Here is a 288,358-nt window from a genome sequence, read left to right on the forward strand (position 1 = left end):
CCTTGGCTTGTAAGGTGCCATCTTCTCCCTGTGTCTTCCCATGGTCTTCTCACTGTAACTGTGCCCAAACTTCCTCTTCTTATAAGGATACCAACCTTATTGAATTAGAGCCACACTAATGACCCCATTCTAACTTAATTGCCTCTTTAGAGACACAATCTGTAAATAACAGTCACATTCTGAAGTCTGAGGGTTAGGGCTTCCACGTAGGAATTGGTGGGTGGGGAGTGGACAGATGCCATATGCCATTTGGCCCATGTGACATCTTATAGATGAAATGACTGAGGCCTAAGAGGGTCAGTGGCTTGTACTAGGCAAGGCCAGACCCTCCCTCTCTGCCTCCACTCACAACTCAGCCTCACTCGCCTGTCCCAGAGAGGAAGAGGATGGTGGGTGAGGGCAATCCGAGGTCTGACTCCTCACCAAACCTCCCAGCTGGTAGAAGTGACTGGTCAGGCAAGCCACTCTGCTGGGCACAGCAGGAACAGCGAAAGGGCAGACATTCTCCAGGGCAGTGCTCTTCAAACTTTTATGTGCATAGGAAGTATTACACCTGGTGAACTCCATTAAAATTATTATTTGGGTCAGGGTCTCGCTGTGTTGCCCAGGCTGGAGTATAGTGGCTGTTCAAAGGTGCAATCATAGCTCACTACAGCCTCAAATGCCTGGACTCAAGAGATCCTCCTTCCTCAGCCTCCTCAGTAGCTGAGACTACAGAGCTGTGCCATTGTTCTGGCTAAAAATTAAGTAATTTTAGGTAATTAAGTTAAAATGACATCATTAGGGTGGGCCCTAAGCCAGTCCAGGCTCTGACTTGGCCTCTCTGGGGAAGGGCCTGAGACTTTGCATTTCCCACAGGCTCCCATGTGATGCCAGTGCTGCTGATTTCTAGACCACACTGAACAGTAGCAAGGTTCAAATCAGCACTTTCCATGAGAAATAGATGTCATTCTAAATTTTCTCATATCACATCAAAAAAAAAAAAAAATTTAAAAAGAAACAGGTGGACCAGGTGCCGTGGCTCAGGCCTGTAATCACAACACTTTGGGAGGCCAAGGTAGGAGGACAGCTTGAGACCAAGACTCTGAGTCCAGCCTGGGCAACATAGTGAAACCCCATTTCTACAAAAAATAATTTTAAAAATGAGTTGAGGCCGGGCATGGTGGCTCACACATGTAATTCTAGCACTTTGGGAGGTGAAATCACTTGAGGTCAGGAGTTCGAGACCAGCCTGGCCAACATGGTGTAACCCCATCTCTGCAAAAAAAAAAAAAAAAATACAAAAATTAGCCAGGCGTGGTCCTGGCTACTACAGGTCCTCCTGTAGTCCCAGCTACTCAGGAGGCTGAGGCAGGAGAACATCTTGAACTCAGGAGGTGGCTGCAGCCTGGGTGATAGAATAAGACTCCATATTAAAAATTAGTTCAGCAGGTTAGCATCTGCTTATAGTCCTAGCTACTCAAGGGTCTGAAGCAGGAGGATTGCTTGAGCCAAGGAGTTTGAGGCTGCAGTGACCTATGATCATGCCAGTGCACTCCAGGCTGGGTGACAGAGTGAGACCTCACCGCTAAAAAAAGAAACAGGGCTAGGTGCAATGGCTCACATCTGTAATCCCAGTACTTTGGGAGGCCAAGGTGGGATGATCGCTTGAGTCCAGAAGTTCGAGACCAGCCTGGGCAACATAGTGAGACCTTGTCTCTACAACAAATAATAATAATTTAAAAATGGCTAGGCATGGTGGCTCAAGTCTGTAATCCCAGCACTTTGGGAGACTGAGGCAGGCATATCACCTGATGTCAGGAGTTCAAGACCAGCGTGGCCAACATGGTGAAACCCCATCTCTACTAAAAATACAAAAATCAGCTGGGTGTGGTGGCGGGTGCCTGTAATCCCGACTACTCGGGAGGCTGAGGCAGGAGAATTGCTTGAACCTGAGAGGTAGAGGTTGCAGTGAGCTGAGATCACACTACTGCACTCCAGCCTGGGTGACAAAACAAGACTCCATCTCAAAAAAAAAAAAAACATTATTTGGATGTGGTGGTGCATTCCTGTGGTCTCAGCTACTCAGGAGGCTGAGGCAGGAGGATGGCTTGAGCTAGGGAGATCAAGGTTGCTGTGAGCCGTAATCATGCCACTGCACTATAGCCAGGGTGACAGAAGAAAACCTAGTCTCGAAAAAAGAAACAGGCAAAATTAGCTCGTGTGTGTGTATTTTTTTTTTTTTTTTGAGATGGAGTGTGGTGGTATGATCTCAGCTCACTGCAACCTTCACCTCCCAGGTTCAAGCGATCTTCCTACCTCAGCCTCCTGAGTAGCTGAGATTACAGGTGCCTGCCACTACACCCAGCTAATTTTTGGTTTTTTGCAGAGACTGGATTTCACCATGTTGGCCAGGCTGGCCTCAAACTCCTGACCTCAAGTGATCTTCCGGCCTTGGCCTCCCAAAGTGCTGGGGTTACAAGCTCTAATATATTTTTAACCCAATGTATCCCAAACATAATCATTATCATTTCAGAACAGGGAGCATATAAAAATTGTTAATGAGATATTTTACATTATTTTGTTTGTACTAAGTCTTTAAAATCTGGTAGGTACTTTACAGCACATCTCACTTGGGACTCTAAATTCTTATGAGAAATACTTCACAAAATTTACAGTTGAAAAAAAATAGGATCACATACATCTAAGTTGTTCTAAACATACTTAAAAGTTTTCAAAAAACAGAATCCAGTATTAGTTTTCAAATTTAAATTTAAGATAATTAAAATCAAATAAAATTAAAAATTTAAGGCCAGGTGAGGTGGCTCACGCCTGTAATTTCAGCATGTTGGGAGGCTGAGGCTGGCGGATCACTTGAGCTCAGGAGTTTGAGACCAGCCTGACCAACATGTGAAACCCTGTCTCTACTAAAAATATAAAAATTAGCCGGGTGTGGTGGTGCATGCCTGTAATCCCAGCTACTCAGGAGGCTGAGGCACGAGAATCGAGGCAGAGGTTGCAATGAGCTGAGAGCGCACCACTGCTCTCCAGCCTGGGCGACAGAGTGAGACTCTGTCCCCAGCCCACCTCCCCAGATTTAGTCCTTGGGTCATATTACTGAATTTTTAAATTTAATTTTTTATAGTGAGACCCCATCTCTACCATTAACCCATTTCAAAGACTTGAAAGGCTACATGTGGCTAGCGGCTACTATATAGGACAGCGTAGGACTAGACCATCAGGAAGAAGAAAGACAGAAATGAAGGATCCCAGCTCCACAGAGGACTTGGGATGGAAACAGCCCAAGACCCAGACAGCGCCAGAGCCCGAGCCCAGGGAAAGGGGTGTTGGAAGCAAAGAGCTCAAGGTATGTACCCCAAGATCTAAGCACCAGGCACTGTAGCCGGCTCTGGAGGAAGGGATCAGCAGGGGATGGGGTGGTGTGAAGAGATCCCAAACCTGCCGAAGTAGGAATGGGTGGCAAAGCAGGAACTATGTCCAGGGAAAATAAAAAAGTGCTTCTGGGCTTGGATTCTGGAGAATGACCTGTGCAGGGGAGCTTGACCGTGTCCCGGGCACCTCTAGGAATCAAAACCAGGACCAAGGGTGGTCATTACAGGAAGCTGCTTGGGGCTCAGACCAACAACGAGCTTTTAAACAAGGAGAGTCCCCATAATGGAAACAGGGAGCTTCCTGCCTTTGGAATCCTGGACAGAGAATATTCTAGAGGAATCACCTCCTCCTCATGCAGTGGAATGGCAAAACAGAATCTGGAAAGCTGCCTGTTGAGAGGCTGCACAGGGGTTTGTTCCTGTACAAAGGGTTGAATAATGAGTTCCCTCCAGTTAGGTGCCTATTGATCCTGTATTTGCAGTAAATGACCTTTCCAGAGGACTTATTAAGGATCAGGCAGCTAAATCCCTGAATTGAGCACTTAACTGCCGTTTCATCTACACAAAGCCATGAGCCTGGTCCTCCTGCTTTCTCCTCTTCTTAGGGGAGGAAACTTAGAGCTGCTGAATTTTGAAGTCATGTCTCACGGCCAGAGGATGCTGGAGCAAGGCTTTAAGCCGGCAGCCTGGTTCCAGAGCATGCCGTCTGCTGCACCACGCCACCTACAAGGAGACTCAGCCTGTCTTGTCCTCTCCCTGCTTGGCCTTAACCAGCTACATTTCCCACTGACCCCACTCGTTGCAGAAGTGAAAACTACCATGCCAAGGTCCTGCTGGCTGCGGGAGAGGGTGGGCCACAGGCCTGGACTGGCCAGAGCTGCCACTGTCGATGTAATCACGTTCACAATTTCCCTTCACCTCTTCTTACCCTGCGGGCTGCTCTGTCGGCAACTCCATGCCGGGATCTTGAGGAGAAAGAGGGCAGGGAAAAGGGAATGGGACTGGCCCAGATACCAGCCCCACGGCCGGGCTTCCACATGGCTGAGCAGGAACTCCGGAGCAGGAGCACACAAAGGAGGGCTTTGATGCGCCTCCAGCCAGGCCCAGGCCTCTCCCCTCTCCCCTCTCTCTCCGGGTCTTCCTTTGCCCCACTCTGGGCCTCCTGTGAGCCTGATTTAACGGAAACTGTGGGCGGTGAGAAGTTCCTTATGACACTAATCCCAACCTGCTGACCGGACCACGCCTCCAGCGGAGGCAACCTCTAGGGCTCCAGGACATTCAGGTACCAGGTAGCCCCAAGGAGGAGCTGCCAACCTGGCAGGTAAGTCAATACCTGGGGCCTGCCTGGGCCAGGGAGCCCAGGACTGGGGTAAGGACTCAGGGGAGCAGAGAGACCGCGTCCCAAGCTGCCTGTAAAACTGAAACTACCTGGCCATGCTCCAGGTTGAGCTAGACCAATTTGACGGCAGATTTAGCAAATAAAAATACGGAACACCCAGTTAAATATGAATAACAGATGAACAGCAAATACTTTTTTAGTATTAAAAAAGTTCACATTTAGGCTGGGTGCAGTGGCTCACGCCTGTAATCCCAGCACTTTGGGAGGCTGAGGTGGGTGGATCACCTGAGGTCAGGAGTTTGAGACCAGCCTGGCCAACATGCTGAAACCCTGTCTCTACTAAAAATCCGAAAAATTAGACAGGCTTCGTGATGCATGCCTATAGTTCCAGCTACTCAGGAGGCTAAGGCAGGAGAATCGCTTGAACCCAGGAGGCGGAGGTTGCAGTGAACCGAGATTGCACCACTGCATTCCAGCCTGGGTGACAAGAATGAAACTCCGTCTCAAAAAAAAAAAAAGTTCATATTTAACTGGGCATTCTGTATTTTAATTGGCAACCTGGGATGGCAGGGAACAGCATCAGCATGGTGAGAGGGATAGGCATTTTTTCATTGTGTACAGCTTGTCAATCAGTATATTTAAAACTCAAAGTTAACAGCTTGGGCATATTTTGAAAAGAGTTGCTGCACAAACTTGAACCCTGTATTCCTAAGACCTAGGATCTTGTTCTGATGGTCTGCACAACTGGCTGGGGGTGTCCAGCCACTGTCCCTCCTGCCTGGGCTCCTTAGGGCGGTTCTGTCAGCCCCTCCATTTCCATTCCTGTTCCAGCAAAATCCAAGTGATAACACAGCAGCATTCCAGACTATCTCTGCGCCCACAAATTTGGATGTCTACCAGCCAGAAAGATGGCTTAGATTTGCTTCCTGTCAGTGGATCATGGCCCCCAGAACTTCCCTGTCCTTGCTAGGGCTGTGGAGTGGATGGAGCAGGAGATGGGGGACCCTTAGATATTCTTTGGGGTCCTCCAAGTCTCTTTGTGCAAGTTAGGGTCATGATCAATATGGAGTTAAGGAAGAGAAGGGAAACTGTGTTTCAGAACAGGATGCTGCGCCAGGAGCATTGCGGAAATTGTATGGTTTTCATGACAGTTCTTTTTGGTAGGTACTGTTGTTATCCTCAGTTTGCAGATGAGGAAACAGACCCAGAAAGGTTAAATAACTTTGCTAGGGTCACACAAGTCATAAATGACAAAGCCTGATTCGAAGCCAGGTGTCCCTAACCTTTAGGGTTTGCCTGCAGATGTCTTGGCTCTAAGCATCAAAAGAAGATTTGGCGTCAGGCAGACATCGGTTCAAATCCCAGCTCTGTCACTTACCAGCTGTGACGAGGTAATTGAACTGACCATGGAATCCGGTCACAGGAAGGAGCAGGATGGTGAAGGGTTCTTGAAGGCACTTAGGCAGGACATTTAGGCAGGAGAGGAAACCTGGAAACAGAAGAGTTATCTCCAAAAATACCCAATAGGGAAGCAGGTTGTCGTGTGGGCCATGAATGGGATCTGTCCTGGTGACCAAGCATTGCTTGTATGTCCATTTTTAAATGACATGTCACAACCCTTCCATTCCTACTTTACAGGGAACAGCCAAGGCTCAGGTTGAACCGCACAGCCTGCAAGTGGAAAAGAGGAACTTGAACCCAGCTCCGACTTCCGCGCCGCAGCGGGCTGCCTCTTGGTGCTGACGGGAAGTCACAGCTGGGGTCTGAATCCTGATCCCTGGTGATTTTTGGGCTATGTTACCTTGGACGAGTCACTTCTTCCCCCTTCTCTGTTTCCTCCTTGTCAAATGGGAATAATAAGGCCAGCCATGGTGCTGAGAGAGTGGATTTGGGAGTACTTAGTGCGTCCCAAAGCACAGAACACACTCCCAGCCTTGTGATTCTGTACTTATGTAACTGGTCATCACCCATCTTGAGAGTGAATGAATCGGGGAAAGGGCCATCCACTAGGCTGGGAAGTGTCTGAGGGACCCCTTTGGGCTGGAGAAGGATGGCCACAGGAGGGAGGAGGGATTGCCTTATCCTGCAGTGATTGTGTCATTGGGAATGGAGCCAGACTCTTGTTTTATCCTGGCGGGGCCAACTTGTCTGAACATCTGAGGACCGAGCCATTTGCGTGTGTGCCCTTTGTCAAAGCAGTTTTTCCCAAAGTGTAGCCCGAGAACCATCTCCCTGGGAGCCACCTGGGAGTGCTTTGAATTGCAGATGCCTAGGCCTGAGCCTGCATCTCCAGAGTCAGAAGCATGGTCGGGGCCTGGGCACCTGCATTTCTAACAAATGCCTTGAGTGATTCTGATGCCATTCAAAGTTTGAGATCCACTGTTCGGAGACAATAACAGAATGGTTTCTCTAACCCCTGCAGCCCTGACTTCCTCTCCTAGGGAAGGGGCCGACTGGAGAGGCCAGGACAGAGAAAGCAGATCCCTTCTTTTTCCAAGGACTCTGTGTCTTCCAGAGTCAATATGTCAGAAGGGGTAAGTGTCCTGTCCTCCAGGGCGCTCCTCCACCCACCACCCCTCTCTTCCCTCTCCCTCCCACCTTACTTCTCTATCACCTGCTCTGCCCAGGATTATAGGCACACACTCCTCTCACCTCTCTGTGGGTCCTGACCTCACAAAATGAGGAGGCTTAACAGTGACCTTGGGCAAGGGCACGAGTGGAAGGTGTGAGCAGGTCATTTCCCTGGCTGGCTGGGGCTGACAGAGGGGCTGTTCCCGTTTTCCCTCTCTCTGCCCAGGTAGGCACGTTCCGCATGGTCCCTGAAGAGGAGCAGGAACTCCGTGCCCAGCTGGAGCAGCTCACAACCAAGGACCACGGACCCGTCTTCGGTCCGTGCACCCAGCTGCCCCGCCACACCTTGCAGAAGGTGAGGTGGCTGACAGTGCTGGGAGGGGCAACCTAGGGGGCAACATAAGGGGACCATGACCGCGTCCTCTCTCCTGCGGAAAGGGTCCAGCCTTGGCACTCCAGATCATCCTAGACCTGATAGACTGGCCTGTTCTAGGGTCCTTCCTGGTGGTCACAGCTATGGCAGCAACTGGATTGACCAGACACCCAACCAGCCCAACCCAAGACTACAGCCCAGAGCCTCTGAATGGGGGCCCTCTAAACTAGACTCAGTGTGAGGAGCATGGGTTTGGAAATGGCCCTGGGGAGCAAGGATCCAGCTGCTGCCCTGCTAGACGGGCAAGGGGCCTGAGTTCCAGAACCAGACCTACTTTCAGTTTGCTGTGTGATCTGGAGCAGATGGCTTTCCATTTCTGGGTCTTGCCCTCTGTACCTGTGAAAGACAGTTGGTGAAGTAGCTCAGGGATGATCAGACTGTGCTCTGTGGAGGCTGACAGAGCTGCTGGGGAGGGTGGGAAGTGGCTGAGCTGAGCCTGGGCTCCCAGCTTCCATCTCGGCTTCCTTGGGCATCTCACAGGAAAGGCGCTATTAGCTCCTTCACACTTGAGTCCCCCTCCCTTCCCTTCCCTTCTCACGCTGTCCTAGGAGGAAACTGCCTGAGGCCAGCAGAGGGAGGAAAGTGAGGCTCTGGGCAGGAGGCAGGCTGCCACGTGCCGGAGAGCTGTGTTTTTGAAAAAGTCGGAACGAAGCTTGGGAGGCAGCAGGGAGACTCGATGGAAAGAGGAGTCCCAGCTCCACTCCTTTCTCTCCGGGTGACCTTGAGCAAGAATATCTTCACCTTCTTGAGCCTCAGTCTGCTCCTCTGAGAGATGCGGCTGTGCAAAGATGTAAAAACACAATGCCTTTAAAGGACTTAGCAGGTTGCTAGGGAAAGGCTCAGTGAGCGTAGGCTGTCATTATTAGAAACATTTAGACTGTCGGCCATATTCTGCAAATATCCAGGATGAACAGTTTGACTGAATTCTCTCCACACACGACAATCTCAGGTGCTGTCCCTGGGGCAGAAGAGGGAGGGGTTGCTGCAGAGCCCTGGGCCCCCTGGGCTGGTCTGGCTCTGGTAGGAGACTCATCACCTGTGTGTCCTGCCCCTCACCCGCACCAAAGCCTAACCTCATGCACACCCCACCCTGTTCCAGGCCAAGGATGAGCTGAACGAGAGAGAGGAGACCCGGGAGGAGGCGGTGCGCGAGCTGCAGGAGATGGTGCAGGCACAGGCTGCCTCTGGGGAGGAGCTGGCTGTGGCTGTGGCAGAGAGGGTGCAGGACAAGGACAGCAGCTTCTTCCTGCGCTTCATCCGCGCACGGAAGTTCAACGTGGCCCGTGCCTATGAGCTGCTCAGAGGTGAGGCCCGCGATGGAGGGCCGGCCCTAGTAGGGCGGGGGTCCGTGAGGATGGTGTCCACTCTCTCCCAGGCACTGAAGAGGCCGCTTCCATACTGTGGGCAAGTCAATTTCCCTGAGCCTTCATTTACTTACCTGTAAAATGGGTTTGCTCCGATAATGAACGAATGAATGAATGAATGGAGTGTGTCAGGACCAGATTCCGAGAGGTCTAAGTCCTCTCAACTCTCTCCCAGTCTTGGGATTCACTGAGTAAAACTTGGGTACTCCCCATTTGGGCGGCGAGGGGAGGAGCTTCCCTTCCTTATCCCTGGAGTCCCCCACCCTGAGAACCAGGCCTTGGCCCTGGAATGCTGCAGGAAGCTGGACAGTGCCTCACTCACGGCGGTTAGCTAAGCCTCATGTGCACTGGAACGGAAGATGCTGCCAGGCCTGGGAATGCTGGCTGGATGAACACAGGATGCCTCAAGAAATCAAGTCTTGGGCACTGGGGGAGGGAAACGGGGTCTGCACAGGCCCTCTGCAGGCTAATGATCTTCCTTTTCTTACTTCTTCCTTCTCCAAATGGTAATTCAGGGCCATGCTGTGCCGACCACTGCTATAGGTCAAGGGATGCAGTGGAGAACGGAACAGGCAAGAGTTCCCTGCCCTGGTGGAGCTTATATTCTAATGGTGGAAATAATACATTCGATAAATGAAGTAAAATTTTAGATAAAGTGGCCAGGGAAGTTCCAGTGCAAAGGGATTTTTTTTTTTTTTGAGATGGAGTCTTGCTCTGTCACCAGGCTGGAGTGCAGTGGCGCGATCTTGGCTCACTGCAAGTTCCGCCGCCCGGGTGTTCAAGGGATTCTTCTGCCACAGCCTCCCGAGTAGCTGGGACTACAGGTGCCCACCACCACGCCCAGCTAATTTTTTGTATGTTTGTATTTTAGTAGAGATTGGGTTTCACCATGTTGGGCAGGATGGTCTCCATCTCTTGACCTCGTGATCCGCCCACCTCGGCCTCCCAAAGTGCTGAGATTACTGGCATGAGCCACCACGCCCGGCCACAAAGGGAATTTTTAAAGAAAAACACAGAGAAAATGAGATATCTGTGGGGAAGAGCAGCCAGGGCAGAGGGAACAGCAAAGACAAAGGCGGGATGTGGGAGGTGGGAGGTGCCTGGAGTGTTCCAGAGCAGTGAGGAAGTTGGTGTGGCAGTCTCTTGGCAGAGGTGCCCAGGTCCTCTAGGGGCTCCAGTTTGGTGCTGCAGGCCACAGAGACGGGGAACTGTTCAGGATGGGTACAGATGGCGTTTCTGGACAGTACCGATGCTGCTGGAATCAGGAAGGGCTCTGTGTCCTGCCTGGGGTTTGGATTTTACTTGGGAGCTCCCCAGCCCTGTGCACACCTCAGCCCTCAGCTTACCCTGTGAGCAGCTGAAAAATCTGTGCCTTGTCCCCATGGGAAAGAAAATAACAAGCAATGCTTCTCCTCATATTTGGGACTACGTCTCATGTTTGTACAAGCTTATGATGATATTTACACCTTGAATCTCATTTGATTGCCTCAACAAATTGGTGAGATAGGCCACTTTCTAGAATAGATAGGCTAATATTGAGATTCCATTTTTTGGAGAGGAAACATGGGACTCAGATAGGGTTGAGTAGCCTCCTCAACCTGGAAGAGCCAGGCAGGAGGCCAGGTCTCTGATGCCCACTAGGTGGGATGGGGTAGGGATGGGATAGCTCCCTGAAGGGGTTCCTCTGCTCCCTCCAACAGGCTATGTGAATTTCCGGCTGCAGTACCCTGAGCTCTTTGACAGCCTGTCCCCAGAGGCCGTCCGCTGCACCATTGAAGCTGGCTACCCTGGTGTCCTCTCTAGTCGGGACAGGTATGGCCGAGTGGTCATGCTCTTCAACATTGAGAACTGGCAGAGTCAAGAAATCACCTTTGACGAGGTTAGTGGGGGTCTCGCCCGGCTCCCACCCTGCGGGCTGGGTTCCCTCCCTCAACCCTGGTCTCTACTGGGCCCTCATTCCTGGTTCCCCAGGAGGCAAGGTTGGTAGAGGGGGAAAGGTGGGCAGCCACCTGCCGCCAAGCCCTTTCCGAGCAGGGGGAGAATTCTTAGGGTGTGCCAGGGCAGCTGGAAAACCCAGTAGCTTTGCAGGTGGGGCTTGATGGCCAATCACACGTGGCTGTTCCTGGGTATCCCTGCCAAGTGCCTAGCGGGATAACAGCTGTGCACCATGGGCTTAATGCTAAAAGCTGAGAGCAACAAAGAGAACAGGGATTCGTACACTGTGGGCTGGAAGAGATTCTGGAAAGCACAGGTTGCGATCTATTTAGGAGCCCCAATTCTTTGTGCTGATATATACTCATTTTTGCTTGTCTGAACCATTAAGAGGGCTGCCCCAAGTGGGGGAATTAGGGTTTGTCTTGGGAGAACTTAGGCATGTGCCATTGAGCCTGAAAAAGATTCCTTTAATTAAAAAAAGAAATTGGAACAAACTAATTTATTTATTTTTGAGACAGAGTCTCGCTCTGGTCACCCAGGCTGGAGTGCAGTGGTGTGATCTCGGCTCACTGCAACCTCTGCCTCCTGGGTTCAAGTGGCTCTTGTGTCTCAGCCTCCCAACTAGCTGGGATTACAGGCATGAGCCACCACACCCAGCTAATGTTTGTATTTTTAGTAAAGACGGGGTTTCACCATGTTGGCCAGGTTGGTCTCGAACTCCTGACCTCAAGTGATCTGCCCACCTCTGCCTCCCCAAGTGCTGGGATTACAGGTGCTGGGGTTTTTTAAGTATACCATCATACTACCTGTAAGGAGAGGAGATAGTTTTTCTTCTCCCTTTTCACTTCTTATGTCCTAATTTTTTTTTTAAACAAATTGATTGCATTGGTTAGTACTTTCAACATAGAATTAAATGGTGGCAGAGATGGAGAAATCCTTATCATCTAATTAGTAAGGATGCCTCTAGTGTTTTCCCATTAAATAAGACACTGGCTGTAGGACTGAAGTGCGCACCTGCATATCTGTGTTCGTTTAGGAAGAGACTTAAAATACATATTTTTTCTTATTACATAGTGATATCTACTTATTTTAGAAAATATAAAAAGTGTGGCTCACATCTGTAATCCCAGCACTTTGGGAGGATGAGGCAGGTGGATCACCTGAGGTCAGGAGTTCGAGACCAGCCTGGCCAACGTGGTGAAACCCTGTCTCTACTAAAAATACCAAAATTAGCTCGGTGTGGTGGTGGGCGCCTGTAATTCCAAGCTCCTTTGGGAGGCTGAGGCAGGAGAATCGCTTGAACCCAGGAGGTGGAGGTTGCAGTGAGCAGAGATCGCACCACTGCACTCCAGCCTGGGTGAAAGAACGAGACTCCATCTCAAAAAAAAAATTACAAACAAATTTAAAATAATTTGCAATTCTACTACCCAGAGACCTTTACTATTGATATCCTTCCAATCTTTTTATACATGTGTGCACATGCACATACACACACACACATGCACACACACTCAGCTCTTGTTGCCCAGGCTGGAGTGCAATTGTGTGATCTCAGCTCACTACAACCTCCGCCTCCCAGGTTCAAGTGATTCTCCTGCCTTAGCCTCCCAAAGTAGCTCAGATTACAGGAGCCCACCACCACGCCCAGCTAATTTTTTGTATTTTTAGTTGAGACGGGGTTTCGCCATGTTAGGCAGGCTGGTCTTGAACTCCTGTCCTCACGTGATCCACCCGCCTCGGTCTCCCAAAGTGCTGGGATTACAGGTGTGAGTTACTGTACCCAGCCCATATTTTTCTTATAGTAATGGGATTATATTCTACAATAATATGTCATCCACATTTTCCTATTAGTCTTCTGTATTGTTTCTAATTGTTCCAGAGTATTCCATGGCACAAATGTGCCATAATTTCACCAGTTCCCACTGATGGATTTTTAGGTTGGCTCCAACGTTCCCACTATTCTTTTTTTTTTTTTTTTTTTTTTGAGACACAGTCTCACTTTGTTGCCAGGCACCAGGCTGGAGTGCAGTGGCACAATCTCAGCTCACTGCAACCTCCGCCTCCTGGGTTCAAGCAATTCTCCTGCCTCAGCCTCCTGAGTAGCTGGGACTGCAGGCGGGCGCCACGATGCCCAGCTAATTTTTGCATTTTTAGTAAAGACGGGGTTTCACCATGTTGGCCAGGATGGTCTTGATCTCTTGACTTCGTGATCCGCCTGCCTCGGCCTCCCAAAGTGCTGGGATTACAGGATTGAGCCACCGTGCCCGGCCATGTTCCCACTATTCTAAGAGTACTGGGATAAGCCTTCTGGCTTCTAACCATGGATGTGACATTCAAGCTTGTTTTCTTGATATACATGCCCAGAAGTGGAATGTCCGAGATCAAAGCCAGCGGCAAATTACCCCAGTGAAGAATGTGCCCGTTAGCTCTCCCCTCAGGACCTCCAGCCTTAATTATCATCGTGGGTTAGGTCTTATGGCCTGTTCACTCTGGGCCCAAGATCTTGCAGGCATATTGCTTTATCCTGGAGAAGCTGCTGGAGAATGAGGAAACTCAAATTAATGGCTTCTGCATCATCGAGAACTTCAAGGGCTTCACCATGCAGCAGGCCGCCAGTCTCCGGACTTCGGATCTCAGGAAGATGGTGGACATGCTCCAGGTGAGGCCTGAGCCCTGTCACACCAGAGCCTCCCGCAGCTGGGGAGGCTGAGAGGCTGGGCCTGCTTTCATGGTGCTCGCAGGGACCTGAAAAGTTGGGCCACCTTGTGCCACAAAGAGCAGGGACAGCCACAGTCCCAACCACAAGCACTTGCGTAGCGATTGACAATTTGCCAAGTATTCACTTTCATTTTTTCATTGACTCCTTGAGAGCATTCTCTCCCTCATTCCCTGCTTCATTTTTCATACCTGGAAATGAAGGCTCAGAGATTTCAGTGACATCTCAAGGTCACACAGCAATGAAGTGGCAGAGGCCAGACTTGAAGGGGTACCTTTGACCTGGAATCCCATGTTGTCTGTCCACATAGAGTTAAATGGTGGCAGAGATGGTGAAATCCTTATTTAATTCATGATCTTAGTGAGGATGCCGCTAGTGTTTTCCCATTAAATAAGACACTGGCTGTAGGACAGAAGGGTGCACCTGCGTATCTGTGAGTGCATCCTGCCTCTCTTTGAATGTGGATTCAGCCCGAGAAAGAAGTATCAGTAACCCTCTGATAACTCACTCCTATATATGCTGACATGTCAGGAGTCCTTTCTTAGAGCCGTCTTGCATCTGCTGTATGTATATTTGGGAAAGGAGGGGTGGGAGGTGGAGGTCGTAGGAGGTGCTGATGGACAGTGAGGCGTGGTAATAGTGATCCTGTGGTTTGTCATCGTTTGCAGTCCATTCGGCAGGCAAGTGGGTTGGAAAAAACTCACCAAAAGGCCAAGTGAGGCTACTTTCATTTCTTTACCTAATTCCCGGTTTTACTTGCATCGGCAGTGAGAGGATTGGGTCGTATGAATCTTGGGGTTTCCTCCCTGCAGTTTGGGGCCACAGTGAAGCCAGGGATCCCTAGTGGCTGGCCTGTAAATAGGACCTTCAGTGGGCCCTTCTCCAGGGCAGCCCTGTGACACTGGAGCAGTCTGTCCTATGCCATGCAGAGAAGCAGCAGGGAAAGAGAGGTCATCGGGGCCATGGGGCAATGGGGGTCTCTGTCACTGCAGGATTCCTTCCCAGCCCGGTTCAAAGCCGTCCACTTCATCCACCAGCCATGGTACTTCACCACGACTTACAATGTGGTCAAACCCTTCTTGAAGAGCAAGCTGCTTGAGAGGGTGAGTCCATGGGCAGCCCAGACAATGAGACGAGAGGGCCAAGGGTGGGGCCTCACCTGAGGCCTCATCACACTCTACCGTGGTCCTGAGCTACGTGGATCCCACTGACAACCAGCATGGAGACCTGCGGGGAGGGGTGTCGCCAGGCAGCGACTACACACGGTGGGGCTTGGTCCTCCTGTCCCTTCCGCCCTCAGCCCTCATCCTCAGGGCACCTCCTCCGGCTCAGCTCTGCCTCCCTTGCTTCCCTGCAGGTCTTTGTCCACGGGGATGACCTATCTGATTTCTACCAGGAGATCGATGAGAACATCCTGCCGTCTGACTTCGGGGGCACGCTGCCCAAGTATGATGGCAAGGCTGTTGCTGAGCAGCTCTTTGGCCCCCGGGCCCAAGCTGAGAACACAGCCTTCTGAGGACATCTTCTGCCAGCGGAACTGTAGTTAGCATCCCTGGGCCTCTGAGCTGTCCTGGACCCAAGGCTAAGAAAGGGCTGCTTGAGATGACTGTGGTCCCTCTGGAGCTCCCTAAGCCTGAGTGAGCTCAGGGGTAACCCTTGAACAAGAAGTACTGGGGGTAGTTATATTTCCACCCATCCTTGAAACCTTAAGACAGTAATTTTTGTGCGAGGTTGTATTTCAAAGACTCCAGTTTTCTCAATCATTTCCTTTATAATAGAGTTTTGCAACTTAGGGTCTGAAAACAGGCAGGGAGCCTGGGTTAAAATATCCCCCTACTCCTCCCAAAAATGCAATAAAAGAAGATAAAAGAGGGAGGAAATACTTTCAAGTGATTTGACAAACACAGGCATCTTGGTGGCCTCCAGGCAGGCAGGGGGTTTTCCATGGAGAATTCCAGGGTGGAAGAGGCATGGAAGCAGCTTCATTCAGGTGCAGTGCGACATGTGTGGGGTGGGCCGGAACCTGGACCTCTTTCCAGGGTGGCAGTCATGCTTCCTCCATCTGTCTGGGAGAGGGGGTTTCTCCACCGAAAGCTGTCTCCTCCAGTCCCCTTGCCTGGATGGAGGGTTTTACTTAGATTTATAAATCTAAGTAAAAGGTGGCGTCTTCTCTGAGCACTCACTTGGTCCTCAAGAGTTAAAGCTCTTTTTTTGTCTTTACTCTCAGGCATTTCATAGTGATGAACTTACACTTTCCAAATCTACATTTTTTTTTTTTTTTTTTTGAGACAGGGGCTCACTTGTCACCCAGGCTGGAGTGCAGTGGTGCAATCATAGTTTACTGCAACCTCAAACTCCTGGGCTCAAGCAAGCCTCCTGCCTCAGCCCCCCTGAGTAGCTGGGACTACAGGTGCATGCACTGCACCCAACTAATCAGTTACATTTCTTTCTTTCTTTCTTCTTTTTTTTTTTTTTTTTTTTGTAGAGATGAGGGTCTGGCTCTGTTGCCAAGTCTGGTCTCCAACTCCTGGCTTCAAGTCATCCTTCCCACCTTAGCCTCTCAATGTGCTGGGATTATAGGTGTGAGCCACCATGCCTGGCCCAAATCTGCATATTTTGACAAATATAAATGCTTTCCTTCTATGGAGTTGGCTTTCCTCAAGTGCTTGGTAATTTTCGAGTGTGTACTCATTTCTGGAGGTGAGAATCCCTGTTAGATGCCCTGTTTGCTGAGGATGCTGGTCCCTCTTGGGAAAGTGCTGGCTCCTTCTGGGCATGGGTCTCCTAAGCATTGACAGATACTGTTTCCAAGATGCTACACTCATTTTCCCACGTGGAAACAGACATTGGCTGGCTAGTGGCAGGAGGTGAGGCTTTGTTGTTCCCACCAAGGTGTCCCAGTCAATCATCCCAAGACTTGTCTGCTCTTGCCTGCAGGGTCACCCCCTTCTTTGTGGGTATGAAGCACCCTTAGTGCTGCACCTACCTTTTGGGGCAGGATATTCCAACTGTTTTCTGACTTTGGATTCAATTCAGTCCTATTATACCTTTAAGAATTTATCTGATCCATGAGAGGTCTCTCTCTTGTTTTTCGGTTTGGCTGTGTACCTGTTCATGTATGTCAATGTGTGTATACATGTGTGTGTGTATGTGTGTGTGCGCACGCATTTATTTCTTATATAATTTCTTTCACTTTTAGGGTTTGTAGTGTATGCTCATTCCCCAAGAAACTTCCTTTTTTATAATATTCACAGTCAACAATCCATGGTCATAAAATCCATGAAAATGAAAATGGTATTTACACAGGACTCCTCGGCTGGAGGAGGAGTCACAGCAAATTATTATGGGCACAAGGGTAGGAGATCAACCAGTGAGGAGTTTGTCCCCAAAGCTGAGGTTTCCTTTTTGCAAATCGAATCTCACATGGAACCTTGGTATTTAAACCTAAAAAGGGCCAGGCGTGTGGCTTATGCCTATAATCTCAGTACTCTGAGAGGCCGAGGCAGGAGGATCGCTTGAACTTGGGAGTTTGAGATAAACCTAGGCAACATGGTGAAACCCATCTCTACTAAAAATATACAAATTAGTTGGTTATGGTGATGCATGCCTATAGTCCCCACAACTCAGGAGGCTGAGGTGGGACGATCACCTGAGCCCAGGAGATGGAGGCTGCAGTGAGCTATGGTCATGCCACTGCACTCCAGCCTGTACAACAGAGAGAAACCCCATATCAACAAAACAAAACAACACCAATCTAAAAAGAGTGAAGCTGCCCTGGCAGAAGGGGCCTCACCCTGAGAGATCGCTTAAGATCATCTGGAGCTAGGAAGGTATTTCAAGCATGAGAACATGGGTAACTGTCAATGGTGCTTTGGGGTCAAGTGAGAAAGGAAGAGAGACTAGCGTTTGCCAAGGTGGAGGGCACTAGTGGCCCAAGTGGAGGTGTTGATGGAGGGGGTTGGGGATGAGGCTAAGCTCAATAATTCAAAGGAATGGGTATTTTTGGTCAGGCACGGTGGCTCATGCCCGTAATCCCAGCACTTTGGGAGGCCGAGGTGGGTAGATTGCTTGAGGTCAGGATTTGAGACCAGCTTGGCCAAACATGGTGAAACCCCATCTCTACTAAGAATATAAAAATTAACCGGGTGTGATGGCAGGGATCTGTAATCCCAGCTACTTGGGAGGCTGAGGCAGGAGAATCACTTCAAACCAGGAGGTGAAGGCTGAGATTGTGCCACTGAACTCCAGCCTGGGTGACAGAGCGAAACTCTGTCTTAAAACAAACAAACAAAAACAACAGCAGTGAGCTGAGATCACCCCACTGCACTCCAGCCTGGGTGGCAGAGCGAGACTCCATCTCAAAAAAGAAGGAAAGAAAAAAAAAGAATGGGTATCTTTTACATTTTCATGATATACTTCTAATTGCTCCTCAGGACTTGGGTCCCAAATCTGAGGGAAACACCGGTTGATCCCTGTCCACTGACCCCATCATCCCCAAGCCCGGAGCTACCAGGCGCCCTCCTAGACACAGCCCAGACCTGCTCTGAATTTGGGGCAACTCAGAACGTATCAATGAGATCAGGCACATCCTGACCAGAAGACTCTTGGGGCAGCCTTGGCTCCTACTCAAACCTGCATGTGATGCTGGGATTGTCCCTAAGGTCAGCAGGGCTGGGGCCTTAGCTCAGGGGCCCTGGCTGATAAGAAGACCTAGTGGCTTTCTGAGGAAGAAGTCATCAGAAACTCATTGGAATCCCGTGAGCCGGCTCTGACTGTGCGCTTGCGCCGCCCCCTGCTGGTTGTGCCCTGGCACTGCCCTTCCAGGGACAATCTGGGCAGGAGGGTTAGCTGGGTGGGCTGGGCCAGACCTTACTCAAGAAGGTGGTGATGCTTTCAGGTAAAAAGTGTCTGAAGACTGTGAATGGCAAAACCTGACGTGCTCAGCCTCACAAAAATCCCAGCTGCCTATGTGTGTGATTCCTACAACGGTCCCGACATTATCGAAGAGAGACAATAAAATACTCTTTTGAAGGACACCAGCCGTGGGAAGGAGAACAACAAAACACAAATTTTATGACAACCATTTGGTGCGCAAAACAACTTCCTTTCTGGGGATATCTGGGATGAGGTAGGGATTCTGTCGCATAAAAGTATGGGAGTTGGAAGGTTGCAGCGATGCATTTCTGCCATGCGAATGTGGATGTTGGGAGAATGGAGGCAATTCATCAAGCTGTGGGTGGAGGTCTCAGGAAGGAGACAGGTGCCAGCTTCAGAGAGCCTCTCAATGAAATTGGCCATGCCTTGGGTTTACCCAGGGGAAAGTGGAGGAGGGCAGTGCTGCCTGGAGGCCTGGCAAAGCCTTACTGGAAGAGGTATATCTTACTCTTAACTCAAACTAGCAGAAAAAAAGGTGAAGCGTCACCTAATAGGTGAAGTGGAACACCTCTGATCCCACCTTTTTTTTTTTGAGACGGAGTCTCACTCTTTCACCGAGGCTGGAGTGCATCGGCATGATCTTGGCTCACTGCAACCTCTGCCTCCTGGGTTCAAGCTATTCTCCTGCCTTAGCCTCCCAAGTAGCTGGGATTACAGGCGCCTGCCCCTACATCTGGCCAATTTTTATATTTTTAGTAGAGAGGGGGTTTCACCATGTTGGCCAGGCTGGTGTTGAACTCCTGACCTCAGGTGATTTGCCTGCGTTAGCCTCCCAAAGTGCTGGGATTACAAGTGTGAGCCACTGCGCCTGGCCTCTGATCTCACTTTCTGCTGGAGGCTTGGCTCTGGAGTTTAGGAAACTCAGAAGTGTCAGATCTGGAAACTTGTGGGATCTCCTAGAGCCTCACTACTCAAAGTGTGGTCCAAGGAGGGCTGGACTCTCCCCATGGGAAGCTCCAAGGCCACATCTCAGACATGCTGCCTCAGAATCTGCTTTAACAAGACCCCCAAGGGCATGCACATTAAACAACCAATCAGGCCAGGCACAGTGGCTCATGCCTGTAATCCCAACACTTTGGGAGGCTGAGGAGGGATGACCGCTTGAGGCCAGGAGTTTGAGACCATCCTGGATAACACAGCAAGACTGTTTCTACACACACAAAATCAACCAAATGCCCTGGCGTGAGCCTGTAGTTTTAGCTACTAGAGAGGGTGAGGCAGGAGGATCTTTTTTTTTTTTTGGCTCACCGCAACCTCCACATCCTGGGTTCAAGCGATTCTCTTGCCTCAGTCTTCCAAGTAGCTGGGATTACAGGCATGTACCAGCATGCCTGGCTAATTTTTTTCTATTTTTAGTAGAGACGAGGTTTCTCCATGTTGGTCAGGCTGGTCTTGAACTCCCAACCGCAGGTGATCCACCCGCCTCGGTCTCCCAAAGTGCTGGGATTACAGGTGTGAACCACTGCGCCCGGCCTTAGGAGGATCTCTTGAGTCTGGGAGTTCGAGGCTGCCTGAGCCATGATCATACTACTGCTCTCTTATTAATATGGGCAACAGAGTAAGACCCTGTCTTGAGAGAGAGAGAGAGAGAGAGAGAGCGAGCACGAGCGAGAGAGGCAGTCAATGCTTACAAAACAATAGCTGTCTACCTCTCAGCAGGTGGCTCAAATGTGCATTGCTTAAACCCTGTATGTTGACATATGGAGGTTAGGATACGGAGGAACTCACTCTAGTAAGGATTCATACCTATGGGTTTAAAGGCAAACTTTGCATGTGAGCAGAGAACAGAGAACAAGGCTGCAGGACCCCTTGGGAAGACCACGGTTGAGAGGCTAATGTCCCAGAATAATCAAGTTCCACTGTGGGGCTGTGCCTGGAAGTCGCCTTGCCAGTAGGCAGGACATGTAGTACACCTGGATTTCCCAAGGTGACCACATATGAAGGAAAAGGATCAGGGTTTGATGGTGCATACACGTGGCTCGTCAGGACTTCTGAGCCCAGAAATGTTTTTGGAAAGTATAACCAGGCCGGGCTCTGCTTTCCTCGCAGCCTATCAGATGCCCTGTTGTGGAGCTGGACCACGTCAAACACTTTGCTTGTAGTTTCTACCTTGGAGATGATGTATGAGTGGGAACCAAACAGATAAAGCCAAAATCACTGCCCAAAGTGACATGAGCACTTTTAAAAATATCATCTGAACCTCTCACTTATCCTGAGGTAGGCATTCTTAGTTTAATTATTCCCACTGAAAATAAATAAATAACAATCTGAGGTTATGTCCTGCTAGAAATCGCAAGGATGGGACCCTGGCCCAGCAACTCTGGCTCCAAATCTCTTTGGCTCTGTTACTACTCACACTTTGTCTCCAACGTTTGTTTTATTTATTTCTGGGGGCGGGAGAGGTACAGGCAGAGAAGGGAGAAGAAACAATGAAATGAGAATTTCATGTATTTCCAGGTCAACTTCACCAAGTATCATCAGATGAGGAGGCAATGACTTTAGGAGGAAACCAGTCTTCAGCAGAGATGCTGGGGTACATGTGGTAGAGAGCATGAATCAGAAGGAAGGTGTGGGTGGCACACAGCCACATGGAGAGAGGTGTTTATCCTCTTTGGGGAGGGGTTCACCAGTTCAAAGCCAAATTGCCTGTCATGTCTTTCAACCACTCAGATATATGGTAGCACTTTTATGTCCTCTCTCTAAAGACACCCAAGAGAGAAGTGAGGAGGGGAGGCTGTCATATAAAGGACCATCCAGTTAGGTGTTTGATCCTCACCATGGGATAGTACTCCCTACAGGACTTAGAGCAGAGAAGTCTGTTAAGGAAAAGCATAATTAACAAATAGTATGACTGACCGGGGCGGTGAGTGAAGGGTCAGTGAACACAAATGCTGTGGGGCTGCCTCACGAGAGGGCAGCTGTGGGCTACTGGCCCTACCTGACCGCATTAGCATGAGCACTGACCTGCCTCATGCCCCGGAACTGACATCTCTTCCATGTAGTCTTTTCATAGGTAGTATTCTTTGCAAGTTGGTTTTCTTGGTCCAAAATAGTCTGGTTATTTTGTGGGGGATAGGAATCGAGGGGAAGCTTGCTTACCAGAGAGGGATGAATTTTGAAATTTGGCATTGGTGATTTCTAGGTCTTGTTAATGCACAACTTCTAAAGCTAACACTCCTGATCCTGCCTAACTTGACAAAGATTTTGTGTGGCCGAGGAGGGAAGGGAGCTGTGAGCCTAAGTCTCTTGGGGGTGGTACAACCCTCCTGGCCGAGCCAGTGCCTGCTCCTGGGAGACCCTTAGCTTGGGTTCAGACAGATTCAAAGAAGAAAACACCACCACCACCCAACCAACCCAATAGAATCTTCGCTTAGGAAATGTTCACCTAGTCTTTTCAAAGAACATTATTGGAAAAGCATACGAATCACACATGGCAAGCGCCATTTATATCTTGCCTTGCATTTTAATGTCTATATGGTTCACTTTATGAAGTTATTAAAACACAGCCTGGGCATGGTGACTCACAACTGTAATCCCAACACTTTGGTATAGGCCAAGGCGGGAGGATTGCTTGAACTCAAGCTTGAGACCAGCCTGGGCAACACAGCATAAGACTAAAAACTAAAATATTAGCCAGGTACAGTGGTGAGCCCCCATAGTTCCAGCTACTCGGGAGGCTGAGGCACGAGGATTGCTTGAGCCCAGGAGATCAAGGCTGCAGTGAGCTTGTGATCACACCACTGCATTCCAGCCTGGGCCACAGAGCAAGACCCTGTCTCTAAAAAATAAAAAAGTGAAAAACAGATATTTCCCTGATTTTAGTCCTTGGCTTTCTTGCCTGGAGAAGATAGGATGGACTAACATCAACTGTGGTGCAAAAATGGTGTTTTGTGTATTTCTATTAATCTCAGCTTTGGTGAAGACATAGGAAGAATCCTATTAGATAGAAAACTGCCATTATAGAGGACACACAGCCACACCACATTTTTAGTCTTTATTTTTTAAGTAAAGAAATTCCACTGAATCAAATATAACAAAATTACAGTTTTTGTTTGTAATGATCTTCGTTCACCACCACACAATCATAGTAGAATCAAAAGTAATGTGAGAACATAAAATGATCAAGGACATCATTTTTTAGTATAATTTCTTAATAAAGGTAAATATCCCCATATTTAGAAAAAATTGCATTGCTAGTTGCAAATCTTAAACACCTCAGTGCTGAAGGATCCTGTACTTCCCCCCAAAGACCCAGCAGCACGGAGGCTTTCAGAACACAAACTCAAAAATATAGTATTTTCAGGGCAGCATTTTAAGTTTCAGAAAAACCCAAAAACAGAACAAAACAAAATCAGAATTAGGAATGTGAAAGTGATGGTTCTCAAAAATCAATCTGGAAGCAGATCTGCCAACATAAGAATGTGGTTGAACAGAGTCTAACCAGGAAAAGGAGAGTTGCAAACTCGCTCCCCTCCCCCCTCCCCCCAGCCCTGGCATCACTAAGGCAGCTGCAGCGGCAGAAGTCAGAAGCTCAGGTACAGTGAAGGTCTTCCTGAGGCAGTGGGAGAGACCCAGATCACCTGGAACTGGTGTGGAGAGGTGACAGGATGCTATGTGGACTTGTGCTTTAGGAAAACTAAAGAGGCCAAAATGAAAACCAGACAAAACCTAACTCCTACACCCAGGAACTCTGTCCACCCACACGAACAGCCTGAGAAAGAGTGGTTGGTGCTGGGACCACGGGGGTCAGCAACTCATCTAACTGCACAGCGTGGGTGATCTAGAAGGAGTATGCCCATGGAGACAAAGGGCATTTCTGCAGGTGCTCTCAGTGGACTGTCCCCAACTTATGGCAACAGATTTCTTGGCTAATGGGGATGAAAAGCGAGAAAAGGTAGGTTATAGATTTTATTACTAATTGCCAGGAGTCTAGTTAAAAGCTGACAACTTCATGGAACTCAGAATGTTACATTTAATAATAAGATGAAATTAACTTCAGCTTATTATTATTAGAGATGCATGAAAGCTCTACCCACACACATGCTAGGAAAAACAGTTCAGAAAACACGGGCACTGACTTCAAAAAGGAGCCTCAGTCTACTCCACGGCCTGCTTCCAAGGGTCACTGTAGGAGGATGCCTGCCTGGCCTGCAGCATCCAGGGGCAGCAGTAGCAGCAGAGACGGGAAGGAAGCAGGCCTTGCCTTGGGTGGCATCCCAGCTCCCTCTGCCAGCAGGGGCCAGTTCCCCCTTCCTTAGTTTCGACTACAATTTGGCAAAAGCAATTCTAGTTTAATTGGGGGTGGAGGGGAGACGAAGGGGTTTACTTCCCTCTGCTTAGCTAACAGAGGTAGAAGGGTGGGGCGACGGGGCTTACTTCCCTCTGCTTAGATGATAACACAGGTAGAAGAACCCCTTTCTGTCAATTGCTTGGCCTCTAAATTCCACAGGCAGGCTACTTTTCATGGCTTTTCGAAGCATCCAAGCAATCTAAAGTGACTTTGAACTATAGAGTAAGGCCAAGAAGGGTGAAAAGGGGCCAAAGCTGAGGTGTTTGGGCCAGTTCTGGGTCACTCATATTGTTGAGGGTTGCGGGGGGCATAAGACAACAAGGAGCCCACAGGCCACTCGACGAAATTCTCTGGTTTTGCTGTGCCTTCACTTCAAATTTCCACAACAGAAGAATTTCAATTCGAATGACACAATATTGTTGTAATACCAGGGATTCTCTAGAGGCAAGTTAAGGCTTTCTGGGCAAAGGAAACAATTCCAGATGATGCTGTGACAGAATGCTGCAGTGAAATGCTTCCTCATGACTCTCCTGTCCTGCCTGAAGGACAAAGACCTACGAGCGACTTCAACTTGACGTGATGTTTCACTGATCTTTACTTCAGCTCTAAGTCAGAATCAATGCCACAGGCAAAGAAAAGCCTCTTACATCTCAGACATCTGCTTGCCTAGCAAACACAAACAAGAACACATGTATTGTTTCCCTGGAGCTGGCAAAACAGATCTCAAGTCACACAGTTACAAAGAGAGCTCTCATTCAGATGCCGGGCATATAAGCTCAGCTACCCAGAAAGTTCAGCTTTAATGAAGACTGTGGTTTTAGAAAGAAAGCTGAGCAGGAAGGATTTCTGCCCTGGGAATTCTCAATGCTCTGCCTGAGTCACACTGGAAGACGGAGACAGGCTCCTCATTCCAGGGGCCAGCACCTGCTACAGTCACAAGACCACCCTCAGAACAGCAAGGATATTATGACAATGGGGACTCTGAAGAGAAGCCAGTCAAAGACACAGGGTTTTGGATAAGATCAAGGGTCTTCACCAGACTACAGAAGCCCCCTCCCTCCAAGTCCCCTCAGCGTGAGCCGTGAGCCCTGACACAGCCATTTCCACCTGCGAGGGCTGCAAAAGCCAAGCTCACACAGATATGTTCAGCAATGTTCAAGCAAACGATGTGTAAATGGATGAAGTGGTCTTAGACATGGTCCAAGAGGAGGGAACAGGCTCAGAGAGTGAGGTGATTTGACCACGATCCACTGTGAATTAGAGACAGTTAGGAAAAGAACCCAGGTATATTTCCACTCTTATGGTGACTCATAAGGTTCCCAGTAAGTATAAAGCACTGCAGAGAGGTTAAAAGAATATTGTAACAGAGCTTTCTGCTTTCATTCTGCTCTGGAATCATTTGTGTAAACTCACAGCAGGAAAAGATAACAGTTTTCTTCAAGTCTGTTAAACTCTCTTGTAACATAAATACATTAAAGAAACCTGACACAATTTTTTTTTTTTTTTTTTGAGACGGAGTTTTGCTCTTGTTACCCAGGCTGGAGTGCAATGGCGCGATCTCGGCTCACTGCAACCTCCGCCTCCTGGGTTCAGGCAATTCTCCTGCCTCAGCCTCCTGAGTAGCTGGGATTACAGGCACACGCCACTGTGCCCAGCTAATTTTCTGTATTTTTAGTAGAGATGGGGTTTCACCATGTTGACCAGGATGGTCTCGATCTCTTGACGTCGTGATCCACCCACCTCGGCCTCCCAAAGTGCTGGGATTACAGGCGTGAGCCACCGCACCCGGCTGACACTATTTTTTTGAGTCACTTAATCCTAATCTGACAGGAATCAGTTACCTACAAGTGTCTTCAAATTGCTGAGCAGACACGGAGTACCACAGGAGAGATGTGGGTGCTTCTCTCCATCGGTTTTTAACACATTATTCCTGCAATGGAATTGTCCAGATTGATGCAATTTATAGCCTCAATTTGATTTTCAAATATAATATTCAAACACTCTAAAAATTCAGCCTTGCTTTAGCCCAGATAGAACCTTAGTGGCAAGAGGGGCATTCATATAATCGTCAGAAATGAATGATTTTGGGAAGAAAGGCAAGGACACCTGGAGGAAGGAAAAAAGATGACCTATCTGTAAACTGCCGCTCCCTCATTTATCAGGCAAGTTTGCATCTCTGTAAATTCAATGGCTCTGTGCTCTCATTCAAGGACAAACAAGAATTTTCTTGTAAGACAGCCACAGTCAGATTCTCATTTCCATGCCTGAGAGTGTGGAGCTTGAACAAAGGACTTCAGTTTATTTCATGTGAGCCAAAATGGAATGTGAGTGCCATTCAGAGTCACAGACTAAAAAGATTTCAGCTGGGACACTGGCTCCCACAGTTGTTGGGGAGCAAATTCCGGTTGTGTGGCAACAAAGGCTATGCTGCCAGCCCTGCCTGTCCTCCACAGGGGCCTCCAGGGCTGCGTGCAGACCAGACCCCAAGGACACCCTCCCGTACACTGGTTTGTATGACGACAGGGCTGTCTTTTCTCTCCCAAATTTCTGAATGGAGCTGGCACCTGGGCCAGACCCTGTTTTGTCAGATAGGCTAAGGGGTGTGGCCTCAGGCATAAGAAAGGAGCCTCTCGCTCTTCTGGGGTGGTGATTCAATCCCAGAAAGTTATTGCTTGGTTTACCTATTCTCACAAAAAGTCTTGAGAAATGAAGGCAGTAGTAGCAGGAAAGATGACTATGAAATCTTCTAGATCACAGCTGTGGTTGGGTGAAGGGAAAAGTAACAGAGGAGAGGGACTAGCTTCCAAACTGAGGGGTAAAGTGCCCATCTGTGCTAAAAGAACACAAAAGGAAATGTATTAGAGAAATAATACATTGGGGGGAAGTCATAATGATAGAAGTTAAGGGGTGTCAGGAATTATACCAAAGCAAAGTTGAGACCACAGAAATCTCAATCTTCTGAGATAAGGGCTGGTTTTGATGTTATTCGGATGATCTGGTGATTGTCAGAGAATACAACTTCTTCACGTTACAGACATTACAGTCAGTCACTTGGACCCATGCCCAAACCACACCCACCTATGGCCCAGAGGATTGACATTCAGGTGCCCAGGTGGCTTCCTTTATCCCCAGAACATCCATGCAGACCCGCTATTTATATTCCAGTCTGTCCTGGAGTCAAAGGAGATGAAGTAGGGAAAATCTCTTTTTAAAGTATCCAGGCAATTTCACTCATAGTTCTGTTTAGCTCCAGATAGCAACTAATGATTTTTCAAAGTGCAGGGTTTTTAGATATTCAAGTACCACAGGATCGGAGAAAAGGAGTACTTGAAGCCTGGAGTTGCATTTTCACTTGAGAAGACACACTTTGGAAAGATCTATCCAACAGACTGCAAATATAGGCTATTAAGTTCAAAATCTGGCTTCAAAATAACATGCTCTTAGGTTGGAAATATCTTTCTCCAAACTCAGATCTAGCTTTTGAATTGTTTGGTATCAAAAGCCAACGTTAAAGGGACTTGGGTTTAAAAACTAAAATGACAATTGAGTGCTTAAAAAAAAAAAACTCAAAACATCTTTTTATCAAATAAGGGACCAAAAAAAAAAAAAGGTAAATGATGATATCTACATGCTTAGACTGGGAGAGCAGCTCCCAGGTTCCTCTGGAGGGACGTTCTCTCAAATCTCAGTAAACTGAGTTTGTCATTGAACTTTGGACCTGGTAGTACGCTCAGCAGTCTACCTGGTCCAAGTCCCCCATTTTAGAGGCAAAGAACTCAAAGTCCACAGGGACTTTGTCCAGGGTGAAAAGCAGAGCCAGGGCACAGCCCAGATGCTCAGCTACCCAGAGCCCTTCTGAGACATCACACTGTGGTCACACAATGGCAGCTCCATGGCCGGCCTTGCTGCTCTGGAGGCCGTGGGATTACAAATTTCAATAAAACGAGCTACGAAGAGGCTTCCAATTTAAGGGCGCTGTTGAACACCATTTTCAAAGTTTGCCTGGTGATGAGAATCACCTGGGGCAGCTGTCAAAAATTAAAATCCCCAGGCTCCTTCCCAGACCCAATGAATCAGCCTCTCTGAGGGGAGGGACCTGGGAGGCTGAATTTTTAACAAGTGCCCCACATAACTCTCAGCAGCAGCAGCAAAGTGTAGGGAAATAGTCTTAGAAGACAGGGTAAAAACTTGGCCTGTGACTCAAAGGAATTTCCTTTGCCATTTAAGAAGCCACACTCTGGCCTGGGAAGCCCAGCTTCTCAGGCTTCCAAGCTGAGCTGTGTCTTCACCATTGGCCTGGAAGGGTGAGCTCTTTTTAAGGTCTACGTAAGAACACATAAAACTATCACAAAATGACATATATCCTTCACTGTTCTCAGGGAAAAGCCTTTTGATGGCAAAGCAAAATTGCTATTCAGACACATTTTTAAGAAGGGAAACTAGATGTACTTGGCTTAAAAGCAACCTGGTGCTGAAACTGGACAGAGGGCAAGAACTCTGTCGCTTGTCACCATGGCTAACAATGCAATGGAGAAAACCAGTAACTAAGCACAAAAATAGCCTGGAGCTCCCAGGAAGAGCTGCCTACTCAGAGACAGGTGTGCATGGTGGGTGCCCCCTGCTGATGGTGTGAGGTCAGATCCAGGTCGCTCAGGGAGATGGGAGACCTGAAACGGGGCGAGGGGACGCAGCTTCCGGAGGAGGGCTGCTGGAGTGTGTCACAGTCCAGAGGCCTCACTCCAGGTCAGCCTCCACCTGCTCCGTGTCGGAGCACTGCGACTTGTTACGCTCCCATTGGCAAATGGCGTTGGCATACTCCACCACCAGCTTATCCATCCACGTCAGGGGCTCGGGGAATAGCACAGAGCCCTCAAAGAAGCCCAGGTGGCCCCCGTGCAGAGGCAGCACAAACATGACGTTCTCCCGTTTCTCTGCAGGGGAAAGGCAGCTGAGTGAGTTACTGTTCTCCAGTTTGCACCAGGACGCTGGCTAGGGTAGCCTGGGCTTTCCCCACAGAGGGATCACCTAAGTGGGGAAAGGTCACCAACCTCCGCTCACTCTGCCTTGTTCACCAGAGTGGGGGCAGGCAAGACAGGGGCATCTAGCAGGTTTTAGAATACAGCCTGGCTTTGGAGCTGAACGGGCACCAGTTTAAGGCCTTAGAACGCTAAGGGGTTCTCAAACTTGGCTGCATATTAGAATCAGTTGGGGAGTTCTTAAAGCTCCTTAAGCCCAGGCTGGCCCAGATGAATGAAATCAGAATCTCTGGGTGTGGAAGGTGGGGGAGGCGTGAGGGAGGGGAATTCCCAAGCATTGGTGTTACTCCAGCTCCCCAGGTGGTTCAATGTGCTTCCTAACTTTGTGCATTGGAATCACTTAGGATATCTTGTTAGAACGCACATTTTGATTTTAAGCCTGAAGGGAGAGCTGAGATGCTGCATTACTAAAAAGCTCTCAGGTGATGTCCATCCTAGTGGTAGGGGTCAGGCTCTGATTAGGGATTCACAGCATTTACAGTTTTATTTACTAGAGAACAAGGAGAATTCAATGGAGTCAGTGATTTTTCACTACAGACATTTATCTTCAAAATTCTTAAAGCTGCAAGTTGTGTTAAAAGATGCCCAAGCTCACAACGCCACATGCTAAGCGGCCGTACTGAGAATTAATAACCTGGAGCTTGACTTGACTTTTTATTTTTTTGAGACAGAGTCTTGGCTCACTGCAACCTCCACCTCCCGGGTTCAAGTGATTTTTGTGCCTCAGCCTCTCTAGTAGCGTGTACTGCCATGTCTGGCTAATTTTTGTATTTTTAGTAGAGATGGGTTTCACCATGTTGGCCAGACTGATCTCAAACTCCTGACCTCAAGTGATCAACCTACCTCGGCCTCCCAAAGTGCTGGGATTTAAAGGCGTGAGCCACCACGCCTGGCCCAGTTGCTTCTATCTTTAAAGCAGATGGAGAGGCTGTCACAAAAGATAGTAGAATCGGATTTTTTGTTTTGCTTCTCAAGTCAAATTTTATTTTATTTTTTTTACCATTTATTTATTTTTAGAGACAGGGTCTTGCTCGGTTGCCCAGATAGCTTGTTGTAGCCTCAAACTCCTAGACTCAAGTGATCTTCCTGCCTCAGCCTCCCGAGTAGCTAGGACTACAGGCATGTACCACCATGCCCAACTAATTTTTAAGTTTTTATTTTTAGAGATAGGGTCTTACTATGTTGCCCAGGCTTGTCTCAAACTCCTAGCCTCAAGTGATCCTCCATCGCAGCCTCATAAAGTGCTGGGATTATAGGTGTGAGCCTAGTCTCAAATTTTAAATCTAAATATCTCTTCATGTTGAACTCTCACAGTTAAGGGAAACCTAACCCTGAGATAATTTCACAGAACATCAGGTGGCTCCCCAGAGCCCCACTGGCTATGGATATACATGACGGTCCTGTCTCATGCCCTGGGAGGGACACGAGGGGGGCCTGATGCCCAGGCCCCGTCACAGCCCGAGGACTTTCAGACCACACAGAACACTGACTGCAATGAGATGTCTTTCCCTACAGAGGCTGGCCTCCAGGAAATGACAGCATGGTGAAGTGGCAGAATTTACTGTGGCAATTTGCTGAGCTGTTGAGAGGGCAGTAGGAAGAAACTTACCTGAAAGAGATTTTGGAATGGTTAGAAGACTTTCATGCACCAAGGGATCATCAGCTGCATTAACCAGCATGAGAGGCACATAAATCTGCAACAAGAAAATAAAGCAGAATTAAATTACCGATTCCCATTTTCAGACCCCATCGATTGAAGGCTCAAACTCACTGCTAGACATATTTTTGAAGCAAAGGGAAGATGGTCACAGCTCAACAGGTGGAGTAAGGGTGCCTGGTAGTCTCTGGCAGTGTGATGAGTTACATCTGCTGCTGTGATTACTGCTCTGGCAGCAGGCAAGTGCAGAAGCAAAGCTTCCTGATGATCATCACAGTGTTTCAGATTAGCCATGCCTTTTAGGAAATGACTTTACAATGAATTATGTATGTATTCAGTTTATATCACAGGAGGGAAAAATGAAGTGTACTCCACATTAGAAAAAAGAGATTTTTTCTAGAGGAATCTAGGCCAAGGCTAGACACAGTGGTTCATGCCTGTAATCCCAGCACTTTGGGAGGCTAAGGTGGGAGGACTGCTTGAGCCCAGGAGTTTGAGATCAGCCTGGGAAACATAGCAAGACCTGTACCCCCATTTCTATTTAAAACACAAAAACAAAAACAGAACAAATCAAAAGAATCTAGGTCAGGTGCAGTAGCTCATTCCTACAGTCCCAGCTACTCAGGAGGCTGAGGCAGGAGGATCACTTGAGCCCAGGATTCCAAAGCTGCAGTGAACTATGATCACACCACAGCACTCTAGCCTGGGCAACAGAGCAAGAGACCCTGTCTCTTAAAAAGAAAAGAAGAATCTGAAGGTTGAAAATAGGAGTAGGCTGGTGGATACTGGAAAACCGTTGGCAGGGTTGCATTCAACATCCACTTTAGTAAAACAGCCATAGCCTCCTGTTTCATTTTAGTGGAGGTGGTACTGATGGGGAGAATCAGATGTCGTTGAACAGCCATATCGAGGCAGTGAATGATTGTGCTACCCTGCAGTTCTCTGATGTTGGCTCTAGACAGCTCAACATTCCTATAATGGCTTAAATGACGACACTAAAGGCCTGATGCTGCTAAACTCGGAGGGATGGCCAGTCAAACAGCACAAGTGCAGTTCCTAGTGATTTGCTTTACAAGGGAAAGGTGGGCCAAACCTACAGGTGGCCACTGACAAGGAGAAATGGGAAGTCCTGTGTGTGGATAAGTCAATTGCGCAAAGACAGAACGAGAGGGACTGGCTTGTTGGTCATTCAGGTAAAACAAACATATGGAGATTTTGGTTGGCCAGAAACTTAATACACACAACGTTTATTGTAGTTGCTAAAAATGGCATTAATACAAACCAGTCTACCTCATTAACAGACATGCTCCTCATTACTTTGATGCAAAAACACATCCGTCTTACTCTGTGCTTACCAGATCATGGCAGGAATTCTGAGTTCAGTCTAGGGCATCATGGTAACAAAATACAGAATGGCCAGAAGAGGGTCCAGGATGGTAAGAAACCCAGACAGATCTCACTGGTCTGGCAGAAACCAGACAGGATTATACTGTCAAAGGAAGACTAAGAAAAAAGTGGGTGTTGGAGCAATTTTAAGGGCTCTCACACAGCCGTGGGAGCACCCCAGTCTTCGGGCAGCTCTGGGATTAATGTATAGTAGTTACAGAGGGAGAGGGTCTGGTTCCATAAACAAATCCAAGCTAAAAACTGCTGGTTGGAGCCAGAGTCCCATTGAGCTTCCACCAGGAAAATGTAGGAGGGCTATTTGTTGTATTGTGTGCGAGGCTGATGGAGTGATGCTGATTCTGAGCCGGTGATGGCCACTCACCCTGTGCAGGTACCGCATGCAGCTTTCTTCCTCATAGTATTCCTTCAGGGAGTTATAGCCATGAAACTTCCTGAACATGCCGGAAAAAGAAAAAAAGGAAAAGAACAAAACATTTGTCATAAGATCAGAGTGCTGAGCTGATTAGGGCTCCAGTTCCTCACGCTAACTTGTGGCATTGGTAGAGCAGACAGAGGCAGGAGCTAGGCCTGAATGCTGAGCTGATTTTATTACTGTTCCAGATCCTGCACTAACTCACCATATCGATGCAATGTATGTAGGTAGCAGGGTTTGGGGCTAAGAGCACTGGCTTTGGCATCTGGGTTCAAATCCTGTTTCGGTCATTTTCTGGCTATGGGACCTTGGGCAAATGGTTCAACTTCTCTGAGCCTCAGCTTCTCCTGTATAAATGAATCTAAAGACAGGGCCTTCCTCAATGGAACTGTGAGACTTATGATGTTAAAGTGCTTACTAGCATCATGACCGACCCAGAGTAATGACCCTGTAGTAATTGTTATCTATAGTAATTATTAGTGTATGTTACATCTCTTGAGACAGTATAAAACCAGATGTCACTATAGATATGGAGAAACTGAAATTCAAGGGCATTTACTAGAACTTTCAACAGAGTTCTTGGTGGAGTAACAGGACCACTGTGAATTGGAATAGAATATGTATTAGATAACAGAAACAAGACTGTCGTTCAAAGTTACCAATTCTGTCCATTTACCTCTGACTGCTGCTCTGTATCTCTGACTATGGAGCAACAGTCAGAGCTAAACTGGCATGTAACAAAACCTCTGGTGCTCAGCATGGATGAGGAGCTGTAGCTCTGCTCTGCTCTGTGCTCCCAGAGGCCTAGCAAGGTTCAACCTGGAGCTCCAACACCAGGAGGCCTAGGCCAGAGGATTTCAAAACCTTTCTTTCTGACACAGTTTAGGGCCTCTGGCTTCTGAGTGGTGGATCTTTCTGTTCGGTTGAGTCTTTAAGCTATCTTGCCTCCCCTGAAGCTGTGGATCTCTTCTATTACCAGTCTCTTATCGACATCTCTGCCTGAGAATGACCTGGAAAACTCAGGCTGGACTATTAGGGCCCTCTTAACAGGGAGGAGGCCAAGTGTAGAGATCATCTCTAAGAGGCCTGTCCTTGTGAAATCAGTTCCTTTGTGGAATCAGCAGGGAGGGAAAGCAATCCATCCCTCCAGTATTACTGGGATGGATCTATGAGGAAGCCACAAGACTGGTCATGATCATAAAACTGCTGCTATCAATCGCTATTAAAGAGGAAGGACTTCAGAGAGTGTTAAGAAACATTCTCTTTTGGACTTAAACAATTTAGGAGATAAATGGGAAATTTAATTTGTTTTTTTCTTACCAGACGCCACAATAAAGTCACATACCTCATCTGAAGTGAGGGTGAGTAAGATTCATTTTTCACCGTCTGAACATACTAGCAATTTCCTAGTTTTCATTTCCTTTGAGAAACAGCAGGCATATTTCAAGGTTACTTGGTATAAGAAGGCCACTAAATTCTCATAAGGAAGAAAAGTAGAGATCCTGTACGCTCAGGTCAATATCTGCCTATCTATTAGATGAAGAATAATTGCTTGCTTTAAACCACATCTAAAGATATCAAATAATTTACTTTTTATTTTTATGGGACAGGGCCTTGCTCTGTTGCCCAGGCTGGGCTGCAGTGCGGCGTTGTAATCATAGCTCACTGTAACCTCAGTGCTGTGATCATAGCTCACTGTAACCTCAAACTTATGAGCTCAAGTGATCCTCCTGTCTCAGCCTCCCAAATAGCTGGGACTACAGGTGTGTGCCACTAATGTTTGGCTATTTTTATTTTTCAATTTTTTTGTAGAGACAGGGACTTGCTATGTTGCCCAGGCTGGTCTCAAACTCCTCATCTCATGTGATCCTCCAGCCTTGACCTCCCAAAGTGCTGGGATTGCAGGCGTGAGCCACTGTTCCCAGCCTCAAATGACTGTTAAACGAAAAGGATCAGGTAAAGAGAATGATGAGGTCAGAGGTCAACTTTACCTTTTTCAGCTAAGGCTAACCTCAATCAGAAACTACTGGTGCCAGGAAATACTGTCAAGGCTGCAAACTCAGGTGCCTGGAGGAGCCAGGCAGGTGAAGAGTAGATGAATGAAGTGGGCAGTATTTGCATCTTTCACTCAGAGGGGAGTCTTCAGGCCCCAAACAGAGAGGCTCTGTCTGTTTTGCTTGAAACACACAGCCTTCTTGGTCTATCTTCTGTTTTTCTCCGCTTTTTTTTGTTGTTGTTGTTAATTTTGAGAAAGGTCTTGCTCTGTCACCCTGGCTGGAGTGCAATGGCATGAACATTGCTCACTGCAGCCTCGACCTCCTGGGCTCAAGCGATCTTCCTGCTGTGGCTTCCTAAAGTGTTAGGATTACAGGCGTGAGACACTGCCCCTAGCCAGTTTTTCTACTCTTGTTAGAGACATAGAGAGGTACAAGAAATATTTCCTTTGCCTTTGGCTGCACTGCAGAATGCAGACTGATGTGGCACCTGACGCTTGCTCCGGTGTTAAGGCAAGACAGGTGGGGTGAAGATGGCCCAAGCTTAGCCTGCACACCCCAGCTTCCTGAATCAAGCTAACAATGCTATGCAGGAATACAGAATGAGCAGTCAGATCCTTTTCCTATTTTCCAGGAGAAACCAGAAATTTAAATTTTTCTGTACAATCTTGTGTTTTTAAACACTAGACACTTACTCAAAGAAAAAAACAACAACACCCTTAACACTAAAGTGGGCAGAGCAAAGTGCCAGTGCAGGGAAGAGCTGGCCTGCAGCCTCCTGCCTGGCACCTGGCCCTAGCCTGTCCCTTTCCTGTCTGTGGGGACACACCTCATCACATTGTCGTCAATCTGCATCAGGGATGTTGCTGTGTAGAGTCGGCTCAAGTCCGTGTCCTCCAGGCTCTGGGGTTTCTTAACATGGTCTCCAAAAAGAGCTTGCCTAGAGCAAACACAAAAGCAAACAGAGACTAAGATGTGGAGGATGAACAGCCAGGAGGCAGAGCAATGTGGTCAGTTACAAATAGAACTTTAGCCTTTGGAACGTCCCAGAAGATGAGCTGGTGCCGTTGACTTTTGAGTAAGTGCAGACAGACGAATGTCAAAACCTTATTTCCCTTTTCAGGGGTACCCAGACAAACTAAAGATTGGGTTTGAGCCTAGACGAATATTAAAAATCTTCAGCTCGGGGCGGGGGGCGCTCAAGATGGGCCCTGTGGTGAGTGGTGGGCTGTGGGCCAAGGCATAGGGGCCTCGTCCTTCCACTATGTTGACAGTGTCCCCTTGGCAGAGACCCTTCCCCTTAATGAGCTGTTTGTGTTGCTTAACAAGGAAGACTCAGTGTGCAGGAAGGAGAGGAAAACAAACAAACAAAAACTAAGGAAGACAAGGGTTAACCCATTTAGCGTTTGGCAAATCAACAGCTTTCCAGTGTCTCAGATAAAAGCTAAGCTCTATTCAGGAGAGCAATCATTTCTTTTTTTTCCCCCAACCCCGAAGTCAGCATTTCTATTATGAAAAAATCCATCTTGAGAGGATGACGTTAGAGGTAGGGGTCAGAATGTGCACTTCTGACCTCCCTTCCCAGCCAAGGGCTCTCAGTCACACACCTGGAAGCGGACTGAGTTTGCTGAGGATGACCCTGCGGTGAGAAGGATTTATTATGGTAATTCGATATTCTGCTTCCACTCACAACCTCTCCAAAAGAAGAACACATTTCTGTAGCATTTATTTTTTTCAGAAGAATATTAGGAAGATTATATATCTACTGGATAGAATTCAAAAATTCAGTTACCCTAAAATTTCTAAATGTTTGGCTTTCTGTAGTAAATTTGAAAAATGTAAATACTTAGAGTATACTCAAAAGATTCTCATAATTTGAACCTTCTATACTAATTACTATTAAGACCGGGTCCTTTAGCAAAACAAATGTTCCCTGTGAGGAGTCACTTTCAACTCCAGAGGTGTAAAAAGGCAGACAGAGGACTTGGACTTGGTGTCAAAGGCCTGGACCCACCCCTTTCCGCTTCAGGCTACAAAACCTCTGCAGTCTCCAGGCCCATACAAACCTTAGCTGAGCCCCACGCACCGCTGAGCCCCACGCACCTCTGTGCCCAACACACGGCTTAATCTCAAACAACACGAGTTGAGTGGGAGCAGCTGATTTTCCAGCCAGCACAGGGGACATAAGTCTCCTTCTGCTCTCCTTCCTGACACGAGGGCACAAGGTCATGTCTGGCAACGTGGCAGCCTGATGGGGCCTTCAAGTCCAGCCTTGCTTAGGCGCCATGTGAATGCCCACCCATAGGAAGCCCAATCTGGGGTGTGAGGCCTGCTTTAATCACTGGAATAAAGAGAGTAAGCAACTGATCATTGCTTTTCCTAGAGTGGTACAAAAATCCCCCAAATTTTTTTGAGTGCGCATGTGTCTCAGGCGCTGGGAGCAATCAAAACATTCTTAAGCCCTCCAATGCTCTCCAGTTTGGTTCTAGACATAGGATTTACAGAGGGGAAGCAACAGAAAAGCAACTTGGGCATGGATGAGTTGGCTTCACAGAAACAGAAGAATTGAGATGGATTTTAAAGGATGGGCTAGGTTCCCACCAGCAGAGAAATGAGAAAGTATTCTCAGCAAGGGCAGTAAGTGGTGTGGGAGAGGCCAGGGGGCACGGGAGCCTCTCAGTAGCCTAGTCCAGCTACAGGGGATAAGAGATGTAGGGGGAGGAGGCAGAAATATCAGCTATAATAATCATCATAATGAAAAAGTCGTTACTAATATTTATCTGGTGCTATGCACACCAGCAGTGCTCTTAGCACTTGACAGGTTAACCCACCGCAGGATTCTGAGCTGGAGAGACAGGACTAGCATGAAGACTACACAGAGGCTCAAACTCCGAGCAGGGAGGCGCCCATACCACACTCCAAATCTCCTGTCTCCCTGCTGCTTGGTCAGAGGCCCAGGGGCCAGCCAAGAATGAGTCCTGATCACTCACACACAGAAGCGTCCTAGGGGAAGGTATCCTCAACAATGACAGCCATCTTGGGATCGCTCTAATTTGGGAAAAAAGGGTGTAGAAGTGGTTCCTTGTCTTAGATTTACTGGGAATTACAAAAGCATAAGGCAATTTGGCAAATTCAGTAGCTTGGGACAAATTTCTTTTCTTTTCTTTTTTTTTTCAGATAGGATCTTACTCTGTCACCCAGGCTGGAGGGCAGTGGTGCAATCTTGGCTCACTGCAACCTCCACCACCTTGGTTCAAGCGATTCTCCTGACTTAGCCTCCTGAGTAGCTGGGATTACAGGTGCCACCACCACGTCTGGCTAATTTTTGGTAGAGACAGGGTTTCACCATGTTGGCCAGACTGATCTCGAGCTCCTGGCCTCACGTGATCTGCCTGCCTCATCCTCCCAAAGTTCTGGAGTTACAGGCGTGAGCCACCATGCCTGGCCAAGACAAGTTTGTTTCTAATCAAGTCACAAACGCAGGCAGCAGAGTCTGTACCACCCCTGCATTTTCTTTTTTTTCCCTGAAGGAACAGGAGTCCTGGCTTTCCATGGCTCCCAGATGAGCTTAGGAAGGAACTGTCTGTCTCCTGAGAGAAAACAGAAGGTGACCTACCTGTGCGAGAGGATGATCTTCTTCATGTTGTCGGCCATGAGGAAGTTGTAGAACCGCCGGCACTGATCCCACTGCATGAAGGTTTCCTGGGCCCTGGAAGAACCACAGCGAGTGAGGGCGACTACGGTGTGGGGGTGTGGGTGAGCAGCTGGGAGGGGGCTCTAGCCATGGGGCAAGGTGCTTGTGTGGAGAGGGCCAGCTCTCAGGCTGTGGCCTCTGCATTAGCTTCCTACCTGGCAGGCCAATTTTTTGGTTTAACGACAGGCACATGGAAGGGGAGAGTGGGTGTGGAGGGGAAACCTAAAAAAACTTCTGTCTTGCTGATCAAGAGGTAAAGGAAAATCATTAACTGGGATCTCCTCCAAGTAAAACTATCTTTTAATTAGGCTTATGCCATTGAAGAGGCAAGGAAACCAAAGTGCCAGGAGTTCCAGGCATGGCTGGTGGGCTGGTCCAGAAGCATGCCTGCCTACTGGGCTAGTGTGTGATTGGCACATGCCAGGTGGCTGTGAGGGCCACCCTCTAACCCTTGAGTGGTGGCACTTGGCAGGTAATGTTATCCCTGTTTTCCAGAGCCCAGGTTGTGCAGCAGTCCATGGAGAGGGAGGAGGCAGCACCACCAGCCCTGTCCATGTACTTCCCCAGCCAGATTTCCATGCCCACATGGCAGGTGAACAAAACCAGTTTTATTAGTTTATTTAACTATCTCCCATGCTGGACATGTGGATTATTTCTAACTTGGCACTGTAAGAGAGTAAGCCTCCAGTGGGGCAAAACCAGGACCAGACCAGCCCCCAGAGAGAGGAAGGGGGCACAGTCCTAGGTAGGCTGGCCAAGCCCAGGACAGGGCTCCCGCCTTGAACAGTCAGGCCTCTGGGAAGAGGGATGGTGGAGCCTCTGGACCCAAAAGACCTAGCCAGAAGGTTCTGGGCTGGTAGTTGGTTGCCCTTCAGGGACAGAGCCAATCTGCAGAGAGGTCATCACCTCTAGCTAGTTCAGCTTAAGAGTGTGAGCACAAGAAAACCGTGTTTGTACCACACGAGAGGTAAGCCAAGAGCTTATGGTACCTGCCAGGCTAGGCTTTGTTAGTTCCATTGGGGTGGAAGGATGGTGCAGAAAGATGGACTTCAGAATAGGGTAGGGATGGCCACCTACCAAGCCCCTTTCTTCCTTAACAGATTCTTTCCCCTTTACAGGATGTACTTTCACAGGAATCAGTTAGAGCCAAAGAGTATGAAAGAGTATGCATATGGCGCCTCATTATTCTGATAAAAAATTAACAACAAAATAAACAAAAAGCCCTGAGGCACCAAGGACAACCGTGGGGTCAGGTCGACATCACAAGCCAGTGGTGGGAAGTTGAGCTGTTTCCCAGGTTGAAGTTCTGTTCACAGAGTCTCACTTAAATGCTGTGGTTTCCCCCTCTTCGTTTGATTGTGATTCAAAGTCACTGATGGCACAAAGTGACTGTATTTTACAGCTCTTCAACTATAAAAACAAACTTTAGGAAAGTCCCAGTCTCTGGGGGAACTTTACGAATAATAACATTTGCTTTTATCATAAACTCATTTCTAGCCTGGAATTTGCCCATCAAAAGCAAAAGAGACAATACCCCCCATATTTGGCAGGAAAAGTGGTATCTGCCTCTGCCTGAGGCAACAAGGCCTTGTTCAAAGAACTCTAGGATATTCAAGTGGCCAAGTCGTAGTGACCCAACACGTTCACTTAGCCAGGAGTGTAAGTGCCTTTCAGGAGGTTTGACCCAACACATTCACTTAGCCAGGAGGATAAATGCCTTTCAGGAGATTCTAAACACTTCTCTGATAATTCCTCTACATATTCACTTAGCCAGGAGCATAAGAGTCTTTGAGGAGGTTTGAAATGCTCCTCTGATAATTCCTCTACTGTCCTGTAGGGCAGTGGTCCTTGGGACTGGTTTTGTGGAAGATGGCTTCAGGATGATTCAAGCACATTATATTTATAATGCACTTTTCCCCTATTATTATTATATTATAATACATAATGAAATAATTATACAACTCACTATAATGTAGAAGCAGTGGGATCCCTGAGCTTATTTTCCTGCAACTAGACAGTCCCATCTGGGGGTGATGGGAGACAGTGACAGATCATCAGGCATTAGATTCCTGTAAGGTGGGTGCAACCTCGATCCCTCACATGCATGGTTCACCCTCCTATGAGAATCCAATGCCACGGCTGATGTGACAGGAGGCGGAGCTCAGGCCATCATGTAAGCGATGGTGAGGAGCAGTAAATGCAGATGAAGCTTCACCCACTACTTCCCCACTGTGACCCGCCCACCACTCACCTCCTGCTGCGTAGCCCAGTTCCTAACAGTGGTTTGGGACCCTTGCTGTAAGGGGCTTCTGCCCCTGGTCTGGGCCCTGTGCTACTGTCCTCCTCACCCTCACCTCCTTCAGAAATCCCTCCTCACTGACTCCCCCACTTGACTGAGGACCTCCTCTGCACCCATATGCCTAATGTGTAATATGTTAGTAACATGCATTTGTTGGTTTGTGGCTTTGTAGCTATCACTCTATTATCTTAAGTGCTGTGACATCCTCAGATACAGAGACTATCTTTTATACCCAACTGCAATAAAATGCTTTTTAGTTTTATTATTGGTCAATTCTGCAACGTAGGATTGTTAAGGGCTTTCTTGGGAAAGAAGAATTTATTTTACCTGAAACCAGACCAAAAATGCTTCCCTCCCCATTTTCTTTAAGCTCCATGAGGGAGGGAATTTAGTCTGCCTTGTTCAGGGCTGTGTCCCCATTACCTAGGAGGATGTCTGACCACACAGAGTCCCTGGGCGGGTTGGCAGCTGTTTCTGCTGAGGGAACAGGTTAAAGCCTGCTGGATGCCAGGTGATTTCAGGGCATTTGTGTTCCTCCTTCAGTGGTTCAGCACATGGTAAAAGGTGAGCTAGTTTAGCAGCAGCTAGACTTTGCTAACTACAGCAAGCAGGTAGCTGGCTTCTCTTTGCACCTTCAGTGGGCTCTGGCTGGATGGGAGGTGAACTACAGGAGGAGAAGCCAGAGGGAGGGGATTACTGAGGAAGCAGGACTCCAGGCTCAGCTAGGAGAGATTTACCAGACGCATGAACTCTCGTGTGGCCCCTGCAGAGGCAGACAGGCCTCCCAGCTCCACCTCGGTGTGATGAGAATCACTTATGCAGTCGCCACCATCCCAGTGCCGAAAGGCTCATCGCCCTCAAGCCTTGGCAGGAAAAAAAAAGTTATACTGGTTTAAAGTAAGGGACTGTGTTCCATCCGTTCCATAGACCTGGTTTAAATGCTGAGGGCACCTGAGCCTTGCACTGGCACACACAGGCCAGCGGTGTCTCTCTGACCTGCTGCCAGTTCCCATATGCAGGGCTGCATGATCAGCCTGGACGTTAGTTCTCTGTGCTCCAGAGAATAAAGTTGAAACTTGCTCCTCATTGCGTGATTGTTGGTGAGCCAATAGTTAGTTATGTGTATGAAGCCCTCTGAGGTCTCAGGGAAGAGGCTGTGTAGGCTATGTCTGCAAAATGTAAAGCACCTCACAGATTTTAGTTCAAACACTTTAGTTTGCGGTGTCAATCATGTGCTCTTGCTGACAGCAGATGGCGCTACTGTAGCAAAATGAGATGAAGCGATTGTCATTTCAGATTTTGTGCATTGAATGTCCAAGCTCCCTTGGATCCTGGGGTAGGCCCTTGCTCATGTCTTTCTTAGCCAAGTAACTGGACCTGATAGGACTTTGGTTAATTCTGGTTACACATGGCTATGAGCTGGGAGTTGGAATTTCTAGTCACACCAAGATAAAGGCACATGTCCTCTCAGCTGACTCCCCAGTGTCCAGAGGAGTGAAGGAAAAGATTCCTGGTAGGAAGATGGGGGACTAGGCTGGTCCTGGAACATGAGAGCTGGAGAGACCACTGAGGTCACTAACCCCAGGGACTGCTAAATGTGGCTAAACATCAAAAGTCACCTATGAAATGTGTCCAAAATGCAGATTTCTGGGGTTCCAGTCCTCCAACTTCATGAATCAAAATTTCCAAGGGTGGGGCCCAAGAAATGGAATTTCTTTCTAACATGATCCTCCAGGTGATTCCTTCTGAAGTGAGGCAGTCACTAGTTCACGGGACCGGTCTTTGTGATCTACGGATCTAACCCACCTCCTTCATTTTACAGCGAATGATGATGATGACAATAATGAAAATGAAGAGTGGCTTATGTTCTGTGTGCTGGGCACTGTTCTAAGCACTTCACATGCATCAACTCATTGGACTCTCAGTGGTGCTATGAGGTAGGTACCCCTTATTATCATCATGCCTATATTGCCGGCAAGGCAAACCAGAACCCAGACCTTGGCTCTGGGACTCAGGAAGGGTTTCATCAGAGATGTTTCTGTCTATTGTGGGTACATTTAGATCATCTTTTTCGGCCAACTTTAAGCCTCATAGGGAGAGGCTGAATCCTGGGCCCACATGTGCCTTTTGGGTATGCTGGCTTTAAGATCCAGAAATATGTATTTTTAGAAATAATATAGATAGCCTCTATCCATCAGAAAACAACAAGGTATGTTTAAACTGCAGCATGAGATGTATGGGTGAGGCAAAAAGGAAAGATTCTTTGAATAACGATAATAACTGTTTGACATTAGACTGGATCAATAGGGAGGTGTTTTTAAACTTTCTTGTGTTTAAAATTTAATTTTAGAATTTTTCAGAAGATTTTAAGTAACTGGTTATACTCATTTGTAATACAAGACACCATGAAGAGTACAGAAAAAAATATGAATGTATTTGAAGAGCCTGGAGAGGTGTGTGTGTATGGTGTGAGTGTGGTGACTCTCAAGAGACCTGGGACAGCAGTGATCTTCAGGGGAATCAGAGCAGATGACCACGCCCTCCTAGGACTCATCCTGTGGGGTATCTACGGCAGGAGACTAAGGGGTGGGAGAAAGCTTGACCCGGTAGATCAGCTCCTTTGTGATGATGTTTGGGATGCCTAAGAGAGACAAGCAATGATTTCTACAGATCCCTTCCAGATGCCATCTGAGACTCAGCTCTTCCTCAGGAAGGAAAAACCTGGGATCATCAAGCCCAGCTTTCAGATCCCAGCTTGCCAGTCTCTTGTGCTCTTTCATTAACCCACGGTTCTGTAAAACTCCTGAAGCCTGAACAAATTAAGTCACCTCACAGAGATTCCCTAGGGAAACAGCAACTATCAAAGGGGGTTTTGTCTTCTCCAATTACAGATCTGATCCCAAAATGCAGCTGGACATCCTGGGCTTAGGGGTCTAATGGGACAACTCCAGTGCATGATATGCAAACAAAACAAGGTGAGTCCAAGACTCAGAAACTTCCGCTCAGTCGGCCACAGTGTTCCCTGGTCTTCACAGACCGGTGTGCTATGCAGGCCCTGATGGAAGGCAGAGATGACTCACCTCAGTGCGCTGTACCCCTGGCACACGCTGACGCAGCACAGGACCTTCTCTTGGTTTGCCTGAGTCTCCCCCAAGTATTTGCATACGATGTTACCACCCAGGCTGAAGCCTACGACGACCAGCTGGGTCAGGGGATATGTCTTCTTGATGTAGTTCACCATGGCTCCAAATTCCCAAGTGCAGCCTATGGGCAAAAGGGTGAGGTTGCTCAATCATTTCAGGTGCAGTGTATCTGGAGAAAATTCAAGCTGGAAGGTTACTAAATGGGTGCCAGTATGCTAAAAGAGAGAACAATATATATGTGTATATATCCATGTGTGTGCGTAGGAGGGGAGAGAGAGACAAAGACGCTCAGACACCACTCTCTGGCTCTCCAGAGAGAGGTTCCCAGATGCCCCTTGGGATAAGAGGAAATGGCCTGAGCAGTGCCCAAGAGCATATGTACTATGTATCGAATGCACAACACTTCTTAAAAGGTAGGTCACAAGAACCCTGTCTAAATACTTATGGATATCAAAGCAGATTTCAGGTTATGCAGGAGCACATATGTGCACACACAGATTTAAATAAAAGCAAGACCAGCCTGGGCAAAATGGCGAGACCTCGTCTCCACAAAAATAAAAAAATTAGCTGGGGAGAGTGGTATGTCCCTGTAGTCACCGCTACTCAGGAGGCTGAGGCAAGAGGATCCCCTGAGCTGGGGAGACAGAGGCTACAATGAGCCATGATCGCATCCCTGTACTCCAGCCTGGGTGACAGAGTGAGACTCAGGCTCAAAAAAAAAAGTAAATAAATAAATAAATGCAAGAGCAAAATCCTTTGAGATTAGCTTCCTAGGCTATAAATTGGGATGCTATACCCATGTGTATGATGATTCACGGTGTTAAGAAAAGTAGCAAGTGGATGTTATTTATAGGCTCTTCTTGTCAGTGTCGTAAAGGAGAGGAAAGATGAACTTCAGTCCAGAGGGACTGCCAGGATGCTCTGAGGATTAGAGCGTTCTTGGTGACACAGGGACACGGTGCCAAGGGAGGCAGGCTCATTCAAAAATACACAGAGAAGAACTCTGAACAGAGAGGGTGTTTGGGCCTCGTCTGCCCAGGAGGGATGATCTCAGCTGGTGTACCCTTGGGAAGTTACTGAAGCCATGTTATGTCTCAGCAACTTTGCTAAGAGGAGGAGGTGAATGGGCACATACAAGTGAAAGGATTCATGACATCCTTCTAAGGCCCAACTGCAAACTCTGTAGGGAGCCAATTTAAAATCTCACAGGGAATGTTAGGGATGTGGACACAAAACACATACACAATAGACTGGTATGAGAAGAGTATGGATTTACAATGGAAACAGGAGTTGCCGACTTTGGCATCCCTAATAGAGTTGAACAGCTCCTTCCCTAATCATCAAGGCATGGGGGACACTATCATTTGAACCTGGGGTAAATTCCCCTTAGATTCGTCTTCCTTTTGCAGTAGGATGTAGCCCAAACCAGGCTGGCACAACCCCATGCAGTTCTTAAGCTGCAGTGTGCATAGCATCACCGGGAGAGGGCATTAGAAATGGGCATTTCTGGGCTTCAACCCCAGAGAAGCTGATTCTGTAAGATGGGGGCCAAGCCTAGGAATCTACAGTGAATTTGTTTTTGGGTAATTCATGCCCATGATAGAAAATTCAAATGCTGTAGAAGATGGAGTGAAAGGTAAGTCTCCTATATTCTTTTTTAAAATACCAGTGGTAACTCATTTCTTCCCTTTACAATATGTCTTGCAATATTATGCATCCATACACTCGAAGCTGCCCTATTCTTTTTATTTTTATTTTAAATGGGGTATAACATGCCTACAGGAAAATGCACAATCAATGAAGTTTTACACATTTATACCCATGGAAGTACTGCCCAGATGAAGATGCAGAATATTCCAGGTGTGTATCAGCACGCCCGGCTAATTTTTGTATTTTTAGTAGAGACAGCGTTTCACCTTGTTGGCCAGGCTGGTCTTGAACTCCTGACTTCAGGTGATCTGCCTGCCTCGGCCTCCCAAAGTGCTGGGATTACAGGCGTGAGCCACCATGCCAGGCCAAGTTTCTCTTGTTAAGAAGGTAGCAATGGAAGGAATATTATGCTTCCAGGGAATGCTGGATTTCAAAATGAAGCTGTGATGTAAAAAAGGGGATGTACAGATAAATAGCTAAGATCACAATGAGCAATTAGCTGATATCAGCTTCTACACCATGCAACAAATAAAAAGTTTAGAAATCCCATTGGAGACATTTGTTCACCTCCCTTGGGCCATTACAGACCCTGAAAACCGGGCCTTAGAGGAGCAGCCTGGCCTCATGGCTAAGGGAAAAGGCCCTGTGGCCAGACGGCTTCGGCCTACCACTTAGTGGCTCCAAATGTCCCCAGCTTCTCTTTGATGACAAGTAACCCCTGTCTGTATACAAGGAAAATCTATAGCTTTCAGGCTCCCTCCTGGAGGCTTGCAGCCCACAGGAACAGGATGAGGCCTGGGAATGGAAACTTCCAACAAACAGTCCAGGCAATTTTTATAGTGAGGAAACTGTGCAAAATATTGTTACCTTGGGTAAGTTACCAAACTCTCCTAGGTCTGTTTCATCATCTGTAAAATGGAGGTAATAATAGTAAAGACTCCACAGAGTTGTTTAGAGATCTGCATAAAGTGATATACATAAACAGCTTAGATCAGGGTCCAGAGCATAACAAGCATTCAGTGTTAATGGCTATAACTGACTCTAATTATTTTTTCTGTTAAAAATATGCAAGTATACCCATGTTTATAGCAGCATTATTTTCACAATAGCCAAAAAGTGGAACCAGCCCAAGTGTGCCTTGATGGATGAATGGATAAGTGCAATGTGGTACGTGTATACAATGCAGTATTACTCAGCTTTAAACAGGAAGGCCATCTGTCACATGCTACAGCATGGAAGAACCTTGGGGACATTACGCTAAGTGAAATAAATCAGTCGCAAAAGGACAAATACTGTAGGACCTACTTATGTGACATACCTGGACTAGTCAAATTTACAGATGGAACATAGAATGGTGGTTGCCAGGGGCTAGGGAGAGGGGATATGGATTTTGTTTAGTGGGTATAGTTTGTTTTGCAAGATGAAAACTTCTGGAGATTGGCTGCAAAATGATGAATATACTTAACACTACTGAACTGTACCCTTAAAAATGGTTAGGATAGTAAATTTTGTGTTATGTACATTTTATCACAATTAAAAAAAATAAACAGGAATGTAGCTTATCTAAATTTTAGGGTTTTCTCTAAAGTAGTGTTCTTCAACCTGATTGTACATTAGAATTATCTGGGGATTTTTTTTTTTAAGCAGGAAAAATATTTATTATAGGGTATTTAATGGCTTACAGAATCACTGAGAGAGTTAAAGAAACAGCCTCCAAGCCAAATACCTGGGGATCTTCTCAAACCACCATACTAATGCCTGGGCCCTCCCCAGCGTAATTAAATCAGAAAGTCTAGGGTGGGATCTGGGCTTGGGTGTTCTTTTACAAGCCTTCAGGTGCAACCAGGACTGTGGAGCACTGCTCTAAGGAACAAGAATCTCTCCAGCTCAGACCAATATAAGAAGGCATTCTTTGAGTCACCCTCTCACCTGCCTCTGGGCCACCCCTTTTCATACTCCCTTTCCTTTCTACTTGCAGTAAGCAACCTTCACAGATGGGGGTGCTGCTTAGCCTTTTGGAAGCTTAGCCTGGTAGCAGCTTTCCAAACATTTCCTCAAAGCAAGGCTTCCACAGGTAAAGTGCATCCCTGTTCAACACAACTAGGTGCTTCCTGCTGATCCACTAATACCTAACAAAAACAAACTTTAAATCCTTTAAACATATGTAACTACTTTCTGGTAATCTTTCTTGTAAAGAGCGAATTGGAAAAGCTGCACGCAGGTTAAATACCAATGCGAGAATGATGCTCTAGCTCAGTGGTTCTCAAAGTGTGGCCCCGAACAAGCAGCATCAGCATTGCCTGGGAACTTATTCAAATGCACATTCTTGGGCCTCACCCTGAACCCACTGAATCAGAAACTCAAGGGGGTGGTGCCTAAACAGAGGGCTTGCTGAAATAAGCTTGCAGAGATTCTGATTCCATTGGTCTGATTGGGCTGAGAATTTGCATTTCTAACAAGTTCTCAGGTGATGCTGATGTTGGTCCAGAGACCACACTTTGAGAACCATTGTCCTAGTTGACAGGAAAGCTGGATGAAATCTTTAATTTTCTGTTTCTTTTTTTTTTTTTTTTTCATGAGACAGAGTCTCACTCTGTCTCCCAGGCTGGACTACAGTGGCATGATCTCAGTTCACTGCAACCTCCGCCTCCCAGGCTCAAGCGATTCTCCTGCCTCAGCCTCCTGAGTAGCTGTAATTTTTGTATTTTTCTTTTTAGTAGAGACATGTTGGCCAGGCTGGTCGAAAACTCCCGACCTTGGTGATCCACCCGACTCGGCCTCCCAAAGTGCTGGGATTACAGGCGTGAGCCACTGTGCCCGGCCTCTTTTGTCTTTTAAAAGTGCAGCTCAAAAAGACACTTCATGCCACTCACAGTTAAATAAACGCAAGTTAAAAATGACACTTAGAAATCATTTTCCACTGCCTATGTTAGAAAAGATGAAGTTTGCCGATACCCAGGACTGGAAGGAGTATGAGTAATAGGCCCTCTGGTCCATCCACTGATGAGGGAAAATACACTGGTATAGGCCTTGGAAGGCAATGTGGTAACATCTATTAATGTTTTCAAAAGTACAAACCGTTGGTTTGGGGACTTCTGCCTTTGGGGACTTTTCATTGCATATGTATGTAAACATGCATATGCAAGAATGTTCACTGCAGCATTTTGCTGTTTGTAGCAGCAAAGGTTTGGAAACAATCTAAATTTCCATCAGTAGAGAACTGGTTAAATGAAGCACAACACTGCTGTATAAAAGGGTAATTATGGCTGGGGCAGTGGCTCATGCCTGTAATCCCAGCACTTTGGGAGGCCGAGGTGGGTACATCATTTGAGGTCAGGAGTTCAAGACCAGCCTGGCCAACATGGTGAAACCCCATCTCTACTAAAAATACAAAATTAGCCAGGCAGTGGTGGCATGTGCCTGTAGTCCCAGGTACTTAGGAGGCTGAGGCAAGAGAATCACTTGAGCCTGGCAAGAGGAGGTTGCAGTGAGCTGAGATCGTGCCACTACACTCCAGTCTGGGTGACAGAGTGAGACACTGTCTCAAAAAAGAAAAAAAGAATCAACCTAATCTGACATGGAATGGCTCTGAGCCATCTTAAGGGACAAAAACAAGGGACGAAACAGGGAGTCTGGCACCCTCTCCTGTGTTTGCTTGGGTTTTAAGGGATTACATACACACGTATCTGATTGAATATTCACTGGAAAATTGTAGCAGACATTGATTTCTTGGGGAGGAAAACAGGGGGTCTAGGGTAGGAAAGAGATTTAGTTTCACTCATTGTATGTAGCCTTTGGGACTGTCTGACTGTTTTTCCCATGTGTATTCATTTCTTTTTACATACAAATCTAGCCAGTTTTAAAATCTAGCAAAAAAATAAGGGGGAAAAAAGATGTTTAAATTTCCATGGGCCAGTTTCGATTATGCTAAAGACGCCCAACATATCACTCATGCTGGAGCAATGGTTTGTGCTGGGGACATTATCTGCCTGCGTAAGAAACAGTACTGAGAAACTTATTTTAAATTGTTACTAAAATACTTACTTCTCCACCACTTCCTAAGGTTTCTGCCTAATTCTGTCATCTCTTGGCTAATTATATCTTTATGTTTTGTTCTAACATTGAATGAGCCTCTATTAGATTATAAACTCCATGAAGCAAAGATATTCTGGGTCTTGTTCACCACTCTATCTGTGAGGCCAGATACTTGATGGGCACTCAATCAGTGTTACCTAAATGAATCGATGAAAGAACAGATGGACAATCTTCAGCCTCTCTGCTAGGAACTTAAACACAGACAAGGAGACAGATTTAAAGACACAAAACGACTTGTCCACCTTCACATAGTGAGTAGGACCATGTCTACTCAAAGTCCAAAGCTGGACTCCAGACCATGTCTAACCCTAAAGCCCAAGCCCCTTGCCTTATATCACAAATCTACTTAAGTAATAGTACTGCAGAGATGTATGTTTTAATTATTAAACATCTTACTCCCCCCAACCATTTGATTCCTTTTAATATTTTTATTTTTTTATTCTTATTTTTGAGACAGGGTCTTGCTCTGTCTCCCTAGGCAGGAGAGATCGTGGCTCACTGCACCCTCGATCTCCCCAGGCTTAAGACATCCTGCCACTTCAGCCTCTGGACTAGCTGGGATTACAGGTGCATGCCACCAAACCCAGCTAATTTTTAATTTTTTAGAGATGGGGGTCTCACTATGTTACCCAGGCTGGTCTCAAACTTCTGAGCTCAAGCGATCTGCCCACCTTGGCTTCCTTTCCCAAAGTGCTGGGATTACAGGTGTAAGCCACTGCACCCAGCCTTGATTCCTTTTAGACCCATCTATCATTACTCAGGTTTGAGACTAATTATTTGAGACTTAAAGCAGATGTTCAGATGTCATTGGGACAGTTCCAAAACTCAGATTTGCTACACTACTGAGGAGCAATTATAGCTAATTATGTAGCATTTTGGGAGCCTCAATTTAATTAAATCCAAACACATCTGATCTGGATAAAGAGCCACCTCTGCTTGATGTCAGACAGACCGTTCGATGTTCTGTGAAGACATGCCACCTCTCCCATGCAAGGTAAGGGCAAAGACATGGTGCCCAGTTCCAGGATCAGCTTTCTGGAAGGTCCTCCTGGGATCTCCCCTGATGTCAGTTACCAAACACTTCTAGTGGCTGGGAGCCTCTCCCTGGCCTGTTATTACTAACAGCTACATGAATCTGTTTTTAAATGAGGTTCTATGTATTTAATTCTTATGGGATTAGCACTAGGTAACAAGATTTAGATATATCATCTTGCTGCAGCTTTTTAAAGACAAGATGAAATCTGAAACACTAGCCTGGCCTTACAGAGATGAGTATTACAGGGCCATTTTGGAAAGGCAACCTGCTGGGAACAGGAAACACCCCTTACCTTTTTTCTCAAGCCCCTACACCTAAAGAGAGATAAGGCAAAGGCTGCCTGAAAGCTACTATTTCAACAGTCGCTTCCCCAGATGACACTCGCATGACTAAGTAGGCTAAAATACAGGGATCCAGAAACTTTGTGTTCCTTGTGGATGGAGACTCTGAGTCATCTCTGTATGTTCCATGCCAGGCATGGGCCTGGCACCTGTGGGCGTGCCACAAAATGTCAGGTGGATAAGAAGGAAGTTTGAGTCATGAGGAATGAAGGCACGTGGTACTAGCCAGCATGAGTATGCAGGGGACACGAAAGAAGTACCTGAATATCTTTCCCACTAAATTTAACCTAAGAGAAAAACATAGTTTGGCTAACATGGCTCGCTGACAGGTGGGCAGTTAGGGGCCTAGCAGCCCCTGTCACTTCCATAGTAAAAGTATGTGAGTCATGTCTTTTTCTTTTCTTTTTTTTTTGAGGCAGAGTCTTGCTCTGTTGCCCAGGCTGGAGTGCAATGGTGCAATCTTGGCTCACTGCAACCCCCGCCTCCCGAGTTCAAGTGAATTCTCCTGCCTTGACCTCCCAAATAGCTGGGATTACAGGCGCCCGCCACCATGCCTGGCTAATTTTTGTATTTTTAGTAGAGACGGGGTTTCACCATGTTGGCCAGGCTGTTCTTGAACTCCTGACCTTGTGATCAGCCCACCTTGGCCTCCCAAAGTGCTGGAATTACAGGCGTGAGCCACCGCGCCCAGCCTTATGTGGGTCATTTCTTGAAGTCAACTGGAAACTATTGTAAAGTTGAGTAATCCAGGAAAACAACAGCTGCAGAAATAAAGTTAGGGCCCCTCTGTGCTATCAAATTAGTTGGCCTTGTCCTTATCTCAAAATAAGGATTTTAAAAAATGAGTGTTTTCAGCTTTGTTTCCCCAGGTATAGAATGCCTAAAACTGCCCTCTTATGGCTTAAGGTTTAAGTGTTCAGATATCATCCTGAAAGTGTGGAACTCATCACTGCCTGGCCACTGTTCTGCTTTGGATATGACTCCCTGACACACTTTCTAAAGCTCCTGGCCCCTGGCTCTCAGCAGATGACTTGCCAGGTGTTTTACTACGATGTCTGAGCTTCTGCAAACTCACTACCTTCACCTTCACATTCTCTTTCTCTCGTCGCCCCTCTCTTCCTCCTCCCTTCCCATGGTGCCCTTCTGCCACTACAAAACTCAGCAGTTTAATGCAAAGGCAACACAATTCATAACTATGAATACAATCCAAAATTGAGTCTGCAGCAATGAAAAGGGTAGATATGAGAAGCTTATCGAAACATCTATGTTTACAATCTAATAGAATATTGTAAGATTTAAGTAGTAAAAACAAAATAGAAGTTCCTTAAAAATCACTGCCTGAAACTCTTCCAGTGAGATGTCTTGGATCGTGGGTGGTCTCCACAGCACGCTAAAGGTAACCCTACATCCTAGTCTCTCCCAGAGAGTCCTGGAATTTGTTGTTCTGATGCAGTTATTGATAAAGTCCCTTTTTACTCTCAAAAGTGTCTCAATTGGAATGTGAAGTTACATGGAGGCCTGGGTACAGGTTCTCCCGCCCTTCTAAGACTGAAGTGCCATCCTCTAAGCAAGACCAAGTTTCTGACCTGACCTTGAGATTCCAAAAGATTGTTTGTATGCATGTTTGTTTGTTTTAAGAGATAGAGTCTCACTCTGTAGCTCAGGCTGTGCAATGGCATGATCACAGCTCAATGCAGCCTTGAACCCCTGGGCACAGCTTCTGGAGTAGCTGGGACTACAGACATGTGCCACCATGCCCAGCTAATTTATTTTTATTTTTTGTCGAAATGGGCTCTCACTGTGATTAAAGGTGTGAGCCACTGTATCCAGCCCAAAAAATAATTTTTGTTTTGTTTTTGAGACAGGGTCTCACTCTGTCGCCCAGGCTGGAGTGCAGTGGCACGATCACGGTTCGCTGCAGCCTTAATCCAAAAGATAGTTTAAAAAACAAAAAAGTTCCTGTATTAAACCCAGTTGGATACTAAAGAGTTCCTCCTCCAAGCAAGAGAATACAATGCTGTGATTTCAGGTACTTTCTCACAGCTTGATGTCTAATGCCAGAGAGTCAAGAGTTTAGAAATAAGGGAAGAGCCCACTTCTTCCCTATTTAAACTCACAGGAAAAAGCAATTTAAATATTCAAGGCCATTTTCATCTCCAAATGCCTCAGCTTAGTGTTTTGGTGGGAGATGGGTGCTAAGTTCTTAGGAGGCTCATGATCCTAAGGGACTCAGTTACCTCAGGGGGGCCAAAGCCAGGTTATTTTTATTCCTTTCACTTGACATGGAAGATATTATTTTTAATCCTATTTTTTTATCTCTTTAAATCAAGATCAAACTCATAAGATCCTTGTTACTTGGCTCTTAACTTTCTGGTCATAAAACTTCAAGATATAAAGGTATGATATGGAGGCCAGAATAACCACAAGCTGGAAAATTCTGGTTTTCAGTTTATTCCTTGGCTAGTAGATATGATCTACCTCTACTTTGCTCTGAACATGAATACTGGACTGTCGGGAAAAGGCACTTGGCCAAAGAGAGACAGAAGAAGCAGAATGCTTCCTGAATTCACTGGTCCCCTATAGAATCACTGACAAAAACACTCACATTGCCAATATTGTCTAGTTTAGAAAATCAGCTAAGTCAATAAAGAGTAAGCCAACATGTCTACGGCTGTAGTGCTCCAATTAAAGATTAGGCTCTTTACAATAAATACACTTCAAGAAAATCTTTATGACTTCTCTATCTTCCTTTATTTCCAAGTGTTATTGACCTCATCACACGACAGGGTTGTTTACCAGGCCTGACTCAGTAGAGTAACCTATTTCTTTAAAAAACATTTTTTTAGAGATGAGGCCTTGCTATGTTGCCCAGGCTGGTCTTGAACTCCTACCCTCAAGCTATCCTCCTGCCTTAGTCTCCTGAGTAGCTGAGATTACAGGTACCTGCCACCTCGCTTGGCACAAGAAGAAATTTAAGACAGTTTGGTAAACTTTACTCTTGTGGGTGTTCTTCACGTTTATTTTTGCTCAGGTTAGCTAATGTCATTAATCTATCAAAAGAGACGTATTTAATATTTTCCAGTTAGAGAATTTATGAACTATACAAAAGTAAGTAGTGAGGAATTTTTAAATTATAAACATTTTGGCAAAGCACCATGGCTCACGCCTGTAATCCCAGTACTTTGGGAGGCCAAGGCTGGAGGATCACTTGAGGTCAGCAGTTCGAGACCAGCCTGGCCAACATGGTGAAACCCCGTCTCTACTAAAAATACAAAAATTAGCTGGGCATGGTGGTGTGTGCCTCTAATCCCAGTTACTCAGGAGGATGAGGAGGCAATAATCGCTTGAACCCAGGAGTCAGAGGTTGCAGTTAGCTGAAATGGCACCACTGCACTCCAGCCTGGGTGACAAGAGTGAAAATCCATCTCAAAAAAAATTAAAATAAAATAAACATCTTTTAGAAGGTTAAAACGTAGCACGTACTACAATGAAAACATCTTTCCAGTACCGATTTTAAGAGCTGGCTCTGGGGGCAATGGATGCAGCAAACCACCACCATAGCACGTGTATACCTATGTAACAAACGTGCACAATCTGCACATGTACCCCAGAACTAAAGTATAATTAAAAAAAAAAAAGAATGAAGTCAAACGATGTATGTGAAAGTAAAAAAACAAAAAAAAAGAGCTGGCTCTGAATACAGAAGCCAGTAGCTTTGAGCTAGACATGTGTGGTCACACAGATTTGGCCAGGAGGCCAATACTGAAGGTTGTCCGGCTGGAAAGCAAGAATTGCATCCTGCAGAATAATCACCACGGCAAGCATCCCTGTACACAGAGCCATAACTGAGACCGAGCTCAAAAAAGAAAGAATTTTATGCTCAACATGAGCAGGTTCTTAAACTGATCCTTGCAGAAATTCCAAAGTTCACATGAGGTCAACTGTATCAAGTGGATGCAGGGGCAAGGTCGTTTTACAGTTCAAGTAAATGTTTGTCTTTTCTCCTCTAAGGTGGCTTGCAAAAAACACAAAGTTAGAAGGGCCAATGAAGATGACAATCGTTATCATTTGTTGGAGTCTATGCCATGTACTTTTATATTATTGTTGGCTTTTTTTTTTTTTTCTTAAAGACAGGTCAGCCTCTGTTGCCCAGGCTGGAGTACAGTGGTGCGATCTTGGCTTACTGCAGCCTCTGCCTCCTGGGCTCAAGCAATTCTCCTTTCTTCACCTCCAGAGTAGCTGGGATTATAGGCATGCATCATCATGCCTGTTTTTTTGTGTTTTTAGTAGAGACAGGTTTCACCAGGCTGGTCTCGAAGTCCTGGGCTCAAATGATCTGCCCGTCTGGGCCTCCCAAAGTGCTGGGATTACAGGTGTGAGCCACTGTGCTGGGTCTTATTGCCAAATTTCTTAAATTCCTTCAATTTCCTTTCTCAGCTTTCTTGAGCAGGCATGAAATCCCCAGCTGCTGGACACTTCCTATGCAGGCCTTTCCTGACCCTCTCTCTCTAAGTGATACACTAGATGGAGGAGATTAAGGCACAATAATACAAAAATTAAAAATGCAGATCTGGTCCCTGTCTGTGAAAAGGTTGCTGTTGGTAAATATTCCTGTTAGACAAACCCCTAGCCAGTAAACTTAGACTCACTGTGACTGGGCACCCTCCTCTCCCAACTAGATGGTGAGCATTCCTCATAGACCGGAATCTTCCTGAAGGAAGGGACTCAAATTCACACCTGTATTCCCATCGCAGAGGCTGGCCCCATCATTGTCTGGAGGATGCTGGATGAACAAAAGATCAGGGACCAAACCCACAGGCCCAATTCTGTGGCTCTGAGACACTCCTGGATGGTCTTTTGCCTTAAACTAAAATCTATCTGACTGGGAACTATTTCCTCACTCCTTAGTCTCTTACACAGAGAGACAATGGAGCCTGTTGTTCAGGAGCACCGACTCTAGGACTAGACTGCAAGACTGCTTGTGTTTGAAGCCTGGGTTGCCCACTCATCAACTCTGTGATTTGGAGCAAGTTATTCATCCTTGCCAGGCCTCAGTTTCCTCACCTGTAAAAGGGTGGTAACTGATTTAATATCCCACAGAGTACTCAGAACAGTGCCTGGCATACAGCAAATGCTACCTAATTGACTATCAGTAAGAACAGTAATGACCACTACCACCAAAGTGGAGGAAAAGTCTTTTTAAATGCTCAAACATTACCCCTGCTCCTCTGTATTCTAATGAACAGTATCCTAAATAGGAAATGAACACTACCACAGAGGTGGTATTGAGTTGAGGTTAAGAATCACACTGATTGAAGGTTGGTTCTGCCACTCACTAGTCGCATGACCTAAGGCAAGGTACTTAACCTCCCTAAGCCTGTGAAGTGAGGATACTAATTAAAACCTACCTCTGAGGCAGTGAGGATCAAGTGAAGTAATATGAAAACTCAGCACATGCCTAGCACTCATTAGTGTGAGATAAATGGTAACTGCTGTCATGAAGGATTTTCCTTAATGAATTTATCTTTCAAAGGCAGCACGAAGGGTTCTAAGTCACAAGAATGCAAAATTATCCATTTAGGAAATTCTGTGCAAGGCAGATCAATAATTTCTAATCACATTAGCAAAGCTTATGTGGTTTGGAACAGAGCTGGGTTGATAAATGGGAAAAGATCCTTTATAGTTTTCTCAGAGAGATCTGAGGCAGATGCATAACAGGAAAAGAAGAAAATAGGGTTTCATGTTAATCCTCTCTTCAGTTTTCTTCTGTTCAAGATGACAGTTGCAAAAAAGCCCAAAGGGTATTCGCAGTGACTTGAATGCCTGGCATCTGCTGAAAAGAGAGGCAGTTTGCCTAAGGGAAGACTCACATATAGGGCACACTGGTTTGTGATGTACTTGTTTGTAAAGGATCCCCTTACATCCACAAGCTGTCATTTCCCGTCTCAGTAGGCATTCAGTAAACACTGATGGAGTAAGTGCTTTCTGTGGTCCAAGCAGGGTTCTAGGCACTGGTGAGCTACAGCAGGGAGCATAAAAACTGCCTGCTCTCACGGAGTCAACTTTCAGGATGCAGAAACTGATAACAGACATATAAACAAATAATTTCACAGATTATGAAAACAAATCCTTAATTTCAAATCTGAAGTGCCCTGAAGAAAGTAAGGAGGAGGCATTAGATAACAACTGGGGTGGCAGTAGGGCAACATTAGATGGGGGAGAGGAATCAAGGAAGGGTTCTCTGAGAAGGTGACATCTTGGTTGAGACCTGAATGACAAGGAGAAGCCAAGTGAAGACCATAGAAGGGCCTTCCAAACTGAACTTGGGCAGTCCTGGGATTAGCAGGCCCTGGAGTTCAGTGCCTGGAATTCCCATATACTCAGGGTGGGAACAGGGGGCCTGATGGTGAAGTGTAGTATGTCCTGGGGATCCAGAGAGCCCCCCTCATCATGTCACATTCAGTCACCCCACCTGGAAGAGGCTTACTTGGTTGGGGACCTATTAAAAATGCGGGGAAGGAGATTGAAAAGTGGCATAAGAGACTTATCAGCCAATTGCAATATATGGATCTGACTTGGATTTTAAATTGAACAAATGAATCAAAAAGGAAAAGAAGAAGGAAGACAAGGGGGAAATTGAATTGCTCTTGAGGAATACTGTTTTAAGTGTTTCAGCTGTGATGATGCCATTGTGCTTCTGTTATGTTATGGGCTGAATGGTGTTTCCCCCAAGATTCATATGCTTAAGTCCTAACCCCTAGTATCTCAGAATCTGACTATATTTGGAGATAGGCTTTTAAAGATGTAATTAAGCTAAAATGTGGCTGTTAGGGTGGGCCCTAATTCAGGATGTCTGATGTCCTTTTAAGAAGAGGAGATTAGGACACAGAGAGACACCAGACAGAGACACAGGTGACTGTAGTGTGAATCCATAGCAAAGAAAACAGTCATTTACAAGCCAAGAAGAGAGGTCTCAGAAGAAATCAACTCTGCTGACACCTTGATCTTGGACTTCCAGCCTCCAGAACTGTGAGAAAATAAATTGCTCTTGTATAAGCCACCCCCATTGTAGTATGTTGATAAGCAGTCCTAACAAATGAAGACAGATTGCAAAGAGCTTGTGTATCTTAGTGATACACACTGGAAATAGTCACAGATGAAACTAGACAGGTAGTCTGGGGCTGGTTTCAAAATAATCTTTGAGGCTGGGCGCAGTGGCTCATGCCTATAATCCCAGCACTTTGGGAGGCCAAGGTGGGTGGATCATCTGAGGTCAGGAGTTCGAGACCAGCCTGGCCAAGATGGTGAAACCCCGTCCCTACTAAAAATACAAAAATTAGCTGGGTGTGGTGGCGGGTGCCTATAATCCCAGCTGCTAGAAGGTTAAGGCAGGAGAATCACTTGAATCCTGGAGGCAGAGGTTGCAGTGAGCTGAGATCGCGCCATTGCCCTCCAGCCTGGGCAACAGAGTAAGACGCTGTCTTAAAATAAATAACCAAAATAAAATAAAACAAAACAAGATAATATTTGAGAGCAGATGAAGAAAGCAGTGGTTTATAAAGGAAACAAGATTGGTCATGAATTGAATAATTGTTGAGGTTGGGTAAAGGGTACACTGGGCCTTATTCTACTATTCTCCCTAGTTCTGTATATTTTGAAATGTCTGTAATAAGAAGTAAAAAAGCAAAAACCAAAAAATAAAACTAAAGCAGAAATAAGGAATAAGACCTATATCTGTGGCTCTGGAAAACCTTGGCTGTACCTTAGACACCCTGAGAGCTAAACCACTGGCACTGGTATCTTTTAAAAGCTCCTGGCTGGGCACGGTGGCTCATGCCTGTAATTCCAGCACTTTGGGAGGCTGAGGCGGGCAGACCACAAGCTCAGGAGTTCGAGATCAGCCTGGTCAAAATGGTGAAACCCCGTCTGTACTAAAAATACAAAAAAGTTAGCTGAGTGTGGTGTCATGCGCCTGTAGTCATAGCTACTTGGGAGGCTGAGGCAGAAGAATCCCCTGAACCCAGAAGACGGAGGTTGCAGTGAGCCGAGATCGTGCCACTATACTCCAGCCTGGGCGACAGTGAGACTCTGTCTTAAACAAAACAAAACAAAACAAACAAAACAAAACAAAACAAAACAACAGCTCCCACAGGAATTCTAATGTTGATAAACTGACCTACACAAAGAGAACTAGAAATTCTTTTAGGGAGAAATAAAGGAAGACTTGAAGGAAAAGGCCATGCTCCTGGATGAGAAAATTATTATAAATCTTTCCACATTAATTTATAAATTAAAGTTCCCCTTCAGAAACTGTAATAAACTGTGTGAGAATTCACCACCAATAACTACTTTGCATCCCTAGGAAGGATGCGTCTCCCCGACCCCACTGAAGTTAGGCTTGGTTGTGTACTGTACTTTATCAATAAATTGTGACCAGGAGTGACTTCTGTCATTTCTGAGCAGGAGCTTCAAAAGCCACACTCTTCCCACTCTCTGCAATGTTCCAGCGGGTACCCGCTCCATGGGCCTGGTTCCTTGAGCGAGGACCATCACGATGGAGGCACAGAGGTCCCCCAGTTAAGCCATAAGGGATGCATAGTGTGGACAGAAATAATTGTTTTAAACCACTGCGATTCAAGTTGTTTGTTTCCACAGTATAATCTAGTCCATCTTGACTAACACAAAAACTCAACATAGAACTTGACACAATAATCTGTGGCTCAGATGAAAAACACAGGCAGGGAGACAAGAGCATAGTCTGAAGAAGCCATGAGTCAGGGTTAGTACCATGAGATATCAGGCCATATTGCAAGGCAACAATAATTAAAAATTGAGAACAGTACTGGGTATAGGAACAAAAGTTGACAAAGATCTCTGTACTAAAGTACAGAAAGCCCACATGTCAACAACTAACACACTTACATAAAGACATGATTATGATAAAGGCTTTTCAGTCCTAGCATATAAACTGTTGACCTGCCTCAATTTACCAGTCAAAGGTAACAAACATGGCCTTTGCTCTAATGTGTTAGGATACCTTTGGTGAAGGATTGCTCTTTTTTCACCAGCTCAGGAAAACATTTGTTAGAAACATTGTTTTAAACTAAAATCACATCAATAGCACCTAACGAAACACTACTGCTTTCTCTATCTAGGTTCTGTGGAGCTATCAAAGATGTTTTAATTTTTACATTTCAACAAAGCATCCAAATTCTGGATTTCTGATCTTTTTTAAGGTCATATTTATTTGATCTTATCTTCAATAGCCAAAAGAAACTATCAACAGGTAAAAGGTGTACGAATACACACAAAAAAACAAATAGTACGGCTAGAAGAAAACACCCATTTTTTTCTAGGTCACCTGTCTTTCTAGAAAATTTCTAAAGTATAACAAACTATAGAAATTTACTTCTAAAATTCTGATGAAATAAAATGTAACAACACTATCCACAAACTAAAGGAAATAGTTAATTTTCAAAATTGGGGGCCTGAAGCTCTCCGCTGATGGATTTGCCTCATCTCAAGGGTTTTTCGTGCTCCAAACATATAGTGCTCTTAAGGCAGTGGTGCACGCTGCTCTTCCACATGGGTTGCCCTCCCATAACCCACTCCCCTCTGTCTGTAACTCCAACTGTTTACGAGTGCCTCTATTTAGGAGCTCATCTCTGAGGACCCAGCTCAAATGCCTTTCCTAGGAGAATTCTTCCTCCCACAGCTTGACTCCTCGCCCACAGTGCCAGGCAGGTTTCTCCATTCCACTGCAGCACATTACACTAATGTGCCCGCACTATTAGTCCACTCATCACACGGCATTGTAATTTTTTTTTTTTTTTTTGAGACAGAGTCTCCTTCTGTCGTCCAGGCTGAAGTGCAGTGGTGATATCTTGGCTCACTGCATCCTCTGCCTCCTGGGTTCAAGTGATTCTCCTGCCTCAGCTTCCCAAGTAGCTGGGATTACAGGTGCCTGCCACCACACCTGGCTAATTCTCCAACTCCTGACCTCAGGTAATCTGCTTGCCTTGGCCTCCCCAAGTGCTGGGATTATAGGTGTGAGCCACTGCGCCCAGCCTTGTATTGTAATTCTTTAATGATATTCTTCCCTGAGGAACATATCTTACTTATCTGGGTCACAAAGAGCATGGCTAATCTCTCACCAACATTAATACACCTTCAAGTATTTGAATAAGAATAAACCTGGCTGGCACCATGGCTCAGGTCTGTAATCCCAGCACTTTGGGAGGGCAAGATGGGTAGACTGCTTGAGCTCAAGGAGTTCAAGACCAGCCTGGACAACATAGTGAGACCTTGTCTCTACAAAAAATTAAAACATGAGGCAGAAGGATCGCTTGAATCTGGGAGGTTGAGGCTGCAATGAGCCACAACTGCTCCACTTCGCTCCCTCCTGGGTGACAGAGTGAGACCCTGCCTCAAAAAAAAAACCAAAAAGAATGAACCTAACATATAATGTTTACTATATGTTAATCAACTGCTTGCCAAATCCTCAGTAACCCACATTTAATTGTAGCTCCACCTTACTACAGCTGAAGAATCTGCAACTGAGTTTAAGAAACTGCTCGAGGCCACACAGAGTCAGTGGCAGGGCTAGGGTATCGGATCCAGAGCCTGTCTCCTGACCTGGGTACTCTCTGTGAGCATGGGCTGCACTTAGCCTACTCCTTGCTGCTGCTTCGGCTGCTGGACTCCCCTGACCAGGTGTAGTAATGCCTTCCAATCTGGTCTCTTTGGTCTACAGCCCCACAGTATAGCACTCTGGGGCTGAGAGGCCTAGACCATAAAGACCCAGCTACTCTGCTATCTCTGAGATGATTCTGGCAGCCAGATTCAAGCTCCTTGGCTATTCTCCTTACTGGCTCTATGCCCTGCCCAAATCACTTCACATCTCTGTGCCTCAGTTTTTTCATCAGAATTTTACTGTCCCACGGGTTGCTGTGGAGATAAGAGATTGTGCCTACTACATGTGACATTAGCACTGTGTCTGGTGTACATTAAGTATTCTCACTGGTGTTTCTTGTATTATTGTTGGCACACTGTACTGTTAATGCTCCCAAATCTCCATCCTGGCCCAGCAGCCAAGCCATGCCTCTCCATCTTCTACTTGTATAGACGATCCAAATATCCAAATACAAGACCTTATCATTATTCCCCACTGTTTCCTTTGTGTTTGACTCGGCCTATATCTGACTTTTGGGTCCAATTCTGTCTTCCATGTACTCACTATTCCCCATGTGCCTGTGTTATCTGTAAATCTGGATATTCACCTGTATTTTCACAAACTGCTGAACAGAACGCAGTCTATAAAATGGGTATCTTCAGTTGTGGGTGTGAATACAGAAGAGGAAATGAACTCAGAGCACCTGGCATCCTGCTTGGCACAAAGCAGGTGTACCTGTTCATGCTTCCATGTCTGTGACCTTCCCTTTCCTGCCCTTACGGAGACGGCGCCATTGCACATTACCAATGGCAATGTAACTGGAATGACCTCGCTGGAGGTCAATCTGACAAGATGTACAAAGATGCATTAAAAAGTGTTGACTCCACAGTTCTACTGGGAATTTACTCCAAGGTCATTAAGAAAAAATAATTCTATGTACAAGATATAGTATTTATAGTGTTGTTATTTAAAATACAAAAAACTTTAAATAACCCATATGTCCTACAAAGATAAATGGTTAAATAAACTATAACAGAGTAGTAACAGCAATGTGGCTCTTCAAAAGATTAAACATCTTTATGTTGGTGAATATAAAGTTATTTTAAAAAATCATGACTGCAATAAATAAAAACTATGTACACATTGATAAAGACAAAAGGGTAGTTTGAAGAAATAGAAAATTATAGTTATGGTGAGATGATAGATATAATTTTTGGTTATTTCCCATTAAAACATATTACAATTTATTTGCTTATAATATCCCAAACATTTGTGCATATACAGATGCATATTTTATGTGTTTATTATTTATGTATGCATATATAATCTAAACAGAGAGCTAATAAGAATCAAGAATGAGCAGTCCAGAAGCCAGAACTTAGCTAACACAGAATTTTTTTTTTTTTTGAGACACAGTCTCACTCTGTTGCCCAGGCTGGAGTGTAGTGGTGTGACCTCTGCCTCCTGGGTTCAAGTGATCCTTGTGCCTCAGCCTCCTGAATAGCTGGGATTACAGGCATGTGCCAGCTAATTTTTGTATTTTTAGTAAGAGACAGGGTTTTGCCATCATGGACAGGCTTGTCTCGAACTCCTAGCCTCAAGTGATCCACCTGCCTTAGCCTCCCAAAGTGCACTATTTATGGTGAAGGGTTGGTTTTGAAAATGTCCAGTAAGTCATGAACAGATACTTTTGAAAAACACAATAAAAATTAATTACTAGAGAAGGGACTACAGGCATGAGCCACCATACCTGGCCCCATTAATACACAATTTTAATTCAAATCAAGAAGCATTTGTCTAAATATGAGATCTGGTTTCTGTCCCCTAGGAACCTAAAATCCAATGAGTTGCTACCGTGCCAGGTTCCCTTCCCACTGACATTCACAGGCCTCATCACACCCTTGCCTGCCAGTCATAAGAGTCCCGAGGAATGAGCTTCAGAATAGCACAGTCCTGAAGGGCATGAGCTCTGCTACCTAATCTACCCGGCTCCCAGCCCTGCTGTGACTCTTACTAGCTAGGGGACTTTGGGCAAGACATTCCCTTGTGAGCTTCGGTTTCTGCCTCTGAGATAGGGCGGTTACAGTGCCTACCTCAAAGGCTGGTGTGAGGTATGGCATCATCAATGCCTACTACAAGTTGGCTGTCGATATAACTGTGTGATCTACCATCTCTTGCAGATGGGCATAGGTTTAAAACTTAAAAAAACAAGGTAGAAGCAGAAGTAGCAGCACACTTGCAGAAAAAGGGAGGACTCCACCGAGCCATGCTTACCATAGGTGAACATGCGTGGCGAGGTCAGTTCAATGTTGGGCAGGGCACCCAGGTGGTTCAGCACGGCACACCGATAGCCATTCTTCTGGGCATAGTCAACAAAAGTGCGGATGTATTGCTTCTCGCTGTGATTGGCAATTCCAGGGCAAATGACCATGGTGATATCATCTATATGGTGGAGAAAAAGATCTTGATGTATCCAATAAATGTGACATGATAAATGGACCCAATTACGCTTCACTGGCTTAGAAAACAGGGGGAGGGACTTCAACATACATCTTTTCATTCAATATACATCTTTTCATTCAATTCTCTGGAAAAGAATCTTTCCCTTCTAGCTGGAGCTGTCTACATCAGTGCTTCTGAAGCTATTTATAGTGAAGGGTTGGTTTTGAAAATGTCCAGTAAATCAGGAACAGATACTTTTGAAAAGGACAATGAAAATTAATTACTAGAAAAAGGAAAAGAAAATGAAATGAAATAAACCTCAAATTTCTATTATAAAGATTTGACAAATATAAAATTATTCTCTCACCTTTCTATAGAAGTTCCTGAACATTACTCTTAATTTCTGTAAGAAATTCTATATGAATGAATAAATGAAAAAATAAAAAGTGGTGTTTGCACAGACCTCTTTGACCCAGAAATTTTACTTTCAGTATTTGTCCTACAAATATATAATTGTACATATGTAAAATAATGTCCTACAGATATATAATGTACATATATGTATTAGGCTCTGTTCAATCATAGAATACGTATTCTTTTGCATATGATTGAATATAATGTAAATGCCCAGAAATAGGGGTCTGGTTGGATAAATTATTGCATATCTAAGTGATGAAATATTATAAAGCCCTTAAAAATAATGAGACATTTTTATATACACTAATGTAGCAAGCTCTTCCATAAATTAAGTGAAAAAATGCTAAATGCAGAAAGGGGTTATAATAACGTTGCCTTTTGTGTGGAGAAAAAAAAGATGTCTATATTTATCAATGCATCCATTATCTTTGGAATCACACACAAGAACCTTGACAGTGGGTACCATTGAGGGGGCATAGGGATGGAGAGCAGAGGACAGAGAGAGAGAGAGACACTTTCATTGTATATTGTTAGTACCTTGTGAACTTTCTATCATGACTATGAATTGCCTACTTCAAAATATGAATATTTCTCCTTTTTTTTTTTTTTTTGAGACAGAGTCTTGCTCTGTTGCCAGGCAGGAGTGCAGTGGTGCAATCTTGGCTCACTGCAACCTCTGCCTCCCAGGTTTAAGAGATTCTCCTGTCTCAGCCTCCCGAGTAGCTGGCTCTACAGGTGCGTGCCACCACACTCAGCAAATTTTTTGTATTTTAGTAGAGATGGGGTTTCATGATGTTGGCCAGAATGGTCTCGATCTGCTGACCTCACGATCCACCCACCTCAGCCTCCCAAAGTGCTGAGATTACAGGTGTGAGTCACTGTGCCCAGCCTATATTTTTCTTTTCTTTTTTTTTTTTGAGATGGAGTCTCACTCTGCTGCCCAGGCTGGAATGCAGTGGTGTGATCTCAGACTGCAACCTCTGCCTCCCGGGTTCAAGCAATTCTCTGCCTCAGCCTCCTGAATAGCTGGCATTATAGGCACTTGCCACCACACCCAGCTAATTTTTCTATTTTTAGTAGAGATAGGGTTTCACCATCTTGGCCAGGCTGGTCTTGAACTCTTGACCTCATGATCCACCTGCCTTAGCCTCCCAAAGTGCTGGGATTAAAGGCATGAGCCACCACGCCCAGCCTATATTTTTCTTTTTTTAAAAAAAGGGGTGTTTAGGTCATTAAATTTGATCATTATTTTTCTTCAAATTAAGATTTTTTAAAATTTAGAAATTCTTAATGCTGGTAGGGAAACAGGAATTAGTAAGCAATTTTGCAATGTGCATAAAGAACCTTAAAAATTTTGTAAATAGCTCGATGTGGTGGTACATATCTGTATTCCAACTGTTTGAAAGGCTGAGGCAGGAGGATCACTTGAGCCCTGTAGTTTAAGGTTGTAGAACATAATGACTGTATCTGTGAACAGTCACTTTACTCTAACCTGGGCAACACAGTACGACTCCATCTCTACAAAATGAATTAACTCTGACCTAGTAAATTCCAATTCTTGAAATCCTGCCTAGAATTTTCTGATGAAGGATGATAGAATTATTGATAGTGACAAAGCTGTAAATAAGTTAAATGCCCAACTACAGAAGAATGGTTAAATTAAGGTATGACCACATTGTAGAATATTAAGTAATCATTAAAATTGTGTTTTTGAAGACTTTTACAGTTTTAATGACATGGGAAAGTCTTTATAATATAATGTATGATAATTCAAATTTTGGAAAAACAATGCATAGAACTGTAAGAAAATGGAGCAAAACATTAACAATATATGTTGTGTGGTAAAACTGTGGGTGATTCTTATTTTTTAAATATATTATCCATGTTTTCTAAAATGAGAAAATGTGGATTTTCTTATTACTTTTATAGTCAGAAAAAAATCAGAAAAGGGTTTGAAAAAGGGCTGTTTTTCTTAGAGCACGTCTTAGTATAAGTACTGCCTTCCCCAGAAGCACCTTTGTCAATCATTTCTGAGGGCAGGAGTGATGGAAAATCATGAGCAAGCAAAAGGGAGAATCACTGTTCTGCCCTTTTCAACTTCCCATATTGGTCTTGGTAGGAAGAGCAGATGGTCAAACTAAATTTTGTGCTTTAGTGGTAGAAGAAGAAAAAGCATTAGAAATAAGGGAAAGAAAATATTTAACTGGGTATAGTGGATAAATAAATATTGGAAAGACCAGCTACAGATTTATAAACACAATGTGAGCTCCTCGCCTATTCATTTATTCATCCCTTCCATGACTGTTTATTAGAAGCCAGCTATTCTGGACTCCAGGGATTCCTACATTCTAGCAGATAAATAATACACAAGCACACAAACAGGTTTAGAGAGTAGAAGCTACCATGAAGAATTAAAGCAAGAAGGCAAGATGAATTTACTGAGGAGACACTAATTAGGGGAGTTAGGGACGGACCCTCTGAGGAGGTGGCATTTGAGCTGAGACATGAATGACAGGAGGAGGCTGCCATGTGAATAGCATTCCAGGCAGAGGGAATATCAATTAAATCTTCTTCACCAGCTACTCAGCAGTTCTAGCCACTTTAAATATCTAATATGTTTCCTGGCGTTTACTCATATATAAATACTGAGCTCCTATTAAAAACAACAACAAAAAAAACACACAAAAAAACTAGGTGCTTTTGAATACTACAGAATACAAAAGACATGTTCTCTTCTGGTAGAAATAGCATTCAAACGGATGCATGCACCTAACCCCACTTCCTCAAAAATCTTCATTATGAAGCATTTTATAATGAATGCTTACTGTACAGGCTAGACAGAACAATGCCAAATTCCAGCAGCAATGAAAATTTCAGTTGTTTCTCAGAAATTAGGTGTCCTAGACCATTGTATGATAGAAAATGACCTTAATGTGTCTTTTTGTCCAGGGAAACCTAAGCAAAGGGAACTGGACATCCTTTTTATCTACTGCTATCCAGCAAACACCAGCCTATACTGCATCTCCAAGCTTCACTTTCCTCATCAGTAAAGCAGCGATAGTAAATACCAGCCTCACAGTGTTGAGGATTAAATGAGGTAACAGTATATATGAAGCACTGAGAACGGTCTGGCCTCTGTTGCTGTCATCAACCCAGAGGCTTGGTCCTGGGGTGCCTGAGCTCCAAGCACTCCCTAATCCCCTTACATCAAATTTCTGTATTTCACAAGAGGATTAAAAACTATTCTACAGTGAGTTCTGAAGAGCTTTACATGGTGACTGGCAAATACACGCTGAAGCTAATTGCGAGCAGCTCGTAAGCGCTGAATCCCGGCAGACTTCCCAACAGCCCCCGACACCACGGGCGGAGTCAGTGGCACGAGTATTCACACCATGCTGTCCAACAGCCCATGATGCCCTGGGCAGAGTCAGTGGTGCGAGTATTCACACTATGCTGCCCAACAGCTCCCCCACGCCATGGGCCAAGTCAGTGGCATGAGTATTCACACTGTGCTGTGCTCTCCACCGACTAGGGCTCCTCCTCCGAGTGATGGCCCAATTACACAACCTAAAAGCAGCTCACCTCCAACACAGTGCTCAGCCAAGGGCTCGAAGAGGTCGAATGTAGAAGTGGCTCCATCAGACATGGTGATGAACTTCCGGTGCCCGTAAGGATGTGGCGACCTCACCCTTCCCATCTTCCCATACAAGGCTGTCTGGATGTGTCCACTTTTCCCCCAGATCAACGGTGGAATGTATCTAAAGAAAGGACAAGGGAAGTCAATTTTCTGTACATTCCTTGAGCAATGTTCTGAAAACTCTTTTAGCAAAAGTCTTTCAACCTATTTAAGTTTTTTCCTGGCAAATTCTGCACACAAAGCATAAACATGAGGTTTTTATTACGTTACATCCATGCCATGATTTACCGCCTTTCCCCATTTACTAATATACTCTGCATCAGATTAGCTTTAGAAATCAACCAGGACATGTATATAAAGAGAGGATTTCAATTTAGGGTAACTGTTAAGTAATTCAACATGGGTTATTTCCATAATATAGAATAAAAAGCAAGTGATATATTTTGAACACATTCTAACTTCACAGGTTAGCTTATCATTAAATGAGTGCATGTATATATGAAATAGCACAGCGCCTACGCTCATGAAATGCTCACTTCTTTCCCTAACAAGACAGGCCATAGCTACGGTGGTTACTCCATCAGCCAAACCTGCTGCTCTCAGTTATGCTGGGAAGGGCTGCAAACTCTTCTAAGAGCCTGTAAGTGCCTTGTGGGGTGAGGGCACCACTGTATGCTCCAGAGAATGTGCTGTAAGGTCAGTACAGTGTAAATATTTGCTGGATTAAGGATAAAGACTCGTTAGCCTAAGCAAGGCATGAAGCCTCGCTAACAACCGTCCATTGTAAAAACACAGAGTGACTCTAGGTGTTGGTAGGAAATCCAAGAATCACAAATAGTTAATTACTGGGAAAAGAAGATGTTCCAATTACAACTAAGAAATGATTATGGTTTACAACCACAGTACAAGATGACTCCATTTACGGAAACTGCTGTTGGTTTCTCTTCCATGGCTTTTGGCCTAAGCTTGATGGTTGTCCAGGATTCGTATCCTATATAAACTGGAGTTATATAGTATAAAATGGTAGTGGCATCATTTCCCTCTGTACTATATGGCAGTGGTGAGTGTTTTATTAATAATTTACCTTAACCTACTTGTCAATTCCTGCCTATCATTTCTCTCAGAACCAGATGATCCCCAAAACCCTTCTTTGATTTACTCCTTGTATGTGTGTTTAATTAATTACATCTACACAAAATTAAGAGAAGTGAAGCTACCACCTTAAGCAAACCAGTTCACAGACAAGTTTCCTTTTCAGGGGAGGGAAGGAGAGAGGAGAGGTATTTTAAGACCTTAAGGACATGAAGCCACTTGCCAGCATAACACCACAGGTGCAAATATCACTGCAGAAGCCATGGCATTTGGAAAGCGGGTGGAGGCATTTATAAGAGCTGAATGGATTATGACAGTAACAAAAAGTAAGCTTATAAAAATGTCAATTGGACAACTGAACACTACGTAAGATTTAGTTACAGAATTTATAAAGGATTTCAGACTACCAGGTTAGATAATAAGTTTTGCATAGAGGGAGGACTATCCAAGAAATCAAACTTTTGATCACTCCTGGAGGAAAGTTTAAAGAAAATTTTGTTCATAATATAAATTAAAAATGGAAATATGCTGAGCTTAAAAATGTCAGAAGAATGAGCAAATTTCATATGCCTACCTTCTGATCATGTTTAGAATACAATCTCAGAAAACAGAACAAAAGAATACAGTAAAATTTCCTTTTGGCTATTCACAGATTTCACACATAATGATGACACATGTGACTGTCCTGATGCCACATTCCCAGTTTAGGGTCTAGTCATCTCCTCAGAGTCTTGGCAGCCTCCTAGTCTCTAGTCTTGCTCTCACCTAATCCATCATCCACCCGCCAATGGAGGGATGATCTCAACATACAAGCCTGGCCCCTGCCCTGCACTACATGGGTCCTCACTTGGTCTAGGAGGCCATCTACACCCTTGTATTCACTTAACTTTCTGCCTAAGCTCAAACAAACCTAAACCACCAGCCCCAACTTCACCTAGAACAGGTGCACATGGTGTTGAACTACTTTTATCTGAGAAGTCTTTGCTCAAGCTGTCTCCTTGGACTGGAATGCTCTTTCACACCCAGTGTTTCTTTGTACCAGGCTATTACTTGTCTTTCAGGACTCACTTCTAGCAAGGTTGCTGGGGGAGTTGCCCCCTCTCTGTGCACAGCTCTGTCCTAGCACCCAGGTGGCTGGATTACTTTAGAAGCTCTTTTCAAGCAAACCCCTCCCGCTGCTCATTCACCTCCAGCTCTATCCCCAGAGCACTGGACGTATATTTCACACCTAGGGGAGATTTGCTTCAATGAACAGAATATAGACACACTTAGTAAATCTAAAAGGACAAATGTTTTTAAAATACACAAAAATATATTTAAAAATAATAAGTGCCATAATAATGTGAATTCAGCTACTACATGATTGGCGTTTGGCTACTGTCCACTTTCCAGTCTACCTAACCCCATTCTCAGAATGGGGTGCAATATTTTTCAAGAGTGTGTGAGTGTGTTAGGGATCAATTGCCTCAATTACTTGGGACTTTCTCAGTTCAATGTAAGGTTAATTATAAACAGCAGAAGTCTCACAAGGTTTAGTTTTATAATACCACCTATTAATAAAACACTGTTTTTAATTAACTTCATAATACAACACCAGAGTTTATGAAATTGAATTTTTAGACTGCATTTACTATGGTGGGGTTCAATGTATAGTTGTTGGTTTATATAACTCATCCACAGACCACAAGAAACAAATTAAAAAACAATGAATAGGTGCCCAGTCGCATGGTTTAGGTTGGGAAGGAAATATGGATCAAAACAATAGAATATTTTGAAATTTATATAAACACTGAAGAAATGCTGCTAAAATGGTACATGAAGGAATATGCTGTTTCTATCTATGTGGTAGTTTTTCTGAAAATATAGCTGCCAATCATTCCACATATTCCATCTTCTGCTAGTAGCCAGATTCCCTCCCTGTGATCTGGACTGCCCTGTGGCTTGTCTGGGGTTACAGAAGGTGGCAGAAGGATTGCCATGCCAATTTAGGCCTGGCCCTTAAGAAACATGGCAGTTTTTGCTCTCTCCTCCTAGGAAGCCTGATGAGAGGGCATACAGAAGACACTGTGATGGAACTGAGAGGTGTGTGTATTTTACATTTTGTAGATACTGCCAGGTTGCCTTCTAAAAATGATGGGTCCATTTACATTAATGAAAAATTAAAATGAAAGTGCCCGTCTTCCTCACCCTCATTAACAATTGGCATTATTAATCTTCCACATTCTGGCTACTTTGATGGGCAAAAAATGGGTATCTTGTTTCAACCTGTGTTTAAGGTGGATCCAATCTATGGTTGAAAAAAAGTTGCTTGTTTGAATTTGCATTTCCCTGATTCATGTGTTTATTCATTTGTATTTCTCTTCTGTGAATTGTTTGTTCATAGCCTTTGTCTATTTTTTACATTTTTCTATTGATTTATAAGTATTTTTATTATCCCTACATTAAGCCATTATCATTATATGTTAAAAATATTTTCTCCCAATCTATTGTATATTTTAACTTTATCTTATGTTTTGAGATGGAGTCTCATTCTGTCGCCCAGGCTGGAGTGCAGTGGTGTGATCTTGGCTCACTGCTACCTCTGCCTCCTGGGTCCAAGCGATTCTCCCGCCTCAGCCTCCCTAGAAGCTGGGATTACAGGCATGTGCCACCACTCCCGGCAGATTTTTTTCTCTTAGTAGACACAGTGTTTCACCACGTTGGCCAGGTTGGTCTTAAACTCCTGACCTCAGGTGATCAGCCCATCTTGGCCTCTTGGCCTCCCAAAGTGTTGGGATTACAGGCGTGAGCCACTGCGCCAGGCCCTAGTTTTTAATCTTTTATTGTTAAAAATATCTTTTAAGGTTATAAAAATATCTTTTATATTTATGTAACTATATAAGACAAAGTTAAAATATACAATAGATTTGGTTGTTTTTGGTTAAAACCTTTGTGTTTTGCATTTTGTTTTAAAGAGAGCTATTACACTACCCAATTATAAACATACGTTTCTTTCTATTACTTCTATAGTTTTAAAAAACATATTAACCTTAAATCCACTTACTTTTATAAAATGATGTGAAGGGAAGATATAATTCATTTTTTCTAGACAGATTAGCTCATTGTCCTTGCACAATAAATGGTCTATCCTTTCCCTATGGATTTCAGTTGATATCTTTAAATAGACACCATGTTCTCAATTAAATATTTAGGTTTAGTTCTATAGTCACATTCTAGCTCATTAATCTATTTGTCTATTCATATGCCAGTATGACACTGCTTTAATTAATACAGCTTTATGAGATACTTTCATAGTTGATAGTGCAGGCTGCCTTTGTTATTTTTCAAAATTTTCTTGGCAGATTTCAGCATTTTATTTTCCAGATGAATTACAGAATTAGCTTGTTCAGTTCCATAAAAATTTTTGTATTTTTGATTGAAACACACCAAATATATATTACCTAGGAGATAATTGACACCTTTACAATACTGATGTGTCCCATCCAAAAACATCTCTCTCCATTAAATGCCATAGTAAAACTTTATTGCTTTCTTCATGTTTTACAAAATATTCCATTTTTACTACCCTAATTTGCATGTCTTTCTGTCTGCATTTTTGAAAGCTATTCTTGAGCTGATGCATCGGGGCATGTTTTACCCTTAACTCCCTGAAAGTAGGAACAATATCTTCCACTTCTTTTCTAATCCATGCGGTATCGTGTCCAATGTTGTGCTGTGGCCAGTGGTTAATAAATGTTTGTTACTAACAAACAAGTTGGGCCGCAACAAAATATAGAGGCCACCTTGTCCTTATCTTCTGAGCCTTTTTTTTTGAGACAGAGTCTTGCTCTGTTGCCAAGCTGGATTGCAGTGGTGCAATCTCAGCTCACTGCAATCTCTACCTCCCAGGTTCAAGTGATTCCCCCCGCTGAGTCTCCCGAGTAGCTGGGACTACAGGTGTGCACCACCATGCCTGGCTAATCTTTTGTATTTTAGTAGAGATGGGGTTTCATCATGTTGGCCAGGATGATCTTGATCTCCTGACCTCATGATCTGCCCACCTTGGCCTCCCAAAGTGCTGGGATTACGGGCGTGAGCCACCACGACCAGCCTTCTGAGCCTATTTATAATCAACATCGGGCTTACTAACAGAACTGCTCAGTGAGAAAGACCACAAAGGTCTGGCCCTCCATACATATACGTATGTACACACACACACACACACACACACACACACACACACACCTTTAAGCAGATGAAGCTCACGTAGGCAAGGACAGATAGTTGCTGGTGTTTTAAAGAGAGTTGATAATGTGGGGAGAAATACCAGATATAGGTGATGGGTGGAGGAAGGCAGGAAGGCAGCAGACCACCTTGCCATGTGTGTACCTATGCAACAGTTCTGCATGATCCGCACATGTACCCGGAACCTAAAGTACAATTAAAAATAAATAAATAAAAATAAAAAGAGAGTTGAAAAAATAAAGTTGACTGATGCTCATCTTTGCCTTAAATCAGTGGGTGACCAATTCTTCCTTACGGTATCTAAGTCCCTTGGCTATAAAGCAAACTATTTTATACTAGTGATTAAACTCTGACTTCACTGTTATTTCCTTTGATTCTCCCTAGTACTTCTCTACCAAATTAGCATGGGACTTGGCACACAATAGATGTTTAGGATCTGTGGTCCGAGATTGAGTCCTCACCTCTCAGCAAGTTGCAGCAAGTCCTTTCCAGTGAACCGAATGCCCATCAGCAGCTATTCCTTGCCATTTTAAGTCTCTATCAGATAGGATGCATTGCTTAAAGCAACAAAACCCAACTCTGACTAACTTACTAAAGGGGTACACAGAAGGACACTGGGGTGTCCACTAAGTGGAAAAGAGACTGGAAAACCAGGCTTGAAACGAGGGCAGGATCCAGGAAAGAACCCAGGGGGCTGCTCCAGAGGATTTTTACACCATCAGGAGCAGTGTCTCTCCACCCTACTCAAAAATCCCACTCAAAAGTCAGTCTCCTGTTTATCTCCCAATGGCTCGTTCAATGAATCAACTCATAATAAAACTGGCAATAGTTAAAACTGCATGTGGTATAATTGAGTACCGGGATTGTCTAAACATTGACAAAAGAATCTAGGTCTAAAAACATTTAGGCCTGTAAAATTTAACTTAGAGAACTGGACAAGGTAGAACTAATTGTCACAAGAGAACTTGCTATAGCAGATGCTATGGTTGTAATATATGACATGGACAACAACAAAAAAAAGATTAATGACTCAAGTCTTTGTAGTAAATTTAAATGAAAACCCTGATGAAGATAAAATTTAACTGTATTGTATTAAAAAAAAACTCATCGTGTAATCAAATTGGCTCAGTAGACTTGTTTCAGAAAATATTTTCTTAAAGACAATTCTTTCATGTTAGCCTAACTCTGATGAAAATATTTATATTCAAAATGTCGCTAGGTTCAACCCCTCCTGCAATCAATGGAAATGCAAGTGGCTAGAATCCGACTGGTACTCCATTTCTGCATGTTCCTCCTTCCAAGCCCAATCCAAGACAAGAGACTTGAGACCAATAAATGCAATGATATGAGCTAAAAAGTAACAAAGTGGATGGGGAAGAAGATCCCAAATGCGGTGATGGCTCGGGCTGTGGAGGGGACGGCTGGGCAAGCCACTTGCTGATGAGCTCCGTGGAGGTCCTCTGAATAGTCTGGCTTCTCCATAACAAGGCAAGAATAAGGTTCATGCTTTCACAGAGAAAAAAAGAATGGGAGGAAATAGTTGCCATGCTCTAATTTGGCTGCAAGAATGAGATACATGCTAAGGCAAATGCCACTGGAATCTCACTACAGCAAATAAATTATGTCACCTGGAGTGAAACCTGGGGCCTCTCTCTTTGCAACTTAAAACACATTAAGGATGTTCTCCCAAGCTCTTTAACAAAGGAGGGCAAGGATGTTTGAGGAACTAATCTCAGTGGCTCTAGCATTAAGAATTTATCTTTTTTCTTTGAACACAGCAAATAAAACTGTTATTTTATTCATCTATACAGCACTTCATAGTTTTTCAAAGTTTTTTTTTACATGATCTCATTTGCCTTCAATGACAATTTTGTGAAATGAGCAGATATTGTTAACCCCGTTTTCCCACAGGGACCCTGAGGCCAGGGAGTTCATGGCTTGGCCACATTCACATCGCTAGTCGAGAGCAGGGTTGAGACTTCAAGTGGGGCCTTCGCCACTGTGTCCAGGTCTTATTTGGATGATAAAACAGACATCATGAGGACAGATAGATGCTTTCATTCCAGAGACTCCTATGAGTCTATTAGTCATCTTTAAATATATTAGTTATCTAGAACCAATGAAATGAGACTGAACATATCTGGAGTAGTCAACAGCCAGTCTTTACCTTTAAAAATATATCAAATTAGCATGTATCTATTCTGGTGCTAGCCATTTTAAAGGTCATCTTGAACTAGGGGCTTTTCAGAAGCATGGAGCTCCCTGGTAGATATTCCTGATAGAGATCTATTTATTGAGGAGCTGGTGAACATGGGTTTCCAAGCCAGAAGCTGGCACTAAACAGGAGAAAGGGTAAAGAGACCAAGTTCTGGGACTCAGGCAAGTAAAAACTCACAGTAGTCACCAAAAAGGGGAATCACTCAGGAGAAACTCTCTCTTCCTGCTTTAACTTTTTTTGAGACAGAGTTGCCCAATCTGGAGTAAAATGGCATGATCTCTGCTCACTGCAGCCTCTATCTACTAGGTTCAAGTGATTCTTGTGCCTCAGCCTCCTGAGTAGCTGGAGATACAGACACACGCCACCACGCCTGGCTAGTTTTTGTATTTTTAGTAGAGACGGGGTTTCACCAGGTTGGCCAGGCTGGTCTCGAACACCTGACTTCAAGAGATCTGCCTGCCTCAGCCTCCCAAAGTGTTAGGATTACAGACGTAAGCCACTGCACCTGGCCATTCTGTTTTTATAGCAGGGTCACATATCACCCGCAGCTTGGTTCTAAAGTTAAAAGGTGAAATTATCAGACTGGGTGTGGTGGCTCATGCCTGTAATCCAGCAAATTGGGAGGCCAAGTGGGAGGATTGCTTGAGGCCAGGAGTTTGAGACTATCCTGAGTGACACAGAAAGACCTCACCTATGTAAAAAAAAAATTTTTTTTTTAATTAACTGGGTGTGGTGGCGCATGCCTGTGGTCCCAGCTGCTTGGGAAGCTAAGGTAGGAGGATCACTTGAGCCCAGGAGGTCGAGGCTGTAGTGAGTTATGATTGCCACTGCATTCCAGCATGGGTGACAGAGTGTGACTCTCTGTCCAACAAAAAAAAGGTCAAACTAAACTATCAACTATAATTAAGTTATGCCCTAAGCATCCCTTAGACGGACACACTGTCTCTGAGCAAGGGGAGCCAAAGCAGTCCTCCTCCAGTGCTGGGAAGATGGCTGGGGTGAGGGTAAGCACAGATGGCACTGGTGGCTTGAAGTAAAGGCCATGTTGTGGAACAAAGGAAATGGAAAACAAAAACACATCTTTAAATGTGAAGATACAGCAAGATGTTCCCTCTTGCAGGAGAGACACATAGGCCCTGGTGCTACTGGAGGTGATGCTGAGGCTTTGAATGGAGAGGTGGCAAAAGGGTCAGCACGAATAAGGTGGTGTATGTGTGGGGTCTTTCTCTTAACGTGTAGACTTGAATTTGCAAAAGTTAAATGTACATATGTAGCTCCATTATATATTAGAAAGCATATCAAGGTAATAGCTAACTATATTGTAATGTTAAAACAAAAGAAAGAAATGCATCTTTATCCCCTGCCGAGGGAACTTCCAGCACCAAGGAGTGTTTTTGCCAGATTCTGTTAGGCATCCACAGCCACCTCCGGTATTTGCCGGGAACTCACTCTAGAGATTTATTTAAAAGGTCATCCAGCAGAATGAATGGCTGTCTTCTCCAGGGCTCATGACTATAACATGTTAGTACCACCAGTCTTTCCCTAGAACTTGAGGAAAAGAACTGCTCACATAGCATGTGAGTGGAAGCCTCACAAGTCCACAGGCCCTGACTGTTCCTAACACAGGTTGCTCAGCTCTGCAAACCCAGCTGTGTCCCTTTACACTCTGCCCTCAGACTCCCCTCTCTTTCTGCAAAACCCAAGTCCAAAGGGACTCTTCGGCGACAGAGGCAAAACGCAGAGGAGTCACATCATCCTGGGAAGCCCTCCCAAGAACAAAATGTTCTCCATCAGGTCTACAGAGCCCTGCCACATGGTCCCCCAAGACAACTGCACACTCAAGAGGCTAGTGATGTCCTTTGCTGGCTGCATGCCGATACTCTGGCCGGATTCAAGTCAGGGGCTAAGATGGATGTTTCCTCAGTTTCCAGAGAGAACACTCATCTCCACAGGCCCTCCACTCTGCTTACTTGAATACACACATTCAAGGGAAGAAAAGCAAATTTTTCATCTCAGAAAAAAATATTTTTTCCACTGAGAAAAAAAGGTGACCTTTACTCTGACAAACAGATTTGTTTTGAAAGTGACAGCACGGACTGAGAATGCCCAACCATGAGTGTGCTGCCGGCACCTAGGGCAGACCAAAGATGTTATTAGGACTAAGCTGCCTCTACCTATATTTTCTTTTGGCTCTTACATATTGGTTTAATACAATTCAACAAATACGAGTGCTGTGAGGCATACAGAGATTAGAGCAGGACGCAGTGCCCCCGCGCCCCCCCGCCCGATAGCATTCGTAATCTGAAGGTAGGATGCATGATGAATACACAGGCAGCTACTGTCACAGACAGGAGGAGTGGGCAATGGGTCAGAGGGACAGAAGCGGATGATACTATGGGGAGACAATCACGAGGCTGAGAAGTACCAGTTTCACTCAGTGCCATGACCTCAGAGAGTAGGGACATTTCTGAGCACCAAATCTCTGCGCTAGGAGCTGGGTGAGTCATGTCTCTGGTTTATTTATTTACTTATTTATTTTTAGAAACAAGGTCTTACTCTGTCACCCAGGCAGGAGTCAGTGGTACAACTATGGCTCATTGACCTCCCAGGCTCAAGCAATCCTCCTATCTCAGCCTCCTGAGTAGCTGGGACCAACAGCACATGCCAGCATGCCCAGTTAATTTTTTTTTTTTTTCTGTAGAGACAGGGTCTTGCTATGCTGCCAGGGTTGGTCTTGAACTCCTGGGCTCAAGCAATTGCTCACCTCAGCCTCCCACAGTGCTGGGATTATAGAAGTGAGCCGTCCTGCCTAGAACTTCTACCTTCATCTTCCCAATTCTGAGCAACGGTATCATCCCCATTTTAAAGATGAGGACCCAAAAAAAAGCTAGGATTATAGGATAGGTCTCTGATTCAGTTCAAAGCTTTCCTTACTTTATCACACTCAAGCCTCATCAACTCCCCAACCAGAAGTTAAAATAACAGCTTTGTTCCTATTTTCTCCTCTCTGATCAACTGTCAGCATAGTCTATATTAAATAATGTTTCCTCAAATTGATAACTGAATTTGTTGGAGCTTCTCTACTTCAGTCTTCACATGTCTTTGACAAAAAACCACTGCTTTCATTCCACATGTTTTTCACAACTATAACTGACTTCTTGTTAGTGGAGTTCTTTTCTGCAGAAGATATATCTAGGGTCTAATTAATTTGACTATTCACATTTGATTATTTCTAAGATGAAGCCAGAATATTAATAAAATCATACTGAATATCTCCCCAAAGATAATGAGATCCAGGAGAGCGATGACAGCAAGAGCAAGAGAGAATGGAAGTGCTTCTAGAAAAGTGACAGGTGTCTGATTTGGGGACACATTTTTACCCTACTTTCGTGGGTAAGGACAAGTATCAGTGGTGGGGGAAACTCTGGGAGTGAACTTTTGTGTCGGCTCCACGAGTCTGAAAACTGAGCTCTGGGCCTCCTGTGTGTGCATATGTGCAGGCATGTGTGTGCACACAGGGAAGGTGGGACAGCCAGGAAGGGCCAGAGTTTAGGAGAACATTTTGTCAGTTCATATCCCAGATCCTGAACTGCCAGAGCCTCTCCGCTTCACAGGCCTGGAAGCCAGGGCTGCTGCTGCTGCCACCACAGGCACCTCTGGTTTCCTTTCTGGCCTCTCTATTTAACCCCCAGCCTGGCTGACCTGAAGCCAGCAGATCGATAGCAGGTCTTTCGTGAGCCCGCCCCACTGGGCCTCACCCTTCTCCACTAGGACACCACCCCCACCGGAAGCCCCTTCTTTTCAGGAAGGCCAGATGTGGCATAGACCCTGCATGCAATCTCACCATCCCTGCTGGGGAGGCCAGCCTGAGGCCGGGAAAGGACTTCCTCATTAGCTTCAGGAACAAACACCTTGGACCTTTTATCTCAAAATGGCGGCGGCACATTCAGCTTCCCAAACACCCATTAATAGGCTCATCAGAAATCCGCTTTGAACACAGCATTTTCCTCTCACTGGAGGCAAATTCTTCTCCACAGCTGTCACACATCACGTTTTCACTGTTGTTGCTAAATGCTCTATTCCTGAATTGCAGGATCTGCAGAGGAAAATTCCAATGCAGAGACTGATTCTGCTTGAAATGACCAAAAGTGGCCTGAGGACACAAAAGAGCAATCCTCTTGTGTTCCTGTAACGGGTTTCTAAATACAGGACGGGGGCCAGTGGGCCAAGCTGGCACATCTATGACCTTTTCTGCATATCATGCAAGCTAATAAAACATAAATGTTAGGAGAACAGGCCCATAAGTTACAATAAAACCACTTAAAAAGAAACCATACTTTTTTGCTTGAAGGAAAAATAAATGTGCTTTTCTAAAGTTCAAAGAAAACCAGTTAAAACCCCTCAGAACTGTATCCACATGTTAAATGCATCTGATCCCACTATCTTCCTGTTCCATAAACAGCATGCAGGACTGTCACACCCCTCCCTACACAGACTAAAGCACAGTCCTCTCTCCTCATGTCGCATTTCAGCCCGGTTTTGACACCATGCTTTAAGTGGGGAGGTCGTTTATTAAGAAGCTCCAGGGTTCCACCTGACAAATGCCATCATTAGAGAACTAATCCTGCAAACAGCCAAATGTTAGTGACCTAACTTTAGGAGAAGGCAACACTGTTCCCAGACCTGAGCTGCCAAAGTGCTAAGTGCAAAGCTCCCAGACTCACTCCACGCTGACCAAACAGGACGCACGCTGACGCTCAGCACACAGAACGCCCGTGCCTTGTCCTCATCTGCCTGGTCACCTCTCTCCTGTCTGGAGGACACATACATAGATGCCAACGGTCTGCTCTTTCCCCAACCTAGTGTTGCCTTTTGGCTACTTCTCAGCCCAAGGCTACCTTAAAATCTGTGCCACGGTTATGGGGGAAGGAAAGTCACAGCTGGAAAATCACATTATATTTGTCACTATTCCTAGTGGGGGAAAAGTCAAATGTCTAAATGTGAAGCCCCTGGATTATCTACACAGAATGCTCTTTTAAGAACACACTAATTGAACAGGAGCCGTGCTGTCTGGAGAGTAATGTTAGAGAGCGGAGAGAGAGGACGCTGCACCTGGCTCCCGCTCTCACAGCCATTGCAGTACATTGAGCTCCCTAGAGACAGCACCGGGGCAAGTGAGGGCCAGATGGGTACTGGGTGACTGCCTCACTGAGGAAAAATAACATGGGCAAAGGAGACCCTAAGAAGCCAAGAGGGAAAATGTCATTATGTGCATTTTTTTGTGCAAACTTGTCGGGAGGAGCATAAGAAGAAGCACCCAGATGCTTCAGTCAATGCCTCAAAGTTTTCTAAGAAGTGCTCAGAGAGAGGTGGAAGACCATGTTTGCTAAAGAGAAAGGAAAATTTGAAGATATGGCAAAGGCGGACAAGGCCCGTTATGAAAGAGAAATGAAAACCTATACCTTTCCTAACGGGGAGACGAATAAAAGAAGTTCAAGGATCCCAATGCACCCAAGAGGGGTCCTTCGGCCTTCTTCCTGATATCGCCCAAAAAACAAAGGAGAACATCCTGGCCTGTCCACTGGTGATGTAACACTGCCGCAGATGACAAGCAGCCTTATGAAAAGAAGGCTGTGAGCTGAAGAAAAAATATGAAAAGAATATTGCTGCATATCGAGCTAAAGGAAAGCCTGCTGCAGCAAAAAAGGGAGTTTTCAAGGCTGAAAAATGCAAGAAAAAGAAGAAAGAGGAGGAAGATGAAGAGGATGAGGATGGGGAGGGAGGAGGAAGATAAGATGATGATGATGAATAAGTTGGTTCTAGTGTAGCTTTTTTTCTTGTCTATAAAGCGTTTAACCCCCTTGTACATAACTCACTCTTTTTAAAGGAAAAAATCGAAATGTAAGGCTGTATAAGATTTGTTTTTAAATGGTACAGTGTCTTTTTTTGTATAGTTAACACACTACCGAATGTGTCTTTAGATATCCCTGTCCTGATGGTATTTTCAATAGCCACTAACTTTGCCTAGTACAGTATAGGCATTGTAAATTGGCATGGAAATTTAAAGCAGGTTCTTGGTGGTGCATAGCACAAATTAATTATCTATGGGGATGGTAGTTTTTCATCTTCAGTTGTCTCCAATACAGCTTATACAAAATAATTGTTTTTCTCTTAACTGAATACCACTCTGTAATTGCAAAAACAAAAAAAAAGCTGCAGCTGTTTTGTTGACATTCTAAATGCTTCTAAGTAAATACAATTTTTTATTAAAAATAAAGAACACACTAATCAAGAGATGACTGTAAGAATTAAAATGTTGACTTTTGACATCAGCATTTGTACTACATCTTGCCTTTCTTTGATGTGCAGAAAACACCACACAAAATGGCAAGCAATGATGTTAGAAAAAAATGGGTTCTAAAAATATTTAATAAAAATTATGTTTCTCAGTAATTACATTGATCATTACTAATAAGCCATACTGAAAACCTGACTCTATTCTTGCTCCCAGCAAATTCACAATCATGAAAAGGAGATAAGAAAACTTTATAATGCTCTTTTGGGCTCAAAAGACTTGAATAAATGAACTTGCACTGGAAAGCTCAGCACCACAAACATGTCAATTTTCCCTAAATTACCTATAAATTTAACAGATACACAATAAAAATAAGAAGATGTTTATATTTGGAATTAAGCATTCTAAAGTTCATTTGGAAAACTGAACCAGCTATAATGGCCAAGAAAATCATGAAAACAAGTAATACCGGGGTATGAGCACCGCCCCACTGCCCACAGCAAAACACAGTACAAAGCTGCAGTCTGCTGATGGTACGTGTTCAGGATCATTAACAGAACACAAAAGACTGGACATATGCCTAAATACATCCAGGAAATTTAGTTGGTGAAAAAGGTGACATTTGAATAATGGGGTAAAGATAGATTGTTTAATAAATAGTGTTGGACAAAGGGTAGCCGCCCTGAAAATAATTATGTTGGAGCCACACCTCACACCAGGATAAATTCTGGAAGGATCAAACATTTCAAAATAAAAATGAAATCATTCATATGCTAGAAGAAATTCTGGGTTTTTAAAAATAATCTTGTAGTGAATAAGACCTTTCTAAGGAAACCAGAAATCCCAGAAGCCGCAAAAGAAACAACAGAAAAATTTAATTACGCAAACATTTAAAAAAATTATGCATGGCAAATATCACTACGGGCAAAGTCAAAGGACAAATGACAAACCAAGAACAAATATTTGCAATTCATATCACAAAGGGCTAATTTCCCTAGTACATAAAGAACTCTCTCAAATTATTAGGAAAAAGACCAATGACCATCAAAAAAACAGTCAGAGGCTACCAACAGGCATTGAACAGAAAAGGAAATTAAAAACAGTTCTAAAATATAAAAAGATACACAGTCTCTTTAATCAAAGAAAGACTACTTAAAACCACAGTGAGAAAACATTTTTTACCTGTCAGTTTGGCAAATATCAAAAAGTGTAATAACTCCCATGGGGAGAGGCTTGAGGGCAACAGCTAACAAAATTTTCCATGCACATCCCCACTGACCCAGCAATTCTACTTCTAGGAGTTTATCCTATACTGATATGTGCGCATCGTGATGAAAATACAAAAACATTCAATGCAACATTGTGAAAGCAAAAGATTACAAATAAAGGAAACCTCCATCTAGGAGACTGGGTAAACAAACTTTGTTTGTTTATGGGATACTAAGCAGCCAAGACATAAATGGAGGAAGCTCTTTCACGACTCCCATGGACAAATCTCTGAGTGATATTTCACAAAGAAAAGATGGAAGGATAAACAAGAGCCTACTGACAGCAAGGGCAACACGGAAGGAGGGTACAAAGTCACAGGTTCTACTGGCTGATGAAAGAACTACTGGGAAACGCAGCTAGGCTTCTTGAGCAGAGTGAGCCTTGAGCAGAAATATAAGAGGAAGGAAATGATGCAGCTGCCCTAGAGCTTTCCATCAGAGGAATACAGTTACAAAAAGCTGATAGAAGCCACTGTTGAGGGCTGCGGGTTAGCCCTGTGGTAATGGCAGCCCTCCCCTACGGCATGTGAGTACAGAAAAACATTTTCTCAAATGGTCAACAACTCCATCTTTGAGAAAAACCAGCTTAGGCACCAGACCTTCATCTTGTCCACACAGTGAGAGGGCGCCACAAAACCATGCAGATAAGCATGTTCTAGAAAGTTTTACTAAAGCAAAGTCCACCTCTCTTTACATATAAAGGACAAATGCAAAGGACACTGCTGGTGTCACTGCTTATACTTATTATGAATAAACAACATAACAGCTTTCAAAACTATGAAGGATGAAATGCATATTCAGAGTCCTCTTAATTCTGTAACAATTTGAAATAGCTTAAGAAATCAGAAGTTTAAAAATCACCCATATCCTCACAAGTCTTACAAAAATATTCTCATTTTGGTTTCATCTGTATCTATCCGAAAATAGAGTATTTACATAGTTGTAGCAGTGGTGGTCAGGCAGAGATTATATTTGTCTTCTGCTTTTTTCACTTATCCCCTATTTTTATAGATAATTAGTACACTAAATTCTGAATGTCTGCATAAAATTCTATCCTGTTTATTAGCTATAGTTAAGGGAGGGAGCAAACATTTATTTAGCCCTTTCTATGAGCATGCTACATCATTCAATTTATCCCTTATGGCAATTCTTATTATTAGGACCCCCTTTACAGAGAAGAAACTGAGTATCCAACAGTCTACTGCACAGCCAACCCTGTATTTGAACTCTGTTTGTCTGACCTGACAGCTCACTTTCTTTCTCCTGCATTAAATTGCTGCTGCCTCCATTGTTGGATGCTGCTATTCCCAATTTTTACTAGAATAAACAATGACAGCAAAATATATTTACATATTTTGTTTTTACCTTTCTTGATTTTTTTTCATTTTTTTCAGCTTCTGTTTAAAAAGTCCAACAGGATGCCACATCTGTCTCCTGACTCCTGCCCCTGAAAGGTGACTATTTTTAACTCCTTTAGTTGTCCCTATCACCCCGCACTTGCCTCTACTTCTCAATGCCATGCTTATCCTGCTTATGCCCATTCTTTGATTTCAGTTTTCAATAGAACTTGTCGAACTTCCTACTCTGGAAGGTGCTAGCTCTCTTACATCTCCCCTAAGATGTACATTTTCTCCTCCCCCATTCTTTTCAACACTGTTCTAGCAACATTTTTGGTTAATTTTCAGTGTTTATAAAATTATAATTATGGAAATATTAGCCACAAAGAAGTCATATGTTGTATTTTTTGTGAAATTTTTTATTTTCTCTCGTTATCATTTCCTCATTAGCTTAGTTTTCTATGTGCCAATCATCAATTTGTCTCCAAACTCTAGGGGACCTGTGAGTATCTCAATAGTCAGTGAGTATCTCAATAGAAACCAGTTTTGCTTTCTCCTGGACACACTGCTGAGGAGCCCCTGTGCCTGCTCCCCTCTGGAAGGGCTTCCTGTCCTGCCCCTTCACCTCTCTACTAAGTCCTAGATCCCAAGGCCACACCAGATGCTATCAGACAACAGAGAAGAAAACCACAAATGTTCAGGAAGCATTCATCAGAGAGCGGGTGATTATGTTCTTTCAAATAAAGAGGCTGTGTAGAGGTATGAAGGGATTCCAGGGAGAAGCCATTGCGAGTATAAGACATAGGCAAGAGAGAACACGCAGCATGAGAAAACGTGGAGAGCTCTGATGTGTCTAGAACACAAGGAATATGGGGAAGAAGGGGTGAGGGCTGATGCTGGACCTTGCCCTACAGGTAGTGAGGAGCCACTGTCGTTCAAAGCAGGGGCATGGCATTATCAATTTGTGCTTTAGGAAGATAATTTGGTGGCCTGCAAGATCAATTAGAAAGGGTAGAGAATGGAGGTAAAGCTATTGCATTCTTTCAAGTGAAAGCTGATGATATCCTGAGGTAAGACAAAGGCATTGAATGACGAGAAGAGATGGACTGAAGTACAGAAGGAAGGAGGTCCAAGTGACACAGGCTGCTGTCTGTGGCCTTGATTATACTCTCCTTCTCTGGACACAGGTAAGCGTGTGCTGCTTCTGAAGTTAGGCATGGGCATGAACCTTGCTTTAAGTCAGGGGTGTCCAATCTTTTGGATCCCCTGGGCCACATTGGAAGAATTGTCTTGGGCCATGCATAAAATACACTAACACTAATGATAGCTGATGGGCTAAACAAAAAAGGAAATCACAAAAACAACTCATGATATTTTAAGAAAGTTTACAGATTTGTGTTGGGCCGCATTCAAAGCTGTCCTGGGCCACATGGAGCCTGTGGGCTATGGGCTGGACAAGCTTGCAAGCTTGTCCAACCTGCCTTATTTTGTTGTTATGGTTCTGTTTCTTTTGTTTTATGCTTTTAGCAGCCTGAAGCCATGATTTTTAGTTTCTGTCTCTAGTGATAAGTGAAAGAGAGGGATGAGGAAGGGGCTTTATTGTCCAGACCCTAAAAGAACAGAAACTAAGAATCTATGACTGTATTCTCTCCCTTGGACACCTAAACCAATGAAATGGGAAAGGAAATGCCCAAGTGCCATTTCCAGTAGCAGCCTTTAAGAACCAGTGTGTGAGGTGTGACATTGCTCTTCCTGGTTTGGTGGTGATCACGGAAACATGTGTTGAGATGGCACCTCCATCAGCTGGGGTCCTGGTGGGATGATAATCAGCAGAGCCCTCCTGCCCATTGAAATAAACATGTAGCATGAGTTTGTAGTATTAAGATGTGCAGGTTTAGAGGTAATTAGTTACCATAGTATCAACTAGTCTACCTTGACTAATACATCCAATTTAATATAATTTTGACAATACTGCCATATTTTCCTCTGAGTATCAAATAATATTTCATATTTTAAAGCTTCACTGTTACCAAGTCTTAACATTATGTGGTACTTATTACATATATTTCCTTTTGTGGAATTTATCTAGGCATATCTTTACCCACTTACCCACCGATGTCCTACTGACATTCAGATGTGCTTGTGTGACCTTTGTGTACATTATGTCTTTTGCTATTTGTACAACTGATCTAGCTAGTAATATTAAAATAGCTACAATAATAGCAGCTGTATTTACTGAACTCTTATACATGCCAAGTATTCTATAAATCATCTTACATGCTCTGTTCTTTTTTTAAATCAGCATACTGAACCTATGAAGTAAGTACTATTATACCCATCTTACAAATGAGGAAATAGAAGCTCGGCAAGGTGAAGCCACTGGCCAGCAGAGGGCAGGGCTGGCAGCTGAGCCCAGGTGGGTCTCACTGCAGACCTGGGCTCTGGATCCCCAGCGGGGGCAATGGCTCGTTAACTTCACCCTCTCACTTGGGCCTCTGGATTTAACCTCTCAATCTTAAGGGGAAACCTTCATTCAATGTGGCTTTCTCCTCCAGTTTCTGTTTTTTCCCCTTCCTTCCCTGGTGTTTGTTTCCTCACTCACTTCTTTGGTTGCTATTGTGCTGATATGTTTATTCACCTCACTCCTGAAAACATATTCTTTAAAATCCCTGGTCCTTTCTGGCCAAGGCCTTTGGTCAGCACTCATCATTCCTGAGTTTCTGACATCTTCTTCAATGTTTTCCTTCTCTGGCTGTCATGACATTCGAGGCTCCTGCTTTTCCCTCACCTTTCTTACTGCCTGTCTCTGGCTCTTCCTCCCATCCTAGTCATGGCCTGCCTCAGCTATCAGTCCTCAGTGTATCTCTCTGCCCACCCCCACAACCTACCCTACCTGCAGCTGATCTGGAATCTGCACATCTGGTCTCGAGCTCCCACCCAAGTTCTAATGCCACAGCTGTATGTAGGTGTCCATGTGCACATCCTGTGGACAAGCTCCAAAATAAACAGCTTTCCCTGAGAAAGCAGCTTCCCCATTTGACTTCTCTATTTCTGTCAATGACTCTATTCTCTCAACCACTCAGTAACCTCAGCATAATCTGTGATTCAGCCCTTTCCTCTGATACCCAAGGCCATTCCATTTTCCACTGATACCACTGATTCTACCTCAGAACACCTCTGGAATTTGTCCCATCCTTCCCTTTCTTTCCTACCACCTACCACCAGTGTTCACAGGATCAAGCCCAAACTCTTCCTCTCCAGGAGTTTGAGACTCCTCATAATCTGATCTCCTCTTCCTCCGCCCATAGACCCTAGGGCTCTCTGGTACAATCAGACAGCTCTCAGCTCACCAGATCATGGCATAGGGACCTTGTGAGGAGCTGGCCAGGAAGCAACTGTAGAGACCAGACCAGAGATGGGGCCCAAAGCCCATTAGCACACAAAATCAAAGGGCACCGTTAGCAAAGGGCAGACTGGGTGGCAGGGCCAAACATGATGCAAGCAGCACCAATGTCACTTTTGGGAATTACAGGAGAGATAATCAAAGTCCAGCCAAATGAAGATCCATGGAACTGGGAAATAAGAAAGAGCGTCTGTGGTCAGGGCAAAGCAGTGACAATGTGATTATGTGCCAATGACAGCAAGGCCTCTGCCACCTTCTTATCTTGCTGCCTGGTTGGAAGGCCCACAGGACAAAAGGACAAAGGTGGATGGGTAAAAGTGTTGGCTTGGGCAGCAAAGCCAGTTTTCTGCCATGGGTGCTTGTTTAAATAACTGATTTTACTGATTTATGTTCACAATGACATCTGTGCCTTGTCTCCTACTGTCCTATCTATCCAAAGCCAACTAATCTTTCAGGATTATGCAAGACCTCATCATCCAAGCCACTACAGTTATATCTCCTCTTTCTCTAAACCCCTTTATCACTTACCTGAATTACTCTGTCAATCACGTGTTCCTACCAAAAGACTCTACTAAAGTTAGTGTGTACTGACTCTGAGAAGCAGCACCCACAGGGAAGGCAGACAATTTTTAAACAGTTTCTGTCCTTAAGCCTCTAGAATACAGTTGAGGCGTGACGAGAGATACACATGTGGAAGGTTATTGTTTCCACCCCTGTCCTTCGGTAAGAGCCAATGATACAGAGACAGGTAAAAGTCAGGGGATGCTAGAAGAGCTACGATTTGAGAAGGCCTGAGGATTCCGTAAAGAAGAAGGAAATGTGAGAAAAAGTACTCTGAGTGATATAGGAGGGGCTGAGTATGGTATACAGATGGTGAACAGACTGGAAGAGCAGGTTACTAAGTATTACTACTTGACTAATTTTCTATGTATACACATTCACTGAGAAGAATCTTCTTTTATTCAAATCCCAAGGAAGGGAAAGTCCATCCTATTGTGGCTTGGCAGCATTCAACATTTTAAAAAGCATTTATGGAGTTTCTCGCTTTACATTAATAAAAGCATTTATGGAGTTTCTGGGTATAATAAAAGTAGATCTGATTCCATGCAAGTCCTGTAAAGCAAACTGTTCAAGCTTTTGTGATCTGGCTGCAAACACCAGTTCAGGGTTTTGCCAGCGGGAGGATTTGGTGCTACATATCACAGGAAAGTCAGGTTGGTCATGGCAATGGCATTAGTACTTAGTGGAAGGGTGGAAAAACATATAACCTGCTGTTTCTCACAAATCTCTCCCTTCCTGGGAGGCCACAGATGGTTCTGGATCAACCACTGACCTCCAGGCGGGGTTCCCAAATGTTTCAGATTACAGACTCTTAAAATGGCTACCTTAGAAGTTAAGCTGTCTGGCTTGATGCCATGTACCCACGCTGACCCAGAGCCCTCACCCTATGATTAGAAACTGATGCCAGGCAGGCTTAGGGTGGTTCACAAGCTGCCACAATGGCTGGCTCATTTGCATGGCTCACCGTGATACTACACTGCAGGCAGCTACCTCCAGCATATGGAGGCCTCTGAGGAGTACCCAGCCCTTGGTACTTGGTAGAGGGTACTTCTCAGCCTGAACATCAACAGTCAGGGGGTAGCAACAGCACTGGCTTCTCATTCTTATCCAGTCATGCATAAAATCAAGTCTTCAAGGACTACAGCTGTCTGTATGAGTGACAGCTTTCAAGATTTTCATGGAGGGGAAGATTTCATTATAAACTCAGGAAAATACTTTCCCTGAGTAAACATTACACCTTCTAATAAATATTGACCCTAAAGCTCAGGCTCCCAAAGAGACTCCATTGCAGGAAGTATTCTTGATGCTGCTGAAGAAGACTGGGATTCTAAAGCCAGTCACTTCACTCACTGCTGCTTCAGACAAAGAAAAGTATAAACAGTAGTCAGCTCTTAAATCTCCACATCACCAGATGACAACAGTGGCACTGAGTTTAGGAAGAATTCTTATTTACGCTCCAGAATATACTTTCCAAGTCAGTTTACTGTCTTAATTATATTTTACCAACAAAGTGTATACTATTTTGTAGTACAAAGTATGCTATCATAGTGAAGGAGGACATGCTGAGAAGCAGGCTGAGAAAAAGAAGATTTGAGATCAAAATTGGCAAACTCTGTATTCACAGGGTCAGTAAAACATGAGAGGCTGATAAAAGTTGGCTACACTTTCTAGGAAACAAGGTCCATTTCCTGCTCCTGGAGATTGGAGCAATTTTCAGTCAACCACACATTGAGAAGGAGTATAAAAGTAGATCTGATTCCATGCAAGTCCTGTAAAGTGAATTATGTTTAAGTTAAAAGTTAAGGATGAATGGTGGACCCAGGTGGATTCTGAAGTCAAGTCTGGGAAGGGCTGACACGGAGGGGTGACTCCAAACAGGAACTTACATGTGGAGCCAAGGCCCACTCACCATTCACATGTGCTGGACTTGGCACCATGTGATGAGATCAGTTGTAGCATATACTTCCTTTGCTTTTTTGGAGACATAGTAGGGCCCTGAAGAATAAACTTGGTATGATGAATAGTGCAGTATAAGGGTCACACATTTTTGGACACTGGAATTGATTGTTTTAAAGAATGTATAGCACAGGAGAGATGAGCCTTTTTCCATCTAAACTAAATCAAGGGAGTCTTGACTGTTTCGGATTCTGAAACTTTTTTTTTTTTTAGATCTTTCAGCCTTCAGCAATTCCTATAAGAAGGCATAAAGTCTCTAAGAAGAAGCTACAATCTGTATCTAGGTTAGAGAAGGTAGATGAATTCTGCAGCAGACTCAGACTTGATTATCTTGATTTGGTACAAGAGAACTCAAAGATGGCAGCACTTTTCTTCCCAGTATGGCTGGCCCCTTGCATAAATGACCTGCTAGAGCAGAGACAAGGCAGGCAGGCAACATCCAAGATAGTGAGTAGTCGAGAGGGTGAACAACTCATCCCTGTTTGCCCTGGAATTCCCTGATATTAGCACTGACAGTCCCATGCTCCGGTCCTTAGCAAATTGGAATGGTTTGGTCAGCCAAGTAATAAATAACAGTGTCCCAGGGTCAGCAGTTTAACTTTCTTACTTTGACAATTTTGGTTTGACCTATTTTGCCAGAAACATGAGAATTTTAAGATGAAATTGCCTAAAAGTCTGACTTATTGAGGGTAGCCCTTGATACTCAGTCTCAATCAAGATGATTTCGAGTCTTTCATTTTTCAGGAATTTTCTAACAATATAAGTTTGCAGATGAATGTGCTCTGAAGGTCTGGTGGCTACAGAATAAGCACATCAGAACACTAGAGTTCTGCCAATCAATTGTTAATAGTTTACCAGAAATATCCAAAGAAGTATTTGCACAACTCTTAAAACAGATAAAATCAGGTCAATGGAATTAAGACTCTTGGCAATTAGGAGTTTATCCTGTGAAAAGGACAAAGCTTTAGTGTTCAGCCAAGAAGGATAGGATCTAAATCTGATGTGGAATGTCTGTGAGCAAGGGGGAATTAAGAGAAATTTAAGTCCAAGATAATGAAATTCTTTTCAGGTTTAACTTGCTATAAATAAATAAGCTGTGTTGGCTCCAGAATTTTTACCTAGGAGGGGCTAGGGTGGCAATCTGACTGAAAGGGAGTTTGTGAATTGTGTTTGTCTGATGCTTTAAGATTGAGAAAACACCAACTGTCCATCTCAAAGCTCCTAACCCCAGCCTCTGTATTGGTACTGCCTCTGCAAAGAAACAGCTTTATAACAAGGAAGCAGAGAAGAAAATGGATGGAGTAGCTGGTTCATATGTGGAGTCCCATGCTCTTTAGATCTAGAAAATAACTCCATATATTGCACTATTAGAGAGATATGAATTAGTGCTTTTCTGTAGTGTACTTCTAATTATTTAATACTTCCTTGGTACACTAGGACAAAAATAGCGTATTTTACATATTTATGACAAATACAGTATTTATGTACACAAAACTGAGCTTTTATTTGGGGCAGATGAAAAATAGTTATTTACTGTTGAGAAGTATGTACGACAGCAATAGAGAGGGAGTTGGTAGTGTTTGAGAGAATAATCAAAAGCAGATTTGCTCTGCTTTATTAGAAATAATTAGGGGCTGGGTATGGTGGCTCATACCTGTAATCCCAGCACTTTGGGAGGTTGAGACTGGAGGATCGCTAGCCCAGGGGTTTGAGACCAGCCTGTGCAACATGGTGAGACTCTGTCTCTACAAAAATACTTAAAAATTAGCCAGGCCAGGAGGCTGAGGCAGGAGAATTGCCTGAACCCAGGAGGTGGTGGTTGCGGTGAGCCAAGATCGCACCATTGCACTCCAGCCTGGGTAACAAGAGCGAAACTCCGTCTCAAAAAAAAAAAAAAAAATTAGCCAGGCATGGTGGTGTGCACCTTTGGGTCCAAACACTTGGGAGCCTGAGATAGGAGGATCTCTTGAGCCCAGCAGGTCAAGGCTGCCATGAGCCATGAGTGTGCCACTGCTCTCCAGCTTGGGTAACAGAGTGAGACACTGTCTCAAAAAAAAAAAAAAAAAAAAAAAAAAAAATTAGGAACCACATTTATAAGGAAACTGATTTTAAAAAGTGCCTCTAGAAAATTTTCGTAATGAAAAAGCTTGAAAAAATGATCTTTTAAAAACCTCTCCCCACAATGAATCTCAGAGAAGTAGATCCTCAAATGTTCATTAACCAAGACTGATGGATGACTATCGGCAGGAAACTAAAGGTTTGACACATTATGATGAGAACAGTATTCCAATAGGATTCCTGTCTGAAGCTTGTACTCTGGTGAATGAAGAGAGAAACAGGGAAAACTACAGGAGATGAATCCATTATGGTTTGTGGAAGGGCCACAGGGCTCCTGCCTTCTCTTACGACTACCTGAAGCAGTTTCCAGGAGGACCATTCAGAGAGGGTCCCACGGCAAAGGAGAGTCAACTGTTATTTCTGGCTTCGTGTTTAGTGGGTGCCTGTCATCCCTAAGCTTCAGGTGTTTCTCAAATCCACAAAGAACAATAATGTCCAGTTCTTATTAATACAGGTGGCAGCTGGTTGCAGAAGAAAGCAATTACATGTTCAACTCTGGGGAAGGAAGTACCCACACACGTGGCTGTGGTTTTCATCATACTGCCTCCCTTCTCTGGACTCTGCAGGGGCTTCTAGATGTCTCCTGCATCCAATGAAGACAGCTCAACTGGCTGTTTTTAGGCCTGTCTATTAGCTAAGCTCTCCATCACACTACTAAATGCCTTCATCTTTGGCTACAAGGCAGCCCACACTGGTAAGCTTGCTAATGAGTGAAAAAGCAGCAGCCTGGCTTCCCACAGGAGAGTGTACACATTTTAATAGCAGGCTTCCAGAGACAGGGCACCTGCTGCCTGTCTCTACTTTCCAAACGGGACCTGGTGATGAAAACTTCAGCCAGGCCCAGAGGGAAGCAGAGGCTGTGAACTGCCATATTTATATGCCTGGGGTTGTTCTGCCTTAATTTAAGACCAATAAAACAATCACCTTCTTCCAGAAACAGGGTAGAGCCTTCCCAAATCAACAAAGCTCTGTCAGAGCTGAAGGTACACCTGATTCCCTGGAGCACCACTGAACAAGCTGGAGACGGTGCAATTTGTTTCTCCTGGGCAGACACACATGGCATCTGCCAGAAGGAGAACATCTTTCACTTACACCTGTTTGTGGAAAACGAGAAACAGAATGGCACTGTTCTTGAGATCTGGAACTACCAGGAATCCTATTCTGTCTCCCCAAGTATGCAGCTCTTGATTTGGGGTATATGTTCCAGTGATAAAGAAAAGAGACACAAATTCTCATAAAACAAGATGGAACATTCTAAATGGACACAGAAGTTATATGCTGGGGAAACATGGTGGGAAGATGGAAGAGGGGCTCATTCTGGCTAAAGAGGAGTAGAGGGGCAAGTTAGAGAATAGTATCTCAGAATTAATGCTATTTAAGGCAGGAAACAGGGGCTTACACCTGAAATCCTGTGCTTTGGGAGGCCAAGGTGGAATGATGGCTTTAAGGCCAGGAGTTTGAGACCAGACTGGGCAACATAGTGAGACTCAATCTCTAAAAAAAAATTTTTTAAATTAGCTGGGCATGGTGGTGCACACCTGTAGTACCAGCTACTTGAGAGACTGAGGCAGGAGGATAGCTTGAGCTCGGGAGTTTGAGGGTACAGAGAGTTATGATTATACTACTGCACACCAGCCTGGGCAACAGACAACCCTGTCTCCTAAAAACAGAATTGACACTATTTAAGTTTTCTTATAGGATAAGAGGCATTTTGGAGCTGAGAAAAGAGGGGATTTGGGATAGTGGGGGGACAATAGCCCAAGGGTCAGGTACTTCATGGGCAATGAGAGAATGCTATGAGTAATGAGGCTGGACAGGTAGGCATGCCTCGGCTGCCAGCCTGCTTGAGGAAGCCAACTCAAGTAGTATTATGACAGATGGGTGGGTCACAGGCAGGGAGGTCATGGTACATCTTTGTAAAACACCCAAGGGACTGGTAGTTACATAGTTGAATACATATGTAAAAGTCCCTGAGCTATATACTTAAGATTTGTACATTTTACTGTATGTAAATGATAGCTTTAAAAAATACTTAAAACAAAAGCCGAAGGGAAACAGTGCCAGCCCGTCCAGGAGTACGGGGGCTGGGAATAGCTAGAAGAGGACAAACACACAAGAAAACCAGTCTCTTTACCCTGCAGCCAGGGATCCTCTCCCAGGGTCCTTCCCCTAAAAAGACCACTCTGATGCTTGCTTACAAAGCAAGGGTACCAGAATCAGAAGCTGTCAGTGCTGAAGGGCACGGTGGGAAACATGCCTATTTCATTTTACACAGAAGGAAACCAAGGACTAGAGGGGCTATCATTTTGTCCAGGGTTCGGTGGCCAGTTTAGAGATAGAAGACATAGATTTGCATCCTAGTCCAAATTTCAATTCAAAGCTCTTTCTCTACCCAACTGCTGCCAGCAGCCATCAGGAAATTTGAATGAATGACGGGATTCTGAAGCTATACAAAATCAAACGTAAGTAGATAGGTAGCAGCATGGGTGAATGTTCATGGCAGTGTTCATCACGGTTTGATGAAAGCAGGTTACCAAACAATATCTATCACCATGATTTTGTGGGGGCAAGTATAAGCAAAAGGAAAACCACAGGGATGATCGCCCACACATTAATAGTGCATTATCCTTGGGTAGAATTATAATTTTTTTCATGTGGGACGCTTTCTGGTAAAAACTGAACAACTTGTCAGACAAATTCTAAAAGATCTATAGGGCCAGGCGCAGTGTCTTGTGCCTGTTATCCCAGCACTTTGGGAGGCTGAGGGGAAGATCACGAGGTCAAGAGTTTGAGACCAGCCTCACTAACATGGTGAAACCCTGTCTCTACTAAAAATACAAAAATTAGCCTGATGTGGTGGTGGGCGCCTTGTAGTCCCAGCTACTCAGGAGGCTGAGGTAGGAGAATCGCTTGAACCCGGGAAGCGGAGGTTGCAGTGAGCTGAGATGGTGCCACTGCACTCCAGCCTGGGTGACAGAGCAAGACTCCGTTTCAAAATAAAAAAAAAAGAGAGAGAGAGCACTTACAGATAATGTTTGTGTGCTCCACCTCTTCCATTTAAAACAATGAATATACATTAAAGTTTTTATTCAGAAAAAAGATTTGTATCACTATCTAGATTTTTGTTATAATTCTGAACTGAGCATTAGTCTTCTTATTTTACTAAAAGCAAACACTTCTTGAGAACCAGAAATGAATCACTAGGTAAATATTGATCTGTTTCTAAGTGAACAAGAGACATAGCATTCCATTAAAGCAAAGTTTTCCTCCAGACATTAAAAGATTAATTTATAATGTATCTTTGGGTAAATCATCTTAAAACAGATTTTCGAAGTGACCTTAATGCTAAGAGGGGAAAGCAATAATCCCTGCTCCCGCAGCATGCTTCCGATGTTCACCTTTTGTCAGCACTTTTTCTATACCAGAACCACGAGGAAGGACATGTCCTGATTCTGCACGTCATGATAACCAACTACCTGCAGTCAGAATTACTGAATAATACTAACAGCTTGTTGTAAATCAGTTAACAGAACTTTCCAGCCCAGGCGGGTGCTTGGGAAGGCTGTAGACAGGCTTCCTTGTAGGAAAAAAATCTTCAAAGTCCCAGAAACACTTTCCGTCCCAACAGACGTGTTTCCTACCCTCAGCTTCCAACACATGGGAGGTTGTTACAGACATGTGACACAGAAAAAGACCAGGGGGGACAGTAGCTTCTGATGGAGTGACAGAAACAGAGGGTCAGATGGGAATTAAAGTCTACCCAGGGACTCTCGTCAGGGGTTGGCCTCCGCCTCGATTCTCTCACCTGTACCCAGGAAAAGTCCCCGTTCACTTCCCCACAGATAGGAAGGCAACTAACCTGGTGTCACACTCCAGTTTGGGTTCAGTTTCCCTCTCTGCTATTCCCAGTTTCCTCATCCTTACAATGAAAGGAAAAATGAGTCCAACTAAGACTAAATGGTATAATGTCTATGAAAGGTACTCAACAAATTTCAAATGCAGTAGTAATGGAGACAAAAGAGAATAGTAACGTGAAAACATTTTGGTGATATAAGACATGAACATAGGATACAGTGATTCCTAGAATTAGAATCTAAATCAGAAATAAGAGGTGAGTGGAAGGATGGAGGGGCAATAAAGTGAATCCTTTTGCCCTTTAATTGTCAAGTTCAAGTCAGACTACTCAGGTGTTTAGAAGTTAGCTGCTTAAGCAATGCTCCAACATGCTTTAAGAGGGCTGGTCCTATAATCAAAGGGAGAGGTTTTGGAAGTAAATTGGTTCTGGAGAATTTGTTCCTTCACATACACCTTTAAACCAAAGCTAATTCCTAAACAATCACCAGGTCTGACCTGGTGACCGCCACCCCTGCCTAGTTCAGGTACCAGGAGAGACGGTGGCAATCAGCCAATGACCAGGGGGCTCTGTGCTGATGCCCCTGGGTCAGGTTGATGCTAATTTTCTCAACACAGCCACTAGGTCCAAGGAGATGGGGCTGGGGATGCACTTCCATAACGCAAGCTGGGTGGGAGCCATTTCAGTAGAGGTCACAACTTAGACTCACCAAGAAAACGTGCCAGAGAAGGAAAAAAGCAAAGAGAAACCATTGGGCTTAATGTCTCCAGACTATTTTTTAAAGGAAAAAAAGAAAAGGAGATAAACCAACTGCCATAATCACCTTTCCTTTACACTATGAACAATTAGTACAGAATCAAACGTTACATGATGTTTTTCTGGAGCCTGGGCAACAGCAGCTTTTGCATGGCCTCCTCCCTCTAATGACTCAGGAACCAATGCTGGGTGGAAATTTGCACTCATCTGCACAGAAACTTGCAGGGTTTTAAATAGTTTGGATTTTAAGAGCTCTCTAAAAATGAGATGATTAAAGAACTGGGCCTAGCAGTCCTACCCAAATTGAAAGCTCAAAGTGGGTGTAAATGACAGTAGCCAGTCCAAATTATTGATTTATCTAAATTAAGTATTTAAAAAAATGCAGCCTGGGTGTGGTGGCTGATGCCTGTAATCGCAGCACTTTGCGAGGCCGAGGCGGCCAGATCACCTGAGGTCAGAAGTTCAAGACCAGCCTGGCCAACATGGTGAAACCCCACCTCTACCAAAAAATACAAAAATTAGCTGGGTGTGGTGGCGCATGCCTGTAGTCCCAGCTACTGGGGAGGCTGAGGTAGGAGAATTGCTTGAACCTGGTAGGCGGAGGTTACAGTGAGCCAAGATCATGCCACTGCACTCCAGCCCGGGCTAGAGTGAGATCCTGTTTATATATTAAAAAAAAAGAAAACAAAAGAAAAAAGAAACATTCAAAATACAAGTATGAAAATACTAGATGATTTTCAAAACATATACTGTGCACATCCTTTACAGAGTTGATTTTTAACTGCAAACACTGCATATAAGAATACCACGTCCTTGGTCTTGTGACTGGTTATGGAGCCTACTGTAAGGAAAATCTCCTCAGCAGAAACAGTTCCAAATTCAATATGATGACATTTATAGTGGTGTCCACCACGATTAGGCAACATCTCTCTTGACTTGGGGTCATGGCATCACTGTCACAACTATGAGAAAACGTATAAGAGTACCGAATATGAACACTCAGAACACCCCAGCCCATAACGGTAGCTGTCCAGCCTTGGCTAACAGCATGTAAAAATTAACCAGAGAACTACACAAAGCAGGGGCCCAAACTCTCAGATATTTGTTGCCCATTTGTCTGCTCTTAGAAGAGAATCATTCACCCAGTGTCCCCAACAGCCAAAAGAGGGGATGAGAGGTGGCATCAGGATGCAGAGAAGAGCTTCTACCACTATCCATTGGGTCTTAGCAACTGCGTTAGTCATGTGCTGAGGGGGCACACTTGAGCAAGACATCTCTCTGAGTAGCTTCAGTCTGAGAAGGCGCAGGCAGAACTGAGTAAGGTTGAAGAAGCACAAAGCGAGTGAAGCAGCATGACGAGAAAGGAGTGAGCAATTCAGACCGATTGTGCATAAGGCTTGGCCTGAGCCCTGGAGGAAGACACAGTCATTCAGAAGACATCACTAGGGAAAAAGTTAAAACTGCATCTCTCGAAAACAGTATGTGTGACACAGAGGGCAGAGTCCCTTCATTTTACAACTATGGTTTCCTCTATCAGAAGCAGAGCCTGCCCCTGCCACCTCGAAAATACAGATCTGGAGCCAGGTGCAGTGGCTCATACCTGTAATCCCAGCACTTGGGGAGGGAGAGGTAGACGGATCACTTGAGGTCAGGAGTTCAAGACCAGTGTGGCTAACATGGCAAAACCCTGTCTCTATAAAAATACAAAAATTAGCCAGGTGTGGTGCAGCACACCTGTAATTCCAGTTACTTAGGAGGCTGAGATACCAGAGTCGCTTGACCCCAGGAGGCAAAGGTTGCAGTAAGCCGAGATCATGCCACTGTACTCTAGCCTGGGTGACTGAGTGAGACTCTATCTCAAAACAAACGAACAAACAAACAAAAAACAGATCTGGGTTGCTATAGGGAAACCTGGTTCACTCAGACAAAGCACTCTCTTTAAGCACATTCTCTTAGCTAATGCTTGGTACCATTTTTTAACAAGGCAGATGGAGAGTACTCAACTAATGGATCTGTGCTTTTTTGCCTATTAATTATTTTGGGTGAGGATAGTTTCTCCATCTTAGAACCGGCAGCAAAGTATTTGCTAAAGGACTAGAATATTGTCCAACTTTTCCGTATCTACCTACGAATGACAACAATTTTCTGTGAAGTCCCTGTCATGGGTAATGGCATCACACTGTGAGGAAGGAGTGTTTCAGGCAACAAAGATCTGATTCTCTCCTACCCTCCCAGATTCAAACACTAGACTGCAATCAGACTGTGGCTATTTTAACACCAGTGATGCCATATTCCACTGATGCCTTAAGGACATGATGGGAGTAGATTCTTCTTTGAACATCACACAAAGCCAAATACATCTGCAGGTGAGCATATACAGGGCATGAGGTCTACTCACTCTTTGGTCAGAAGAGGACAGGACTTGAGCAGAAAGCGTGAGAGCCCCGAGTCCTGGAAGTAGAGGTCAGGCGGGGCTGTTGGGCTCTTCAGGTTCAAGCACCGGACGATCACGTACAGCACAGCAGCCACTGCTGCTAGCTTCACCCCATCAAACACGGCGGGGAGCTCGGGGGTCTCCAGCATGGCGTTCATCTTGATCTGGGGAAGAGGCACAGTTTACAAGCACAGTGAGGAGGGGTGGTGCCCACCGCACTACAGACACATGGTGGGCTAAGAGACACTGCGATGGTGTGCCACATTCAGACGTATCCACAGGGTCCTCCGAGGCAGACACCGCCTGTACCTTACAGCTCCTAATCAACTGGCCATAATCCAAATCACAAACAGTTCTGAGCACAGATAAACTGAGGACTATGTGTTTTTCTTTTTATACTCTCATGAGCATTTCTAAGACAAGCAAATTGTAAAATGCTGAGAATAGTGTCTTTCATCAGAGGGGGAAAAATAAGATCAGTCAAAGAGGCAGCAACAGGACAGGGGTAGCACTTTGATTGTTGTTAACAGGTCAGTTTTTTTCCTCTCTGTAGACTTAATCTGCACCTGGTGCCCCAGGTGTGTGTGAGTGCTATGTTTACAGCCTTGAACAGAAACGCAGATGAGACTGCTGGTGCCACCAGGTGTGGTTGTACTGCCTGCTGGCCTCACCCCTTTATTTGCAGAAGAGGCTGAGATGAAGCAACCTCAGCCTGACTCAGCCATCTGCTCCCCACAGGCTCCCCAGTGCTGGAGTCTGCAACAGACTCAGCCCAGGTCACAGTGGTCTTGGCTTCTAAGGGTTTCAGGTGTGAAATGCAGCTTGGCTAGTTTTTTTTGTTTGTTTTTGCTTTTGTTTTTTCCCTGCAGAGGCTATATAACTGTCCAAATTTAGGTTAAAAGTAATTAGTCCAAAATTAGGTTAAAAGTAGAGCAAATTGGACCACTAGGCCAAAATCTAAAACTGGAGTACAGAAAATATATATGCTTATCTGGCTTTTCCCAAGCTCTCCCAATATTTCATCTTTTGAAGTAACTTTACCTTATATACAACACACACACCCACACACCCACACACCCCTCCAAACATATAAAACGAAACATCAACAACAACAAAAGCAACCGCAACAAAAATCCAGTATTCTCCTTGCTGCTTGGCAGAAAAACAGAACATCAGCTATTACCTTAAAAATCAGGGAAACCACAAGCTTACAAAAAAGAGAAAATGGTAACTCTCACAGCCAAGGTAGCTATGGCAACAGCTAACCCTGAAATGGTTTCAAGTAGCCTCTGCTAAAAACAGTTATCATGAGAGCTCTGGTAGCCAGTGATAGAGACAGAATTGGCAACACAAAACAATTTCCAAAAATTGTGTTAGGGGTGTAACTGACTGAACTATCCTAAGACCTACAGCAAGTCCAGAGAAGACTCAGAAACCCTTTTCTAAACTCAAGGTCACTTTGGCAGACACTCTCTGGCAGGGATTCCCAATTCAATAATGAAAGGAAATCTAAGATCACAGCTCTGTAACTAGACTTCCACCATCAGGGCAAGACAAGGATTTTTTTTTTTTGAGACGGAGTATCGCTCTTTCACCAGGCTGGAGTGCAGTGGCATGACCTCGGCTACCTGCAACCTCTGCCTCCCAGGTTCAAGCAATTCTCCTGCCTCAGCCTCCCAAGTAGCTGGGACTATAGGCATGTACCACCACACCCAGGTAATTTTTGCATTTTTAGTAGAGATGCGGTTTCACCATGTTGACCAGGATGCTCTCAATCTCTTGACCTCTCGATTTGCCCACCTCAGCCTCCCAAAGTGCTGGTATTACAGGTGTGAGCCATGCCTGGCAAAGATAAGGATTTTTTAAAACTTACCTGACAGAATTTCAAATCAAGGCCAGACCATAAATATACTCTCAGCTATGCTGAACTTCTGTGAGGAGACAGTTTTCTTAAAACTTAAATTCTGGGCTGGGTGTGGTGGCTCATGCCTGTAATTGTAGCACTTTGAGAGGCCGAGGCGGGCAGATCACTTGAGGTCAGGAGTTGGAGACCAGCCTGGACAACATGGTGAAGCCCTGACTCTACCAAAAATACAAAAATTAGCTGGGTATGGTGGCGCATGCCTGTAACCCCAACTACTTGGGAGCCTGAGGCTAGAGAATCGCTTGAACCCAGAAAGAGTGGCTTGTAGGAAGCCAAGATTGTGCCATTGCACTCCAGCCTGGGGACAAGAGCGAAACTCCATCTCAAAAAAAAAAAAAAAAAACAAACTTCTGGTGACATGTCCCCTTACTCCTGGAGTCATATCTCCTGCAAGCTATCTATAAACCCCTAAAACAAGGATCCTTAACTTGGGTTCTGTGGGTTCCCTATGGAATCCTAGGGTCTAAGAACCTGCTGAAATCATGTGAAAGTTTGTGCACATGAGCAGTTTTCTGGGGAGAGGGTTCGAAACTTTAATCAGCACGGCACTGAGATGCTCAGGAGGTTTCATCTGCGGCTCCCATTCCTCACCTTGTCTGAGCCCTCCCACAGATGCCAAACTGAGGCCAAAGAAACGTCCAAGATGATGCAGCTTGTTAATATAGGCTTTGAAGTCTCCACATTTTAGTAGAGGGCCAAAAGTAAAATCCACAAGAAATTCTCTGACTACATGTTGGTAATATGGAACTGAGGTGGAAGTTCTTCCTCATCACCTTTGTTGGAAAGAGAACAGGGTAATGCAACAAGTAGTTTTCACCAGTTTCCTTGTTGGTCTGGGGTGGACTTACCAAATTCAAAAAGAAATCCTTCCCTTCCCACTTCTACTCACTGCTTCCTAAGGGGAGGAGAAGCAAAAATAAGAGTCTCAGCAATACATACCAATGTTACTTATTCTTCTCACTGCAAATACGTTTTCCTTGAAGAGTTGTATAGTTGTGTTGGTCAGTCAGATCTCTTATTCAAACTAACCTAAAAGTTAAAAAGATTGGATGGTAATGTTTTCAAGAATGAAAAAGAAGCAATTTAAATGAAACGTAAGCACAGTCTAAGTTTCTCTGCATTTAAAGTCTTTAGAGAAAAGACAATTTATTTAATTAACATGTATGCCACCGTCTTCAATGACTGGCCTTTTTAACAGGCCTGCTACAGGAAGGCTTTGTGAATTCACCAAGACTGACAGGCTCTCTCCAGTTTCCAAGACAAGTTTTCTGCTGTGTTCCTGATTCTGGCTAATGGCAATTTACATTGCTTTGAATCTTTTTTCATAACATAATCTCCAGAAATGCCTAACAGGACACGTATCATCTCTGTGTGACCAATGAAATAACTTAGCAAGGCTTGAGATCAAGACAGCACAGCCATTGGACTCATTTGTTCTTTTCCAAACATACAGCAAGGACAGAAAAAAACAGAACAGAGCCAAAAGCAATGGGAAGGGGACTGCATCGCTTGCAGGGTCTCAGTTCAGACTGGGGCCAGAGGCTGGCTGCTGGGAAGCACCAGAAGCTAAGTGCTCGCTGAGATGGGGGACCCAAGCTGAGCCTACTGTTAGAAGCTGCTAAAAGATCTATAAAGCAGCAGAAGCAAAAGAAAGAACATGGGGGAAACAGCCAATGTTTATGCAGCACTATCTATGTGCTAAGCTCTGTTCTTCAAACCTGACATATGCTAGCTCATTTAATCCTTCCCATACTCTATGAAGTAGATGCTATTATTACCCCATTTTATAGACAAGGTAACTGAGGCATACAAAGTCCAGTGTTATACAGCTGGTGGGTAGAAAAGCCAGAGTTCATATCTGGCCCCGGAGACCCTCCTTTTAATCACCATGCTGTGCTACTAGAAGGCAGGTAAGCAGAGAAAGAGAAAGAGGCAAGCAAGAAAATGGATGGTGCGGGAGACACACGAGACACCAGAGGCTTGCCCAAAGTCAGACAGCTGTAAACAGCAGAGCTGGGATTCAAGCCCAATTTTTTTTTCTGATTCCACCACACCAAAATGACTTCAGAAGAAAATCAAAGCCCGGTGAAGGAAATAATCAATTAACCTTCAGCACAGTCTTGCCCAACTTCCAATTTTTATTATCTGTCCCTATTCTGAGACAATTTAAGCATAGAGGACAAGGCTGTGGTGAAGTGGGGCTGGAAGAGCAAAGTCTCCAGCCACATCACAGGCCACCTGACCCCACAGGCTTGGCTGACAAATGAAAAACAGGGCATGAGCCAGATCCAAGGTCCTAAACCGGAGCCCATGGGGTGGTGTTGCATTCAGCTGGCATTTAAAAAAAATTAATTTATTTGTTGCCAAATTATTAACACCAGGAGATTTCAGATAAAAATCTACATTTCTGGTTTCTTTTGGAAATAAAATCAGATGTAGCAACACAGGGCCAGCATTCTCACATAGCAACAATGGAAAGCTGAGCAGAGCTGCCCCTTTCAGACCTGGTGAGCTCTCTCCAGGTGGCCACAGTCCCCACCACTTCCCCACCACAGACCCCTGGCTGCTTTAATCATTTATGGTACCAGAATGGTCCCTGTAAGCATCTGAACATGAAACCCTTGGAGAAAAGCATCTAAGTTCCCTTCTAGCCCTGAATAGGTCTGTACTGACTTAATATTTTTAAAATATACAATCGGCATATGTATAAATAAAAAATTCCTAGAAAAAATGATGCAAAGGCAGTGGCAAAGCTGATAGGATAACAAGATGTAGCGCCTTTTATTGACTGATATTTTCATTGAGGTTTATTTATACCTGAACTCTTTCCACAAACTATTTGAGACAGCTTCAAGAAAACACCCTTACTGAATCTATATGCACAGTAAAAGATCTGGAAATGTTTTAGACTGCTGACTGCTTTCTGATAGTAAGTGTCCCCTTCATCCTTACTAGCAAAAACCTGTGAAATGTGCCCAGCTGAAAAATACTATACCCCAGCTTCCCTTACCTAGGTGAGTCCACATAACTAAATTCTGGTCAGCTCTGGAAGGGTTGATCTAATTTCTGGGAAGGCTCCTTAAAGGGCAGGGAGTGCACCCTTCCTCTGCCCTTTTCCCTTCCTGTGTCCCTGGAATGCAGAAAACATGGCTGCAACTCTAACAGCCCTCTTGAAGTCTCTCTAGGAGCCCCATTAAGAGGACAGCAGAGCAGAGAGACAGAAATCTGGGTTCCTGACAACTTAATGGAGCCCCCATATCAGACCCAGACTGCCTATCTCAGGACTTCTTTTACATGAGAGAATCAACAGTTGAAGTCACTGTGACTTCTAGACTCTTTTAGTTGGCAATTTCTAAAGATACAGAAGGAAATATGATATACTCAAATCTTTATGAATGCTAAAATCACTGGGTTATAAGTGTTGGCAATTTCTTTTTCTATTTCCCAGAATTCATAATAACTATAAATATTTATTATTATTAGAACAAAGCTTTAAAATAGCAACTAAGAAAATCTAAGAAATTTTTAAAAACTAGAAAATACATATGTCAACATACATAATTATGTATGTGATAAAGCTTTAATACATGTGATTATGCTTTTTTTTTTTTTTTTTTTTTTTGAGACGTAGTCTCACTCTGTCACCCAGGCTGGAGTGCAGGGGTGTGATCTTGGCTCACTCCAACCTCTGCCTCCCAGGTTTCTCTTGGAAATAAAATCAGAAGATGTGGCAACACAAGGCCAGCAATTCTCTGCCTCAGCCCCTTGAGTAGCTGGGATTATAGACACCCGCCACCACGCCCAACTAATTTTTGTATTTTTAGTAGAGATGGGGTTTCACCATGTTGGCCAGGCTGGTCTTGAACTCCTGACCTTGTGATCCACCCACCTCAACCTCCCAAAGTGCTGGGATTACAGATGTGGGCCATCACGCCTGGCTGTGATGATGCTTTAATTTATCTGAGCTTTCTGACTGTGGTGGGGGGCGGAGGGGAAACCCAGTCAGACCTATAGTTTCCAAAATGGAAAGAGAGTTTACATATATTGTGCTCTTACACCCAGTGGCATAACAGATACTCACTAGAAACAAGGCTTATCTGGCACAGAATTATTAAAAAAAAAAAGTGGGACTTTATGTAAGGGGATCTTGAGTGATATGATAGACAATGTCCTCCCACAACTTTTTTTAAATAGCAAATTCAGTGGAGAATTAATTTCCTCAACTCTCAAAAAATGCGAAGATTTTAAAATTCAATTCAATTCAGGGAAGGCAATCCTATGAGAGATTTATAATTATTGTGGTCCAACTCCACAGCCTCAATCCAAGGCTTCTGCCTGAAGTCCTGAGGAACAGTCACTTCTGCACGTCCCTGGGGACACCCCCCTTGTGTTTCAGCAGGCTTAATTAAGTACCTGACTACCTCCTGTGTACCTAGCATTGTGCAGGATGGCAGTTAAGTAAATTCTCATTTTAACCAGGAAGAAAAGAAATTTATGCTAAGGCTGTATGTACTTTAGAAGCTTAGACAAGAATAATCTGGCCAGGTATGGTGGCTCATGACTGTAATTCCAGCACTTTGGGAGGCTGCAGCAGGTGGACTGCCTGAGCTCAGGAGTTCGAGACCAGCCTGGGCAACACGGTGAAACGCTGTCTCTACTAAAATATAAAAAACTAGCCAGCCGTGGCAGTGTGTGCCTACAGTCCCAACTACTCGAGAAGCTGAGGCAGGAGAATTGCTTGAACCCAGGAGGCGGAGGTTACAGTGAGCCCAGATTGCACCTCTGCACTCTAGCCTGGGTGACAGAACAAGACTCTGTCTCAAAAAAAAAAAAAAAATCATCAGTCCAGGAAAAAAATTAAGCAAGGAAAGACTCATGGAGCAGCAAGATCTAGAACCCAGCTTTAGTTAATGAAGTACAGCTGTCCCTCCTTAACTGCAGATTCAACCAACCACAGATGAAGAATATTTGAAAAAAAAAAAAAAAGACAACAATAAGGCTGGGTGCGGTGGCTCACACCTGTAATCCCAGCACTTTGGGAGGCCAAGACAGATGGATCACTTGAGACCAGGAGTTTGAGATGAGCCTGGCCAATATGGCGACATCCCATCTCTACCAAAAATTATTTAAAAATTATGCAGGTATGGTGGCATGTGCCTGTAATCCCAGGCTGAGGCAGGAGAATTGCTTGAACCCAAGAGGCGGAGGTTGCCATGAGCCAAGATCTTACCACTGCACTCCAGCCTGGGTGACAGAGTGAGACTCCATCTCAAAAAAAAAAAGAAGAAGAAAAGATAATATGAAAAGAAAAAAATAAAAATTTTAAATAAAAGCAATACAGTATAACAATTATTTATACATCATTTACTTTGAAATAGGTATTATAAGTAATCTAGAATGTATATAGGAGGACACACATAGGTTTTATCAGACTTGATCATCTATGGATTTGGTATCTGCAGGGGACCTGGAACTATCCCCTATGGATATCCCCCATGGACAACCATATAAAATGTAGAAGCATGTGTTAGTATGAGTATGTGTGTACAGTGCATATACAAAGGTATTAAATGAGGAGTTAAGTAATTTTAGAAGAAAAATTTTCACATTCACTTTGTCTTGCTGCATTTTATTTTATGGTATTCTTTTTTTCCAAATCTGACTTGCCACTGAATTTTAATATTCTAAACTTGTTCTAGACACAGCAAACTCTGATCCCATGGTATTATTTCGTGTGCCTCGCCCCACTTTCCAGGCAGGCGAAATCCCGTTAAAATGAACACAAGGCAGCCTAGATAGGGAACAGAAGTCACAGAGAACAGCTGGAGGGCTGGTAGGTCGAAGATGAAAAGGAAGCATCTCCCTACCCCCACCCCAAGCCCAGCTCCACCTCCATAATGGGCTGGGCTTCCTGTGTACTTATGACAATCCCTCCACTGTTGGCTGGTCCACACCTTCCCTGCCATTTTATGAATGGGATTTAGGTGCTGTAAATGGTAGTCAGAATTCCATTTACAGTCTCTGCATTAACAAAGAAAAAACCAAGGTGCTGCCAAATGCCCAGCATCTAGTCACTAAAGGAAATCCCAGTGTTGCACTGGTCTCTAAGACAAGCTTGACTGGTATTTCCATCTGAGCTGTGTCTCCCACGCCTCTTTCTGCTCTCCCCCGGCTAAAAGCATTATTTTAAGATGGAGGCACAGATGCAGCGAGAAACCACCACTGCACTAGGAAAAGCTCCAGTCCTGGGGCTCCGAGACCTGGGTCCTGGTGTCTGCTCTACCCCTTCCTGACTGATGACCTTGAACCAAGGCACTTCATCTTTTTGGGCCCTAAAGACCATCTGTAAAATGAGAAAGTTAGATTAGAAGTAGATGATGCCAAAGGACTCTTTTTAGCTAGAAATGTCTGAGATTCTAGGGATAGAATTACAGTCGTTGGCTAAAGAGCACAGGAAATAACTATCGCTGTACTTTGTAACAGAAAAATGGCCATGTTCCAGCCTACTTCATAGTAAAATTCATAAGAACTAACGACCCTCAGGGCCTTTGTTCTTTCTTCAAATAAATTAAACAGTTATATATTTTCTTTCAGCTGTGTCAACAATTTAATCATATTCATTCCACCTGCATGGTGACGCTTTCAGCCTTGGAATATCAATATTCACTGACAGTTCATAACTCATAGTGCAGAAATAGAGAACAAACTGAGCAGAGACCTCAAACACAGGAAACACATTATCTGGTGTAGCAAGCTGAACAGTAACCCCCAAAATTCACGTCCACCTGAAACCAGTGAATGTGACCTTATTTGGGAATTGGGTCTTTGCAGATGTAACCAAGTCAAGATGGGCTCGTACTGGTTGGAGGGGGTCCTAACCCCATGACTGGTGTCCTTGGAAGAAGGGAAATTTGGACACAGATACATAGGGGAGAAGGCCATCTGAAGAGAGAGGTGGAGACTGGAGCCACGTATCTACAGCAGGGAATGCCAAGGATGGCTGGCAACCATCAGAAGTCAGGAGGCAGGCGGGGAATAGTCCTGCCTTCAGAGCCTAAGGAAACTAACCTTGCAACACCTTGTTTTCAAACTTCTAGCTTCTAGAATGGTTAGAGAATATGCCCAAATCACCTCTCATGACGCGGGAGTTCCACATTCCTGTCCTTAGTGGCTGAAGGGACTGTTTGCACATCCTTCTGTAAGGCCCCTTGTTACTCAGACAAGCTCCAATCAATTCAGATGATAGCTAACTGACACAAACACCCACAGATGACTAGTGAACACAATACGAATTGCATTCTGTGAACAAATACTTATTGGCTTGTCTTATCTCTGTGATTCAGCTGTCAGAACCATTCTTTCCTCTCAGCTATCAGCAAAGTGAGGGAGCTCAGAGACCCAGACACCTGCGGAAGGGGGAGATCTCTATTCCTTGCAACCTGAAAGGATCTAACATAACAAGCTTTGATACTTATGGGTCCTAAGGCAAATACCTCTCAAGGAAAACCAAACCAAACCCCTAAAGGATTTCTCTATTCCAATTCCATCTGGTTTAAGAAGTAAATTTCGTTTAGGGTACAGTCCTGCAGTGAGACAGCCAGTGGCAAATCCAGCTACAGTATTTGTCCTGGGGCAAGTTCCTTAATCCCTCTCAACATCATCTGTAAACTGAATATGTTAATACATAAAGAGCATTTTAAAACAATGCCTGGCATACAGTAAGTACCCCAAAATATTCGCTATTACCATCTCCACTATTCAATTTTCCTCCATTTTGCCTCAGTAAATAACCTAAGTTGACAGGTAGAAAACGACCACAAAACATACTCCTTCCTGACACACAGGTCTCATTAGCAACGAACTCGCTGGCTGATTGACAGCTTGGGCCTCCTCCAGTGAGTTTAAAATTAATCCCAGGACATAGTCTTCTTGATTCTTCTAAAATGGAACCATGTTAGACTTAATAAATCACTGGATAATAAGTGGTTATCATCATGTCCCATAAACAGTTCCACAAAGTCATAAGGTCACACACTCAACCTGTTGGAATTTCAAAAAATGGTCTACCAGTTCTCAGGAGGAGTAAAATTATCCAATGCAGGAAAACGGGAACCTCATATTTAAATATCAGAAATGGCTACTAACCCCTAAGCTTCCACAAAAGAAAGTTGCCAAACTAAAAATATCTGAAGACTGAGTCACCAGTTAAACATGAGCATTTAATTGGGCACTTTTCTGTGCCCTTACTAATACTGAAGGGAAGCTGGCCTCTCCCAATAGCAAATAACCCTGCTGAAAGAATAGTACTGTCTACGAGAGAACGAATGGGTAAAGCACTTAGTAAAATCACAGCCAAAATTTTCTCTTCCACTGAGAAACCATCAATCCATACCTGGGAACAAATAAAAAAATCCTAAGCCAGATGTTTCCTCTAGGAAGGTTCTAGATTTTCTAAGAGAACAGGTACCTGAATATTGAGATTTGTCCTAAACATTGTATTTTAAAAAATCTATGCCATAATTAAATTCTGTAATATCAAAAGCAAAATCACAGTTTATTAGAACCCAATGAACTCAAGCACCTAGTTTACTGGAATTTTTAGGAGAAGGATACAACTGAAGAAGAGGGCATCTCCAGACTGATTGTCCTGGGCATGTCCTGGGAACAGCAGAGATGCCACCCACTCTTCTACGTCTGGAAACAAGCTTCTGGAAGGAGGAGATGGAGAGGTGGGTGGGAGGGCAAGACCCAGTGCCTGGCGCAGCCCTTGCCTGAAGAACCACTCACCCCAGGGAACTCCCTCAGGCAGGCAAAGAATGTTTCACCCAGAGCTGCAACAGAAAAGGACTTAGCTACTCTCAGTTAATGAGAAAACAAAAATAACTGGGACTCCCTGTTCCTGAGCATTCTGGCTTCCCAAGCCTCCCAGTGCCCCGAGGACTTGGCTAAAACACACTCTGGGGCTCTTAATGAGAGAGCATTAACACGAGCGGCCCATTATAACTCTAACAATCTTGCATTTCCCCATGGCAGGCATCTGTGAGGAAAACTGACCAACGACCAACTGGCCAAGCCCCTCTCCTTACCTGCCAAAGGAGAGACTTGCTTGGCCCACTCACCCCAGCTGGCCAGAGTTGAGGTCACTCGTCCACCCATCTCTCTCAGCTGTGCGGCTCTCTGATGCTAAATTCTGCCACCTGGGAGCAAGAGCGCCCCTCAGGGCTCAGCCTGTTACACAGGGATAGACAGCAGGAAAAGCTCTGTGCTTCTTGCCCTTCCAAGACCGAGAGAAGGTTCTGGGGCAACAGTACCTGGTGTGTACAGCATTTCAAGGCAGGCTTTACTTACTTCTGTTTTATAAATACCTCAGACACTGAGTAGAAACAGGATCTTTTTCTAGTTTAGACCAGAAGTCCTGAAGGTCACATGGATTCCTTTGTGACCAAGTCTTAGGAGACAAATGCTACCAGCTAAATGCAGACAAAGATGAAGGACTGATTTGTGCTTGACATGAGGAAGGTCACAACCCAAGTGGAAAGACCCAGAGATTCTGGATTCTGGATGTCAGAAGAGGCGGGGATCCCATTTATGTCTCTACACTACTTGTCTCCAGTGGCATCTGGAGTTATTATACCCCCCACCCCTCTGAACATTCTGTGCTGTACAGCTCTGGGCAGGTCACTTGCACTTTTGGAGGATTTTGAGGCTCAGTTTAAGAGTCCATGTGATATAACTGAATGACACAGGGATGAAGGTTTTGGAACCAGAGGACTTGCATTTGATTCCAGGTTCTGCCAAGTGACCTTGGGTGAATTATCTAAACATTATGAAGGTTTGGTTTTTCTTCTATAAAATGGGAGAAGGGAGGTCACATTACATGTTACTAAAGGAAAGAAGATGAAATTCTGTAGGCTAAAAAAATGACTTATAATGATAAAATATGCAGATATCCTCAAGATAAGGTTTGTAAAATGCTTTGAGCTCTTTAGCAGAAAGCTGCTTTATTAAATATTTCAAGATTAGAAAAATGTTAGTTTCAAAGCAACTGCTAAAGAATTTTAACACATGAAGAGCGTGGGAACTGGTCCCCAAGTAGTCCTAAGCTTGGCTTTATGACATCTTTGCACTAAGGTTACTGAATGATCTAAAAAATAAAAACTCGAAAGGAAGCCCTCTGGGTTGATATATTTTAGGGTTCAGTGGATTGCTTTTTCAAGGACAGAAGTAAGTTCATGCCCTCAAATGTTTCTCTCTTCCATCGTCCAACACAAACACTCCATGGTCCTTCCAGGCCTCACTCCTGCCTCCCACTGCGGAACTAAGTTTCCTCAGCCTTCTTTAAAGCCCAAGGTCAATCTCACCTGCCACCCCAGCCCACCAGCAGCCTTCTTTCTTTTTTTGTGTGAACTTTGCCTGTATCAGGCAGGCATTTGCTCTGAGTCCACCTCTAGTCCACCTAAAAAATACTCTACGCTACAGAGCAAGAGTGCCCTACATGAAGCAGACAGCTACACCACTCTCTCCGCAGGAGCTTTTCCTCTGCTGGGCTTTCCTAATACATTTGTCTTGTCTCCTTATCAGTCTCCTGGGAGGCAAGGAACTGGAAGATGATTTCATCACAAATGGCAGAAGTGTTTCTCTGAGACTGGGAAAGAAAATTACCCCACTTACCAAAAAATAATTCACTGGCATAAGTAGGGAGCACCCTCATAGAACAAGCAGTGGCTAGCAAATGAAGAGGACAGAACCCGCTGAAAAGGCATCAATCCCACTGGGGGGATGTTTTGCAAACTATGCCCTCCTGACATTCCACCTCACTCCTCATAGGGACCAGGTATCACTCTAACCTCCGTGGGAGCTATGAAAGAAGTATAATACACAGAATCCATAAAATGACTGGAAAACAGTACAACAAATCTGTATATAATGAAGTACTAAAGTACCAACTTTAGGCTGCATCAAAGTACCAATGAAATACTAAAGTACTCTGAAACACCAACTATAAACACTGGAGGAATTCAAACAAAGCAGGCAAAAAGAAGGAGGAGGTGGACTTGTAGCTGAGAACCACTGAAAGAGATGGAACAGAAGAGAAGGTGAGAAGGAAGTGTGGATGCAGACTTCAGGCTGGGCTCACATTTGAGCCAGGGCCCAAGAATGTTGGGCGGTCAGGAAATGGGCAGATGGACAAGAGGGATGTGTTTGGGAGCAGTGGCAGTGAGTCATTGTGGAATGAAGCTTCAGTGCTTTACTTACAAAGGGGATTCCAGATGTCAGTCTGGAAGATGATGCCACACAGGTGCTGCCTGGCTGTGCGTGTACAGCTGTGCACTGTTGTTCATGTGAGGGGCTGACATGAGGACATAGGTGTGAGAAGCATTTATTTGGCTACATGTAACCTGGCTCATGGCGATGTTGGACCAGCACTAGCTTTCACCATTTGAGTCCCACTGCAAGCCTTTGATGGCATCCAACTGGTTTTGTTCAATCTGCTGAACTATACAAGGATATTCATTGGGGGCCCAACTCTTCCAGGCTCTAAAAACATACCATTTCTCACCTTCATGCTATGTAACTACCTTTTCATAACTAGAAAATTTGCTAGTCTCATCTTTACATAAAAGTGATGATTCATGTCTCTGTTGGGGGTTCTGTTCTATGCACTTGTAATTCAATCCTCACGTCTAAGTTCTACACAAATTTAAGTTTAGGGTGTTGAGTACATAGTGGACACTCTGTAAATATTTACTGATTGACTATGTCTGTGGAATTAGCCTAAAACATCATCATTGTGGTTCTCTGAACAGAAGTTTCTTACCAGAAGAGTATTACATTAGGCGGAGAGGTACAGGTCTTTATGACTAATTGCCACGCCACTGTACATCAGGAGAGAAGCTCACTGTGGCCTGGGCTGTCAGCAGCTTTTGGATATTTAAAAAACATCTCAGAGTTCAGGCAGATAATTATCCATCCAAAAATGAAAGTTTTCCCTTTCCATTGCTCAGAGGAGTTACTGTCCAAAGGCATATTTCTTTCTACTTTCCCCATTTGTCTCAAGAACATCTCACTGGGCTCAAAGAGTTACAAAAAGATCTACTCCAGAAACTGCTGTCTCACAAATAAAGAAATATATTCAAAGATAAAACAGGATGTTGGAGGAAGCAGAAGAAAGGAAAGGCCCCCAGAGAGAAGGTAGATGGAAATCTACCCATTGATCGTTGACATTCAGATAAATACTGAAATATTATTAGAAGACTCATGATTTCTGCTATTCTCTCCAGAATATACAATGCAACAAAATTGTCTATGGTATTTTCCAACTGACATAAGTTTATTTGGTCCAGAAAATATAAATTTTAATACAATTAACTGTAGTTTAACCTAGATTAAGAGGTTGGTAAAATTATAAAATAAGGTTCCTTTATAACATCTAAGGAAAATGGAAAAATATTTCCACAAAGATTTCTTCTTCACTGAGATGCTTTCTGTGGGCGTGCATTGGTGGTGGGGTAGAGAGGCTACTTGCAGGCTTTGGAGACAGACAGTATTGACCTGAATTGCAGCTACACTATTTACTAGTCGTGTGGCTTTGGGCAAGTGGGAGGACTGCTTGAGCACAGGAGTTTGAGGCTACAGTGAGCTATCATTGCACTACTGCACTCAGCCTGGGTAACTCTGTCTCTTAAAAAAAAAAAAAAATTAACAACACAATGTGAACTTGGCAGTGGTATGCTCACCAGAGAAGACAAAGGGGAGACTTCATTCACCAAGGCTGGAAGATCCCAGTCCAGAGCCAAATGTCTAGGTCCTCAAGCCTGGTTAGTCTGGTCTTGACTTGCCCGTGAGCAATCATGACCAATGCTAATTTAAGTATCTTCTACAGATAAACATATGGATCACACACATTCCTTCTCCCATTCCAGACCATTATTTCCTCTACTAGCTTGACCAGACAAAATACTAAATCTGTGAACCATAAGTTAGGGATCAAAGACTCTCATCCTTGGGTCTAGTATTGCTTTTTGGCTCTGATACTGTTATCTTTAAATCACTGTGTCTTTATCTTTTATTTATTCTTTTTTTTTTTTTTTGAGACAGGGTCTCACTCAGTTGCCCAGGCTGGAGTGCAGTGGAATGATCTTGGTTCACTGCAACCTCTGCCTCCCGGGTTCAAGCAATTCTATTCTAGTGCCTCAGCCTCCCAAGTAGCTGGGATTACAGGTGTGTGCTACCACACCCAGCTTAGTTTTGTATTTTTCACCATGTTGGCCAGGATGGTCTTGAACTCTGACTCAAGTGATCCACCTGCCTTGGCCTCCCAAAGTGTTGGGATTACAGGTATGAGCCACTGAACCCAGACTTTTATTTTTACTTTTTTAAATTTATAGAGACAAAGTCTTGCTCTGTCACCCAGGCTGGAGTGCACTGGTGCAATCATAGCTCACTGCAACCTTGAACTCCTGGGCTCTAGTGATCCTCCTGCCTCAGCTTCCCGAGTAACTGGGACTGCAGGTATGCGCCACCGCATCTGGCTAATTAAATTTTTTATTGTTGTTGTTGTAGAGTCTCACTATGTTTTCAAGGCTGATCTCAAACTACTGGCCTCAAGTGATCCTCCCACCTTAGCCTCCCGCAGTATTGGAATCATAGATATGAGCCATTGAGCCTGGTTAAATCACGGTAACTTTAAATGAAGGAACAAAGCTAGATAACAATAAACTGTCCTATTTGTGTAGCTCTATAGTTTATAAAGTGTTTGTGATTTTAATACATTACTTCATTTACTCCTCAAACATGTCACAGAATGCATTTGCGTCAACAGTGGATACTAAGTGCCTAATTTACTGACAAAGTGCATCCACCTTATCTGGTGCTCACAACAGCTATGAGTTACTATTAATGCAAGCAAGGAAACTGAGGCCCAGGGGCCCTCCCTGTGCCAGGCCCTGGTAAGGCTCTAGGAATACAGGGAAGCAAGGTACCCATCCATCTTATAGGCTGTTTGCAGAGCTGGATAGATTCTGACCACTTCAGACCTGATACTCTAGCCTTACAGAAGCTCCATAAGGCCTCTCTGCCCATCCACAGAGAGACTTAAAGAAATCTGCATTCCCCTTATAAGCTCTTCTGTGGCAAAGTGCTGATATCTCTTGCAATTTCAGTGCAACATCCAGAATTTCTATGCAGAGTCAATAAATAGACTGATGGGTGATATTAATGATAGATGGAGGGAAAGCAACTATGTTTTCTAAATTGGGAAAAATATCCTTGGCTATAATCTACTTGGCATTTCCCATCCCACTATTTAGAAGGGTACATTTGTCAACATCATTGACAGGAATGAGCAAGCACTTTATTTACATGATCAGAATAGAGGAGGAAACTGCAACCAGGATATTTGGAACCTGAGAAGCTAATGTCTACAGTGTGAATACAGTTCAGGCCAAACAAGGAGCTGTATGGGGCTGGAAGCTCAGCTAGTACTGTGGAAAGCCTCCTCTGTGGCCCATAGTGGGGCACAGGGTGTCTAGGCCTCAGGGAGGCTCCTCAGGGCAGAGTCTGGCACTGCATCCAGCAGAGAAAGGGCTTAATAAATGCCTTCTGAACAAATGAGAAAAAAGAACGTTTCTCAGCTGTGAGGACTTTAGTGCAATCATAATCCTAGGAATAATGTATGTCCCTCAATTTTTAGAAAATAGTACTGACATAATTGGATACATGAGAAAAAGTAATAGGATGCCAAACAATATATGTAGAAATTTGCTAAAATTTGGTTGGGTGCCATGGCACACACCTGTAATCCCAGCACTTAGAGAGGCCGAGGTGGATGGATCACTTGAGCTCAGAAATTTGAGACCAGCCTGGGCAACATGGTGAAGCCCCATCTCTACAAAAAAACCCATAAAAATTAGCAGGGTGTGGTGTAGTCCCAGCTACTGGGAAGGCTGGAGTAGGAGGATCACATGAGGAGGTGGAGCCCAGATCCTGCCACTGCAATCCAGCCTGGGCGACAGAGTGAGACTGTTTCAAAAAAGAAGAAAAAAAAAAGAAATTTGCTAACATGTATAATTCCATGTTGAGTGACTAAAACAAGGAGCAAAACAACATGTACAATATGCTACCAGTTACATAAAAAAGAAAGAAAAGGGATATAGATACAGACACATTTGCTGGGACACACATAAAAGATCTCTGAAAAAATATACAGATACAAGTAACATTGACTGCTTCTTGGGAGGAAGGTTTTCCACTCTTTACCATGTTTACCTTTTGAATGTCATACCACATGAATGTATTATCTGTTCAAAAGTAAATAAATACCTCTACTGGACAAGCTACCCAGTTTCTCCAACAAATTACAGGGAAAAGAAGAAAAGGAAGGGGATCTGTAGCTTAGAGACATAAATGGTAGAGCAATCAACCATTATGTCTAATCCTTACTTGAATTGTAATTCAAAGAAATTAAGCTTAAGGAGGAAAACACTTATGCCATTTTTAAACAATTGGAAATGTGAGTGGTTATGAGTTGACTATTGTTTAAGCTGGTGGTAAGTTTTGTGTGGCATGGAGGTTCACTACATGATTCTCTCTACTTTTGTGTGTCTTTAAAATTCCCAGAATAAAAAGCTAATAAATGAATGAGTGATTATTTAACAATATGACAAACCGTCCTGCTAGTCACTAAGGCCCAAGTTCACCCCAACTTTCCGCTGCAATCAAGCCTCTACTGTCCCTGAGCTGAGGAGTCACCTGTAAAAAATAAACTTCAGGCTGCTGCCAGCTACTGCAATTCTGGCAAGTGTTTAGGTCACACAAATATCAACAAGAAAACTTTATCACTCACTCCAAAAATAAACATACAAAAAGAACCAGAGAAATTAGTTTTGGAAGGCCTCCTTTCATTAATGTGGAAGGTAAGTGTTGGCGGCACGTACAAACAGATGTGATGACTTGTATCTGCTCCCCTGTAAAGTGTCTTCCCCAAACTCATAAGTAATTTTTGTCACTCTCCTTGGGAGTGTTTCTCAAGTTCTCCAAATGACTTTATCACTTCCAGGATCTCAAGGCATAAAATCAATTATGTCAACTAACTTTTCAACTCAGCTAATATTTCTAAACTGTTCAACACATGGAAAGAAGCCCTATGAATGAAACAAACATGACTGGAAACCTCTGTCTGCCTCCCAGAGCTTAGATTCCTGCACTGGGGTCTTTCAAACTCAGGTACCACATGGCTCCCTCTGAGGGAAATAACTAGTCCTGCCAGATGCCCCTGATTAAATTACTTTGTGTTCAATTCTTAAATTTAAATTGAACTACTTTTATCCAACTATTAATTACACTATTTCTTTCTTTCTTTTTTTTTTTTTTTTTAAAGATGGGGTTTCACCATGATGGCCAGGCTTATCTTGAACTCCTCACCTCAGGTGATCCACCCACCTCGGCCTCCCAAAGTGCTAGGATTATAGGCATGAGCCACTGCGCCCGGCTTTATACTATTTCTTAAAATGCATGAACAGTACAAATAGTACTCAGTACAGAGCATAAACTTCCTTTAGCACTTTTACAATTACAGAGATCCAACCACATTTATAAAAACACAAAATTACTCAAACAGTAAAATCCAGATGAGCTACATTAACGTAATGTGACTAATGCCACTTTTCAGGCCTGAAATACCTGCAGACAATGTCAGTGTCTCCTGAGAGGGTCCTTCGGGTCCTGAGAGCCTACACTGCCAGGTACAGTGTGACAAGTCCATTCTCACACCCCTTTTCTTGCTGGGACCCCTGCTACAGCCTTCATTTACACAGTGCTGTGTGATATCATTTGACTTCACTTGATGCTATTACATCTTTTCTGCACTAATTCCATATCTGTATTTTTCTCTATAGCAGGTTAGCTGCCTTCAATTCATTAGAAAGTCACATACAAATGGGGGAGGCACTGAGACTGTGTGGGTGGACCTTGATATTATAATTAGTATCCCAACATTCCAGGACAGGCGAGTAAAACATTTCTAATTATCATTAACATGAAACCAAAAAGCCTGTGTTCGTCATCTAATGAGAACTTAAGGAATCTCAAGGACACATCCTCAGCCCTGGATTGGGAAATCCATAGCATAAAGTGAATGTGGCGGTGCTACAGGAGGAAAAAGTGTGGTGGGGACTCAGATGAGAAGTCACACTGTATCTCAGAAGCCATCTGGGCCACTACCTGGCATAATAAATCATGGATTTAGTAAGTTTAACTACATGCTTCCAAAGAACTGATGTGTAAATACCACTGAAGAGCCATATTTAGTTCCAGCGAGCTGCTGAGGTCTCACTTCAGCCCCCTCCCACTCCTCAGTCCTTAAGAACTAAAACATGGCACTTCACACATGACAAATTCAGACTTCAGGAGTCAAAGAACAATTTCCAGCATTGGTTCAGATCAGTAGAAGGTGCTACAATTGCATATCCACATTGTATAGTCTGTATCACCTAAAACACTGGGCACAAAGCCCCAGCAAATGCTGCTGCTGCTAGGTTAACTAAACTAAATCAATGGCCTGGTTTCACAGCAAAAGAGTAACCAGCATTGTTTAAGGAAACTGCAAAAGATGAACCTTTCCTTGAGTAAAATGCTCTACTTTAGGCCGTCCCAACCGCCACAATTCAATGGTCATTAACTCAACCTTTTTCGTAAGCGAAATATGTTCTGGTTATAAAGTGTTCTTTACTGGGATACTGATCTTCCAACATTTTTGGTGCTAAAATATGTCCTTTTTTTTTTCCGAGACAGAGTCTTGCTCTGTCACCCAGGCTAGAGTACAGTGACGTGATCTTGGCTCACTGTAACCTTCGCCTCATGGGTTCAAGCAATTCTCCTGCTTCAGCTTTCCAAGTGGCTGGGATTGCGGGTGTGCACCACCATGCCCAGCTAATGTTTTGTATTTTTAGTGGAGATGGGGTTTCATCATGTTAGCCAGGCTGGTCTCGAACTCTTGGTTTCAAGTGATCCGCCTGCCTCGGCCTCCCAAAGTGCTGGGATTACAGGTGTGAGGCATGCCCAGGCTAAAAGATCTCTTTTTAGATGACAGGGCTTTTTTATTTCCTCATCTGTTTTGTTTGTGTTGTTTTTGAGACAGAGTCTCGTTCTGTCACTCAGGCCAGAGTGCAGTGGTGCGACCTTGGCTCATGGCGACCTCCGCCTACTAGGTTCAAGCGATTCTCTTGCCTCAGCTTCCCAAGTACCTGGGATTACAGACACACACCACCATGCCCAGCTACTTTATATATATATATATATATATATATTTTTTTTTTTTTGAGACGGAGTTTCGCTCTTGTTACCCAGGCTGGGGTGCAATGGTGCGATCTCGGCTTACCGCAACCTCTGCCTCCTGGGTTCAGGCAATTCTCCTGCCTCAGCCTCCTGAGTAGCTGGGATTACAGGCACGCGCCACCATGCCCAGCTACTTTTTATATTTTTAGTAGAGATGGGGTTTCCCCATGTTGGCCAGACTGGTCTCAAATTCCTAACTTCAGGTGATCCACCTGCCTCAACCTCCCAAAGTGTTGGGACTACAGGCGTGAGCCACCGCACCCAGCTGTATTTCTTTACTTGAAACAATCAAACTTTAGCAATTCATGTTGGACTTCCTGATTTTTGTTTATTAGTGCCCTCATTGACATGACTAAACACTATACAAACACATGCCTATGTGACTGTGCACACAGGGAGGCAACCTTTCAAAGCTTCTCTTTTATCCAAGAAAGACTGGAAAAAGTGGAACTGATAAGACCACCTCCCTCTCCTCACTTTATGTAACACAGTATCTGTGGTACAATTGACTAACAATGTGGGTACTCAGCAATGAGCAAAGACCAGAAAGTAAGGACTCTAGATTAGGCTGACTGACTAGTAGACTGAAGATTTCATCCAATTTCCAGGTGGCTCTAAACAAGACTCAGAAGTAAATATAAGCATGATGAAGGTTAAGGCATATTCAAAGGAGAGAGGAAAAAAACCCAAAAGGCAAGACCTGGGAGCCACTGAAGACTATAAGAACATGTTTAAAACAGTGTGGTTATTTAAAACACAAGCCTAGCCATAGAAAGTTCAAATATGAAGAACCTTGAAAACTTTCTTCTTAGTGTCAGCAACAGTGGAAGCCTTTGTTAGGGAGGCCAGGTCAGGCTCAGGCCTTGGAAGTTTAAAGTGGTTTGGAGATCTTGGGAAATACTTCCAAGGAGAGCAACTAAAAATATGTATTGATTTGGGGAAGACACTTTATAGAGGAGCAGGTGTGAGAGCTGGTTTTTCCTGGGGTGAGAGAAAAGGAGTGAGACACTTAAAGCTACTCAAACAGAAAGTGCTGTGACAAAGAGCAGGCTTCCTCTTGGATGCCCAAAGGCAGGACAAGTGGAGTGATGCTGTGGTGCAGGAGACAGGATGAGATGCAACAGAGATGCTGGAAATGTGGCCTGACGTGGTGGCTTATGCCTGTAATCCCAGCACTTTGGGAGGTCAAGGCAGGAGGATCACCCAGGTCAGGAGTTCGAGACCAGCCTGGCCAACATTTAATAAAACCTGTCTCTATTAAAAATACAAAATTAGCTGGGTATGATGGCATGCACCTGTAATCCCAGCTACTTGGGAGGCTGAGGCAGGGGATTCACTTGAACCTGTGAGGCAGAGGTTGCAGTGAGCCGAGATCGTGCCACTGCACTCCAGCCTGGGCGACAAGAGTGAGATACTGTCTCAAAAAAAAAAAAAAAAAAAGGATGCTGGAAATGTGACTTAGGGAGGCCAGGATGCTACTCTGGAGAACAGAGAGCAAACAGCAAACTTCCCTTGGAAATTCTATCACATTCTGCACAGAGGGCAAGGCGAAGGGCCCAAGGACCAGTGCGTTCCTCACTTGCCAATGCCCCAGCTCTCCCTTCACAGCTGACCTTTAGAAGCTGCCCTCCACCTCTCCCAGCCTCTTCTCAGGCTTAGGGCTTGAGGACATAGGAAAAAAAAATTGCCTCCAAATATCCACAAGATCTTTAAGATTTCCAGCAAAGCTGCTACCTAAATAAGACTGTTTTTTAGCATCCTTAGAAACAGAAAACAGATATCAAAAATAGATGGCCTTCATAAAAAATGACGTGGAAGCTCTTTTCACACTGCCAAGAAATATTAAGTGAAAAAGGCAAGGTTCCAAATAGCATGTATAAAGTGCGCTACCATTTCTGCAAAAAGGGGTGGTGTGCAGAATATGTTTAACGAATTTGCTTATAGATGTATAAAATCTCTTGGAAGTTCAGAGACCACCTCTGGAGGATGAAGAAATCATGACGCTGGTTACCTCTGAGGATCAGGGGTCGGGGTACACAGAGATGTATTTACTAGTTAAACTTTTGTGCCTTTCAAATATTTTCTTTCATCATGTGAATGTATTACCTATTTTTAAAAACTAAAATTTGAATTAAAAATTTTTAAAATTTCTAATAAAAACCATTTAAAAACAAAATAGTTTTTATGAAACAAACCAAACACATTTGTTAATCTGGTCAACTGTATTCCTGGCACACACCAGATGCTCAATTTGTTGAACTTAATGAACCTCCACTTAAAGACAACAAAAGAAAATCAGAAATCAGGCAGACCTAAGGGTATCAATGTTCCACTTCTCTAAAAGCTCTTCACTTGTCTGCTGTTTAACTATTGCAAAAGATCAGACGATGGGTCGGTATGTAACATGCCGCTCACCCAACTGGGCCCAGTCCGCAAGCCTCAGGGGTGACAGTGGGGCTTATCATCTCTCCACACCAACCATTTTACAAACAGAAAACATTTAATCCAAAAACATGATGCCTGGACAAGACAACAAAAAAGAAATCTGTAGATATGAAAATAATCCTGAAAGGAGATAACGTTAGCACCTGTGTGGTATCAACACAGAAACAGCAGCACAAGGCTTAAAAATGTCCTAATCATGCACGGGCCAAAATGCTGAACCATGCAAAGCTGCTATAAAATCCTAACACCAGACATTTAAGAGGCACCCTGAACTTCTCATTGCTCTGTTGCTGGGGATAGCTTAGCTCAAGATGAAACAGAAAGGCTTAAACACCTCATGCCCCACATCATCTTTACTCTGAAACTGGTCAGGGAGTACTCAAAACTCATAATGTAATAAAAATGGGAACACTGTAAGCTATAGGTCATGGCAGAAATTCTGTCACATGAAATTCCATTATATTGGAAATGTCTCTCTGCCGGGGCTTTTAAAAGAGCCAGATTTTAGGCCAAAAATAAGATAGATTCTGCCCCTGTCTCCAATAAGACCAAAGAAATTATTTCCTGCTCAGGCCAGGAGCTCTGAACAAGGGCAGTGGGAACCACTACAGAGGTTATGGGTCCTGCCAGAGACTACCAAGAGAAGGTGTTCATGCTCAAAGCAATGAGTAACAGAGAATGAGAAACCCTTCCACCAAAATGTTGAGAAAACAGAGCGAGAAAGAGAGAAAGGGGCCCATATTAACACACAAGTAAAGAAATGAAAACTATTATTCTAAAATGGCTGATCTCTAGAATAGCCTAAACAAAAAACAAATTCAGAATCAACTCAAGAAAAATAAAGCATAACAAGGTACCCTTTAATGAAGTGATAATCTTGGTTCAATCTAGAAACAAGTAAAAAGAGAAGAGAAAAATCAAAGGTGACAGACTGGATTCCTGCAAAAAATGGAAGTGGCAGGCATCTTTTCATCAAAAGGGAATTGGCCGGCACAGTGATAGTAGCTATTTGTCAGACCCGTGAAGGCGATAAAGGAAATGAAGGTGAAAGTAAAAAAGGAAGAAAGCCGATGACCCCCATAAAATGAGAGGAAAAAGACCATTCCATTGTACTTGCTGTCTGGTTTATTTCAAGCTCTGGAAAAGAACAGGAAAAACGCAGATAAACCAGTGAACAAGCTAGATTGCCAGCAGGGATCAGTCACACACTTCTGCTTCTGCCAGGCCAGGCAGGTGCTGCTGGTGCTTCCCCTACTCGAATGACTAAGTAACTTGCTTAAATGCAGTTGACACATGATCCCTGAACTTCCGGAAAGCACTCAATACGGTGGCTCATAAAATCTTAATCTAAAAATGTTCATCCACTTAGAATCAAGCTGCATCACACTGATCACTGGGGAGGAGGGCTGAAGAGAGGGAATACGTATTTGGAAGGACACCACAGACACTGGTATCATCCAGGACTTCACCATTTCGAGGGATTCCCACCCCATTCACTGCCTGCTTTTAAGAGAATTTTAAAAGGTTCAGAGCCTAAGAAGAATGCAACTGCAAGGGGGGAGCTAACATAGAAACTGAATTACCTGAATCAGCAAAATAAGTAAGATATAAAATGCAACCTGACTTGGAAACTCCTGCAGATGTCTGTGTTAAAACGAGATCTGGAATATGATTAATGAATTGGGGGGTTGGGGGAAGGGAACTGGGGGAAAATTAGCTCCTGACAGGAAATACTGGGTGGTGGATATGAAAAAATATATATAAAAAGGCAAAAGAATATCATATCTAGCAAATCTATAGTGCTTACCCTGTGTCAGGTACTGTTCTAAATGCTTCAGGTATAGTAATTCAAAACAACCTTCTAATGTATCATTATTATTTCTGTTTTAGAGGCGAGGAAACAGAGGCACAGAGAGGTAAGGTAGCTTGCCCAAGGTTGCACAGCCAGTAAGACGCAGGGCTAGGATTCAAATCCAGGCACTCAGGCACCAAAATCTGTCCTCCTAATCTCTCTGGACTGCCATAGAACTTAAAATACTGAGAATAAGCTAACTAAGCATGGAGTGAAATAAGTCATGCACTGGCTAGATCTAAAGTCAAGAGATCAACCCTTAGTCATTGGTCTGTGATGACCAACCAGCCTTGTGACCACCCCAGGCCTCAGTTTCCGCACCTGTGTATTGAGGAGACTGAATTAGAGTCTATCTAGCAGTATATGGACTGGTCTGCTTTCTGACTAGCTATTCAACGATTAATTCATCCTAAAATGCAGAGCAAGTTGTGCTAAGATTCTTTCTCTGCCTCCTGACCTTTAGAAGATTATTATGTTCTCTCTATTCAGGCAAATGACAGAGGGTAGTGAAAGGGTTTCTCTTTTGGATCTGTTTAATGTGGCTGTAAGCAAATGGCCTTCGAAAAGCTCTGGACACAGATCTCGTTGACTCTGCCAAACCTGCACTCTCCAGGTCCCTCTACGGAGCCTGTTCTTGGAAGCTGCGTTTGGATTTGGTTACTGGAATGCAGGTGAAACTGACAAACTGGAGGTCCAGCCACCAAAACAGAGGAATCGGGAGGATTAAGAGACAGGTCCATGGTAGTTCAAATTAAGAAGTTTCCTAGTTGCTAAATAAACCTTTATCTTTTCGTATAATCCAGTCTCTTTGCTAACGCCCACTCTTGAGAGCTGAAATCTCAAAATTCATGATGGGTGAATTCAACAGCCACTTGGAACCTAATGGACCCCCAGAAATACTCTTCTCTAGCTAGGCATTAAAGGTCACCTAGAGTGCACCTGTGGAAAGAGAGAAGGGCCTTACAGATCAGCCATGCGGTCCTGCCCTGGGAGTCCTTTCTAAGCATCTCGCACAGGTAGCTGTCATCTGCCACTGCCTGGACATTGCCAAGGTCGAGGCGCCAGCTGCCTGGCCTGGTAGGCGGCCTCCTACGCTGCTGAACAGCTCTAGCTGTGGGAAAAGCCCACGAAGTGCCTAGAACAGTGCCGGGCGCGGGGCCGAACTCTGCAAATGTGCTTGCAAGTGGGTCAAAAACTGCCTCCCTAGAACTTAAACCCACTGGTACTGGGTGTGCCCCGGGAGCCCCGAAACGCAGAGGCCTCTAGGGTATCTGGGGCTGTAATCAGGCTCCTCGGCCCTCTCCTTTCAGGGGCGGATCCCAGACCTTCTTCCCCAAGCCTGAACCGGCAGACCCCTCCCCAGACCCCAGAAGACCCAAGGGTGGGCACTGAGGCGGGGATGGCAGCCAGAGAGGCCGCGGTCGGGGCTGTCCCCACCTCGGTTCCTCGAGCAGGAGGGGACAAAGGGCTCAGGAAGGCGTATCCCCTGCCGCGATCTGGGCTGCCCCCGCCCCTGGGCAAGCCAGCCCTGGTGACCCCCGCGGCGCCAGAGAACAGGCCCCAGAGGACCTCACCCCAGGATCCGAGGATCCCCTCAGGCTGCGGCGTGATGGGCCGAGCTGCGCCGGGAACCTCGGGGCTCGAGGATTCGGTTCGCCGGGTCCGGGGTGCTATCCCCACTCCGCGGACCTCGCTCGGCCGTGGCTTTACCTGCGTGTGACTGACTACAGGTGCTCAGCTCGCCTCCAGTCCGGTCCCTTAAGCTCCGCGGCTGCCGGCGGCGCTCATGGATATACAGCCGGAACCCGTGGCCAGTGCAGCTCCCGCCGCTACCGGCCCCGCCCAAGCAACTGCCGCCACGCCCCTGACGACCGCTTCTGCCACGCCCCAACCACGGAAACCGCCTGTTCATTGGGCAGTTCAGCCGCTTCTCTACTTGTCCCGCGCGCTTATTGCCTCTAGAAGGGAATCCATTGGTCAACGAAGCTGCTCCTCAGAATGAAGGCGGGAGTCTTTGAGAATAGCTCCTCAAGAATTGGTTACATTTGACGTCTTTAGTTCCGGAACCCAGACGCCATTGGATAAAGCCACTCCAGAGTGGGCGGGGAAAGGGGAGGAGGGCTAGAAGATGAGTCGTCTGTGATATTGATGGGGGCGGGAGAAGAGAGGGGTAATTATGACCGCAAGCTGCTTTAGAGGGCTGGTATAAGGTCAGGTGTCGACTGGGGCGCAGAGGAAGGAGGTCTGCTGGTAGCTCAGCTGCGGGGCTCTGGTGGGTCCAGGCCGACTGACTGACTCACATGTACTTAAATTTCACAGGGGGTGAAATTTGAGGTCATGTCCTGGGAGAGACGTAAAAGGTCGTGAGTCACGAAACCCGAAGGCGAGGAAATGTTGTGGAGGCAGCGGTCTCTGGTCTCTTCCAGCCCCGGATGGGGGATGGGGACGCCCTGGGCAGTATGGACCTCAGTTATTGTCCCACGGCCCTTTCAGCCCTTAACTAACCCGGTAGGAGGCCGCCTGGAAGCAGGTAGCCTTTGAAATAGGGCTGGAATTGAGGCTCCTACTGGTTGTTGTGTCCTTGGGCAAGTCACTAAAGCTTTCTGCACGCTCCTTGATTTCTTCACTTGGCAACCGAGGGTAACAATAGTAGCTGATGAGAAGATTAAATAAACTCCCGTAGATGCTAACAGTGCCTGGCACTCAATAGGCATTCAATCAAGGCTGATTCTTCACCCACTCACCCCATCCGGGTGGGAAACTAGGCCCATTTCTAAAATTCTATGAGCCTGAAACTGCTTTTGCAATGGCATGCCGTGTACCAAGAATAGAACACTTGAGCGACTTGAAATGCAACTCCTGTCGGGCAGGCAAGGCCAGCCTACCAAGGCCCCATAGGGCTGGGAGAGAGGGAGCAGGGGATGAAATGAGAGGAGCGACCTGGCCAAGAAAGGAAGTGGTGTTTGTTGCCATGTAAATTTTTCCCAACATATTTCAGGATTGTGACAAGGAAAAATGGGCTGGCTCAAGTTTTATGGAGCGTGACCAAATAACAGCCTTTGAAGACTGATCAGCACCATACCAGAAATCACTGCATGAGATACATCTGTCAGAGACCCCTGAAGCCCATTCCCCATTCTGAAGCTGTAGACATCACACAATGTGGGCAGAAATAGCCTTTCAGGCCTGAATATAGCCCCAGACCCTTTGTGTCTGCCTTTGAAAGAACTCACACTCATGGTACATGAGAGTGAAGGAGAAGAAAGAATCTTTTGCCGTTGCTCTATTCATTCAGTTGTCATGTTACCTTGAAAAATAAAAGGTTTCATCTCAGTGTTTATGTATTCCTCTGTATTCTCTTATATCTTGGAAAAGAAAAACCTAGGCTTCAGTAGCAAACTCTCTGAGTGATGAACCCCATCGTCTTGACGCTGACTTACAACAGTTTGGACTTCCAAAAAAGAGCTTTAGATTTATCACTGGATAAGTATGTAAGGTAATGCGTATGTTGACTAGCTTGGTTTAGCCATCCCACAATGTATACACGTATAAAAACATGGACCAGCGTGGTGGTTCATGCCTGTTATCCAACACTTTGGGAGACTGAGGTGGAGCCTGGGTGACATAGTGAGACCCCATCTCTACAAAAAATTTGAAAATTAGCCAGATGTGGTGGTGCATGCCTGTAGTCCCAGCTAGTGAGGAGGCTGAGGCAGGAGGGTTGTTTGAGCCCAGGAAGTTGAGGCTTCAGCGAGCTGTGATTGCACTACTGCACTCCAGCCTGGGCCACACAGCAAGACCCTGTTGGACAAATAAACATAAATAAATTAATAAGGCATGTTGTACATCGTAAATATAAACAAATTTTGTCAATTAAAAATTAATAATAATTTTTAAAATAGGCCAGGCATGGTGGCTCAAGCCTGTAATACCAGCACTTTGGGAGGCCGAAGAGGTGGGTAGATCACGAGGTCAAGAGATCAAGACCATCCTGGTCAATATGGTGAAACCCCGTCTCTACCAAAAATACAAAAATTAGCTGGGTGTGGTGGCGGGCGCCTGTAGTCCGAGCTTCTCGGGATGCTGAGGCAGAAGAATCACCTGAACCTGGGAGGCAGAAGTTGCAGTGAGCCGAGATCGTGCCACTGCACTCCAGCTTGGATGACAGAGTGAGACTCCATCTCAGAAAAAAAGAAAAAGATTCGTCACTAGTCTTGGGAGGGTGCATACACATACCTATGCACACATTTGGTTCTGATCCACAGTTTTCTGGTTCTTGTCTTTAAACAGTGCTGCTTGGTAGCCATACATGTGGCCGCATGCATGCTAGAGAAATAGGCCCAGCCCGATACGGGTTTGCTCCTGCCTTTGTTTGCTAAGGGAGACTGCGATGTCTTGCTAGGCCCTGAAAAGCATGGAATGGCTCCAGAGATCCAGGATGATTTCTCCAACTTGATTCAGAGCCATGAAAAGCAGCTGTTAGGAGTAGACTGCAGATGGGCTCACCATTGTGGAAATGGCTCTTTTCTCCCATCTCAGGAACACAGGTTCAGCCAACAGTTCTAGAAAAGGATGTCTATCTATTTCAGGAATTCTAAAACACAACTGTGTCACAGAGGCTCAAAAAGAGGTGCAGACTGAGCCCAGGAAGAGGAAGAAGAGTGAAAGGACATGGGCATCTTCTCTGCAGCTCTGGCAGGCTTAAAGAATGGTCTATTACCAGAAAGACTGAATCACAGACTGAGATAAAAAAAAAAAATCCATTATCATTTTCCAGCATACAGAACTGTTTCCTTAATCGTCTCTGGTTTCTGTTTCCTCCCCTCTGCTTGCAGTCTTGCCATATTCTGTTTAATCGTATTATTTCATTCTACAATCATTTCTGGGGGAGGCCATTTTGGAGACAAAATGGACTTATTTTTGCCTTTTAGTGGCCCATTGGATCGAGGATTTGGTGAGCCTTGGCCTGAGATATCTTGGCTTGAGATGTGGCTGTAAACTGAATTTCCAAAACCATGGCAGTACCTTCTTATAGAAAGAGCAGGCTGGGCGCAGTGGCTCATGCCTATAATCCCAGCACTTTGGGAGGCCGAAGAGGTGGGTGGATCACGAGGTCAAGAGATCAAGACCATCCTGGCCAACATGGTGTAACACTGTCTCTACTAAAAATACAAAAGTTAGCTGGGTGTGGTGGCGGGCGCCTGTAGTCCCAGTTTCTCGGGATGCTGAGGCAGGAGAATCACCTGAACCTGGGAGGCAGAAGTTGCAGTGAGTCGAGTTTGTGCCACTGCACTCCAACCTGGGCAACAGAGTGAGACTCTGTCTCAAAAAGAAAAAAAAAAAAAAGAGCAAGGGAGAGGGTATGCCCCAGTCACCTTTGGGGATGGCTAAAGCTGCAGGACTTGATTAAAGTAGAAGTGCTTCTAACGCAACTGAGGCCTCTGCAGGATTTCCTAACCTGAGAAAGTCCCCAGGGTATTCTGGCAGACAGCAGGAAGCAGCGGTTGGAGCAGATAATGTGCTCTGTTTATTCTTTTTAGAGAAAATCAGCAATTCACTCAGTTTGTCACTTTTGTTATTCTGTGTCCTTGGGGGATGGTTCAGAGAAATGGGATCTGGAAACTCTGCTGCTGGGGCTTGAATCCTGGTTCCATCCTTCCTGGCCTTGTGACCTTGGGCAAGTACAGCACATCTCTGTGCCCCACTTTCTTCTGTAAAGTGCAGAGGATGGTGAAGTGCTTGTCTCATGGGCTCCTTTGAGTGGCAGATGAGTTCACAGATGCAAAGTCCATCAGACAGAGCCTGGCACATACCTGAGAATGTGTAATAAATGCTTGCCATAGCAATGATAGGAGCCCATTTCAGAACCTTCCTGTAAGGTCCTCACTCATTTTCTAGCCCTCAGAAGTAGTGATCATGGGATTCAGGATTTTTAGGAAACATAGATTTTATTTTTTAAAGCTGTTTTAGGTCCGGGCACTGTGGCTCATGCCTGTAATCCCAGCACTTTGGGAGGCCAAGGCGAGAAGATCACTTGAAGCCAGAAGTTCGAGACCGCCTGGCCAAATGTCGAAATCCTGTCTCTATGAAAAATACAAAAATTAGCAGGACGTGGTGATTTGCGCCTGTAATCCCAGCTACTTGGGAGGCTGAGGCAGGGGGATTGCTTAACCCTAGGAGGCGGTGGTTACAGTAAACCAAGATCCAAGATTGCACCACTGCACTCCAGCCTCAGCAACAGAGACTCTGTCAATCAATCAATCAATCAATCAATCAATCAAGGAGTTTTAGGTTTATAACAAAATTAAGTGAAAAGTACAGAGTTCCTACACACACACTCTCCAACACATGCAGGATTTTTTTTTCTAGCAAAATCTCACCACCTGGTGCAAGAAACTTTTCCTTTGGAATATCATTACCAAAAATGTTTTGAGGATGGACTTAAGGTTTTTGAGATGAGACTTCATCAGTAAGGGAAATGGAAAGGATGAGGCCAAGAGAATAATACTGAAAGCTGCAGGCTGGATGTTCATTAAGTATCCCTGCAGTCACAACATGGTACAGTCTGAAGGATCTGATGTTGTGTCTTTATTGTCACACGCAGGGCAGTCTGCGTGCAGTCTAGGCAGGGGGTTCAAATGCCCTGTAACCAGGTCTACTATCTGGCTTCTTATTGGTAATGGAGACAAAGTTTGTTTAGAGTCTTTAAGTCCTAGCATGCAAGAGTTCCATGCGGACAAACTATGATGAAATTCAAAAATTTGGTCCTTTTGTTATTAGGAAAGGCTTTCTGCTGGCCAGTGAAAACAATCATGGAAAATAAACTTGTCTGTGATTTGGGCTGCTTTGTGAGTTGTCCGTAGTGAAATCATAAGATGAACAGTCCTGGCTTATGCCTGCTGTCCTGGCAAAATTTTAATAGTGCCCTCCCTCCCACCAGGTGACTCCAAATAGTCCCAATTTGGAAGACACATTTTATGGCAATATTTATACTTACATATATAGGACCCAGCACTAAAAATGCTCATGAAACACACACACACACACACACACACGCACACATAGGTGCACACGTGCACATGCACACATATACACACAGATGAAAAGGTGTTCTAGTCTTGTAATCAGATACATGCAGAGTGTCTGACAGGTGTCTGGCTAACGATGACTTCTTCTTAGTCACCATGCATTCCTCTTCCTGATGTCATCCTTAATTGCAGCAATAAAAATTGAGTCCTTCAAGCTGTTAACTGCAAAGGAGTCAATAAAACTTGTGCATTAAATAAGCACATCAGGCCGGGCGCAGTGGCTCATGCCTATAATCCCAGCACTTCGGGAGGCCGAGGCGGGTGGATCACGAGGTCAAGAGATCGAGACCATCCTGGTCAACAAGGTGAAACCCCGTCTCTACTAAAAATACAAAAATTACCTGGGCATGGTGGTGCGCGCCTGTAGTCCCAGCTACTCAGGAGGCTGAGGCAGGAGAATTGCTTGAACCCAGGAAGTGGAGGTTGTGGTGAGCCGAGATCATGCCATTGCACTCCAGTCTGGGTAACAAGAGCGAAACTCCGTCTCAAAAAAAATAAAAAATAAAAAAAAAAAAATAAGCACATCGTACACCCTTTCCTACATAATTTTATGTTATTGGGCTACTTTAAAACAATTTCTGGAGAAGGCAAGAGGCAGCATAAAAAAAAAAAAAACAGCAAAAAAACAAAAAAACAAAAAAACAGGCCATGAACAGTGGTTCACGCCTGTAATCCCAGGACTTTGGGAGGCCCAGGCAGGCGGGTCACTTGAGGTCAGGAGTTTGAGACTAGCCTGGCTAACATGGCGAAACCCCATATCTACTAAAAATACAAAAATTAGCCCAGCACGGTGGCAATCGCCTGTAGTTCCAGCTACTCAGGAGACTGAGGCAGGAGAATGGCTTGAACCCAGGAGGCGGAGGTTGCAGTGAGCTGAGATAGTGTCACTGAACTCCAGCCTGGGTGACAGAGCAAGACTCTTGTCTCAAAAAAAAAAAAAAATTTCCATCTTTCAGAGACCCCTATTTTGTTTTATTAAAAATTAATTGCCGGGCGCGGTGGCTCACGCCTGTAATCCCAGCACTTTGGGAGGCCGAGGCGGGTGGATCACGAGGTCAAGAGATCGAGACCATCCTGGTCAACATGGTGAAACCCCATCTCTATTAAAAATACAAAAAATCAGCTGGGCACGGAGGCGTGTGCCTGTAATCCCAGCTATTCAGGAGGCTGAGGCAGGAGAATTGCCTGAACCCAGGAGGCGTAGGTTGCGGTGAGCCGAGATCGTGCCATTGCACTCCAGCCTGGGTAACAAGAGCAAAACTCCATCTCAAAAAAAAAAAAAAATTAATTTACAAGACAGTAAACATTTTTTACTGAGCAAGACATCTAATACTAGAAAGTGTTTGAGACTCTATACTATAACTTTCTCTACTATTTTTCCCTTAGTATTTTTGCCCCTACCTTGAGTGAATTCCTACAGTCTTAGTTAATGGCTTCATCTCAGCCCCTTGGGTATTTGGATATCCTTGTGTAGTTACAGAGCAAACATCCCCAACTCCAGGCATCTGTAAACCACATTGATAATTTTGACCCTATCTCTGTACTCTCGGCTTTATTATTTACTTAATAATTTCCTTAAATTGACTCAACTTTTGAAATTAAATACCTTATTCAGTCCCATCCCAAACCAGTGGTTCTCAACTGGGGGCAGTTTCGTCCCCCAGGGGACATATGACAATGTCTGTGGTTGTCACGACCGCAGGGGTGCTGTTGACGTCTCATGGGTAGAGGCTGGAGATGCTGCTAACCACCCTCCAGTGCCCAGGACAGCCTCACAACAAAGAATTATCCCAAATGTCAATAGTGCCGAGGTTGAGAAACCCTGTGGACCAAAGCAATAATATCTGTGATATCTCAGGTTTGAAGTGTGATTATAGTTATTCTAATGACATTAAAATCATTTCATGAGGATTACATTTTATTATTTATTTTTTGAGACAGAATCTTGCCCTGTTGCCCAGGCTGGAGTATAGTGGCACGATCTTGGCTCACTGCAACCTCCACCTCCTGGGTTCAAAGGATCCTCCCACCTCAGCCTTCCGAGTAGTTGGTATTACAGCCATGCACCACTAAGCCTGGTTAATTTTGTGTGGGTGTTTTTTTAGTGGAGATGAGGTTTCATCATGTTGGCCAGGCTGGTCTTGAACTCTTGACCTCAAGTGATCCACCTGCCTCGACCTCCCAAAGTGCTGGGATTATAGGCTTGAGCCACTGCACCTGGCCAACTATTACATTTTTAAATGTTCTTCCATGTGCTACTCTATAATTATCTCTTATACCATCTGCAATGCAGACATGGCATTTAAGTTAAATCGGATTCAAGATATTTGTATGCCAATGTTCATGGTAGCATTATTCATAATAGCCAAAAGAGGGAAACAACCCAAATGCCTATTGATGGATGAATGGATAAATAAAATTGGTAAATACCAATAATGGAATACTATTCAGCTTTCAAAAGAGATGAAATTGGCCAGTGCAGTGGTTCCTGTTTGTAATCCCAGCATTTTGGGAGGCAGAGGCAAGAGGATTGCTTGAGCCCAAGAGTTCAAGACCAACCTGGGCAACACAGTGAGACCCTGTCTCTACAAAAAAGTTCAAAAAAAAAAAAATTAGCTGGATATGGTGGCATGCTCTTGTAGTCCCAGCTACTTGGGAGGCTGAGGTAGGAGGATTGCTTGAGCCCAGGAGGTCAGGTTGCAGTGAACTGTGATTGTGTCACTGTACTCCAGCCAGGGTGACAGATTGAGACTCTGTCTCAAAAAAATAAAAATAAAAATCTGACACATGCTGCAATATGGATGACACTTGAAGACATTATGTAAAGTAAAATTAGCCAATCACAAGAGGACAAATACGCATGGTTCCACTTATGTGAGGTGCCTACAAGAGTCAAATTCAGGCGGGGTGTGGTGGCTCACACCTGTAATCCCAACTACTCCGGAGGCTGAGGCAGGAGGATCACTTGAATCTGGGAGTGAGAGGCTGCAGTTAAGTTGAGATTGTGCCACTGCACTCCAGCCTGGGCGACAGAGTGAGACTATATCTCAAAAAAAAAAAAAAAAAAAAAAAAAATCTCGTTTTCTCTTTACCTTATCCCTTTATTAAGTTGTCAGCCTGCTATGGTGTCACATCCAGCTATTAAAAACCAACTGCTGGCTGATTGTTTGACAGTGCCCTGAAGGCATAAATTGCTCCTGTCTTGTACGTTGAATTTGGGCCCCTTTGCAAGGGTAATCTTTCAGGACAGTCTTTGAGGCTTAATTCTAACACCAAGAGGGCTCTTAGCTGATGCTTTCCCTGGTTGTCTCCAGGACACTTCTAGCTGGTCTACAGTTCAGCTTGTTGCTTGAATGGAGTTCCCAGGCTCCTCTTAATTGCTTACCAACGAAATCTTCGTTGTTTTTGAGAATGCCCTCTTGAACGTTCCCACACTGTGTTCCACAAAATGTGTTTTCTTGGCGAAAACATCAGAGGCCTCTATATCTACGGCTTGCCTCTCCCCTTGGGCAAAACCTCTGCACCACTGCTCCGGAGCTCAGGGAGCTCAGGCAGAGATAGTGGCCCCCTTAGCTCAGGATGACAATCCTGTTTTATGAGCAGAGTGCTGGACAGGGCAGTAGCTTTTGGTCTTCCGGGCTTGCCTTTCCTGTATAGAATCTCTTCCCCATGAGGAAGTTGAGGCCAGAGTAACACAGGCTCCAGTATTTTCAGCCTGCTATCGCTGAGGCAGAGTTTCTACCCTATGGGTGGAGGCCAGGTTGTAGGAAGTGAGCCCCAGATTTATCAGCCAGTCTTGCCCAAAGTAGAGCTTTTGCAGCGTGGAGCTGGAGGGCACGAGAAACGCTGGCAGCCTGCCCCTTTCAAGGAGATATAGTAGCCCTCAACTGAGAGCTGGAGGAAGAGGTAGCCTGTGTTCTTGGCTTCACCTACTTAGAGTAAGTTTTCCATCATGCTGAACTGGGAGGAGGAGGGAGGAAGTTCTTTGTGATACAAAGGTTATTGACTGTCACTATTCTTACTGAGACTTAGAACATTTTCTTGAATAAAAGTTTATTAATTTGCTGCATCCCTTTAAAACAATTTCCAAAGGATTTAAATGGCTGTGGCTTTGATCTTAAGCAATTTCCAGTGCTTATGGTCATTTCACTGGGAGCTCTTCATGCCACCATTTGGAAGTCATGGAAATTAAAACGTGTCTGAGATAGAACTCAATTCATGTAGAGGTTTATTTTGCCAAGGTTGAGGACACTTCTGGGAGAAAGAGACACAAGTTACAGGAGGATCTGTGGCCTGATTTTTCCATGAAGGGTTTTGAGAACTTTAGAGAGGAAAGAGCAGGCAGGAGGGGAAAGAGGAAAGGAAAAATAGAAGAAAGAGCAAACAATGAGACAAGAGATTACTCTCTTGTGAGGCTTTGATTAGCACTTGCTGAATGTACATTTTACATGTGAAAGGGGTGGGTAGAGGAACAGTCAATTATGTTAGTTTTCTTACTCAGTAAATCTACATTTTACATAAAATAGACACAGAGTAGAGGAAGAAATTTAACGTGCATTTGTCTGGGGTGGGCAGAGGAAAGATTTCTAGTCTGGCCTTTGTCCCATATCTGTGAAGATGTTAATCTACACTGTCCGCCAGGCACAGTGACTCATGTCTGTAATCCCAGCACTTTGGGGGGGCCAAGGCTGGTGGATCACTTGAGGTCAGCAGTTCCAGACCAGCCTGGGCAACATGGTAAAACACTGTCTCTACTAAAAATACAAAAAATTAGCCAGGCATGGTGGCAAGCACCTGGAGTCTCAGTTACTCAAGAGGCTGAGGCAGGAGAAGTGCTTGAATCCGGGAGGCTCAGGTTGTAGGGAGCCAAGATCGTGCCACTGCACTCCAGCCCGGATGACAAGACACCGTCTCAGAAAAAAAAAAGTCTACATTGTCAGGGTGAGATTCAACAGAATTGTGTTTTAGGGTTAGTTTATAAGGAGGATATGTATTCTGAAAGATTTGGGGCCCCCAAGAAATTTCCTTGTGAGGAATTGTGAGGGAGATAAGTGGCCACCTGGGAGTGGCCACTCATTCCTAAGTATGTACCCAGAGGAAAACATGGACGATAGCATTTATAATAGTGCCATTTGTAATGGCTTAAGGCTGTAAACTGTCCAAATGTCCAAATGCAACAATCTGTTTAGGAACAAAAGGAAGGCAGTTTTTGTGTGACTCAGTGTCCCATCTTAACTTTTCCCTTTGGCATAGTGAGTTTGGGGTCCCAAGGTTTTATTTTCCTGTCACAGTTATATCCCCTGTCATGATGATTTATTATAAAGCCATATTTTAGTCAAATTAATCTGGAGGCAATGTTCAGAGAAAATTAGAACTAGGAGAGGTTGCAGCCACGTAGAAGAGGTTATTGCATTAGTTTCAGTATAAATTGTTAAGGGTCTGAACTAGACAGTGGCAGTAAAAAGAAAAGGAGATTATTAGTGATGTGAACAGAAGAATAGAAGAAGATTAGTCATGTGAGCATGGATTCTTCAGAACTTCCCCACAGATTAAATATGGGATACCAGGAAGAGAAAAGGGTCAGAGATGATCCCAAGGTGATTCCTTTCTAAAGAAAGGAAAATCTGCTTTCAATCTGTTGAGGTTTTGGTAACACATATATATATTCAAGAGAAAGGGAAAACAGGACATTATTACTAGAATGGGAGGATTGGTGAGTAGGGGAGAGGCTGAGTTTTGTAGATAAGGGGATTTGGAGTCAAAGTTTCTAGGTAACATGTTACAAAAGCTGTCCACAGTACAAGGTAATGGAAGTCATAGTCATAGACAAGTTTCAGAGAGAGAGAAGCAGACCAGGTTAACTTGAACTTGGGAGAATGAAACTTGGCAGGAGTAGAAAGACAGCGAAGGAGATTGAGAAGTTACCACTATAAAGGGAGGAAGGATTGATAGCTAACATTTATCAAACCCTTACTAACTGTTAAGCACAATTCTAAGAGTTTTAGATTTTTTTATATTTAATCCTCCCAATAACTCCACTGGGTGAATATGATTATGCCTATTTTACAGATGAAGAAACTGAGACCAGAGAGGTAAAATAATGTGCTCGAGGTCACACAAGTGATAGGAAGTAAAGTCAAAATGAAAACGTTGGCAATCATGAGCATGCATAATTCTCATTCCTATGTACCCAAAGAAACACATGGACAATTACATTCATAATAGCGCCATTTGTAATAGCTTAAGTTTGTAAACAGCCCAAATGTCCATCAACAGTAGAATGGATAAACAGATTGTGCTACATTCATATTCACTGGAATACTATGCAGCATTGGAAATAAACAAATCATTACAATAAGCACACCACCAGCATAAAGGTGAGTGAAAGAAGCCAGTGATACAAGAAATGTGTGGTGTGATTCTATCAAATAAAGTTCAAAAAGAGATAACACACGGCTATGGTGTGAAAAAGTCACCTGAATTACGTGGGGTAGTAGAGACTGGGAGAGGGCCTGGGAGGGGATTCTTGGGTGCCAGTGATGTCCTGTTCCTGAGCTGGGTGGTGTTACACAGGTGTGATCACTTATGAAAACTCATCACGTTGCTCACTTATGATTCATGCACTTTTCTGTGTGTAGGTAACTAACAAAAAGTACTAAAAACAAGAAAGCAAAATACAACCAGGCCATCCGATTTGAGGATCCATCCCCTTAACCACGGAGTGATCCAGCAAGCAAGGTTCTTTTCTCCTCTTCCACAAAGAAAAACACAGAGGGGGATCTTATAAAATTCTAAGTTTTAAAAAAATTGAAGAGATTGATTGACCAATGCAATGTATGGATCTTATTAGCATCCAAATGAAAACGAACTCTAGGGGCCCTCTGGCGGAGGCTGTGGGCATAGACCCCTAGCCAGGGCGTCCCTAGCAGCCAGGGTGGGCCGGGGGACTGCTACGGGCCCTCTGGTGGGGGCTGTAGGCACAGCCCCCTAGCCAGGGGGTCCCGAGCAGCCAGGGTGTGCCGGGGGGCTGTGGGCTAGGGTGCTGTGCATATGTACATACTTTTCACCTATTTCTACATGTGTACACAATTTCCATAATGTGTACATATGGTGTTATCACAATAAATGTAGATGTACATAATATGTACACATACATATGTACATAATGTATACAGTATGTACATTTCTTGTGATTTGATGTATTATATATATTATTGTGATTATATATGCTATTGTGATTATATATATGATATCACTGATATTTCAATAAATGTACATATTGTACACATTATGTACCTATGTATTATGTACACATTATATAAATATAAAGGTCCATATTTTACAGATTATGTACATTTATTCTACATATGTACTGCGTACACATATGTACATTACAGTAAATGTACATATTGTACATATTATATACATTTATTGCATATACCAATACATGTACAGATTATGAGTACATTCTGGGATATTATGTTTAGTATATTAGATAAAAATTACTCCTATTATCAAAGTGGGTATACACCCATGTGTGTACATTTTGTACACGTGTACATATTGTGCATATTATGTACACGTGTAGAGATGGTACATATCTACATGTGTACTTATATGTACATGTGTACTTATTGTACATATCTACATACTGCGCACATATATGTATATTGTACATCTGTAATGAGCACACATACGTACACGTGTATATTGTACATCTGTACATAATGTGTACATATTGTAATATCACAATATATGTATATGCACATAATGTGTACAATATGTACATTTATTGTCATATTATGTATTACATATATTGTGATTATATATATTGTATTACATATATTGTGATTATATATATGATATCATTGTGATATTACAATAAATGCACATATTGTACATATTTTGTACATACATATTGTGTACGCATTATGTACATGTAAATGTACATATTGTACAGAATATGTACATTTATGGTACATATGTATTGTGTACACATATGTACATCACAGTAAATGTACATATGTACATATTATATACATTTATTGTAATATCCCAATAAATGTACACATTATGAGTATATTCTGGGATATTATTTTTAGTATATTAGATAAAAATTACTTCTAATATCAAAGTGGGTATACACCCATGTGTGTACATTTTGTGATGTTATCCATCATATCCTAAGTAGATATTACTCTCATTGTGAAAGCAAGCGTACACTCTGTGATTGTTCCAATATCACAGGCGGTGTACGACGCTTCTGTGATGTAGTTCCTAATATCCTGGGGAGACAGGATGATTATACCCTGAATATTGCAGAAAGTGTACACCACCACTGTAATATGGTTTCTAATATCCAAAATCAGAGAGGATATTACTCCAAATATCTCAGGAAGCGCACAAACCCCCAGTGATATTGTTCCTAACTAGGGGATTACAGATGATATTACTCACAATGTGACTGGGACTGTACACCCGCCCTGTGATATTGTTCCTAATATGCAGAGAAGGAGAGGATGATGTTACTGCCCATATGGTAATACTCTCAATATGGCAAGAGGTGTACACCACGCTCTGATATAGTCACTAATGTCCACAAAAAAAAACCAATTATATTGAATTAAACATTGCAAGGGGTGAAACCCCCCTGTGCTTTCAATCCTAATGTCAAAGGGGGTAAGGATGACATTTTTGTCAATATCGCAGAGGTGTAACTAGAACTAGTGTTATTGTGACTAATATAAAAAAAAAACAGCATAACATTATCATCTCCCTATGATATGGTTCCAAATATCATATTACACAACATTTTCAAAATAGCCAGTCCCTAGCAGCCAAAGTGGGCCGGGGGGCTGCTACGGACCCTCTGGTGGAGGCTGTGGGCACAGCCCCCTAGCCAGGGGTTCCCGAGCAGCCAGGGTGGGCTCTGGGCTAGGGTGCTGTGCATATGTACATACTTTTCACCTATTTCTACATGTGTGCATAATTTACACAATGTGCACATATATGTACACGTGTACACATAGTACACGTGTACATAGTGTGTACATTATGTACACGTGTACATATGGTGTTATCACAATAAATGTGTATGTACATATGTACACATACATATGTACATAATGTGTACAATATGTATGTTTCTTATGATGTGTATAATATATATATTATTTTGATTATATATGTTATTGTGATTATATATATAACTGATATTTCAATGAATGTACCTATTGTACACATTATGTTCCTACATATTGTGTGCACATTATATAAATATAAAGGTACATATTTTACAGATTATATTCATTTAATCTACTTATGTATTGTTTACACATATGTACATCACAGTACATGTACATATTGTAGATATTATATACATTTATTTTGATATACCAAAAGATGTACACGTTTTGAGTACATTCTCGGATATTATTTTTAGTATATTTGATAAAAATTACTCCTATTATCAAAGTGGGTATACACTCATGTGTGTACATATTGTACACGTGTACATATGGTGCATATTATGTACATGTGTACAGATGGTACATATATACATGTGTACATATATGTACATGTTTAGTTATTGTACATACCTACACACTGTGCACATATATGTACATGTGTACATATTGTACACATGTAAGTAATGAGCACATTATGTACACATTTACATATTGTAACATCACAATAAGTGTATAGGTACATAATGTGTGCAATATGTACCTTTATCGTGATATTATGTATTATATATATTGTGATTATATGTGCTATTATATATATCATTGTGATATTACAATAAATGTACATATTGTACACATTATGTACATATAAATGTCCATATTGTACACATTGTTTACATTTATTATACATATGTATTGTGTACACATAAGTACATCATAGTAAATGTACATATGGTACATATTATACACATTTATTGTAGTATCCCAATAAATGTACACTTTATGAGTATAATCTGGGATATTATTTTTAGTATATTAGATAAAAATTACTCCTATTATCAAAGTGGGTATACACCCATGTGTGTACATTTTGTTATATTATCCATCATATCCTAAGTAGGTATTATTCTCATTGTGAAAGCAAGTATACACTCTGTGATTGTTCCAATATCACAGGTGGTGTACGACGCTTCTTTGATATAGTTCCTAATATCCTGGGGAGAGAGGATGATTATACCCTGAATATTGCAGGAAGTGTACACCACCACTGTAATATTGTTTCTGGTATCCAAAAACGGAGAGGATATTACTCCAAATATCTCAGGAAGCGCACAAACCCCCAGTGATATTGTTCCTAATATCCAGGGAATGAGAGATGATATTACTCACGATGTGACTGGGACTGTACACCCATCCCGTGATATTGTTCCTAATATCCAGGGAAGGAGAGGATGATATTACTGCCCATATGGAAATACTCTCAATATGGCAAAAGGTGTACACCATGCTCTGATATGGTCACTAATGTCCACAGAAAAAATAATGATATTGAATTAAATATTGCAAGGAGTGAAATCCCCCTGTGATTTCAATTCTAATGTGTATAGGGGCGAGGATGATATTTTTGTCAATATCGCAGAGGTGTAACTAGAACTAGTGTTATTGTGCCCAATAAAAAAAAAAACAACAAACAAACAGAATAACATTATCTTCTCCCTATGATATGGTTCCCAGTATCATATTACTCCAATTTTTCTAAATAGCCGATTCGCAGCAGCCCGGGGTTGGGGGTGGGGGTGGGGTGCTGCTACTCGCCCTGTGGCAGGGGCTGTGGACACAGCCCCTTAGCCAGAGGATTTGTGGTATACAACAGGGGCCGCGGGGATATTACCTGCCCTCTGGTCGGGTTCATAATATCCAGGGGGGTCCGGGGGGGATATTACTCTCCCTCTGACAGGGTTGTGGGCACAGCCCCTTAGGCAGAGGGTTCATAATATCCACGGGGCCTGGAGGGATATTACTCACCCTCTGGCGGCGGCTTGCTGTGGGTGTACACTTTAAAGAGATATGTCGCCTAATATCAACTTTGCGTGGGTATGGTTGTATATTTTAAAGAGATATTACTCCTAATATCTTAGTTGTGGTAGAGTATGTTTCAACACTTTTTTATCTTGTTTGTGATACTCAGCATATCTCATTACTCGTAATATCAGAGTATGTGTAAAGTATTTGTGTACACCCTGTGATATTATTCATAATATCTTAGGGAGAGACTACGAGTCACAGGTATGGCCACTCCTCTGTGATATGGTTCGTAATATTCAGGGGGAATCCGGGTGATATTACTCGCCCTATGGCGGGTGGTTGATGTGGGTGTACATTTTAAAGAGATATTACTCCGAATATCACCGTCGGGTTGATATAGGTGTATATTTTAAAGAGATATTACTCCTAATGTCATAGCCAGTGTAGAGTATGTTTGAACACTTTGTGATATTATTTGTAATATCTTAGGGAGATATATTACCTGTAATATCAAAGAGGGAGAAACAAGTTTGCTCCTGAGGCCCCTTCACCCGTGCGCTCACCCCACTCTCCCACCTCGCATCTTTAGGGTGCACCCGGGCTCCTCAGGGAACTTCAGGTTAGTAGAGAGGCCAGGCCCGAGGATTTCTCAGTCAAGCAAAGCAGAAGGAAATGAGTAAATGAATCATTGTAATTTTGTATTGAAAATCTGTAATAGGTACACACAATGTGTCCATGAAGTGCCAGAGAGGAAAAGACAAACCCTGCCTGGAGAAGCGGGGGATGCTGGGCAGGGAGTTGACGTTTAAATAAGTTTTGATGAATGCTCAGGGTAGAAAAGAAAACAAGAATTCTAGGGTAAAGAAATCACGTTAAACACACAAGGACACATGGGAGAACATGATTTTCGAGAAATCCGTGAGTGGGTGGGTATGACTAAAAGCTAAAGGGTCCTGACTGTAGGTTAGGAGGAAACAGAGGACGAAGAGGGAAAATGAATTGTGATGGCAAATGTCTCTGTAGGAAGGTCTGTGGGGTTAGGTCTTCTCTTGCAGACAATGTGGAGACCTTGGACATTTTTCATAATCAGAGCTGTTTTGGAAAGACCTTCCTTAGAATACTCTGACAAGCATTGTCTGTATCAAGGCCTTCTGTGCACATGTATTTCTTCCTCATTTGTAAACTTCTTGCAAGTCAAGGCTGCACCTGTCTTAGTTTTCCTTTCTGGTACTTTTCAATATACTTTTTATAGTTACATTAGGTTGGACTGAATTGAAACCACAAAATACTATGAAATGATGGAACATAATAGGTATATTTATATTAAAGACATATGTAAGACAAATAAAATTTTACTTTACATATTCTATTATGGAAATTAAACAAGGATGTATTCATTCTAATACCTTATAGGTACATGCTTTTTAGAACATCATACTTAGGCATTCAAAAACAACCTGAATTTGAAGGTGTGTTCTTATGTGATAATTTTATGTGTCAACTTAACTGGGCCATGAGATGCTCAGATGGCTGTTAAAGCATGATTTCTGGGTGTGTCTATGAGGATGTTTCTGGAGGAGATGAGTATTTGAATCAGTGGACTGAGTGAAGATCATGGGCTGGCCTCGTCCAATCCTCTGCAGACCAGAAGAGAGCACAAGGTGGAGGAAGATTGAATTCCCTCTCTGCCCGAAAATGGGGCTGGAACACCAGTTTTCTCTTGCTCTTGACCTTCCGGCTCTCAGGCCTTTGAACGAAGCCGTGGGCTTTCCTGGACCTTCACCTTGCAGATGCCAGGCTGTGGGACTTTACAGCTTTCACAATTACGTGAACCAGTATCTCACAGTAAATCTCACTGGAGCTGTTTCTCCAGTCTTCAGATAGAAGGTTCTCTGTTAGGCACAAGAGCAAGCTGTCTGAGCCTTGCCATTTGAGCTGGAAAGGGCCTTATGAGAGACAGTCTATGTTACAGAGTTCACATTCTATATTCAAGAACAGGCCATGTGTCTTCTTCCCTGTTACCCTAACCTCCCCCAACCCCCAATCCAAGTCTGAGGTTGTGGGAGTCTGGGTGGGGTCACACTGGTGTTGGGGAGGGGTGTGAGGTCACTGCAGTCTCCTCACGTAATCGACGACAGCCAGCCAGGGCCACAGCAGCTGCGGAGGAAGCGCCTTGCCTGAGGAGCCATGCTATTCATCGTCTGGTTTCTAGGGATCTCCAAACTCTGCACCTTCCAAATGGGCTGTGTTATCAGGCATTTTCCAATTTTCTTTGTCCAGTAATCTTCATTTAATCTCAGACGTCACAGCAGAAAATGGTCTGCAGAGATTGTACTGTGAATCTCAATTCTTGGGTCAAACCTAACATAAGATCCAATTTCTAATCAATCTGGCAACTGATCACTTTCTCCCAAGACTAACCTGCCTCCTGCATTCCTCTGTTCTGGCCAACTTTCTGCCACCAGGAACTCTGGTTATGTCTCCTGCAGAACCACAGCACAAGAAAGAGATGAAAGCTGGATCTGCAGCAGAAGACAATTGAACGCAGTGTGGTCACAGTGTTCTTTATATGGATGGCATGGGGTTGGGGCATGCATTTATACAGTGAGTCAGCTGATTTCGGAAAACTCTTCCATGGGAAAAGACAGTGCTGGAGAAGCAGCAACAGGACTAACCAGTACGACTTTTTATATGCCAATCACATCTTAAAAAGACTGAGACTTATGACAAAAATAGGGAAAGAAAGCAAAAAAGAAAGAAAGCAAAAAAGAACAGAACACACCCCTGAGGTGAATTCCAGGCACCAGCAGTGGCCGTGGTGGATGGGCTCAGACCAGTCCTCAACAGGAGGTGCTAGGGAAGACCCCATAGCTGCCCCTCTAGGTAATGGCTATGGGAAGCTGGCCCTGATCCCAGAGTTCCCAGTGCCCTCACAGTTTGTTTACACAGGACACCCCTAACACACCAGTCTCATAAAAAGAGGGAGGTTCTTGAAGAGCACCCAGGTCCCTCCAGGCCACCCAGGCCCAGGAGTCAGTCTGGACCTGCCGTCTCCTGTTTGTTCCCCCTAGCTCCTCCAGGGTCTGCCTGCAACACCAGCTGCGTGTGACTTTTGATGTCCTAGGGCTTCCATGTCCTCAGCTGTGAAGTTGTCTCTTGTCTTTCTTTCCCTCGGTGTTGGACACTTTCAAATACCGTTGCACTCAGAACTCAACTTGCAACTCTCCTGTAGGGATACCTTCAGGGATACTGGCTGGTAGCTGCACCCCTGAGCCTTCTTGCTGGGATACTTCTTCTAGTCCTTTCTTGGGATCTGAATTTTACCCTTGAACTCTGTTTTTTGTTTGCTAAATTGTTCACTGAAGTGCAGCCCTGGAGAGATTTTTTGGTTTTCACTTATTTCTCAGTTGCCTTTTAGAAAAAGTATCTGGAAACGATCAAGAAAGCACACTTGTCATAAATCAGCAACTTTTTAAATACATTTTTTTCCTTTTAAATAGACTATTTTAGAACAGTAAAATTAAGTTGAGAGTTAAAATTAACTGAGGTCCTGTTACCTCCTCCCCTCACACAGCCTCCCCACCATCAACGTCCCCCACAAAGCACAGCATTTGTGACAATCGATGAGGCCTAGTAGACATCCTTGTCACCCAGAGCCCATCATTTACATTGGGGTTCACTTTGCGTGTTAATTCTATAAGTTTGAACAAGTATAATGATGTCTATCCACCATTACAGCATCACGCAGAGTGGTTTCACGGCCCTAAAAATCCTCTGTGTTCCAGCTTCATCCCTCCCTCCCAGCTAACCCCTGACAACCACTGGTCCTTTTACTGATTCCATAATTTAGCCTGTTCCAGAATCACACAAGTAAGTACCCTTTTCAGGTTGACTTCTTTCCCTTAAGAACATGCATTTAAGTTTCCTTCATGTCTTCTCATGGCTTCACAGCTCATCTCTGTTTAGCTGTGAATAATATTCCACTGTCTGATGCACCACAGTTTATCCTTTCAGCTACTGAAGGGCGTCTTGGTTGTTTTCAAGTTTTGGCAGCTGTGAATAAAGCTGCTATAAACATCTGTGTGCAGATTTTTGCATGGATGTATGTCTTCTGTTTATTTGGGTAAATATCAGGTGGCATGATTGCTGGATTTCACGGCAAAATGTTTAGTTTTATAAGAAACTGCCAAATTGTCTTCCAAAGTGGCTACACTGTTTTGCATTCCCACTTTGAAATGGATGAGAGTTCCTGTTGCTCCATATCCTTGTCAGCATTTGGTACTGTCAGGGTCTGGATTTCAGCCCCTCTAATAAGGGTGTGGCAGTGTCTTGCTGACATTTTAATTTGCATTTCCCTGGTAACATATCATGTGGATCATCTTTTTATGTGCTTATTTATCATCTTTATGAATTTTAATTCAGTTTCCAACATTCTTAGAGGAAAACAGATGATTTTCAGCCAAAGTTTTCTGGCAAATTAAAGATATAACACATCTGTTCCTATGGAAAGTGGCATCAGCTCTGAAACATTGATAATACTCAAGGAGAAGGAGTTTCTGTGAAGGACATAGCACAGCAATCTCTAAGTATTCTAGCTTTGGCCAATCGTGAGAGGCTCCTTTAGGTTAAAGGCAGAATATGGTTATTAAAATCATAGGGAAAAGGGGCATTTTCCAGTCTCTTCATAGATAAATTGGAACCCATAATAAAATGTGTTCCCTTTTAACAAAATATTATCTCTCAAGTAGAAATATATGAAATGTATATGTATAGATTATATCTACATCACACACACACACACACACACACACACACAGAGAGAGAGACAGCAAAGAAAATACAGTTCCAAATTCATTCAAACAGGTTCCGTACTGTCCTTCAATTCTCGTGTCAGACGCTGGGTTGGAAGGATTTTGGGTATCATGTAATCTGAAGCCTAATGATCCAAACAGATTGAATAGTAAGCCAGTAAGAATTTCTTATTGCTTTTTATCAGATGTTTACTGATTTCAAAACAGAATGTTTTTTAAGAGAAAGAAGTTAAGTGCCACACATTTTAACTTCAAATATGAGATGAAGTATATTTTCTTGCCAATAGACACAAAAACATGTTGCTTTTTTCTTTTTCCACAGACTTTATAGAGCAGATCTATTATTTCTGTGGAAACCCCTGGTGTGCCTGTTGATGGAATAAACGGTGAGCTCGGAATACCTGGCTGCAGGCTATCCACACTTTCCTGGGGCTCTGGGTGCACTCAGGTCCTGTAACCCCCAACAGACACCTTCTGCTCCTCAGGCTCTGCTTGGCGCACTGTGCTCCAATTCGCGTCCTATAAAGCTCACGTTTTCTTAATTCCTCTGGCCCCTTCTGTCTCTTTCCTCTTCACATGTGTTGATAGTTCCTTGCACATGAATGCCAGCTTCTATTTCTCCAACAGTTAAGAGACGGCCCAGGTTTCCCAGCTGTCCTGCGTGAGGCAGGTGTTGCATCTATGCTGCCTTGGAATCAGATGACCTGGGCTCAAATTCAGCCACTCACGAGAACTGTGGAAGCACTTACATTACTCCAGCTCTTCAAGCTGCAATCTACCCAACAGTGGAGTGGCCATAATTTAGGAGATGACATGGCCTTGGTTCCTGCTCCATGCTGGACATGGTCTTGGCTGCAGGGATGGCAGAGAGGAAGGTGGAGGTCACCTGAAAGGCCAGGCCACGCAGGTCCTGTGGACCACAGTTAGGAGCAGGGGCTTTTTTATGACAGTGACAGGATTTAATTGCTGGGCTTTGAGCAAGGAAATACTATGATGGTATTTATCTTTCACAGAGGGCTCAGTCTGCAGTGTGGAGAGTGAGGTGGGGAGGCAGTGGTAGCCAGGTAGCATGGGACTGCCACGCTCTCGTGTAAGGGACAATAATGCTTGGGCCCACTGTAGAGATGGGGTGACCCACACCTGTTGGGTTTGGAATGTGTGTTGAGGGTAGAGGCAGCGAGGCTTGCTGGATGCAGAGGTGTGGGTTTAAAGAAAATTCCTAAGTCTGGGCCATAAGCAGCCCAGTAAATGCAGTATCGCTTTCTACAGTCACAGATAGAGCAGGGAGAGAAGTCAAAAGCTCTGTTTTGAACCAGACTTCCAAGTGGAGATGTCCTACAAGAAGTTGGATATGTGAGCCCAGAGAACAGGGCTGAGTATATAAATCTGTGACTCTACCATCATCATGACTCCTGGGACAGCGTGACATGGTCTGGGGAGGGAGAAAGGAGGGGGAGGGAGAAAGGAGAGTGAGGACTGTACGCCGGAGCTTCCCAAAATGTACAGGCCGGGAGAGAAGGGTCCAACTGTGCAGCAAGGAGACAGAAGGAAAGTCAGAAAGGCGGTGCCTTGGAAGCCAACTGAAAAACTGTTCACAGACAAGTATTTCAAATGTTGGTTACTAAAAGGTCAGCAAAACTGTACAAGGGAGACCTCATCTCTCCAAAAAAAAAAAAAAAAAAAGCCAAGCAAGGTAGTGCACGCCTGTAGTCCCAGCTACTCAGAAGGCTGAGATGGGAGGATTGCTCGAGCCTGTAGTCCCAGCTACTCAGAAGGTTGAGATGGGAGGATTGCTCGAGCCTGGGAGGTTGAGGCCGCAGTGAGCTATGATTATACCACTGCACTGCAGCCAGGATGACAGAGCAAGACACTGTCTCAAAATAAAAAAAGTGTCCACACACTGTTGAGAGGACAAAGGTGAAGCGTGAGGTTTTTGATTGGACTTTGCAAAATGGACACTCATGGAAACTTTACTAAGAGCAGGTCCTATTGAACCCTAGAGTTGGAGGCAACAGAGAGAGTAAGAAGGGGTTAAATGGAGAAGGGGCGGACAGCTGTCTTGGGGCTTACAGTAACAGAGGGGAAGAATGCACGGTACCTGGAGGTGGGTGCGTGAGCACCAGAGAGGAAAGTCAGGTCGTCTGTTGCTTTCTGTTTGGCTGGCTGATTTTTGCTTTGGTTTTGGATGAAGAGTAGCGTATTTGCATGTTGATGGGTTATGGAAAGATCTCATTAATGAATGTGGAATACCTGTCACGCGAGGCATTTAGTAAACACTGACTGTTGTTTTCATCATCGTCACCTTTTTTGAAGGCTTTCTTCACACGTTCTGGCTCATCCTGGTTTGTGTTAGAGCACTGCTCTATGAGCTACACGTCTGGTTTTATCAAACACTACCTTAATCTGCACTATTTCTCACATGTGTCTTGCTTCTTGGGTTTGGTGCAAACTCCTGGATGGCAAATTCTGTGCCTTGTCCACTGCCCACCCTGCAATGCCTGACACTGTGCTAGCTCACAGCTTGAATTCAAGTCAGCTGTGAAATCGCATCCAACAGCCACTCGGAGGAAAGCGTTGCTTGCTCTTGGGGCGTGCACACCCAATCTGGTGGGGCAGATGCTCTGTCTTCAACTCCCTCTGTCCCAAGGAGGGGCAGGAGGAGGAGTGGCACAGGCAGCTGTTGTACCCTCCCTGTTAACAGCAACCCCAGTGGCAGAGTTCAGATTTCTGTAGCTGGACACATTCTTGGCCTCAAACTGCATAATCACAGCCTTTTGGCTCCAAGTTCTGAAAGGGTGGCTTCTGAAAAAATAACTCTAGAGAGAAATTAGAGTTCAACTTCCAAGGAATTTCTAGTCTGTGTAGTTGTGTTTCTTCCTCAGTTGACGATATCTAGAAGATTGAAAGGAAGGCAGCTTCCTGTCTGAGAGTAAGCACCGACATGGAAGTCTAATAGGCACCATGCACGAGCTCTGTCTCCCGTCCTCAAACACTTAAGACTCCTGCACATGGAACCCGACAGCGTCCTCTTCTCAGGGGGAGAAACCACCACATGATGCGCAGATATGGAGACATGTTTCCCTCCAGTACGTGCAAGGGAGGTTGGAGCACCGAAGCCCTAACATCAGAGTCAGAGGTGTTAAAAAGACAGCGCAAGGACAAAGCCTTCTTAGTCTGCTGTTTCATCTACTGCTAAGCAAAGGAGAAGATAGTTCAGTGCAACAAAAACTTTGAAGCCAGAAAATGGGAGGAAAATTGGAAAATAAGAGGAGGGCCAGGGAATTTAGAATATATTTTAAGTTTTACAGCAGAAACAGATACAAAAACCTGAGAGAGGCAAGTACAAATTTAAATGACAAAATTGAAAGCACATTGTTTTCCAGATACCTAAGATAATGACACGAGAATGCAAATGAGTTCATTTCTACAATTACATGAAGCAACCCAATGGGCGTTAATGTCTGCATATTATACGTCTGTCCCCTCTGAAGTTCCGTCCTCATTTCTCCACCCTCCTCCAGAGTCTCTATTATTTTCCTCTAGAGATTGGCATTCAAGGCCCACGGTTCTGAATCAGAAAAGTTGTTGTAATTAGGATGTATGTGTATCCATGGTAATGATAATGAGTACTAATATTAACCTCTCCTTCATCCCTCTTCCTTTCCTTTTCTGACTCCTGCCCTGAGGGCCCCCATCCCACTCATGTGTGCATATGCATGTGCATGCACGCACACAAGTGCACACACACACACACACGTGCACACAAGCACTCTTAGGACATCCACAAGAGGATGGGCACTTATGCAGAGAAGTCTTGCCGCCCCCAGAGCAGATGGCCAGCCATATGTCAAGACCAGAAAAGCTCTTATCCTTCTGAAATGGAGGACTCCCTGTTGTGGACTTAATGGAATATCATGTGAACACCACAATTCACACAAATTCTCTCAAAAGTGTCTCTGCAGATAGAGGACCACAATGCCACACTCATCTGTAGAACCCTGAGGTATTTGGACTGTATGATCAGCTGAACTTTGTCTTGCCAAAGTCCTCTGTTGAAGCTGTGACCCTTAATGTGGCTGTCTTTGGAGACAGGGGCTTCAAACAGTTGATGAAGATTGGGTGAGACAGAAGGGAAGGTCCTGATCCAATGGGACTGGTGTCCCCGGGAGAAGGTGAAGGGATGTCAGGGAATTATGTGCAGAGGGACGACCACACGAGAGCTCAGGAGGACATCAGGGATGTGAGTACAGAGGGAGGACCACATGAGAGCTCGTGAGGATGTCAGGGATGTGAGTGCAGAGGGAGGACCACGTGAGAGCTCGGGAGGACATCAGGGATGTGAGTGCAGAGGGAGGACCACATGAGGGCTTGGGAGGACATCAGGGATGTGAGTACAGAGGGAGGACAACATGAGGGCTCGGGAGGACGTCAGGGATGTGAGTGCAGAGGGAGGACCACATGAGAGCTTGGGAGGATGTCAGGGATGTGAGTACAGAGGGAGGACCATGTGAGAGCTCGGGAGGACATCAGGGATGTGAGTGCAGAGAGGGCACCACGTGAGGGACTGGGAGGACGTCAGGGATGTGAGTGCAGAGGAAGGACCATGTGAGGGCACAGGAGAAGGTGTCTGCAAGCCAGGGAGAGGCCTCAGGAGGACCAGCCCTGCTACACCTTGCTCTGGCACTGCCACCCTCCAGCACACTGGGAGAGCACATTCCTGTTGGTGAAGCTGCCCAGGCTGTGGTGCAGCATTAGGGGCCTCTGGCTGACAGACTGCAGAGCAGCGATGCCTATGGTAGCCTCCACGTAAACTCTCTAAAGGGAGTTTGTTTTCCGCCCTCATTTTTCCTGCCTTATCTTTCAAGAGGCTTCCTTTACCTTTATTTCTGTGGGCTTATTTCTAAATACAGAGAAGGAATTCAGGCAAGGGAGTACCAAGCCATCTTTTCATAAGATAAAAAGGGCACATTTTTCTCCCTTCCTGAGAAACTCGTACATCAAATATGTGCAGAACACCTGTAAATGGTAGAGGACGCAGACTTTTTTTAAAGCACAAAACCTACTCTCAAAGAATCTACAACTGCTGAGTGCTAACAAAGTTTTGGCCTCTAGAGCTGCTAAAAGTAGAGTTGTTACATCCTAAAACTAAAACTAAAAATAAAACACATCAATTATCAAAAATGCTTGATGACCTTCATTTGCATATGGTCATGACAAGTCCCATGGGAGGTGTAAGAACACTTGGCGGTTAACCCTGCCCACGAAGAACTCATGAGAGTGGTGTTCACAGCATGCCGCGTGCTGCTCACATTATGGTTCATAAGGCATTTTCTCACATGCTACCTCAACTCTTCTGCGGGGCAGGCACTGCCTTTCTATTTCTTAGGTGTGAAACCTGAGGATCTCAAAGAGTCAAGCACTTGCCAAAGTCACACAGCATGCAAGGACAAATGAGAGGAGATGTCCCCAGCCTGGTGCAGGCTGGCAGATGTGAGCCTGTGAGTGCCACCTACCCTCAGGTCTGCCATAGGAGTCAGATGAGTGAGAGCCACAAGAGGCCATCCTCTTGCGGTTGAGGATAGAGGCCACTCTCCTTTGGGGTGGTCCTGAAAGACGTCTCTGTACATGGCAGACAGAGAGGAGAAGGAGACCTTCTCAGAGCAGAGAGGCACACACTGTCACCAGGAGCTGTCCATGAGGCTCACCAGAGCTGTGGTGGAGGCTGTGCAGATGGTGCTGCAGGGCTGGAACCCGTTTTCATACAAACAACAGGGAGAAAACAGAGTTTTGAGCTGGAGAAGTGCATGGCCAGATGAGCTGCACAGTTGGGTGGTGGGACAAAGGCCCCGGTAGTCAGAAAGCACTGTGAGGGGGCAGTGAGGAAAGGGGATGTCCCAGGGCTGTTCATGCTGTGACCACAAAGAAGGGATGGCTGGGCCAGGCTCCCCCTTAGCGGGTCTCGTAACAGTTACGCAGGTGTCATCATCAGTTAATTGAAGAGCTCTCAGGTGAAAAGACACAGAATAGTTCCCATGCCATTGGTGCCAGAGTGGGGTTTTATCTCAAAGAAGGCCAGTGCCCTATAGCTACAAAGCGTTGCTCCCTTCACTGCTGCTTCTGCATTTAAAAATCCTATCAGTGCTAATGGAGCTCACAAATGCCTTGTGCAGGGGAAAACACACTGCATGAATAGGGATAGCAATTTATAGGACTGATTGAACTCAAAGTCACTGAGATTATATCCTGCAGAAAGAGGCTGGCATACAATCCAAAAACTGGCCAAGTCAGGTGGCGAGGCAGTCAGCTAGCTCAGTGGATAGGGTGTAGGTGTAGGAATAGGCAGGTCATGGGTTCCAATCCCAGGTTAGGGTTGAGGTTCAGGTAAGGGTGTGTTTTTGTTTGCTAATTTGCATGCACGCATGCTCATTCACATATTTGCAAATGAGGGTGGGATTTAGGGTCAGGGTGAAGAGGAGGGGGCTCTGGTGGTATTTTTTTATGCTCATTTGCATATTCCACCGGGGACGGTCCCAGGGGGTGGGGAGGGATGATGATGTCATTACAAGTGGCTGCCAGGGAGAATGACATCATTTGAGGTGGTATGAAGTTTGACATCACGCAAGAGAGGGTGGCAAGGGATGATGACACCATCAGAAGGGGTGGCGCCAGGGGATGGCTCACTCCAGCCGGTCATCAGGGGGTGGTAGAGAATAGTTGTGACAAGGTAGGAAAGCGGAGGAGGGGGACAGAGGAAGGGGGGTGAAAAAACAGAAAGCCAGAAACCCAAAAGCCTCCAGGCCCAGTCTCCCCAGGAGGTCCCCCATCCAAGCCTCAGTCAAGCTCGAAGCCACTTAGCTTTCTGGTCACGGCACCCTCAGGTTGCTATGGCCCACGGGTCCTTCCAAAACAAACCCCAGGAAGAAGTTCCCGGCTGCTGCCACAACGCTGGTGGGCGGGGACCCGGAAGCTAAGCAGGGTCAGGCCTGGCTGGCACTTAGATGGGAGACCACTGGAAGGATGGTGGGCTGGAGGCTTTTGCCTTTTCGCCTTCTTCAAGCTTTCCCCGGCTTGTTCCAAAGCTTCCCAACTGCCTCCTGACTCTCTGTATCCCCTTTCCCTCTTGCCTACTCCCCCGTCAAGGCCTAGGACCTCCTTGTATGGGTTTATCTTGGCAGACCCCAGGCGCCATAGCAGGTCTGGAGCAACACAGCCCAGAAGCTAAACAGGGTTGGGCCTGGCTGGGGCTTGGATTGGAGACTGTCTGGTAAGACCAGGGGCTGAAGGCCTTTGCTTTTTTGGCTTTTTCAAGCTTTTTCAAGCTTTCCCCCCTTGTCCCAATGCTTCCCAACAGCCACCTGACTCTCTATCCCCTCTTTCCCATTGCCTACATCTCCACTGTGGTGGAGACTTCCCTTCGTGGGCTTGCCTCGGCAGCCCCTCTGTGCCACAGCAGGCTTAAGGTGCCGCAGCCTGGAAGGTAAGCAGAGTCGAGCCTGGCTGGGGCTTGAAAAGGGGCCAGAATAGGGATACAGGAGGCTGGAGATTTTTAGCTTCCCGCTCTCTTTTTGCTTTCTCTTGCTGTCGCAACACTTTTCAACGACACCCTGACTCTCTCCTCACTTTCCTGACCGCCAGTGCTCCTGCCTCTGCCTCGGACATCCCTGTGGGGATCTTCTTGGCAGACCTTTGGTTTCATAGCAGCCTGAGGGTGTCCCTGTCCAGAAGCTAAGCAGGGTGGGACCTGGCTGGGGCTTGAATGGGAGAACTCCTGGAAAGTCCCTGGGCTGGAGGCTTTTGGCTTTTCTCTCCCTTCCCACTTTCCCCCACTTGTCACAACACTTTCCAACCACACCCTGACTCTCTGCCTCCCCCTTTCCCACATGCATGTGCCCCCGCCATAGCCCTGGACGTCCTGGTGGGGGTCTGTCCCAGCAGCGCCCAGTAGCCATAGCAGTCTGAAGGCACCCCAGCCTGGAAGCAAAGCAGTGTCAGGTTTGGGTAAAGCTTGCACTGAGGACCGCCTAGAAAGTCTGGTGGCTCGAGGTGTTTGGCTTCCTGCTCTCTTACCCTTTTCCCTTGCTTTTCAAAATGCTTCACTGGGGCCCCTGACACTCTGGTTTTTCCTTTCTTGTCTGGCTGCTCCTTTGCTACAGTCCAGGGCCTCTGGGCGCCATAGCAGCCTAAGGGCGCCCCAGTTCAGAAGCTAAGCAGGGTCGGCCTGTCTGGGGTTTGTATGGGGTCCACCTGGAAAGACAGCAACTGGAGGCTTTTGGCTTCCTGCTCCCTTTCCGCTTTCCGCTGCTTGTTGCAAGCCTATCCAACTCCCCAATTCTCTGGCTCCCCTTTTCCTCTGGCTTGTGCCTCAACTACAGCCCAGGACCTTCTTGCTTTCCCACTTCTTACAAGGCTTTCTAACTGACACCTGACTCACTGGCTATATCCCAACCGCCTGCGCCCCCATCATGGCTGGAAACCTTCTAGTGTGGGTCAGTTCAGGCAACCCCAGGGTGCCATAGCAGCCTGAGGGTGGCCCAGTTCAGAAGCTCAGCAAGGTCTGGCCTGGCCGAAGCTTGGATGGGGGATCGCCTGGGGAGACCGAGGGTTGGAAGCTTTTTATTTACTACTCCCTTCCTGTTTTCCCCCTGTTGTCGCAATGCTTCCAAACTACCCCCGGATTCTCTGGCCCCCCTTTCCTGCCCATGTGCGCCCACACTATGGCCCAGTACCTCCCCGTGGCAGTCCATCCCGGCAGGCTCCCAGCGCCATAGCAGCCTGAAAGAGCCCCAGCCCTGAAGCTAAGCAGAGTGGGTTCTGTCTAATTCTTGGATTGGGGACCGCATGGGTAGACCTGGGGCTGTAATGTTTTGGCTTCCCACCCTTTTCCCGCTTTCCACCACATGTTGCAATGCTTCCCATCCCCTTTTTTATTTTCTGGCCCTCCCTTTCCTGCTCCCCTGCTCCCCCTACTCGGCTCAAAACCTCCCCATGAAAGTCGAACGCAGCAGATTTCAGGTGCCATAGCAGCCTGAGGGGTGCTCCAGCACAGAAGCCAAGCCGAGTTGGACCTGGCTTGGGATTGAATGGGGGATTGCCTGGGAAGACCGGGGGCTCAAGGTTTTTTTACTTCCTGCTGTCCTTCTGCTGTTCCCCGCTTAACAGAACACTTCCCAACTGCCCCCTGATTCTCTAACTTCCCATTTGCCAGCCGCCTGTGTACCTGCCATGGCCTGGGACTTCCCCGTGTGGGTCTGTCCTCGAAGCCACCAGGCACCATAGCATCCAGAGGGCACCCCAGCCTGGAAGCTAAGCAGGGTCAGGCCTGGCTGGGGCTCATATGGGAGACCCCATGGGGAGACTGGTTCTGGAGGCTTTTGGCTTCTGTCTCCCTTCCCGCCTTTCCCCGCTTGACACAATGCTACTTCTTACTCTCTGGCCCTACATTTGTCATCTGACAGTGCCCCACCATGGCTTGGAACCTACCCATGGGGTTCTGTTCCAGCAGCCCCCAAGCATCAAAGCAGCCTGAGGGTGCCCCAGCCTGCAAGCTAAGCAGGGTCAGGTTTTGATGGGGCTTGCATGGGGGACCAATGTAAGACACCAAGGGCTGGAGGCTTTTAGCTTCCTGATCTCTTCCCGCTTTCCTTGCTTGTCACAACACTTTACAACGACCTCGACTCTCTGGACCCCTTTCCTGCAGGCCTGTGCCCCGGTCTACGGCCCTGGGCTTTCCCCTAACAGTTCGTCCTGGTAGACCCCGGGTGCCACAGATGCCTGAAGGCGCCCCAGCCCGGGAGCTAAGCAGAGTCAGGCCTGGCTAAGGTTCAGATGAGGGACTGCCTGGAAGAACAGGGCTGAAAGGTTTTGGCTTCTGGCTCTCTTCCCGCTTTACCCTGATTGTGGCAATGCCTCCCAACCGCCCCCTGACTCACTGGCTATCCCTTTTCTGCCCGCCTGTGTTTTTGCTGTGGCCCGGGACTTCACTGAAGGGGTCTATCTCTGAAGCCACCAAATGCCATCGCTTCCTGAGGGCACCCCAGCTCACCTAAGCAGGGTTGGGACTGCCTGGGGCTTGGATGGTAAAAAGCCTGAGGAGATAAGGGCTTGGAAGATGTTGGCTTCCCACTCTTTTCCAAGTTCTGCTTGTCATAAAGTTTCCCAACAGACCCCTGACTCTCTGGTCCCTTCTTTCTCATCCCTGTGCAATCATGCTGCAGCTTGGGACCTCCCTGTGGGGTCATTTTCAACAGGTGCCAGGCACCATAGCAGCCTGACGGCTCCCCAGCACAGAAGCTAAGTAGGGTCAGGCCTTGCTGCACCTTGCATGAAGGACCTCCTGGAGAGAACGGGGGCTGGACCCTTTTGGCTTCTGGCTCTTTTTCCACTCTCCCCCTTGCCGAAATGCTTCCCAACCACCCCCTTACATTCTGGCCTTCTGTTTCCTGCCTGGATTTGGCCCACCACGGTTCTGGACCTCCCCTTGGGGCTCCGTCTAGGCAGCCCACGAACACCATAGCAGTCTAGAGTCAGGGGTGGTGAGAACCGTGTGACAACGGGGAAAGCGGGAAAAGAGCAGGAAGCCAAAAGCCTCTAGGCCTGGTCTTTCCACGCAGTTCCCCTTCCAAGCACAGCCAGGCCCGATCCTGCTTAGCTTCCAGGCTGGAAAGCCCTCAGGCTGCTATGGTGACTGGGGGCTGCCAGAATGGACCCACAGAGGGAAACCCTAGGCCGAGGCAGGGACACAGGCGAGCAGAGAAGGGGACGTAAGAGAGTCAGAGGGCAGGTGGGAAGAATTGCCAAAAGCGGGGAAAGGTGGGAAGTGAGCAGGAGGCTAAAAGCCTCCTGCCACCGCATTCCCCAGGCGGTCCCTTATCTAAGCCCCAGCCACGCTCTACCTTCTCAGCTTCAGTGCTGGGGCGCCCTCAGGCTGCTATGCTGACTGGGGTCAGCCAAAACGGACCCACACAGAGAGGTCCTCGTCCATGTTGGAGGTGCAGGTAAGCGGGAAATGGGGTCCAGAGAGTGGCGGTGGTTAAGAAGTGTTGCGACAAGTGGGGGAAAATAGGAAAACAGCGGGAAGCCAAAAGCCTTTAGGCCCGGTCTCCCCAGGCAGTCCCCCATCCAAGGCTCAGTCAAGCCCGACTCTGTAGCTTCCGGCTGGCCAAGGCGCCCTCAGACTGCTATGGCCCACGGAACCTTCCAGGAGAAACTCCCACAAAAAGGATCCTGGGCTGCAGCGAGAACATCGGTGGGCAGAGCCCAGAAGCTAAGCCGAGTCAAGCCTGGTTGGGCTTGGAAGAGGGACTGCCTGGAATGTCTGAGGGCCGGATGCTTTTGTCTTTTCGTTTTCTTCAAGCGTTCCCCTGCTTGTCCCAACACTTCCCAGTCACCCTGACTCTCTCTATCTTCTCTTTCGCGTTTTTCTATGCCCCCGCCACAGCCCGGGACTTCCCCGTGCGGGTTTGTCTCGGTAGCCCTCAGGCGCCAGAGCAGCTCTAGGGCACCACACCCGGAAGCTAAGCCTAGTCGGGCCTGGCTGGGGCTTGAAAAGGGGCCTGTGTGGGGATACAGGGGACTGCAGGGTTTTGGCTTTCTGCCTCTTTCCCGCCGTCAAAACAGTTTTCAACAGCATCCGGAGTCTGTCTCCACTTTCCCGCCTGCCTACGTTCCTGCCATGGCCAGGGACCTCCCTGTAGGGGTTTGTCTCGGCAGACCTTTGGTGCCACAGCAGCCTGAGGGCGCCCCAGTCCGGTAGCTAAGCAAAGTGGGGCCTGGCTAGGGCTTGGATGGGGTACCATCTGGAGAGTCCCTGGGCTGGAGGCTTTTGGCTTTTGGCTCTTTCCCTGCTTTCTCCGGCTGGTCACATGCTTTCCAACCACCCAGACTCTCTGGCACCCACTTTCCCACACATCGATGCTCCTGCCACAGCCATGGATCTCCTTGTGGGGTTCCGTCCCCGCAGCCCCCAGTGGCCGTAGCTGCCTGAGGGCGCCCCAGCCCAGAAGCAAGGCAGTGTCGGGTCTAGATAAAGCGGGGACTGCGGACCGCCTGGAAAGATCAGCGTGGAGGTTTTTGGCTTCCTGCTTGCTTATTACACTTTTCCCTCGCTTTTTGAAACGCTTCCCTGGCGCCCCTGACTCTCTGGTTTTCCATTTCTCATCTAACTGCTCCTATACCGCAATCCGGGGTCTCTACTTGGAAGTCCAATCCGGAAGGCAACGGTGGCCATAGCAGCCTGATAGCGCCCCAGGCAGAAATTAAGCAGAATTAGGTCTGGATGGGGCTTGGATGAGAGATCGCCTGGGGAGACTGGGGACTTGGGGCTCCCTTTCCGCTTTTCCCCTGCTTGTAGCAATGCTTCCCAACAGCCCCCTGACTCTCTGGCTCCCTCTTTTTTGCTCCCCCTTTTTTGTTCCCATCACTACTGGGGACCTCTTTGTGTGGGTCTGTCCTCACAGCTTCTGGGTGCCATAGCAGCCTGAGGGTGCCCCAGCCCAGGATGGGGGACTGCCTGGATAAATCGAGGGCTGGAGGCTTTTGCCTTTTTGCCTTCTTCAAGCTTTCCCCTGCTTGTCCCAACTCTTCCCAACCATCCCCTGACTGTCTGCTGCCTCTGTCCTGCTTGCCTACATCCCCTCCATGGCCCAGGTATCCCTCTGTGGGTTTGCCTCAGCAGCCCCCAGGCACCATAGCAGCCCTAGGCCGCTGTAGCCTGGAAGCAAAGCAGGGTTGGGCCTGGCTGGGCTGGTATGAGGTCCGTTTGGGGAGACAGGGTGCTTGAGGCTTTTGTCTTCTCGCTCCCTTTCCACTTTCCACCGCTTGTTGCAATGCTTTCCAACTGCCCCCTGACTCTCTGGCCCCACTTTTCTGCCAACTTGTGCCCCAACAGCAGCCCAGGACCTTCTTTTTGGGGTCTGCCTGGCAGCCCTTGGGTGTTGTAGCAGCCTGAGGGCATCTCTGGCTGGATGGTAAGCAGGGTCAGATCTGACTGGGGCTTGGATGGTAGACCACCTGGAGAAACTGGGGGCTGCAAGCTTTTGGCTTCCAGCTTCCTTCCCACTTTTCACTACTTGACACAATGCTTCCTAACTGCCCACTGACTTTCTGTCCCACACTTGCCCACCTGCGCCCCAACCACAGCTTAGGGCCATTTTATGGGGGCCTGCTCAGCAGCCCCCGGGCACCATAGCAGCCTGAGGGCACCCCTGCTCCAAAGCTAAGCAGGGTCAAGCCTGGCAGGTTCTTGAATGAAAGACCACTTGGGAAGGCCGGGGGCTGGAGGGTTTTGTCTTCCTCCTCCCTTCCTGCTTTCCCCCACTTGTCAATGCTTTCCAACCCCCACTGAGTTTCTGGCCCCCATTTCTAGCCCAAATGCATCCCCACCATGGACAGGGACCTCCCCGTGGATATCTGTCTTGGCAGCACCCTGGCGCCATAGCAGCCTGAGGGCGCCCCAGGCCGGAAGCTAAGCAGTGTTTGGCCTGGCGGAGACATGGATGGCAAATAGCCTGGGGAGACCGGGAGCTGGAGGCTCATGGATTTCTGTTACCTTCTTGCTTTCTGCCTCTTTTTCACAATGCTTTCTAACTGACACCTGACTCTCTGGCTACATTTCCTGCCGCCCTGCCATGGCCTGAAAATTTCCCATGTGGGTGAGTTCCAGCAGCCCAAGGGCGCCATCGCAACCTGAGGACTCCCAGGCCAAAACGCTAAGCAGGGTTGTGTCTGGCTGGGGCTTGGATGGAGGACTGCAAGAAGACCGGGGACTGAAAACTTTTGGCTTCCCGCTTCTTTCCCACCTTTCCCTGCTGGTCATAATGCTTCCTAACTGTCTGCTGACTGTTTGCCCCTCCCCTTTCCTGCCTGCCTTCACCCACGCTGCTGCGACCCAGGACCTTACCACGGATGTCTGCCCAGGTAGTCCTCCATCACCCTAGCAGCCTGAGGGCGCCCAAGCCTGTAAGCTAAGCAGGGTCTGGCCTGGCTGGGGCTTAGATGGGACATGGTCTGGGAAAACGGGGGCTGGAGGCTTTGGCTTCCAGATTCCTTCCCTTACTCCCCTACTTGTGGCAACGCTTCTGAAGCACCTTCTGGTACTCTGGCTTTCTATTTCAGGTTGCCGCCTGGCTGCATCCCTGCCAAGGACAGGGACATTGGGTGTTCACCCAGGCAGCACCCTGGCACCATAACAGCCTGAGGGCGCCCCAGTCCAGAAGACAAGCAGTCTCAGGCCTGACTGGCGCTTGGATGGGGGACCACCTGGGGAGACTGGGAGCTGGAGGCTTTTGGCATCCTCTTTCTTCTGCTTTGCCCCGATTTTCCCAATGCTTTACAATGGCCCCCTGACTCACTGGCCCCCTTTCCACTGGCCTGTGCTCCCACAGCAGCCTGGGATGTTCTTGTAGGGGTTCACCTGGCATCCCTTGGATGCCATATCACCCTAAGCGGGCCCCAGCATGGAAACTAAGCAGGGTCGAGCCTGGCTGGGGCTTGGATATAGGGCTGCCTGGGGAGACTGGGGGCTGGAGGCTTTTTCCTTCCCTCTCCCTTTTCACTTTCCCTCACTTGTTGCAACACTCCCAACCGCCCCCTGACTCTGACCCCATCTTTCCTGTCAGCCTGCAAGCCTATCTCAGCCTGGGACCTTCCCGTAACAGTAGCAGCTTGAGGATGCCCCAGTCCATGAGCTAAGCAGGGTCGGGCCTGGCTGGAGCTTGGATTGAGGACCCTCTGGGGGTACAGGGGGCTGGAGGCTTTTGGCTTTTTGCTCCATTCCCACATTCACCCTGTTGTCGCAAAGCTTCCCAACAACACCTTGACTCTCTGGCCAGCCATTCTTTGCCTGCCTGAGCCCTTGCCTTGGCCCAGGACCTCCCTAAAGGGGTCTGTCTCTGAAGTAACTGAGCACCATCACAGCCTGAGCGGCCCCACCCTGGAAGCTAAGCAGGGTTGAGCCTAGCTGGGGCTGGGATGAGAGACCACCTGGGGAAACCAGAGGCTATAGGCTTTTGGCTTCCCAATCCTTTCCTGCTTTCTTCCATTTATTGCAATGGTTTTAACTGGCCTTTGACTCTCAGGTCCCCCATTGCCTGCCCACCTCTGCCACTCCACAGCCCCTGACCTTTTCTTGGGGATCTCTTGTGGCAGCTCCCAAGTGGCATAGCAGCCTGAGGGCCACCCATTCCTAAAGCTAAACAGGTTTGGACCTGGCTGAGGCTTGGATGAAAGACCACCTCGGGGAAAAGAAGGCTGGAAACTTTTGCTTCCCTCTCTTTTCCTGTGTTCTTCTGCTTGTCACAGCGCTTCCCAACCTCCTCCTCACTCTCTGGTCCCCCCTTTTGCACTAGCCTGCACTTATGCCACAATCCATGACCTCCCTGTGGGGTTTGTGCCAGCAGCCCCCAGTGCCATAGCAGCCTCAGGGCACCCCAGCCCAGAAGCAAAGCAGGGATGGGCCTGGCCGAAGCTTGGATGTGTGACAGCCTTGAGAGACCAAGGGCTGGAGGCTTTTGGGTTCCTGCTCCTTTCCTGCTTTCTCCCACTTGTCACAATGCTTCCAAATCACCCTGACTCCCTAGCTCTCCCTTTCCCCCATGCCTGCGCTCATACTAGATACCTCCCTGTGGTGGTCCATCCTGGCAGCCTTTGAGTGCCATAGCAGCTCGAATGTGCCCCTTCCTGGAAGCTAAGCACGATCAGTTCTGTCTAAGACTTGGATTGGGGACTGCATGGGGAGACCGGAGGCTATGGTATTTTGGCTTCCTAGTCTTTTCCTGCTTTCTGCCATATGTTGCAATGCTTTCCAACTGCCCCCTTATTTTTTGGCCATCCGTTTCCCACTCCCCTGCTCCCCCATTTCCACAGGGGCCTCCTGTGGCAGTCTGATGCAGCAGCTTTCAGACACCATAGCAGCCCAAGAATGCCCCAGCATGGAAGCTAACCTGGGTCAGGCCTAGCTTGGGGTTGAATGGGGGGTTGCCTGGGAAGACCAGGGGCTGGAGGTTTTTTACTTTCTGTTGCCCTCCTGCTTTCCCCATAGCAAACACAGGTCAGTGGGTCGAAAAATCTACATGAGGAAAGGAGGCTGAAATAATGTGGGACACCGGGGGGCAACTGTAGCAAATGCAAGGTGTTCACTTCAAAGGGTTTTCAATACTGTGATGGGCAAACCAAACACAGAAACAGGAAGCCCAGTTCAGTCACCAGCAGCCAATGTGGGATGTTTGACGTACATGCTACAGGGAAAACTGCATGGGATGAATGATCTGGTCTCCACCAACCTGCTCTCCAAGTCCAGACACTCCTGCTCAGGTCCCTACACTCTACTGACATGACCCACATTCACAGTACTCTCCTTTTTGTTACCCTTTTTTTTTTAACCCAACAAATATATTTTTTTTTTCATTTTTTCTCCTTCTTTTGAGACAGAGTCCACCTCTGTCACACAGGCTCTGAAGTACAGTGGGGTGATTATGACTCATTGCAGCTTCCATCATTTGGGCTCAAGTGATCTTCCCACCTCAGTCTCCCAAGTAGTTGAGATTACAGGCATGTACCACCATACCTGGCTAAGTTTATTATTATTATTATTATTGTTACTATTATTATTGAGACAGAGTCTCACTCTATCACCAAGGCTGGAGTGCAGTAGTTCAATGTCAGCTCACTGCAACCTCTGCCTGCTGGGTTCAAGCATTTCTCCTGCCTCAGCCCCCCAAGTAGCTGGGATTACAGGTACGCACCATCAAGCCCAGGTAATTTTTGTATTTTTAGTAGAGACAGGGTTTCACCATGTTGTCCAGAATGGTCTCAATCTCTTGACCTCATGATCTGCCCGCCCTGGCCTTTCAAAATTCCGGGATTACAGGTGTAAGCCACCATGCCTGGCCAACCTTTTTTCTTTATAAGCTACCCAGCCGGATGTGTTTTCTTATAGCAATGCAAAATGGACTAATATAGGAATCGTACACCAACACTTACCATACTGTGATGAGCACAATGACAGAAGTACAGAGTGGGGTGGAAACGCTCTCAAGAGGCTTCTTGTTGCATCGTGGAGAGTGAGGTGAGACATCTCAGCTCAGGCTAAAGATGAACAAAGATGAGAATGAAAGAGTGATGATGAGGGTAGGGGAGTGTTTCCTGAAGAAGGACCAGTAAAGTCCCCCAAGAAAACTGACATTTCATGTGACTGGAGGGTAGGGATATGGGGAGGGTAGCACAGAATAAAACTGGGAAAGTGAGCCAAGGCCAGCTCTTACCAGGCCCCATGGCCAAATCAGTTTGGACTCTATCTTAAAGGCAATAAGCAGTCACCAACAGGTTTTAGTCAAGGATCATTTCGACCCAAATTTGCCCTTTAGAAAAATTCCTTTGGCTTCATTGAACAGGTTGAAGTGAGCAAGCCTAGAAGTTAGGAAGACAATTGGAGGTCCTCACAATAAATCAGTGTAAAAGAAAATAGTGCCAGGAATGGTGGCTCCTGCGTGTAATCGTAAAACTTTAGAAGTCCAAAGTGGGCAGATGGTTTGAGCCCAGAAGTTTGAGACCAGCCTGAGCGGTGTGGTGAAACCACATCTCTCCAAAAACCCAAAATATTAGCTGGGTGTGGTGGCTCATACTTGTGGTCCCCGCTACCCCAGAGGCTGAGGCGGGAGGACAGCTTGAGCCTGGGAGGGTGAGACTACAGTGAGCCAAGATCACACCACTGTGCTCCAGCCTGGGCAACAGAGGGAGACTGTCTCAAAAAAAAAAAAAAAATCCCATTCTTACCTATAGTACCCTAATAGTCTCATGGGAACCTTGGTGGCACAGTGAATCCAACTGTCATTCAGCAACCCACACATTTAAGTTTGTGTTTGATTTTCAATAATATCAGCCCTGTAGATACAAGAAATAAGGAATTGTGTTTGGGCTATCATGGAAGCTCTCTGGATCTTAGACCATGACTTATGCTGAAAGGTAAAGACTTGAGTTTTTTGTTTTTCTCTCTGTAAGTGCTCAAGTGCAGTGGTCCCCAATTTTTTTTACACCAGGGACCAATTATGTAGAAGACAATTTTTCCACAGACTTGGGGCAGGGGATCAGTTTTGGGATATTGCAAGCACATTAAATTTATTATGCACTTTGTTATTATTACATTGTAGTATATAATGAAATAATTATATAACTCACCATGAAGTAGAATCACTGGGAGTCCTGAGCTTGTTTTCCTGCAACTGGACGGTCCAATCTGGGGGTGATGGGAGACAGTGACAGATTATCAGGCATTAGATTCTCCTAAGGACAGACTAATGTAGATTCCTTGCATGCACTGTTACTCAATAGAGTTTGTGTTCCTATGAGAATCTAATGCTGCAACTGACCTGGCAGGAGGCGGATATCAGGCAGTAATGAGGGGAGTAGCTGTAAATACAGATGAAGATTTGCTCTCCCACCCGCTGCTCACTTCCTGCTGTGTGGCCAAGTACAGGCCTGTGACCCAGGGATTAGAGGCCCCTGCTCAAGTGCATCCAAAAGAACTCTTCCCACACCAGTCTTCATACTGGTCAAGTGCAGAAGCCACTTAGCTCCCAAGGCATGTGCCTCAGCTGGTATTTCATCATGATTAACAGTAAGGGGTAGCTTGAGACCTTATGCGGTCACTTCCTAGAAATCACCAGCATCTCATTTCCCACTGGCAAGAAGCTCAGTGTTACCCCTTGCATAACCAAACCTATGCCCAAATCCCGTCTGTGTGAGTCTGTCTCCCTTCCTAGCATCAGTTCTGTATTTGTCAGAGTTCAATCAAAAGACATAAACCAGCCGGGCGTGGTAGCTCACGCCTGTAATCCCAGCACTTTGGGAGGCCGAGGCAGGTGAATCATGAGGTCAAGAGATCGAGACCATCCTGGTCAACATGGTGAAACCCCGTCTCTACTCAAAATACAGAAAATTAGCTGGGCATGGTGGCACGTGCCTGTAATCCCAGCTGCTCAGGAGGCTGAGGCAGGAGAATAGCCTGAACCCAGGAGGCGGAGGTTGTGGTGAGCCGAGATCGTGCCATTGCACTCCAGCCTGGGTAACAAGAACGAAACTCCGTCTTAAAAAAAAAAAAAAAAAAGGTAGGTGTGTTACCTCACACTTGTAGTCCTAGCTACCTGGGAGACTGAGGTGAAAGGATTGCTTGAGCCCAGTAGGTTAAGGCTGAAGTGAGCCATGATTTCACCACTGCACTTTAGCCTGGGCAACAGAGGGAGACCCTGTCTCAAAAATATATATATATATCTAGGATCAGTTGATACAATGAGGAGTAACTGTTTTTACTGTCCCTACACCGAGATAAGTGACCAAGGAAGGGATTTCCCACTAGGGCTGAGATCCAGTCCTCCTTGGAGACGGCACAGTCATGGGTAATTCAATGGCAGAATTGCTGCATTACCACATGGTGGAACATGCTGGCAATATGTCCTCCGGAATTTGCTGAAAATCTGCCATCTACAGTGCTAGCTTAAGCTATTAATGAACAGTTTTCTCCCTACAAAACCACCCAGGCAAATGCAGAGAAACTGCTAGCCACTGGGTGCTGCTGTGCACCATGCAGGGCAGGAGCCTGGTACTGGCGAAGCTCAGTACCTGTGGAGATTTTCACAGCACAACCAGAAAGTAAAGCCTCTTACAACATCCCTCTAGCACCATATGCTGACAACATTTAATAATGTACCAGCTGACAGAGGAAGCATTTAAGGAACTCACCTCTATGTTTGCAGAGCAGGCAGTGAAGAGTGAATTTGGAATTGATGGGCAGCCATTGGATGAATAGGTGGTACAAGACACATTCCCATCTACCAAAGAAGGAAGGGAAGAAAGAAAAGAGAGAAAGGATCAGGTATGGTGGTTCACCCCTATAATCCCAGCAGTTTGAAAGGCTAAGGCAGATGGATCACTTGGTCCAGGAGTCCAAAACCAGCCTGAATGACATAGTGAAACCCTGTCTCCACTATAAATTAAAAAAAAAATTAGCCGAGTGTGGTGGCCCTTACCTTCCATAGTGACTGTACTCCCAACTTCTCAAGAGGCTGAGGTTAAAAAAAAAAAAGGATCATGAGAGTCTGGGAGTTCTAGGCTGCTGTGAGCCATGATTACACCACTACACTTCTGCCTGGCAACACAGTGAGATGCTCTCCCAAAAATATAAATGTTGGTGAAAATGCAAAGAAATTGGAACCCGCATACCATACTGGTGGGAACATAAAATGATTTAACCACTTTGTTTTGGTGTTTCTTTTCCTGTCATTTTAATTTAATTTCTTTTAAATTGAGACAGTATCTCACTATCTTGCCCAGGCTGGTCTCTTTTAACTCATAGGCTCAAATGATTCTCCCACCTCGGCCTCTCATGTAACTGGGATTACATGTGTGAGTCACAGCATATGACTGGTATAAACACTTTGGAAAGAGTTTCTCAAAAGGCTAAACGTACAGCATCATAGAATGCAACAATTTCTCTCCTTTTTATTTACCGGAGAAATAAAAATGTATGTCCGCACAAAAACTTGTACATGAATCTTCATAGTAGCATTATTCATAATGGCCAATTCAGGAAAACATCCCAAATGTTCATCAACTGATAAATAGATAAACAAAATATGGTGTGTCTCTGCCACGGAATATTATTCATCCATAGAAGAAATCAAATACTGACACATGCTATGACATGAAAGAACTCTGTAAACATTGTGCTAAAGTGAAAAAGAAAGTCAGCCACAAAAGATCACACATTGCACAATCCTGTTTATATAAGAGGTCCAGATTAGGCAACTCTATAGTGACAGAAAATAGATCAGTGGTTGCCTATGGGAGCATAAGATTATAGGGGGAGTAGAAGCTAGTTGTAAAGAAATGTGGATTTCTCTATATGGTAATAAAAGCTTCTAAAATGGATTTGGATAATAGGTGCACAGCTCCATGAATATTCTAAAAACCACTGAATTGCATACTTTAATAAATAAATTGTATGGTATGTGAAGTACATTTCAATAAAGGTGTTATTTAAAAATACATATATATATTGGTGGCCAGGCATAGGTGGCTCATACCTGCCTATAATCCCAGAACTTTGGGAAGCAGAGGCAGGAGAAACACTTGATTCCAGGAGTTCGAGACCATCCTAGGCAACATAGCATGATCCCATCTCTACAACAATAGATAAAAAATTTACCTTTGTGTGATGGTGTACATCTGTAGTCCTAGTTACTTAAGAGGCTGAGATGGGAGTACTGCTTGAGACCAGGAGAATGAAGCTACAGCAAGCCATAATCACACCACTGCAATGCAGCCTGAGTGACAGAGCAAGACCCTGTCTCTGAAAAGAAAAGGAAATAAATGCAAGTTTTTAAAATTGATTTGCAAGAGTAACCAAGTTTGAGGAGAAACAGGAAAAAAGAGCACTGAATGGTGAGGGTCGGGGCTGGTTTGCCTCAGTTGCTAGCTAACTAATTGGCTTCTGAAAAATTTCTTACTAAAATCCCAGCTCTGGGGGTCAGTCATGCAGTCAAATGATAAATCCTAAATCTTTTACAAATGCTCATCATCTTTCTTTACATGCCTTCTAGTGAAAAATTCTTAAGTGCCTAAATACCAAGTAGTCTGAAATGATAGCAGCTGTTTATTAAAGAAATAACATCTCAGCCAGGTGAAGTGGCTCATGCCTGTAATCCCAGCACTTTGGGAGTCCAAGGCGGGCAATTCACCAGAGGGCAGGAGTTTGAGACCAGCCTGGACAACGTGGCAAAACCTCATCTCTACTAAAAATACAAAAATTAGCTGGGTTTGATGATGCATGCCTGTAATCCCAGCTACTTGGGAGGCTGAGGTAGTGAATCTCTTGAACTCTGGACATGGGACTTGCAGTGAGCCAACATAGCGCCGCTGCACTCCAGCCTGGGCAACAAGAGTGAAACTCCACCTCAGAAAAAAAGAAAAAAAAAAAAGAAATAACATCTCAATTTTTTGTGTTTGTTTTTGAGATGGAGTCTTGCTCCATCACCCAGGCTGGAGTGCAGTGGTGTGATTTTGACTCATTGCAACCTCCACCTCCCGGGTTCAAGTGATTCTTCTGCCTCAGCCTCCTGAGTAGCTGGGATTACAGGCACGTGCCACCATGCCCAGCGAATTTTTTATTTTAGTAGAGATGGGGTTTTGCCATGTTGTTCAGGAGGATATAGATCTCTTGACTTCATGATCCACCCTCCTCAGCCTCCCAAAGTGCTGGAATTATAAGCATGAGCTTTTAATTATAAGCACTGCACCCAACATTTAACATCTCAATTTTTGAAAACCATGAGTCAAATATTATTTTCCTTTTCTCATTTTACAGGTGTGCAATCTAAAGGACAGAGAACTTAAAGAATTTTCCTAAGTGGCAGAATGCAGATGTAAATTGATTTAAACTTATTATTATAGAAATGCAAATCAAACTTACAATGAGATACCATTTTATCCCCATACCCTATTGTTGGGAACACAATTAAGAAGAGTTTGGATGTTTCCGATATAACTAAAAATAGAACTACTATATGGTCCAGGAATCCCACTTCTTAGTATATACCTAAAATAAGTAAAATTGGCAAATCAAAGACATATCAGTACTCCCATGTTTGCTACAGCAGGGTTTATGATAGCCAAGATTTGGAAAGAATCTAAATGTCTATTAAGAGATGACTGGATAGAGAAAATGTGGTACATATACACTATCCAGCTATAAGAGAGAATGAGAGTCTGTCATTTGCAATAACATAAATGGAACTGAATGTCTTTATGTTAAGTGGGATAAGTCAGACACAGAAAGACAAATGTCATATGTTCTTATTTATTTGTGGGTGCTAAAATTCTAAACAATTGATCTCATAGAGATAGAGTATAAGGATGGTTACCAGAGGCCGGGAAGGGCAGTGGGGGAACAGGGGAATAGTGGGAATGTTATATGGGTACAAAAAATGTTAGAAAAAATGAATAAGACAATATTTGATAGCACAACAGGGTGATTATAGTCAAAAATAATTTATACATTTTATAATGACTAAAAGAGTATAATTGGATTGTTTATAACACAAGCAATCAATGAATGAGGGGATGGAGACCCCATTTTTCATTACGTATTACTCATTGAATGCCCGTATCAAAGTATGTCATGTGCCCCCATAAGTATATACACAAATTATGTATCCACAAAAATAAATTTAAAAATTAAAATTTTTTTTTAAAAAAGGGAGGAGAGTATAATGAGGCATGTGTGATCCATGGCCTGAACTAACTTTTCAGGTTAACTTTGAAATGTTCTTATCCAAGAAGAGGGCTCCATTTAGACAATAGGGGCTTAGGAATTTATTTTTGGTTTACAAGTGTGTGAAAGAAGGATTTTTAATCCTGAGCCATAGCTCTCAGTCAACCAATACCTGCAGGGAACCTTGTTCTTTACTCTGGAGATAAACACTATTTTTCCTTTCCACTGAAGAATGTCACATTTTAAAATGACAGGAAACATCTTGAAACTAAGAGGTACTACCTTGTTGAATCTGATTTGGTTTAAATTGTAATTAATCTAATCACATGTGTGGCTCATGTCTGTAATCTAAGCAATTTGGGAGGCCAAGGTGGGCAGATCACTTTTGTTCAGGTGTTTGAGACCAGCCTGGCCAACATAGTGAAACCCCATCTCTACTAAAAACACAAAAATTAGTTGGATGTGGTGTGCCACTGCACTCCAACCTAGGCAACAGAGCAAGACTCTGTCTCATAATAATAATTATAATAATAATAAATGAACATAGAAAAACCTCATTGTGTTTCAAACAAAATTCTTTTGAGTATCAATTATATCAACTTGCATATTATCTATAATCATTTTGTTTACTTGATATATAATTCTGAGGAATTTTTGAGGACTAATTTCACTGTTTTCTACCATTTTGGTAAACATACCAAATTCCATCAAACATAATGCACAAAATTCCTGAGAAATACATTTTCTCCTTGAGGAGTAGACTTGTTGTGTTAGAGGAACTCATGGCTACCAAGCCTCTAATTTAATAAACATGACTAGAATACTCTATCTTAATATGAGTAGCTAGGTACTCACAAGACAGCTAAAAGATTAATACTTACGGTCTGAAAATAGCCACATATTTTAGCTGGCCACCAATTGCAATTGCAGAATATGTATGGCCATACAAGACATCTTCCACCAAGCCTGAAAAATGTATAAATGTCCTAGGAGTGCAGCATTTTTTCTTAAAGATAGTATTAATGAGCTAGCTTAGGTCAAAGGTTTAATGGCCATTGTTAAAACCAATAGCACCTGCCTTTAGTGAGTACATCTTTGCTTTCAAGTTTAATTGTAGCTCTTTCTCTTTATAGTTGCTTATAAGTAGAGAGACTAACACAGGACAGTGCACTCCTGCTCTTGTTTTCTGAGGATACCCAACTCTGTACTGGAGTCATTGCTAATAAACTTGCTTTTTTCACTGTGCTCTCTGACTTACCTCAAATTTTTTTCTTGCACACAATCTAAGAATCCTTTGTGGTCTGTATCAGGACCCTCTTCTCCAGCAACATCTTTCAGCAACATGATGAAGGGATGCCAAGTTAAGACCCCGACTCCAAGGAAAACAATTCATACAGAATCAATCAGCTGACATTGAGCAAGTGGGGTATCTTTTAGAGTCATAAAGCCATTTTGGTGGGTAAGAATGATTATCCACTATCACTTAAGTGAGAGGCCCTACAGTGTAATGCTAGAGTGAAAGACTCAGCCCAAAACAGCTAAAGGTCTTGGGGTGTCATACTCAGATTAGAGGCCAAGCTCACAGGGTTAGAGGCCCTGGGGTATACTGAAAAGAATGGATTTTGCTAAACAAGATGTTTGCCACTTTCTCTTTTGGCTGCCTACCTTGTGATCTCTGTCCCTCACCTGAAGGCTCTGCATCGTGTCACCTTTCCGCTCACTGCCTCTGTTTTGTAGCAGCCTGGAGGTTACCACAGGAAGCAGACCTCCAACAATTTAGTTTTTACTTTCCTCAATGATTTTCTGACTTTTAGCTGATTGCTTGTTTAATTTGCCACTCGTCCAAGTGACACTTTAAAAAAGAGATGTCTTGGAACCTAGTATTTTTTTACCTTGATTATCAGAAAACATCAGCAATAACCTCTCCATCATTATAATTAGAAGTTGAAATTTATTTAACAGCCCCACATGAAAAAATCATGGGGAACAGTCCAAGGCCAGTAGCCTACTTTTCTGAGCAGATAGACCAGGCAGCCTCAGGGTGGCTTAGATTTCTTAGCACTGTTGCTGCTACAACTTTTCTAGTAGGCAAGGCTAATAAACAAACACTAGGACAGCACCTAAAGGTTTCTTGACCCCACACCAAGGGAAGGTGGTCCTAGAAACTAAAGGACACCAATGGATTATAGGAGAACGTTTATTAAAGTATCAGCCTTATTGCTAGACACTTCAGACATAACCCTTGAAGTCTGCCAAACCATAAACCCAGCTACTTATCTGCTAGAGTACACAGGCGCTTCCAGCCTTTCCAGCATGCAGGTTGTATTAGTCTGTTGTCATGCTGCTAGTAAAGACATATCTGAGGCTGGGTAATTTATAAAGAAAAGAGGCTTAACTGACTCACAGTTCCACATGGCTGGGGAGGCCTCACAGTCACTGCAGAAAGTAAAGGAGGAGCAAAGTCACATCTCTTATGTGGCAGCAGGCAAAAGAGCTTGTGTAGAAAAACTCCCCTTTATAAAGGGGAGTAATCCCAGCACTTTGGGATGCCAAGCTGGATGGATCACCTGAAGTCAGGAGTTTGAGACCAGCCTGACCAATATGGTGAAATCACGTCTCTACTAAAAAGAAAGAAAATTAGCCAGGCATGTTGATGGATACCTGTAATCCCAGCTACCCAAGTGGCTGAGAAAGGAGAATCACTTGAGCTCAGGAGACAGATGCTGCAGTGAGCCGACATCGTGCCACTGCAGTCCAGCCTGGGCAACAGAACAAGACTATGTCTCAAAAAACAAGCAAAAAAAAATTAAAAAGTAAACTCATCAGATCTCATGAGGCTTATTCACTGTCACAAGAACAGCATGGGAAGCCCCCACCCAATTCAATTACCTCCAACTGGGTCCCTCCGAAGACACATGGAAATTATCAGAGCTACAATTTAAGATATGATTTGACTGGAGACACAGCCAAACTATGTCACAGGTTATGAAACAAATTTATTCTAGCAGACCAGACTTGAGATGAGCTCCTTGACCATCCCAAGGAAGAGTGGTTAACAGATGCAAGTTGTTTTATGAATCAGGAAAACAGGAAGGCTAGACATGCTCTTATTAGTCAGCACAAGTTAATCAAGTCACAAGCCTTGCTGGCCTCTACCTCAGCTCAAAAAGCTGAGTTAATTGAACTTACCAGAGCCCTGCAGTTGAGAAAGGATTAAAAGTTAACATTGACACTGATTCCAAGTATGATTTTTGTAGTGCTTAATGCTTATGCTGCAATTTGGGATGGGTAGGGACTCCTGACCACAAAGGGCTTTTCCATACAACATCACTCAGATTTTGAGCTTGTTAGAATGCTGCTTGGCTGCCAAAGAAAAGTCACTATAATTCATTGCAGAGGACATCAAAAGAGAGATTGACCATGTTAAAGAAAATGCCCTCGCAGATGGGGTAGCCAAGGTCACTGCATTGAAAGGGCCAATGAAGCTGATGGGCATACTGGTCAGCATACCCAGAGCTGGGCCAGAATGCTTCGAAGAAGAAGAAAAATGGGCCAGGGAATGCAGTTTAGCCCAGAACCCCTCCAGCTGGCTGACTTATGGTAATACATTACTAATGCCAAGTACTAATCATAGGAAAATAATTAAGCACTAACATGATTCTTTTCACCCTAGAAAGGATCGTTTGTTTCAGTTAATGTCTCATTGGTTTATGACAATAAATCTTGTCAAGACACTAAAACAGGTGACTCTGCCTTGAGCTTTGTGCCTGAAATAACCCGAACAGCCAGCAATTTTCTCCTCTAGTTTAACCTGTCTAACATTGAGAATCCTCTCCAGGTGAGGACTGAAAACTCTAATTTTCTCAGATGCCTTTGTGTAGGACATTCAAATATTTGCTAATACTTACTGATACCTTCACTGGTTAGATCAAGGCGTTCCCCACGCTATCTGAAAAGTGTTCACCAGAAGATATTATTCCTCAGTTTGGATCATCTAAAAGTCTGCAAAGTGACAATGGCCCATCTTTCACATCAGGCATATCCCAACACCTATCCTCAACTTTAGGAATCAAATATCACCTTCGCTCTGTATGGAGACTGTAGTCCTCTGGAAATGTGGAAGAACTAATCATACTCTAAGGAAGACTCTAACAAAATCAGAGGCCTGACTACCTCTAACACCCATAGCTTACTATGGGTTTGAGCTGCTCTAAAGGAAAACTTTTAATTAGGTCCTGTTGAATTGGCATACAGAAAGCCTTTCCTAATCACAGATCTCCTAAGAGATGAAAGGACTCATCTCATCAATCACAAAAATATGTCATCAATCTAGGACAGGTGCAAAGACACTCTGTGAATATGGAATCAAAAGGCTTCCCCTCCCACAAGGGAAGAAAATTCAGTTTCAGCTCAGCTAGGGATTTGGTCTTACTGAAGACACGGGAAGAAGTTGTCCAGTTGACCAGCTTTCCCCAATGTGGAAAGGACCGTAGCAAGGTCACCTGATCTCTCCAATAGACGCTAAACTCCAAGGGATTCACAGGTGGGCACACCTGTGGAAAAGTAAAGCTGTTTCTTATTCTGGGAGCCCAATCCAAGGCTGTGGGAGGTGGGCGCGGGGCTACTGAAGCATTGGCCGACTGCAGGCTGAATCATTGTGTGATTACTTCTCCTTTTCACGTTTCTTCCGCTGCCCACAGTCCCAACTTGGCCATGAGGGAGTTCATGCTCACCCAAACCGGACACTGCAGGAACCATATCAGTGCAAAGGTTCTCAGCCAGGGGTCTAATCTAAGGGCACAGCTAGGGTCCGTGGGGTGGCCGGTGAAGATGTGGGCAGTGGAAGGGGTGGCGCCTCTGCATTGTGCCCTGGGCTCCCTGCCCAGGATGTGGTGGAGCTGGGTGGCTGGCAAGACTGCCAGGTCAAACCTCAAGGGACTTAGTGGCCTGAGGGTGGGGGTGGAAGTGGGAGAGGGACTGGAGCAACTCCCACTCCCTGAGCTCTGTGACTCAGCCCTGGCCTGTCTGGCCTCTCGCATCTCTCGCAGTTCTGGGAGGTGATATCTCATGAACATGGCATCGACGCCACTGGCACGTACTGTGGGGACAGTGACCTGCAGCTGGAGCACATCAATGTGTACTACAGCGAGGCCAGTGGTGAGACTCCAGTCTTGCCCCAGTAGCTCTCCTGGGAACGCTGGCCTCTCCTTACCGATGCCTTCCCATTCCCTTCAGGTGGCAGGTACGTGGCTCGCACTGTGCTCGTGGATTTGGAGCCAGGCACCATGGACTCCATGCGCTCGGGGCCCTTCTGGCAGATCTTCAGGCCAGACAACTTCATCTTTGGTGAGCTGTGGATGAGGACTGGGGTGCGGCTCCTTAGCCAGGGCAGTTTAAAATCAATGAGTGCCTCAAGGTCATCTCTGTGGGAACTGTGGAACCGGGGCCCCTGAACACCCTACCATCCTCTGAGTCACTCAGTCTCTCCTTCCTAAATGGGCTTTGGGGGAGGAAGGCCCAGCTGTCTCCTCAACTTGAGGAGCTGATGTAATGTCCCTGCAAGGAGCTGATTTGGGGCCATGACTACAGCCTTCCCATTGCCTGGGAATGGGCAGGAGCCACCTGCAGCGAATCTGTTGTTGGCTGTCTCAGGATTGGCTCCTGATCTAGATTCTAACAAGCAAGGCTGCTGTCCTGTAACTTAGGGGGAGGAGGTTTTATTTGCTCCACATGCAGGGTGAATGGTGCTTTCACCTCACGTGTGACACTTGGCCCTTTTTGCATTGTGGTGGTGACCGTCATTTACGTGGCCATTGAGTGACCAGCTGTATTACCTTACAGGTCAGTGTGGGGCCAGTAACAACTGGGCTAATGGCTACTACACGGAAGGCGCGGAGCTGATGGGGTCGGTGATAGATGTTGTGAAAAGAGAGGCTGAGAGCTGTGATTGCCTGCAGGTTTCTAGTTGACCCACTCCCTGGGTGGGGGCACTGGGTCTGGGATGGGTACACTTCTCATGGGTGAAATTCAGGAGGAGTACCCAGATGGGATTATAAACACATTCAGTGTTCTGCCCTCACCCAGGGTGTCAGACACCATGGTGGAGCCCTACAATGCCACCCTTTCCATCAACCAGCTCATAGAAAATGCAGACGAGATGTTCTGCATCGATAATGAAGCGCTCCATAAGATCTGTTCCAGAACCTTAAAACTGACCACACCCACCTATGGTGACCTGAATCACCTGGTGTCTGCTACCATGAGTGGGGTCACCAGGTGCTTGCACTTCCCGGGCCAGCTGAATGCCAACCTGCCGAAGCTGCCTGTGATCATGGTTCCATTTCCTGGGCTGCACTTCTTTATACCTGGCTTTGCCTCACTGACCAGCCAGCAGTACCAGGCCCTGACCGTGGCTGAGCTCACTCAGCAGCTGTTCGATGCTAAGAATATGATGGCCACCTGTGACCCCCGACATGGCCGCTACCTAACCGTGGCTGCCATTTTCAGTGGTCACATGTCCATCAGGGAGGTGAATGAGCAAATGCTCAATATCCAGAGCAAGACCAGCAGCTACTTTGCTGAGTGGCTCCCTCACAACTTGAAAACAGCCATCTGGGACATCCCACCCTGGGGGCTAAAAATGTCGGCCACCTTCATTGGTAACAACACAGCTGTCCAGGAGCTCTTCAAATGCGATGCCGAACAGGTTACAGCTATGTTCAGGTGCAAGGCCTTTCTGCACTGGTACGCGAGTGAGGGCATGGATGAGATGGAGTTCACTGAGGTCGAGAGCAAGCTTAACAACCTGGTGTCAGAATATCAGTAATACCAAGACACCACAGCTGAGGAGGAGGTTGCCTAGAAGCTTCCTTTTCCAGGTAAAGGGAGAAGTAGTGTGGATTCTTTCGTGTGTTCTGATAGCCATTGTTACTTCTTTGTACCTCTTTGAGTCTTTACATCTCCTCCCGCTACATTTTAAAGCATTTTTATAGTGTGTAGTTTGGCCTAATAAAGTATTTTTATGGCACTTGGTTTCACCTCCACTTCTTTCCATAGGCCCCTGGGTACTGCTTCCAGATGGGCATAGTGGTCCTGCAAGGCTGCAGCTGTCTTCGGCTTGTCACATCCCAGGAACAAGAAGTCCAGTGGCTCCTGGAGGGGTCAGCGTGGGCTGTGGATGTGGCAGGCAGGCTTCACACAAATTTGGGGCTGGCCTGGGCCTTGGGCAGCTACTTGGTGGGAAATCTATTTCTGAAGGTAAGCCTTGGTTTATCCTATTTACCAAATTTCCAGGGGACCAGCTGGGCCTGTTTGTGGAATTTCGTAAGTGGTCAGTGTCCCCGGTGTATAATGTCCCCAGTGTATCACCTCAGGGTAGGAATGTGGTTGGACAGTTGGCCCTGAACCAGCAATGAAGGGTGGGCAAGCAGAGCCCCAGCCACCCCCTTACTATAATGGCCTGGGTGTGTCTGTGTGGCATCACTTAATGAGGTGGGCATGGGTATCTGGCAGGAGCTAGTAGGCAGGAATTGAGCCCACCATATACTCACATGCAGTGAACCCCATAAATAAGGGGATTTGGTCGTGAAGGCTGTAGATAAGGTTGCTGGCCTGCGTGCTTAGGGTAGTCTTGGTCCAAAGGCACAGATGGGGTTTCTGAACAGGACCTGGGGAGACAGGCAGGTGCTCACAAGTGCTGTTTCCCTCAGCTGGCAACCAGTGAGAATGACCTAGTGGAGGTCTGACTGCCCCAGTCTGGAGGGCTGATGTTTTCTGGAAAGTTGGCCAATGGGCACTGTCTCCTGTCTGCCTGACTCCCACTCCAAAACTTCAGGGCAAAAATAACCCAAGATTGTTAGGGTGAGACTGGTGAGGGTGGCACCCTTGGGGATGGGTCCTTTAGCCCGGGACCCTAGCCCAGCAGAGTCTCCTCCTGAGGCTTGTCAGGGAGCCTGGACTTCAAGGCCTGCTTCAGGGAAGCTGTCAAATAAGAGATGTGTGTGTGAGCTGGGTGCTGGGCAGCATGCCAGGACAGTGCTCTTCTACCTGGCTCTTGTAGAACTTATCCATGGCCTATGTGATGACCTCTTGGTAATTCCCCTCCCCCATATCACACAGACAAGATAAAGCAAGCATAGTCTGGGGGTGGGCAGATGTACACGTTCCACCCCAGTTCCCCTGGGCATACCCACTGGCCTCAGATGTGTCAGGGAAAACAGGTGCTGCTCCTCTCTGTTTCTGAGTGTTGACAATGCGCCAGTGGGGGCAAATGAGAACTGGTAAGGAGGATAGTGCCTCATCTTGAAAGAAGTGGCTCCTGGAAGCAGCAGAGGTGGGAGGGGTCCCCCAGACTCCCCCAAGCTGTTCTTGGAGCAGGAAAAGGGGCCTCTCTGACAGCCCTCCTCAGTGGCTCTCATTCTGAGGGGTGTCCTTGCCCAGCCCAGCCCAGGTGCACACCCTCAGATGACCTTGCAAGGATACTTGTTACTTCTTTGTACTTCGAGTCTTTACATCTCCTCCTGCTACATTTTAAAGCATTTTTATAGTGTGTAGTTTTGCCTAATACTTTTATGGCAAAAAAAGGGTAGGATTTTTACAGTGTGTAGTTTGGCCTAATAAAACATCTTTATGGCAAAAAAAAAAAAAAAAGAGGGTGGGATCTTTGTAATTCCTGGCACATCACTTTCATTATGGGGAATTTTGTTTTAAGCTTTTCTAAGGCGAGTGTATTCCAGTTTTGTCCTTAGTTTTAAGGTTTTGGTCTTAACTAACACAAGCATTTTTCTTTTGTTTTCTAGATTTGAAGGATTTTTAAAAAATTTTAAATTTAAATTGTTTGTACAGGTGGTTTTTGGTCACATGGATAAGTTTTTGGTGGTGATTTCTGAGATTTGAGTGCAGCCATCACCCAAGCCGTGTACACTGTTCTCAACCTGTGGTCTTTCATCCTTCCCTCAACCCTCTTCTAGCCTTCCTCCCTGAGTCCCTAAGTCCTTTATATAATTCTTATGCCTTTGCATCCTCATACCTTGGCTCCTACTTGCAAGTGACAACATATGATACTTGGTTTGCCATTCCTGAGTTACCTTACTTGGAATAATGGCTTCCAGCTCCCTTCAAGTTGCTGCAAAAGACATTATCACATTCCTTTTTGTGGCTGAGTAGTACTCCATGGTGTATACATACCACATTTTCTTTATGGACTCTTTAGTTGATGGGCACTTAGGTTGGTTCTATATCTTTGTAATTGAGAATTAGCACTAGTGTTTTCTATTATGTATTTGAACTATCGCTATAAAATAGTGAACTTGTCCTTATTGTGTGACTTTTTTGAAGCTTCAGTGAAAAGTCTGAGTCCTTCTAACTAAGTCCGTGTAACTTACTGAGGCTTTTCCTTTGAACAGTACGGTCAGCCACACGTAGAAGAATTACTTTTCATGCAGCAAGCCTCCTCAGCATCAGGCTCACAGCCGAGCTCCTGGCATTCTCTTCTCATACATATACTTTTGTCTTTGAACAATCATCTTCTCTAAAAATCACCTGTTTGCCGACCTCTATTCTTTCCCTCTGCTTTATCTTTTTCTTCCTATTGGTCGTCTCTACCTTACTACATTTCATGTACAACATTACATTATGTTACCATGATCTCTTCTCTAGAAAAATAAGGAACAGCAGCACGAGAACTTAGTTTTTTCCCCATTGCTGTATCTCCAGCACCTGGAACAGTCCTTGGCACTCAGGAAGAATTCAGTATCTGTTGAGTGAACAAATGGATTATTACAAAAACTTTTTGGCATTATTATTTTCATCCTCATTGAATAGACAGCAAAACTAAAGACTGGAAAAATAGGTCAAGTCATAGAACAGGTGGTAGATCTGGATTAAAATTCAGTGTTCTGACTCTGAAAATTGCTGTTTCCAGAAAAGCAGAAAGTGAAATGAAGGGTCTGGTGCTCGGGCTGGGGGACAGGGACTAAGGGGAGGACACTGTGGGCAGATGATTTTGCTGGGTGTCTCTTTAGCATGGATCTGAGTCACTTTTATCAGAGGTTGGCCTGGCTGCTTTTTGTTTCTAATTATGTCATATGCTAGCAGCGTATGTACGGTGACCCTTGACTGCAAAATAGAACTAGATTAACCCCTTAGTCCTGGGTCATCCACCCTACCAACTCCCCTTTCTGAATTTGTTTGCTGAGCTTCTAGATTGGGGACTTTCCTTAACTATTTCACTCTCACAATCAGCTAGAAAATAAAAAATATCAGCATATACACGCTTGTTTTTATTACAAAGAATTCATCAAATAACAATGATTTACTTATGTACTTACTTCTATGTGATGTCACTGAAAAGAGCAACACAATAAAAATGCAATTCATTGCACATATTTACCAAAGAAGTGGGGACAGAAGAAAAGAAATGTCCTTTTGAAACTATTTGAAACAAAAAGTTTAGGAAATGCTCTATGAAGATACTTTTCTAAAATCTGTTTATAGATTTTTTAAAAAGTATCCATATTTTTGTAAATATGTTATAGCCATGGAATGTAAACTGTGGATTTGTACAGTTTGTATTCTGCAGTTCATGGGGACACGTGTCATACAATTTTATTTCAATTTGTTACTATGTATAGCCCCAAAGTACTGAGAAAAGTAAGTCTGGTAAGATGAAACAGGTCTGTTCTAGATTGCGTACTTAACTTGCTGATAGCTTGCCTCAAACAGAAAAGCAATATGTAGGAGACTCATACCAGGGAAATTTTTTTTCTTTTTCTCTGCCCATGTTAATAAATAAGTGCATTTGTGACTTGAGGGACCTCAAAGCCCTAGGACTCCCCCATGCTCATTGTTTTGGAAATTGCATTCCCAATTTCTCACTGCTTTTGCCAATATAGCAACTCAAAGGTTGCACTAGATTACATTGTAAATGGTGTGTCAGGTGTGTGTGCGTGTTTGTGGGTGTTTTTTTTAGGAGTCAGTGTTTGAAATCTATGGTCTTAGCTGAAAGCCAGACGTAGTTCCCATTTAGTCATATTGCAAAGTCCTTTCCCTTAAATCACAGAAGTAAATAGAAAAAAAAGCAAAATGCAAAAATGAAACAGTTGGCATGATGCACTCACTTTTCCCTCAGGTGACAGAGCAGGGGGCCCCATTCCCATGCTTCATCTGGGCAGGGAGTATGCACAGAGCAGGTGGCCCCCTCTCATGCTTCATCTGGGCAGGGGGTATGCACAGATGAAGGGGCCCCCCTCCCATGTTTCATCTGGGCTGGGGATATGCTCATGTCAGAAGGGCCAGATGGGACTGTGAAGGGTGATCCCCCCAACACCAGCCGCGGCTACTGGTGTCTGGCTGAGTGTTGTCATTCTAGAATTTGGGCTCAGTATTTACATTTACAAGTTTATAAAAGTTAGAAATCTCTATTTCCATTGAAATCTCATGATTTTCCTCTATCAACAACTAATTATAATTTTTAAACATACAAACTGATGACAAAACACAATATCCCAGCCATGAAGTAAAATCCAACAGGAGTTCAACGTTTGACATGTTGGCCCAGGTGCTGAACAGTCATCCCAAGAAGGAGCCATGAGAAGCAGCCGACTTCCTCATCCTTGAAGGGTCAGCTTCTAATCTGTTTGTGATAGGAAGATGCTCTCATACCTGCTTTGAGGTGTTTCCGGCTCTTTATTTTCTAACTCTATCCTTACTTGTCAAGGAACCACTGTCCAGAGCTGCTGGCTATCAGCCACCTTGAGAGGATGCTGCAGCCTCTGTGAGGCCACTGCCCCTCACTTTCCTTTCCTTGACTTTCCTCATTGTTACCACCCAGGTACAAGGCACCCATTTGTACTGGAGAGAGGTGATGGACTAAAGGGATTAGAATTTAGAAAGATTTTGTTATTTTTATGACCTATATATTTACATACATGTTTTTATAAAGTAAATATTTGTATGAATGCCTTCATAGTGCAAAGAGCAAATACGAGATGGTGAAATGTGCCATGGAATGGCCCTGCTGTTTCTTCTGCTGTATTCTCAGTGGGTACCCTCATCCAGAACTCAATGATGTGACTCCTGCTCCCTGAAGCCCCTCCTTTCTCCCATAGACCCCATTTCCCCTGCTCCTACCCCTCCCTCAGCAAGCAAAGGGAGGTGAGAATCTAGCTGTGGATTTTTCCATGTCTGGGTCATTCTGACAAGATTGCATTCAGGGGCCCCTGTGGGGAGAGGAAGAAATGAGAAACTAAATTAGAGTGATGCTTGGTGGGGAGTGGGAAGGGAAGACCTATCAGCAGAATGCTTCCAAGTGGGCTTCAGCAACCCAGCTCTGTCAGTGCAAACCTCCTGGGAGGCTTTAACGATCCAGTTCAGTTTCCTCTGAAGATGCATCTCTTTATTCTTCAGGTCACCCCAGAGGTACACATCAATTAAACAACATGCCCACATCTAAAGACAAGCAGTGCTTCTCAGTGGGAAGTATGGACTAATTCACTGAAAGAAGCAAAAGCTTTTCCTATTTGGGATGAAATCTGCCCTGGCCGGCCTCCTCCACAGTGAGGGATGACTCCCTTACTCAGAGCAGGGCTCATTCACCTTGGTTCTTCTGCCAGCCTTCCATTCCCTACAGGTCTATTGGAGAACTTAAAAAGGGATTTATTAAAAGTATCCTACCTATTAACTCTTTAATGTCTATCACTTTGTGGGAAAAATCCCAGAAGACTTTTTCAAATCATTTCATTTTCTACCCAGGTGAAATTCTTGGTAAAGGGTTTTCTGTAATGTTTGTACGCAAAGAGGTCATTTCTAAGTAAGCCCTTGGGTTGTAGATAGTCTGAGGGTAGGTGGTTTATGAGTTATTCACTCAAAAAAGCTGAATACTAGTTCCCTATCGATCTAGTATCTAGGGGAACAAAATCAAGATTCTGAGTGGGAAATGTTGACATTTTCATATGCTTTTCTGCTTTTTTTCCATCAGTTTCAGGGGCTGAATTTTTCAGCATTAGGAAAGCAATAATTTGTGGGATGCCGTTAGTATAATTTTCATTTGGAATTGAGATTAAAATGTACTATATCTCATAGAGCTGTAATTTGCAGCAGTAATGACAATGTAGAGCACCATTTCTTTTCACAAATCAATTATTCTGTCTTTGCAGTCCATGGGAATTCTTACTGAATAGGCCTTTCATTTTCCAGTTTTGGATTTTATATACTTAGAAGACTATTTTCAATTAAAAAAAAAGTTTTGCTTTTTACAAATCTTAAAGAGCTCACTCTCTGAGATAACTGAGAAAAAGATGGCATTTTCATTGACAGAGCAAGCATCATGACATTGTAACTAAAGTAGCTATGACTCAGTATCTCAATAACTTTTTACAGATGTGTTATATATACTATGGCTAGCACAGTATAGAAAAATATATTTACCTAGGGTCAGAAAGATGATTCTATGTTTCAGTTCTGTCCTTGTTGGCTGGAGGAACTTGAATAATTCACTTGGTATTGTAGGAATTGTTCCCAGGACACAGATTCTAAGACAGATGTTGGTGTTCAGGTGTTTGTTAGGGAGCACTTCGGGATGAGCAGCTGTGGAAGGGAGAGGAATGAAGGAGGATTGGGCAGAGGAGCAGTTGAGCTGAGATGTACCTGATAGTCTCAACTACCCCACTGCAGCTCTGGAGCTAGAATGTTCCTGCAGATTTCTCCTTTGTTGACCTTTATACCTCTTACTCATCACTGGGTGCAGGATACAAACCGGGAGGTTGTGACCTCAGGAAGGCAACTTTTTGCACCTTAGTCTGTCCCTCTATTTCTCTCTTTCTTTCTTTGTTTCTTTCTTTTTTCTTTGTTTCTTTCCTTCTTTCTCCCTCCCTCCCTTCCTTCCCTTCCTTCCCTTCCTTCCCTTCCTTCCCTTCCCTTCCCTTTCCTCCCTCCCTCCATCCCTTCCTCCCTCCCTCCCTCCCTTCCTTCCTCCATCCCTCCCTTCCTTCCTTCCTCCCTTCCTTCCTTTCCTTCCTTCCCTTCCTTCCCTTCCTTCCTCCCTCCCTCCCTTCCTTCCTCCCTCCCTCCCTTCCTCCCTCCCTCCCTTCCTTCTTTTCTTCCCTTTCTTCTTCCCTCCCTCCCTCCCTCCCTTCCTCTCTTTCTTCTCTTTTCCTTTCTCTTTCTTTCTCTCTCTTTCATTTTGAGACGGGGTCTCCCTCTGTCACCCAGGCTGGAGTACAGTCATACAATCTCAGCTCAATGCAACCTCCACCTTCTGGGTTCAAGTGATTCTCATGCCTCAGTCTCCTGAGTAGCTGGGATTACAGGTGCCCACATCTGGTAATTTTTGTATTTTTAATAGACACGGGGTTTTACCATGTTGGTCAGGCTGGCCTCGAACTCCTGACCTCAAGTGATTCACCCACCTGGGCCTCCCAAAGTGCTGGGATTACAGGCATGAGCTGCCATGCCTGGCCTGCACATGAGGCTAATTTCTGAAGAGACTCACAGCTGAACACTGCTTGCTGACAAGTTCCCTCTGAAGCTGGGGTGAGTCCTTTTCTCACAGTGGACCCAGGTGGGGAAATATCTATCTATCCCACTTGACTTCTGTGAGCTTCAGTTTTCTTATAAATACTGTATGAAGACTGAATGCAATGCCTGTAATACACAGAGCCTAGTGCTTAGAACTTCATTAACTCACAAAAAACACTATGATTATTATTACTCAAAAGGTAGCAGTTGGGACAGGTAGTTTCACAGTATCTGTTCAGACAGAAATACAGATGCTTTCAGCATAATATTATTCATAAGTGCTTGTTAGATAACTTACAGTTGTAACAACTTCTTGAATACCTAGTATTCTGTTTGTTTGCTTGGAGAGAAAAGTCCAAGGTGTTTTTGTGGCAAATTAGGAAGGCAGGATTGTATAAAGACACAAAGATACTGGAGTGTCTCACAGAACTCTCAGACAGGAATCCAGATGGATGTTTGGAACAATTGACCTAGGAAGACATAACGGTTTATTCCACATGTTTATCTCTGCTTTCTAAAAGCAACAGCAGCACTGAAACACGTTTATGTTTGCTTTTTCTCCTTTCTTGTTCTGCAGATCACCTTCCTTCACTTCTTTGGTCTCCCATGGCAGAAAATACAGTAGTGACAGTGTCCAAGCTTTACATATTAGATCCAGCATCCAAGCAGTTCTGAAATCCCTGGAGGGCTCTGACTGGTTTGACTTAGGTCAGGTGTCCAGTCCTGAATCAATCAAAGGTGGCCAGGGTCGCATTTTCCTGTGGCTCTTTCTGCTTCATACATTGTATGGTTAGGAGGTGCAAGGGAGCAGTGGAGTTTCAAGACCATGCCAAGAAGGTACGGAGCAGATAAAACAGTAGGCAGCCACATGCTTGGAAAGCCAGGGAAAATGCTTTTCTTAGATGTTATCTTAGAAGAACAAAGATAATGTGGATCACTAAGAAAAGTAGATTATGGATTAGAGGGTAACAGGATTTATATCTGCTGGCAAAAGTGCTTCATAAACTCTGAAATAGCATTGTAGTCTCAAAAGATACAACATTTCTGCCAGCTCAACAATATAAATTATATTTATATTGGATTTTTGGAGTTAAGTGGAGCTTCTAAAAACTATTTTCTAAAACTGCATAGCTGTTCTCAGCTCTCTGTGACATTTTCTGATCTAATGCCAATATAATAGTCCTAATGTCCTTGCAATTGTCAAAAATAAAAGAGATGAATGAAATAATTTTGAAAATGTGTTTCCTCATATCCAATTCCAATTCACTAATGTGGGTGAATTTTCTCTCTCTGATAAGCAGCATGCTCCAGCATGGGAGTCAGACACACTTGGGTTTGAATTCTGACTCATCTCCTGACTAGCTCTCCCATCTTGAGCAAGTAACTCTCACTCTTCAACAAGTAAATGTTCCTACATCCTTAAAACCTTCAGCATCTTCTTTCTCTTCAATGAAACCTCTCACCATCTACTTGCCTGAAGGCCAGCTCATTTATAAGAACATTTCCCCTGAGGTCTTCTCAAGATCGGCTTGTGTTCTTTTTCTCATATCCCACTTGCCTTCGATGTTGCCCCCCTCCCCAAGTTCTCATTCCCAACTGTCATTGTCAGATACTAGGTATCCCTTTTCCCTTGAAACAAACAAACAAAAAAATAAGTTGAATTTAAAAAATAAAATAAGCCCCTCTTTAGTGAGACTTACACATTTATTTGTATAAGCTTCTTCTCCCTTTTAACAATCAAAATTCTGTGGACATACCTTTATTCATTGATCCTTTTGACATCAATCTAGGTATCCTCAGATGGCAGCCTTCTTTTCCCACCCAAACTCTTTCCATTATCTCATATGACTTCAGAAACCATGAAGATGCCTTCACATTTTAGTCTCTCTATTCCTAGACCACCTCATTTTCAATTTTCTCTTTACAAGAGTACTGTAAACACCCATCTCCAATAGTCAAGTCTTGGGCTGTGTCATCACTAGAAATGGTGCCATGTCTGAAAATCTGAATTAAAACCATTAAAAATCTATTATTGAACCATTAAAAAATTATCTCTGAAATTCTGACTTAAAACCATTAAAACCATTTAAAAACTAGGATTTTAAAACGATTAAAATCGTGGCTTCCTATCGTTTTGGTTCACATGTTGAGTACTGTTGTAGCAACAATTTTTCAACCTCATTATGAATTCTAATCCATTAACCCCACAATGTTCCATCTTCTGGCCCCCTGCCCCTTGTTATCGTTCTTTGTCTGGCTTACTTTCTATAATTCTCTATTGTGATCACACTTTTGCAAATATCATCACCTCTGTTGACTTCCTCTACCTTTTTCCCCACCTACCCATAAAACTCTACTCTTGAATGCACTCAAACACATATTACATTACCTGTATTCAAGAAGCAGAGGATTGCTGGAGAAAATCTTCCAATCATCTCAGTAGTATTAAAAATTCATGTTCACTGGTGCCATTTGGGATCTCAGTCTTACACCCCTAGGTTTTCGTATATGCAAATCCTTCCTACTTTCTCCAAATCTCTAATACTTCTCCCCACTACTCTTCAGAGGTGGCAATATTCTTTACTTCGAGAGAACAGAGGCTTTCATATGGCATTCCCCTCATTTTTCACTGACACATCAACAAACTTACATCCATGTTCCCTCCTTCTACCCTCCTGATAATGCAAAAAATATTCCTTTTTCCATAGAAGGCCAGTCTTTCCACATGAGCTCTGAGTTCCATTCCATCAACTCTCAGGGGCTTCATTCAACTGTAATCCTTTCTAGTTTGTACCTTACTTTCTTGCTCTCAACTTGAGTTTTCCTATAATGATCTGACATGCTCTGATATGATGTAAAATTCTTCCTGGACCCCACAGTTCTCCCCACTTACAGGTGTATCTCTCTACTTCCTTTATAGCCAAACTTTTAAAGTGAGTTGTTGACACTTGCTTTTTCCATTTCCTCTGATTTCATTCATTCTTCAATCCATATTTTCACATTACCAAAGCAAAGGGTGATTTTGAGTCCTCATGTTATTTGATCTCTTAGCATCCAAGCCCAACATCAGTTTTCCTACTGCTTAGGCTTTCTTGCCAAACCTATCTTGATCTTCCATGGTGTCCTCATTCTCTAATCACAAATATTTGACAATTTTTTTATCCTCAAAGTTTCAACATCCAGCAATTCAGCAAAGCTTCACTTTTTTTTCCTTCTCGAAATCTAACTCTGTATCTTCCCATTGCCTGCAATGATCTCTACTCAGTCAACGAACACCTGTTCTTAGTTCCTGATAGTAAGGCCGATGGGTAGTACTCGGTCTTCATTTTTCTTGCCTTCTCAGCAGCATTGCTACTCCTACCACCAACCTCACCTCATGCTGGCCATTCACTGAAATATCCTCCTAACTGATCTGCTTCACTTAGATATCTATGTTCCACTACATTTTAATTTCCACTGTCATTCCAGCTTCCCAATCCATGATTTGTACATAGTACAGCTTTACAGCTCTTTCTCCAATCTGTCTTCCTCTCTTAGCCACATACTCAAAAAATAATTAGTTGCTTATTTTATTTATAAAAAAATCTCTTTGCCAACAATCAAATTCTATATAATAAAGCTCTTATTCACTCATAGAATTTCTTCTCCTGTAGCTTTTCACATATTTATTCTAACCACATTTCACAGTCCATAGCTACCTAAAAGCAACATGCACATCCTATTTCTGCACATCATATTATCTCTCTGATATGACTTTTTCCCCTCTCTTTTGCAGAGTAAGACCTGTACTATTACTCTCTTGTGTTATGGTGATGAGAAAAACCCCATAAAGGTGATATTTCATTATCAAACTGTATGCATGTTTATGTTACGGTAGAAAACTGTGTGTTAAGGATGGATAGTTAATGAATTAATAGAAAAATCAGGCTGAAGTGAAGAATTAAAGCTGAACACACACATACACCTTAAATATTTTATTTTAATTATATATATAGAAAGTCACTACAATTCTGGGATGCATAGCCACAGCCATCACTTAGATTAAGCAGATTTTAGTTCCCCATCATCCTTTTGTAGTGGCCTAGGATTCTCTATTATGCAACTAAATTCTATGATTTTCAGTCTCCATTTTTCTTAAATAACTATCAAATAACCTGAATTTGGAAGAGTGTTTTTTGTTTTTCATATTTTTTTCTCCAAACTTCCAGAATGGTCTAATCCACACCAAATAAACATCTTTTAAATGTCTTGTATTCATTCAGTCTTTCCAATGCATTCAGTTTAATTACAAACATCTCTCTTTTTATTCTCATAATTCATGGATTATGTGCTAATTTTAAAATTTACATAATTATTGTCAAAAGCATAACTGGCATAAGCAGATCTCGGAACATCACTGTCACTGGATATGCATACAAATCTGCTGATGAGAGCCTAAATATATGACAGTCAATGCTCTCCACATATGCAGACTCTGTGGTCATTATGATCTATTTCCTTTCAAAGGGCAACAAATACCTCTTTTTTTGTTTTTGGAGACAGAGTGGTGCCAGGCTGGATGCAGTGGAGCCATCTCAGCTCACTGCAACCTCTATCTCGCAGGTTCAGGCAATTCTCCTGCCTCAGCCTTCCGAGTAGCTGGGACTACAGGCGTGCGCCACCATGCCGAGCTAATTTTTGTAGTTTTAGTAGAGACGGGATTTCACCATGTTGGCCAGGATGGTCTCGATCTCTTGACCACGTGATCCACTCACCTTGGCCTCCCAAAGTGCTGGGATTACAGGCGTGAGCCACCGTGCCCGGCCTGAACAAATACCTTTATGTTTAAATAGGTACAAAATGGGCATTGAAATAAAGAAATATATATTATCTGTAAGTGCAAATCATTACAGCAAATGAGTCATTTATTTTTAGTGGTAAAATTTAAATTAATTTTAATTAAGATGTCTTCAGTAAAGGTCAATTTTCTAATAAGTATTTTTCAAAAACTGGTAACTAAATTTATTAATATAATTGTTATGACTTCTTTTATTTGTATATATAAATGGACATTTGAAGTTCAGCTAAGGTAGAGCACTCTTTAAAGCTAGTGACGAGTCAGTGCTCGTGAACCCGGCCGCCATGTCTTATGTTGCTGATGATTACAAATCCGAGGCGGCTTATGACCCCTATGCTTATCCCGGCGACTATGATATGCACACAGGAGATCCAAAGCAGGACCTTGCTTATGAACGTCAGTATGAACAGCAAACCTATCAGGTGATCCCTGAGGTGATCAAAAACTTCATCCAGTATTTCCACAAAACTGTCTCGGATTTGATTGACCAGAAAGTCTATGAGCTACAGGCCAGTCGAGTCTCCAGCGATGTCATTGACCAGAAGGTATATGAGATCCAGGACATCTATGAGAACAGCTGGACCAAGCTGACTGAAAGATTCTTCAAGAATACCCCTTGGCCCGAGGCTGAAGCCATTGCTCCACAGGTTGGCAACGATGCTGTCTTCCTGATTTTATACAAAGAATTATACTACAGGCACATATATGCCAAAGTCAGTGGGGGACCTTCCTTGGAGCAGAGGTTTGAATCCTATTACAACTATTGCAATCTCTTCAACTACATTCTTAATGCTGATGGTCCTGCTCCCCTTGAACTACCCAACCAGTGGCTCTGGGATATCATCGATGAGTTCATCTACCAGTTTCAGTCATTCAGTCAGTACCGCTGCAAGACTGCCAAGAAGTCAGAGGAGGAGATTGACTTCCTTCGTTCCAATCCCAAAATCTGGAATGTTCACAGTGTCCTCAATGTCCTTCATTCCCTAGTAGATAAATCCAACATCAACCGACAGTTGGAGGTATATACAAGCGGAGGTGACCCCGAGAGTGTGGCTGGGGAGTATGGGCGGCACTCCCTCTACAAGATGCTTGGTTACTTCAGCCTGGTGGGGCTTCTCCGCCTGCACTCCCTGTTAGGAGATTACTACCAGGCCATCAAGGTGCTGGAGAACATCGAACTGAACAAAAAGAGTATGTATTCCCGTGTTCCAGAGTGCCAGGTCACCACGTACTATTATGTTGGATTTGCGTATTTGATGATGCGTCGCTACCAGGATGCCATCCGGGTCTTTGCCAACATCCTCCTCTACATCCAGAGGACCAAGAGCATGTTCCAGAGGACCACATATAAGTATGAGATGATTAACAAGCAGAATGAGCAGATGCACGCGCTGCTGGCCATTGCCCTCACCATGTACCCCATGCGTATCGATGAGAGCATTCACCTCCAACTGCGGGAGAAATACGGGGACAAGATGCTGCGCATGCAGAAAGGTGACCCACAAGTCTATGAAGAACTTTTCAGTTACTCCTGCCCCAAGTTTCTGTCGCCAGTAGTGCCCAACTATGATAATGTGCACCCCAACTACCATAAGGAGCCCTTCCTGCAGCAGCTGAAGGTGTTTGCCGATGAAGTACAGCAGCAGGCCCAGCTTTCAACCATCCGCAGCTTCCTTAAGCTCTATACCACCATGCCTGTGGCCAAGCTGGCTGGCTTCCTGGATCTCACAGAGCAGGAGTTCCGGATCCAGCTTCTTGTATTCAAACACAAGATGAAGAACCTAGTATGGACCAGCAGTATCTCAGCCCTGGATGGTGAATTTCAGTCAGCCTCAGAGGTTGACTTCTACATTGATAAGGATATGATCCACATCGCGGACACCAAGGTCGCCAGGCGCTATGGGGATTTCTTCATCCGTCAGATCCACAAATTCGAGGAGCTTAATCGAACCCTGAAGAAGATGGGACAGAGACCCTGACGACATTCACACACATCATTCAGGAGCCTGTTTTGATATATTTTAGGCAGGAAGTGTTTTTGCTACCGTGAAACCTTTACCTAGATCAGCCATCAGCCTGTCAACTCAGTTAACAAATTTAGGACCGAAGTGTTTCAAATGGATCTCAGTAAAGGATCTTTGGAGCCAAAAAAAAAAAAAAAAAAAAAAGCTAGTGACATCTCATTCTCTTAGTATGTGCAGTTTACATATAACAGCATTGCTTCAGGTATAAAGTTTATTTAAACAGATGTTGCTTATTAATACAATTAGTCATATTTTTACCATATGACATAGTAGGATGCAAAAAAGGGGTTCCTTTAGCATATAGTATCGCTTACACTTTCATTTTTTTGAAGGCTATAAGAGGAATTTAGAAAAAAATTATTTTGCAAGGTATCAATACATTTACATCATCTGTTTGTTTCAATGGTGATCATTTTTCACTTCAAATATTCAAGAAGATGGAGCCATCTCTCTGGCAATAAAATTGGTTATAAAACTAACTGACATTGGTCTAACAGAGATCAAACTCAACTATTCTCAAAACAGAGAAAGACTCTATGGTTCTTAACTAATATTTACTAGTTATACACTTCCAGATAGATGATATTCTTTCTTAGCATATGTTGTTTAGAGTAGATGCTATGGTAGAATGCAGATATGAGTGATAAGAGTTCTGGTTACTATTTCTAACTCTTGAGTCACTGCCATTAAAATAGAGGTAGTTGTAGAAAATTTAGTAAAATATTATTTAACTATATATGTATAGCTACCAAAGTTGTTTCTTAAGAATCAGTGGTTAGACTCAAATTTATTTATAACACCTAAATTTAATTTTTAAAATATCTATTGCTACATAATGGCTGTCCGTATTTTGTGGCTACATGTGGTATTTTGATAGCTGTATAGAAGGTGTAATGAAGCAATCAGGGTAACTGGAATATCCATCACCTCAAACATTTACTTTTTTGTGTTTGTGTGGAATATATTACAATTCTTTTCTAGCTATTTTGAAATACACAATAATTATTGTTCACTATAATTTTCCTACTGTACTATTAAATACTAAAACTTATTCCTTCTGTATTTCTGTGTCCCTTAACCAACTTCTCTTCATCCCCCTCTTCCCTTCCCAGCCTCTGGTAACCACATTTCACTCTCTGTCCCCATGAGATTTACTTTGTGAGTTCCTGTGTATGAGTGAGACCATGTGATGCCTAAATTTAAATATGCTAAAAAGGAAATGTTTGCATAGACTCCTCCAACTTATCCCTGTGCTCATGCAGGTGTTCTCCCTTGAGGGATATTTATCAGCCATCACTCTTGCCTTGGCCCTTATCTTCCCTGAGAGCTAAATCCAGGCAGATGAACTGAAATGAAAGAAGGGAGCACAGTGTAATGGGCAAAACGGTGATTAACAGGCAGCAATGGAACCAAGATGAAAATGGTTTTGTGAACTGAGGAGGTGGAGGCTCCTGGCCTCCATCTGTGAGCTCAGGTAAGTGGAAGCAACTTCTCTGGAGAGACTGGCAAGGGTGTTGGTTCAGTTTCTGCAGGGTCAGAGAAGGCAGAGGCCATGATTGTGTGTTGCAGGGACAGGTAGGGCCTTGCAAGCTCACAGTGGTGCACGGGCTGTTAACGACAATATAAAAAGGAGGATACTTGCTGACGTCTCTTATTTCCATCTCTTATTTTTCTTCTAATGTCTAGCCATGTCATACACATTAAGAATTATCATTCAGTCAGGAGGCTGAGGCAGGAGAATTGCCTGAACCCAGGAGGCGGAGGTTGCGGTGAGCCGAGATCGCGCCATTGCACTCCAGCCTGGGTATCAAGAGCGAAACTCCGTCTCAAAAAAAAAAAAAAAGAATTATCATTCAGGAAAACAGTGACTATGTGTTTTACAAATATAAGATAGAAAAGGCTGGATATTTCCCTCTTTCTACACTTGTCATTCTTATTCAGCTTATTTGTATCTATCTGTAGAATATGTATAATTTTTCCATGTGCAAAAATGCTGTTTGTGTGTAATAGACTACTGACTTTATCATATATTTGAGCAAAACTGAAGAAATAATAAGCAACATTGATATTTGTGCAGAAATATGATAAATGTGTAACCATGGTGCTCATTAAGTTAAAAGCTCATTTTGCTCCTGCTTTGGAAGAATCAGCCTAATGTGTTTGACATTTGGAATATAAATAACCCCAGCACTTTGTGGGGGCCGAGGCAGGTGGATTAACTTAGGCCGGTAGTTCGAGACCAGACTGACCAACATGAAGAAACCTTTCTGCCTCTACTAAAAATATAAAATTAGCCAGGCATGGTGGCACATGCCTGGAATTCCAGCTACTTGGGAGGCTAAGGCAGGAGAATCACTTAAACCCAGGAGGCAGAGGTTGTGGTGAGCCAAGATCACACCATTTCCTCTAGCCTGGGCAAGAAGAGTGAAACATCATCTCAAAGGAAAAAAAAAAAAAAAAAAGAAAAATAAATAACTCAGATATTAGAGATAACACAATGAAATAAACTTATTGAATGTTATCTGTTCTAAAAATGTCAGCATTGCTTTATAAATACATTGCTTGACATTGCAGCATTTTCAAAAGGTTAACTACACTTTTGCAATCTTAAAATGTTTTAAATTTTTTTTCTGAGTTTTTCCACAGTTTATTAGGGAAAGAAGCATAAAAGGAAAACAATAGAAATGTTTTGTTGTGAAGGTGACCTAACAGAGAAGTTTAAATATAGGGAATTGGGCACTGTGTTGAATGTCTCATTATTAGCACATAAGCGATCTTAAATAAATGTCTAGTGCATTAGACACTCTTTAAGACAAAGTTATCAGAGCTCTGCTTCCAAGGACAGGCTGGCAACATATTTCAGGAAGGATGTGATGATTCTAACGCAGCCTTTGAGCTATGAGAGCAATACAGCAGTGAAGACTCATGAACATTGTTCCCTCCCTGTCTCCCCGCTAAGCCCCAGAAATGTTAGGGGACAAGAAGGAAAGAAAAGCCTCTGCTGCATATTTTCCAGGCACCAAATAGCATAAAAGGGCAGTACGATACTACAAACTTTGGCTAATAAAACAAACTGACACAATTAAATGACTATTGAAAATAAACATTGTGGTTGCAAAGATTTATTGATGATTTAGGGTGAAGTTTTTATATTATGTACTGTCTTAATGTGGGATGAGTTCCTTTTTTTTGTTTATTTAATAAATATTTGTGAAGCACCTGTATCCACTAGGCACTATTTTAGGTGCTGATGCTTCAGTGGTAGACAGAACCCCTGCACTCATACAGTTCTTACTTTGTGGGTCGGGATGCAGGCAGCAAATCAGTAAACAGACACAAATACACAACACAATTTCAAATGCCAGGTGTTTAAAGCATTCCACCAGATTTTTCTGAAGGAGGGGGCAGATAACTTTCTGCTGGCTTAGATCTGTGCTGACTAGGACACAGATCTACACAGATCTTACAAACTATGATTTGTAAGAAACTATGGTTACTCAGAAATATACGGGAGTATTTATATCTTTATTACACATATATGATCAATAAGGACCCTGGGCATTTGATTTTTATTTCAATGATAAATGGGTCTAGTAATGTTAGTTGTCATAGTTACTAGTGCTGATTTAATGTTAGTGAATTTACTTCACATTTAGCATAGGAAAAGCGTGGATTTATTATTTGTAAATTAGAAACACAGAATGAAACCTAATTACATTCCTTGTTCTGGTATAAGAATCAGCATATGTGAATTATTTTTGCATTTGCTGAATTATAATGATGTTCTTAACAAAATGAGAGGTATTAAAGGCCCACGGCAATGGTTCTTAAACTTCACCGTGTACGTACGGATTACCCGTGAATACTGATAAAAGGCAGATTGTAAGGCTCTGACATAGCACATTCTGATTCTTTTATGTGTTGACTATTGCCCAGGAATCTGAGTTTTCAATAAGCATCCTGAGTGATTCTAACAAAGATGGTCCTGGAACCCTACGAGGACCCACTCTCTTGTTGAGTTGTAGCAGATATACATGAGTTGATTTTTTCTTTTATTTCTCAATGACACTCAAGCAACTGCAAAGGGAACAATTTTCAGTACTCTCCGATGTAAGTATCTAGGAACCAGTAGTGGAATATATTTTACACAAACAGTAATAGAATAGTTTTATGCCATAAGACAAAAGTTCCTGGCTCCTGTCCTAGAATAATGTAGTAGTGTTTAATTGATTAACAGGTGGCCGCTAACCAAAAAAAGATAAATATGTATAGAATTAGAGAAATACTGTCCAGAAGGATGGAGTTTAACGGTGCATGGAATTTTCAAAATCATCAATCAGAGTAATAATTTTAAATGTGCCACAAAGTAATACCATAATCCAAATAAGTTATACATTCATTTGCTTAACTTTCATCTGTGAAAATCTTTATATAATTACTGCTTGTTCTTTTGAAATCCTTTCCTACTGTGTAGTTTGTAAAAGCTCAAAATAGATCAAAACTAGTTGTTACCCCATTTACTTCTGTAAACACAAGACTCTATTAAGGCTTTTAGGTGAAGTAAGTCCATAAATATAGGCTATGTTCTGTCATGTATGACTAAAATAAAAATTCAACCTAAGGAAACTCCTTTTGTAGACATTATTGGTACTACAAAAAGTACAAAAGTTAGCTGGGCGTGGTGGCGCACAGAGACTGTAGCTCCACGCTGCCTACTCTAGGTTGCAGTATGTTCCCAATACACATCTTTAATGGTTTGAAATTGTATTTCAATTTTTCCTTCAGTTTGTATGCTCTGCCAGCTGTATGCTTCCTCTGCACGTTTCCAAAGTGAAGAAAATGAAAAAATCTTTTTTTCTAATACTGTATTCATAGAGAAATCTAGATTTTTGGATTAATATTCTTTAATAAGAACCTAACTCAATAGGTTGCTCTCTAATTGATTACAATTCCCACTGGAACACTTCCCCAGGTTGACTGAAGGACCAGGTTTTTTTTCTTAGTCTTCGTTCCATCCTCTATCAGTTTCAGTTGAGAATCTACCAAACTAAGATTACATTGACCACTCAATTTTAGGCAGAAAGGGACTGCACTGATTACTTCAACAGCCTCCTTTTCAAAGAAACTAAAGCCCACGGACCAATTTACCAAAGTGGGTGTATTCTTCTTATCTGTGCTGTCCTATTATTCAAGAGCCCGGACTAGTCATAAAGCAAATGGTGTAACTGCTAGCTGATGGGACTTTCTGGAATGGGTTTAGGTGTGAGGAAGACAAAGGTCTAGTGGCAAGGTCAGCTCTGGAGGTAGGTTACTTGGATTCCAATCTACTTAGTTGTGTGTTCTTGGGTAAATTACATAACTTTTCTGTGCCTCAATTTATTTGAAAGACGATGTGTAATAGTATCTATCTCACAGTGTAATTGTGAGGATTATTGAGTTATTCTACCAAAAGTATTAAAACATGCGGTTAAACTCCCAGTAAACACTATTTTTACCGGAATTACAAACTGCCCAACCCTTAAGTCTTGAGCTCCCAAGGGGAATTAGGAACCCTCCTGTGGCATTCCTCTTCTAAAAGTCTGCTGAACAAAAGTTGATGTTGCATTTTCAAAGAGCTCAAATGGATTACTTTTATGAAGTTTGGGGCAAATCAATTATACATATATATGACCCTCCCTCAACACCCAGAAGGTATATGGACACGCAGAATTCAAAAGTCTGAGGGTGACTGTGCTCAGGGGGTGAAGGGATGCTTAGAAACCGACTCTTTGAGGAGGAAGGCAGGACATTCAATAAGAGCGGCTGGCCACCAAAGAACTAAACTTTAATGCAACAAAGGTGAGTCGGTCTCCCTGCGACCACAGACGTCCAACCCAGGAACACCTCCCTCTGCCTGGAAGGCCCAGGTGCGGCTGGAGGGGGACTGAAAAGGTCAGACCACGGGATTGTTCTCAACTTTGGGTTTGTACACAGCAGTTTCGAAGACAAAGAGGCTTTTCAGCTAGGTTTGGTTTACCGTCCCCCTCCTCCCTGGCCCAAGCTTGGTCCCCAATATCCCCAGCAATGCTTGCGACGTCCCTCACCTCGCTCCTTTTTCTTGGGGCCACTGTCCACCCCTAGGTTGCCTGCTATCCAGCCTAGAGAGAGGTGGATGGCCGTGACATTCCAGTGAGAACAAACGGAGGGGTGAAGGGGCAAAGACGCCCTTCTAAAGTCCCTTCCCCGAAAGGCATCCCACTACGCCTGCGAGGCGCCCTCAGGCTACAGCCTTCGCCCGAGCCTCCTCCCTTCGCCCCGCCCCTCGGCACGGGGGAAGGGCGTGGTGCCGCCGGCGCTCTCTGATTGGCTGCCGCGTCAGGGTTCCACGCCGCGATTGTGCCGTGGGCGGCCGTCGGCGCCTGCGTGCGCAAGGTGGGGAACCGGCGTTGGGAGCTGCTGGAAGTCTGAGGCGGGGGAGCGGTCACTCGCAGCGAGCGCGGGCGGCGGCCGGGCGCAAAGTTGAGAGCAGTCCCTAGTCTAAGCCTTTCCGTCGCTCTCCGGGACCGCCAGTACCACGGACTCCACCCTGCCGCGGCCCCTCGGCGACGCGGTGCAGCTGCCACTCGACCAGCTGGGTTCAGGTACCGCGAGGCACCCAGGCGTCGGGCACGCGTCCTCGCCGCCCTTTGCGCCCGTGGTGCCGCCAGACCGGGGGCCTGGGACAGGGGTGGAGACTGGGGCCCGCAGCTCCTGGAAGGGAGGGGAAGACAAGCCTGTCTCGGTGACTTCTCGCTCCCGCCGACCTCCTCCCTGCCTCCGCGTCGTGCGCCCCAGACCCCCATCCGCCGCCCAGGGCCAGGGTGGTCCGGGCGTTGGTGCCGGCGACAGCCCCTGGGAGGGTCTTCATGTAGACTTGAGGGTGTGCGTGCTGGTCCCTGCCCTCCGCCGCAGCGGGGCTGGGACTCGACGGTTGGGTCCCTTCGGGTGCACAGGCTGGGATGTAGACGGAGCGGAAGGCTGTGCTCCGGAGAGGCCGGCGTGGTGGTGCCTGCCCGGCGGGTGGCTCTGAACGACTCCCGGAAAGGCTGATGCGTGGGTCTAGGTGTGAACGGTGCATTAGAGATGGCGTCGATGGGTGCGAGGGGCACAGAGAAGCTTAAGTGCTACTGCACTTTGGGGACAGTTTGCATTGGAGTGTGGTTTAAGGGAGACAGAGGCAACAGTTTCGGGGAAGGCAGAGGTTATGAAGAAAAGTGAGAGAGAGTTATCCCCAGGATTCTAGCTGAGAAAGTTGCAGCCTTGTAGATAGAAGCAGCCACCCTTACCTCCTGGCCCAACCCTCAGAAAAGCACTTGGCAGTGTTCAGGGAAGGGTGGCATTTAAATGAGGCCCGTTGAGTTTGATGGTTAAAGGGCCTAAGGATTACTGAGAAATCAACAATATTGTGACGGGAAAAGCAGCCCCATTTTTACTCAGCAAAGAAAGCTTGCAAGTATTTTGTTGGGAGAATTCGGCATAAGATTTAAGGAAGTTGTTGATGCCAGGTGTGGGAGGTAGAGTTAGGTGATTGCTCTAGCCCCAAGCTAAAGGTAGTTGACTCTGGAAATTTCGCTTACAATTGTTTGTAGCGTACTTAACCTAGAAGTAAGTGTTTGCACTTTACAAGGGATACTGGTTCACTGTCCTTAGCTGGAATGTGCGCGTGTTGTTTAGTCTTAGGGGATTTCATTTATAATACAGATTCTCTCTTATCCAGACTGCTTTTCCTAACAGCAAGTTGGAAACCTGACATTAGGGTACAGGCTGCCTTGCGCTTTACTCTTTTAAATAAACTTATGTGGAACGAGTGTCAAATAAAAAATAATTAAATAGAAAAAAATAAATAATTCTGCTTTCTGTTGAAATCTCTTATGGCGGTCATCCCCACTTATCTTTAACAGCAGTTATAATGTGTATCCTGCGAATAAAGTAATGGTAGTGAAATTAATCGTGTATTTGCAGAAAATACTATTCTGTGTTTATTAATAAATTGATCAGAATTTAGTGTTTTTCATGTTCTCAGCCCTGTGGAAGATCATTGCTGTTTTCCACCCTGACATGCAGTGTAGCATGTCACACTTGATTTAAATAGGCTGCTGCCAGTGTATCAGCAAATGCAGGGTAGGTGTCTGTAAAAAAAACATATTGCTGATGAGGAGCAAGGGAGATAGCCGTATACATTTATTACATTTCTTTTAGGAAGACCGGCATGTGTTCACATTCTCTCTTTCTCTTCCCCCTTTCTTTCCTTTCTCCGAACCCCGTGTCTGCCATAGGCTTACCCCTCCCTCCCATGCTGAAATATTTTCTTTGTTATGCTAATAATACCTTTTAATTTATATAATGCTTATCACTTTTTAAAAGTGATTTCATAGTAACGAACTCATTTAAACATCTCAGCAACCAGAGAAAGTTCTTTTCAGTACTGAAATAATCAGGAGAATCACGGGAAGGAGACAGGACTTAAAACTTTTTGACTTGTCTTTCTTTGTTTAGCTGAAGGTCTTGAGTTTGTAGCTTGGGACTACTATAAATTTGTACAGCCACGTATAGCCCTAATTTTTGTATTACAGTTATGTACTGCATAGTGCCAGTGAGATCCTCAGAGCTCATATATGATTTTGGTCCCACGGATTATAAGGGAGCTGAAAAATTCCCATTGCCTAGTGAAGCTGTAGTATTCATAATTTCTTAGTTACTCATGTTTTTGTGGTGATGCTGGTGTAAACAAATGTAATGTGCAGCCAGTCCCTGTAAAAGTGTAGCATATGCAATTATGTACAGTACATAATACTTGATAACATTAAATACATTATTGGTTTGTGTATTTTCTACCCATTTTATCATTGTTTTAGTGTGTACTTCTGTTGATTAAAAAGAAAAGTTAACCATAGAACAGCCTGAGGCGGGTCTTTCAGGAAATATTCCAGAAGAAGGCACTGTCATAATAGCAGTTGACAGCTACATGTGTGTTATTGCCCCTGAAAACCTTTCAGTGGGATGAGATTGGAGGTGGAAGACAGTGACCTGAAAACCTTTCAGTGGGATGAGATTGGAGGTGGAAGACAGTGATGTGCATGATCTGGACCCTGTGTAGGCCTAGGCTAGTGGGTGTTTGTGTCTTAGTTTTTAACAAAAAGTTTTAAAATTAAAAATAGAACAAAGCTTATGGAATTAGGATATAAGGAAAGAATATTTTGTACAGATGTACAATGTGTGTTTTAAGTTAAGTGCAATTATGGAAGAGTTTAAAAGTTTGTAAAATAAAAAAAGTTACAGTAAGCCAAGGTTAACTGAAGAAAGAAGAACTTTTCAGTGTAGCCTAAGTGTAAAGTCTTTATAAAGTCAATAGGGGTGTACAGCAATGTCTTAGACCTTAACATTCGTTCACCACCCACTTACCCACAACAACTTTTAGTCCTGCAGTCTCTATTCGTGGTGAGTGCCCTATATAGGTATACCATTTTTTATCTTTTATGCTGTATTTTTACAGTACCTTTTCTATGTTTAGATACACACATGCTATATAGATCTGTAACCTAGGAGTAATAGACTGTACCATCTAGGTGCATGTGTAGTAGGCTAGACTGTCTAGGTTTGTGTAAGTCCACTGTGATGTCCACAGTGAATTGCCTAATGCATTTTTAAGAATGTACCCCCATTATTAAGCAACACATATTTACAGTTGTTTTCCATTTGAGCAAGTCTTGAGAATACTTGATTAATACCACATAAGCCTCAACTTTTCATACTGATAATTGTTTCTTTGAACCATGTAAGAATTGACTTGCTTGTTGATGAAGTTCTTGAAATAACTAAAAACTCACATTGTAAAATTGGATGAATAAAATCATTTAGCTATCATTTTAAAATTGAGCATTTTAGAGAACATGGGACATTTTTATAATGTAAATAGTCCAGGTTGAGAAAAAAGCTTAGGAATTTGTTGTAATCAAATAGTGAGAGTCGTCAGGAAAAAGGCAAATCAGGAAATGAAAAGTGCAAAAATACAACTTATAAGTACGTCAGGGCCAGGCGCGGTGGCTCATGCCTGTAATCCCAGCACTTTGGGAGGCCGAGGCGGGTGGATCACGAGGTCAAGAGAGCGAGACCATCCTGGTCAACATGGTGAAACCCCGTCTCTACTAAAAATACAAAAAATTAGCTGGGCATGGTGGCGCGTGCCTGTAATCCCAGCTACTCAGGAGGCTGAGGCAGGAGAATTGCCTGAACCCAGGAGGCGGAGGTTGCGGTGAGCCGAGATCGCGCCATCGCACTCCAGCCTGGGTAACAAGAACGAAACTCCGTCTCAAAAAAAAAAAAAAAAAAAAGTACGTTAATTTGGTATGTGCAAATTAACAGTGTTTTGAAAAATTAGAAAATTATAGAAGTAGTTGTTTAATGTCAGATGAAGAAAAGGACTTTAGTGTAACAAAACCAGTTAACTGTTTACTAGAGTAAGTGTAGAATTTATGAGATGATAGAAATTATTGATCCATATGGAATGTAAGAATGTGCTATGCAGGGCCAGGTAGCAGAAGGGCGGAAGTGTTTTGCAACAAGGCTGAGGCCAGAGAAGGAAAAGAAGCAAAAGATCTTGCCGTTGACTCCTGTATTGTTTAATCATTACTGAGAATTCCAGAGTGACCTTGAGGTAGCCATAGTATTTGTTCAGTAGGCCTTAAATCTTAGTAAAAGATCTATTATCAAGTGAGGTTACACCATGCTATAAGATAGGAAGTATCTAGCATCTGAGGTTTGCCTTTGTAGGCCTTGCTTTCCAGATGATTTTATTTCTAGGGTAATGTTTAGTAGGTGATTTTGATTAAAGGAAAATATGGAGAGAAGGTTTTGAGGAAGGAATTGAACTAAAGGAGAGCTGTGCCATGAAAAGGGCCAGATGCGTTATTTAGAAGACATCAGATATCATTGAGCATATTTGTGTTCTTTGTTAGTTTCTGATGTGCTGATGTTCAGTTCATCTGTAACTTGAAAAGTAAGGTGGGCTGGGTGAGGTGGCTCACGCCTGTAATCCCAGCACTTTGGAAGGCTGGGAGAGGTGAATCACCTGAGGTCAGGAGTTCAAGACCAGCCTGACAAAAATGGTGAAACACTGTCTTTACTAGAAATACAAAAATTAGCCGGGCATGGTGGTGCATGCCTGTAATCCCAGCTACTCAGGAGGCTGAGGCAGGAGAATCGCCTGAACCCGGGGGGCAGAGGTTGCAGTGAGTGGATTGCATTCCGGCCTGGGCAACAGGAGTGAAACTCTGTCTCGTGATGGGGGTGGTGGGGATATAAGGCAGAATGAATCAAGTATTTCATAACGTTTTTGCTGTTTGTGAGCGGATTCTTTTTTTTTTTTTTTTTTTTTTAGATGGAGTTTCGCTCTTGTTACCCAGGCTGGAGTGCAATGGCGCGATCTCGGCTCACCGCAACCTCCGCCTCCTGGGTTCAAGCAATTCTCCTGCCTCAGCCTCCTGAGTAGCTGGGATTACAGGCACGCGCCACCATGCCCAGCTAATTTTTTGTATTTTTAGTAGAGACGGGTTTCACCATGTTGACTAGGATGGTCTCAATCTCTTGACTTCGTGATCCACCCACCTCGGCCTCCCAAAGTGCTAGGATTACAGGCGTGAGCCACCGCTCCCAGCCCAGATTCTTTTTTTTTAATAATGTAAATATGTTTGACATTTTTGCATTTTCAATTTCATTTGTGTTTACACTAGTGTATTATGTACGCTAATAGGGAACTGAATTTTTTTCGTCTGATTTAGAAAGTAATACATGTTTATGGTATAAAATTTATAAAATAAAAATGTATAACTGTGAAAGTTTAAAAATCACTCATTTTCCTTCACTCCAGGGAAAACTTCTGTTAATTTTTTTAGAATGTGTGTGTATATTGAAACAGAATTAGAGTCACACTGAATATAAAGTTTTTGTAACACAGCCACCATATCATGAGGAATCTCGGGGCACATAAAGATGCCTTGTGTCGGTGCTTGAATCTACAGGCCCAGCTAAAGTCTCAGGTGACAGTCAGCATCCACCATCTGACATGTGAGTGAGTGAGCCTTTAGATAATACCAGTCACTGGCTACTGGCAAATAGAGAAGTAATGAAGTGTCCATGCTGATCCATGTCCAAATTGCAGATTCCAGAGCAAATGAAATGTTAATGTTTTCAGCCACCAAATTCAAGGGTACTTCTTAGGTCATTAGAGTATTCATTTGGCAATCATATATTTTAAAGCAATTGTAATTGAAGTATAACATATATAGAGAAATGCGTTAAGTGTACACTTTGATCAGTTTTGACAAATGCGTACATGTATGTAACTCATACTGTGTAACCCTTGTAACGGTGAACATAGTACACCAGAGTAAACAAGGTGTAAGTATTAGATGATGAGTAAAAGAGATTGGGAGGCCTTTGGTTTAAGAAAAATGTGGTAGGAAGCCATCGGATTTTTAGAAATACACTTTGTATTTTAGAAGAGTTTTAAATTTACAGAAAGTTGTGAAAATGGTAGAGAGAGTTTCCAAATAACTTACATCCAGTTTTCCTGTTGTTACCCTGTTACATTAGTGTGGTCATTTGTCACAATTAGTGAAGTAATATTGATACATTATTATTGACTAAATTCTATACATGATTGATTTCTTTAGTTTTTACTTAAGGTCTGTGTCAGTTAGCTGCCATAACAAAATTCCATAGACTGAGTGGATTAAACAAAAGAAATTTGTTTTCACAGATCGGGAGGTGTAAAGTCTGAGATCAGGTGCCAGGATGGTTGGGTTCCAGTGAGGAGTCTCTTCCTCACTTGCACATGGCACAGTCCCCTTTCCTAGGTGTGTTCTCACCAGAAGAGAGAAACAACAAGCTCTCTGTGTCTCTTTATAAGAGCACTAATCCCATCAGACCAAGGCCCTGCCCTCATGACTTCATCTAAGGCTGATTACCTCCCAAACGCCCTAGCTCCAGATACTATTACATTCGTGGTTAAAGCTTCAACATATGAGGATTCTGGGGAGGCCACAAACATTCAGTTTATAACAAGGTCCTTTTTGTGTTCCTGGATCTTATGCAGGTTACCATATTACATTTAGTCTTTGTGTCTCCTTAGCTCCTTTAGACTGTGGCAGTTTCTCAGACTTTCCTTTCTTTTTTGGTGACCTTGTCAGGTTTGAGGACTACTGGTCACGTATTTTGTAGAATGCCCCTCAAGTGGGATTTATCAAATGTGTTTCTCATAATATGTCTAGGTTTGTGGATGCCTGGGAGGAAGACCAGAAAGATGAAGTGTCCTTTTCATCACATTGTACAAAGGAAAGGGTGTGTACTTGACTGATCACTGTTGATGTTGATTTGGTCACCTGACTGAGATAGTGAAGCAGGATAATTTCCCTGAACCCTTTGCTGGCGGGAACTGGGGTGTGGGTGCTGGAAGAAGCTGGCCACTTAGGCACTGACAGGGGCAGACTCCACTCACTAGAACCCCCTGTGCTCAGCTAGTCATGGGAGGGAACATGCAGGTAAGTGTGTGCAGGAGCTGGGGTGAGTGCTTTTGGGTGCCGGGAGGAGCAAAACTCTGTGCAGGCCCTGAGGCCCCAGAAGAAGTTTTACGATCAGTGCACCTTTAGCTTTGCCACCCATGGACGGTTTAAGTGTTAACAGCTCAGTGGAAGGTAAGTGTGACAGCCTTTTACACCAGCCTGGAAGAGAAATGGCTGTTGGAATATGAGAAAGAGTGGGTATGAAAGATACTCCTTTCAACTGTGTTAAGTTTCAGATACTGGCTAGACTTTGAAGCAGAAATGTGAAGAACATTGAAGATGTGAATCTGAAGTTCAGGGAATAGGGCAGGACTCAAGATTCTATTTGGAGATTGCACATTTTATCTTTAAAGAATTCCCTTTGGGAGGCCGAGGTGGGTGGATCACGAGGTCAAGAGATCGAGACCATCCTGGTCAACATGGTGAAACCCCGTCTCTACTAATAAAAAAAAAAACTAGCTGGGCATGGTGGCGCGTGCCTGTAATCCCAGCTACTCAGGAGGCTGAGGCAGGAGAATTGCCTGAACCCAGGAGGCCGAGATCGCGCCATTGCACTCCAGCCTGGGTAACGAGCGAAACTCCGTCTCAAAAAAAAAAAAAAAAAGAATTCCATTGTATTTTTCAGAGTAAGAATTTCATTTGATAGAATAAAGAGCCTATGGTACTTTGAGTAGCATGATGAGAAAAATTTTAATGAAAATTTTTTTTCCTGAAAGCATTGCAAATAAAAATAAGAGTAAAATATAGGTGATTTTCAGTCAGAATCAGTGACCTGTCTGTATCTGACCTGAGTCCCAGCTGATGTAGCCAGTTGACAGTAGAAAATTTAGAATTTGATTTGTATGTTTTAAAGCTATCGAGAAGAAGAATTAGACATTTTAATTTCTCCCCCCGCCCCCTAAGGAACCATGTGGGTAAGTTTTTGAGCCTTACCTTTTTTTTCTTCTTAGCGGGAAACCAGTCAGAAGTGGGAGTCCTCTGAACAAACTGTATACTGTGTAGCCACCAGCTTCTGCTTTCTTGAGGCAGAATGCTGGCCCTCAGTGCCTCTTTCTGCTTCCCCTTGTTCAGACCACTGAGGACTGCCATTGTCCTGTCTGACTCCTGTTGTAGTGAGCAATATAGGGAGGCTGAGGGATTAATATTATTTGGCTCCATATTTTAGAAAGATATTTGGTAGTTACATAAAGTACGTCTAGTTTGACCAGTACCACTTATAACTTTAAATTGTTGTACAGAAATTGATCCTTTATTATTTAGAAAATATACTTTAAAGTTAATAATACTGAGAGAATTCATGATTCTTTCCTTTTGCCTTCCCTGTCCTTTAGTTCTTTCTTTATTTTTAGAGCTTTTATACTGGCTCATCTTCCCTTCCCTGGGGAGTTGATTTTAAAAATTAGATTTGCAAGAGCTTATCCTTTTAGAGGATGATGAAAACCACTTGTACTTGAACTTAAGGAATTTTTTTTTTAAGTTCCCTGTGTGCCCTTTTCAGATCACATCCCGGAGAGGAGAGACTTCTGCAATATTGTGTTAACCATTTCCTTTCTTTCTTCAAGTGTTATCCACAAATGTATATACGTATGTGGTAATAAGCATGAAATTTGCCATCTTAACCGTCTTTAAGTGGGTAGTTCAGTAGTGGTGAGTGTATTCACAACATTGAGTACTAGATCTCTACTTTTTCATCTTACAGAACTGAAACTGTATATTAATTAATAAACTCTCTATTTCCCCCAGGCCCAGCAGCTGGCCTTTTGTTTCTATGAATTTGACAATTCTAGGTACTTCATATAAGTGGAAACTCACAGCGTTTGTCTTTCTGTGAGTGGCATATCTGAGTTAGCACTTCTTCAGGGTTCATCCATGTTGTCACATATGATATATGACACATAAAAGCCAGAATTTCTTTTCTGTTGAAAAGCTGAATAATGTTCCATTCATAAAGTTCTTAATCTTCATGTGACTGAATTTATAACATTCATATTTGCAGTGTTTTTATACCTAGTTTAGGAAATTATTCTGTATCCTGAGATCATAAAGATAGCCTCCTATATTTTTAAGAAATATTTTTTCTTTGTTTTAAAACAAGATTAAATTTACAGGAAGGTTATCAGTACAATTCAGATAATATTTTCTTTTCCCTGAACTATTTGATAATAAGTTGCTGATTTGATGACCCATTGCTTCCAAATATTTTAGTGGCATTTTCTAAGGACATTCTGCTGTGTAATATCAAAATGACCGTCAAAATTAGAAAATTAATACATTTCTATCATCACATCTTCAACTTTATTCAAGCTTTACTGGTTATCTCATCAAATTCTGTTTAACAACAGGATCTAGTTTGGAATTACAGGTTGCATTTGGTTCTAAACTCTCCTTAGTCTCCTTACATCTAGAACACTCCCTTTATTGAATTGAGATGTATTGCTTCCTCTTCTATTTTCTGGGAGGGATTGTATAAAACCAGTGTTAATTCTTTCTAAAAAATTTAATGGAATTCTTCAGTAAAACCATCTGGGCCAAGTTTTTTTTTTGTTTGTTTGTTTGGTGAGGGGGTAGGGGATGGAGTTTTGCTCTTGTTGCCCAGGCTGGAGTGCAATGGCATGACCTTGGCTCATTGCAGCCTCCACCTCCTGGGTTCAAGGATTCTCCTGCCTCAGCCTCCTGAGTAGCTAGGATTACAGGCACCCGCTACCACGTCCAGCTAATATTTTGTATTTTGAGTAGAGAAGGATTTCATCATGTTTGCCAGAGTGGTCTTGAATTCCTGACCTCAGGTGATCCACCCACTTCGGCCTCCCAAATTGCTGGAATTACAGGTGTGAGCCACCACACCTCACTGGCCTAGAGATGTTTATGGGATTTTAAATTACAAAGCCAGTTTTCTTAACAGTTATAGGGCTATTTAAATTCATATTGGATGAGTTGTTGTAGTTTGTGTTTTTTCTGGAATTGGTGCGTTTCATCTAAGAAATTCCATTTTAGCTAATCTATTTGCAGTTTTATTCTTCTTTACCTTGTATAGACATATTTTCAATGAAAAGATAATCAATACATATATTTATAAAAATAAATGCACATTTTATATTTGTATCATGTAATTTTATATCTGTATCATATACTTTGGATCAAGCTGTAGATGTAGCCAAGATCTCAGGGGCAGGCTATATTCAGCACTGAGGGGAAATTAAGTGACCTGTAAAGTCTGTGTGTCTACACACTTCAGAGTTTGCTCTGCATGAGTCTCTGACCATACAAATAGCTATACTGTGGCTATATTGTGCTGACACCTCATTCTATTTCAATTTTTTTCATGACTTATTATTCAAAATAATGTGATACAGTGCAAATCAGATTTGCCATGGTCCCTAACCTCAGGTTGCTTAGAGTCTCTGTGGGGGTTGCAGAGAAGTAATCAGGAAATCAGAAATCAGTGTGGTCAGTGTTGTGATGAGGAGGCAACAGGTCCTCATGAGAACACAGAGAAGAGGTATCTCTTTTATTCTCTGCATCTCTGGTACCTAGTGCAGTACCTTGCACATAGTAGGTTCTCATTAAGTCTTTGTTGAATGAATGAATAAACTCAGAACTGTTTTTGTTTTTTTTTTTAAGTTATGCAAATATCTCTAACATTGGTTGCCCCACAGCTTACTTGAATTTCTCTTATAAAAGCTCTTTATTTTTCTGCCACATGGTTAGCCTGCAAAGTTTTCAAACTTTTACACCATGCTTCTCTTGTAAATAGAAGTTACAACTTAATTTTTTGGCTCCAGCATGTAAGTATAAGTCATTAGAAGCAGACAGGCCAACCGGGCACGGTGGCTCAAGCCTGTAATCCCAGCACTTTGGGAGGCCGAGGCGGGTGGATCACGAGGTCAAGAGATCGAGACCATCCCGGTCAACATGGTGAAACCCTGTCTCTACTAAAAATACAAAAAATTAGCTGGGCATAGTGGCGCATGCCTGTAGTCCCAGCTACTCAAGAGACTGAGGCAGGAGAATTGCCTGAACCCAGGAGGCGGAAGTTGCGGTGAGCCGAGATCGCGCCATTGCACTCCAGCCTGGGTACCAAGAACGAAACTCCGTCTCAAAAAAAAAAAAAGAAAGAAGCAGCCAGGCCATATCTCGAATGCTTTGCTTCTCAGACATTTCTTCCAACAGAAATCTTAAATTGTCACATACTCAAATTCAAATGTTTATATATCTCTAGGGCATGAACCCAACTTAGCCAACCACTTTGCTGAGATATAACATGCATGACCTTTGCTTTGGTCCCAGTAAGTTCCTAATTTTCATTTAAAACCTCCTCAGTCCAGCCTTCACTGTCCAGATTAATATTAGCATTTTGGTCACAGCCATTCAACTAGTCTTTAAGAAAATCTCAACATTCCCTCATTTTTTCAGTCTTCTTCTGAGTTCTACAAATTCTTCCAACCTCTGCCTGTGTACCCAATTACAAAGCTTATTCCACATTTTCAGATATTCTTATGACAGTTTTCCCCTCTTTGGTGCCAATTTTCTGTATTAAGCCACATTTGCATTACTATGAATACCTGAGACTGGGTAATTTATTTTTAAAAAGGAAATTTAACTGGCTCATGATTCTACAGGCTGTACAGAAGACACAGCAGTGGCATATACTTCTGGGGAGGCCTCTGGAAGTCTACAATCATGGCAGAAGATGAAGCAGAATCTTGCACATCACAGGGCAAAAAGCAGGAGCAAAAAACAAAGGAATAAGTTGTTACACACTTTTAAATAACCAGATCTTATGGGAAGTCTCATTGTCATGAGGATAGTACCAAATGGGATGGTGCTAAGCTATTTATGAGTAATTTACCCTGATGGTTAAATCACCTTTCACCAGGCCCACTTCCAACGTTGAGAATTACATTTCAATATGATATTTGGGAGGGGACATAACATTCAAACCCTATCAGAGGAGTCTTTATTTTGTTCCAAATATGAGATTATATCATCAGCAAAAAGAAAATAGTTTGAATTCTTTTCCAGTTGGGATGCCCTTTATTGCTTTCTCTTATCTGATTGCTCCAGCTAGGACTTTCAGAATTATGTTGAATAACAGTGGTAAAAGTGGACATTCTTGTCATCTTCCAGATATCAGAGGAAAGGCTTTTAGTTTTCCCTCACTCAGTATGATACTAGCTGTGTGTCTGTCATATATGACTTTTATTATGTTGAAGTATCTTCATTCCATGCCTAGTTTTTAAAGGGTTTTTTATTATAAAAGAATATTAAATTTTGACTGGGCTCAGTGGCTCACGCCTGCAATCCCAGCACATTGGGAGGCCGAGATGGGTGATCACAAGGTAAAGAGATCGAGAGCATTCTGGCCAACATGGTGAAACCCTGTCTCTACTAAAAATACAGAAAAAGTAGCTGAGCATGGTGGTGCACATTTTAGTCACCACTACTCAGAAGGCTGAGGCAGGATAATCCCTTGAACCTGGAGGCAGAGGTTGCAGTGAGCCAGGCTCATGCCACTGCATCCCAGCCTGGTGACAGAGTGAGACTCTGTTAAACAAAAAAAAAAATATTAAATTTTATTGTATAATTTTTTAGCATAATTGAAACGATCACATGGATTTTGTCCTTTATTCAGTTTATATGATGTATCACATTGATTTTCATGTTGAACCATCTTTACATCCTTGGGATAAATCCCACTTGATCATTATGAGTTACCTATTTATGTATTCTTTCATTCAGTTTGCTAGGTGTTTTGGAAATTTTTGCATTAATATTCTCAGATATGGGCCTGTAGTTAGCTTTTTCAATGTATCTTTGTCTGGTTTTGATATTGGGTAATACTGGCCTCAAAGAATGAGTTTGGAAATGTCCCCCCCTTCTCTAATTTCAGTCTGGTCCTACAGCCTTTTATATTCAGGTTTTAATTTTGTTACATGTTACTGGTCTGTTTAGGTTTTGGATTTTGTCCTCGTTTAATCTTGGTAAGTTCTGTGTGTCAAAGAATTAATTTCTGCTAAGTTTTCTACTTTGTTGGCATGCAATTGCTGTTAGTAGCCACTAATGATTGCTCGATTTTCTGAAGTATTACTTGTAATGTCTCCTTTCTCACCTCTGATTTTATTGATTCATATATTCTCTGCTTTTTATTTGGCCTATCTAACTATTTATGAATTGTTTTACTTTACAAAAATTCAAGCTTTTGTCTCATTATCTTTCATATTGTTTTATTTCCACTCTAATCTTTATTATTTCTTTGCTTCTAATTTTGGGTTTGGTTTGGTCTTTTTATTCTGGTTAATTAAGATGTATTGTTAGATTATTTATTTGAAGTTTTTCTTTTTCCTTTTTTTTTTTTTTTTTTTTAAGACTGAGTTTCGCTCTTGTTACCCAGACTGGAGTGCAATGGCGCGATCTCGGCTCACCGCAACCTCTGCCTCCTGGGTTCAGGCAATTCTCCTGCCTCAGCCTCCTGAGTAGCTGGGATTACAGGTGCCTGCCATCACACCTAAATTTTGTATTCTCAGTAGAGAAGGGGATGGAGGGTGGTGGGGAGGGGATGGGGGTTTCCACTCTGTTTCCCTGAGCCCAAAGCGATCTGGCTGCCTCTGCTCCCAAAGGGCTGGGATTACAATCCTGCACCACTCCATCTGGCTGCTGTAAAGTCTTATTTCCACACAGCTGAGACATGTTTTTGGAAGTTTGCTAAAGGGCCCCTGGAGACCTGCTCATTATGGTTTTCCTGTTGTTGTGTTTAATTTGATTGATCTTTTCTGCTTTCCGGAAATTAAAATGCTAACATGAGGTACTAAACTTTAAAACTTCTCTTTTCATTTATTTATTTATTTTTTGAGATGGAGTCTCACTTTGTCAGCCAGGCTGGAGGGCAGTGGCATGACCTAGGCTCACTGCAACTTTTGCCTCCTAGGTTCAACTGATTCTCTTGCCTCAGCCTCCCAAGTAGCTGGGATTACAGAAGCACACCACTACACCTGGCTGTTTTTATATTTTTGGTAGAGATAAGGTTTCATTATGTTGGCCAGACTGGTCTTGAACTCCTGACCTCAAGTGATCCACTCACCTCAATCTCCCAAAGTGCTGGGATTACAGGTGTGCACCACTGCACCTGCCCTAAAACTTCTCTTGTATTCTCCCATTAAACTAATTCTAAGAACCACCAAAACAGGAAAATTTTTTTGAAAGCAGTAAACTGATATGGACTGTTAGAATGTAAAATACAGGAAATAAGTCATTATATTTTAGTGCTGCTGTGACATAGGGATGTATTATTGAGAATCAACTTTTGCTTAGTTTTCAGAGAATGAAATAATTCTGTCACTGATCTATGAAAAGAAGTTGAAGAACTGTTTGAAAGAAAATGTAGTATGTCTGAATTGGAAAAGTCCAATAATACTTTGTTCATGAGCATTTACACAATGCAGTTACTGTTCACCATGGGAGTACTGTGGACAAGCCCAGGGCTGCTGGTCAATTGCACCATTTTTACACATTTTTCCTTGTAAGGTGCTTTGTAGTGTCTGTCTAAATATTAGAAACATTATTTGTTTCTACATTACTGCAAAGCTAAGGAAATTTATTTCTTTAATCTGTTTTGTTACATGTGGTATTTGGTGGGGTGCAGTGGCTCATGCCTGTAATTCCAGCATTTTGGGAGGCTGAGGTAGGCAGATCACCTGAGGTCAGGAGTTTGAGACCAGCCTGACCAACATGGAGAAACCTTGTCTCTACTAAAACTACAAAATTAGCCGGGTGTGGTGGTGCATGTCTGTAATCTTAGCTCTGGAGGCTGAGGCAGGAGAATCACTTCAACCCAGGAGGTGAAGGTTGTAGTGAGCCGAGATCCTGCCATTGCACTCCAACCTGGGCAACAAGAGCAAAACTCTTTCTCAAAAAAAAAAAAAAAATGGTATTTACCAAGATGCCCCTGTTGTCTCTACTTTTTTTTTTTTTTTTTGAGATGGAGTTTCGCTCTTGTTACCCAGTCTGGAGTGCAATGGTGTGATCTCAGCTCACTGCAACCTCTGCCTCCTGGGTTCAGGCAATTCTCCTGCCTCAGCCTCCTGAGTAGCTGGGATTACAGGCACGCACCACCATGCCCAGCTAATTTTTTGTATTTTTAGTAGAGACAGGGTTTCACCATGTTGACCGGGATGGTCTCGATCTCTTGACCTTGTGATCCACCCGCCTCGGCCTCCCAAAGTGCTAGGATTACAGGCGTGAGCCACCGCGCCTGGACTGTTGTCTCTACTTTTCTCTTGATGCATCACTGAGTTCATGTTAGATTTCAAATTCTTCTTTACCCTTACACTATTCTGTCCTGAAGCTACCTTTATATCATAATGAAAGAAGTTAGCAATTTGTTATTATCATCTATCTGTTGGCATATATCAAATGTTCATGTAAAAATAGCAACAACCAGTAGAAACATTATGTATTTTGCTGTTTCTATTTGGATGACTATTTAACTTGCAACATTACTAGCAAGCTATAAAATTGTATAGTATGCAGAATTTTAACTAAATTGCCTTAAGTGAACATTTAAACATGATAAACCATATTGAAGTTATTTATGTTAATATACTTGAAATGAACATTTTGTCTTCAATATGAATAATATAACCTACCTCTCAATGAAAATGAAAACCTAGAATTAGAGTAAATTTGCTAATGAATTCAATAACTTTTCCACAATATTTTTACTTATGTGCTTAAGGTTCTCTTAGTGTTTCTTGCACTTTATAATAGCTTAAGCCTTTTTTCCTGGGTTTTGTAGGTTCTTGTTTGTTTGTTTGTTTGTTTTGAGACAGAGTTCAGCTCTGTCACCAGGCTGGAGTGCAGTGGTGCAGTGGTGGCTCACTGCAACCTCCACCTCCCAGGATCAAGTGATGCTCCTGCCTCAGCTTCCTGAGTAGCTGGGACCACAGGTGTGTGCCACCACACCCAGGTAATTTTTTGAATTTTAGCAGAGACAGGGCTTCACCATGTCAGCCAGGATGGTCTTGATTTCTTGACCTAGTGATCCACCTGCCTTGGCCTCCAAAAGTGCTGAGATTACAGGCATGAGCTACCTCACCTGGCCTTTGTTGGTTCATTTTAAAGGAAAAAAAAACCTCATAACGTGTGCTACTGGGAAGCGTGGACATTGAGGATTTATTTACATTTTTATTGCAAAGACCTGGATCTTAGGAATTGAATTGAATATTTTTTTAAACAAATTATTTTCTTAATCTTATCTAAAAGCATAGGCTTTGGGGACACAGGCTGGCCACATTGCTTATCCTGTCTGAGCCTTAGTATCATCCTCTTTTGTGATCATGAGAACTGAAGACCTATCTCAAAGATCTGATAAGATAGTAAAGTGCTTCACATAATACCTGGCATATAAATACATAATAAATGCTTCCTCCTTGTGTCTTTATTTATTTGTTTGTTTGTTTATTCAGACAGAATTTTGCTCTGTCACCCAAGCTGTAGTGCAGGGGCATGAACTCAGCTCACTGCAACTTCTGCCTCTGAGGTTCAAGCAATTCTGCTGCCTCAGCCTCCCAAGAAGCTGGGATTATAGGCATGCACTACCACATCCAGCTAATTTTTGTGTTTTTAGTAGAGAAAAGGTTTCACTATGTTGGCCAGGCTGATCTTGAACTCCTGACCTCAAGTGATTTACCTGCCTCAGTCTGCCAAAGTGCTGGGATTACAGGCATGAGCCACCACACTCAGCATATATTTTTATTATGTTATTAAATTCGTACTTTTATTTTGGCATATAAAAAGTCATACTGGTTAGTCCTGTTGCTGCTTCTCCAGCACTCTTTTCCCATGGAAGAGTTTTCCGAAATCAGCTGACTCACTGTATAAATGCATGCCCCAACCCCATGCCATCCATATAAAGAACACTGTGACCACACTGTGTTCAATTGTCTTCTGCTGCAGATCCAGCTTTCATCTCTTTCTTGTGCTGTGGTTCTGCAGGAGACATAACAGAGCTGAAGGTGTGCTGACATGCCTTCTGTCCATGCAGCCCTATCCAAGGCTCAGCTATTCGTGATCACCCCCAAATGTTACCCTGATTCTATTATCAATTTGTAATAAAACTCACCCGTGTGGTGGAAAATCTGTTGCCAATTAATTTTATGTTTGTTTGTCACACATCTTCCATGCCATCATCAAATTGTTTACTGTTCATATTAAAAGTGACAGACAGCCAAGAGAGCATATGCTATGTTCAAGTAAAGAATGCTATGTGAGCCAGGCGTGGTGGCTCACGCCTTTACTCCCAGCACTTTGGGAGGCCAAGGCAGGTGGATCAATTGAGGTCAGGAGTTGAAGACCAGCCTGGCCAATAGGGTGAAACCCCATCTCTACTAAAAATACAAAAAAACTTAGCCAGATGTGGTGGTGCATGCTTGTTATCCCAGCCACTTGGGAAGCTGAGGTGGGAGAATTGCTTGTACCCAGGAGGTGGTGGTTGCAGTGAGCCAATATTGCACCACTGCACTCCAGTATGGGTGACAGAACAAGACGCCATCTCAAAAAAAAAGAAAAAAGAGTGCTATGTGATACAACAATGATGTATTTGTCAGTAGTCTAGTGAGTCAGGGGAACCCTTTCTCTTTATTGTGGGAAAAAAACAGCACAATCAGAAAAAAAATTAAAAGATGATTTTCAGAAAAATTGACATTTAAAAATCCAATTCTGTTTTGCACAAATAGGGTATACTATCTACTTTTGTGTTTTACAGAAAAACAAACAAATACCCAGTGATTTGGAGATGGAAAATACATGCTCCTTAGCAAATAAAAGAAGCTTAGCTGTGGGGAAACCTGCCTTTCTTCAAAATTTATTGAATAGCTTAAAAAGATTTCATCAGCAATTATAAATGTGCTTCTGAGGTGCTTACTTCATGGGCCTCAAAGGGAGTAATGAGCAACAGGAGGCTCAAGGCACTTAAAAAACACATGGACATTCTGATTGCCACCCTTAGAAAGTACTTTAAGTTAAAAAAAATACGAAATGCTTCATAAACTTACGTGTAATCCTTGAGCAGGGGCCATGCTAATCTTTGTATCATTCCAGTTTTTGTATATGTGCTGCATAGAGAGTACTTTTGCAAGCATAGAAAGTACTTTTCAGGTAAAAACATGCTTCAGCTCTACTGCCTTCAATGATTATGTAGGCTCTAAAAAACAACAAACACCTGAGCCATTCCCACCAGAAAGAAAATCACAGGCAGATCACATTCCATATCTCAGTGCTTCTAAATATCAGAGCACTTCTGGCACAGTGGTGTGTACCTGTAATCTCAGCTACTCTGAAGGCTGAGGCAGGAAGATCCTTTGAGCCCAAATTGGCCTGGGCAACATAGTGAGATCTCATTGAAAAAAAATATATATGTGAAGCAAATTTAAAATAAGTATCAGAGAAGTATACTTTGAAAACAAATCAAAAATCCTGAAAAGGAAAAACACAAGCAATCCAGGGTGTGCACAAACACGTATTGTACTCAATGCAGTAGGTAACTGGACTACAGTTTATTCCAACCACTCGGTAAGGTTCAATGTGAACTGCAAACTTGGAAAGGGATCACTGTTTCCTTTTCCTTTATCTTAAAAAATATACAAGCCAGCTTTGCAATTAAGAGGAGATACATGGTGTTTACTGTAAAGGCTTTGATGTGAGTTCAGCTCTACCTTCTTTAAAATAACCAGAAAAACTCGGACATGGTTTGCCAGTCTGATCTATGATCCTACTGTTAGAAAAGGCATCTTATCCACCATAATTTTCAAATGTGCATTTTGATAAAGCAAGACAATTTTTATGCTGTCATAAATGACAATCAAGACCAAGTAAAGTTTAATATTTAGGTCAAGTTTCCAAACATTTGGGCAGTCCACATCTACCAAGCGCAGCCCGAGTGGTTTGTGTTAAGGAAGACGTGGGAGGAACAGCAGCAGGTCCAGTTGGTGCCCAGGGAGATGCTATGGATGTCTGGAACGTCCCCTTTGGTGATCATGTTAAAACTATTTCTGACTTGAATGGTATTGTTTTCAGCCTGTTATTTAAAAGGTGCAACCCAAAATGCCAGTATTATTTGTATGCAGAAAATACAAATAAATTGAAAACCGTCGCCTTGGGTTCTACCTCTTGCCCTCCCATGCACACTTGGGTCCAACTAAAATTTCTCTCTTAAACATCTTCAGTTACTTCCTAATGGTCAAATCATCCAGTGGCTTCTCAGATCTCATCCCACTGTTGCTCTCAGATGTATTAAATCCCACATACATTTTCCTTCTCAAAGCTCTGTACAATCTTTCTTAGTTTCCTCATAGTATTTTCTGTTCTCCTGCCTCAAATTTCTCTCACTTTCCTTCTTCTATCTAGTCCTCTCCCACCCACCCTCACCTTTTCTCTCTCCACTCTCGGGGCAAACATACTTTCCTGGATGCTTTTCATAATACCTATATACAAATGACTCATATTTCGCTCTGTTCTTCTAATTTTCAACAGAGGATTTCTAACTCTCTGGACACTGTGCTGTGCTGGTAACAGTGCCAGAAGTCACCCAGGTGAGAACTGAACTTTTCTTCCTCCTAGGACTTCCAACTTTCTTATTTCAGTCAACAGAGCAGCATCTCAGCATGCCGCTGAAATGATGGCTGTTTGTTTCAGGTTGATCCTGTTCCTCCTTTTAAAAATTCTGTTTTTCTTTATTTTTGTCCAGTTACACTTGCACACATTATTTAAAGACTCAGTCTTTCATTTCCAAACACTTTTCTTGAATTTCTTTCATACTTTCTCTTTTCCAGTCCTTTTCTCTCTTTCTGGTACTTCTATTATTCAATTATTGGAACTTGGTGACTGGTTCTCACATTGTATTGTCTCTCTCTCTCTCCTGTTTTCTGATTTGTCATGTTGCCATAAGATCTAGATTTCCTCAACTTATTTTTACTACATTTCTATTGAGTTTTTCATTTTTGCTATCACATTATTAATTTATAAAAGGCATTTTTTCCCCACTGCATATTTTTCTTTTTTGAAACAGGGTCTTGCTCTGTCACCCAGGCTGGAGTTCACTGTAACCTTGAACTCCTGGGTTCAAACCATCCTTCTGCCAAGACTCCCAAGTAGCTGGGACTACTATACCCAGCTATTTAAAACTTTTTATTTTTATTTTTACAGAGATGGAGTCTTGCGATGTTGCTCGGTCTGGTCTTAAACTCCTGGGCTTAATTTCCCAAAGTGCTGAAATTACAGGTGTGAGCCCATCACTGAGTATTTTTATGTAGTATCCTTTATAATCTCTTTGAGGGTATTGCTAAATTAACTTCCTCTTTGTTTAATCTGTTTCATGTTTGTTTTGATCTCTGCCTTTTGGGTTAGAGGCTTTCTCCTAATTTCTGATGTTCCTTGGCTATTCACTCATATGTAAGAGTGAGGCACTTAGCTCTATGTACATGGAGATATTTGCCACTGTGGGCTTCATAGTAGGGTGATTTGGCTGAGTAACTTCTTTGGGGAACCCCAATATCAGTGTCTTTAGATCTTTCTTCTTGGGTTTGTTAAATTCCCCAGAAAAGTCTCTTCTAGCCTCTTACCTAGAGTTAGTTGGCAGTAGAGTTGGGGAGAGGGCTGGGGAGAATGGTGGTTATATTTAGTATGTAAATGTTTAATTAATCCCATTTTCAGTGTGTTATTCCTATCTCCAGCTGTGTCTGGTGTTCCCCAGTCCAAAGACCCTCTGTTTCACTCTCTCTAGGAATAAACCTCTAATCTGCTAGGTGGCGGGGCAGAGAACAGTGGCTAACTACTTGGAATGAGACAGAGGATCTAGAAGTAATTGTTTCCTGAATAGCTTTTCCACACACCACCCTTGCTAGCATTCCAAGTGCCACTGGGGTATAAAAACAAAACAAAACAAAACAAACAAACAAAAAAACCAGAAAAAAGCTCCTGCTATGAGTTGAGTGTCTGCCAAAATGGCCGCCCAGTTTTATGCTTGAAACCCAGGGCCCTGGTGGCATAGGCACTGGAGGAAATCTGCTGGCCTGCCGGTTGTGAAGACCGTGGGGAAGGTGCAGTACCTGGGCCAGAACGCACTGTTCTTGCTGGTACAGCCTCTCATGCCTTCCCTTGGCTAGGAGAGGGAGCTCCCCAACCCCCTGTCCTTTCCCGGTGAGGCAATGCCCCACCCTACTTTGGCTCACCTTCTGGGCTGCACCCACTGTCTGACCAGTCTGAATGAGATGAACTGGGCACCTCAGTTGGAAATGCAGAAATCACCCACCTTCTGTGTCAGTCTCACTGGGAGTGGCAGACAGGAGCTGTTTCTATTTGGCCATCTTGCCAGTAGTCCATGTCACAATTTTAAATAGGAAAATTATGTAACTTAAAATTTTTTAGAAAGAATCATATTCATACAGTATAAACACTTCTCAAAGAAACTGCTAAGGTTTTACATTTTTAATATATCCTTTCTGGGTAAATACCCTGGAGGGAAATAGTAACCATATTTGTTTTGTGTTCCTCCTGGATTCAAGTCCACCAAGAACACATGAAAGTGGCCTTATCTGGAATTAGGGTCTTTGCAGCTGTAATCAGGTTGAGATCATACTGGATGAGGGTGAGTCCTAATCCAATGACCAATGTCCTTGTAGGAGGGAAACGACAGACACAGGCAAATGCCATACGAGGCAGGAACTGGAGTGACACTGCTACAAGACAAGAGATACCAGGGATGGCTGGCTGCTGCCAGAAGCCAGAAAGCGGCAGGGAGGAATTCTTCTCCAGACCCTGAGAGCATGGCCCTGCTGCACCCTGAGTTTGGATTCTGGCCTCCAGAACCATGAGAGTAATTTCAGGTGTCTCTGAAGCTGCAGCACATGTGGCAGGTTGTTACAGAAGCCCTAATTAACAAATATAATAACCACCCGATTTTCTGTCAGTTTGAACTGGCATAAATCTCCAACAGTATACAGCTATATTGGGGGACTTGTCATTTGATGTCTCTTTTTCATTCACTAGGTTGCTTACAATAAGGCAAAAAGTAGGAACTTGTTTAGAAAATCCAGCCGGGCACAGTGGCTCACGCCTGTAATCCCAGCACTTTGGGAGGCTGAGGCGAGTGAATCACTTGAGGTCAGGTGTTCGAGATCAGCCTGGAACATGATGAAACCCCATCTCTACTAAAATGCAAAAACTAGCTGGGTGTGGTGGTGGGCACCTGTAATCCCAGCTACTCTGGAGGCTGAGGGAGGAGAATTGCCTGAACCCAGGAGGCAGAGGTTGCAGTGAGCCAAGATCATGCCACTGCACTCCAGCCTCGGTGACAGAGGGAGACTCCATCTCAAAAAAAAAAAAAAAACCCTTTTGTGGTGATTGTGTCATACCATTATCTCATTGAGACACACAATTTATATTAAGGAAAAACAATTCCTGAAAATAAAATGCCAATGTTTTTACAAAGTGTTCATAGTTTTATTACTTATCACCTCTATGTATTTTAACAACTTCAAAAGTGCAGTTGGATTATATGGGAAAAGATTTTTCTTTTGCAAACGGCAGATGGCACCTTGTAGTTCTTTGAAGCATTTAACTGTTTTGTAAAATATTCCCACTGCAGAGATGACATCATTTGGGGCTACTTCACAATCAAAGGAGAAGGCAATATCAAATTCTTTGACAACCAGAGGCCTTGATGGAGGCTCAAGGCTAAATTCTTTTTCATCCCTGCTTGTCACAGCTGTGTCCTGAATCTCCTTAGTTCCTTGTTGGTATAAAGATGCCTGTTTACTGTTAGCTAGACACTGGTCCGTGGACTCCACTTCAGAATCATCAGAGCTGTCATAATCTACTAGACTTTGAGAAGCCCTGGGGGAAGACAGACTAGGAGCGTACATGGGGTGATTCCCTTTGGACGTCACAGCTCTCAGTGGTTCAGAGGGAGCATCAGAAGCTTGAGAGTGGCAAGCACACACCTCTATGTGACTATGAGGAGCAGTCAAACGATGGGGTATTGTTTGGTTGGTGCTTTGGTCTTGGACAAGTGAGGGGACACAGTCACAAGTACTTGTGTCATACTTAGATTCAGCTGCATCAAAGTTATTGCAAATGGTCAAAAAATTATCCCAGTCCTTTTGCAATAATTTTAAATATCTAACGAAATATTCAAGAAAACAAGTTTCTGATGAAATCAAAAAGTCAAGAAGAACTGTAGAATCAAATCCTATATTTCCTAAGAAGAATAGGAAAATACAGTGAGGATTATAGCCATTTTCATGTGTGTGATGGGTCCACACTTCCTTTCCTTGGGTCAAGCTTTCCGTGGCTTCACATCCTCTGAAAATGAAGACAATGGAGCATCCAGATTAATGACTTTATAAAAATAAACAGTTTTAACAGATATAATTCATATACCACAAATTAACCTATTAGATTACTTTTAAATCTATGCATTAAAAGAAAAAAATTCAAAACCCACTCCTTTCTCCATAAACTCTAAATAAATCTGACTCAATAAAGCAAAATCCACTGACTTTGGCAGTTATAGCTTTTGTCTGCCCAATAAAAGTTCTCTGTCATCCTTTCTCTTGACATCAGAATTCCTCATTCTTACAGGTAACCAATTTCATGTGGTAAGATAATTTCTAAACCTCCTTCCTTACCCACCTCAGCAAGGGTGGGCGTGCGACCCAGACTGACCAATCAGAGCACTCCATGCTCCTGGCCACAGTGACTGGTTCTGACAAGGCTCTGTGACCCAAGTGGACTAATCAGATTGCCCCTGGGACTTCTGCTGGAGCTGTGGAAGATTATAACCACAAGGCTGAGGTAAGCCTTAAACTGCTGGTTGCTACGCCTGAGAATGAATTCAAAGCTGTGAGACGGAGAAAAAGGGAAGTAGCTGATGACATGGTTAGAGTCCCTGTACATATAGTTAATACCTGACTCCAACTTGACCCTTTAGAATTCCTAGTTATGAGCCAATAAATTCTAGTTTTTGCTTAAATTAGTTTGAGTTGGTTTCTATAATTTGCAACCAAAAAAAAACTTAACAAATACAACTACATGTGAAAAAAGTATCTATGTTGTAAGCACATGCCTCTCTGGACACACTGAACTGGAGTTAAGAAAGTGGGAAATTCACATACAAAGTAAGTTTAATTCAGGGGTTTCCACTTCCTGAGGAGTAAGAAGCTAACGTTGAGTACAATTAAGATAAACTCTCACAGGCATGTGCATTTTCAGACTGAATTTGTATTTGACTGTTTTGAACCTAATTCAAGTCACATGCAGGAATTTTGTATTCTTGATTAGAACCTTTTGAAAATTGGCCCCAAATGCTTAGAGTCTAAAAGCAGCTACTGCCAGCAGTGTCATAATACAAGTAAGTACTGGCAGCACAACGCTGCACCACAGATCATTAGCAAGAAATCCCTTTCTCCCAGGCCAAGAAAGAAATGGAAATAAAGCAAATATTTTAGGGTTTTAATAAAGCAGAAGCTGAAACACTGGGAAAGGTCATCAGTTATTACCTTCATAACCAGTTATAGCTATTTGCCACAAGAAGATATTATCCCAAGTACAGCTATTTTAATAAAGCAGAAACAATCAGTATAAATCATCAGTACATGAACTTAACCAATTTCAGCCATTTGCCTCAAGAAGATATCAGCCCAAATTTGACTGAATATTAAAATGAAAATTCAGAACACCTCCTTTGACTATTTCTAAGTTTGTATTCACCTTTACAAAGGCTACTGAAGCTTAATACAGAAAAGTAAGTCTTAGGGGTGAAAAGAGGTCTTATATAAACAATCAAGATTCAGAGAAGTGTATTGACTTACTGGAGACTAAGAAGCCATGTGTTCAGGTCCCAATCTAGTTATACTACCTGAGATCTGCCCAGTCAGCCAAGTTTTCATAGTGATGCAAATGCAATCTCCTCTTCATGTAAGTCAGGGTTAAAGAAAGGAACCGGAACTTACGAGGAAACCACAGGATGTTTTCTCCCAAATGATGCAAAGTAAACATGCCCGACACATTCTCAAAAATGTCTTCTGCTTTCCTGACTTGCAGGCGGTTCAATAATTATTCTAAAATACACTAACCTGGTCAGTGTTAAGTAGATGCCCAGTGATGCCTTGGCAGCTTCCAGCATGTCATCGTCTTGTTCTATGAAAACCCTAGACAGCCATTTGCACGGATTGTGTAATTCCAGAGAGGGCTGAAGGTGAGGCTTTAAGAAGGTCAGTAACTCAGACATGAACCTCTGCAAGTCAACTTTAAAAAATGCAAATTTCAAAGTGTAGGCAATAGTTTATGAACACATTAATAATACCTTGCCTATATATAAACTCACAGCGTCTAAAGTACTTTAAGATGCAGTTATCCTAATTCACTTTCAAAAAGTCATCAGGAATCAGGAATCATTTCTCTTTGGCAAATGAGGACACTGAGGCTCAGGGAAAGAAAAGTCACTCATTCCAGAGTGCATATGTGTAAAATGTACAGCTAGATCAACTATTTGCAACCACTGCCAAATAACTGTCTCTTAGAAATAAAAGTTATGTGGTTTCTTGCTAAAAACAGATAAATAAATGAGCAGACAACAGAGATCACTTCATCAGATGCCAGAGTTATCTGTTACTAGAGGCAAGAATGCAACCAAGCAAAAATAGTTTTGTCTTCAAAATAACAGAAAAATATAGTTTGTTTAGAGCATAGAAGTACTACTATTAAGCACAAAAATAAACAACATTTTAGGGAGTTTTAACTATAATTTAAAACTCAATTATATAACAGGTGCCATCTAGTGTTACAAATTATAACTACACAGAATTATAAGTAATGCGTAGTTATTAAAAGCTAAATTATATCAAAAGCAATTCAGTGATGTCATTGCTCATAATTCAGACTTTTCACTGAATCTGTATCCTGCTTGTTTAGAGACATTTACTATTCATTTACCTCAAGTGAAATGGAAGACTCTGAACTCCTGAGTTACTATCATGGAAATAATTATATATGTAACAATTTCTTCGTCAATGTAATTTCTCATATATTACCTTCAGTTCAGTATCTAATTTTCAAAAATCTATGTCAGTAGAAATACTAATTGTATTAGTATTTCTGACAAGGGGTCAGGGCTGCAGTGGCCCATGGTCGTGCTCCTTTACTTTAGATTAAAAAAAATTAGAATATAAATAAAATACTATAAATATTTGAATATGAATTGATTTCCATCACTTACTTTGAGAAGACTCATCAGCAACTCTTTTTTAAACCTAAATCATTCCTTATGCTCTACAAATTCCTTGTGGCCACAAAAAGCTGACATGTTTCTTAAAGGTAAATCCAGTTCTCTTTTTTTTTTGGAAAATGTAGTAAGTTATAAATAGGATAACATACAGCTTAAATTAGTGGAATTTGTACTAGTCCTGAGATTTGATAATTATGAATTACTGCACTTATACAGTAAATAATTACACACTGCATACAAAAGGAGTTGGGAGAATTACCTTTCATTTCAATTGCTGAAGAACAATATTGAAACTTGATTTCTAAGGATTTCATTATAACTAAGCTTGCTGCTCTAAGGATCACATGATCTGGACCAAAGATATGTTCACATCCAGCTTGAACTTCATCACCTCCAAAAAAGGAATGTTTTCCATGAACAGAGAGCGTCTTCAACAACCCTGAATTCACAGCTTGCAAAACAGCATTAGCTAATGCCAGCATGTCCACTGCTACCTGATGGTCTGGTGGCATTAAGGCAGGCACAGATCCACTACAGAGGTCTTCACCCACTTTACAGAGAAGGCACTTTTTGAGGAATATAATGAACTTTCTTTTGACAAAAGCCTGAATAGGCCAGGTAATAACTTCTAGCACGCAAGCTGGCTTCCAAAATAAAATCCTCTGGGAAGTGAAATGTAAGTTCAGGTAGATTCTGGAGGCTATGAGAAGCTCAAGCAACTCCAGGAAACACATCAGGATGTTTACTATTTTAGACGTATCCTGGCAGTTTTCAAAATGCTGAGAGAATAAGGAATTGTAAAACGCTTCAAAAATCGTGTTGAAATGAGTCAGGAACTGCTTTAGAATTTCTGCAATTATAAAAATAGGAATTATAAACAGGGAAAACAGTTTCCTTCAAACAATTTTACAATTTAGATTTTATAAATATCACTTTATAAGATGGAAAAATAGATTTGGAATGTTTACCTCTAACATTATCACATGAGGTGACACAGATTAATGGCTAATAACCACAGTTAAAATTCATTTTATGGCTAGGCATGGTGGCTCATGCCTGTAATTCCAGCACTCTGGGAGAGAGATGCATGTGGATGACTTGAGGTCAGGAGTTTGAGAGCAGCCCGGCCAACATGGCAAAACCTGTCTCTATTAAAAATACAGAAATTAGCTGGGTTTGGCGGTGGGCGTCTGTAATCCCAGCTACCCGGGAGGCAGAGGTTACAGTGAGCTGAGATTGTGCCATTGGACTCTAGCCTGAACAACAAAGCAAGACTTGTCTCAAAAAAAAAAAAAAAGTTATCCTCAATCAAGATATATGAGAAGAGATTGAGTTTTTCATAGTTTAAGACAGATCAGCTGTTCTAAAGTAAGTTTCATTCCTCATTATAAACACAGTGCTCCCAGGAGAAAGATGACGATTGTTTATAGGGCCACGTAAACCATACCTGTTTTTTGTGAACATGAATCTTTAAAGATTTCTTTTATTACTCCCGTCAGAGTCCAGAGGCAGTATATTGCTTTATTACTCTCAGAGTATTCAGAAAGATTTTTCTGGCAAAAAGCAATCCAGGAATTACTTAAGGTTATCTACAAGTGAGAAAATAAAGAAGGTAGTTAAAATACAGTATTTTCTTTACATAATATAACTGTATACCACACTGTTCACTCATTTGCCCAAAAGAAGTAAGATACGTGGCAAACAGAGAAGAAACAGAAATATCCTATTATTTAAGTAAAAAAATTGAATATGCCATAGAAATAAAATAGAAATGAAATATGAAAATGTTAGCAGTGTTATCTCTAAGTGGTGAATTTTTTATTTTGTTTTTTATACTTTATTTTCCAAATTTTCTACTGTAACATCACTTTTTCTATTCAGAAAAAAAGTTATTGAAAAAAGCAAGAGATTCTAGTTGAAAAGTCAGTAGATGGTTCATTTGCTTATTAACTAATTCAGAGATAAGAAAAAAACTTGACTCTGAATTTGTTTATATTGTTTTTCATTATGCTGAAGCATTATGGTTTTACATATGTTATTATGTGAGCAAATGTCTTATTAATACAAATATTTGAAGAATAAAATCAAATGTCAAAAAGAATTTTAAAGAAACTATATAAGAGAGGCCAGGTGCGATGGCTCATGCCTGCAATCCCAGCACTTTGGGAAGCCAAGGTGGGGGGATCATGAGGTCAGGAGTTTGAAATCAGCCTGGCCAACACAGTGAAACCCCATCTCTACTAAAAATACAAAAACTAACTGGACATGGTAGCGCACACCTGTAGTCCCAGCTACTTGAGAGACTGAGGTAGAAGAATCGCTTGAACCCAGGAGGCAGAGGCTGTGATGAGCCAAGATCATGCCATTGCACTCTAGCCTGGGCAACAGAGGAGACGTCATCTCAAAAAAAGAAAAAAAGAAACTATAAGAGAAGTAGGTTGGGTGCCATGGCTCTTGCCTGTAATCCCAGCACTTTGGGAGGCTGAGGCAGGAGGATTGCTTGAGCCCAGGAGTCTGAGACCAGATTGGGCAACACGGTGAGACCTAGTCGCCACAAAAAATTTAAAAAAATATTAAGAAAGAGAAATAATAACATACTTTGATGACTTATCTTACCTTTTCTCTCAATTGGAAATATAGAAGCAATGCAAGGCACTGTGCAGCCATGTGAGATAACAATTTATCTGAATTTTGGAACATACAGATCTACAGGAAGACAAATACAATTAACCATTACTGCTGAATGTTAGCATTTTTATTTTAATTATCTAGATCTTTAAAAAAATAAATGGCTTACTAATTTAGAATCGACTTCGGCTGATTCTAAGAGAATTTTAATGATATCTCTGTATTTCTCCTTTGCATGGAAATCAGTTTTGACGGACAATATTTGAGTCGTCATCACTTTGATCACTGTCAACTGAAGGAGCATTACTTCTCGGGAACTGCTCATCTGAGAGCTGCTCTCCAAACACGTGGGTGCTACAGCAATGGGAGCCAAACCGACAGAGATGGGCTGATGCCGGCCCTGGATACCAGTGTTTGCCTGTCCTAAGGAGGTGGCTGTAGAGCAATCTTGATCTGAAACTGCTGGGTTGAGATAAAAGATGTAATCGTGGCTGTCATTTTCAGGTGTGGCTCCAAGAAGTACTTTCTTGTATAACTGTTCTAAAACTTCACAGAAAACTTTCATTTTGACTTCCAAAATGTATCTTACAAGAAGGCTGACAACTCCAAGTTGTAAATATTGAATCTCAGAAGTGCGATAAATCTCTAAGATGTTTCTTCAGTGAAACCTAAAATAGGAAAAGTGATTTAAAAATTCTAAGTGCTATACGTTTATCACAAGAGAAAGCAACTGTTTCCACTTAATCACTAAGTCTCTTAAGTTAAAGGGAATGCTGACTGCTTAATTTCTAGAATGGAAAATTGTAACAGGAACATTATTTCAAGACCGTAACAATGAAATGTATGCTTTCCATACATATTTAAGAGCATAAAATTATGTTTAATTTTAATGCAGCACAAACTTGAACTTTTCTCTGACAGTTTTCAGTGGCTATCAGGGTTTCTTAACCTTGGCATTATTAATATCTGGAGACAGCTAACTTTGTAGTGGGGAGCTGCTTTGCACATTCTAAGATGTCTGGCAGCATTCCTGACCTCTGCCTTCTAGATGCCCAAAGCACGTCCCACCTGACCCGCCAGATTTTGACAATCAAAAAATGTCTGCAGACATTGTCAAATGTCCCCTGGGGGAAAAAAATCACTCCAGTTGAGAACCACTGAGCTAATTCAAATCCATTAACCTTCACCTCCAATTTATAGAAACAATTTTAAAGTTAGACTGCCATACGATCAAACTAGATTATGGCTATTGCTGATGCTGATGAAATTCCAATTGAAAATGAATCAATATCAGAAGCAGCAAGTAGCTACTATAGAGGGAGTATGGAAAGAAAAAACTTAGGACTTTGGCATAAGCAAAAGAGATTGCTGAATATCATGACAATGGAATGCTGGAGCCTCTGGGAATGATCTGACCTTGGGGAGGAGGGGGGCTTTGCTCCTTTCATTGCCTTTGAGCTATTTCACACCTCTAAATTGTAGATAACAGATGGGAAAGCAAATAATTCTTGTCCACAGATATGTGAATAACTGGTAAAGAGGCAACCCTCTCCCCAGTGGAAAAAAAATCAGTTTTGCTTCCATTTGTAAACTCATTTTAACATTCCTTCACCCCATGTAGATTCGTGGTTTTCTTACTGCTCCTTTAAACAGGTTGTGCCTGGTTCCCTGACTAATAAGGTAAATAAAATCTTTGATATGTGGTCATTTTATATGGGTTGTGATTTTGCGCTCTTGAAATCTACCCTTTAATAAAATTAGACTTCTCTGCCCTGACCCATTTATAGACACCCTTCCCATCTTTAACTTCCAGAAAACTTCAGAAGGCTACAACTTATACTGGGTCTTCCATCTACAATATGGCCCACTATCCTGGTGTTAGTCTTTAATGGCTGGCTTCTTCCCCTGATTTAGTGTCTAAGGAATTTCAGTTGTTCATTACGCCACAACTCAAAGCTGCCCTGTTTTAGTCCTTTCATGAAGAAATAAACATTAAGAAACCTATAGATTTCAAAGTTATGAATGAAACTTTTGATACGTTTTCTCTGAATCCCACTTTCAAACTGTGGTATGCATCCCATGATTGATGAACATAAATGTTGGTAATGTTGTCCCATCTGACAGTGCTGTACTTTATCTCAGTCCTGTGCTCTCGGAAGGCCAGGAGGGATAACCACCATACCGTTTTTTATTCCAAGAAAGGGTTAACCAGAAAGGACCAACCCACTGTCTACAATTCCCATATAGGACCTACTTCCACCCTTCCTCACTCACTCTCTTGTTTTATTATTCCCTACCTTTTCTCCTTCCTCTTTGAGAGGTTTCCCATTAGTAAACATTGTCCCTATTGCAACTGCCTGAATAAAACAATCTCCTTAATTGCCTGATACATCTTGTCTGTTGCACATCAGAAACTAGTCTTTATGTTCTACCTCAAAGTCTAATTCCATTGCACTTACTTTGTATTTTAGTTAAAATTTCTTCTCAATGAAACCAATGACACTTTACAACAGAATATTTTTTTAATTACTATCACACGCTCAACTCTTTTAGTAAAAATTTCAGCTACAAATGGAATTATTTTTATTTAAGTGCTATAGCAATAAAAATACTTCCAATAATATTCCTATGGGTCACTAAGCCCTTACATTTTACCAAAATGAGACTGAATTGCTATTTGACCTAGTTTCAACCCACAAAAAGGACAATTGCATATGGCTCAATCATTTTAGCACACCAGTCAAAGTGAATGCCAGTAAATAAATATTTCAGGGGGAAGATGGGCTGTTTTCTCTCATGGTGTGACCTAGGTTCTTTGATAAGAGTTATTGTGAGAAATTAGATTGAAAGGTTGTAAACTTTAAGAAATATAGATTCAAAATGAGGCTTTAGAGACAGAGGGGGAAAAAAAGCTATGGGGTTATGAGAGGAAGAATTAAACTCAGTTTCTTCCACTGTCCTCTTAGGGTGCGCTTCTGACATCAGATGTGTGAGGATTTCTCCCCACCAGCCAGCAAGCAAGCAAAGCAACCCTGCATAGAGCACTACCTGGGCATCCTCCAGTTCAATTCTATGTTGTCTACCTGGGGATAGTATCAGATCACACAGATTGAAGACTGACCACAATTCTAATGCCAACTGCAAGACCCAGGGTGCTTCACCTGTGCTTCTGATCAATTGGCTCTAAACTGGAGTTCCCTCATCTTCCCCTTTGCGTTTGATTAATTAATACGTTACAGCAGCTCACAGAAATCAGGGAAACACATATGTTTACCAGTTTATCATAAAGGATACTGCAAAGGATATTGGTAAATGGATAGATGGAGTGAGGTATCGGGAAAGGAGCACAGAGCTTCCATGCTTTCTCTGGGCAGGCTACTCTCTTTGGAAGCTCCATATGTTCAGCTTTCCAGAAGCTGTCTGAACCTGACCTGCCCTTCTCAGACAGGAGAATGGGGTCTGGAGACAGGGAACATAAGACCAATTCACACCAACTTCTAGAACTAAATCAAATGTTAACACTTCAGCTATGACAGGAAATATCCTCTCCATTTACATAGGGCATACACTGAGTTATAGTGTACTCGGTAAGTCTAAGCAATTTTTAAGTAAATGACTTTGTAACTTAACTTCATCTGCTTTATTTACATACGGCATATACCAAGTAACCAATGGAAACCTCTAGAGGACATTTAGACCCCAGAAAATTCCTTAATAAGGGTCTTGAGCCCCTATGCTCAGGTCCGGTCCTACCCTGTGGAGTGTACTTTTGTTTTCAATAAATCTCTGCTTTTGTTGCTTTATTCTTTCCTTGCTTTGTTTGTGCATTTTATCCAATTCTTTGTTGAAGACGCCAAGAACCTGGACACCCTTCAACCAGTAACACATTGTGGTGAGCTGGCTAGGAGGTAAGCCCAAAGTTTGGGATTTTTCACCTTTTCCTTTCTGTTCCATAAAAGGGCATCTCTCTCTCTGTCTCTCTTTTCTTTTCCAACTCAGGACCCTTGGTGGGCAGTAGCTAAACACGGAGGCAACTGCAGATTTCTGGCCAGGGCCACCCTGAAACACTCTTTTCTATCTTTCCCAGTTATGGTCCCTGATCTCTACGTGTGGTGCACGTTTTTCAGGTGACTTAAACCTTTCCTTATGCTAAATTCTTTCCTTCCCCTAGGCGACTGGCTAAGGACAAAAGAAGCCCACCCAGCCTCCAATTCCTGTCATTACAGTTCATAGCTGTAACTTTCGTGGAACGAGAAACATGGGTAAGTGGAGCCTTATCAAATTATATGGATGCTAAAAGTTGGGGATTATACACAGGTAGCAAAGGAAAGCTATTAGTAAGCCATCACCTCTGGAGGGAAAGTATGCAAAGCGGCACCAGTGCCCATCTAAGGTCAGAGATGTCTGACACTCTAAGATTGGACTCCAAAGGGGGACACCCCAGGGGATCTTCTGGACCTTAACCTCTACAAAGGGGACGCCCTTGGCAGAGGTTCTGAAGTCTAGTACTAAACTCTCTTTAGAACTTTCTCTTGCAGTTGCAATACTCGTTGGCCCCAATATTGTTTGGAATCTGGAGTTCACTGCTGAATGGGAAAGTGGGATGGCATTGCATGTATCCAGGCTTTTGTGCGCTGTTCTAAACAGGGGCCTGGTTAACGTGTGATGCTCTCCTTTGGTGCTGTTTGGCCATAGTGTTCTTTGGAGTCTGGGGAGATTTGGCCTTTAAAAATCAAACTGCCATGGAAACAGCTTTACCCACAATTTTGAGTCACAGCCATCACTGGATTATCTAGTGCAGCAAGCAAAGTGAAAGCAGTGAGCTTGTATTGCTGTGTCATAGCTAGAGTTCCAAGCTATTGGATCTTCGTTCATGTATGTGTATACAGGTCTAGATGTGTTTATTTGTATGTACATTTATTGTTATATGTTGTGTTTACCAAACTGGCTTATAAGTAAAAGAGTGCTCATAAATTAAGTAAGTCTAAGCAATCTTCAAGTTCACGTGACTTAAGTATAACTTTACTAAACAAGCTGGCTTTAAAATCATTGGTAAAATAAAAACAGAAATGCCTTTAGAACTGTCAGCATACATTTTTGTTTGGTTTTATGTTTGTCTTTGCTAGATATTTTGAGATGTCAGTGTTTGGCACAGAAGGTTATAAAATTATAAACCCAGCCAAAATGATCTTGGTTTGCGTGCCTTTTTTTTTTTTTTTTTTTTTTTTTGACAAATGAGAGAACTCTGCAAAAGGAAAATATCTTGGGCCACCAAAAATCACTAAGCTAAAGGGAAAATTCAAGTTGGGAACTGCTTAGGGCAAATACGCATCCATTTTATTAAAAGTCATCATCCCTTTGCTCACTGAGATAAATGCTATCTGGTTGCCTCCTTTGGAAAGGCTAATCAGAAACTCTGATTAGAGAGAATGCCTCTGTTGTCTCTCACCTACCTGTGACCAGGAAGCCTCCTCCCTGCTTGGAGTTGTCCCACCTTTCCGGACTGAACTAATGTTCATTTTACATATGTTGATTGATGTCTCACGTCTCCCTTGTTAAAGCTGAAAGAATTGAGCACAGTGAATGAGATAACTTTTTAGGTAAACTTTTTGTGTAAATTAAATGCTTAAAGTTATTTCTGATGCTCATTTAATATCTGGGTCATTTCCAATAAAGAAAGGGTTGTGATATGGGATGCCCACATCTGATGGCACAGGATTTCTTGCTTTCTGGGGTTTTGTTAAAGTTTTAGGTTACTAAGAATTCTAGTTAACACATCATTCTGTAAACAAAATGTGCCCAAAAAGTTTATGTTATTAGTGAGAACACAAATAATTTTGTGTAACTCAGAGGTTATCTAAAAGTTAGTTCAGATTACAGATGTGAAAAGGTTATTTATGAAACAACCTAGTAAGGAACCAGTAAGTAGGGAGAAAGATGTGGAAAAATTTTAGATGATGAAATATTATTTAAAACTCGATACAGAATTGGAGACATTTGGGTAATTAATGTTTTCAGTTAAAGCTCTTACTCTTGATTAAAATAAAATATTGTAAAGAAATGCATTAGCAGTTTGGCAATTTTTTCTTTAAATGTAGTTAAGCTTGAAGCCGGATTTAGTGTGGAGCCAAATTTCACATACGTGCTCACATTGCTTCATACTATGTTTACTGTTTTGCATGGATAGTGCTGGCACTGAAGTACTTATTGGTCATGTGCCAAGAGTGAATTTCTTGATTGCACAGGATGTATAATGACATCAATGGAATTGTGTATTAGTAATAAAATATTCATTATGTGGGTTTTTTGGGTAACATTGTAGCCTGCAGGATAGACTGAGTAGGAAAATTTAGGGCTGGTTTCCTGTTTTTTGTTTCTAGTTTTCATTTGTTTGCTGTTTATTCTTCTCTGGGCTTTGCTTGTGTATGCATATATTCAAAACCATGAATTTTTTTTAAGTTTCTAAGTGGAAGGCTTTTATTTGGTTCTGTGGATATTTTGCTTCTTACGTGTTTCTAGAAAGCCACCATTTATCCCATTTATCTGGAATTCCTAGGCTACCTTTTTTGGGCCTGCAGGAATTAATGGAGCACACCAGTTTTTTAACCTTAAACTAACTTTTTTGGAGTTTAGGCTTCCTGATACTTTAAGTATCTTGATTATATTTTTGTAAGCAGAATCTGAGTCATTTCTCTCTCTGCCTAATTCCTCCAAAACTTCTAAACTATTTGTCAATATTCTTAATTCATGGGAATGTGTTTGTTTGCATACATCAAGCAGGGTCACTAGGGCCACTCAGGGAGAAAGAACCCAGAACCTGGCATGCCGGCAAAAGGGCAAGAATTTCTTACTAGTCAGACTCTGGTCTCTCTCTCTTTGTGCAAACTGTTTAAATGAAAGGTAAATGTCACTGTTTAATTCCTCTATAAAGCTTTAATTAATACAACAGGAATTCTGAGACTGGTCTTAAGCTATAGTGAATCTGGTGTGCTTTGTGTTTTTCTGTATTGTTCTCTCATAAAGAGGGGTGCCTTACAATAAAATGTGTGCCTAGGGCCCCAAAGGCCCACTATTCAAGATGGCCCAGAGAATTGATTCATCATGTCCTTGGGAGCTTGACCTTATAACCATGTGGTTATACTTTCTCTTTTCACAATGGTGGCTCAGGGAATGAATCTTTTATCTTCTATCTGTGTATTTATATGTGTTGTGTATATAATATGAAAGAGCTTTAATTAATTGGTGTAATAATAATAAAACCTTAAATCAAATATTTTGTCAAAAAAGTAAGAAGTGTAATGCCTACCATTTAGTTCCTATGACTTAAGTAATATCTGGGAAATAAAGACAGTTTTAAAGGTTATTGGTAAAATAAAAATATTTTCATAAATATAAACATTTGGTCTAAATTATGCCAGTCAGATTTTTTAAATTTATTATATTTGCTAAGTGCTTTAAGGTCATAAACTGCTTCTTTGACTTTTTTCTTTTTTTTTTGAGACAGAGTCTTGCTCTGTTCCCAGGCTGGAGCATGGTGGCGCAGTCTCGGCTCACTGCAACCTCCGCCTCCCGGGTGCAAACGATTCTTCTGCCTTAGCCTCCCAAGTAGCTGGGACTACAGGCGTGTGCTAAACGCCCAACTAATTTTTGTATTTTCAGTAGAGATGGGGTTTCACCATGTTGGCCAGGATGGTCTCGATCTCTTGACCTCATGATCCACCCACCTTGGCCTCCCAAAGTGCTGAGATTACAGGCGTGAGCCACCGTGCCGGGCGTTGCTTCTTTGACTTTTAAAAATTGTTAATTTTGGGCTGGGCACGGTGGCTCACGCCTGTAATCTCAGCACTTTGGGGGCCGAGGCGGGTGGATCACGAGGTCAAGAGATCAAGACCATCCTGGTCAACATGGTGAAACCCCGTCTCTACTAAAAATACAAAAAATTAGCTGGGCATGGTGGCGCGTGCTTGTAATCCCAGCTACTCAGGAGGCTGAGGCAGGAGAATTGCCTGAACCCAGGAGGCGGAGGTTGTGGTGAGTCAAGATCGCGCCATTGCACTCCAGCCTGGGTAACAAGAGCAAAACTCCGTCTCAAAAAAAAAAAAAAAAAAAAATTGTTCATTTTGGAGCATTAGATTCTAGATAAGTCCTGGGGACATGTGAAATTAGCCAAGCCCTTTAGCTATTCAAAGACAGTTATAAGTAAAAGAGATTTTATATAAGAAAGGATCTTGTATGATAAACTCTTGTCCTAAAGTAAAGTAACTGGTTGTTTAAAAGACGAATGTTTAGGACAAGTCAGAAAGCCTAAGCATGCCACAGATGGTCTGTGTAAGTCATGAAAGAATTTATTCAAGAAATGTATAATTTAAATGTGATTAGGCCTCCTAAATGCTTCATAAATGCCACTATGACTCTTAACTGTACAACTTGCCTGTTTTACAGCTAGGTAAGTTCTGGGACACATGGAGTTAGACACTGGAAACAGTCAGACTTTATCTGCATTTCTGTCTGGGTTCTAGGCTCCTCCACACATAGTACATAATTAAAATCCCAAACTTATCAAGGTTTTCACCAAAAGTAAAAGTCACTAAGAGTTCACATCATAACATGTAATTAAGACTACTTAAGATAACAGTTTTACATGCAAGGTGTGTAAGAAAAGTGGAAGATGTTTTTGGTAAAAGACTATAAGAAAGCATGGGAATGTAAATTTTTGCCTAGTTTAAAGGGTTAAACCACAGAATAACCAAATTTCCTTGTATAAAGCTGCTAACCCAAGTAGAACAAGAATTGAATACCAAGAAAATACTTTCTGTCAGATTTTCATGTTAAACTAGCTGTTAATGAAATTGTGTAGATATACAATTTGAATGAACTCCACAATCTAAGTCAAATTACCTATGATAACCCATCAGTTACCAGTAGTATGCACCTAATTTGGAGAAACAACTGGTATTCAAGAGGATATAAGTCTAATGTTATTTAAGCACGGACTCATAGAGAACCAGGATGGCCACCTCGTCCTTTCTGAGTCTTTAAAGCTTTTGTTATTAAAAGTTCTGCATTCCATAACTCATCATGGAAAAGATAAAATGATCCAAATAAAATATATTGGTGTGAACACTTATAAATTACTGAAATAGTTTGTTTGGTCCCATATTCCTGGGAAAACAATCAAAGCTTCAGGTACATTTGGTCACCTGATGGGCCATGTAAACAATTTATAAAGGGATTTCATTCAATTGTTATTTTCAATGCATGTTTTCTGATTGTATAAAAGCTCTCCCATGCAAGAGGACACACCACAGTGTATTTTCACCAGGTAAAGAAAACTTTTTATGGTTTATGGAGGACAATCAACCTCTTCACAATCTAGAACCTGAAGATTAACTCTTCTGAGAACATCAGACAAAGACTGTCCTTGCCATCCACATTGCAGCAAAACTTTGGAACCTTGAACTTTGGGTTTATAATCTCACAACTGAGAAGGGTCCCTCCACACTCTTGGAACTGTACACCCAATGGAACCCTTAAGGTAAAGCTCACCAGGGAAGTCTTTCCCTAGAATAATATGGCATCCTTGATGTGAACAGCTTTTCCCAAGATCACAGATCAAGACTTCTACTAGTATGAGACTCTTATCTTTGAATACTTTTTGTTTATGCCTCTATGAACAACAGAAGTGAAGAAGGGGTCTGTTGTGTGCACTTATGGGATACACTTTTATTTGTGAAGGATTTTGCAGCCAGCCTCATGTATGCATAACCTTATACTTTGACAAATGAAAGACAAAGGCCCAATGCAGGGGAGAAACTTTAATGGTACACACATTGTCTCATAATCAGTCAGAAACAGAACATTGGTTCACTCCTCTTAACCCACATCGCAAGTTAAATAGAACATTGCTAGAAGGGCATCTAACATTTGTTAGGTCCTTTTTCCATGGTCCTTTTCCACTGCAAAAGAAGTAATGATTAGAAATGTATCCCTCACGATAGGCTCTATAACAAATTCTACTGTAAAGGCTACAGTTACACAACAGACTTTAAATTCTCTTGTGAAAGTTATGATAGAATTGGCTCAACAGAGAAGTATCTGTGCAGCTGCTGGCACTTGTGGCCTATAGAGAAATACATCAAATGAAAAGTATAGAGATTCACTGGTAGGGGATTAACAAAGAGATTACTTGGTTAAATGAGTAGGCTCTTTATCTAGCTCATTCTTTGATCTATTTGATTTTAGGTGGTTTGGTTTATGGGAACTCTGGGTAAGGAGCATACTCCAAACTCTTGGTATTATCCTCCTGATACTTGTAACAATAGTCTCAGCTAGGCGCGGTGGCTCACACCTGTAATCCCAGTACTTTAGGAGGCCAAGGTAAGCAGATGGCCTGAGGTCAGGAGTTTGAGACCAGCCTGGCCAACATGATTAAACCCTCTCTTTACTAAAAATACAAAATTAGCTGGACGTAGTGGCAGGTGTCTGTAATCCCAGCTACTCAGGAGGCTGAGGTGGGAGAATCACTTGAACCCGGGAGGCAGAGGTTGCAGTGAGCCAAGATCATGCCATTGCACTCCAGCCTGGGCAAAAAGATGAAATTCTGTCTCAAATCAAAATAATAATAGTAATATCCCTTGTATACTGTATTCTTTCAAAGGTTTTAAATGCTTGTACACAGCGATCAACGTCAAATGGTCTCTCTTCAGTTGGAATCACAAGAGCTGAAAGAAATGTGCAGATGTGAGGACACTATAAGCTATGAATCACGTGCTGAGACAAGAAACCCAAAATAATGGTAACAGAGAGGCACTAAGGTCCTAAGTTTTGGTCACACTCTTACCTAAGTGAGAACCTGACCTAAAAGGGGGAATTTAAAAAAAAAAAATTATGGGAGGCCATTGTTTTGGACTGAACTCATGTACTAGGCCCCAACAGACCAAACCAAACTAAAACAGAGTCGCTTGCACTAAGATGTTAAGGAAATACATAGATCCTAGAACAGACTAGATTTTGTTTTTCTCCTGCAAATCTCTATACAACATTCCTTACAGCATAGGTATCCACTCCCTGAAGTTCCCATTAAATCTTTTAACCAAATTCATTTCCCCTCGCCTAGAAACCATCAAGCTTCAGATGATCATGCAACAAAGGTTCCAGCCAGTTCTAGACACCACTCCTGGCCATCAAGGGCTACCATGTCTCCATTAGACACGAGTTGAAAGTTCTGTGATTCCCAGTAGGTAGAGACTACGCCCCAAGCCAGCATGAAGCAGTTACAGAAGAAAGGCCATTGGTCCCCCCTCTGCCTCCATAAAGATTTATGAGGATCACATCTTTCTGGGGGTAAATGCTGCAGAATAGGATATGGAGACAGAGACATAAGGCTGATTCAAACTGACTCCCTGGAGCTAAATGAAATGGAAGCACTTCATCTATGAAATATTCTCTTCACTTTCATAGGGCGTACACTAAGTAAGTGACTTTGTAACTTTACTTTACCCTCTTCATTTGCATAGGGCATACACCAGGTAATCAATGGAAACCTCTAGAGGGTATGTAAACCCCACACAATTCTGTAATGGGGCTCTTGAGCCCCTATGTTTGGCCTGTTCCCACCCTGTGGGGTATACTTTCATTTTCAATAAATCTCTGCTTTTGTTGCTTCATTTTTCCTTGCTTTGTTTGTGTGTTTTGTGTGTCTTTCCTTGCTTTGTTTGTGCATTTCTTTAAGATGCCAAGAACCTGGACACCCATCAACTGATAACACTTTTGGATTTTTACGGAGGCTTCCTTACTTAGGCATGGTTGATTAAATCACTGGTGACAAACTCATCCTCGAGTCCCTCTCCCCTTCCTGAGATGGGGTAGGGCTGAAAGTTCCAACTCTGAGCACAGGGCTGGTTACCCCCAGTAGCCAGCACCCCATCCTGTAGCCATCTAGATGGTCCAAAAAAATCACTCATTAATATAAGCTGGGGTGTGTGAAAAGCGTTTATTATAAATAACAAAAGACTGCCTTTTACCTCAGTGCTCTGAAGCTGTTCTTGAGCTGCTTTAGAAACCCAGGACAAAGGGCCATATGTTATACTTTAACGAAAGATCAACTTACTGTTCTAGTCCCATGGGAAATAATAGGCTTAAAGGAGATGAGCCTGGAATCTTGGACGGAAATCAAAATATATTCATCTTAGTAATACAGGTCACAAATGCCAAGGGGCCAGGAAGGTAATGAATGAATGAAGACAATAGATGCTAAGCTGTTTCTACCGTGAACAAGCATAAACTCCTCTTAATTACACTGTCTTTAAAATAAATGTCTGTGGGTAGCCTACTGGAATTGAAAACCATAGTTTTCATGTGTGTATGTGTTTTAAAGCAATTGTGGTATTAAAGGAAAGGACATATCCTTAAGAAAACAAACTAGAGGATTTAACCGACCACACCTTTTCTCTGAAGTGGATGCTCCTCGGCTTGCACATCTCACTCTGAGTTACCATGCTAGCCTGGGGCAACCTGTACTCTGCAGACACCAAGCTTTTAAGAGATACCAATAAACCCAAGTGTCTGAGGAAGGGTGCACAGGATGCTGAGAGGCTTTGAGGCCATCTATAGATGATAAACGAGAGAGAGCTCTCCAACCTGGAGAGGAAACAAACAATTGGAACAATCTTACTAGGTGAGTGAAGGAGCAGTGCTTCTCTTAGTGCTTTCTCTTGGCAGAGGGGCTGAAATCCACACCAAGTGGCCTAAGCATTACCCGTATTAAGTATAAAATTTGTCTGAAGCCTCTATTTTCTAAGTTCTGTAAATTATTTTAATTTTGCATTTGATGCCTAATCAAACCATGTGTTTATTAATATAAAATAACATACTTCCCACCCATCTTCACATAAAATTCCTGTGTTAGGAATACTAATTGTTAAACTATATTAAGTACCTCCTGTGTAGCAGATACTACTCTAAGTGAGTTTCACAACAACTTTATGAGGGGGTTACTTAATTATCATACCCATTTTACAGATAAGAAAACTAAGGCAGAGGGATATTACGTCATAGAGCTTAAGGGGCAGAGTCAGGATGTGAAGCCAGAAAATCCAATTTCAGAGCCTGTGCCCTTCACCACTCCACCAAGGCACTTCTCAAACTTGCACTGGTGCTCCAAAAGCCAAGGACAAGAGTTCAACATTGGACCACAAATTAACTTGTAACTTATACAGCTTAACTGTTCACACTATAAACAGTATGTCAGTGCTCAGAATCATTTTCACATATTACATAAGATCTAAAATAAAGATCAATTACTATGCAATTTCCCAATACAAACTAAGATTAATTTTTTTTCAAAAGAAACTCAGCAACCACAGGTTGAAATGTTAATCAAGACAGCCATTTGACTGAATTTTTAAAATTATATAGTCACCCCTAGATATCTGTAGGGGATTGGTTCCAAGACCTACCAAGGATACCAAAATCCATGGACATTCAATTTCCTGACAAAATGGCATAATATTTACATATAACCTGTGCATATCCTGCCATATACTTTAAATCATCCCTAGATTACTTAAAATACCTAACACAACGTAAGTGATGCGTAAATAGTTGTTATGCTGCATTGTTTTGGCTTGTATTATTATTATTATTACTGTATTTTTTATTATTTCTGAATTTTTTTAGCTGAGGTTGGTTGAATTTGTGGATGTGGAACCCATGGATCCAGAGGGCCAACTACAGTACCATTTAAGTCCCCAAATCAACAGGCCAGCATGGTAATCAGACCTTCAGGGGTCTCTGATTTTGGTTAATGATCAGAAATCTTGCAGGATCAAATGTTATTGGTAGTGCTGCTGTCAGTGACACGGTCTTCTGGAATTTTGAGTCTCTGAACAAAACAAAGTGCAGTTGTCCCTCAATATCCGTGGGAGATTTGTTCCAGGACTCTCTACAAATACCAAAATCTACAGATGCTCAAGTCCCATATATAAAATGGTGTACTGTTTGCATATAATCTACACACATACTTCTAGGTACTTTAGATTATCTCAAGATTACTTGAAATATTTGACACTGTACATTGTAAATGCCACATAAATATTTGTTACACTGTATAGCTTAGGAAATAATGACAAGAAGAAAAAAATCCATACATGGTTCAGTACCAACTCTGAGCACAGAGCGAGTTCTCCTGGAAGCCAGTACCCCATCCTGTAGCCATTTTTTTCCCCCAATTCCCTAAATATTTTTGATCTGGGGTTGGTGAATCCAGGGGAGCAGAACCCATGGGAATGGAATCCACAGATATGGAGGGCTGACTATATTTTTAGTGGCTATACCAAACCCAGCAAACTCCCCATGAAAAGCCAGCTATCCACTGTTCTTCTCAGGCATCAACAGTTCATCAACATTAAAGGCACTGTGAGTAAGAGTGCCTATGACCTTGATTTTACTTTCTCTAAAATAATTCCAACCTTTCTACAAAAATTAACCTCAAATGGGTCATGGCTGTAAAATTTAAACTAAACTTTTAGAAAAAAAAAAAAAAAGTAGGAAGAATGTTAGGGATCTGAGGCTAACCAAAGGGTTCTCAGACTTGACCATAAAAGCATGATCCACAAGTGTAAAAACTGATAAACTGGAACTAAGCAAAATTGAAAACTTGTTCTGCAAAAAAACCCGATTAAGAGGATGAGAAGACAAACTACAGACTTAAAGAAAAAAATTTGCAAAGCACATGACTAGTACCCTACAATATATAAAGAACTCCCAAAACGCAACACCAAAAAAAAATTCAATTAGAAAATGGACCAGAGACATGCACAGACATTTCACTGAAGAGGATATAAAGATGGCAAACAATCACACAGAAAGATGTTTAACCATGTGAGCCATTACAGAAATACGAATTAAAACTACAGTGAAATACCACTACTAGAAGGGCTAAAATGACTCCAAATGCTGGGGAGGATGCTGAGAAACTAGATTTCTCTTACGCGGCTGGTGAGAATGTAAAATGGCATAGCCTCTCTGGATGACAATTTGTGGTTATCTTTAAAAACTAAATATACAACTGTCATATGACCCAGCAACTACACACCTGGGCATTTATTCCAGAAAAATGGAGACTTATTCACACACCCAGAAAAACGCAGACTTAGTCACATAAAAACCTGTACATGATGTTCTTCAGTGAATGAATGGTTAAACAACCTGTGATCCATCCATACCATGGAATACTACTCAGCAATAAACAATGAAAGCACAATTGATACATGCAACGACTTGGATGGTTCTCAAGGGAAATATACTGAGGGGGAAAAAAGCCAATCTCAGAAGGCTGCACACTGTATGATTCCATTCTTAAAGTGACAACATTAAAGAATGGAGAAGAGAGCAGTGCTTGCCAGCTGTTAGGGAATCCGCTCTTACTTGGTGGGAAGGACTGTAAGGCGTAACATAAGGGATACTTGTGATGATGGAACTGGTGGGGGACATGCTACCCTACACATATGATAAAGCTGCACAGAACTAATGACATACACACATAAATGAATAATAGTAAAATGGGAAATCTGAGTAAGACTAGTGGCTTGTGTTGGTGTCAACATCCTGGCTGTGATATTATACTACTGTTTTATAAGATGCTACCATTAGGGCAAAGTAGGTAAAGACTATACAGCATCTCTCTGTATTCTTTTCTATGATTTTTCACTGTGTATGAATCTATAATTATCTTAAAATAAAAAGTTTAATTAAAAAGATAATTTCAGGCCTGGTGCGGTGGTTCATGCTTGTAATCCTAGCACTTTGGGAGGCCGAGGCAAGCAGATCACGAGGTCAGGAGTTCGAGACCAGCCTGTCCAATATGATGAAACCCCGTTTCTATGAAAAAATACAAAAATTAGTTGGGCATGGTGGCACATGCCTGTAGTCCCAGTTACTCAGGTGCCTGAGGCAGGAGAATCACTTGAACCTGGGAGGCAGAGGTTGCAGTGAGCTGAGATCATGCCACTGCACTCCAGCCTGGGCGACACAGTGAGACTCCGTCTCAAAAAAAAAAAAAAAAATTCAGACATCAGTCTTTTGATTCCTAGTATTAATAAGTATAGGATTTGTCATCAGCATCAACTAAAATGTAAACGAAAAAGGTCTCTAGACCTATGACTGAATAGAATGGTATCTAAAACATGTTAGAGTATTTTCTTACAGAATATTTAGAGACAGGGTCTCACTATGTTGCCCAGGCTGGAGAGCAGTGGCTGTTCACAAAGGTGCAAGCATAGTACACTAGAGCTTCAAACTCCAGAGCCCAAGTGATCCTCCTGCCTCAGCCTCTCCAGTAGGTGAACCATAGGCGCATGATACTGCACTCAGCTGAAGTACGTAGAATGTCTAAGTACACTGTCTATTCATTAAAAAACACTCTCCCATCACCTAATTTTGAAATTATCAAAGAACAAGCTCCTAATAATTTAACCTTTCATTTTATGTGACAAAAATGTCACTACTTTTGGGGATGTTTTCTTTAGATAATGTCTATGTTTAAATTCAGAATAAAAAAAATTTCATGATCAGTATTAAAAGTAAAAAAATTACTAGTTTTCTTTATATGATGTGGCTACTACATAGACTGATAGACTGGGAAAGTCAATAGGGGGCCTTCCCCTAATTCAACAATAGGTTCAAATCTGATCACAGCCCAAAAGGCTACTTCATCTAATTTGCTCCATTAATGAAGACGCCGGGACACTTGAAGCAGAAGCTGAGGCACTCCAAACCAAGGTTGTCTTCCAAGATTCTGGTTCCCTCCACCAAAAACTGCATGAACTTTGACAGAAAAAAGAAAATGGGTCTGGGTAGACAAGAGCACCTCCCTCCCCTATTGAAAGAAGTGGGGCAGATATCTTCCAACAGCATGCCATGTACCAGTATCTTCCTTTTATTTCCATTCGTCACCCTCCTCAGTGCCCCAAGAGGCTCCAGGAGATTTGGAGTGGAGGGGTGTAAGGCTGCTGGACTTTCAAGTTCCAGGAACTGTCAGCTCTCCTTAGCTTCAGGGCTAAAGGGCACACTGGCTGTTACTAGCCTCTGGGTGCTACACCATCCTTCCGTTCCCTCAAAACAATGGTGCTCAAATGGTGGCATGCACCTGACAGGTTGGTGAAAGCAGACTGCAGGGCCCTACCTACCCTAGGAGTTTCCCATAAGATAGTTCTGGGGTGGGGCCCAATAATTTGTATTTCTAGCAAGTCCCCAAGTTACTTCTGAGATAGAATACAAACTCTGCCACGTTTATAAATTGTCTTCTTATTAAACTATTGTCTTAAGACTCTGAAACAGGACAGATTTTTTTGGCATGAAGGAAAAGCCTGGCAATCAACTTATAGATAAAAGACTTAATACTTAAAAGCATTTTTCTGTCAAAGTAATATATTGGTAACAGCCTGGTGATACAGGAGCTAGAAGGAAATTATTTAGACAGCTAGGGTAAGAGAGTCCTTGGCAAGGTTTCCCTTTTAATAAAAAGTAGCCCCCAAATCATTTCTTTTCTAACAAAAAGCAGCCTGAAAAATCAAGCTGCAAGCATAGATATGCAAGCTAAAAGCTTGCATAGGTGAATGCCAGCAGCTATGCCAATAGGAAAGGGCTACCTGGGACCAGGCATATTCAACATGGAGGCTCCATCTTCCTTTTTCTTTGTCAAACACGTGTATGGCAAAGGAACAGGCAACATGGTGCCAGCCATGATGGGTAGATAATCCATCTGCATAATAAAAGATTATCTGCATTAAAAAAGATTAGGGTGAGGTGGCCAGCTTCTCACACTATGCAAACAGCACACCTGGTCCAAGCAATCTCTCAGGCCCCATGTAAATCAGACACCACCTCCTCAAGCTGGTCTATAAAACCCTGTGTATTTCACCACAAAACTGGAAGACCCACTCGGGTGCCCCTCTCTCTCTCTATGAGAGAGAGAGCTATTTTGTTTCTTTTGCCTATTAAACCTCTGCTCTTAAAGTCACTTCTTGTGTGTCTACGTCCTCAATTCCCTTGGGAAGAGACGACAAACCTTGGGTATTTACCCCAGACAACGAGGTGGCTTCACTGGGCTCTGGAGTCAAGTGGCTTCACCACATCAGAGTCGCCACAGGGGCAACTTATCCGCCAAGCTTTAGTGTCCTTCTAAGTTCAAGGGGCATAATGATGGTACCTAGCTTACCGGATGCTGGGTGGGTTAAATTAAATGCCATTGTCTCTGTAATACTCAACTCCAGTGTCTGCCCTGCATGCTCCTTTATTTCCTTTGCAGGCCTACATATGAAATAAATTTGCTTTTGTTTTGGGTCTTGCTCAGTCACCTAGGCTGGACTGCAGTGGAACTGTTCTAGCTCGCTGCAGTCTTGAACTCCTGGGCTCAAGTGATCTTCCTGCTCCAGCCTTCCAAATAGCTGAGACTACAAGCAGGCACCACTCAGCTAATTTCTATATATATATATTTTTAATAGAGACAGGGTCCTGCTATGTTGCCCAGGCTGGTCTCGAACCCATGGCCTCAAGTGATCCTCCTGCCTCAGCCTCTCAAAGTGCTGAGATTACAGGCATGAACCACCATGGTGGACCAAATTGTTTTTTAAAAAAATGAACATAATTTACTTTGAGAAGGAAAGCTCCCTGTTCCCCATTTTAAGGGGGTGGGAGCAAAACATCAGCTATCGGATTCTTTTTTGTTCCCTGCACTCTGGTTAGCAGATTCTTGATCAGGAATTCAGTAGAAACTAACAGGTGTTGGGCCTCTGAAGAGGGGACAGGGCATGTTCTCAAAGATGAGAAATAGTGTGAAATCAAGAGGTCACATTCATTTGGGCAACTGACAACTTGACTGAGGTCACCCTGGTTCAGCTTTAATTGGGCAGAATGCAGGTAGCAGCAAATGCAGAGCTGCTGGACAGATTCATGAAGAGCCTGTATTGGTTTTAGACATGCAGTGAAGTGATTTTGTTCTCAGAAGCTTGGAATGATACAGGGATTGTTTAATAGCATTGACATAAACTTGGTCAACAGAAAATACACATATATTAGGGCCGGTAGTTAGGGAACGGGGCATGATTACTTGCGGGCAGCTAAAAGCAATACAAACAGGGCCACAAAGATTAGCACAAGGACTGGCCCCTAGTAGAAAGGAACTGTTACAACAGGCTGCAACAATGAAGACAGATTGCAGGACATCCTTTAGGCACAGATCAGAGTATAACAAAGAGGAAGCCTGCTGCAACTGGTTAAATCCAAGATGGCCAAAAACTTGAGTGAATGCAGACACTGGGTTGCACTATGTCCCTATTATCATAAAACTTCCATGGGGAAACCACCCACTCCCTGCCACGTACCTGAAGCCATGGCAGTTCCGGATTAACCACATTTAGTCAAGAAAAGGTGGCACCCTGATTGAGGGAACTGCCCGCCCATTTCCTGGAAACCCTCTCCTTTATTATAGAAGCATCTGTGCCTTCACTATGCCTACCTGTGTGGTAGGCCCTGAGCACACTGCATGCCTCTTGTGAGTACATCCGCCCTCCTCTTTTGAGTGTGTACTTGCTTCCACTCTGCAGTAAAGCTTTTACATTCTCACTGTGGTTTCCCGTTCAAATTCTTTTGTGCACAGAAAAGAAGAACCTGACCTGGCCTGTTGGCAACAGTATCTTTCTCAAGTAGCTCTATTATGTGATTATGTGACCATAGGCAAATGTTTTTTTAAAACATAGTACAGATTAATGCTGGACATTAGACGCATAATGTGTTCATAGTAGAAGAAATCTCAGAGATAATTTAGAGAAGATTCTCAAACTGTAGCATCAGAATTCCCTGGAAGGCTTATGAGAATACAAATGGCTGGGCCCGCTCCCGGAGATTCTGATTTAGTGGGTCTGGAAAAGGCCCGAGAATTTAACTAGGGACTATGCTTTGAGAACCACTGCACAATCTATTTGATTTATTGATGAGGAATCTGAGCTCCTTAGGTTTTTATCATATTATGCTAATGCTACGCATTTTTTTTTTTTTGAGACGGAGTCTCACCCTGTTGCCCAGGATGGAGTATAATGGCGTGATCTCAGCTCACTGCAACCTCAGCCTCCCGAGTAGCTGGGACTACAGGTGCTCACCACCATGCCCAGCTAATTTTTGTAGTTTTAGTAGAAACAGGGTTTCACCACATTGGCCAGGCTGGTCTTGAACTCCTGATCTTGTGATCCACCTGCTTCGGCCTCCCAAAATGCTGGGATTACAGGCGTGAGCCACTGCGCCTGGCCAATGCTAAGCATTTTTTTAAATAAATGGAAACTCTCCAATGTATTAATATGAATGACGATACTTTCTACACTTAGTTGCTAAATTATGACTGTATGTTTTAAGTGGTACTTCAGAATGAAATGTTTCACTGAAAGGTTTTCCTTAGTCTTCCCCTTTTCCAGCCTATACCTTGTCCCTTTTCCATCTGCCCCCACAAACCCGCCACCAGTGGCAGGGTAGCGTTTAGGAACTGTCTTATAGATGTGATACTACCCAGATTTTACTGAACTCCTAAATTCTGAACATACAGACAAGATTTGATTTTCAATTGATAAAATGAGATTATCTATCTACCTCAGCCAAGTATCATACACTCCAAGATTTGCAAAAATTAAATGGCTTATATGGTGAAAACATCTATACAACTCAAGTAGGAGGACATCAATATGTCTTTATTTACTAATTTGAAAGGTTCCTTCCTGCCTCTGGGCCTCAATACAATACTTCTCCTTCTGCCCAGAAAGCTCTTCTGTTCACTTTCCCTTTTGTTTTAGACTTAAATATGACTTTCTTTGGCAGGGCTAGGTCCTCTGGTGATACTCTGTCTTCCAGCTCTGGAGCTCTGCCTTACAGAATGTGTCACAACTGTACTTGAACGGATCTGTGCAATGGTTTGTGTATGTCTCCGCACCACACTGTAAATTCTGTTAAGAGTTGTCTGCTTGGTTCTTCCAAGCTAGGTTCTTCCCTAGCTACTGGCACAGCATTTGATACACGGTAGGTACTTGTATTTGTGGAATACGTTCCTGCCCAAAGATTAATTTAGTAGTGTATATGTCTCAAATAATCCTAAAATCTGTCCCAAAGTATATTTTAGTACCATTTTCATCTCCAAAAAACTTTTAAAATGCCATATAATTTTCAAGCTCTGAATTTTAAATTATAATAAAAACGTAATTCAAAAAACTGTAAACAGTAGTATCAATAGCAGGGATTAAGTTCTGAGCTTATTTCGTCTTTACTGTATTACACATCTGACAACATACTCAACAGAAGCAACACATGTTGAAGTACCATCTTAAGATGGTTGTGATAGAGTACAAATTAAAACTACCCTAGGGACCAAAATCCCTTAGCTAGGGCAAAACTATAAGGAACTCAAAAGCCTCCACTTAGCTTCCTTTCTTTCAACATTCTTTTTGCTGGGATGACAAAGGTCTGAAATGCAATTTTTCTACCCAGGCCCATCTCCCTTTTCTGCTAGGTACAGCTGAACTAAGGTGGGTGACAAGGCAGATAATGGACTCCAAACTGTGCTGCATCTGTCTTTCTGGTGGCCCTCTTTATTATACCAAGATCCCCAGACACCACCTGCAGGCCCAGAACAGTGCCTACTGCCAACTAGAGCATAAGCTGCTCATTCACTCCACCACCAAGTGCTTTATGGGCCAGGACACAGCCTCCTGTGCAGTGGTCCTTGACCTTGGAATCCGACCTTCACACTGACATCACTGGAACACCAGGAAAAATCCCCCAGCCTTGGACTCCCCGGAGACCAGCTAAATCAGAATTGCTGCAGGGGGCTAGGACATTTTTCCAATGATGAAGCCTTTGCCTACTCAAGAAATAAACTCAATTCTGACTAAGTCAGGGTTTCATGAATTGCTTCATAAATACTTACCCCAAATTATTTCATTTATATGTTGTAAGATGTTCCCATTTTCTAAGCTTTATATTAACTAAGTGAATGGGAAATGAAGTATATCTGTTAAAACCTAATCAGTATTAACTTGTTAAAAATATTCTGCAATTGAAATTGTTTCAACACAAAAAGGACAAAAAACAAATCATTGAAGTTATAAAAATTAGCAAATTTGATAGCAACAATTCAATAAAGCAATTTAAAATGATCTAGTAGTACAATCTGTGAACCTTTGACAATATGATGTTCCTTGGCTATGACATAATCATGTATTTCAATCATTTGAAAAATGGTTGTTTAACTTGAACGCAGGATTAAATGGCCAGAAATACAAAGACTCAGGAATTAGGAGACAACTCTGTTTCCAGGCTCCTTACCAACAAGTTCTTAGGCCCCCATCTCTCTACTTAACCATCATTTAGCAAACACACTATATGAGCTGAATGGGTGCTGAGTCTGCTACAAGACTGAATATATTCTCCACAACAACTTACGTATTTATTAATTTCTTTCTCTCCCTCTTTTCCCTTCTTTTTGGAGTTCAAAACTTCTTGACTCTGCAATTAGTAAATGTTGTAAAACTGAACCTGTACATTATATGTGAACTGTTAAAAAACAAAATTTGAGGCTGGGCACAGTGGCTCACACCTGTAATCCTAGCACTCTGGGAGGCCAAGGTGGGTGGATCACCCGAGGTCAAAGGTTCAAGACCAGCCTGGCCATCTGGTAAACCTCATCTCCAGTAAAAATACAAAAATTAGCCAGGTGTGGTGGCACACACCTATAGTCCCAGGTATTCGGGAGGCTGAAGCAGGAGAACTGCTTGAACCTGGAGGGCAGAGGTTGCAGTGAGCCGATATCGCATCACTGCACTACAGCCTTGGGCGACAGATCAAGACTCCATCTCAAAAACAAAAACAAACAAAATATGAACAAATTTAAAGACGTAATTAGCTTTTATTAGCAATTCATGAACCTGGCAGCATCTCAACTAAAAATTCAGAAAAGGTGTTCTGATTAGCTGAGCAGAGGAGGTGGGCTGAAAAGGGATGAAGAAGCAAAAAGAGAGAATGAAAGACAGATTGGTGAGTCGAAATGGAGGAGAGAGTTTTTTTTATCATGCTGGCTCAGGTTAAACCAGGCTCACTTCTGATTCTTTTCTGTGTATCTTCTGGATTTTTTTTGACAACTGGCCCATTTCTAAGTTGTTTAATTATGTGGCATCTAGCACCAGTGACTCCATTCTGATTTGGGCTAGTCTGTGGGGCCTAGTGCAAGAGTTTAATCTAAAACAATGGCTTCCTATACGTTTCATTTACAATACTAATAAAATACTGCTTTTATTTCATTTTTTACATTGGAGTCCCGCTGTTAAGAAAAAATAAAGGGAGAAATCATGGTAGAATTGAAAGATCGAAAGCTACTAAAAATTGATGCCATTTAACAGTCCTGAATAAGTTGTTTCTAATTATAATTCAGCTACTAATTTCAAGGAGAAATGGAAATGTAGAAAGTAGAAATTATGAAAGTATGAAATTATAATGGGCCAAAAATAAAAAAGCTGACTCTATCTTCACTGTCATTTTATTGTGCGCTTCACTGCACTTCTCCCTTGGACAACTGCAACCGATGATCCCTTCCAAAGTGGTTGTATCTTGGCCCATCCTACACCCACTTTCGTCTGAAAAACCAATCCACTTTCCTTAGGAGAGAGTCCAAACTCCTAAACAAAGCTTACCGGGCCCTTCAAGATCTGACTTTTGGCGTCTTCTCATCTCGATGCCTCATCCCCCAGTCTCATTACCAGTCATTTTCCCACCACTCTGCTTCAACTACCCTAGCCTTCTCTCTGGCAGTTCCTGTAAACAGCGAAGCACAGGCCAGCATCAGAGGCTTTGCATTTCTAATTCTCTCTGCTGGCAAAATTCTTTCCCTAGATCTTGGCATGGCTGGCTCTTTGTCATTCAGATCTCTGCTCAAATATCATTTCCTCAGAGACCTTTCCTCACTTAGTCCATTTCCTGTTGCTTTTAAAATAATTCCTAAAACTTGGTAATTTATAAAGAAAAATAATTTACTGTCTACAGTATTGGAGGCTGGGAACTCTTAAGACTGACAGACCACACCTGGTGTCAGGAGGCAGCACTGCAAAGTATCATGTGATCAGAGGCCAAGCAGGCTCACGTGTTATCAGGTCTCTCCTTATAAAGCTACCAGTTCTACCTCCATGATAATCCATTAATAGATTAATCCACTCATGAAGACAGAACCCTCATGATCCAACCACCTCTTAAAGACTCTACCCCTCAGTACTGCCACACTGGGGATTACACGTGAGTTTTGGAGGCAACAGATATTCACACCATAGCACTATCTATCTAATATGCTATAGCCCATCACGTCCTGGTCAAAATCGATCCCACCATTCTGCTTGATTTTCCTCATATAACCCATCCCTATCTCATAATTAATCCGAAATCACTAGCTTGTTCACTGTTGTCTCCTCAAGGACTAGAACACTGCCAGTAAAACACTTGCTAGATGAATAAATGCGCTTAATAAACATGTCATGATCAGTCTATCTCGCATTTTCCCCACGCCCCCTCTCCATTCATTCACAGGAACCCGCCAACGTTGCTATCCCTTCAGGGAAGCCCTTGGACTGGCGTCGCCATCCCAAAGAGAGTCCCCTCTCCCACTCTAGGCGAGGCATTCCCAGCCTGGAAGCTAACGGGGTCTCAGGGACGGACAGACGCGCCAAGGACCGGGCACTTGCGTCTGAGAAGCGCTGAGCAGGGGCGGAGAAACAGGCACCCCTCTCTTCGCTTTTTTGGGCCTGCCGCCCTCCCAACTTTAAGCCCTGGACCAGGCCCTCATTTGGCCGCACTCACACCTCCCCGGCCGCCGAGCTCAGCGGCTGCTCCGGGTTACCTGCCTGGGATCTCGCTCGGACCAACTCTCTTCACGCCGCCATTCGAGAGAACACACCTGCCCTCTCTGGGCCACCGTAGTTCACAGAAAGTACACGCTGGCCCCTCCTCCCGCATGCGCAGAGCCCGCGTTCGGGGGTACAGTGTCTCTTAGCAACCGTTTTGAGTCCCTTGTCGGGGCGGAGCCTCGCTGGCCGCCACAGGGAAGCCGTGGGGGTAAGTGAGTGAGACCAATCGGAGAGGAGTCTCAGTCCCGGTCGGCACGCCTCCCTTAATTGTCGCGAATGCAGACGCAGCTTTACGGCAGGCAGAAGGTTGGGGCTGCTGGGGGTAAGGAGGAGAGAGGGAAGCAACCAACCAACCAAGTCGCCCCCACTCCCCCCACCCCCACCCACCCCGGACCTGGTTTACGGCTCCAGGCTCAGGCTCCACTGCGGCCGCTGATTGGTTGCTGAAGGCTTGGTCCCATCCCAGTGACCCCAAAGTGCTGGAGGGAGGGGGCGGGGGTGGCCCAGTGCAAAGTGCATCCCGAAAGACCCCTGTCCGGAGACCCCGCGGCTGGCACTTCGGACCTCGTATGACCTAGGACCTTGCTGTCCGGAGACCTCCTGGGTCCCTCCGTAGCTGGAAGCCTCCGGCCCGGAGCGCGACAGCCCCCAGTTCCGAGCCCTGGACCGGGACTGCCCCCCCACCCCCACCGGAGCCGGGACTTCCTCCCTGCCTCCCTACACCCCTGCCCCGAAGCTGCCCGGCGGCCGGGACCGCCACCTCCTGCCTGCTCGGCTGTTTGGATGCTCGCCGGGCTGGGGCCGTGAAGCACCTAGGAGGATCAGGAACACCAGGGTCCGGCCCTGCCTGGGGTGTTTCTTCAATGGAGAAGTTGGTGAGTGTGGAGGAGGCTAAAAGGAGGAAGAGAAGCAGCAGCTGAGGAGACAGGTAAAGTCAGATACCTCCCTCGAGGGGAAGAGGGCTGGCTGGGAGGGTAGGAGGTAGAAAAATCTCTTTTTTTTCTTGCCTGCCCTTGCCACTCTCCAGTCGCTTTCCTGAGCTCCCCCTTCTTCAGAGCCCCCTCCTCACCCCTGAGGCACTGCACCACTTACTGGTTTGTTTTTCTAGGTTTGAGCTGGCTAAAGAAGACGCGAAAGCAGGAAGGGGTCTACCCACTTACCAGGGAAGCAGAAGGCACAGTGCCTCTGATCAGCATCGTCTCTAAAGGTAATGAGCCAGCCTTCCCCTCCCCCATTGTTTATTCCTGGCCCCTACCTCATTAGGCAGTGCTTTATTTTGAAGGTGGTTGCCTGGGAATGCAACCTTTCCTAACCCAACCCCCCCTCAGTTTCCCAGGAAAAACAAAAACATTACCCGTGCCTGATCTTTACATTTTATAACTTCTCTGCCCCAGGAACGTATTTTTCCACTTTCTCTCTGTGCAATGTGTTTTGGTGTTTTGCGTTATCTTTTGGTACACTGTGCCATTTACTTTGCTCTGAGACTTTGAGACCTTTTTATAGCTACCCCCTTTCCTTACTCTCATAGGAATTCCTCAATTCCTTGTTAATTGCTTGTTAATTCTGAATGACTCTCCCTTTTAATTAAACCATAATTTACTGTTTCCCCCCCTTACTCTTTCCTATCACCTTTCTTGTACCTGCATCAGAAAAAATCTTTTTGAGTTACCGAGTTGACAATGATTTGGTAGAGGAAGGTAAATTAATGGCTTGAGATTTAGGAGTGTCAGAAAATTGATTTTATTTCCTACTAAAAAGCGAACCTGTGTACCTTAAGAGTATGAATGATATAAAGGCAACATTATTACCCTGAAGCACTTAAGTGTAATTAACTCTTTTGGCTTTTTGTGTGTTTGTGTATCACAAAGTGGCTGGGCTTTGAAACTTGTAAGTTACACCTCAGATTTTCTAGAAGAACTTTAAAAAGCTTACACAGTATCTTATTAATCGTCCGACTCTCAGGAATTTAAAAACAAAGGAACCTTTTGGTGTGTTTACATATCTGGCTCTTAATTTTATAGCAATCTATAAGAAAAGATTTCTCATTTCAAAACCCTTACATAGAGTTTGCTAGATTGAAATTTAAGCATCTAATTCATGTGATCACATTTCTGCTGCCATATTTTGTTGCTGCTTCTGAAAATGCACTGAAGGTAAGCTTAGGACATTAGTGTAATTCGTAAAGAGGGAATATAAGCATGGAAATTATACAAAGTTTAATTCCAAAATTAGCCAAATGAATGACTTTTCTAACATCCAGTAGCAAAAGTATAAAGTGACTTGTTAATCTGAGTTATTTTAATATCCCAGATTGTTTAGGGAATTTTTGTTACAAGGAAGTACTTAAAATAGCAGAAATGAATATTTTTGTTTTCCTATGTTCCTCTGGACTTTCTGCCCTCCACAAAAAGAAATTAGTATCTTTACTGATTTTGTTAATTCTCAAGACAGCTAAAGACGCTTTTAAGAGGATCTGAGGTTACGTATTCTTGAGACAGGGAACTGGATGCCAAAAGAAGAGATTCTACAGAATAGGATTTAGAATCAATATGTACCAGTTACCATTCCCTGGTGAAAACTTAGGGCAGCCTTTGTATGTGTACGTAGGGAATCAGGAGTACTTGACTACCTCATTTCAGTAAAAGCTAGGCAGAAACCTTTAAAGGCTAATTTTATTATGTAAGTATGGAAGTTGCCAGGGAGATGGCCTAATGATTACTTCAGAACTTCTAAAAAATGCTAAAATATTTGAAGTATGTTTTAAAGATCAAAAATGAAATACTGTATTTTGTATTCAAGTCTCTCAGTTAAATATTTTTTTCTGCTTTAGATTTAACTCTAGGATGCTTTCATTTTTAAGGGGTAGTTTCACTTGAGATGGTAAGGCAGGGAGTCTGTGGCTAGTCCAGCATATAAGGTAAGAGAGGATAAGGCTTTACCCTGGCTCTCAGCCAGTTCATTCTCGTTGCTTAAATAGTATTTCATGGATCATCTTATCTTTTAATGGTTTTTCTAAGATTAGGGAATATATATAAATTGTCAGCATCTGTATGTTTCTAATATTAGAATGATTGAGAGTATTTGTTCTAGATTATGCCAGACATTTAGAATATTGAATTTGGGTATTTACCAACATGGCTAGTTAGGTAGCTTACATTTTTTAATCTGGCAGTTAGCTTTTGTTAATTCTGTTGCCAATTATGTGGTTTAAAAAGAAAATCCAATTTATTTGGTCACCAAATACAGATTTATAATGACATAGGGAGAATAATTGATTTTAATTGAAGATATTCAATGATGCATCTTTAGTATACTGTGTCCAGTACTTATATTCTTTATACATAAAGTGACGTCATTTACAATTATTTAATACTATGACACATACAGTATCTCTTTAATTCGTTCACATTTAACTTTGGTGACATAGAGATACACACTATCCCTAAAAAGTCTAAAGCCAGATAATGTTTATATTAGCATATCTAGTACCTGACTTTCAGCCTTCCATTTCATAATCAACTGAATGCACTCCTTAAGTAGAATGATTGTGTCCTTTCTTGCGAACTTTCTAAGAACTGACACACGAGGCTGCAAAGATGGTATTGGCAGAGCTTGGTTAAAAGAATAATGTTGACAGAACCTCATCGTTACAGTACTTGTGATTTAAGCTTTGAGTTGGGTCTGGATAAATGAATTCTAAAATTTCTCCTGTTGCTTCATCCACATTTCATGAAAATTATTGGTTTTCTCTGCTGGAATTTATGTGAGTCATAGATAAGTTGTGCATGGTAATAAATCCTTATGTTATATGGAGGTCCAGTCATTTGGATGAAATAGTAATACCTTTATTTGTTTTGGAACATAACCACTATGCTATGCTATGCTGAGTGATACTAAAATTACACTTCTACTTTATTTTGGGTTCCAGGCTCCTGATCATATCAGGAGAGCTTGTGAACAGGCATCTCAGCCATGTTCTACGTTTTGGTCAGGCCTTGTAGTGCTTTTGGGTCCATCTTCCCTCTTAGATCGTGTGAATGTGAACCATTGAAGAATTTTTTTTCCCTCAGATCCAATGTCATCGGAGTTGCTGACTGCATTTATTTTCTTAACAGCATGTATTTTTGTTTACTTTGCAAAGAAATGCTTATTTCTTTCTCTGAGTAGCAAGCCAATATCTTGTTTCTAAGTTTACGTGACATCAGAAAACACAGTTCCATTTACAACACTTAATCAAAAATGTGTGAACTTTTAATGAAAATAGTATGCAAAAAGGCATTAATGTCTAATCATTTATGCCAAAGGAAATTGGGGAAATATGTTCAAATTTGGTGAAGGTTTTCTAACTTTGGGCAGGTCTTAAACATATTTTATTTTATGTTTATTTTACTCTTCACTCTGTTCTATGAGTATAGATTTTTTTCTTTTAACTATGTGAAGCAAGAAGTTTTGGTTTTAACTAAATGAACTTCAATGGCATATATATGGAAATTAGATGGTAATGTATTTTAATTTCAAAATTAGTAGTTATTAATATGGTCAATAATATTAAAGCCTGGAAGCCTAGATTGCTTTCTTTTGACCCCATGTAGAATGGAAAAGAAAGCTTCCTTGTTTGGATGCTTTTTTCTTTCTTCTGACTGAAACCTAGAATAGAATTTCTAAAGATCGTACCCTCAGTATCAGTAGCTCCTGAGTCCACAAAAACTAACACTGAACATACGTAACTTAGAAAATTACCTCCTTTGTTATATTCCATTATATTATAGGTGACTTTCATGAGCTATCAGATTTTTTAACTTTAACTCCCTGAGGGAAAATAGACTTTCTTCCATTCTCATCTCTGGACTTCCTCTGTGGTTTTTAATAGACATTCTTTACCACTGGATGTTGTGTTCGCTTTTAAGCTCCATAGTCTTTTTCTTCTTCATCGACACACACGTGAATAGCTCTACTCTGTCAGGTGGATTTCTCTTAAAGTAACATCAAGAGGAAATTACTTGTTGATGTTTTGACTATTTGGGGGTCTTTTGTAATAAATTATTGTCATAATTCAAAGAAGTGCAGCTGACAGGGATCATGTGTGCATGACGTGTGTGTATGTTTTTCTCTGGTAAACACGGATGCATTAGTACAGGCAAGGCATGCTTTTTTGGTTTAAACCTATGGTTATTGTGTATAACACTTGGTATTGTCAGAAAAGAGAAAAATAATCTTAAAAATGTTTGTGATTTTAAAAAATTCATTTTAAGTCTGCAGAACTCTATTGGAATACCACCTGGAGGTGCTCCCTGTGGCCAGAGCCTATCACGGTGCCAAGTAGGCATCAGGCATTCCACAGACGTTTGTTTGATTGAAGGAGCTCATATGGAATGGTCACAAGTTACTATGCCTTTGCATCTTTCTTGTGGGGAGAAGTAGTGTAGCCCCTTCATCTTTTACCACCAGGCCTTTTCTTTATATTATTAATAAATTAATATCATTTCCTATTCTGCCCTGCTCTCATATCCTCTTTCCGGTCACCTCCAGCTGCCTCTATGGAAGTGGTGATGGGTAGTTGGAAGCCAGCAACAACCACAGGATTCTCACAGGCTTGAAGCTGTGTTGGGTGATTTTTATTTCTTATGGGAAGCAGGAAGTGCTGAGAACACACTTAGAAGTGAGATGTCTGGTGATGTTCACTCTTAAAGTAGCTTATGTGAAAAGTGATGGCAAATTCATTTGTGGCAGTGTGTGGTTGGAGACATTGATTTGCCTCTTAAAATAAACTTTGTTGTAGTAAAACTTTGGATTTACAAAAAAATTACAGAGGCAGTACAGAGTTCCTGCATGCTCCACACTCAGTTTCTCCTAATAACATGTTGTATTTTCATATATGTTTCTCACTACCTTGAGGAGGGACTATCTATACAAATTATTTGGAGTTCTGGACAGCAGATGTGTGAACCCTTTTTGTTTATTGAATCAGTTATTTGTATCAGTATGAACCCATTGATATCTGCTTTGAACTTTGGGTTGTCATTTGGTACTATTTTAAGTATGGCTCCAGTTGTTCCCTCTCTGGCCACCGAGGGATCTTTCACTTGGCTCCTGTGTCCCTTTGAGCACCTCCTTACTTTCTGGCACCGCGTGATGTTCCAGTCTTAGAATCAACCATTTGTATAAGGATCGTTCTGCATGTTTCACAGCTTGCTTCGTAGGAGTTGTTCTGATCCTGTCTGCCTCATTTATTTAGAAATAATAATAGAGTTTTAAAACAAATTTTATTTCCAAGGGCAAGTTGGCAAACTCTTTACCTTCCTTGAAGAAGTTTGACAAGGAAAAACAGAAAAGAATAGAGGAAAAGAGAGAAGTGGACTATACTAATTTGGATTGGTTGAAAATTCTGGTGTGCAGCCAGCAGTACATACAACGGCTCTGTGTCAGGTTGCTAAGTGGCCTGACCTTTTCTTGTCTGAAAGTTTAAGTGATGCTCATTCACCGTAAGGGGAATGGGGTAGTTCTCCCAATATGTAATTCCTAGAGTTTTGTGTAGAAGTCACTTTGTGTCCTTAACCTTAATGGAATTAACAGAGCTGGAATTTAATTGACAGGAAGAAAGATCCACCCCCTTTTTTTTTTTTTAAGTTGTAGAGAGTTTACTCAGAATTCACATGGGGAATCTGGCAAGGCTGTTGTTAATGTTTTATCTAGTTTGGTGTATGCATAAAGAAATAACAATTTCAAAGCAATTGACTTGATGCCTTTAGGGCATATGAAGAAAAAGCATTTAAAGACACAGTCTCCTTTTATTCATCATAGATTTCATTTTAACCCAGGCTACCTACTATATTGAATGCACACGTATTAAGTGCTGTTTAGAAAGTGCAGGTGACTAATGGTGTCAGTTAAAAAGTAATACAGATGAAGCAAATCTGAAAATGTATTCTCAGTAGAGGAAAATGAAGAATCTGTGCTTGCATCCAAATTCCAAAATATGTGATTTATTATTTTCTTTATTTGCTCTTTTTCAAATAACTGCATTTTTGAGGGGGAAGTCCTGAAACTAAATCATATTTACTGGAGATGAACATATGTAACAAGATTATTTTCTGTAAGAGTTGATCTGAGTTCTTTCTCTGCTCTGTAGATTTATTATAAAGCACTGACGTTTAAATTCATCAAAAGGTAGACTGTGCAGACATCTATGATTATTATTTTAAAGAATTTTCCTATGATTGTTACTTTGTTTTTAGGTTAAGAAGGCTTTTTTACTCTGCAGTCTGGACATACTTTGAACCCCCTTCCCACAATGCTGTATGTGCACAATGGTTATTAGGCAATCCAAACATCAGGAGAAGGGACACTCTTCCGTAAGGTAAGTTGACTAGGTCATCAGTCATCTGTGTTGTTTTGGAGGAAAACTCATTTAACTTTTCCTTCTCTCTTAAATCAGTTAATGTATATTAAATATACCACTCACTAAAGAAAACTCAGGTTTGTTTTGATATTCTTTTAGTCTTTTTCTTGCATGGTAGACCTCATTTAAGTGCCAACATAATCACTTCATTAAAAAGAAAATCTGTTAAGGATGATTGTGAGTGTAGTAAGTTTCCATTAATTTCTTTGGATGGTCTTCAGCATTTTCTCTTATAACTGAGAATAAGCAACAACCTATTCTGAAAGGATTCTCATTTAAAAATTTCTAAGGAGGGTCAATTTGTGAAGGAATTGAGAGAAGAAATAAGAGGCAATCTTGTTTATTCCCAGTTTTCTCTGAGGAAATAGCTGTTTGTAGAAGTAGCTTGATATTTTTAAATTTGATCATTTGGTCGTGATACTTATGAGTATGTAAAGACACCATTTTTCTGTGTATAAAACAACATAGGATATTTCTATTCTTAAGTTGTGATGATTGGACTTGTTAGGCCTAAGTTTACCCTTTGTACAGTCTATAATAAGTTTTGCAAGATAAATGATTGTTGTTAGCAAGATTATCCTGCAATGCCTAACCTATGTATGAGAACAAAAATGTCTTTATAAAGGGCTTTATCACAGTTTAAACATTTTTTTTAGAAACAGAGGCTACTAGTTAAGAGATGAGTCTAATCTATTCCTTCCAGTTAGCACACCTGGAATGGCTTTCTAGAAGCTTGTTCATTTAGATTTCTATATGTAGTTAAAAGCTTAAAAATACACTAGAAAAGCTTTTCTATAGACATGTAAGATCCAACTTTTTACCATTTTACTTTGGACTATTCCTGTTTTCCATAAAGGAGGTCTCATTTTACTTTTTTATTTTAATTTTTGAGACAAGGTCTTGCTCTGTATCCCAGGCTGGAGTGCAGTGGCATAGTCACGGCTCACTGCAGCCTTGACCTCCCAGGCTCAAATGATCTTCCTGCTTCTACCCCCTGAGTAGCTGGGACTACAGGTGCACACTACCTTGCCTGGCTAATTTTTTTATTTTGTATTTTTTGTAGAGGCAGGGTTTCACCATGTTGTCCAGATTGGTCTCGAACTCCTGGGCTCAAGTGATCCTCCTGCCTCAGCCTCCCAAAGTGCTGGGATTACAGATGTGAGCCATTGTGCCTGTCCAGATATTTCATTGTATATTGGGTTTTAGTACATTCCTCTTTTGTGACCTTTTAGAGAGTATGAGAATTCACTGTATTACTTTTCCTTTTTGTAATTTTATCATGTGATTAATCACCAGATTGTTTGGATTCTTTTTTTTTTTTTTTTGAGACAGGATCTCGCTCTGTTGCCCAGGCTGGAGTGCAGTGGTGCAATCTCGGCTCCCTGCAACCTCCGCCTCCTGGGTGCAAGCAATTCTCCTGCCTCAGCCACCCAAATATCTGGGATTACAGGTGTGTGCCACCATACCCGACTAACTTTTGTGGTTTTGGTAGAGACGGGGTTTCACCATGTTGGCCAGACTGGTCTCAAACTCCTGGCCTCAAGTGATCCTCCTGCTTGGCCTCCCAAAGTGCTGGGCTTACAGGCCTGAGCCACTGTGCCTGGCCTGATTGTTTAGATTCTTAAGGTTTTAAAATATGTTGTATCATCTTGCTACTTTTTTTTTTTTTTTTTAATTTTTTCAAGATGGGGCCTTGCTCTGTGGTCCAGGCTGGAGTAGTACAGTGGTGCTATCAGGGCTCACTGCAGCTTTGATGTCCTGGGTTCAGGTGATCCTCCCACCTCAGCCTCTTGAGTAGCTGGGACTGATCTCCTGGGCTCAGGTGCTCCTCCCCCCTCAGCCTCCTAAGTACCTATGTCTATAGGCACACCACACCTGGCTAGTAGTATGCATTGTCAAATAACGTTTACTGATTTAGCAAATGGAACATTCTGTGATACTTAATGGACATGCTATCAGGAACCAGTTATTCTAAATTTCACGTTTTCTACCTTCCCTTCTTAAAGGCTGATCCCTGTGACCTAATGAATGCTTTATAAAAAGCGGACTCAGCTAGGATGTTACACCATCACTGTCGAAGGAACCCTGAACTCCAGGAAGAGTTGCAGATCCAGGCTGCAGTGGCTGCTGGGGATGTCCACACGGTGCGAAAGATGTTAGAACAAGGCTATTCTCCAAATGGCCGAGATGCTAATGGCTGGACTCTGCTTCACTTCTCTGCAGCAAGAGGAAAGGAAAGATGTGTTCGGGTTTTTCTAGAACACGGAGGTGAGTTTCCTAGAAGCAAATCTTTTTCCACAGGGAGAAACATAAATTACGTTTAGTTTAAAATGTGTCTGTGTAATTTTTAATGCTTCTCTCTTGTTAGTACTCAACATCTTACTCTCTTTCCTTTGTGAAGATTTGCTAAACCCGATTGTTTAAAAGATCAGTATTGTGAATGGATTCTTTTCCCCGAAACTGTAGTTTCAGGCTTGCCCAGGTTATTTCAGCTTAACAGCCTTTCTTCAGGTTGTCCAGTTGCTTTTGTTTCAGAAGCAGAAGTGACTGTGATGTACCTGTAATTAGAGAATTACACAGGTTTCCCCTCTTGATATTTGTTCAAGCGTATAGACTTAGCACAAGTGTTTTAAAGATCATGGGCCTGGCTGGGTGCGGTGGCTCATGCCTGTAATCTCAGCACTCTGGAAGGCCAAGGTGGGCAGATCACCTGAGGTCAGGAGTTCAAGACCAGCCTGGCTAACATGGTGAAACCCCGTTTCTACTAAAAATACAAAATAATTAGCCGGGTGTAGGGGCATGTACCTGTAGTCCCAGCTACTTGAAAGGCTGAGGCAGGAGAATTACTTGAACCCGGGAGGTGGAGGTTGCAGTGAGCTGAGATTGTGCCATTGGTCTCTGTGACTGGCAACCAGAGCGAAACTCCGTCAAAAAAAAACAAAACTAAAAACCAAAAAAACAACAAAACAACAAAAATCATGGCCTAATGATAACCTGTCCATATCTCTTTTTGTTTTGGGTGCTTTCCTTTGTTATTGTTTTAGAGCACTTGTTTTTTTCTAGCAACTGTACATAGCTTGTAGTTATACTATAAGAAGACTGGTTATCTGAGATCTAATTTTGTATAAATATATGCTGTTGGAAACTGTACTTGACATATTCCGTTTTTGGTTTGAAAAACTGTCCATTCCCATGGTTTTTAAACTAATAATTGTCCAAAACTAATTTACTTTCTCTAGTCGAATTTCAACCTACTTTATTTTCCTAGAGATGGATTTTATATATATTTGATCATGTGTACCCACATTATTTCTGTGAATCATGGTTGAAAGCAGCTTGGTTAGGGACTGAAATTACATATGTGCCAGTCTAGGGCTTAAGTTGCTCATTAGAAATGATTTCGTTTCCTTCCTAAGGTATACTTTGTTATAAGACTAGCCAAACTTACTTGCATTTTGAGGTGCAGAAAAATGTTGAAAGTCCTAGTATTCTTATGGGCGTCATGTGAATAATACGAATATATGAATACAAAGGCTGACGGGATGGACTGACTACAAGGCTGCACTAGCCCTAAGACTAGGAGTAGCCGCCTGGCCCAGGGACCCTGAAACAGGAGTTACATGCCTAAAATAGTTGACTGTTGTCAGGACCCAGAAGTTCTCTGGCCTGTGCCTACCTTGTAGCTTGTCTTCCACGTCATTTCACGTGGAACCTTACAACACGGAAACCTCAGTTCTGAGGTTAATCAAACTGAACTATAAGTGGAATGCCAGGAAAAAGATCTGTAAAAAGTAAAAGGTGGGTGTAGGGTCAGAATTGCTAAAATTCTTTGCAAGGTTTCATAACATTAAGACCAAGATCAGGGCTCACAATTTGTATTCCACCTAATCCTGTTACTTTCCACTTTTGCCAGCCTCACTTTATAAAAAGTTAATAAAAAATGTCCTCAAAATGTATTATTCAAGTAATACATGAATATTGTCTCTTTCAAGCAAAGCAAATCTTCAGTTAAATTACAAGTAAAGCCAAAGTCCGCTTGACTAACCCCTAATCCTTGTCCGTCTGCCTCTGCGTGGATGTAACTGGGTATACATTTGGTTTGGTGCTTATCCTTCTAGAGCATTTCTTAACCGTATTGCATGGACTCATAGAAATTCTGTCATATGGGCAGGCGCGGTGGCTCATGCCTGTAATCCTAGCATTTTGGGAGGCTGAGGTGGTCAATCGCCTGAGGTGAGGAGTTCTGGACCAGCCTGGCCAATGTGGCGAAACCCCATCTCTACTAAAAATAAAAAAATTAACTGAGTGTTGTGGTGCATGCCTGTAATCCCAGCTACTGGAGGCTGAGGCAGGAGAATTGCTTGAACCCCGGGGGTGGAGGTTGCAGTGAGTCGAGATCATACCACTTCATTCCTGCCTGGGCGAAAGAGCAAAACTCCATCTCAAAAAAAAAAAAAAAAAAAAAAAAAGAAAGAAAAAGAAAATGTAATTCTGTGGTATTATGTTGCTTGTGGTTTTTGAACATTAATGATATACTGACTGTATAATTCTACAACTGTTGTTTTTTATTCAACTGTGTGACTTAAAGACTTTTTAATATCAGTGGTCCGCAAACTTTTTCTGTAAAAGGCCAAATAGTAAACATGTTAGGCTTTGTGTGCCATACTGGCTTTTGTAACTACCCAGCTCTGCCATCATAGCATGGAAGCAGCCATAGATAGTATATAAACTAATGGGTGTGGCTGTGTTCCAATAAAACTTTATCAAAACCAATGGTCGGGGGAAAAGGGAAAAATCGGTGAGGGGCTCTTAGGAACTGTAATAGCAGGGGTGTTCAATCTTTTGGCCTCTCTGGGCCACATTGGAAGAAGAATTGTCTTGGGCCACAAATAAAATACACTAACACTAATGATAGCTGAGGACCTAAAAAATATTGCAAAAAAGTCTTAAGATGTTTAAGAAAGTTTATGAATTTGTGTTAGGCTGCATTCAAAGCTGTCCTGGGCTGCATGCCACCCTGGGCTGCGGGTTGGACAAGGTTGCACTGTAGTTTCTGAATCTTTTCTCTCTCTCTGTATGTATGTACATATCTAGTTACATACAGCATAAGGACATTTTGCTCAATCATGGACCCCATTTACAATGGTGGTCCCATAAAATTATACCATATTTGACTGTACCTTTTCTCTGGTTAGATAAACAAATGCCACTGTGTTACAGTCACCTGCAGTATTCTGTACAGCCATATGCTGTGCAGGCTTGTAGCCTAGGAACAGTAGACTATATGCTATAACTTGGGTGTGTAGTACGCTGTGCCATCTAGGTTTGTGTGAGTGCATTTTATGATGTTCACACAAGAGTGAAATCCCCTAACAACACAGTCCTCAGAATATCCCTGTTGTTAAGCAGTAAATGACTGTATATCTATATATATTTAATAGCTTTATTGAGATATAATTCACATGCCATAGAATTCACTCATTTAAAGTGTACAGTTAATGGCTTTTGGCATATTCATAGAACTGGATATTCATCACCACAGTCAATTTTAAAATATTTTCATTATCCGCAAAGAAACCTTCTATCGGTTCTGTTAATGCATATTGATTCACTGTTCTTTGCAACTTCTGAATATAGTATTTATAAGTATGGATATGCTATCATTTATTTTATTTTTTGAGAATGACTGAAATTTTTATAGCAGGAGAGTTTGGTTTTTGAAAAGATAGTGCATACATACATACATGGGTAAAAAGCAAATTAAAGCTATTGTAGACTGATCAATGAGGGGCAATATCTAGCTTTTAGCCCCAGTCTCTTACCCTTCTCAGAGGCCATCACTTTCACTGGTTTCTTACGTACCATCCAGAGGTCATCTGTGCATGTAGGCAGAAATATTTTTCCATCCTCTTCCTTGTAGCCAGCTCCCTTTTTAAAATGTTCTGTTCTACGTCTTGATTTTTTCACATAACAGTTAATTTAGTGATAGTTCCTTATCTGCATAGGACTCTGTCTCAGATTCCGTCATATGGATGTGATTTATTTATGCTTACCTTCTATTGCTGGACATTTTTAAGTTTTCATTTTTAAGCTACTAGACACAATACAGAGAATGTCCTTGACTGATGATGTTACACATGTCAGAGTTTATTTCTTGAATAACTCCTAGAAGTGCATTTGCCAAGTCAAAACATTTTTTATGGATATTGGCAGGTTGTCCTCCAAAGAGACTGTCATCATTTTATGTCCTTACCGACCAGGCGGGGTAGTGCCTGTTCACTTGCCTTTACTAGTGATGTACTACCAGATGGTGTTTCTCTTCCCCGGTGTGATATGCCTGCGTCTCTCTCTCTCTTTTTTTTTGTTTTTTTTTCAAAAATGACATATGAGTAACAAACATTGCAAGACTGGGCTTTTTGTCTTATTGATTTATTGGAATGGTTTCTGTATTCTTTGTTGCATGTTGCAATGTTTTCTTTCTCCAGTTTTTTTCACATTCTGGTTTTTGTGGTTGGACAGAAGGCTACACTTTAATGTAGGTGAATTTTGTTTTTCTTTAGCCTTATAGTTTGTGCCCTTTGTGTCTTGTTCAGGAAATACACTGCAGGGTCATTATTTGCCTTTATTTTCTTCTAAAATATTTTATGGCATTTAGATTTTTAATCTGTTCAGAATTGGCTTTTGTGTATATGAGGTAGCCTGGTACAGTTTCACTTTTTTCCCATGAAGATAGTCTAAATCATGCCTTCTTTCTTCATTACTGTGCACTACTAGGTCACATACAAGGTTTTCATATATGTGTGGTTTCATTTCTGAGTTTTTATCTAAAACAATATTTTGGACAAGCCTTATGTTTGTTTTTATATAACACCTTTTACCTGATCCCCTTTCCCTAATAGAATAAGAGATTCAAAGAGTGTCTCTCCTAGCATATTATGAGTCAACTTGGAAGAATTAGTAGAAGAAAATACCTACTGGCCCACTTGCTTATGGCCACATGTGGCGCTTAGGCATGCTCTGTATTTAACCTAGTCCTGGCCTGTGATCTCTAGACCAGTGTAGCCAACTGTGTGTCCAACTTCTGTACGCTCATAGCTCAGAGACATTGTCAGCACAGCAGAAGCTGTGTTCATTCTCACCATGGTGTTCATTCTCAGCAGATGGCACCAAAGCCTCTGATTGCCATGCCAGAAATCAACAAACCATCCTTGGTACCTTTTCCTTACCTCCAAGACCACTGATTGCTAAGTCTGATTGCTTCTGCCTCCTAAAAAGTTGTCAGACCTTTTCACTTCCTTTCCCTGGAGATTCTGCCCCATTCTTGGGTCGGGAAACATTCCTCACCAGAAGTGTTGCAGTAACCTTTTCCATCCCTGCATCCAGTCTTGCCCCTTCCAACCCAGTCTGCAAGTAATGTGACCTGTTAAAATAGAAATAAAAATATTTCCTTTTTTTTTTTGAGACGGAGTTTCGCTCTTGTTACCCAGGCTGGAGTGCAATGGCACGATCTCAGCTCACCGCAACCTCCGCCTCCTGGGTTCAGGCAATTCTCCTGCCTCAGCCTCCTGAGTAGCTGGGATTACAGGCACGCGCCACCATGCCCAGCTAATTTTTTGTATTAGTAGAGACGGCGTTTCACCATGTTGACCAGGATGGTCTCGATCTCTTGACCTCGTGATCCACCCGCCTCGGCCTCCCAAAGTGCTGGGATTACAGGCTTGAGCCACTGCGCCTGGCCAAAAATATTTCCTTTTAAAAATCCATAATTGGTTCCCCATTTCTCTTAGGGTGATATTCAAAGTTTATAATGTGATCCGCGTGGCCCTGCAATGTCTGGCTCCTCTTACCTTTCCAGCTGCAGCTTTGAGCCGCAGCCCTTCTCTGTTTTTTCAGAGTCACGGAGTGCAAAGGTTTTGGCCTGGGACCCTCTAGGGTCACTCTTCTGCTCACTCCCCACCCCTGCCCCCCTCACCGGCTCTGCCTGCTTCTCTCTCAGCTCTCACCGGTCATTTTCTCAGGGAAACCTTCTCTTACCAGCCAGACCAGGTCACCTGGTATCCATATATATATATGTGTGTGTATATATATGTGTGTGTGTGTGTGTGTGTGTGTGTGTGTATACACACATATATATATATCCCTGCTATCCTTCTATGTGATACTATTGATCCCTGTGTGATGTTACTCCTCTGTTATATGGTATGATTGTTCCCTGTACCTTTTTTATTACAACAGCTATCATAAGCATAATGAATTGTTTTATAGTTCTCTATTTAATGTCTGTATCTCCAATGAGTCTAAAGCTTCTTGAAGGTAGAACCCATATCTGTTTTGCTTCCATCTAGAAAGAGAGTGAAAACTAACACCAGTTATCTCAAGTAATTGTTCCTTAGTTTTACAGAGACAAAACTAATCTTATCTTTTATCATAAGGTTGGAAATGGACCGCCTTTTGGTGAGATTAGAAAGTTGCTTGAATGCATCATACATCCCTTCACCCCCCACAGGGTCTCTCGCTCTGTCACCCAGGCTGGAGTGCAGTGGCACAATCATAGTTCACTGCAGCCTCTACCTCCTGGGCTCAAGCAGTCATCCCGCCTCAGCCATACCTGTTAGGTGCATGCCACCACACCCAACTAATTTTTTTTTTTTTTTTTTTTTAGTAGAGATGGGGTTTGCCATGTTGGCCAGGCTGGTCTCAAACTCCTGATCCCAAGTGATCCACCCACCTTGGCCTCCCAAAGTGCTGGAATTACAGGCATGAGCCACCACACCCAGCCTCAAAACAATGTAGTTTCTTTAAGAATTTGTGACCTCCAGTCAAATTGGCTCCTCTTGTTAGTAGCTCAAAGATCCCAAGAGGGAACAGTGAGTGAAATAACTCGTAAGAAACAAGACTTGACTTTTCATTCTCTCTTTCTCCCTCGCTTCTCACCCTGCTGTGTGTTGTGTGTGTGTGTGTGTGTGTGTGTGTGTGTGTGTGTGTGTGTGTGTAGAGACAGAAAGAAAGAACAAGAATTCATATAGATAGACAGGGTGACCAGTTGATCCTCTATAAACTATATAATCAGCAAATATTTGTTGAACACCTAATGGATGCCAGGCCCAGGGCTGGGCCCTGAGATACAGAAATGAGCAAATATGGTGCCCTCCTTCTGGTACTTCATCATCTACTGGGGGATGGAGTTAGAGCTAACACTTATTGAGGGTTAAGTATATGCCAAATTCCTCATAACTCTTTTAGGATAATAAGTATTATCAGTTTTTACATTAAAAATTCTAAGCTACAGAAGAGTAAGTAATTCACCCAAGGTCATTACTTCAAAAACACTGAAGCTGGGATTCAAACCATTGTCTTAGCTGTAATTCTGTATTGTTCCTAAGAAAACAAGGCAGTTCCAAAAGAGTGAATTTAAGTGCCGTGTGTAATAAGTCCTCACTGTCTGCTGGGGTGGGAGGATGAGTGCAAGGAAGACTTCCTAGGGAAAGCAGGGTTGGACTAGAAATCTGGAAAGCTGAGGCAGGGAGGGAGGCTGGAAGGATGGAGGTGTGGAATTACCCCAACTTGGGGCACACTACGTGTGACGGGTTGAAGGAAAGAAGGAGCAGTTTTGGTTTTAGGAGCTGATAAATGTTCAGTATGATTGGAGCATATCCAGTAATTTACTGTAGGGACATTGGTAAGCTGTAAAACCTTTGACAGAGGAATGGGAGAACAGTCTCGTGATTTAGAAAATTATCTGGTTAGGCCGGCACGGTCGCTCACACCTGTAATCCCAGCACTTTGGGAGGCCGAGGTGGGTGGATCACCTTAGGTCAGGAGTTCAAGACCAGCCTGGTTAACATGGTGAAACCCCGTCTCTACTAAATGTACAAAAATTAGCCAGGCATGGTGGTGGGTGCCTGTAATCTCAGCTACTCAGGAGGCTGAGGCAGGAGAATCGCTTGAACTCAGGAGGCGGAGGTTGCAGTGAGCCGAGATCACGCCATTGTGCTCCAGCCTGAGCAACAAGAGCGAAACTTCATCTCAAAAAAAAAAAATTAGCTGGTTGTAGTGTGCGAACATACCAGAAGGGCATAAGCCCTAAGGCAAGAAGAGTAGCTGGGATGTGATGTGAGAGTGAAATACATTAAGAATAACTGAGACTTTTGGCCTAAGGGGAAGCTAGCCAGATGCAGTTTAATAAATGGGAAATAGATGTCTAATACCAGTCACTCACCCAACTAGAAGTTATCTCAAATATGTTAATGGGTCAGATTTTACTAACGTTAGATTCATATACCTGCATGGTAAAACGTGATCACACAGAGCTAGCCAGAATCAGAGCAAGAAGTTGCCTGTGACCATAGTTTAGACACAGCGCTGTGCCCACAGGCACCCTGATGGGGAGCGGCCACGTGAAGCCACACTTGCTGCTGCTTCTGGAGAAATCCACTTTTGTTGAGAAAATGAGTGAGTTTGAGTTGAATAATGGATAGTACCTATATTCCAAAAGGAGAACAAAGTGTGGCTTTCTTTCTAGTTTAATCTAAGCCTGTGCTGTCCATAGCAGGTCTGGTTATTTAAATTTCAGCAAAGTTAATTAAAAAGTTCAGTTCTTTGGGAGGCCGAGGCGGGTGGATCACAAGGTCAAGAGATCGAGACCATCCTGGTCAACATGGTGAAACCCCGTCTCTACTAATACAAAAAATTAGCTGGGCACGGTGGCGCGTGTCTGTAATCCCAGCTACTCAGGAGGCTGAGGCGTGTGTCTGTAATCCCAGCTACTCAGGAGGCTGAGGCAGGAGAATTGCCTGAACCCAGGAGGCGGAGGTTGCGGTGAGCCGAGATCGCGCCATTGCACTCCAGCCTGGGTATCAAGAGCGAAACTCTGTCTCAAAAAAAAAAAAAAAAAAAAAGTTCAGTTCTGGCCAGGTGCAGTGGCTCACGCCTGTAATCCCGGTACTTTGGGAGGCCAAGGCGGGTGGATCACGTGGTCAGGAGATTGAGACCATTCTGGCTAACACAGTGAAACCCTGTCTCTACCAAAAACACAAAAAAGTTTAGCCAGGCGTGGTGGCAGGCACCTGTAGTCCCAGCTCCTCGGGAGGCTAAAGCAGGAGAATCACTTAAACCCGGGAGACAGAGGTTGTGGTGAGCCGAGATCATGCCACTGCATTCTAGCCTGGGCAACAAAGCAAGGCTCTGTCTCAAAAAAAAAAAAAAAAAAAAAAAGTTTAGTTCCTCAGTCAACACTAGCTGTGTTTTAAATGGTTACTTGTGACAAGTGGCTGCCATATTGGAGAGCATAGTCGTCCTTTGATATCTGCAGGGGACTGGTTCCAGAACCATGCCCCAGTATACCAAAACCACATATGCTCAGGTTCCTGATAGAAAATGGCATAGTATTTGCATATAACCTACACATACCTTCCTGTATATTTTAAAATCATCTTTAAGTTGCGTATAATACCTAACACACTGTAAATGCTATGTAAGTAGTTGTTATACTGTATTGTTTTTAACCGTTGTATTTTTGTTGTATTGTTTCTAATTTTTGAATTGAATTATTTTTTATCTGTGGTTGGTTGACTCTCTGCTAGGGAACACATGGATATGAAGGGCTGACAGTAGAACATTGGCCTGTGCATATAAGTGATATTTTGCTGCTTTACTTTCAAGCATCTGGCATCAAAATGATGAAAACTTAGGGTTTTACAATGGTCTAAAAATATTTGAGTTTTGAAACACAAATGGGATGCATATAATAGCACCTCGGTATGAATCCTGGTGGTCTTTCTGACCCATTTAGTGTACTGTTAGAATCGTAATTAAACAGTATCTATTATAAGGGTGGAAACCGTAACAAACTCGTTATTTTCCAATTTTGAGTCTTCTAAAAATTTCAAGACCATGCTGGACATTTCAAGAAAATAACATGAAGAGACCATGTTGTAGTGCATTTATTCATCTTCAGATTCAGTGTTTCTGCAAATTGGCCTGAGGGCTCTTAGATAAAGCTCTAGAATTTAAGTCTATAAAAAAATCCCCAGAGAAACCTGAGAAAACTTCCCGATAAAGTAGGTAAAATCCTTTTAGTGAAACACATGAAAATAAGTAAGAGATAAGGGTGTAATCAAATTCAAGGAAGAAAGACGAAAACAATTTTTGGCTTTTCAAAAATGAAAGATTTTGCAAATGATAATTCCAAATGTGGTGAAACTGGCACATTGATGGAAATTTGAGAGAGTACATTGGGAAAGCAGTTTAGTAGTATGTATTGAAGCCTTAAAAACAATAGCTTCGGCCAGGCGCGGTGGCTCACACCTGTAATCCCAGCACTTTGGGAGGCCGAGGTGGGTGGATCACAAGGTGAAGAGATCGAGAACATCCTGGTCGACATGGTGAAACCCCGTCTCTACCAAAAATACAAAAAATTAGCTGGGCATGGTGGCATGTGCCTGTAATCCCAGCTACTCAGGAGGCTGAGGCAAGAGAATTGCCTGAACCCAGGAGGCGGAGGTTGCGGTGAGCTGAGATCGCGCCATTGCACTCCAGCCTGGGTAAGAAGAGCGAAACTCCGTCTCGAAAAAAAACAATAGCTTCTCTTGCCAATATAGAATTTATGTTAACTCTATTCATTTGAATTAAGTATAATTAATGATTAGATTAAATAAAATTCTTTTAAGGTGACCAGAGGAAGCAATCTTAAAATTGGGAAATATTTTCTGTATAAAAGTTTCACCTTTCTGAATATCATGATGTACTGAAAAAAAGCTTGCCTTTCATTGTATATAATTTTCCAAATGTAGGCATTTTCAGTGCCCAAATATAGAGAAACAGTTAAGTAATTATAGTATGATTAGAGCTATAACTTTTTAAAAATGTATAGAAGAAAAGCTGAATCTGTCATCAATGTCGACAGTAGTTATTAGGAAATGCTGTTCTTTTACCTTTGATTAGTTTTACCACAGACAGTATAAATATATTTTTGTTGTCATTTTATCTTTTAAAAGAAAATAGAGGACAATAATGATGAAACTAAATTCTTGTTGGGCTTATAACATATGAAGATGAAATATATGACAGTAATTGCACAGAGATTGAAAGAGTTTCTGTATACTTCTAGAATCCAGTTAATCCCAAAGTAAAAACAGGAATGAAATAATAAAGAGAATAATTGAAATCAGTGGAATTGAAAATGGGCAAGTGATAGAGAAGATAGAACTAAAAAACAAAGGATTCTCTGACAAGATTAATAAAATTGATGAATCTCTGTCTAGAATTGGAGGGGGGGAGACAAGAGAAAAGATACATAACCAATGTCAAGAGTGGAAGAGACATTCCTGTAGTACTGGAAATCCTAACCAGAGCAGTCAAGCAAGAGAAAGGAATAAACAGGATTCAGATTGGAAAAGAGGAAGTCAAATTATCTCTCTTTGCTAATGATATAATCTGATATCTAGAAAAACCTAAAGACTTTATTAAAAAAAAACTCTTAGATCTGATAAATCAGTAAAGTTGTAGGTTACAAAATTAACCTACAAAAATCAGTAGCATTTCTATATACCAATAATGAAACAGGCAAAAAAGAAAGCATGAAGGCATTCTCATGTATAATAGTTATCAAAACAAACAAACAACAAAAAAAAAACCCAACAGCCTAGGAAAAAATTTAGCCAAGAAGATGAGAGATCTCTACAAGGAAACAAAGCACTGATGACAAATTGAAGAGGACACAAACAAATGAAAAGACATCCCATGCTCATGGATTAGAAGAATTAATATTGTTAAAATGACTCTTCTGTCCAAGGCAATCTGTAGATTCAGTGCAATTTCTATCAGAATACCAAGGTCACTTTTTGCAAAATTAGAAAAAACAATCCTAAAATTCATGTTTTTAGAATTGAGCCCAAATAGCTGAAGCAATCCTGAGCAAAAGGGACAAAGCTGGAGGCATCACACTACCTGACTTCAAAGTATATTACAAGGATCTAGTAACCAAAACAGCATGGTATTCACCTAAAAACAGACACAGACTGATGGAACAGAGAATCCAGAAATCTACATATTTATAGCAAACTGATTTTCGACAAAGATAACAGGAACATACAGTGGGGAAAGGACACCCTCTTCAGGTAAACGTTGCTGGAACTGGATGTCCATATGCAAAAGAATAAAACTGGACCCCTGTCTCTTATCATATGCAAAACACAAGATGGATTAAAGCCATAAATATAAGACCTGGAACCCTAAATCTACTGGAAGAAAACAGGGAAAACACTTCAGGAAATTGGTTTAGGCAGAGATTTTATGGCTAAGACCTCAGAAACACAGACAACTAAGGCATAGGCAAATGGGACTATATTTTAGAAACTGAAAAACCTCTATGCAGTAACAGGAACAATTAATAGAGTGAAGAAACAACCTGTTGAATGGGAGAAAATGTTTGCAAACTATTCATCTGACAAGTGACATTGAAATATCCAGAATGGAAGGAACTCAGCAGTAAAAACAACAATAAACAATCTCATTAAAAAGTGGGCAGGCCAGGCACGGTGGCTCACGCCTGTAATCCCAGCACTTTGGGAGGCCGAGGCGGGTGGATCACATGAGGCCAGGAGTTTGAGACCAGCCTGGCCAACATAGTGAAACCCCATCTCTGCTAAAAATACAAAAATTAGCTGGGCCCACGCGGTGGTGGGTGCCTGTAATCCCAGCTAGTCGAGAGGCTGAGGCAGGAGAATAACTTGAACCCGGGAGGCAGAGGTTGCAGTGAGCTGAGATTGCATCACTGCCCTCCAGCCTGGGCAACAACAGTGAAACTCTGTCTCAAAAAAGACACAAATAGACATTTCTCGAAAGAAGGCATGCAGATGGCCAGCAGGTATATGAAAAAGTGCTCAACATCATTAATCAGCAGGGAAATGCAAATCAAAACCACAATGAGATATCTTATCCCAGTTATAATGGCTACTATTAAAAAAACAAAAAATAACAGATGCCAATAAAGATGCAGAGAAAAGAAAACTTAGTGCACTGTTGGTGGGACTGTCAATTAGTACAACCACTGTCTATGGACATTTCTCAAATGAAAAATAAAAATACCATGTAATCCAGCAGTCCCACTGCTGAGTATCCAAAGGAAAAGAGATCAGTGTATCAAAGAAATACCTGCACTTGCGTGTCTACTGCAGCACTATTCACAATAGCAAAGATTTGGAAACACCTAAATGTTCATTGTGGTATATATACGCACAATACTATTTGGCCATAAAAAATGAAATCATGTCATTTGCAGCCACATAGATGACTGGAGGTCATTATGTGAGGTGAAATAAGTCAAGCACAAAAAGAAAAATATCACATTCTCACTCGTGGGAGCTAAAAAGTTGACCTCTGGGGAGTAGAGAATAGAATGATAGATAACAGAGGCTGGGAAGGGTGTGTTGGTGGTAGGAGGAGATGAAGAGGTTGGTTAATGGGTACCATTCATTAAAAGAAAGAAATTTTAACATTCAGTAACAGAGTAGGGTGACTGTAGTTAGCAACAATGTATTATGTATCTCAGAGTAGCTGCAAGAGAAGACTTGAAATGTTTCCAGCTCATAGAAATGATAAATGCTCAAGGTGATGATGGATAACGAAAATACCCTGACTTGATCATTAAACATTCTGTTCGTATAATAAAGACTCACATATACCCAATAAACGTGTAAAATATTACATACTAATAAAACATTTTAGAATGGAAAGGGGTATGTCACTACAGATCCTCTAGACATCAAAAAGGTAATAAGGAGTGTAATGGGCACCTTTGTGCTGTTAGGAGAAATGGACAGATTCCCTGATGCATATTGCTAAAACTGGCCCAAGGAAATAATAGATTAATAGCCTTATATCAGTTTAAGAAATCTAGTTCATAACTAAAACTTTTCACTGAGAAAACTTTAGGCCCAGCTGGCTTCTCATTGAATTATTTCAAATATTAAAGGACATAAATAAGAATTCTGCACAAATTTTTTGGCGCGGGAGGGAACCCTTCCAAGCTTATTGTATGAGGCTTGTGTTGCCCTGATACAAACCAAACAAAGACCGTGGAAGAAAGCTATAGGCCAGTGTTTTTCTCTACAACAGATGCAAAAATTATTAACAAAATATAGGCAAATCCAGTCTACTGGTATATTAAAAAAGGATATTCCATTAAACCCAAGTAGTATTTATTCCAGGAATACAAGATTTGTTTAACATCTGAAAATCAATAGCCTGAGTAATTTATCATCTTAGAATAAAACATAAATACCAAATAACCATTTTAATAGATTCAGAAAATGAGATAGTCTTAAATACATTCATGAGAAAGAAGGGAAACCAGAAGCAGAAGGTGATTTCCAAAGCAGTGAAAAGCCGCAGCTTCCCGGGTGGTGAACTACTTAATTCTTTCCTTCTAAGATAAGGAATCAAGGGAAGGGTCATTCAGAATTCTACTGTAGGTTCTAACCAGTGGAATAAGAGCAAAGCAGTAATCAAGAGTCATGAATTGGAAAGGAAGAAGTCAGACTGTCTTTATTCGCAGAGAACATAATTGTGCATGTAGACCCTGGTAAGAAAACTACAAATGTGTACTAGAACTTAAAGTGATTTTGGATAGATTATAGAATACACAAGTCAGTGTACAAAAATCAATTTTATTTCTAATAGTAGTCTTCATTTGGAAAATGGAATTTTAGCTCATAATAGCTATGAAGTTTAAAATATTTAAGAATAAATTTAACAAAAAATATGTATGTTGTATACACTGAAAGCTACAAAACATTGCTAAAGAGAATTAAAGAAGACCTAAATAAATAGAGAACTCCCATGGCTATGGTTTGGAAAAATCAATAATATTTAGATCATTTTGGAGAGGTTGCCATCCTTAGAGTCAGTGGAGTTCTAATGAAAATTCCAGCAGGCTTGTTTGAAGAATTGACAAGCCGATTCTAAAATTTATTATCCCAAATATTAATAATTTTAAAGTAGGCTGGAGAACTTAAGCTACCTGCTGTCAAAGCTTACCATAAGCTCCAGTAGTCAAGACAGTGTGGGATTGGTGTATGGAGGGACTTTTAGATCAATGGAACAAAACAGATTTCAGAAATAGACCTACACTCATGGTGAATTGATTTTCAGCAGCGAAACCAGGGTAAATCATTAAAAGTCCTTTTAACACACTGCTGGAACAAGTAGTTATCTTTGTGGAAAGTACTGAACCTTGAACTTACCTTATACCACACACAAAAATTAATAATGGTCCATGATCTAAATGTAAGAGTTAAAAGTGCAAAATTCCTATAAGAAAACAGAAAATGTTTGTGACATTGCATTGGGCAAAGATTTTTTAAAGTGGGATACAAAACCACAAACTGTAAAATAAATGATAATGAGTTTCATCAAAATTAAAAATTATGCTCTTCAAAACATGATACAGAAAATGAAAAGGCAAGCAACAAACTAGGAGAAAATATTTACAAAAAACATCTGACAAAAGGCTTGAACCACAATATACACAGAATTTTTGTATAATTCATTAGTGAGGAGACAACCAATAAAAATGGATAAAGGATGTGAACAGACAGTTCACAAAACAAAGTGTATGAATAAGCTCAGGATAACTAGTTAACAGGAAAGTAGAAGTTAAAAGCATCATAAGCCACGATTTTACTCTCTCTAGAATGAGAGAAATTAAAATTACTGATGATACCAAGATGGAGAACAATTTGAACTCATCCATTGCTGGTGAGAATGTAAAATGGTATAGCCACTTATAAAAAGTTTAATGTGCATTTAGCATATGACTCAACAATTCTCTCCTAGGTATTAAACCCAAGTGAAATGAAAACACATTCTGTCTCTCTGTCTCTCTTTCTCTTGCTCATATGAATTCATGATAGCATTGTTTAAATAGCCTCAAATTGTAATAACTCAAATGTCCATCTTCTCATGAATGGATTAAAAAATTATGCATCTATAGTATACAGTACTGTCAAATACAAAAGAGTGAACTGTTGATACAACATGGGAGTATTTCAGAAACATCATGCGAAGTGAAGCAAGTCAAATGCAAAAATCTACATATGATTTCATTAATATTAATTTTCAGAAAAGGCAAAATTTTTGTTGACCAGTGTTTTGCCTGGAGTCTGGGAAGGGTTAAAGAGAGATGAAGGGAACTTTTGAGATGATGGAATGTTCTATATTTTAAATAGGGTGGCGAGTTATATACCTGTATACAATTATCAGAGCTCATCATCTGTACAGTTAAAGTGAGTGTATTTTATTTTACCTCAATAAAGCTGTTGGAAAAAATCCCCTCATATTCATAGGGAATATGCTTCTGTTTATATACATTGAATTTTTTTCCATTAAATTTAAATGAACTTGTTGAGATTATGCTGCAGCTTGTTTAAATAAGTTCCACCTGGGGAGAAAATGTTTGATAAGGAAACAAAGTAATAAGTTTGGTGGGGTTGCTGTTTTAGATATGAAATGTTTAGGGAAGGCTTTTCTTTTTAGTGAAAGGACGTTTGAGTGGATACAGATGACATGAGTTCAATTAACGTTTTCTTTGCACATGTCTTGTACATTTCTTACTGAATTTCTGTCTAGGTGCCTCGTAGTTTATGTTGCTATTACAAATGAGATATTTTTCTTACCTTATTTCATGGGCTAATAATCTTTAAATTACATGTTGTTTGCATTTTCATTTGCTTTCTAATCTCCCATCCGGTTTTAACAGAGACTAAGCCGATCATTGTTGTGTGTGTTAATCTGTTTTTCCTTGGCTCAGTGTGGCATCAAAATGTACATAGAACCTCAAAGAGACCTCAGATGTAAACCAGAGATGCAAGTGTAATGTTTTGTAACATAATTTTAATTTTACTATCAAATAGAACAAGTATAGGATGCAAATAAGGATGCTGACTGGCTCCTTTAAAGGCACTCCCCGTGGCTGAAAGGTGGGAGAAGTGAAAAGAAGGTATTGTTACATTTCACTTGCAGATTAAGAGGGAATGTCTGCAAGCAGTTGATTGGCCAGGTAGAGATTAGAAATGATCTTTGGCAAGATTTTTTGTTTCATTTGAATTGGAGGGGATCTTTTAGATTTCATGCCTGACTTGGAACTTTTGGTAAGTGATGCATCTGAAACAGGCTTGAGTGACTTGAGGGCTCAGCAAGTATCTGCCGAGGAAACATTAGTAGCTCATGCTCATGCCTTGCCAGTAGATGGCAGCAAAATGCTTTGTTAAAATGTTCTTGCCCTCATTTAAGTCATAAGTAAATAGGTACTGTGTGTTTTTCTTTCAGTTAAGACCAAGGGAGATACGATGGCCTTATTTCCCTTAAATAGATAAAACTAATGCTACCATCATGTATTGTCACTTTACAGTAAATGTTTTTAGAAATCTACATGACATGACTTACCTAAAAAAAGTCTTACTTTGTGTGGGTTTTGTTAGCAACTCCTTCACGGAAGTACTCACTCTCCACAGCATTATTATTTTACATACAGCTTTCTGCCTCATAGATTTTTCTAAGAGAACCATCTGTCATAATATGTTCTATACCTAAATAACATTTATTCAATACATGAGTTTTTACTCACCTGTGGAGGCGGTGTGTGTGTGTGTGTGTGTGTGTGTGTGTAAAACATTAATGATTTTTTTCTTTTATTAACCAAAAATTAAGGGTGACTTTGAAAAGAAGAGAGCATTTTAATCCTGGGTAGTTAGGTCTGATCAATTTATCTTATACACAGAATCGCTGGCTTCCAGGAGGTTCCCTGCATTACCCATTCTTGTCCCTCTTCTGCCTCCAGCCAGAGACATCACGGGGTGAACGCTATCAAGAACCAACCTTTGGCTTTAATGAAAGATCTGAGGCCAGTGACAAAAGTCTGTAACTTGAGTCACATAACAGATAAACTATTACAGTTGTTTTTCCTTCCCCAGAGATCAGTCAATTAGGAGAGGTTTTTGGAACTATTTTAGAAAATAATATTTATACAATGCTGAGGTTTCTTCCAATTATTCACATAATGCATTGCTTAATTCTTATAAACTCCAAAGTTCATGTAAAACTAAGAATTGAGAATAGACTTCTATCTTATGAAAAAACAATTTATCAAGATTACTTGACATGTATCTGAGATGCTTTGGAATTTGTACAGACCACAGAAAAACTTTTTTCTTATTACTTAATTTACCCTAAAACAACACAGTGTGCCAGACCATAGTACATCCGTAATTTAGAGCAGCAGATGTTGCTACACATGCTTCTCTTTAAGACCAAGAAGAGGCACAAGAGAAAATAAAACAAAAAGTTCAAAACAGAAGAGAAACTTGAAACAGTGCAGAGATGAGGGAGTTGAGTAGCCAAAGGCAGTTGGTTACATAGCCAAGAGAGGGGATGTGGTGATCTGAACTCCATGTTTTTGTGTATATCTTTTTAAACACTTTGTCTTCCTCTTTTCATTAACCCAGATGTGATAACATTCTACAAAATTTATTTTCCATTAAAACTAGACCTGAATTAAACGGAGGGAAAATGTACTTGGTGCTTATTGCAGTGTTTGGCTGCTTCACATTTTATATGAGAATTGGCCTCAGTTTGCTGTGCCGTGGTGTGTTTGTTGTTTTGTCTTAGAGTCTGCTAATACTTTCATTTTGGTTTTAACTCCAGCTGATCCCACAGTTAAAGACTTAATCGGAGGCTTCACGGCTCTTCATTATGCAGCCATGCATGGCCGGGCTCGCATCGCACGCTTGATGTTAGAATCTGAATACAGGAGCGACATCATTAATGCAAAAAGCAATGATGGCTGGACTCCCCTCCATGTGGCTGCCCACTATGGCAGGGACTCATTTGTCCGGCTTCTCCTGGAGTTCAAGGCTGAGGTTGACCCACTCAGTGATAAAGGTACCACCCCGCTTCAGCTCGCCATTATCCGAGAGAGGTCAAGCTGTGTGAAAATCCTGCTGGACCACAATGCCAACATCGACATTCAGAATGGTTTCCTGTTGCGATACGCCGTGATCAAAAGCAATCACTCTTACTGCCGAATGTTCCTTCAGAGAGGGGCAGACACAAACTTGGGTCGCTTAGAAGACGGACAGACTCCTTTACACTTATCTGCCCTTAGGGATGATGTGCTGTGTGCACGGATGTTATATAATTATGGAGCAGACACGAACACAAGGAACTATGAAGGACAGACCCCATTGGCTGTTTCAATAAGTATTTCTGGAAGTAGTCGACCGTGTTTGGATTTCTTACAAGAAGTCACAAGTATGTAATATAATTATTACTTTATTGCATTTAAAAAATCTGTGCATCTTCTGAGGAGCTTAATGTGTTTTTGCAACTTAAGATGACTAGATATTAATCATTCCTATAAGCCCTGCTTGGTAAGCAATGACTCATTCTTCTGAAATAAAAAAATAACTTTTACTGTATCACAAGATTTCATAAAAATTCAATTGTGTTTCTGAATGTAATAGGGGTAGACAGTAAGAGCGAGGGAAGAAATGGAGAGAGAGGCAGATAGGAGAAGTTTTTAAATGAAGAAAGATCTGTGTTAGAGCAGGACAATTCCTGTCGGTCATAAGGATAATCTTAACTGGCTTCTGTGGACTTCAAGTTGAGGAGTTAGAGGGAGAATTTTGGATTTTAGATTCCTTAGCTGTGAAAATATCCTAGAATTCGTGTTTTATTGCTAAGTTGTTCACGTTTTAGTTGTGGCTTTTCTGCTTTGTGGGAACCCACATGGAATGAACAGCGGTGGTACTGTTTACTTAGGTATACTGCTAGCGGAAGTTCAGGATGCTAGAAGTTATTGTAAGGAAGTATTTGCTAGCAGTGGGAAGTTTGGCACCACTGTCCATGGACCACATGGCTTCCATTGTATTTGAACATTTTTTGTGTGGGTGCTTTTTTTTAAAGCCTGGAAGTGTCTGACCCATTTTGTGTAGTAACATGTGTCTTAGTTGTTTCTCTGATGGGGTATCCGTTTGTGTGGACTTAGCCTCCCTCTCTTGTCAAGCTTCCATGTGACCAGTTGAATATGTGTCTCATGCTTAATGTCCAACATGAAGCTAAAATCTGTAAACAAAATTGATTTTGCTGTCTGCTGAACTTCTTCATGAATTCCTTTTTCCTCACTGGTTTTGAAGCTTTGGTCGTTATTGTGGAAGAAGACATATTAACATCCGGGGTACTAGGCACTAGAGGACAGGGGCTTTACCTGACCTACTTGTAAATAACCCACTCCATCCCTTGGAGCTGAACTTTGGGGTAAAAATGTGCTTTTTGAAGAAACAAAATGTAATTTGAATTTTGCGGCTTCATAATGGAAGAAAAGATGAAATTATTATTATGTACATATTCAGACTAAAGCATGAGAAGAAATCACACTACTTAGTCTACTCAGTGCTGGCCAGTACAAGTCTCTGTAATGTTGGAAATGGTCTCGCTTTGCTGTCCAGTGTAGTAGCTACTGGTCCCGTGTAGCTGTTGAGCACCTATTATGTGACCAGTGCCACTGAGGAACTGAAATTTTAATTTGATTTCGTTGTGACTTAAGTTTAAATGACAAGTCCCTGGTGACTTCTTTGTTGGTGCACACAGATCTGCCTGCCTTGGGAGAGGTATCTGGGGCTGACTGGTGGGTGTTCCACTGCAGAAAGCTTCTGAGACGCACGAAGGAGCCAAAGATGGGAGATGTGATATCTGCAGTGTTGCAGCTCCTGGTTGCCTTGTTTTTGTTGTTCTTTTAACTTCTACACTGGAGACTCAGTTACCATGAGTGTGGCTGACCTTAGGAAGGCATGTTATGTACTCACATAAATGCCTCAGCCCCTTTTGTTAAATAGTTTGTTCAGTGGTTAATGGCGTAGACCGGAGCCAGACTGCAAGAGCTTTGGCTCTCACTCTGCCACGTGTTAGCTGTGACCTTGGGCAGGTCACCTGATCTCTCTGTGCCTTAGTGTCCTCACCTTCAAATTCAGATAATACAGGCTTGTTATGAGGCTTAAATGAGTTTATATTTATAATGCACTTAGCACTTAAAATATACCAGGCACCGTTCTTTGTGTTTTTCAAGATAAAGTATGTAACTAATAAAGTGAGGGTGGATTAACAGCAAGGACTGGCTTGCTACCCACAGAGCAAATCTTCAGATTCATATTCAACTCAAGCCTCCCATTTTCAACCCTGTATACAACTGTATACAGTATGTGGAGGCATGCAGTCAGGTGGCTGAGAGGAGCCACTGGGCAGGACAAGCACGTGGGCAGCACCCTGTGTCCCCAAGCCCTCAGAGCTGCCCCCAGCAGTGCTGTTGGACAGCAGGAATGTTGAGTTCAAGGCTCATATGAGCTTTAAAATTTGAGCAGATAGAAACATCAGTGGGGACTGCCTCTGTCTGTGCTTAAGTTCTCCACAGCACACGGAGCAGCGCTGAGCACTTCGGAGGTCCTCAGTAAGCCCTGGCAGGTTGGCTGACTGCGCACAGTGAGGGGTGAGGACTGAAGAGACATACGGACTGCGTTCCTGAGTGCAGGGCCCTCTGCCTTTTTTTTTTTTTTTTTGAGACAGAGTCTCACTCCGTTGCCCAGGCTGGAGTGCAGTGGTTTGATCTCAGCTCACTGCAACCTCCGCCTCCCTGGTTCAAGTGATTCTCCTGCCTCAGCCTCCTGAGTAGCTGAGATTATAGGTGCATGCCACCACACCCAGCTAATTTTTGTATTTTTAGTACAGATGGGGGTTTCACGGTGTTAACCAGGCTAGTCTCGATCTTCTGATCTCGTGATCTACCTGCCTGGGCCTCCCAAACTGCTGGGATTACAGGTGTGAGCCACCGTGCCCAGCCCCACTCTGTCTTTTAAGGCTGCAATTATCTTCAGGTGCCTCAACATAATTTATTATTTCTTGGCTCTCCAGTGGTGTTTCTGCTTCACCTGTGTGTTCTTTGGTTCTAAACAGGTTTTCTTTTCTTGGTAAACAATATGGGCTAGAAGGAGCAACTGTGGCTGATGCTCTCGACCGAGCTTTCTTATGAGAAGCAGCTTGAAAAAAGGTTGGTTAGTTCAGGGAGCACCAAATCAAACCTGAAAGCTCCTTCTAGCCCCTGCCCTCTGAGCACCACAGCCCCAGGCATCATGCTGTTGGCTTATGATCTGAGACCTCAGACTGCCGAGGTGTAAGGACAGCAGAGGGGCCACGTGGTGATCTTTATTCAGGGCCATTTCACTGTTCATTGCACTGTTTTGACTAGAAGCAGATTATTTGAATTGGAAGCGACCAAAAAAAATTGTAATCCTGGAATTTAAAAACTACTCTGGCCTTTTGGGAAAATTGCCGTAAAAACTGATATATAGTGCAGAAAAACAGAGCGCACCCGTGGCCTGCTAATAACGTAGCCTCTGCTGGTGCCTTGTTGGTACTGAGTAGGGGGAGAAACCATGAAGAGCTGCTGTTGCTTTTCCCTGCAGCCAGCCCGCTGTCTACTACTCAGACCTCAGAACTTCCACCTTCCAGGAAGTCGAGAGCACAGCGGGGCCCATCCATGGAGGAGCCACTTCTCTGCGCCCAAGAACGATAAACACAGCTAAGAGGAGCCAGAGTACCTGCCTGAATAACGAGCATCACCTGTGGAAGGAAACTGTGTCCTGCTTAGAAGCCAGTTTTTGTTTTTTTACTTGTAGCCAAAGAAGAAAAAGAATAGAATGAATAAAGAGAGAACAGTGAAGGTGTGACTGATGTCAAGTAGAAATGGTAGTGTCGGCCGGGTGCGGTGGCTCACGCCTGTAATCCTAGCACTTTGGGAGGCTGAGGTGCGCAGATCACCTGAGGTCAGAAGTTTGAGACCATCCTGGCTAACACAGTGAAAACCCCATCTCTACTAAAAATATGAAAAATTAGCCGGGCTTCATGATGTGCACCTGCAGTCCCAGCTACTTGGGAAGCTGAGGCAGGAGATCGCTTGAACCTGGGAGGTGGAGGTTGCAGTGAGCCGAGATAGTGCCACTGCACTCCAGCCTGAGCAGTAGAGTGAGACTCCATCTCAAAAAAAAAAGAAAAATTAGCCAGGGGTGGTGGCAGGCGCCTGTAATTCCAGCTACTTGGGAGGCTGAGGCAGGAGAATCGCTTGAGCCCCGGAGGCAGAGGTTGCAATGAGCCGAGATCATGCTACTGCACTCCAGCCTGGGTGACGAGCAAAACTCCATCTCACACACACTAAAAAGGAAATGGTAGTGAGGACAGACAGCAGTGGACATTCTGGAGGTAAACAGCCCTTTGTGCCTGGTCTAGGACTAGGGTGAAGCAAGTGAGGTGGCCAGGGCACAAAACTTGGGAGGCCATCATTCTCAGGCTCTTGCACACGAAGTGGAATGACGTGTACATAGTGATTATACACACACCACTCCGGAACTAAGAGGATCCCGGAGGCTTGGGCACGTGAAGAGCAGAAGGTTGTGGGAATGTCTTCCCAGTTCAAAAGGAAACTTAACATTTATGCACAAGAAAAGGGCGGCACGAGAAAAATGAGGTCCAGTACTGTAACTTGGAAAAAGATTGTTCCTCAGTAAAGCTTGAGGAGCAAATAATAACACCCACTCTGAAGAATCAGAGAGTGATTTAGTGATTTTTTTTTTCTTATATTCTTGCTCATAGTGTAAACCCTTGTAGTCAATGTATGGACCAAGGAGTTATTCAGAATATGAACTCTTTTAGAAAGAGAGAGATTTCCTGAGAAAGCTGAACCTCTGGCAGTGACTCACAAGAACGTTTAATGATACACATATGCACATATACACACACATAGAAAAATGAGGCTTTAATGATCTGCACAACTGGAATTTTGTTCAAAGAGAAGTAAGAGAGAACGTATATTTTTGGGGAAAACCCCACCTTAGAATGCTTAAGCACAAATTATAGACCTGGCAAGCTAAGTACTGTTCTCAGCAAGTCACTTCTGCAGGTGAAAGGAAAGGATTGAAAAGAAAAGAGATAGGGCCGGGGAAGTGGCCCACACCCGTAATCCCAGCACTTTGGGAGGCCGAAGCAGACAGATCACTTGAGGTCAGGAGTTAGAGACCAGCCAGGCCAACATGGTGAAACTCCGTCTCTACTAAAAATACAAAAATTAGCCAGGCGTGGTGGCACATGCCTATTGTCCCAGCTACTCATAAGGTTGAGGCAGGAGAATCTCTTGAACTTGGGAGGCTGCAGTTGAGGTGAGCTGAGATCACGCCACTGCACTCCAGCCTGGGTGACAGAGACTCCGTCTCAAAAAAAAAAAAAGAAAAAAAAAAAAAAGATAACTGCAGTCCCTGGTACAAATGGTATGGAAATTGGGGGAAAATTTTCAGTAATACAGTCCAGTGAGAGGTGAGATAGCACTAAATAGTCCCTCCTGGAGAATGCCACTGGAAAAGAGGTGGTGTCTGATTGGCTAGATTATTTGCAGCAAAGTTGCCAAACTGTGCTTCCTACCTAGGAATTCGTTTCACTGTGAGGTTTTTTACCCTTTACATAAGAGGGAAATGTCCAACAGGCAAAGTGGAGTCAAAGGTTTGTTTGCCCCAGCAGACAAGGTACAGTGCTGTTGGAGGGGTCAGCTTGTCACTCCTTTTTCCCTTTGCCGGGGACATCCACGTCTGTACTGTGTTGAGAATTTCACCTCTGCAGAGCTGCTGCTTAGGCATTAGACAGTCAAGATCTTACAATTACCATCTAATCATTTCATTAATCTTAAATTAATAGTCATGGTTATTTTAAATTCCCTGGGTGGTAATTCCAACACCTGTGCCATAGTTAAGTCTGGTTCTGATGTGTATTTTGTTTTTGCAGACTGTGTTTTTTTCTTGCCTCTTAGCATGTTTTGTGCTTTGTTTTTTTTACTGAAGCTAGACATGGTGGGTAACAGAAACTGAGGTAAACAGATCTTTAACGTGAGGTTTTCTATTAATCTGGCTGTGAGTTGGGCTGTGTGTCATGTTTATGGCAGCTATGGGTGCCAGAGGGTTCCAGTCCCTGCAGTGCCCTTGTTCTTGTCATGTCTTGGCTTTGGGCTTCGTTGAGCACTCTGGTTGGAGAGAGGGTGCATCTTGCCGCTCTCTTGGCTTTCATTAACAGTTAGACGGGGGGAGCCCCGTTGGTGTAGTCGTAGGATGTGGGGAGGGCCAGTGGTCTGCAGTCTTCTGATTAACTCTCGGTCTTTCAGTGGGCCTGTGTCCCTAGGCTACGTCTTCACACGTGTTTCTTCTCATGTAGCTTTTCCAACCCCATACGTAAGACAGGAGGCCAGAGGGGGCTGGACTCAGGAATGCCCTTTCTCCATGGCTCTGGGAAATTCTTTCCCCTTGGGCGCAGGCCTTTGTCATGGAGAACATTCTGGGTGCATTTCACAAAGGTTACTCTCACCTCCCCATGCTGGAGCCTTGAGAGGATCTTTACTGGCTCTTTACGTGGTGGGGTTCCTGGGAGTAAAACTCACAACTGAGTAGGGGGCTTCCTAAGACTGGCTGCCACTCTCAGACCAATCAATTCACAGGCTGGCCATTCGTCAGAATTACCATGGCAGTGTTCCCACCAGTTTGTGGCTTCAATGACATCGGCTCCAGGTGCCCAGATCCCAGCCTGTGGCTCTGAATGTATTTCTCTCTCCAAATTTTGTGGTGGAGGTTTGCCCTACAACTTCAGTACTGATGGATCCACGAAACGTCATTGACTTTGAGTTTGTTCAGGTTTCTTGTCTTGTAAGGATGGGAGTGATGATTTCCAAGCTCTTTACATGTTGGAATTAAAACTAGAAGTCTAGTTTTATCATTTGTACTTAAAATAGGAAAAGCACAATCTGTCCGCTATCCTTTGAGCTGGTGAATGTTTTGCCCACTGGGATCAGATGTCTCCTGTATATCATCCCAAAGATCTCCCCACTGTGCCTGTGTCAGAAGCACGTTGCATCAGTAGAATGGGATGCTAGAGCAGCTAATGGGCTTCTGACCTAGCATCTGACTTGCCTTGTAAACTTGGAGAAGATGTTTAACCCTCCCCCCACCCCACTGGGATCGGTTTGCTTCTCTGAAAAAGAGGGAAATTGGAACATAGTCCCCAAGTACTTCCCTTTTAAAAATTCTTGCCACTAACCACTTGTAAAGGCTACGGTTTTCTTCTGCTTGTGATTTAAAACAAAACAAAAATTGTTTTTATTTTAATTTATGTTAGAATGATGTTTTTCAGTATGGACTTTAACCAGGGCTCCTCAAGATTGTATTAGGTGCCTATGAGGTCAAAACTAATTTCCTAACAATACTAAGGTGCGATTTGCCTTTTTCACTGTGGTGACATCTGTGTTGATGGTGTACGGCAGTGGTAGGTGAAACTGCTGGCATGTTAGCATGAATCAACAACATGGCCCTAGCTGGTACTGGTCACTGTTCACCGCCAGACACTCTCAGGAAAAAACATTCCAGATCCACTTAAGAATGGCTTTGATGAAACAGTGAAATTAATTTTTATTAAATCTCGTCCCTGCAATAGTTTTTAAATTTTCTGTGGCAGGGAAATGGAAAGTATTCTTACTGCATACAGAAGTGTAATGGTTGAACTGAAGAAAAGCGACTTCAGTTTGTTTGAGCTGAATTGGCAGCTTTTCATGGAACACCATTTTTACTTGGAAGAGTGACTAACAGCTAAACCATAGCCATTTAGTCTTGGGTATTTGGCAGACATTTTCTTGAAAATGAATAAAATTCACTTGTCACTTTAAGGAAGATAACTGACAGGACTTATGGCCAGTCATAAAATTTGAGCTTTGCAGATGAGGATTTTAGCAAACTTAACATTTGCTGCTGTGAGATTCCTGGTAACTAGAGACTCCTTCAGTCCGTGAAGATATTAACAAAAGTGATGTTTTTTGATCTCATATAATGGAACAGGTCATCATTTGGAAGATCCATGTAACCCAATGAACATTGTTTTCCAAATGACTAATGCATAATGTGACAAAAATCACACATGGATAAAAGATCCATTCCAAGTGCAAGGCGAAC

General features: G+C 43.2%; 6 protein-coding genes, 1 long non-coding RNA gene and 1 other non-coding gene across 20 annotated transcripts in view; 5 read left to right on the forward strand and 3 right to left on the reverse strand.

The window, feature by feature from the left end:
* Positions 1-4,357: 4,357 nt before the first annotated feature.
* RLBP1 (retinaldehyde binding protein 1) lies at positions 4,358-16,801 on the forward strand. Of its 6 annotated transcripts, XM_012463871.3 has the most exons (11): positions 4,358-4,692; positions 6,013-6,101; positions 6,349-6,490; positions 7,133-7,244; positions 7,508-7,636; positions 8,814-9,018; positions 9,594-9,650; positions 10,779-10,957; positions 13,514-13,672; positions 14,722-14,832; positions 15,087-16,801. In XM_012463871.3, exons 4-11 carry the CDS (start codon positions 7,233-7,235, stop codon positions 15,243-15,245), a joined length of 1,011 nt encoding a protein of 336 aa, XP_012319294.1. In that variant the 5' UTR covers positions 4,358-4,692; positions 6,013-6,101; positions 6,349-6,490; positions 7,133-7,232; the 3' UTR covers positions 15,246-16,801. The 6 variants fall into 6 exon arrangements, with proteins under 6 accessions (XP_012319294.1, XP_012319293.1, XP_012319296.1 ...); XM_012463870.3 differs by lacking the exon at positions 6,013-6,101; XM_012463873.3 differs by lacking the exon at positions 6,013-6,101 and having other exon boundaries at positions 7,152-7,244.
* A 5,838-nt stretch (positions 16,802-22,639) lies between these two features.
* On the reverse strand, positions 22,640-125,772 carry ABHD2 (abhydrolase domain containing 2, acylglycerol lipase). Its single transcript, XM_012463878.2, has 11 exons — positions 125,666-125,772; positions 102,265-102,354; positions 99,366-99,565; positions 67,832-68,007; positions 63,665-63,832; positions 43,534-43,717; positions 38,077-38,169; positions 35,290-35,400; positions 32,416-32,485; positions 30,600-30,684; positions 22,640-28,885 (listed from the first exon to the last, which is right to left on the reverse strand). Exons 3-11 carry the CDS (start codon positions 99,557-99,559, stop codon positions 28,689-28,691), a joined length of 1,278 nt encoding a protein of 425 aa, XP_012319301.1. The 5' UTR covers positions 99,560-99,565; positions 102,265-102,354; positions 125,666-125,772; the 3' UTR covers positions 22,640-28,688.
* Positions 125,773-175,172: 49,400 nt separating this feature from the next.
* On the forward strand, positions 175,173-176,931 carry LOC105724968 (tubulin beta chain-like). The gene is made up of 4 exons (XM_064376296.1): positions 175,173-175,262; positions 175,341-175,458; positions 175,787-175,911; positions 176,140-176,931. The coding sequence occupies exons 1-4, from the start codon at positions 175,173-175,175 to the stop codon at positions 176,929-176,931; spliced, it is 1,125 nt and encodes a 374-aa protein (XP_064232366.1).
* A 12,792-nt stretch (positions 176,932-189,723) lies between these two features.
* Positions 189,724-191,613, forward strand: LOC105710499 (eukaryotic translation initiation factor 3 subunit L-like). 2 transcript variants are annotated; one of them, XM_064375804.1, is made up of 2 exons: positions 189,858-190,032; positions 190,104-191,613. In XM_064375804.1, the coding sequence occupies exons 1-2, from the start codon at positions 189,955-189,957 to the stop codon at positions 191,433-191,435; spliced, it is 1,410 nt and encodes a 469-aa protein (XP_064231874.1). In that variant the 5' UTR covers positions 189,858-189,954; the 3' UTR covers positions 191,436-191,613. The 2 variants fall into 2 exon arrangements, with proteins under 2 accessions (XP_064231873.1, XP_064231874.1); XM_064375803.1 differs by having other exon boundaries at positions 189,724-191,613.
* Positions 191,614-215,487: 23,874 nt separating this feature from the next.
* LOC135274905 (uncharacterized) lies at positions 215,488-238,627 on the forward strand. Of its 2 annotated transcripts, XR_010342649.1 has the most exons (4): positions 215,488-221,902; positions 227,208-227,465; positions 229,928-231,223; positions 236,284-238,627. It is a non-coding gene; the product is annotated as an uncharacterized LOC135274905 (long non-coding RNA). The 2 variants fall into 2 exon arrangements; XR_010342648.1 differs by having other exon boundaries at positions 215,488-227,465.
* On the reverse strand, positions 216,078-216,180 carry LOC135274962 (U6 spliceosomal RNA). Its single transcript, XR_010342702.1, has one exon. It is a non-coding gene; the product is annotated as a U6 spliceosomal RNA (small nuclear RNA).
* On the reverse strand, positions 219,390-251,971 carry LINS1 (lines homolog 1). Of its 5 annotated transcripts, none has more exons than XM_064376298.1 (7): positions 251,882-251,945; positions 227,131-227,629; positions 226,950-227,039; positions 225,781-225,922; positions 224,593-225,183; positions 223,183-223,354; positions 219,390-221,410 (listed from the first exon to the last, which is right to left on the reverse strand). In XM_064376298.1, exons 2-7 carry the CDS (start codon positions 227,524-227,526, stop codon positions 220,531-220,533), a joined length of 2,271 nt encoding a protein of 756 aa, XP_064232368.1. In that variant the 5' UTR covers positions 227,527-227,629; positions 251,882-251,945; the 3' UTR covers positions 219,390-220,530. The 5 variants fall into 5 exon arrangements, with proteins under 5 accessions (XP_064232368.1, XP_064232369.1, XP_064232370.1 ...); XM_064376299.1 differs by lacking the exon at positions 227,131-227,629 and adding an exon at positions 232,415-232,522 and having other exon boundaries at positions 220,442-221,410; positions 251,882-251,971; XM_064376300.1 differs by lacking the exon at positions 227,131-227,629 and adding an exon at positions 232,415-232,522 and having other exon boundaries at positions 220,442-221,410; positions 251,878-251,945.
* A 356-nt stretch (positions 251,972-252,327) lies between these two features.
* The window catches only part of ASB7 (ankyrin repeat and SOCS box containing 7), a 49,745-nt gene continuing 13,714 nt past the window's right edge, over positions 252,328-288,358 (forward strand). Inside the window, exons 1-5 of one of the 2 annotated variants that reach the window (XM_064376302.1) lie at positions 252,328-252,812; positions 252,993-253,091; positions 259,120-259,241; positions 261,290-261,551; positions 279,984-280,589. In XM_064376302.1, coding sequence (XP_064232372.1) covers positions 261,341-261,551; positions 279,984-280,589 — 817 coding nt within the window. In that variant the 5' untranslated portion in view covers positions 252,328-252,812; positions 252,993-253,091; positions 259,120-259,241; positions 261,290-261,340. The remainder of the gene's footprint in view (positions 252,813-252,992; positions 253,092-259,119; positions 259,242-261,289; positions 261,552-279,983; positions 280,590-288,358) is intronic. The other variant, XM_012463879.2, reaches the window with a different exon arrangement.

Source organism: Aotus nancymaae, unplaced genomic scaffold, assembly GCF_030222135.1.
Source record: "Aotus nancymaae isolate 86718 unplaced genomic scaffold, 86718_ANA_hifiasm-v0.15.2.pri h1tg000014l, whole genome shotgun sequence".
Classification (NCBI taxonomy): Eukaryota; Metazoa; Chordata; class Mammalia; order Primates; family Aotidae; genus Aotus; species Aotus nancymaae.

What these genes read in the sequence shown, in the direction of transcription:
- RLBP1 (XM_012463871.3), top strand. An exon ending in TGCCTATGAGCTGCTCAGAG is followed by an intron (nt 9,019 to 9,593) that starts GTGAGGCCCGCG and finishes ATGGTAATTCAG; the next exon opens with GGCCATGCTGTGCCGACCAC. An exon ending in AAGAAATCACCTTTGACGAG is followed by an intron (nt 10,958 to 13,513) that starts GTTAGTGGGGGT and finishes TCTGGGCCCAAG; the next exon opens with ATCTTGCAGGCATATTGCTT.
- ABHD2 (XM_012463878.2), bottom strand. Translation starts at nt 99,559, where the DNA reads ATGAACGCCATGCTGGAGACCCCCGAGCTCCCCGCCGTGTTTGATGGG. An exon ending in GCCACGCATGTTCACCTATG is followed by an intron (nt 43,718 to 63,664) that starts GTAAGCATGGCT and finishes TTTTGCCCATAG; the next exon opens with GCTGCACTTGGGAATTTGGA. An exon ending in CATTCCAAAATCTCTTTCAG is followed by an intron (nt 28,886 to 30,599) that starts GTAAGTTTCTTC and finishes TTTCCCCTGCAG; the next exon opens with AGAAACGGGAGAACGTCATG.
- LOC105724968 (XM_064376296.1), top strand. Translation starts at nt 175,173, where the DNA reads ATGAACATGGCATCGACGCCACTGGCACGTACTGTGGGGACAGTGACC. An exon ending in AACTTCATCTTTGGTGAGCT is followed by an intron (nt 175,459 to 175,786) that starts GTGGATGAGGAC and finishes GATTCTAACAAG; the next exon opens with CAAGGCTGCTGTCCTGTAAC. An exon ending in TGGTGGTGACCGTCATTTAC is followed by an intron (nt 175,912 to 176,139) that starts GTGGCCATTGAG and finishes GAAATTCAGGAG; the next exon opens with GAGTACCCAGATGGGATTAT.
- LOC105710499 (XM_064375803.1), top strand. Translation starts at nt 189,741, where the DNA reads ATGTCTTATGTTGCTGATGATTACAAATCCGAGGCGGCTTATGACCCC.
- LINS1 (XM_064376298.1), bottom strand. Translation starts at nt 227,526, where the DNA reads ATGAAAGTTTTCTGTGAAGTTTTAGAACAGTTATACAAGAAAGTACTT. An exon ending in TTCATGTTCACAAAAAACAG is followed by an intron (nt 225,184 to 225,780) that starts GTATGGTTTACG and finishes TTATAATTGCAG; the next exon opens with AAATTCTAAAGCAGTTCCTG. An exon ending in ATCTACTTAACACTGACCAG is followed by an intron (nt 221,411 to 223,182) that starts GTTAGTGTATTT and finishes CTTCATTTTCAG; the next exon opens with AGGATGTGAAGCCACGGAAA.